Source organism: Rattus norvegicus, chromosome 8 (genome assembly GCF_036323735.1).
Source record: "Rattus norvegicus strain BN/NHsdMcwi chromosome 8, GRCr8, whole genome shotgun sequence".
Lineage (NCBI taxonomy): Eukaryota > Metazoa > Chordata > Mammalia > Rodentia > Muridae > Rattus > Rattus norvegicus.
The window spans coordinates 62,721,694-63,010,051 of NC_086026.1; the positions used below are offsets into that span (position 1 = coordinate 62,721,694).

The 288,358-nt window shown below is 41.0% G+C and overlaps 5 protein-coding genes, 3 long non-coding RNA genes, 1 other non-coding gene and 1 pseudogene across 32 annotated transcripts; 6 read left to right on the plus strand and 4 right to left on the minus strand.

Moving 5' to 3' along the window:
- Window positions 1–3,245: 3,245 nt before the first annotated feature.
- Window positions 3,246–107,347, minus strand: Atm (ATM serine/threonine kinase). Of its 10 annotated transcripts, none has more exons than XM_039081070.2 (65): window positions 107,125–107,294; window positions 106,743–106,844; window positions 104,344–104,445; window positions 104,130–104,242; window positions 101,616–101,761; window positions 95,674–95,838; window positions 93,358–93,523; window positions 91,046–91,284; window positions 89,230–89,393; window positions 87,915–88,081; window positions 85,438–85,809; window positions 84,471–84,665; window positions 82,622–82,717; window positions 81,027–81,252; window positions 79,394–79,519; window positions 77,120–77,245; window positions 76,009–76,098; window positions 73,622–73,817; window positions 72,745–72,944; window positions 70,954–71,036; window positions 70,702–70,857; window positions 69,437–69,512; window positions 69,189–69,319; window positions 67,535–67,655; window positions 66,241–66,414; window positions 64,878–65,047; window positions 63,322–63,568; window positions 62,587–62,702; window positions 61,322–61,448; window positions 60,499–60,698; window positions 57,829–57,930; window positions 57,293–57,464; window positions 56,656–56,820; window positions 55,563–55,695; window positions 54,780–54,875; window positions 53,167–53,338; window positions 49,677–49,818; window positions 47,912–48,088; window positions 46,558–46,735; window positions 44,083–44,170; window positions 39,957–40,112; window positions 36,143–36,230; window positions 33,826–33,914; window positions 33,632–33,734; window positions 32,812–32,960; window positions 31,239–31,343; window positions 29,688–29,807; window positions 28,469–28,703; window positions 27,427–27,594; window positions 26,490–26,603; window positions 25,669–25,883; window positions 24,944–25,151; window positions 23,701–23,814; window positions 23,271–23,429; window positions 22,510–22,648; window positions 22,331–22,413; window positions 20,870–21,010; window positions 19,833–19,949; window positions 14,448–14,597; window positions 11,512–11,677; window positions 10,427–10,513; window positions 8,533–8,647; window positions 7,821–7,884; window positions 6,214–6,350; window positions 3,246–6,118 (listed from the first exon to the last, which is right to left on the minus strand). In XM_039081070.2, exons 3-65 carry the CDS (start codon window positions 104,413–104,415, stop codon window positions 5,935–5,937), a joined length of 9,291 nt encoding a protein of 3,096 aa, XP_038936998.1. In that variant the 5' UTR covers window positions 104,416–104,445; window positions 106,743–106,844; window positions 107,125–107,294; the 3' UTR covers window positions 3,246–5,934. The 10 variants fall into 10 exon arrangements, 9 of the variants coding, with proteins under 9 accessions (XP_038936998.1, XP_038936996.1, XP_038936997.1 ...); XM_039081068.2 differs by having other exon boundaries at window positions 106,743–106,850; window positions 107,125–107,291; XM_039081069.2 differs by lacking the exon at window positions 106,743–106,844 and having other exon boundaries at window positions 107,125–107,347.
- LOC120094159 (uncharacterized) lies at window positions 77,525–102,192 on the plus strand. 2 transcript variants are annotated; one of them, XR_010054387.1, is made up of 5 exons: window positions 77,525–77,652; window positions 94,576–94,874; window positions 95,342–95,408; window positions 101,471–101,581; window positions 102,058–102,192. It is a non-coding gene; the product is annotated as an uncharacterized LOC120094159 (long non-coding RNA). The 2 variants fall into 2 exon arrangements; XR_005488192.2 differs by lacking the exons at window positions 101,471–101,581; window positions 102,058–102,192 and having other exon boundaries at window positions 95,342–95,859.
- Window positions 107,348–107,447: 100 nt separating the features above from the next.
- Window positions 107,448–145,372, plus strand: Npat (nuclear protein, co-activator of histone transcription). 7 transcript variants are annotated; one of them, XM_063265465.1, is made up of 19 exons: window positions 107,464–107,748; window positions 115,667–115,785; window positions 119,132–119,192; window positions 120,248–120,320; window positions 122,009–122,049; window positions 122,630–122,854; window positions 123,978–124,065; window positions 125,342–125,426; window positions 126,059–126,150; window positions 126,237–126,324; window positions 127,760–127,856; window positions 128,708–128,836; window positions 131,179–132,102; window positions 132,274–132,795; window positions 136,266–136,381; window positions 136,471–136,579; window positions 141,168–141,228; window positions 141,325–142,459; window positions 143,625–145,220. In XM_063265465.1, the coding sequence occupies exons 1-19, from the start codon at window positions 107,712–107,714 to the stop codon at window positions 143,700–143,702; spliced, it is 4,080 nt and encodes a 1,359-aa protein (XP_063121535.1). In that variant the 5' UTR covers window positions 107,464–107,711; the 3' UTR covers window positions 143,703–145,220. The 7 variants fall into 7 exon arrangements, with proteins under 7 accessions (XP_008764490.2, XP_063121535.1, XP_063121536.1 ...); XM_063265466.1 differs by having other exon boundaries at window positions 141,328–142,459; XM_008766268.4 differs by having other exon boundaries at window positions 107,448–107,748; window positions 131,179–132,795.
- An 8,937-nt stretch (window positions 145,373–154,309) lies between these two features.
- Acat1 (acetyl-CoA acetyltransferase 1) lies at window positions 154,310–183,387 on the minus strand. Of its 2 annotated transcripts, NM_017075.2 has the most exons (12): window positions 183,199–183,349; window positions 172,781–172,828; window positions 170,792–170,909; window positions 170,244–170,339; window positions 169,972–170,072; window positions 166,907–167,050; window positions 166,273–166,423; window positions 163,323–163,418; window positions 160,992–161,105; window positions 157,605–157,669; window positions 156,016–156,173; window positions 154,310–155,253 (listed from the first exon to the last, which is right to left on the minus strand). In NM_017075.2, the coding sequence occupies exons 1-12, from the start codon at window positions 183,259–183,261 to the stop codon at window positions 155,133–155,135; spliced, it is 1,275 nt and encodes a 424-aa protein (NP_058771.2). In that variant the 5' UTR covers window positions 183,262–183,349; the 3' UTR covers window positions 154,310–155,132. The 2 variants fall into 2 exon arrangements, with proteins under 2 accessions (NP_058771.2, XP_063121006.1); XM_063264936.1 differs by lacking the exons at window positions 154,310–155,253; window positions 157,605–157,669 and having other exon boundaries at window positions 156,030–156,173; window positions 183,199–183,387.
- Window positions 161,101–162,797, plus strand: LOC108351709 (60S ribosomal protein L17 pseudogene; annotated as a pseudogene).
- Window positions 183,388–187,456: 4,069 nt separating the features above from the next.
- Cul5 (cullin 5) lies at window positions 187,457–252,948 on the minus strand. 2 transcript variants are annotated; one of them, NM_022683.1, is given in 19 exon segments: window positions 190,500–190,912; window positions 195,017–195,140; window positions 199,666–199,784; window positions 200,828–200,989; window positions 201,684–201,859; window positions 201,948–202,071; window positions 203,654–203,785; window positions 206,528–206,660; window positions 209,648–209,712; window positions 211,267–211,374; window positions 211,579–211,709; window positions 212,696–212,789; window positions 219,406–219,486; window positions 219,569–219,714; window positions 221,026–221,167; window positions 222,937–223,113; window positions 227,258–227,357; window positions 230,408–230,517; window positions 240,712–240,878. In NM_022683.1, coding segments are annotated over 19 exon segments (2,343 nt in total). In that variant the 5' UTR covers window positions 240,736–240,878; the 3' UTR covers window positions 190,500–190,717.
- LOC120094160 (uncharacterized) lies at window positions 189,356–233,833 on the plus strand. 6 transcript variants are annotated; one of them, XR_010054385.1, is made up of 7 exons: window positions 189,356–189,495; window positions 206,745–206,969; window positions 211,281–211,342; window positions 226,235–226,305; window positions 227,987–228,074; window positions 228,548–228,598; window positions 228,715–233,833. It is a non-coding gene; the product is annotated as an uncharacterized LOC120094160 (long non-coding RNA). The 6 variants fall into 6 exon arrangements; XR_005488194.2 differs by lacking the exon at window positions 189,356–189,495 and adding an exon at window positions 200,904–201,011 and having other exon boundaries at window positions 227,987–228,094; XR_010054383.1 differs by having other exon boundaries at window positions 228,548–233,833.
- Window positions 217,224–217,352, plus strand: LOC120094468 (small nucleolar RNA SNORA61). The gene has a single exon (XR_005488777.1). It is a non-coding gene; the product is annotated as a small nucleolar RNA SNORA61 (small nucleolar RNA).
- Window positions 252,949–253,268: 320 nt separating the features above from the next.
- LOC134480167 (uncharacterized) lies at window positions 253,269–261,599 on the plus strand. Its single transcript, XR_010054388.1, has 2 exons — window positions 253,269–253,945; window positions 255,328–261,599. It is a non-coding gene; the product is annotated as an uncharacterized LOC134480167 (long non-coding RNA).
- A 1,141-nt stretch (window positions 261,600–262,740) lies between these two features.
- On the minus strand, window positions 262,741–280,360 carry Rab39a (RAB39A, member RAS oncogene family). Its single transcript, NM_001108148.3, has 2 exons — window positions 280,023–280,360; window positions 262,741–263,665 (listed from the first exon to the last, which is right to left on the minus strand). The coding sequence occupies exons 1-2, from the start codon at window positions 280,247–280,249 to the stop codon at window positions 263,239–263,241; spliced, it is 654 nt and encodes a 217-aa protein (NP_001101618.1). The 5' UTR covers window positions 280,250–280,360; the 3' UTR covers window positions 262,741–263,238.
- Window positions 280,361–288,358: the final 7,998 nt, after the last annotated feature.

Sequence of the window (288,358 nt, forward strand, 5' to 3'; positions counted from 1 at the left end):
TTCTGTATCTTACCTTTAGGTCTTGACACATTTGAGTTGATTTTGGTATAGGGTGAGATACAGGGAACCAACTTTTAATCTTCTGCATTAAAATATAGTTTACCAGCACCAATGGAAATAAGGAAATGGTGCCTGGGTCAACATAACCATTTTCTGAACATCAGTAGAGAATCAGCTCGGTGGGGAATGTAGCTTTATCTCTGGGGCCATAAAGCTCTCGTCATTGTAACCCAAGCATGTCCTTCAATCCTTTCAAGTTTTTTTGTTGTTAGCTAATGGCAGGTTGGTGGGGTCTTTTTGGTAGTTCTATGTGAATTTTTGTGATTTTCTAGTTCTCCAAAAGGATGCTTCTCATATTTTTAAAAGGATTGGACTGAGTCTCCAAACTTCTTTGTCTGGTATAGGAAGCCTTTCCATTTTGGGACTTCTCCATGACTTTCTTCAGTGCTTTGTAATTTCCACAGCAGGGGTCTTTCAGAACCTCAGCTGAACTTCCTCCAAGGTATTCGGTTTCCTTTACAGAAGGTTAGTAGCAGGATGACATTGGGCCTGCATGTAGTCATTTTTGGCTTGACCTATCTGGACGTCAGCTCACACTGCAAACTAGTGAGCCCCAAAATAAGAAGCTTAGGAACAGAGCAAGACAGCCCTGTCCTCAGCAAGGAAGACTATTACTTAACACAGACACTCTTTAATGCAGGTAACAGTGATTTAAAGATTTCTCATTGATAGATCATCCTCTTCTAGAAAAAGAAATATCTATATATCTGAGTACTATTTACCTATAAAAAGAATAAAATCATGTCACCCATCATCAATGGCAAAATGAATCTGAAGGGCATCATGTTAAACAAAAGAAAAGCCAGACATAGTAAAATTAATATTGCATAATATTATGTCATGTGGAAGCAGAGACCTGAGAGGACAAAAGCAGCCATGAGTTATGAAAGAAGACATGGGGGTTGCAGGGAGGAAGATACCTCCCTGAGGAGCAGCAGACATATCAGTATGTTTACACTTACACACACACACACACACACACACACACACAAACACACGTACACACCATACCTTAAACAGTAGAATAAAAAGTTAAGGTCTGGAGCAATATTGCAGTGGGGTAGCTATAGAAAACAGCAATGTTCTGTACACTCCCAAAAGCCTGACAGAAGGGCTGCGTAGACTTTTACCATAAAGAAACCATATACCTGGGGCTGGAGAAATGGCATAGTGCTCAAAAGTGCGGACTTCTCTTCTAGAAGACCAAAGTTTGATCCCCAGTACTGACATGACAGCTCGCTGCTATCTAATTCTATTAATCTAACCCCACCCTCTGGCATGTAAGCGCTACACAGACATAAATGCAGGTGAAGGGGTTGGGGATTTAGCTCAGTGGTAGAGCACTTGCCTAGCAAGCGCAAGGTCCTGGGTTTGGTCCCCAGCTCCGAAAAAAAGAAAAGAGAAAAAAAAAAAATAAATGCAGGCGAAACACACAGACACATCAAACACCCTCGGGAAACTCGAGACGCCCTAATTTTAACATTACACCACTTACACACTTCAACATAGCCCATCAATGAGTACATTTTTAGGATTTTAGGTAAAAAACCAAAAATCTCTCATAGAGCATACAACATCTCATTTCATGTCCTCATTAGGAAGAAAGTCAAATCATCTCTCTCTCTTTTTTTAAAATTACTAGGATTGATGGTGTATACTGTCAATCTCAGGAAATTATACATTGTGGGAAGTAAAAGGTTGAGTTTAAAAACAAAACAAAACTAACAAAAAGAACGGCTCTGCGTTCTGGTTTTATACTTATAAGTACTAGGAACAGAGTCTAAAGGACGCCCGTATACCCACGTGTATTATGATGGCATCCTATTGCTGGGACAAAATACATGAGGTAAATAACTTGTAGGACACCATTTGAGTTCTGTAGTGAGACAGTATCATGCCAGGCAGCAATGACACAAAGAGGCACCAGGGTTCCATTTTATGAATTCAAAGAGCATAAGCTGTGCCCTCCCCTAACTTCCTTGCACTGGCCCACCTCCTAATGGCGGTTTCACCTCCAAAGTGTTGAAAGCGTGTGGATGACCTCATCTTAGAAAACCTAACAGTGTGAGCAGGGTGGTGGCACACAGTGTACAATAAGTACAGTAATGGGTTTTTTTTTTTTGTTTTGTTTTTTAAAGATTTATTTTATTATATATAAGTACACTGTAGCTGTCTTCAGATACACCAGAAGAGGGCATCAGATCTCTTTACAGATGGTTGTGAGCCACCCTGTGGTCGCTGGGAATTGAACTCAGGACCTCTGGAAGAGCAGTCAGGTGCTCTTAACCGCTGTGCCATCTCTCCAGCCCCAGTAATGGTTTTACTCACCGAGAAACTCAGCAGTCAGGTATGAAAAGCGACAGGCACCTGATAAAACACCTTGCGGACGTGGGAAAACGCTGGCCCTTGAGCGTCAGCCATGAGCCACGGGACTGTTCAACCATGACTGCTTCTGTACTGCACCAAGCTGAGGACGCAGCCACACGAGCAGAAGGCGACAAGGTAACAAAATAGTGTTAAATCGGAGGGGAAAAAAACATAGCATAAGCGACTGCTTAAAACAGTGGTTCTCAACCTGTGGGCTGTGACCCTTTCAGGGGTCCCCTGAGACCATGGAAAACAAAGATAATTTACCTGACGGCTCGTTAACAGTAGCAAAAGTACAGTTCTGAAGTAGCAACAAAAGTAACTGTATGGTTGGGGGGGTCACCACCGCATGAGGAACTGTGTTAAAGGTCACAGCATTGGAAGGCTGAGAACCACCGCTCCTAATGAGCCTGCACACCTCTCTAGAAAGAATGAGACTCTCTGGTTACGGGATGAAATGTCAGTGGAAAGTAACAAATTTCAGATAAGGACAGGCTGAAGAGATAGCCTATCAAAACTATGACGGTGTCTAGGAAGAATAAAAGCAAGAGCCGTTCTCCTCCATTACAACTGTAAGAAATGGTAACATTTAGGGAGCTGTAGGGATGAAGGGAAGTCCTTAAGGAGCTTTAACCATCAGTGAAGTGGTGATGACAGCGGGCGATTAGTGACGGAGCAGAATAGCGAGATCATGCAGCCAGGAGAGGAGCAGAAATACTGCGAAGCACTCAGTCACCCTGACTATTCGGCAGAAGGAAAGCACACCAAAAGTGTGAGAGGCTCTGTACCCCTAGTTGTTACAAGCGAAGACACCACCATTTTGTGCCTAACAAAGATTTATTTTTTCAGTTTGAAAATATAAACAAGGCAAAAACCACCTGGTTTAGAGCTTCTGCTTTTGAACAATGCAGTACTAACTATACACTGTTACTCCCCCATACATAAAACCACACGTCCTGTTAGAGCAAAGTATGGGCTTTTATTCCCAGGAATAATTATCATTATATGATATCTTTACCAATTCTGAACCCAATTCTTTGACTACAGTGTATACAAAATTCATTTTGCCAGGAGCTGCAGAGGAACATGAAACCCTCAAAGGGAAGGAATTTATCTTAAAACATGATAAAATGAAACACCTCATTTAAGATATTAGGATCAGGGTTAGGGATTAGATATTAGGATCTTCAGTTTTTTAGATTTGAGAAAAGTCAACTGGATCACTTTATAAGTGAAAGTAAAGAACACTGTTCATTGGTCTTCCTGTTACAATGTAATTAAGAAAACCACCAGACAGCACACTGGAAAGCAATGTCCTGGACCGGCTGCTGATTGACACTGCAGCATCAGCCGCCCCTCCTGCCTGGACTCTGAGCTCACTGCTGTCTCCCTAGGACCTAGCCCCACGCCTGGCACACACAACACTCAAGTAGTTCATACAACGGACACACGACTGTATAGTCAGCAAATACTTGTACAGTTCTTTATTTTACTAGCACTAAACAAATCTACATAAAATACATTACTAAGGTACAGCTGTAACATTAGAAATTAGAAATGGCATAGGCTCTATTTCATACTGACCTACTTTAAAAGACAGCTATAAACTTTAAGGTGCTCAAAGTTCTTCCTTTTACCATATTTAAATTTGTGATGGGTTGAACATTATGGTGACCTGAGCTTTAGGACCTGACTGGGCACCATTTCAGGGGTACAGGAGCACAGGGCCGGAAGAGGGGCGCTGCCTCCTTCACTGTGGACAGACACGCTGTCTCGCTTCTAGCAGCTTTTCTACTACTTCTTCCTGACTGGTGAGAAACATGTACAATGCCTTCTGTCATTAGGCAGGTAACCTTTCTCCAGATAAACTGTGAGACCATCGTGAATATCACAAAGGCTGTAAGAATCCGAGGTGTTGCTGACAGACATGGCAGGCACTCAGCATAAAGAAAATACCTGACTTTTAATAACCTATAAGTCTACCACTCATTGGCTCCTGGTAACTGGCCATCTCACTCAAGACTGTCAAAATATTTTCTAACTTAATCTCTTTCACCTTTCAATGAGCTGCTTCTAGGTTTATCTGAAAAATTTAATAGAAAGCTGAATAGCTTCTGTTTATGGAATATTATTCAAGGGTAAAGAATGGACCAATTATATTATCCCAACCTCTTCAGTGGATTAACTACAAAACCAAATTAGAAATTCATTTAGCTACCCATCATTAGCTAATTATCTTCCTCTGTCCATGAAGATAGCAACACTCGCTTAAAGGCATTCTAAGTTCATTACATTCACTTGATTTTCTGCAGTCAAGTAGATACCAAACATCCATTTTGTCAGGCAGTACTTACAAAATACAAAAGAAAGTTGAAATGCAGGATAATTTCATAGCAGCTTACCAGTGTATGTGTGTATGTATATATCAACAATACAAATTATTTATACATATATTTAGGTTTGCAAACAGAAAGGAGCGGCAGTAAATGCATCTCCCTTCACACTGCCACCATGACACAGGTGACATTTAAGGGGCATCAATAAAATACTATGCCCACCAGCGTACAGATGACAGAGAACAGGTCTACTGTGGCCTGAAAGACTCTTCTGCTCTTAGAAATCTACACGACTCCTGAGATCTAAAGCCCTGGAGCCAAAAAATGTCAGTAAAACCTCTGAGGATGAGACAAAGCAAACTATCTGAAGACTCCCTCTTACCCCGGGCTACTCAAGATTCTCTGGAGCACAGGGATTAAAGGGTTACCACACCTGGCTTGAAATCAGAACATCGCTTTAGTGTCCCTTCCTAAAAATGCCAAGGACCAGAACTGCGTTCAGCTTTAGACATTTTCATGTTGTGAAGCATGTGTGCAAACAGCAAGTTAAGATTAGCTACAGGCTAATCTGCAAGTCTAAGATGAGCCTAATATGTCAGAAAGTTTTAAACACCAAACGTCTCATCTTTTGGACTTTGGAACAGAGGATCTTTAACCTGTACCACCAGCTTTCAACATGCTCTATTATTTTTTTTCTCTTGAATCTGCAATTCTGGTCTGAATATGGGGCCCCATACAGGTTAGGCACACGCTCTAGCCCAACATTCATTCTAATGTGGGTTTCCCATGATATATTGACAGTATTAAGTACTTCATTACTTAATGCGTGTGACACACACACACTGTCTGGAAAACATGCTTTAACTAAGATTGTTACGATCTTGTCTTAAAGTACACCAAAGTTAAGCTCACTCTGCCACTCCCACTGTTTGCAGTTCGGTGTGCGTGTGGGTGACCACTGTGGTAACACAAGCATGATCTAAGAGTCAGCACAGGGATCTTGAGTAACCATCGCCTCTAACAGAAGACAGCAGGAATGAATACTAATATTTGGGTGGTGATCAATCAAGTAGACAATTGGTTTAAAAGCAGTTGTTCACTTCAGTAATTCCTATCCAAATATGGTGGGTGGCAGGTCCTTTCTGAAGTCCAGCAACTCCTCTACTGAAGGTCACACCCACGCTTTCCACCCTGGGAAGAGTCGGCTGAGGTTTTTGGGGTCCATGGCCTGCTGGATAAGCAGGTTCACCTGTCCGCCCACACTGAGCACGGTGCCCTCCTCCACGCCTTTCAGCTTCTCTTGCAATCTCATCAGGACGCGCTCAGCTACTTTGTTGAAACTCTGGTCAGTATCACTAATGGTAAAAGAAAATGAAGGTTACAATGGGGTACAACTGGCCTAGGAACGAGAAAATCTAAGTAACAACAGGTCCTTCCTGGAGTCCCCCACCTAAGACTTCGTTTGCACTCCTGATCGTCTGCACTGGGGGTGGACTGGAGGTCAGTCTCGTCTTCTGGCCTCTGCTGTAAGTACAAAGCTTTTAAAGGGTTCATAGTCCAATCAAAGAGCGGGTCGTACAAAAGAACCTAGGCAGGAAAGACAAACAATGTGCCTGTTAATTATGTGGTTAAAAACAACAGCAACCACATCATGAGGAACCACCAATCACAAGGAACGGTGAATGGGAAACTGTAGGAAAAAGAACAGCTCACTGTGGTTTACCAAGGGCAACACAGAACTGTGTGTGTGCGGCTAGGTAAGGTTTGGGTTCTAAAGTGACACAGGCATTGTAGGTGGAGACAGAAATAATTTCTCAGATGCAGTTCCCTCACTCAGACCGCTGTGGCAAACTGTTCACTGAATCTTCTAAAGGACACTGCTCTGCTCCTGCTATCCCAGGCTTAGTCAGTGCCAGTGAGAGAGGAATGACTCTTAACTCTGCCTGCATAGGGACAGTCATTCACAAAACACCCATGGTCCTCCTGCAGCCCTAGAAATCTGGTTTGCACTCGGTTAGCACTTCTTCGTTAGAAGCAGTGCAGAAGACACTTGTGTGCAGCCAGCCAGCCAGGCCTGTACTCGACTTCCTGTGTGTACTTCCCTGTGCAGGAAACAGCTGAGTTCTCATCTCACATATCCTTACCAGGTTGCAAGTGACGGCTAGAGGCACACAGCTCTCACTTGGGTAGATTAGTATCGTAAGCACTGTAGGTATGGCTTTCTTCCCTCTCTGTCCTGGGTCAACAGGAAATGATGAGCTGGGTTTAAGCGTGTGCAATGCTCTGCAGGCCGCAGCTCCACTCAAGTGAGCTGTCTCAAAGCTGAATAGCAAACAGGCATGGCCACAGCCTCAGCAGCAGACCTTGCCCTTGAGTTATGCTTGCCACTAACAGTGCTGACACCCTGATTTCCATCTCAATTAGCTCTGAGATTTGTAGGGAAAACGATACATGCTGTTGATTTCTCTTCATGGAAACCAATCTCAAAGTAATCCTACACAGGATGCACGCAGACTTACCTGTATGCGTATGCACATAATCATGTGTGTGGTGTGCCTGGAAACCAGAGGTTAATGCCAGGTGCTTTCTTCAATCACCTTTCCTCTTTACTTTTTGAGACAGTATCTATCATTGAATGCAAACTCACTGATTTAGCTAGACCTGCTGGCCAAGAGTCCCAGAGGCCGCCCCACCATGCTAGGTTTTGACATGGGTTCTTGGGATCCAAACTCAGGCCCTCGTGCTTGTGGGGCAAGCACTTTGCCAACTGAGCCATCTTCTCAGGCCCATATGGGATGTCTAAGATGTCAAAGTGCTCATTAGTGTATCAAAGAATAGAGATTACTTAACAATGCTATAATATTGCAAGAAATGTGAGGGGACTAGAATCGTTTCTAACCCCAAACTTGTGATGTATGGAAACGCTCACTGTGCCCCTTTCTGCTGCTGCCTAAGATCACTCCACAGGAAACACAGCAACGAGTGACAGCAAATGAGTGACTTTCTAACAAGGCAGGCTGGTGGCAAAGGAATGCAGACATCCTGTGCACGCTTTACCTCTACAATGGTGAGCAGAGCTTCCTGGGAACTACGCATAACTTCCATTGTTTTTTCACAGCACCTGCAAGGGAAAACACTACAATCGTAGATTCTGCAGGATCCTGTCTGCCAGGATTTCAGCCCTTCTATGCCTATATGTACTTACAAATACAATTCCCCATATCATATGTCAAGGAGCAGAACAGCTGACTGAGACAACATTTAAGAGATGCTCCAGAAATTGATACAAATATATACAAATGCTTATATTGTATGGGTGTGGATGGTTCCTAAGCTCAGCACTTCCAAAGAAGACTACGGAATACTTTGTCTTGATTACTGAGGCGAGTATTAATTTATTTTGACGAGCTGAGATTGTGGACCTTTGCTGGGAGAACTACAAGGACGGCAAAGTCTTTGGCTGGGAGTTATACCAGAACATGGTTCTTTCATACAAAACCATCATCTTTTTAATAACGCCATGAGCATCAACAAAACACCAAAAAGCAGAGTGAGTCAGCTAAGCCTGAGTGGCAGCATAGAGGGAGGCCTCTTGCAGACCACATAGGCCATGCTGGATCAACACCACAGTGGTCAAAGCAACTACAACAACAAAACCAAAAACCTATTAGTGCCCATACTAAGGGTCTTTTCCTTACTACTATAAAACACTGTGCACATTTAAATCTAGGAGCTGAATAGTTTTGATAGCAAATATTCCCTCCCTTACCTTCTGAAGACACCTTCCACACCAGTGATACCCATCCCGTCCACGATATCTCTGCTGAGTCTAAAAGGAACTGTCTCTGGAGTGGGAAGGATCTTCCCCTGTTCAAAAGCCACTCCTAAAATAAAAGAGACATGAGGCAAGCAAGTCTGAGAGGCCGAGATACTGTCTCTGCAAGTACGTGCTAAGTCTGTAAAGGCAGCAAACCATTTGTTACTCATGCTCTATTAGTCCCGGGTGAAAAGAATATATATTTTTGCTATATAATTCCACTTTTGCTTTCCCTGAATATCTCAGCTTCATTATCTATGAGAATCACATCAAGTGCAAAAGTAACAGCTTCCTGATACAGGACAGCACATTAAAGGACGATTTTAAAACTGGGTAATGTTTAAAATGTAGAAGACGTGTATCAAACGTTTTAAAACATTTTAAATTAAAAACAGTTTTGAGATACAGACTCACATGCTGATTTTCAGGCAATTACAGATTCACATGTAATTCTAAGAAACAATGCACCTTACAAACTTTCTACCCATTTTTCCCACTACAGTAGAAAACCATGGTACAGCATCACAGCCAGAATATGAACCCTGGTACAACCAAGACACTGACATTCCATCACCGAGAGATCTCTCATACGCTCTTTTTAGCCACACCTACTTTCCTCACAGGGCTTGCCGATCTCTACACATATCTCCATTCATCTAATGACCACTATTGTGCTTAATTCTATAATTGTCATATAAAATGGATGACGTTGCAGCTGCAGTTAATGCTGGACTTCATTATTGCCTACATGGAATGTTTTCCTCCTACGGCTTAAAAGATGCCTTTTCTAGGACCATTTCCTTTGATGTGCTGAAGAGATGGCTTAGCAGCTAAGATAGGCCTCCCCTTGGTTTGTGAGGCTTACTTTTGGTTTTTGTTTTGACACGGGGGGGAGGGGAGTCCCGTTTCATAACCCAGACTGGTCTGAAACGACCTATATAGCCTAAGCTGTCATTGAACTCATAGCAATCCTCCTGCCTCAGCCTTTTAAGTGCTGGGATTATAGTCATGAGCTACAACGCTCACTCTGGTCTAGGTTTTCAGTACTAGAATCCCAAAGCTTCAGTGTGAGATCAGAGCCTGCTCCAGCGACTGTAGCTGTCTCTGGATGAGCTGGACTCGCCCTGACATCCAAACTCCCTTTTTTATATTGAGCCGTCACAGCTCTCCAGAAATCTCACTAATGTTTTCAAATAATGTGCAAAACTCATCGCTTTTTAATTGTTTATAATATCTGCCATATTCCTTCGCTAGATGCTTTGGACGTCTGGAAATCCTCCTCCCACTGTCCCACTGACTTCAATGGCACAGCCTACTACAAAAATGTCCTTGAATCCAATCTCCTTGTCACAACAACTCTCGTCCCAACCGTCATCATCTCATGTCCACACTATCATTTTCTCTCTCAACTTCTGGTCCAAGTTGCTCAGAAGATTAACTAAAATTCAAACCCCATGGTCTGCTGGTTAAATAGTTCTCACTTCCTACCATCTAACAGATTAAAGCTCTCTCGCTCACCTTCTCAGTGTACTACCATGCTGTCTCGAGCTACTTAATTACTGCGAAGTTCTCTCTGGCAAGGTTATTAATCACCCCTCCTCGCTAGATCCCTGCCCTCTCAATCACCCGTCCTTCTTGCCTTGAGGACTTGACTGCCACTCAATCTTACAGCGAGATTTACTCATTGTCACAGGTGCCCACAGACACTCCTCTTGCTCACCACGAGTGCTTACGCTTAAAAAAAAAAAAATCCTGGTATATTTTCCTGCTGATGTGTCTTTAATATTCAGATAGACAGTCTTTGGCGACTAAATATTAACGGAAGACACGTATCTTTATTACTCACCCAAATCTATGTGCACAAGTTCTGCTGACTGCTCGTTTATCAGGATATTCTGGACATGCCTATCACCAAGTCCAAGGATGTAACCAACTAGAGGAAAAACCCAAAATCAACCATGTGAAATCTCTAATACATATGCAATTTTTAAGTAGCTTAGACTTTAAAGTTACTTCATGAAAATTATATACAGTGAATAGTGTATAGGGTTTAAGTAAAATCTAGCCAGATACTTTAACGCATTTTGCATTTTACAAATAGATGTGCTGCTAAAAACATTTTCCCTTTCGTCTGCCTGATGGAACTCTGGTGACCAGAAACTGATTGCTACTTTATTCCACCAGGCATAACTGCATCCCTACTTTTTAAGACCGATCATGGCAAGCCTTCAAACACCTTTAACCTGATAGGAGAAAGCATGCAGTGTTACAGAAGAACCACTGGGTAGGGAGTAAGGATGCCACCATGTCTGGCTGGCCCTACTGTTAACTGAGCCTGCTTTCCTGTTTATAAACCAAGTCGCTTTAATCCAATTAGAGGTTTTCATGGCAGAAGAGGTTCCTACAAATACTGAGGACCTCGCCCAAACATGCATGCCCTGCCACTCTAGGTACAGCACAGCAGTGGCAAAGGGAACTGCTTTAGTTGCAAATTAACATGAGACGGTCTCCACATGTCTGTCAGTTCTCATGTTCTTGGATTTTGTTAACAGCTTTAACTTTATTCCAGTCTCATAAGGAACGAAAAAGCCAAAACATGAGATTCTATTAAGCAGAACAAATCAGTGGTTTTGTACAGAAGAATAAGAAGTCAAACAGCAATATCAAAGGCTTTATTTCCTAAAAAAAAAAAAAATCTCAAAAAATGAGATAAAATAAATCACATTCACTACATTAAAAACTAAACCAAAACTGGTTTTCTTCCTCTACCTCAAAGTAGAATTCTCTCTATAAAGATGGTGCAGGCTAACAGTCTGCTGAACAAACGTGATGCCCCTTGTGAGGACAGTCTGAGTGACAACCATTACTACCACCATCTCCTTGTGAGACAGAAGCAGCTATGTGATCAATACGTAAGATCTACAGGATTACCGATAGACGACGTGGCCACACTACGCGTATACGCCAACCGTTTCTCAAACCAAACAGCTGGATCCAAGAATTTTTCCATGCAGAAGTAACGGAAAACTGGCTCAAAGTTTTGGCAAATAGTCATGAAGGTCTCATACTTCTCTTCAAAAGACTTCTTCTGCACTTCCTTTAAACAGAACATTTTTTCAGTATTATGCTCATGCTATTCAGCTATGCTTTTAGAAGAAACAGCTAATAGGTTATAGGGGCAATAAAAAGTGAAAAAGACACCCTACCCACAAGAAGTTAGCAATCTGGTCAGGAAAGCCTTTAATTCAAGTGATAACTGCATTGGGATCCTCTCAGAGCACTTTTTAACTAAATTCTAATTTGAAGGTTCTTGTAATGTAGATGAATGACATGGGAGATTCTAGAAGTGCTCCTAATAATCTCCCAGTAATCTCAGGTGGAGTCAGAGGACGCAGGCATCAGACTTCTGTCCTCTAGAACCTCTTCATGGAATACTTCCTGAAGCCAAGCTTAGCAGCTTCAGTGGGCTCAGTGTCCATCTGAGGATGGTGTCCTGACCTGGCCCAGACACCTCTGGCTAACGGAGTGACGATTACCACTCCATTCCCGACACAACATCTTCATTTCAATCTTCCAAATCCAAACGTAGCAGCAGCAGCCCACTATCCAGAAGACTGGGAAGAGCACACCTTTCTGTACACTGTGCTTGTTGTTTACTTAATAGAATTTCATGCAGGTATAGATCATGTACTGAGTATACTCCCCCAGCCTGTTTCCTCTCTTTTCTCATTTGTTATCCTCCTCTTTGAATCCTTTGTGTCCCTAAAAAAATTATAGTTCTGCTCTCTTTCATTTTATACATACGTACTTTCTTCTTTTTTTTTTTTTTATTTTTAAAAATATTTATTCATTTGTTTGCAGGAATATGTCTCTACCACATGTACACAAGAGCTTGCGGCAGTCAGAAAAGGTATCAGATCCCTTGGAGTTACAGTGTGAACCACCAGGTGCTGGGAACCCCAGTCCTCTGCAAGAGCAATAAGCACTCTCAATCTCTGAGCTATTGCTCTAACCCTGAGAAAATATCTACTGACGTACTTTCTTCTTAAAATCTAGGAACCACAAATTTGAAAAATTATACATCTGTCTGAGCTGGTTTAATTAACTTAGTATTATCTCCAGCTGCACCCGTTTTTTTCCTGCAAACAACGTAACTTTATTCTTCTTTAAGCCTTAAAATTTTCCCATTTTCTTTACTGAATCCTACGGCTTGACACCTAGACTGCTTCTAGTATTTAGATACTACGACAACCCGGAATCCTTCAGGTATACGAGCAGTATAGCTGGGCCATACAGGAGATGTGTCTGTAGGTTTTTGAGAAACCTCCAGGTTAACTTCCACAGTGGCTGGACTGGTTTACATCACCAGCAGCAGCAGTATTTAAGGGCATCTGTGCCAGCATTTGTGTTTTATTACTTACAATGTTTTTTGTGTTCTATTATGCTTCATGTGTATGAAATGTTTTGCCCACATGCCTGTATGTGCAGCGCCATGGGTACCTGTTGGATCCCCTGGAATGCGGTTGAGGATGACTGTAAGCTGCCACGCATGCACTGAGAACTGAAGCCAGGTCCTCTGCAAAAGCATCAGGTACTCTTAACCCCGAAGCCACCTCTCCAGTTTTATTACATTTTTATTTACTCGTGTGTGTGTGTGTGTGTGTGTGTGTGTGTGTGTGTGTGTGTGTGTGTGATGGTGGTGCTTGGAATGCATGCACCACAGTGCACATGTGTCAGTCAGAGCAGAGCCTGTGGGTCCTGTGATGGGAACTTGGGTGGTCAGGCTTAGCAGCGGAACCTTTTTACCTGCTGAGCCATCATCTCTCCAGGCTCCCTGTCGGTCTGCCTGGGGTAGGAGAGCATCTCAATGTCTGGTGACGTAGAACACTCACTCACACGCTGGCTCAGATTTCATCCTCCTACCTGTTCAGTTCATTAGGCTACTTACTGATTTGCCATTCGTTTTCTTATTTCCTTTTTTAAGTTTCGTTTATTCTAGCTATTACGCTCCTGTCAGGTACAGAGCTGGCAAAGACTTTCCCGATTCTGGAGGCTGCCTTTTCATTTGATGACCTCGCTCCTTTGCTGTAAAGAAGCCTTTAATTCCACATGATCCTGCTTGTTGACTGCTGACTCCACTTCTCAGTGGCTCAAGTCCTATTCAGAAGGACCTTGTGTTTTCCTCACACCTTTCTTTCAGAGTACATTATCAATTTTAATCAACCAAATTCTATCAGTCTTACCTCTTTAATGTATCTCTTATTTACCCACAATTCTTCATTAATTAGCCTCAATTCAAATAATAGCCCTAATCTGTTTTCGCAAAACCACAACATACATCACTGTCAGAATTATCCTCCTAAAATGTAAACTTGAAGCCAGGCAGGGTGGTACATGCTTTTAATTCTAGCACTCAAGAGGCAGAGGCAGGTGGATCTCTGTGAGTTCCAAACCAGCCTGGTCTACATCCTGAGCTCCAGGACAGCCAGGACTAGAGAGACCCTGCCTCGATGCTCCCCTCCCTCTAAGAAGTAAATCTGACATCCTGAGTTTTCACAAGGGTCTTTTTCACCTATAGAATAAACACTTGCAAACATTTTACAGCAAACCTATGCTTTTTGGGTCGATTACAAACTTCAGCCTCAACTATCCCTTCTTAACACCCAAGTTTATGTGGTCTGTAACTACACATGCCTCCCGCCTTCACACTGTTTAAATCCCTTCCCATTTCACTCACACATACATTCATCTCGGTAAGTTTACATCTTGTTTCCCCCTAGCACATTCAACAGTTTCTCATGAGGTTATGTAGCTTGTATCCTAACACTGGGTGGCTTTGTGAACTACTAAAGAACCCTCCGACTCACCATCATTTTCTTTTGGCACTGATTGGCGCTGAGATCATTTGGCCTGTATCTTTTATGAGCACCTTCTTCGTTGTTAACAAGATATTCACCAATAGGGATGGTTCCTGTGCACCACTCAAGAACACCGCTTCGCTGGGAGAGGGGAACCACCTGAGATGAAATCACAGACCTCCGATCAGAGAGAGACATTAGAGGTGCCGAGGTTCATGTACCATCAGCCAGTGCAGAGGGTTTTCTCAGGATCTACCAACATTTCCACCTTCAGGAGATAAAGCCCTGTGGAGGACTTAAGCTCAAGAAAAGATCTTTCTAGCTTCTGAGACTTCAGAGGAACCACCCACCTCTCACTACCCACAATTCTCTGAGGCCCCTCCTGTTAACGATACTCACAGTACCTGCAATCAGTCCACACGGATTTGCTCCTTTAGTAGGGGATAAACTCTCCTTTCATTCTTTGTTTTCTGAAACAGCATCTCATTATGTAGCCTAGGATCCTTGAACCTGTGACGCTCCTGCCTCAGCCTCTGCTATGTTAGTACGCTTTTGCTACCCAGGAAACTTAGGGAATTTCATCCAGAAAATAATTACTTGTAACTGTGGTCTCAATTTCAACATACTGTCATTATTCAATGGCATGTATTCTTGTTCACAGTCTGATTAATTCAAGAAGAAAAAATATCTCTAAACATAAGTGAGGCACTGAGTCATTTTTGAAAACATGGTATATTATAAATATATAAATGCAAAAAAATAAGCAAATACTATTTTATATGTTAAACAGCTTTGACAAATAAAAGACTTTATGAAATCTGCAGAGGTGAAGCTTCTTTTGTGCCTCTTGCTGTGTTTGCGCCCCCTCCTACCAACGCACTGCTTGCTAATTATCATGCTCATGTAATTTTGTTGTGCTATTTTCAAAGGTATCTATGTAAAAATAGCTGCAAATTTTATTTTCTAATGAATAAATGATTATTGGGGATGTGAGTACCAGCCATATATATGGTCAAAGAACAAGTTTAGCTACAAATTTTAAGTAATGCTTGTTTATCTCAGTGAATCTACAGCATTATCTTCCCCAAGACCCGTACGTTTTGATGTAGTCATGTTGTACAAGACTTCCTTCTTGCCTCCTGCAGGCTGAGACTCTGCCAGCCATGGTGTTTGTAGAGATCCTCACAGTTTCCCTCAGATACTGCTGCAGTCACAGTCTACTGGTGAATATATCAGCCAGGAATGAAATGGCAGGGTGGCAGGATGGCAGGATGGCAGGATGGCAGGGTGGCAGGGTGGCAGGATGGCAGGGCAGCAGGGTGGCACCATCTCTAACTTGGTTGAGCAAACGCTGCTAAGGTAGTAACAATCCAAAGTGACTGCTGCAATTTAGACTTAGCAGAAAGCTGTCACTGGATTTTCCAACATGTCTGTCTGAATTCTACTTTTTGCCACTTTCAGGCTAACTGTAGCACACTGTGGTTTTAGTCTGTGTTTTTCAGATGTCTAATGGAATAACATGACCGTTTACTGGTCACTCAAACTTTCCATATGAATTCTGTTCTTTTCTATTTTTGACAATCTTTAAATTCAGTGTAAGAATTGTTGATATAGTCTACATGTAAATAATCTTGTGTTATAGTATTATAATTCGCTTTCACTATAGATCTATGTTTTTATGGCATCTTTATTATTATTATTTTTACTATTATTTAGATATGTAAAACTATTTTATGTTTTGTGTCCCAAAGAATCCTTTAGTTCAAACTCAGGTTCTCATGCTTGTCAGGCAAGCATTTTACCCATGGAGATATCTCCCAAGCCCCATCTATGAAATTTACATAAAATAAATGAAAATAAGGTGTCTAAGCTTTATTCTGACTGAGAGCAGCACCTTTGGCTGAGCCAAGAAGAAGAGGTTATTTTGAAAGCTGAGCTGGGTAAGTAAGAGTTTATGTTCACTGCTGAATTTGAGATGCCTTAGTCCTCTATGCAACTAACCTTACAGGAAGTAGTCCTTCTAAATGGCTATGTGTTAGCTGATGTCATCATTTGAATATGCTTGGCTCAGGAAGTGGCACTACTTGGAGGTGTGGCCTTGTTGGAGCAGTGTGTCACTGTGAGCATGGGCTTAAGATCTTCACCCTAGCTTCCTGGAAGTCAGTCTTCCATTAGCAGCCTTCAAATGAAGATGTAGAACAGCTCTGCCTGCACCGTGCCTGCCTGGATGCTGCCATGTTCCCACCTTGATGATAATGGACTGAACCTCTGAACCTGTAAGGCAGCCTCAATGAAATGTTGTCTGAATGAGACTTGCTTTGGTCACGGTGTCTGTTCACAGCAGTACAACCCTAGCTAAGACAGCTGACCTGTCTATTTTCAGAGTCCAAATCAAAGACAAGCAAGGAGTCACTAAAAGCAGATTAGATTTCCAAAGACAAAGGTATCAGGGCTTAGCCACAATGGACAAGTTTTCCAGTGACAGGAATGGCTTCTGAAAGCCCCTGCTGCTGTGATACTCAGTGGCATTAAGGACATCAACCCCAAATACAAAGCTAATTCTTCAGCTGTCATGTGTACAGTCTGAAAGCCTGAGCCTTAGAACATGAAAGCGTCCTTTTATTGGAGTGGTAGCATGTCTGTACTCAGACAGGAGACAGCTAACACGCACTTCACCCTTGTTCTACAGCTAAGTCAGAGCAGACAGGGGTCAGACTGGAGGCCCTGGGACCAGGGCAGCATCAGCATTGCTTGGTAAGACTCGGTCTCAGGCTCCACTCTAGATCAACTGCTAGAATCCTGAGCACAAGCTCAGCATTCTGTTTCAAGAATCCCTCAAAGCCTGGGGCAGTCAGTGGTTATCCGTGATCCTAGTACTGGGGAAGTACAGACAGGAAGATCAGGAGTTCAAAGTCACCCTCAGCTACAAACTGAGTCTGAGGTCAGTCTGAGCTACAGGAAACCTGACCTTAAACACTTGTACAACGACAAAGATGGGGTAGGTGGGGTGGACAGAAAGGAAGCAGGGCGAGAACAAAGAAAGGGAAGAAGGAACAGAAATCCTATAAGTGGAGATGGCTGCAGAAGCTTGAGTACTAATAATCTGAGCTATATTTAGAAGATAAAAAGACTTTGGGGCTGGAGAATAGTCAGCACTTGTTGCTCTTACGGAGGACCTGGCTTCAGTTCCCAGTGTGTCTATAAGGCAGTTTACAGCCATGTATGTGAGGAAAACACTCATACACATAAAATAAAATAGATCTTAAACAACAACAACACGGCTGTTACAGACTTTTAACTTTGGTTTTAGCATTGAGAATGTCTTAAAAACATCTACTGGGCTGTTAGCATACACACTGGGTTTTAGAAATGTACTGGAAACATTTTATGGCTTATTCAGTTTTACTGGCTTTCTCCAGTCCCATCCCACCACACCTCAGTGCAGGATATTGAACTCTGGGCCTTAGGCCTGCTAGGCAAGCATTCAGTATTCACTTACATTTTTATTGAAATTGTACTGTCATACATTATTTTTAAATAAGCTGATATTTTTCAATGCCATCCCATTTAAGACATTTGTTAGTTTGCCTTTACATGTTATATTTTCCTAATTTTTAAATTCATTCCTGCACTTGTCACCACCACTCCTAGGCAGTTTATTCATGTCACATACTTGTCGGAATGGCCGGCACCTACATATATTGTATATATATTGTATCAAATGTGCAGATGTGTCCCTGAATTTTCAATTGTTAATCGCTGTGCCAGCAGTGACAAGTGCTGGCAGGGTATTTGTTTGGTATTGTCACTTCTGTGGCCCATCACCTGCTTTCTATCAGTAAATGTTTGTCACCCCCTCACCTGCCCCAAAAGAGGCTTCTCCGAGATTACCACGGTAAAAAGCAAGCTGCCATGGGGGAGGTCATGGAAGGTCACATGGCCTTCGATCTGGCAGCACTATTACCGTATGGACTAGGTGCAGTCGGTGGCGCTCGGCTCAGAATGGGTAAGCTGTGGGACCTCTCCCACTATGCTAATAGCTTTTTCTTAGGAGAAAGGAATGTGAATTTTGTTTAAAATAAAGAGCTGGTGGCTGGAGATGGGGCAGACGAAGGCAGAATGTCTTGGCAGAAAGACAGAGGCAGGAGACAGAACCATGGACAAAAATGAAGCAGGAATGTAAAGAAAGAGGGGGTTGGGGTTGGGGGGGGGGGGGGAGAGAGAGAGAGAGAGAGCTCGAGCGAGCGAGCGAGCGAGCAGTGTGAGCCCTTGCCCGCCTTGTGGCAGGGACACACTGGCAGGCAGCTTAAGTCAGAAGCTAGCTGAGAGACTAGCCTGCCCCAGCAAAAAGGTCAACAACCTTAAACTTTACAGGTCTCTCTGTGTCTTTACTATTAAACCTTAAGTGGGACACAAACACCCTGTAATACATACTCCCCTTCCCCCCTTTTGACACAGGGCCATGTACATTTTCTTTGTACCAGTCCAATTTTAGTATCTGTGTGCTGCAGGGAGCACAGTGTCACATACTCTAACTGTTGTGAAGGGAACGCTTTTCCACTCTTTTTAAACAAGTATTAATGCTTAGGTTTACTCCTGGTACATGTTGGGAGTTTCTACAGAAAAGACTTGCAGCATCTACCCTTCTGAAAATAAAAGAAAACAGCTCCTGAGACTGCCCTGACAAGAGCTGGTTCTCGACTAGAAGTGAATTAAATGCTTTTCAGTTTGTTCCTGTTTTCCTGGGGAAAGACAGGTGCAGCAGCCAGAAGTCCTGATACAGCAGTGACAGAGGATGGGGATGGGAAGAGGATGTGAGAACAAAGCCAGAAAGGGACAAACCCAGGGAACCTTCACCTCTTAGGACCAAAGATCGGCTAATGGGATCAGCAGATAGAATAACATGCCTTGAGGATTTCTCAAGTAAACTGTGGAGAAAACGGAAATGGCTTCCGTTTGGTTGGCTGTCCTCTACCAAGCTGCAGCTGCAGTGTCTTCTCACCTAGCATCCGACTTTTGGGAATCTTTCCAATAGGTCGACCCGATTATGAACGAGGCATGCATGTTCACTGCATCTGTTCCAGGCAGAGCATCACTGTGAGTAGTAACGCAAGCCCAGAACGAAACAACCAAAATGAACCATGCACACACAAACGGCAGCATAGTCCCTACAGTAATTACTTACCACAACCAAGGGAGGCTACTTCTGTTGACTGTAGAAAATGTCTAATGGCAGCTGACATTAAATCACACTAAGTTGAAAATTAAAGTTGCACTGTCCACCCACAGAGGGACAATCTACAGCCTCTAAAGCAAAACCAGCGTCGGTCTACGTCCGTACAGCTTGTGAGCAAAGAACGGCCTCGCAGATTTTAAAGTAGGAACACAAGTCACCTTGTATGTGCAGATGGTCAGTTTCCTCTTTCTAGTCTCGGTGTTCCTCTGCAGTAGCATATTGCACATCTGGAAAACCTGCTGCATGACAGCATCTTGCCTCAGGTCATCGCGGCCCTTCAGAGCAACCAGACATAGACAGCCACGTTCACTTTGTTATAAGCACAGAGAGTCAGAGGAGGCAGAGCAAGGCAATCTGAGTTTCTATGCACGTCTTCAGAATCTCTTAAATAATTAATACCTACTGTCACTTTTCGTTTAGAAAAAAAAAAATCTATGAAACTGGGAAGCAGACTGATATAAAAGGCCAAGTCTCTCTTAGTTGCTTCTCTAATAACTGAACTCTCTCACCTGAAGGCACAATATAGAACACCTGAATAAAGTAATATTTCATTTCTCTTTTCTGTCTTCAGCAAGACCCCAAAAGCACCCAGGCGAGCAGTGCAAGCAAGGAGTGTGCTACTTCCCAGGAGCAGGTGGCACGGTGTCAGGCTCGGGACATTGAGTAAAGGCCTTAAATCTGTTCTAATCACCACCAAAAGCACCCCCCCCCTTTAACAAGTAAGCTCATGGTGTGTGTATACCTTGATAACATATTTTATCTTGAATCAACTGTGTAAGAACCTGCTAAGCCCAGTAGTGCCGACCTACAGTCTCAGCTTCTCCAGAGCCTGAGGCAAGAGGGTCTTAAAATTCGAGCCCCTCCCAGCGAGCTCGGCATGACCCCATTTCAAGTAAAACCTAAAGGAGAACTGGGCTGTAACTCAGTGGCAGCCAACTGGTGAGCTTGAGCAAGGCCCTGGCTCTAACCCGTAAAATCAGGAAACGAGACAAAAATTAGTCTTTCAGAGAAAGACACACAATTTAAAAAAGCAGTTCGGTTCTACAAAACTGTATTTCTACTTCACAAATGTTTTCAACCTGTCCTAATTCAGGATAAAAACTAGATCCGGACAGCCAAATGAGGCAAGGAGAAACCATCCTGACACTGATGGCATCAACCCTCTAAGGACTATAGGAGAAACAGGAAGTCTCACCTTCACAAGCTGTCTCCTTTCCTTGCCATCAGAACCCACACAGTCTATTATTTTTGGTAAATTTAAGCCTCCGGCTAAGCGAAATTCTGTTTTAAATGACTTTATAGTCACCAGCTTTTCATACTCTCCTGTGGGGTCAACCTAATAAAAGGTGACAAATGATTATTATAGGACAGACAAACAATTAACACAGAAGAAAAACAAAGTATTAAGTAGCAAACAGAACCATAAATGACAACATTTATGGTTGTTTAATAAAGTTAGAATAAATGTCACAGATATATGATGATTTTCATTACTTTTGCTTATTGGTGTGTATGAGTGTGCATTTGGGTGACCACACACATGTGCGTCACCATGCTGGTACCAAAGCTGAGCTCTGGTTTAAAGGGTTGGCAGCCAAGTGTCTTTACTTGGTGAGCCATCTTGTCGACCCGGATTTTTAAGATTGTATATAACGTAGTTTACTTTCTTAAACATCTTTTAATAAAACTTCTGCATTTCAAGTCAATTAGATAGTGTTGCTGAAAAAAACTACTGAGAAACTAGGACTCAGTTGTCGTTTGCATATGTTAAATAATCTAGGAAATTATTTAATTCACAAGAACATTGTACAGATTTTTAAAAGTAAAGAGGAAATATTCAGTTAACCAACGCGGCTTCTAGGTGTTAGCCTGCATGGTCAGACCTGGTGACAAAAGCACTGGTTTTGTACGCACTGGAAGCAGAGCTGTGTCATGGACTTAACACCGCAGCTTCTAAGATTAGAATGCGACCTACATCCCGCCCACATGGCAATTCTGGGAATGGAAGATCACTGTGAATAGCTGTCTTGTGTGTGCACAGCAACTTAAAAGTACTGTAGCACCTCTTGCTTTACTGAAGTATACAGTTACTCAGAGCCAATACATCCCGTTGCATACTGAATTATTAAAAACCAAAACGACGATAACAAAAATGACGGAGTGGTGTTGTACACCTGCAAACCAGGGGCAGAATGTTTCATCGCCATGGGCATGAAATGCAGCCACACACTTAAAAAGAATAATAAAGTGAGACACAATGGATGGGCCACAGGTCTAAGTCCCAGGTACTCAGGACATTGAGACTGGATTGTCAAGTTCTAGTCTTGTTTCAATTACAGAGCAGGTTCACAGTCAACTCAGTGAGACCCTGCCGGAAAAACTAAGTCTAAAAAGGCTCCACCAGTACCTAATAGGTTCGGTCACTAGAGTTAAAATAACAATAAAATAAAACAGAAGGAATTCTTGGGAGAAGCCTGTGACTATTTTAAGGCTTAGGCAAAAAAACAAAAAAAAAACCAAAAAAACAAAAAAAAAACAAGAAACATGAAACTATAGTCATTAGCCATTTGGACTGAAAAAAAAATCTACAAATAATTTAATCTACTAATGTGTAATTTAGTCTGATTAAAAATCAAGAGTTTTAATAGTAAACTACCTTAATTTCCATAGTGGGAACAACAACGTCTTCTAAATTCTTCAGTTTAGTGATTGGCTGGTTGGCTGGAATGCTGATGCCTTCTGCATTAAGAATAAAGGGGTTTTAGTGGCAGCTGTAAATGGAGACTAGCGCTGCAGACCAAGCTGGAGCTGCGGCAACGACTCGTTCACACATACTTCTCTGGTTCCTCCACTGAGAGGCATCCAGGTTCGCCAGGATGATGTAGGCATCGCAGAGCGCCTCCATGTCCTTCACCATTGTACGCCTCGCACTTCTGATTGTATGGATTATTCTGCTTGCAGCCTCTGCTCGATCCTACCATCAACCACAAAGAACAAGAACCACCCAACTGGTAAGCTATACAACAAGAATGTATGCACCCATCTGGATGACGGAAGGACTATAGTTCTTCAGATACAAACAGAACACCCACCCAGTGGGTGAAATGCACACATAAGGACATTCAAGGTTAATGACCTGGGCACTTTTCAAATATCTGTTTTTCTGGGCCCAGAGAGATGGCTCAGTGGTTAAGAGCACTCGCTGCTTTTTCAGAGGACCCAGGTTTGGTTCTCAGAACCTGCATGGCAACCCCAGGTCCAGGGAATCCAAAAACTTCTCCTGGCTTCTGTAGGTGCCGGATATACATACGGTGCAGGCCAACCATTCGTGTACATTAAAAATAAACGAATATATTTTTTTTTAATTCTGGGGTTTGTTGTGCCCACTGCTTCATGAAAATAAAATCAAACTGGCATTTATGCTCTGGGACATGTTTAGGAATTGTTAACCAATTCTGGGTGGCAGCTCCATAATACAGGATACAGAGCAGTACCAGAAACGTGCATCCTTAACGTCTCTGAGAATTAAGACAGGAATGTTCTGGGAAAGAACGACCATCACCACACAAAAGCATTCTTGTATTTAACCCAAATACCTCATCAAGCTGAGAGCTTTCTTTGGGTGCATTCTTGGTTATTCTGCCCCTTCTTGCTGTCTCTGGTTTGCTCAAAAACTCATCTTTGTTTGCATTTGCTAAGGCCAGGATGATGAACAAGGTGTGATGGGGGTGATCCATTGAAATCCTAGAGATGAGCTATCAGAAGATTAATAACTGTTAGTTTCATGCGAATAGAAAAAAAATTTAAATATACATTTTTCGTATTACCTATCATCAAATTCAAGTTAATGTCATTATTGTACAGTAAGTAGCGTGTGTATCTGTCTGTGAGAGAGAGCTACAGCTGAATGTCAGACATGAGAGACAAACATCTGCAATGAAAGAGAAAATTTAATACTTTGATTTCTCATTTTTACTAATATAAAAGACAGGTAATTATTACATTTTTGACTTCAAGTCTACTTACATTATTGAGGACTTCATGAAATCCTAGGCCTCCTGTCATTTTGGTCCCCATTCTAGCAGCCAATTGGTACATGAGAGGCAAAAACTTATAGGAGGAAATCTTCATTCCATCTCTCTGCCATTAAAAAAATGCAAAATATAGAAACGTGTGTGTAATATAATCTTACATCTAAGCCAAAATAATGGTTTCTAAAATAATGGTCCTCCACTAAGTACACCCTAGTGGCTGTCAAAACTTTACCAATTAGACAATTTCCCCTACCTGAAAGTCTTTCTAGTGCAAAGCCTAGGTGATAATAAAATTCACCTAGTGATTCAGTGATAATAAAAATACTTAGCCCTCAATCAAACTGTACCCAGAGCTGGTATGCTAACCACCACATCCATTCCAGTGACTCCGAGGAGGACAGATTTGAATCCAAGTCTACTGTGGTCTCAACTCCCAAGAAGTCAGGGGCAACAGACTCAAGTTCCTTTCCCCATATGCCAGAGGCAATTAAGTTTAACACACACACACACACACACACACACACACACACACACACACACACACACACAGTGGAACAGATTAGTTTTGTTGATTTTGAGTCTTACCAGTCTTTCCATTCTGTAGAAACATTTTATGTATCTACAAACAGAAACTTCAAACTAAATGACAATATATATTTATTTTATGACCACATCTTAAGATTTCTTTTCACAGGCTGGAGAGATGGCTCAGTGGTTAAGAGCACTGACTGCTCTTCCAGAGGTCCTGAGTTCAATTCCCAGCAACCATATGGTGGCTCACAACCATCTGTAATGAGATCTGATGCCTTCTTCTGGTGTGTCTGAAGACAGCTAGAGTGTACTCATATACAATAAATAAATCTTAAAAAAAAAAAAAAGATTTTTTTTCACTAAAAACTTACAAGTACTCCTGTATATGCTGTGATTTTTTTTTTATTTGTAAAAGTGCTCTATTGGAAAAAAGAGCCCTCAAAAACACAAACAAAAGCAAGGAAAATTCTTGCTTAGTGTCACATTGTTTTTGTTTCCTCTTCTCCAGTGTAGTTCTATGGACTCCTCTATGTCATCTGCAAAGGTAAAACGCTAAGAGAAGTTCCATTGCCTCCGCACAAACCCATGTCACTTAGAGTTTACAAAGTGCTTATCTGTGGAGCACCAGACCCATTACAAGGGGTACACAGACACTGAGGAGGCCATGGCCTCCGTTTAAAGTGTATGGGTTAGGTAAGACTTGCCTTCATCATGCCATTGACTTCAGAGACTCCAGAATTTTCCAGCCAGAGGGAGCAGAGTCGGAACACCCACAGATCATGTTCTTCTCCGCTTAGTAAGCAGCTGATGTAGTTCTCAACTGCTTTACACAGGAAGCGTTTACGGTCCTCTTTCAGTGCACGGAGAGCACATTCATCTAGCTCCAGTTCTCTCTGAACCTTTATTGTGTATCTTGCATTTGATAAATTCAAACATAAAAGTCACAAAACTTTACGTAACTATAAAATCGTACATGATATACAACATAAACGAAAACCAAGGCGTTTACTCCAAAAAACCCTAAATATAATATAAAGGAACTAAATGGCTTGTCACACCAGCAATTACTAGGTCTTCCACACACCCACGGACAGAGTAGACTCCAAGTTAGTTCTCTGCTTACTCTAAACACACAAGAACCTAGTGCAGACTTAAAAGTAGCGTGACGACATCAAAGCAGGCAGGTCTTCTATACTTAGTGTGTATCTAGCAAAACAAACTAACATCCATGTACTCTGCCAAGAGCTAAACCAAGACATTAATTATTCGGAGGAAAACACGGCAGTGTATTAACCGACTGCAGTTGTGATTAACCAGGAGAGGATTGAGGAAGCCTGTAAAAATGCTAATTTAGGTGTTCAAAACTGTAATTCAGATGACAAGCTCAAGGCGGTCTTCCTGTAAAACGCCCTTTAGCGTATAAAGTTACCTGTTCGTCTGAATTTTATGCTCCCTTATAAGACCCACTTCTTCCTTGGCTCTTTTTAAGAGAGCTTGCTTGTTTTCGAATTCGGACGACTTCATGTAGTTCTCAATCCTCTGGTACTGCGTATCAGAGAACCGCGCTAATGAGAGGAAGGCCTTCATCTGTCCATTTCTGAGCTCTCGGCTGTCGCCATCATAACTGCCAGCAACCTTCACTGCCTTCAACAACACACAATCCATTAAGACCATGTTTATAAGCATAAATAGAGCTAGACTCGCAGCCCAAGGCAACCCACTCACTTCTAGATGAACGAGAAACTTGATGGTACGGAACCCTTATCAGGTAGCAGTTGCACTGAACTGTCCGAGAATGAAGCTCTTTAGGATGGGAGACAACACATCTTACTTTTCATACTAAACTTCCGGTCTCCCAAATTAGTGACACTAAAGGACAGAGCAGGCGAAACAGGAAGGCTAACGGGGACTCGAGAACTGAAGTCCTGACCCTTACTGTGAGTAGCTGGACTACACACAAATGGCAAAGGTGGCTTCTACGTTTGATAAGATATTCTGTAGAGTAAATGCAGAATAATCAGAAATGGCTTCCTGAATGGTGGGGCTACAGAGTGGACGGAAGACACTCAAAGTTGTTCCTTCCTTGGTGGCATTTGCTTCATTCTGCTCTGGGGATTACAGAGAGCCCCAGCAGGAACTGAAGGAATGAAACCACACTTTCGTTTTCTTTTGAGATGCATGCAGGCTTCATAAGAGGATTAAGCATATTTACAGTAGACAATAACGTTCAGAGCTGCACCAACAACCTACCTTTTCTAGATAGGTCTGCATGATGACTGCAGGATTTTCTAGGCAAGTCTCTGCCAGCCAGTTGCCACAAACCCTCAGACACTCTGCGTGTAGGCCTTTTAGACCTGCTTCATTCTGTATCAAGAAGCAAGAATCTTAAAATGTAGTTCCTTTTCAAGATTACAAAAGTGTCTTCTGTGTAGGTAGAAAAAGACGATGAAAAATATTTTTCCTCATGTTTTTACCATATAAGGAAATACTTCTAAGTATGTGAGCTTATGAAATAACCGCCCTGAACTGTCTAGCTATTACTAACAACTCGCATTTACTGAGTACTTTACAATGCCAGGAAATTTCCAACAGCTTTATGCATATTAACCCATAATTTTCACAGGAATACTATAGATTAGATATATCATTATTACCTACTTGCCAGTGCAAAGACTCAGGTACAAAACCACTGCACATGTTAGGGTCTACACTATTTAGGAAATACTTAAGTAAGTTATACTGTTACCTAGTACTTTGTTATAATTAATAATAACTCATGACCCTACAATGTCCTACACTGTCCACTGAGTGTGAATATGTTCAGAGCACAAAGAATGACAAATTGTTGTTACTTGTTTTCTACTTTTCTTCTCCCAGACATTTCTAATTCTATTTTTGTTCTTGCTACTTCGAAGTTACAACGTGTATTTCCATTCATTTCCTACATATTATTTTTGACTTCTATAGAATATAAACTGAATGAATATACTTCAAGACAGATTGATAGATTTAGGAAAAAGTTTTCAAGTCTCATTTCTGACATTAATTTTCAAGGTCTCTTTCATATTATTTTGTTTCTGGATCAGTGATTTCAAAGCCTTAATGTGACCAGTACAGACGTATTCTGCAGCAGACATCTTTTGGAGGACATAAAACACCGATGCAGCCAACCACACAGGACACACACCTCTCTAAAGCTGGAGTCCAACTTCTTGATCATTTGCTTGAGGATACTCAGGGCAAGACTCTGCTCCTTCTTTGCCCAAAATACTTGTGCTTCTTCCAAATGCCATTCAGAGATTCCGCAAATAGCTGGATTATATTGCTTAATTTTAAATATTGCTCTTTCAGGGAGCTACAGTGAGAATGCATATGGAAATAAACACGTTACCAGCAAGGCATTCGCTGAGACCCTCACTATTTTACTATTTTTCGGAGACTATCTTTTTTTTTTTTTTTTCGGAGCTGGGGACCGAACCCAGCCTTGCAGTTGCTAGGCAAGCGCTCTACCACTGAGCCAAATCCCCAATCCCATTTCGGAGACTATCTTAATTAGCTTACTTACTAACCTACAGACCACAAAGTCTAACACAGCTAGCTCATGTGGGGGGAAGGGAGATAGAGAGAAGGGGGGAGACGGAGGGAGGGAGGGAGGGAGGGAGGGAGGGAGGGAGAGAGAGAGAGAGAGAGAGAGATAGATCACTGAATTGTTATTATTACATTATAGTAGTTTGGGTATCTATTTTCTTATTTTATAACCAGGAAATTGAGGCTGAGAAACAATAATTATTGCCTTGCCAATGTTTAAACTCAAGTTTTTTGTCTAATTCTACTATGGAAGCTTTGTTTTGTTTTTCCAATCAACACTGGGGTTTGATCCCAGAGCCTTGTATTAGCTATGCAAACAAGCATGCTATCACACATCCACAGACCCAACTCTTTTACACATGTAAGATGGGTCTCACTAGGTTTTTCATGCTGACCATGAACTCATTCTCTTATGCAGGCAGGCTCTGAACTTGGGATCCTCTTGCCTCAACCTCTCAAATTCTCAAATGACTAGGATTGTAAGTCAGGTACAAGCCTTGGTCAACCTAAAATCTTCAATAATTTTATGTACAAAGATTTCCAGTTTTGAAGGATATTTCTTCTTCACATCATTATCATTTCTGGTATCTGAGAAAATAGAGCCCAAGAAGTGAGATAACTTAATTTTACAAGCTTTTTACCTGTGTATTCTTGAAGGTTCGGGCCAGAACAGAGAATTCAACAAGGTGTTTGGTGAGAATGTCCTTAGAGCATCCTCCTTGAGAGTTCTCCATTTCCTTTTGTACCAGGATCTCCAGAATGACTGTGCGGAGAGCCATGAGAGGCTCCTGAAAGCTGAAGTCACTGTCCTTCAGAAGCTGGGAGTGCTTCTGCCACTTCAGGTATACCTCAGAGCGCTCTCTGTCTGTGACTGACCTGAAAGTCAAGTCACATAACTTAACTTAGTTGATCAAAGGGAAAAAAAAAAGAGGTTCTTGGGTCCTGAAACTTAAGACATTGTATAATATATAAAGAACTCTTATAAACTCATGAGCAGCCCTAAATATTTAGAACAGTGCAAAATAGCATGCAGTTACAGATAATGAATGGGCACTTTAAACAGATTTTGTTCAGACCTATCATAAAGATTTGTTCAGACCTATCATAAAGACGAGACGACTCTGCTAGTCCTCCTTGTGGAGAAGGCGGACCCATCTACAAGGAAATCAATTAACTTCATTAATTACCTACAAACACTCACTGAATAGACGACTAGCACTTGAGGACACTTCATCTGCTAACATTCTAAACAGAAACACAGCATCTGCAACTCGTTTATATGAATACTTTGCTTTTCACATGTGTAAGTTATACTATCCCACCTTTCAACACTTGTGTTGAGAGGGGGGAAAAAAGATCCAGCGAGACTAAGAAGATGACGCGGTCAAGATGAGAAATCATCTCAGTTGTTTGGGCATGTTCATCAAAACCAAACTCCTACTTCCTCCGTCACAAACGACCCCAGAACAACAGATCTAAAATATTTTAGACAAAGGAACCTCCATAGACTCTTAAAATATAATGAAGGTGCTGAAGAGCTTTTGATTCCAATATTTAGGTTATACCTGTTGGCATTACAATTTTCTGTTGATAAGTCTAAGAGTGTTTATTACATGCACTTTAATAAATTTATTAATTTTATCTTACAATAAATCTCTCTCTTTCCTCCTGCTGTGTGCCATCAACACAGCATCTCATTCAGGCCAACAGAGAAGCAGCTAATCATGGGCAGAAATCTTTGGAAACCGCAAGCTAAAATAAACCTTTCTTAAAGCAAATAATAAATCATGCCCATTGCATGTTTCCATTGGTGACACAAACAACACACTTCAGGACTGTCAAAACCCACAAGCCACATACCTTGAGAAGAGCTCTCCACTGTTTTCCAGTTCTCCGACTGCCTGCAATCTGCTAAGTGTGGGGTACAGCGAATATACCGATTCAAGGCTGCCTTTGCTCAACTCTTCAACTTCCTTCACCCTAGGGGTAGGAGAGCAGACGGTCTGACGCTAACGTGCCTTCAGGGAGATGGACGTTCCCCTCTGTGGCTCGGCACTACTTGGCATACGCTTGTGGCTGACTGAAAAGACTACGCACACAGACAGACAGATAGACAGCATGAGGGTGAGACAGCAGTGTGACCGGCCTTGGGATTATACACTTCTAAACCTAAAGCCCGGTTCTGCCATGTCGGTCTGTCCTTGATCTGCTACTGAATTTTGCCACAGCCATTGTTTTCCACCTCTGGAGTTAAAGAGTCTGTATAGAAAGAGTCTGACGAAGCATCTAGAATACAGTCACGGTAAGGGTAGAAATATTATTTCTGTCGTATGTGATAGGTTATTTCTCTGCTGTTGGTGAATGAGACAATTCAAGCCAGGTTAGATTATACAAAAGGCAGCTTTATCGGGAAGCTGCTCTCTGGTGGCCAAGTTCACTGGTCCCAAGGACCAAGGCCAGAAAAGTCACCATTAGGAAGGGGTGGGTAGGGCAAGGGAGAGAGAGGGAGAGGGAGAGAGGGAGGGAGGGAGAGAATGAGAGAAGGAGAGAGGGAGAGAGGGAGAGAGGGACATATACGCAGAGAGTGAAGAGGAGGAAAAAAGAAAAAGACCAAAATGTCCGGATTACATAGGGAAGACCCTCTGGGGAAGGGCAGCCCAGCCCCTAGACTGGAAAGTTCAGGATTGGGGGCAAGGTATACCAGGCAGGGACTGAGGGATGCTGGGAGAACAAGGAGGCCACGTCTGCTTTGATGTGTAAAATATGCACCTCAGTCCCCTGTTCTGGGGTCTAAAACCAAACAATAACCAAACAACATGTATAGGATTTATGATGTCAGTGGCGAGTGTTTAAAATATTCATGTTTGGGGGTAGAGAGATGGCTCAGTGGTTAGGCGCACTGGCTGCTCTTAACCAGGGTTCAATTCCTAGCACCTACATGGCAGCTCACAACTATCTGTAACTTCAGTCCCAAGGGATCACAGACGTATACGTAGGCAAAAACAGCACTGCATATAAAAATAAATAAACCTTAAAAAAAATTCATGTTTGTTTAACTTGTTACAGCTAATTGCTACACCATGTATGCCTCAGAGAAACCAAGCTTACAAAGCAGAGCTATGATGGTAAGAGAGTGAAGGCCATGAAACTAGAAAGGACAAAGGTTAACTCTTCCAGGACACGTGTACAAAAGAGAATACTATCATGCTTTTCCAGAGGGCGCAGACTGAAGAACTGACGTAGGTCCTCAAGAAAATCTTTCTTGAGAGCAAAGAACGACAAAGAAACGCTTGAACTCAGCCACCAAGTCTTATCCCTTCACTGACGCAAATTCTTATTTAAATCTACTCACATTTTGAGGATAGCAGCCACAGCATCAAATATAAAAACAATCTGTCTTTTTTATAATACCTGGCATGTCGGAGACTGTCATAAAATGTGGAGAATTCTCTGTTTCTTAGGCACTGCAGAGCATTATACAACGATTCGTGGTAACTGGTTCCTTCTAGTTCTTGGCTGCGAGATGATTAAAAAACAAATTTAAAAATGGAAAACTCTGAGATATGCATCTATAACTAACTCAAAGAACAATGTTGAGAACTAAAATTAAGATTTCTCATAAAAGTTTGCAGAGATTAAGAAAAATATGTAGCTGGTGCAGCGGCATATGCCTTTAATTGGTAGGCAGAGAGAGGTGGATCTTAGTGAGCTCAAGGCCAGCCACAGTCACATGGTAAAATCCTAACTCAAAATATAAACAAAGGGGGTTGGGGATTTAGCTCAGTGGTAGAGCGCTTGCCTAGGAAGCGCAAGGCCCTGGGTTCGGTCCTCAGCTCCGCAAAAAAGAACCAAAAAAAAAAAATATATATATAAACAAAGAGAAAAAAAACAAACAAGCCAAAGCAGTAAAAGGCAGTGAGAAGAGGAAAGCATTTTACAGGTCATTTAAATTCTTTAAAAAAAAAACCAAAAACTTAGAAATTCTAGTTGGTTCTCAATTTTACATTTAAAATAAATATTTAAAATGAGAGCAGTTGAGTGGTGGTGGCGCGAGCCTTTGGTGCCAGCACTCAGGAGGCAGAAGTAGGATCTTCTGGTCTACAGAGCGAATTCCGGGACAGCCAGGGTTACACAGAGAAACTGTCTCAAAACAAACACAGAAAATTCACCTACATATGAATAAATCCGCTTTTTATACCACTCCTAACATGAAATTTGATAAACACTCCAATTTATGAAAACATTTTTCCATTAAAGTAATTAAAATGACTTAATTTTTTAGCATTCTATCAGACTTTTTTATGTAACTATTAAATCCTTTAGTAGTCTAGGTGTTTTGGTTTTCATTTAAAAAATACAATGATTTGAAATACAGGCTACAACTTTTATCTTCTTGGGTAACTTGGTTTGGCAGTACTTTATAAACTGCCTGGTTATCTGTTTGTGGTAGCCCTGGCTGGCTTAGTACTCACTATGTAGTCATGGCTGGCATCGAACCAGAGATCCACCTGCCTGTGACTCCCAGTGCACCACTGCTCCTGGCCTAGCACTACTTTTTAACAGCAGCAACGACAACCACCACCACAAAACATTAACAAAGGTAACTGATTTTATCACCCAGCCAATAGAAATGCTTTTGACTACAATGTAGCAAGAAGTGGTAGGGAGAAGGCCTACACTTGTCTTTAGATTCCTCAATTCAACAATCAATATTTTCACAGGAAAAGGCATTTTTAAAAATTTCTATCTACAAAACACTTGAAGCAGGGGATAGAATTTCTCTGGTGGAAAAAAATAAGAATGAAATTCAACCTTCATTGTGCTAGCTGCCTATTGTATACTAAATATTTAGTCATATGTGCGGCCCATAGTGTCTGTACAATATATTAAAAAACAAAAGCCAGCAGCACTCATAGAGAAAACAACCAAATGCACAGTTTCAGGGTCAGATAGAAGCAGTGGGGAGAGGCTGGTTTGCTCTCACTTGGCAGAAGTGCAGAGGTCCCACTGCATGTTCCTCCACGCCGCCTGGTAATGAAGCTCCTGCAGTTCCCCACACCACTCTCTCCTTTCATGGTCCAATCCTTTCAAGTAGATAGAAAGAATATGGGAGAGCCCCAAGTTCTGCAAGGCCTGAAAGGAAGTTATCACAAAATGAATACATGATCAAATACGTCAGGATAGAGTAGACCAGTGGTCTCAGCCTTTCCTAATCCTGAGACCCTTTAGTACAATTCTTAATGCTATGGTGACCCCGAACCATAAAGTCATTTTCACTGCTACTTCATAACTGCAATTTTGCTGCTGTTATGAATCGTAATTTAAATATCTTGCATGTGACTTCTGTGAAAAGGTCAGCCAGCCCACAAAGGGGGTCGCGACCACAGGTTGAGAACCATTGAACTAGCGAGAAACCCAGCCCCCACCCCCAAATTTTAATTTCAAAAATTTTAATTAACAGTATCACTTAAAACTCTAAAATATTGCTTAGCGTGTATATTTCTCCTCAGAGAATGTTAATGTTTGGTGGAAAGATACCTAAGCCTATTATAGTAAAAGATAGGACAGTTTCCTGGACCAACTCTAAAGCAAACTAGTGCCATGTGAAGCACTACGAGTGTCTCCTGGCAGGCATACTGTACACACTCCAGAAGTGTCTTCTGCTGTTGGGTAATAAAAGTATTATCAACAAACTACAGTGACCTGTGCAGCTTTCCAATGTGTACTGAGGTGCTGGCCTAATGTCTGACAGCCTAACTCCACTGACGACAGCTTTACGGAAGCAGGCACGGATGGCAGTGTACCTGGATGATTCCCGACTGGCGGGTGGAGGAGGAGATGGTGGTCTCAAGGTCGTATGTCACTAAGGCTTTCTCCCACGTTGCTTCATGCTCGTACGTCCTTATTCTGTAAGAGATGACGGTGAAAACATCTTTTGTTTCTGTGCGCATGGAGCTCCTTCGAAAGGCAGAATCACTATCTGAAAGGTGCAACTTACCGGGTAAGGGGTTGTAACACTTTCCCTCCCCCGCAGCCATACAGGCTGTCTGGCTCTCCTATACTTCTGTAGATCTCCAAGAGAAGATCCTGAAAAGAAAAATACCAAAGGCGGACACTTGAAAATAAAAATCAGTTCATGAGTTTTGTAAGCTTTAAATTTTATCATTATCACTCACAACTTATAACAAATAAATGTGCTGTAAAAAGTAAAATACAGTGGTATTCTAATCAACAGCACAGCGGCCTTGCCTCATACAGCAAAATGATTAATCTGCTTTAGAAGCAATGTTCAGGCTGAAGAGAGGCTCAGAGGTTAAAAGCGCTTCTCTTCCACAGGACCCGGGTTTGGTCCCCTACACCCACATGGTGGCTTAACTCCAGTCCTACGGGATCCTACACACTGCTCTGACCTGGGCAGGTGTGCACGTGGTGCACTTATATACCTGTAAACAAAATACTCATATGCATAAAATAATAAATCTAAAAAGTGATACAGTTTCACGAACCGATAATATATGTGTACCAACACGCTCGGTTTTTAATCACATTCAGCAATGATCACAAAACAAAGCAATGGAAAATGAAGTTCTGCAAAGCCTAACTACTGAAACTGGAACAAATGAAGGCTGTAAATTTTCTTCGAAATGCCTATTAGTTTTTAAAATGTGCTACATATAAAGCAGCAATTTAATTACTTAAAATACTTTTTGTGAAATTTACATAGGAAAGCCTAGTGTTAACTTCAATGAAACAAAACAAAACAAAACAAAAAACAGAAAACAAAAAAGAAAAAGAAAAAAGAAAAACCCAGAAGCTACACTTCATAGAAAACCGAGCAAGCGATGTAATTGCCTTGATATTTTTGCTGCGGGAAATATTTCCTAAGTACAAATCCATCAATATTGGTATAGATCTATATGTAATTCTTATTCAAATATTTCTATTCATAGATATGAAAGAAAACCTTAAGAATGGAAACACTAAGGATCTAACGGTCCTTGGCATAAGAAAACACTCATGAAAATCAGTACAAAAAGGTGAGACTATATAGTTGCAAAGGAAAAGAGAAACCTTAATATAGAGGGTCACACGGTGAGCACAGGACAGGGCTGAGGAGCCCAGGAGACTCAGCCACAAAGTGCTTGCCACAAAAGTACAAAGTCTAAGTGCAGATCCCAGAACACACACAGCAAGCTCAAGGCAGCTGCCAGCATGTGTGAGTCTGGCTCTGGAGAAGCAGACAGGTAGATCCCTAGAGCTCCCACATCAGCCAGCTTAGCAAAAACCAGTGAGTTCTAGGTTTAATAAGATACCTTGTTTCAAAAAGTAAGATAGTGTTTAAAGACATCTGATGCAGACCTCTGGCCTGCACACACACAAGACATGACTAGACGTGAAGTTAAAGGTTAAGGAGAAAGAAATGAAAGATTATAGTAGACTTAGCAATGTATAGTTCATGGTAAAGGCTAGGCAAGCACCATTTTAATGGAATAAAGGAAAAATGGAGAGAGCAAATGCAGACATCATCGGAAAGTCTGGATGTGGAAGGAAAGGAGACAATGACACCTCAAGAGAACACAGAAGAGAGTGGCTCCTTCCAGATCCAAGGACAGAAACGATTTAAACAGTAAAAGCCTGAAATGTTTATGCTATAGTTCAGAAAGAGCACAGCATAATAAAGTTTCTGAGCAAGAACAAATAACCTGAGATAAAGGGAAATTTTTTTTTATTTTTTAATAAGAGAGATGGTTATGATGAGAGAAGAGACAGGGAGATTAAGACAATTATGGGATGTGGGATGTGGTGGGATTCCTAATTCTGTGGTGGTTTGAATAAGAATGTTCCCCATAGGCTCATGTTTGAATACTTGGTCCCTAGTTGGAAAAATCTGAGAAGGATTAGGAAGTGCAGTCTCGTAGAGGAAGAGTGCTTTGGATGGGTGTCTGTCTGTCTGTCTGTCTGTCTCTCATCCAGAGCTGTACTCTCAGCTGTTCCTGTTGCCATGCCTTTGCTCTGCCATCATGGATGAAACTCTTTAAAACCACCAGCCACAAATCAAACACTTCCTGTTATAGCTGCATTGGTCATGGTGTCATGGTCAGCGATAAAAGCCTCTACTGAAAGTCAGAAAGGGCCACTATGTATGCAGTGCTATAGAAAAGGCAGCAGAGTTGAGATTGGAAACCACTTCTCTACTGAGAGCACAAATTTATAAACATCGTGCTAGGTCCAGTAAGTAGTTTTAGTTTTAAAATCAATCTATCCCTATGAGAAAATAATCGAATATATAAATTATCAGAGCTTCTAATATTTACCTGTAAGCTTATTCCAGTTTCTTCTTTACTTTTTTCACTCAAACTAGAAATAGTTGTACCTTGACTTCCTTCTTCAAATGTTGGACTTCTGGTTATCATAAAAACATCTTTTAATGAGAATATACTATCTAAGAGGTTATAAATACGTTTACTCTATACGTCAACATAAAGAAACTGATTATGGCTGCAGAAAGAACAGCGAGCCATTTATACTTCAACACAGAATATCATTTAGATCTGGGCAAGGAAAAGAAAATGTTGAGACTGTTAATTCTACATGGGAAAATTATTCATAATAATGATATCGAATAAACAGCAGAATTATATGCCAAAGCAGGCTTATTTACATGGAGACAGGCCTGTTTCAAAACAGAAGTTTTGTAATTCAGATCCTAAATCTTCTATCAATGATCTTACCTAAAGTTTAACTTGATAATTGCAGATATATATATATATATAGTGAAACCACAAGATTTAATTTAACCCCCAATAAACAGAAAAAAAAGAAAGAAATCTGATGAAAGTAAGTGGGATCAAGTGAAATCTGAAGGTAATAATGTGACTAGAATTCAGATTTATCCATTCTAAGACCTCACCTTTAAGCGTTTATATATTTGGGTGTAATAGTTTATTAAGTGACTCAATTTTGGTATCATCACTGCTACTGTGCCTATAATAATCCAATATATAAATACTTCTAGTATCTTTCTAAAACATGTTTTGTGTTTTCTATAATATTTCCCCACAAAATTGAGTAATTCTTTTGTTTCCTTCTCCCAATGTAGCTTATCTTCCTGATTCCCTCCCCCCCTTTTTTTAATCAACTACCCTTTGGTAACTATACAAACTTATTTTCTTACCAACTGCAGTTTGATAACGTGTACGCACTAATACAATTCAGCACTGTTACTAAGTTGAAAATCTGCAGACCAGTAGTTCTACCAATCAGATATATGTCACTGACAGAACAGGTAACAAACTGTGCTATCTCTCTAGTGTACCACGGGCAGTAAGGAATGACAATGGGCAGCACAGATATTAAAAACCTGGGTGGGAAAGGTGGCATATAAAATGTCTTATAAAACTCAAAAATAGGGAATACTACACTGTGTTTCCCAAATCTCACCTAGACTGGAGGAATGATAAAGACACTGAAGGTCACCTTTACCCCGGGGAGGGTCTCGGGAGGCTGGTACAGAGGGGAGCGCTGAGTAAGAGAACGCTGCTGACCGTACTCTACTTTTGCCTTGTAACCTTCAGGTACAGCTATAACATCCATGTAAAACATCCATGTAGCTCCAATTCATCAAGGCAGCACATGTGTAACACAGTTGCATGTACTTCTATCAGGCATCACTATAGGAACTTGGAATATTAAGACAACTGAGGCTGTAAGTCTGCTCCCTAAGTCTTGTTAATAAGCCTTGCGCTGACAGGGTATTAAACAGACTATGGACATTAACATTGAGATTGCAGTGTCTCAGGAGCATGCTAACAAAACACTGTATCTCAAATACCTTCTATGAAGAATTCTAGCAAACAACCTGGATAGAAAATACTAGCAGCTTGTCTCCTTGACAGCACAGGTAAACTGCTCACCTATTCTATTTACAAACGTGGCGTGCGTACTACCTTAGGCCTCCGGGTCAGCGCCTCTAGCAGAGCCACTGTGGATTTCTGCACTCCTCAATCTCTGTACACCTCATCCATCTGTCCTCCTTTTCATCAGATCTCTGGTGCGGGGGAAAGAACCCCAGAGACCAGCGAAGCAAACGCGGACATACCTGCTTGAGGGCAAGCAGTTCTGCACAAGCTGCTCCATTCAAAAATGCTTTTATTTATACTCACAGAGGACTTAATATTTGCTCCTAATTAATAAAAATACTATTCTATGGACCCACAATACTAAAACTCAAATTGCACTCGGTGCCACACACCTTTCTTCACCGGTTTATAGTGACCATGAATATATTGGTTACATGTTCTATAGTGTCCACATAATGTACATTTGTACTTGCTTTCAACAAAAAAAGCAGAGATCAAACCAGGAGTGAAGAAAATGGTCTAAATCTATGTTAACTAGTCGCGGAACATTGTGGGACCGTGAAAGGTAACGTGGTCCCTAGTTGAGCTAAGGCCAGAAGGTCTAGAGACCCTGAAGGGATGGTAGGAGCTTTGCCTGTTCCTGGATACCAGGCCCTGTCACTAGCCGTAGCTCCCCATAGATGTGTGGCCATCAGTCACATAGTAAGGGCAACGCCCCAAGTCCCTCCACAGGTAGAGGATGTGTAGGCTCAAAACAGATCTTAATGAGGTACCTGAGGGCCTGGAGGTCTTAGCCAATAAGCTTTCTTTCTCAGACATTCCTCCCTGTAAAAGGTATTTAGTCTCAGGCCCACACTGAGAAGTGGGGTACGGTTTTACTCATTCACTTTCCACCATCACAATAAATGCCTTAAAACCATGGACTGCCTCTTTTCATCAGGATCCACCATGGGGATCCATGGAGAAGGCCTTCTCCTACAGAGCCACTGTCTAATGTCCCATAGAAGGCCTCTCTGCACTCCCAGCCACAACTGCCATCAAGTCAAGCCAACCCCTGAGAAGACAAGGACTCATCCAGGTCCTCAGAACCAGACAGCCCCAGTCTTGTCATTGTAGGGAATCCCTGAACCAGCTCCACTGTCCCACAGTTCAGACCATGCTTTCCCACCCGTGGGTGGTGTCCCAGGGTTTCCCTATGGCCCAACACCCACCCAACGACAGCAGTGGGGTAAGCACAGTCAACTCCCTCCTCCTGTCTCCCTGAGCGGCTGTGCTCTGTGGTGGAGTGGAAGTAGGACATGAGAATTCTTGCCCCGCTTTTCCAGTCTAAACAAATATATTACATTCCCAGCCTAATGACACCTACAATTATTAGTAGTAAAAATAATGCATGTAGTGGCATAACTCACATTTGTGATTTCAATTTCTTAGAAAGGCTGAATTACTGGTAAGAAAGTGAGGCTATATATAAACACAAGCACTAGGCTACTTCAGACAGGGATCTGAAAGGAGGTTCATATAATAAAACATGTAACGCAACTTAATACCCTATTTTCTTGGTTATTTTTCATCATGATCTATGATCATATTTATAGCTTCTTATAAGAGTTCTAACTCACTCTGGAGAAATCAAATTGAAGTAGCTAGAAATACATGAAACTTATTTAGTCAAACAACCAAGTGTTGTCTCTATTTAGAAGCTACCTATATGTCTAGAATATATTATACAACTATAATTTCTGTTTTTTTCAGAGAATTAGTTCTTTAAAAAATTATTTTGTGGGCTGGAGAGATGGCTTGGTAGTTAAGAGCACTGACTGCTCTTCCAGAGGTCCTGAGTTCAAATCTCAGCAACCACATGGTGGCTCACAACCATCTGTAATGAGATCAGATGCCCTCTTCTGGTGTGTCAGAAGACAGCTACAGTGTACTTATATATAATAAATAAATCTTTTAAAAATTATTTTGCTTTGATACAGAATATCTCTGCCTAAAATGTCTTTTAAATGGAGAGATAGGACAAAATTTCTTCTATACATTTTTACTGAAACAATATCAACACCAATTTAAAAACCAAAATGTCACTGGGTAGTGGTAGCACATACCTTTAATCCCAGCACTACCCAGGCAGAGGCAGGTGGATCTCTGAGTCTGAGGCAAGAATAGTCTACAGTTAGGACAGCTAGGGTAGTTATACAGAGAAACACTGTCTCGAAAAAACATGAAAAAATAAACAAATAAAATCAACCCAATGTCAAAACCCGCTTACCTTTTCTCTTGCTCATCCATGTTTTTCTTATCTGAATAGATCTCTGCATAGAGCAGTGCTGTGAAGTGAGCTGCACAGGATTGAGCCACCTTTGCAACCTCAAGATAATTCAAATCTAGCCAGAAGGCATCCTCGAAAGCTGTTCCTGAGGAAGGCCTGAAGAGGAATTAAACAGGATGCCATGTCATTGCTAACGTAAACAGTGAAAGAAGCACAGGGCGTAATTGATACGCATGGCTAAGATAGCATGGCTGAGGTCCGGCTCTCCGTGGTCTTGGATCATAACCTCTCAGAGAATCTAAAGAAAGTCACTAATCATCATGCCATACCAATCCAGGCTCTGCACCCACCCTTTACATCACTGGCTGCAAAGGACAGCTTCATGGTCACTTTTAAAATAAAAACATTGTTTCTTCTCAGACAGGGAGAAAAAGAACCCAAAAACAAAACCAACAACAAAAACCCCAAAACCATGTGATCATCAACTTGATGGAACTTAGAAAGACCGTGGACACAAGCTTCTGGGTACATGTTGACACAGATTTCTAGACAAAGTCAGCTGATGTGAGAAGACCTACCCTGAATGCAGGTGGCAGCATTTCATGAGCTCAGATTCTGGGCTGAGCGGAAAGGATAAAGTGAGCTCAGCACCAGCATCCAGGGCTCCCTGCTTCCTACAAAAGGACGAAAGCTGCCAGCTGCCTCCTGTTGCTGCCACCATGACTTCTCCAACACGATAAGATGTACACCTCAGACTAAAAGCCAAATAAATCCTCTGCCCTTCAGCTGCTTCTATCAAGTACTGTGTCACCACAAAAAGAAAAGTAATACACATGGCTTTTCTCTTGCAATTTTTCACTCCTACTACCAACATGGACCGTCTTAATTAAAAAATACTCACTGTGGTAATGACATATCAGAACTGGATATTATAGATATTATCCTTTTCAAAACTAACTATATAGACAGATGTAAGACGACACAGTGATTAAATGTCTCTGGAGCAGTCCATGGCTAAGTACAAAGTTAGCTTATCGCCCACTACTAGCTGCATCATCTGTAGCACAGTTCAGTCCGTTCATTCCTATCTGTAAATAACAGAACAGCACATACCACATCTCCTACATGGTTAGCTTTAGTGGAACACTTCCCTAATTGGAAATTCAAGCTCAGAGAAGTAAAACTTTCCCACAGAAAGAGCTGCATGTTTATTGATTGCAGATATATTAATACACTGTCAAGTTTGACTGCCACACACCCCTATTCTTAAAGTCTACTTATTTGAAGCAGGGACTCTGTATTTATTTCAGGCTATGAAGTCTTAATTGTCTGGAACTCTATGTACATCAAGCTGTCTTGGAATTCATAGAGATCTTCCTGCCTCTCCCTGGAGCTAAAGGTATGCATCAACATACTCATGTCCCTTTTCCTGATCCTTAAGAATGAGAAGACAGATGCTCCCTGGCATCAGGTAACATGCTCACACAGCTCAGATCACGCAGCTTTTAACAAAGCATTAAACCTGAACTTAGTCCTGCTCTAGTCACATCTTCTTGGGTAATTTTTTAAAGACTCCCCACCCCTTTAAAGATAGAGTCTTTTTTTTTTTTTTTTTAAACCATGGCTGTCCTGGAAGTTGCTCTGTAGTCCAGGCTATCCTTGAACTCAGAGATCTGCCTGCCTCTGCCTTCTGAGATTAAAGGTGTACATCACTATACCAGACTTTCAAGATTCATAACAATAATGAAAGGACTCTCTGCTTCCTTGGGAGACAATGTCTTTGTTTTGTAATCCTGGTCTGCCCTTTAACTCACTTTTAACTCCCTTGTCCCCACACGAGTCCAAATTCACAATCCTTCTCCTCAGTCTTCTAAATACTATGATTATAGATGTGCACCATTATGCCCAGCTCAGGAATTTTTATCTTGTACAATTACTATGTGACAACTACAAACAAAAAATGTGAATTTTTAAATGTGTATGTGTGTTCACGCTCATCACGTGCTATGGTGCACATGCAGAGGTCAGACGACAGCGTCTCTCTTGTTACCAGCTGTACAGACCAGCGTCTCTCTTGTTACCAGCTGTACAGACCAGGTTTGTTGACCCACAAGCTTCTGGGGCTTCTCCAGTCTCCGCTTCCTGTAACCTTTTATGGACACTGCGATTAGATGCATATGCTACCAAGTCCAGCTTTTATGCAGGTTCTGGGGATTTAAAATCAGCCATCAGGCTTGTGTGGCACATTAGGTACATAGCAAGCTCTTTACCCGTGCAGCCATCTTCCCGGCACTAAAAAATGTTCTCTAAAAAAGAATTTTTGCCTTCTCTGTCTTGCCAACATCAACATCATTCTGCCTCATCAAGTCTGAAACAAATGGGTCCAAGACGAAACTACCTCCCAATACCAGAAAAGGCACTCACAGCTACAGCTAAATGTTTTCTTAGAAGGGGATGTACAATAAGACAAGATAAATCATAAACTTTCAAATCACAGACAATAAATGCAAGAAAAATCTGTTAGTGAAATAGAATGTTAAGAAAGGCATGCATTGTTTACAAGAGAAATGCATTAAGGGTCAAATAATCTATTATTCTTCTAATTCACCACCCCATTCTTTACCAACAACTGTCATTACCATCACACATACCATGAGGCATTAATTACTAGGTGCGTGTCCAAATCATGTATGCTCCTACCCTTGGGGCAGGATTATGGCCAATACATCCTTCACAGGTTGAAAATACTTTAAGTTAAAAAAAATTATGGGGGCTGGGGATTTAGCTCAGTGGTAGAGCGCTTACCTAGGAAGCGCAAGGCCCTGGGTTCGGTCCCCAGCTCCGAAAAAAAGAACCCAAAAAAAAAAAAAAAAAAAAGAAGCGGAGGTAGGATTACTGTGAGCTCATGGCTAGCTTGGGCTACATTATAAGCGGGATGGGGATTTAGCTCAGTGGTAGAGCGCTTGCCTATCAGGCGCAAGGCCCTGGGTTCGGTCCCCAGCTCCGAAAAATAGAAAAGAAAAAAAAAAACACAAAAAAAATTTATCACACAAATTTATCACACCTAGCCTACAGAAAATCATAGCGACACAGTAACTATGGGGGGCACCAATGATGGTTTATCCTCTTCATCAGATGGCTGATAGAGAGCCACAATCTAGCATCTCAACAAAGGAGTGCTGAACATAGTGGGGCAAACCTTTAATTCCAGCACTCAGGAGGCAGATGCATGTGGATCTCTGTGAGTTTAAGGACAGCCAGGGCTACAAAGTGAGAACGAGAAAAAAGGAAAAGAAAAAGATCATGCTATATTGTCACCAGACCAGAACATGACCAGAATTTGAAGTCCAGCTTTCTTTCTCTGAATGCTGCCACAGATTGCTCTAAAGTTGAAGAATCATAAGCTGGACCAGACCATTCTGAGCTGTTTCTCCAGAGTTCTGATAACTCACGAGCAGCACACGTCAGCTGCAAGACCCATCTTGAGCTATTTCTGCACTTCCTTAGTACTCCCTTGAAGGCCCGGGGCAATGGTTCACACCTATAACCCCCGCACTCGTGTGGAGGAACATCAGTAATTCAAGGCCATGCTGAACTACATGGTGAACTGAAGGGTACCTTAGGCTACAGTGACCTGGTCACCAAAACATTCCAATAGAAACAAAGATACTATACTGTACAGTAACTTACCTAAATCAACTTTGTAGTATCACAAGCTTACTGCCAATTTTCATGGTAAGTATAGCACAGAGGAGGAAAGGTTTTATTCTCATAAAAAGAGGATAACAGAGACACCCAACTCTAGCTACTCAACTAGTCTATGAGCAGCCGCAGGACTAAGAACTGCCTGGGAAAACCGTGCCCTCAGTTCCCGTATCTTCCCTGTTGAGGTAAACTAGAGCCTGCATGACTTGGCTGCCGCAGTGTGCTGCTGGGACAGCTGGGACAAAACTGACAGTTCCCATGTTTAACCCAAGGGCCTGCATATGGATTATTAAATTAATAACACACAGAAGCACCATGCCAATCAATTTTAGCAGTCTGAAGCAGTTGTATATACAATAATCAGATTTAAAAAGCAGCCAGAAGGAAGTTCCCAAACCTGAGACACAACTGTTGATGTTACCTCTTTTGCCTTCTCAGGTAGTCGACAACAGCGAGCATGGTTCTTTGTGATTTTTTATCCAAACAGCATCGGAGAAAGTTCTCTGACTCTAACGGAAACAGAAATATCTCTTCTTAGTCTCGTACTGCTGAAAAAGTATTTTCTTGTCTATGTGTCCTTCTACACTGTAAGACTACAATGGGTGGTTTGCCCAACACAAAAACACTTCTTAGTAAATAGAAATCAAATTAATTTTGTGGCATTCCTTTTTATTTCAAAGGAAGCAATATGTATATCGTAAACATAAATGTAAAAATATACTATAAAGAAGTTGCTACAAACTCAGACTTGTTTCTGAAGCAGGTGATCTACTGCTTGAGACGCTTGTAATGCCGTGCTGCTAGGTGCTCAGCACATTTACAACCAGGAACAAATCAAGACTGTTCCTACACGCAGAACTTGTTGACTAGCCTGGAGGCTCTTAACATGGTTGCACAGGGCTGTGAGGGAAAAGGTTTTATTCTGTAGAAGACATGTGAGAGTCACCTCGCCAGGACTAAGAAAAGCCTGAAAGAGAAAGTTACACCTGAAGCCAAAATATCAAAACACCAGGCAGTCAGGGGAAGAGAGAGAGAGGATGGAGAAGCAGGCAAAGCTAGCAGTGTGGCTGAGAGAGGCAGACTGAACTCGGGTTTTGGTGACAGGTACCCCACCCATAAACCATTATCACATTAACCCATGCTTTAGGATTCTTAATTCAGTAATACCCCAACGTTACATAAGCATGGTCCAGATTGTTTTGATGAACAACTTCTAACCTAGGAGGGCCACAGGAGGGACAACCTTGTTTGCTTTTGCATGGTATTTTTTTTTTCAGATAGATTTGTCCTTTTAAAACTTTTAACTAAAATCGTACATATTAATGGGATGCCATTTGACTTTCCAATACAGGAATGTATTTTATAATGTTTTCATCTGATTAAATATATTTATCTCCTCAAAATTTTATTTGTTTACGGTAAGGTCTTTTTTAGGGAAGGTTTTTGAAAATGTGTGTGCGGGTGAATGTAGGTGCCCATGGAGGAAAGGAATGTGAGGTTCCCAGGGAGCTGGAGCTACGGGTGAGCCAGCCCATATGGGGCTGAGAACTGAACTCAGGCTATGTATTTCCCAATACCTCCAAGGTTTGTCTGTCTGTTTTCACATGCAATACGTAATCACAGTCAGCAGTCGCCCCACTCTTCAGCAGAACGTCAGATCCTGTCCTATAACTACAACCCAGTAGTCAACCAACCCCTCTCAACTTCAATGAAACAACATTATCAACTGGGATACATAAAAACAGCAACAAGGAAGTCTCAGGACACCACAGACATTTCAAATGGACACAGTTACTAAAAGCAGAAAACTGGGAAAATTGAATAATCACAATTATGCTGAAGTGACCATAAACACACTAAGGTGGTTTTAATTAAAATGCTATTTCTTGATATGCAACATGTAAATAAATCTGTGCCTAGGTTTATGCTTATGTATATTAAACATGGTAAATTAACAGTATAGAACTGTTTTCTTATCCTCTTAAAATTTCAGTTTGAAGAAGTGATCAACAATGAATCCTCAATTGTGTTTATATGTGCATTTAAACTCTAAGGTAACCGTCCCCCACCATGTGTGACGGTGTAGATGTGGAGGCCAGAGGCTGATACTGAGTATCCTTCCTGATTGCTCTCTCTGTTGACTTTCAACCCAGAGCTCCCTTGTGTTGGCTAGCTTAGCTGGCAAGCTGGCACTAGGGGTCCCTCGTATCCACCTCTGGTGAACTGAAGTGAGAATTGGGCTATCACGGTCACCTGTCTTTTACAGGGGTCTTGGGGATCCAAACTCTTGGCATTTTACCTGCTGAGCCATCCTCCTAACTCCTTAATGTAATTACTTCTGTTAATTAAGAGCATCGGAAATGCGCCTGTGATTCATGCTCTGTAAGGCCCAAGTAAACTCACTTCTTACCATGGAAGTAAAACTGAAAAGAAAAACATGACCTAATTTTTTCTTTAAAGTCATTAAAAAATTGAATGGATATATTCTAAATGTAAAACATGTATAAATATACAAATTACTATTTATATACATATGAATCTAAATGTAGATATCTTTAGTTATGGGAAGGATTATGGATAATTAAAAAAAATTGTACAACTTTTACTGCCTACAAAAATATGCACGATTTGGTGATAAAACGCTGTTAAAGAGTAGTTGGCCAGATGTCTAAAAATATAAAAACTCCATCCCAACTCTGCCATGGTACGACACACGTGGATGAGTCTGTTTACATGTTTTTTCTGTTGTTAAAACAGGAGCGCTGTGTTGTTCACGTCCACACTGCAAGCACAGTGCCTAGTGTGCGGAGTGTACAGAAAGCTGCCCTGTAACTTGCTGAACCATCTTTTTCTAGAGCTGAGATGGGGACAGTATGAACACTAGCAAACAGAATACCTGAATCCGAATTTGCGGGAGTCGCTGAGCGGCTTGCTTGGGAGGAATGTTTAAAACAGTTAGTGAAAAATCCTCGGACGTGTGTAGATAGCAGAGTTCTCCACGACTCATGTGTATCTTGGAGTAAAACATCATGGATCAAGTATGGCAGCACCATCTGACAAAAGTCAGTTTTCACCTAGAACATGGCATACATCCACTCAATTGTTTGAATTAGAGTAACATCATTTACTGAAAAGGTTTACTCCCCTATGTATCAGAAGTTGAAAATTACATGGAACGTCCATGAACTCCAAATAATCTAAACAACAACCAAAAGTGTGCATCAAGTAGTGATTAAAATAAAGAAGAAAGGGCTGAGGAGATGGTTCAGTGGTTAAGAACACTGACTGCTCTTCCAGAGGTCCTGAGTTCAATTCCCAGCAACCACATGGTGGCTCACAACCATCTGTAATGAGATCTGATGCCCTCTTCTGGTGTCTCTGAGGACAGTTACAGTGTACCTATATAAATAAATGAATCTTAAAAATACTTAATAAATAATAAATAAATAAATCTTAAAAAAAAAAGAAGAGAAAAAACAGAAGAAAAACAAGCCATAATACCAAGCAAAGTATTTGAGACCTTGAGAGAGGGTGGCAGGAGCACCAGGTCAGAGTCACCCCTGGTTATGCTGAGTTTGAGATACATAAGCGCCTATCTCAAACAAAGCAACAGCAAAAAGGCAACCATCCTAGGAAGCGCAAGGCCCTGGGTTCGGTCCCCAGCTCCGAAAAAAAAAAAAAAAAAAAAAAAAAAAAAAAAGGCAACCAAACACCAAGACTGACGCCCCAGGGACTAATGCATTAGAAGTGCCTGCTCTCCCAGTGAGTCGCACCTCAGACTCCAAACGCTATTAGCAACTGGAATCGGCTTGCACACTTAGTAGGCTGTACCAGACCTTCCATGTAAAACTAATGACTGCTGCCTACCTTCTCTTCACTCAGAGAGCATATTGAAGAATGTCAAATGACAGTGAAGAAATAGGAGCTGACTTTCAATAACAAATAATTTATAATCTCAATGACTTTAAGCGTCATTACTAATTATTCTAGCACTTTGTAGAATTTAACTAGTACGTTGTCTTCTGAAACATAAAGCCTGCTGCATAGTTCTGGCTAAGCAGAGATAGCCAGTTCAATGGACTTGTAGCAGCTGGATGTGGTGTACACTGCAGGCCCGTGATCTACTCATCACTCAGAGTTCTTTTCAAATATGTAAATCACAATCGGAGACACAGAATTTAAATTAATGGGAAAAGCAAACAAACAAACAAAAAAACCCCATAGGCTCTAAGTCAGATTAATCCTCTTACTTCACACATTGGCTTTAGTAACTGAAGAATTTCGCTTTTTATGCCTCCACTGTCCAAAAAGGCACAAGTCAGAGTCTTTATCCAAATGTCATGGCTTTCACTTTGAGGAACCCACAGATTTACATCATCCAGGCCTTCTAAAGCATCTTCTTTAACAAACTGGGGTAATTCTAAAAACTAGAAGCAGAAAGTCATTTCCTATGACAATTAAATAACCCAGTACAGTTGCTTATTTGCTCCCAATAAAACTAAGTACACTTAAACTACACCTACGGCCTGTGCACACAAAGTAGGTCAGGAAGTAAAGGTACTTGACGCCATCAACCTTCACTGACCAAAGTTGATCCCAGAACATACATGGTCTAAGGAGAGAACTGACTCTGGCAAGTTGTTCTTTTACCTGTGTGTAAGCGCCACGGCATGCACTTGCACACACATACACACAATACACACAATACATACACACACACACACACACACACACACACACAAATGAAAAAAATAAATGTTTAATAAAAATTTAAATCTGGATATAACATTTGCCTTTTAAAAGTGAAACAGATTTGACTAGGAATGGTCGTTCAGGGCCTTAATCCCACTTATTCAAGAGTTGAGGCAAGAGGATTTTAACTTCAAAGCCTGCTTGATATCTTAATAAAATCCTGTCTCAAAATAAAAAGTAAAACAGAGCTAGGGGTATAAGTCAAGGGTCAAGCACAAGGCCCTAAGAATCACTTCCTGCTATAAAAATAAACGAGGGAAGTGGGGAGCACACATGTGAGACAGGGGATTTAAGCGAGGGAGTCAAACTGTAAAGGTATTTCTGCTAGCTCTGTTACTCACTGTCCGCATATTATACAAGTCACAATCTTTGCCTCATCCGGTTCATATGTAAAACTGATTTAAATCTACCACAAAATTCATTTCAAAATAAAATATAATATTTACATGTTAAAAATACAATATTTAGCTGGGAGGTGGTGGCACACACCTTTAATACCAGCACTCAGGAGGCAAAGGCAGGTGGATCTCTGAGTTTAATAAGGCCAGCCTGGTCTACAAAATGAGTTCCAGGACAGCCAGGGCTACACACATAGAGAAACCCTGTCTCCAAACGAACAAAACAAAACAAAACAAAACACCAAAACAACAAAAACCACACCAAACCAAATCAAACCTTAAAAAAAAAACCCTAAAATTGAAAAACCGCAAAGAAACAAAAAAACCAACCAACCAAAAAATCCTAATACTTTATATTAGGCTATATTAATAACTTCATTAACAGTCTGTATTACTACTAATTTTACTGGGAACCAAAACTGTGACACATTAAAATGATTACTTCAGTGATGGGCATTTCCATTGAACTTTTAAACAGGTAAAAACAACTGCATGTTGCTCTGTCAGTTTCTGAAGAGAATAATGCTTAGAGACAAGAGATACAAAAGCTCTTAATGATAGTGCAGGCAGCTTTCAATGGGCTTGTCATGATGATTAAACATGCATGAAAGAAGCTTACACGTCTTTATTTTTCCAAAGGTGTAACGCTTGTTGGCTGATCACAGCCCCTGAAGTAATCCTGGATCAATGATGCCTAATACCACAGGGATACTGAGAAAGAGTTTCCCTTAGCCCCAAGTCAGCTCCTCTTTACCTTATCCACTTCAACTTTTCTATTCTGCCTAGGGAAATTAACAAAGCCCTTGAATTCAGTATGTACAGTCTGAATTTGTCCAGCAAGCAGTGTGTTAGTTACTTAAGAGACCTTTTTCCTCGACGCTCTGAAAGGCTGCAGATAGGTCAGCATTGGATCCGCTGATGTCTTATGATTCTCCCAGAAAATATGTCCGGTCTTGGTAGCCAAAATGTTTTTCAAACAGGTAGCAGCAGCTGATCGAATTTTGACACTGGAAAACATACATAATAAATGTATTAATCTGGAATGCTATGCGAATTTGACTGGAACGTTTTAAACCTAATAATCGAAAATTTTAGAAACTTATCTATAATATTATGTAACACTGAAGAAAAAAAGTCAAAGGATTTTTAAAATAGTCTCTGAGTAAACATGAGTTACTAATCAATAACAATTCTCTTCATTCTATACAATATTGACTGTTATACTGACCATAAATTTAAGAAGAACTACTTGAAAATAATTACAATAATAAATACGATTAGGCAAGTCCTAATTCACCTGAGGAAACACACTGACATTTTCTTCAATGACACACATCATTTTTGAGGTGAGGTACAATATCTTACTCCCAATGTTTAAATTATCGCAAAGATGCCTTTTGAAGGTACATACTCGTTTGCACAAATCAGATAGTTGAAAACCATTAGCATCGCAAACCTCTAAATAAAAAGCACAACTCTTTTTTACTAAAACAGCAAACGGAGGGCTACAAGAGACTTGAAAATATATATAGACAAAGAAAATGTTACTGGCCCGAGACTGGAGAAAGGACAGCATCAAAGGACGGTTTAATTCTGTTCAGTTATGCTTGTCTCTCAGACAACTTCTAACCCTGGATTCGTTTTTCCCACATCTACGTCCTTAGCAAACCCTAGTGTCTATACTAAGAATGCATTGGCCCTACTTCTACCCACATCCCTCATGTCCACTATTCGTCTACTGATTCTTTCTCCTCGGTACCACAGCAGTAATTAGCATAACCAGCTACTGTCTCCAATCCTGCCCCTTGGCCACTGTGCTGGTTAATGTTTTTGTCAACTTGATGCAAGCCAGAGTTACCTGAGAAGATGCCTTCATCAGACTGGCCCGCAGAGAAGTCTGAAGGACATGATAGGTGCAGGAGGGCCCAGCCCATCGTGCCGAGTGCTACCGCTAGCTAGGCGATCCTAACGGACTGGCTGACCCACAGAATGAGCAAGGAAGCATTCATCCATCGGCTCTGCTCTAGTTCCTGCCTTCCTGAGTTCCCACTCGATTCCCTCCCAACGGACTGTGAAATACGCCCTTTCCTCTACCAGTTGACTTTTTCTGGCCATGATGCTTAACACAGCAATGTAAAGCAAACCAGAACAGGCACTGGTTTGTCATGTAATGGTTATGCACGATGATGTATCACAATACCACTGTACATAAAAGTTCACGGCACACATCGATGCATACAAAGATCCCACACTACATCAGATAAATTCATATAAAATGATCTTTCTCGGTCGCCCCTGTGCTCTACTCCTGTCCTCTCAGGTTAATTCACTATCACTCAGACCATATGACACTTCCTCAAAGAAGTATGCTCTGAGTAGTTCCTTAGTCAACATCCCCTTTGCATGCTGAAATCCCTTAAACCCCCAATGCTTTCCCCTTTCCTCAGTAGAAGAGAAAAGAGCTGCTGTTGCCTATTATTCTCATGCTTATGTCATGCTAACAGGTCTGTGTATCACTAGACGACAACAACAACGACGACGATGACGTCAGATTACTGGATTCCAAACCATTTTATGATTAAGTTTTCTGTGGAAAAATCTCTTCAGAAAGTCAATAACGGGGCTGGAGAGATGGCTCAGTGGTTAAGAGCACTGACTGCTCTTCCAGAGGTCCTGAGTTAATTCCCAGCAATCACATGGTGGCTCACAACCATCTGTAATGGGACCTGATGACCTCTTCTGGTGTGTCTGAAGACAGCTGTAGTGTACTCACATACATTAAATGAATAAGTCTTTAATTAAAAAAAAGTCAAGAAAGATTAAGCCAGTAGCACACGTTGCGATCTCAGCCCTTAGGAGGCAGACAGCAGAAGGAAGATCAGGAGTTCAGGATCACCAAGTTACAAGTAAGTCCAAGGCCAGCCTGAGTTATATGAGATTCTATCTCAAAATAAGAGAAAGAAATGGATTAAAAATGATAGAAAGATAGGGGAACAAGATAAAAAAAAAAAAGGACAGCAGTAAAATGTTAGTGTAAGAACTTACATGGTAAGTAAACAGATATTCACCATAAACTTCTTCCCCTTAATTATATGTATGAAAATATGTATAACAGAATGTTAGGGAAAAGACCCATGCCAGCCAGTTTAACATAACAAAAACAATGACAAAAATATAGGTTCATTAAATCAGTAATGGAAACATGGTGGGTTAAGAGAGGCAGAAGAGTAAAGCCAAACTACATATGTACTTGTAAGAGATGCCTGGCTCGGAGAAAACCTTTGAACTTTCCCTCCCATGATGTAATGATGGGGGTGGACAAATAAACCAGTCAAGCAAGGATAAATAATGAGGGATCTGGAAATGACTCAGTATTGGAAGGATGTGTAAGGTCCTGGTTTAGGCCCCAGTGCTGTAAACAATAATAATAATAATTGTAGCAACAACAAATAAGTCAGTAAACAATGAAAAGACGGAAATGCACAACCAACAAACTAAAATACTGAGTGGATCTGAAAACTTTGCTTTGAACAAAGAATACATGAGTAATAAGAAAGTCTATTAGTTTAAACCTTTTGAGGTTACAAAGCTTTTGCTCCATGGATTATTCTAGAAGAATCAAAATAAAGATTAGCTTGGAGGAACAAAGCACTTTGGTTAAAAAAAAACCACTTAAAATAACATTCCTAACATTTCTGTATTTAACCTTGTTATTATTACGAGGGAGAGGCTGAAGGCGCAGGACACAGCTTGTGGGGGTCGGAAGACAACTTTCAGGCTCTCGCCCTCCCCCTTAGTTTTGGGGATCAAACTCAGGCTGTCAAGCTTGTGAGCTGCCTGCTAAGCCACCCTACCAGTCCATATTTCTGTATTTTAACTGTCTGTGTGGAACCACCTGGCAGCTTACTGATTTATCCTTTAGCTTTACTAGAATTTAAAACAGACAAACTGCATCACCGTCAAGTGTTAGGAATATCAGGAATTTGATCACACAAATTTATAAATGAACGTCATTAAAATGTACAAGACTTTTTTAACGTCGGGACTTGAAAGACGAGAGCATGGCTCCGTGGTTACGAGCACTCATTGTTCTTGCAGAGGACCTGGGTTCCATTCTACATGGTGTTTCACAATCATCCAACTCTAATTCTAGGATATCCAATACGCCCTGCTGAGCTACAGGAGCACCAGGCACGCCTGTGGTGCGCACACATGTATGCACAAAAAACATTTACATGAAAATATGTAAAAAACTTTAGAAAAGAAAAAGAAAGGGTTAAGTGAAGCATGAGTATCATTTTCCCGAAAGCCAGATTTGGTGTCTCTATCAGATGAAAGGCGTCCTCACCACTCACCTGTCCTCCACCAGGGTGTTGTTCAGGGCAGTCAGCATTATCAAGGTCCACTGAAGTTCTCTGTCTTCAGGTAACCCGTAGGCTTTGGTGTACGGCGTATCTTTGCTATGCTGTACAGCTATAGTAGAGAAATCCAGAGGACCGATTTCTCCCAAACACCTGCCGACAGCCTCTGCATACAGGAACCTCATTTTAGTACAATCATAAAAAGAATTAACACTGTTTCATCATGCTTCAGGATTTCAGTGTTTTCTAACATGGGGATTAGAGAAAACTATAGAATACTTTAGAGCAGTAATATACTTTTCACCAGCGATGACAGTTAACAATTATAGTAACAGAATATTAGAAGCAAAAGTATTAACATGTTTGGCACTGTATGAAGTATTGACTTGAAATGTTTAAAAAGAAAATTCAGGATATATATATATATCATTCACTCACTCACTCATTTTAAACACACAACTCAGTGAAAAGTTTAAGCATATGCCGGCATGCCGCCTATGAGCACAGGCAGCTGTGCTTCCCTTCCCCTCTGCACACTTCTCATCTCTGCTCCAGGCTTGCTACCTCGAGCTAGAACTCGCATACAGCACTGAACATAAGCAGTAAAGGGGATAACTTCTCTTTGCTTGCCGTTAGAGGAAAGACTCCGGTCTTCTACCACTAAGTGTGATGATGTGTATTACACATTCAAAACAGCATCACTTTACACTACGTAAGAAAGCTACTGAGGGACCCCGGAGCAGCTCAGGCTTATGTCCAGCAACAGCCAGCAACAAAGATGTTAATCCTGGGCTGGGGTGGATTTGCGGATTCTGGTAAGGTTCAGTTTCTAGATCCGGGAGGTGAATGCACAGTTATTCTGATTGTGTGCAGATCCTTAAAACCAGGTAAATATGATCTATATCTGTGTCTATACATAAGATAGACATAAATAAAGACCAGTCTAAAGGTCAAGCATGGCAGGCGCCCACTGAGAACGGAGGCGGACATGGGAGGTGGACACCGGGGAGCACCAGCAGCTCTTCCCCTTCCCATTCTCGTAGCACTGCTGTCGTATTTTAGTGTGACACTGGTACTTCTTTTAGTAGCACCTCTGGCTAACTTTGGTCATGTGATCTGCCGTTCTAAGACCACCAGATCTAAATGCCTACATCCAGCACGTCAGCAAGTCACCTTAGATTAGATTATGCCTAAATGGCGGCAGTGAGAGACTTAAATGATATTTTTAAAAAAATCCGAGCTTAACCATCCTCCAGCCTCTCTGCTTCTGTTTGCCGTAAACAAAGTAGACATTAAATACTGCCTCAGTCATACTTACAAAGCATTTCAGAAGTTAATTAATTTACAACTCAACTATGCAGAGATTTATGATTTCCGAACGCATTTATAAGGCATTTTATTGTTAACATTTATATAGCATTAATTTTTATTGCTAACTTTATTTTAAATGCCTACTTGAGGAATATAAAAGGCACCTGGCTATCTTGGGTTACCCGAATTGAACAGAAATATTAACTTAGCAAGCCATCCTCATTTTTTCAGTGAATCAAATGAGCAGCTAACGCTTATTCTGACTGTACTGAAGATCGTTCACCTACACCACTTACCTAAAACTTCTCTTTCACCAGTCTGGTTCACTGCCATCTTGGATAGCTGCAACAAGCTGACAACCAGCTTCACCACAATGCCATCTTGTGGGTTATCTGGAAACAGTTTAGGGAAAGGTGCTTCAATTATCACAGGGACAACACATACTTATTTTACACCACTCCCCAAATTAGCACATTTTAAAAGGTTTTAAATCATGAACAGATTTTTAAAAATACACGTAGATAGAATTTCGCTGGGAAATGATTAGGAAGATTAGCCAATCAGATAAAGAAATGTCTTGAACAAGTTGAACAGAAAAAGCTAATGCCTTAGCAAAGTCACAAATAGCTAGAAACATAAGAGACATTCAACACAACAGCTAGAAGAGGCCTTGTTTAAACGACTGTTCCCACACAGTATTCAGAGTTTAGACCCGCACCACCCAGTGGCCTCTCTGTAAAGACAGGAATACAAATGAGGATGGTGGTAAGCAAGAAAAATTCACAAAAGTATCTGAGAAAGAAACAGGAAGCTTCATATGTTAGAATCACTCCTCCAAGGGGGTTGCAGAGACGGCTCATCTGTCAAGAGCAATTGCTGCTCTTGCAGAGGATCCTGGTTCAGTTCCTAGCACCCACACGGCAGCTTACAGCCATGTAACTTGAGCTTCAGCCATGTTAACACCTTCTTCTATGCCCTGAACACCCTTTACGTGCACTGCATTCGCATGGCGCACATAACACACATGCCAGCAAAACACCCATACACATAAAATAGGTATTAAAACAAACAACTGGTACCCTGAGATGCTCTCACAAGATCTAGCATCTGATCTTTATGCTGTTCCAGTTGTCTCCGAAGATCCTTCAGTCCTTCGAGTCTGGTCAGTGGAAGTGGATTATAAGCACTTACTGAGAGAAAATGGTTTATTTCCTAAAAGACCAAATCAACGTAATATTAGCTGAATATATACTGGCTAAGTGTGAAGAATGAAACAATAAAAGAAAAAAGAGTAAGTACTCTCTGTAGACGCTGACCCATAAAACAAACATGGCAGAACTAAAGTTCCTCCCTATACTTGAATTCTGGCAATGTTTTAAGGGTTTAAAAACCAAGAGGTTCTCTTATCTACATCGATGTCAATAGTCTCCAAGACTGCAATGGCAAGCTGAATTGGAAGGAAATGTTACAAGTTTCATTTATTTGGTAGTATATAACTTGTACGCCTTAATCATATTAAATGTTCTCATATGATATAGTCTTAATTGAATGATTTTAAAATTATAACATTTAGAAAAATGATACAGACATAAATAACTAAAATTTATAAAGATCAAAATTCTTAAGATCATCTCTAGAAAAACATTACTGACCCTCAAGGAAACAGATTGCAATTTTGAGATATCAATGAACCCCAGGACCCTCTGCATATTAAAATTAATACTATGTTGTATCATATTCTCTGAATATTCAAATTTATCTTAGTCAGGAAGCTTTGATAGCTATACTTTAAATGCAATGCAAGAAGATGTTTTGAGAGGCTGAAGAGATAGCCCAGTGATTAAAAGAGCTGGCCGCTCCTGCAGGGGGTCTCACAGTCCCCAGAACTTGTCAGGAGGCTCAGAGCCATACACAACTTCAAGGGCAGGGGACTCTGAAACTTTTCGGTTTCCTTGGGCACACGCACATCTAAGTTATATACACACAGATGCATAAATTTAAAATATCTATGTATATTTTAAAAAGATTTGGATTATATTTAAGAAGGTAAACCTCATGTATTAGAGATTTTACTACAACAGAAAAGTATTCTGTCCTTATTATTGAAGCATTAACGTCTTAAAATAATACTCTTGCCTATGTTCTGTAATACAAAATATAAATAAATATTACCTCTAAGAGTGTAAAGGGTCCTCCACTATATTTTATCTTCTGTTGAGTAAGACGCAAATCCTTAAAAACAACATGGTCAGGAAACGGATCCAGAAGCTTAATTGTGACAAAGAGGTTTTTATTGTCTTTGTTATCTATCACCAAGTACTTCAACAGGTCCAATACCTAAATAATTATCAAAGGAAGAGGGAGAAGTCTTAATTATGTTCGAGAGCCAAATCCCATTGTAACTGATAAACAAACAAACCTCTCTCCCCTAGCTCAGAAGACATGTTCTAACGGCACATGTAGTGCCCAGCTCTTATGGTCATGGCTTCAAACGCTCTAAAACACTTACAGTGCTATATAAGCAGGCATTAAAAATCCAGTGTTAATGGAGTGTTTCATAGGCGAGCTCACTGTCATGGTGGGAACTGCTAGCTCTGCTTCTGACTCCACTTCAGTGTAACAGACAAAACAATCAGATTTATTAGATCAAAACGCCTATGGGGTAAGTAACTGATTTCAAAGGTTAATTCACTAAGAATGTCTTCTCCATTTATCAAAAAGCATTTTCACTAAGGTAAACTTAAAGCATTCAGTTCCTAAGAGTATCTTTCACCTCAAACACCCCTTTGTAGATTCACTGGGAAATTACCTGTTCTTGAACCTCCTGATAATCCACAAGGGGTATAAGTGTGCCCACAATAACATGAAGATGGTTTTCTAGGGCGTCCTTACAGTGAGTTACCGCTGTACGGCAAACTCGACTTAATAGGTCACAGCACAGGGAGAAGCTACGTAATGACACGTCAGTGAAATGGGAAGACCTAACGGGAAAAATAAATGAACGAACGAATGAACGAATAACAAGGTCTAAGAAACTGATCTCAAACAAAATTCAAGTTCTTTTTACTCAGTCTCTAATTCTTATAGGGCTTGACAAAAAAGTAAGTTACATGTCTAATATTTCAACGGTTATAATCCAAAAGAGATAAAGGATGTCTGAAAGATACATTATAATTACTACGAAACAAAAACTGTCACAATCCTTCAAAAAAAAAAAAGAGAGAGAGAGATCCAGGAATCACTGCCAGCCAGCAAGCACTGAAGGACGGCACTTTTTGGTAAACAAAAGTCTTATTTATTCTTTTTTTTCCTGCTCTCCACATCCCCAGTACTCCTGATACTCACGTAACCCCGGTAGGGTACTCTCTGAGAGCAGGCAAAGAGCGCCAGGCTTCATTAGACACAGGTAGCACGAAAATCACTGATGAAGAATCTGCTTGGTAACAGCTGGTGTTCAATAATAAATAAACATAATAATAAAAGACAGGAAGGGAGGGAGGAAAGAAAAGGAGAAAGGAACAAAGAAAGGGATAAGGTCAAACAAGGCTGGGGTGACGGCTCAGTGGGTAAGAGTGTTTACTCTGAAAGCATGACAGCCTAAATTCTAATCCGAAGCATCTATATAAACACTCAGGCACGGTTGTTCATGCCCATAGCACAGGACTGGTGGGCCGGGAACCTGGTGGCCAGCTAGATGAGCTGAAATGGCCAGATTCTCAGAGACTCTGTCTCAAGGAAATAGGTGGCAGGAGATTTAGGAAGACATAGTATGTCCCACTCTGGCCTCCATGTGCACATCCAGATATTTAACATGCATGAAGCAGCATTCAATGTCAAAACTTAGGGAGGACCCGGTTCCACATTTAACCACATTATATACTGAAGTGGTAAGATTTTAGCAACCAAAGTTTAGACCATGTAACTAACAAAAAAAGCATGAAGTATTAAAGGGAAGAAAATAGAAACATTTTCTGAAGAATTTCAGGCACTAGGGTTACTAAAAAAAGGAATTCAAAATAATTTTAAAATTTAGAAGTTGAGAGGATAGAGGGTACCAAAGACCCGAGAGAAGTGATGGGAGAATGGGGAAGATCTGCGGGCATGAAGGTACAACTGGGACATTCTGGTGTGCTATAGAAGAGAGTAACTAGAGATAACAACTATGTAGATAAAAAAAAGCTACTAGAAAGGATTGCTTTTACCTACAAAATGATGAATATTTTAAAATTTTCACTCATTAAAGACATATAAAAAAAATCACAAACCTTTGGAGATAAGTAAAAAAAAATTGACACAGAAATGGATTTATGAGAAACTATTAAGAGAATATATATGCCTGAGTTCTTGTTATGTAGGAGGCCAACACAGGGGAATTCCTGAACCCAAGTCTTTGAAGGCAACGTGGGCAACACCGCATGACCTCACTACTTTAAAACAACAATGATCAATAATAAGGAAAAAACCCTAACATCAATAGCAAACTTAAATAAGTCAGTAACAAGTAATGAAAAAGTCATCCAACAAAGAAAAGCCCAGGACCAGATGGCTTCACTAAACTGATACTGATTATTCTCAGTTATTCAAAATACTAAAGAGAATTTCTGCCAGTCCATTCCACCAGACCAGAATCAGCCTGATACCCAAATCAGACAAAAACATAAGAGTAAAAAAAAAAATTAATATTCCTGACAAGCAAAGATATAAAAAAAAAAAACTACACAAAGTACCAGCAAATCAAACTCGACATTACACCTGAAAGATTACACATAATCAGGTGCGGTTCATCCCAGAAATGCCAGGTCAATTCAACACATCCAAGTCAACAGAAGTGCTAAACCACACGTCAACAGAATTTAAGCAAAAGAGCTGTAATCATCACGACAGGAAAAAACAAAAACCACAAGGTACAATTAGGGAACGAGACATTCTAGTGTGAAAGAAAACAAAAAAACAAAAAAACAACAAAAGACATTTGAAAAGATTTAACATCCCTTCATAGAAAACAATCTGAAGAAAACAGAATTTTAAGAATATACATCAACAAAATACATGCTGCACTTGAGAGTTCACAGCTGACACAGTGAAGAGCAAAGCGAACAGCCTCGCTAGCATTCTGAAAGACAAGCACTGCTTTTCATCGTCTCAAACTGTTGAAAGTCAGCTCATCACTATATACAGCAAACTTAAAGGCACCAGAAAGCAAAATAAATCCAACCAACCAAATAAAAACCCCAAAGTATTAAAACTAATCATTGTATTCAGTAAAGGTGGAGGTTATAAAACCAAAATAAAAGAATCGACAGGATTTCTTCACACTAATAATAAATAAAAGGGAAAAAAAAACTCATTTATAATAGCTACCAGAAATGTAACCGAAACTAGAACAATGTCTACAAAACAAAAACAAGAAACATAAAATATTAATGAAACCAAGTAAAGCAAAAAGGGAAGAAATCTTTTCACGCATGAATAATTATTAAAGTGCTCACTCTACCTAAAGCGTTCTGTGTAATTTCTAAAGATACTGATGTCTCCTTAGAGAACTAAAATGAATAAATTAGTTAATTAATAAAAAAAATTTCTAAGATTCAAATAGAACACACACACACGCACACACGCACACACACACACACAACCTCATCTAGCCAAAGCAATTTGAGTGTGATACATCAAGAACATAATGCTCTTTCTGATGACAAACACGTAGTGGCTAAACTAGAATGGGATTAGCATGAACATGCACATACAGATCAATGAAACAGCACTGAGTGTCCGCCTACATCCCGGGAACTGGGAGACAGACGGATTCTGGGAGCTGGCTGGCTGGCTGGCCAGAGCAGCTGTGTTGTGTGCTCTGGTTCCTTCAAGGGACCAGGAGTCAATGAAGGAGGTGAAAAGCAGTGAAGACTCCTGGTGTCAGCTTCAGGACTCCACGTGCACTCATACCCTCCCTCCCTCTGCAGGTGCTTGCACACACGAAGGACTGCTAACACATCAGTATGATTTATTACTTACCTTTTGTTGATATAGTGAATCAAAGTATAAATAACATCTCGGAGAACAAAGGCCCAAGCTCCTCCCAAGCCACTCTGTATGTCTTTCAGTAATAAACTAACAAACAGGTGGTATATTTTAAGAATTCTGTGCTTTTTAAAGACATTATTTGTCTCAGCTGCTTGTTCACAAATGGCCAGGAGTATTTTCTGATAGGAATCCTACAAAACAGGCACACATTGAGAAAAAAAATTTTAAAATAAAATATATTTGACTACAACCAACATAGTTTATACTTTATTAAATGATCATTTAGATTATGAGCTTGATATCACATGCAAAATGTTACATTAAAATTGTTAGAGTCCACTTCACTTTTTGGTTTTTGTTTTGTTTTGTGTTTTTTTCCAGACATGGTTTCTCTGTGTATCCCTGGCTATACTGGAACCCACTCTGTAGAAAAGACTGGCTTTGAACTCACAGAGATCTACCTGCCTTGGTCAGCCCAGTGCTGGAATTAAAGGAGTGTGCCACCATGCCTGGCCCATTTTACTTTTTAAAGAGTTGATGAGGAGTTTTGAGAAAGTGAACTGGAACTCAGTATATTATGATGCACAGTAAAGGTGTTCCCTGAGCTAATTATAGAGGCCCTGGCCTAATGTGTAAAACATATTAAACACTGACCAAAATACGAAGATATAATTTGTAAATCAAGTGCTTTCCTTTTTAAATTAGTCAATCAAGTAAAATTTCATGTTCTCCCCAACCCCAAGATACAGATTTTCTACCCAGAAAGGACTTTTTTTTTTTAATAAATTATATCAGTAATGCAATGTGTACTTACAGGGATTTTAGAAAGGATTTCTAGAATGCTTTTAAACTTGGTTTTATGACAGCTGCTGATGTAGGCAAATGTTGCCTTAATGACATGTGACGGGAAATATGGTGGATTGGGAGCGGGATCCAAATCCCTAAAGAAGTAGAAGAAAAGAAATGTAGTTATGAAAAAGAAAAATAACTCCCAAGTTATAAAACTGGTTTTCTACTGAAAAACTGATTTTTTTTAATGAAATCACAAACAAAACAATTCAGACATGAATTAGGCATCCTCACATGGACTTAATGTAAGATGATTTGTTTAACATAATTTGTTTATGTAACCTTTTAGGAGGTTAATGGCAGCCCCAGAGTTGGGCCTTACTAGAACTTGCCTTCAGGTCTCATTCAGAGTATTGCAAGACCAACAGTACCTTAAGCCGGGTGACACATCAGAGGAGTAACAGCATTTAAAACATGACTATCAAGTCCGAGCACTTTCTCAGTATTACTACAAAGCTGCATGCATAGCCTAGACTGCATATTTAGACACTGAGTATTTTCAGCAGGGAAGTGCGGCACCCGCCTTGAATCCTAGCATTTGGGAGTCAGAAGCCAGCAGATCTCGAGTTTGAGGCCGGCCTGTTCTAGAAAGGGAGGTCCTGGACAGCAGTGCTACATAGAGAAACCCTGTCTCCCAGAGACAAAACCCAACAAAATTCTTTGGGGACTGGAGAGATGGCTCAGCAGTTAAGAGTGCTGACAGTGTTTCCAGAGGGTCCAGGTTCAATTCCTAGCACCCACAGTGGCCAGCAACTACAACTCCAGTTCCAGGGCCGGGATGGGGAGGGAATGGAAAGGGTTCTAATGTTCTCCATGGCCACTGTGTGCATACATACATGCAGGTAAAACACCCACACATATTTTTAAACCTGTTTTTAAAATGGAGAAATTTCAAGTACCTTACCATCATGCCCCCCACCCCTATCACCAATATTCATATACAACCAACATCTAATTTCACATCTAAATTAAACTGGAAAGCTAGGAATACCACAGAGAAAAGGAGGCAGAGAAAGGCAAGGTGTGGGGAGGGAAGAGAGCCAAGTGAACTACATGAAGAAAAACAGTCTCAAAGGGCATCAGGTGGTTCGAGGCTGAGGTACACAGAAGAGTGAAAAGCTGAGAAGTCAACGGGAAGAGCAGCTGCAGCAGGAGGGCCGCAGTGAAGGAGACAGGAAGTAAGGCCACTCGTCAGCGACAGCTAGCTCTCTAAGTATGAGACGGGCATACCCTGAAAAATCGCAGAGGTCGGGGCTTTGACCGGAATCCGAGTCAGCCGTTTCATGCAACGTCATAAGCAGCTCCACCACGATCTCTGGCAAATTACTAATGAATACTTGATCAATCTGTAAGGACGCAAAATTAAAATGGATTGAACGCCTTGTGTATCTGTGACTTTCACAACAGCATGGAGCGTATGGATTGATCCCTTACCTCAGTTCGACCTTTCCATTTTACAGAATCATTTGAATTGACTTTGTATTTAGCGTTAAATTCCTCAAACTGGAAGATCTCCAGGTAGCAAAGTTCCACAGTCTACACTGTTCCTCAATTTGCATTTTATCTTTTATTTGTTCACTAGGTCTTTAAAGATCTTAACTATTAAAAAAAAAAAAATCTTTGTGACGGGCACTAATCCCTTTAGGTGCCACGCACGCTTCTCTCGATACTGAAGCCAGTGCCACCTTTCATCGGTAGTCAGTAAAATGACTCCTCTCTAAGAGGCAGGTTTCTCACCATCTGCTTCTGTTACAGGGAGCCTCGCAAAGGGCAGGAAGTCTTAGGGCTGCCAGCACATACCCAGGACCCCCAACCCTGGGGCTGCAGGTGTGAGCTGCCAGCCAAGTGCACCTTTTATGTGGATGTAGGGATACGGACTCAAGTCGTCATACTTGAGGCCAAAACCTAAGTTTAAGTTTACTTCTTGTGCCAGTACATAGAGGCAGACAAAAACGGAAGCCATACCTGTTTTCCTAGGAAGTCTTCACCTTTAAGAGTATCGTAGACCTCGGTAGCAGTCTCCCTCTTCTGTGCCGAGCTGCTGTCCCCCGTGCCCTCACAGGCAAAGTACGGAAGGATGTGCACAAGCATCTTTGGAAAGCAGTCGATCAGCAGGCTTTTCCAGCACCTCTGAATCTGATTAGCAATGGACTTCACCTCATCAAAGTGCTTTCTAATTACCAAGTGTGGAATCAGAATCTTGTAACAAGATCTGAAAATGGTAAGTTTAAAATTCAGGTTATAAAAATTTTCAAAGTAAAATTTTACATAAAAAAACAAAACAAAACAAAACAACAACAACAAAAAAACCCAACCCAAATTGTTTTAATAGTGTTCAAAATATCATTTTAGGTTTTTAAATATTCCTTTTATATTTTAAATTTTTATCTGTTTAAAATTTTATGAATATGGTGTTTGGCCTGCATTTATGTCTATGAACGGCTTTGCATGCCTGGTGCCTCTGAAGGACAGAGGAGGGCACTGGCTCCCTTGGAACAACAGAGAGAATTGTGAGATACGACATGGGTACTGGGAATTGAACAACCTGGGTCCTGTAGAAGAGAAGTCAGTGCTCCTAAACGCTGAGCCATTGCCCCAGCCTCCTAGGTCACCGAATACTCTTATTTTCATTTTATAAGGGGAGAAATTAAAGTAAAATATAAATAATCACGTTTTTAAAAAAAAGTATGACTTTATTCTTCTTCCCCTTTTTCTGAGTCTAAGTATCATTCTGTAGCCTAGACTAGCCTGGAAAGTATTATATAGACCATGCTGACCTCTAAATTCTGGTAATCCTCCTGCCTCTGCCTTTCATGTTCAGGAATTACAGCATGCACTACCATACCCAGCTAGGGAATTTTATTTTTTACACATAATCAATTTGTCTGCTATTGTAAGGTAAGAGTAATTTATAAATTGAAAGAACAAATGTAAGTTACTGCAAACATGAATGGATGACAAGGCCATCAAATGGACATCTATCAGAAAGTGCCACTTCTCTCTTTTTGGGTGACGGGGTCTTCTGTAGTACAAGCTGGCACTCAACTCCCTATGTCGATGGAAATCTCCTTCAACTACTGAGCTTCCTGCAACTATTTACCCTCAGAGTGCTGGGGTCACAGTACTCTCCACGATGCCTGGTTGACAGACAGTGCTGAACCCAGGTTTTGAACGTGCAAGGGGAGCACTGCACCAACAGAGCCACACCCCAGTCCCCACGGAATCGGTTATTTCCAATGACCTTGGGAATCCCATAATGTTTAAACAGTCTACTGCTAAGCAGTCGGAAAGAACACCAGGCAGGAAATAATTAGTATTTCCCAAAGGTACGATGCTTGTGTATAGACCAAGATGCATGGCGTGTACATGGTTGACTCAAAGACACACAACTGACAGCCAGTAGTGCTAGCAATCCTAAATTCAAGTGCGTCCTTTGCTACATTCTCAACCTGACTTGTTTAAAAACCAGGCTACCCCCTACTTGGAGCTAGGGGTGTTAGGTGGGAGGGGGTGCAGCCTACCTATAGAAATCCTCCACGCTCATGTAGTTTAATAACGTAAAAGGAAAGGAAGATAAGCTGTATTTAGCATCTTGAAGGTTCAGCCATTCCAAAACCAAGTAATCTAGATGAGAAGCCATGAAGTCCTCTAAGCACCTACATCCAAACGACTCGGAGACTTTCTCCAAAACCTGCAGAGAAGACACCGTGATGTTCAAGAACATGGGGATAATTATCAATTCACTCCTTGCTGATGTTTTAAACAGGACTTCAGAGCAGTCACCCGATGTCTTTCTACCTCGACTTCTTCATCAATGAATGACACAAGGATGGTAAATGAGAAAATGGAAAATGTATTTAATAAGACTGGCATAGTATACAGCACATAGAAATCGTGGAATAAACATCAAAGAGTATCCTAATTTTATACTGCTGACTGTATCTCAAAGGAAAGTCTAAGGGAAAAACTATTTTCAGCCTCACACCCACATTTTTACAAAGCACAAAATATGCCACTTGCACAATCAGGTAGTATACTAAAATACTTAAAATACCAATAGGTAAAAAGGTGAGCTCGGTTAAGACCAATTCCCTGCAGATGGGCCTACCATAGCTCTGTGGAACTGGACTGTACAAAGTTAACTGCCCATCGGTCTAGATGCAGCGCATTAAAACCTGCAACAGGGCCCTGTTAAGGCCCCTAAATAACCAGAACAGGGAAGCCTGCCAGAGTCTACAAAACCGGGATGATCATGCTGAAACGACTGAGCCCAGGCCTCTTTGCTAAATGTAACCTACAGGCCAAACTGTTCTCAAGTACATTTTCTGTCCTTGTTAAATCCCAATGTGCTGCTCCACAATCAACAAGGCAAAAGCAATCAAATACCTCCAAATGCTTCCCTCAGTAAACACTGTCTGTGTGGAGACGGACCATTCACCATGGCGTATCCTCAGTAAGTGCTTTATGTAATGCTCTTAAGCTAAGAAGTAAGTCACACTGAGTACAAATTAATATACCACTTAAAGAATTATCAAATTTGGCTGTGGAGGGGAATACAGCTCAGTAGTTAAGTACGAGACTCTGGGTTCAAGCCCCAAAACACACACACACTCTCTCTCTCTGTCTCTCTCTCCCTCCCTCCCTCTCCCTTTTCTTTCTTCTCTCTCTCTCTCTCTCTCTCTCTCTCTCTCTCTCTCTCTCACACACACACACACACACACACACAAACACACTCTTTGTCTCTCCCTGTCACACACACACACACACACACACACACACACACACACACACACACACACGCTTGCTTGTAATATTCTGAGTCTAGAAAATTTGTTTCTGAGTGTCAAATGCCACCTATAAACAATGTGACCGTATCCAGCATACCTTTTTCACAAGATGGGGTTCTAGTCCATTTTCCTTCACAGATTTGCATAAGGCAAACAAAGCCTGCTTTTCACAGATTGGGCTACAGTGCAAGACCACAGCTATCACCGTCAGCAATACGGATTTTCTATTATAAATCTCATCCAGAAGATCAGGGTTCTGAGAATCACATAACTTCAAAAAAACCATAAGAATGTTGACATGAATATCATAAAATCGTAAATCAACCAAGCAAGCTCAAATTCAAGTATTCTCTAACTTCTAAGCAGCCCGCAAAGTTTAAATCCTATAAAAATGAGCGAAGAGAAAAGACTTGAGAAACAAGCTTTTCTATAGTTAACTAAAGCTCCCGTTTCTTAAGATCTAACGGAAACCATGACCAAAGGGAAAAAGATTTTAGCAATGTGTTTATAAAGAACAAACAGCAAAGGAGAACAGAAGTATCCAGAGTTCTTCCACTACAGCTGCTACTCCTTTGAGGATTTTTATTATTAAGACAACCTTGTAGTGTTTTCTTCTTTAAAAATCACCAAGACCTGTATTATGAAAATAAACGAAGTCTTACAAATAGAATGACATGCTTGCAGTTTAATGATAAACAGAGATACACTTATATTTTTAAAATTTATTTTTATGTGTCTGGGCTTTTGGCCTGCATGTATGTCTATGTGCAGTGCCTGTAGAGATCAGAAAAAGGCACGAGAGCCCTAGGAACTGGAGTTACAGGCAGTTGTGAGTGTGGGTGCTGGGAACCATGCCCCTCTCCTCTGGAAGAGCAGTCAGTGCTCTTAACTAAGTCATTTCTCCAGCCGCTATCTTCATTTTGTAACTAGCTGTAATCACTCCACAATCCAAATTTAGCTCACTCTTTGAATAGTAAGGCCAGAGACATACACCATCACACACACACACACACACACACACACACACACACACACACACACACACACACACAGAGCATTTTTTCGGTGTGTTTTGTCTTTTTGATTTGAAAGATTTCTTAAAATTTTTCTAAAAAAAACCTTTTAAAGCTTTCCAAAGTATCAAAATCCCCATTAAAGTTGGATTGTCCTCACAAATACAGATAAGTTAAAGCAAAAGTAAATTCTATTACTGGACTCATTCTGACCTATAAACTTCATACAGAAAAATTTTATTCAGAGCATACGGTTGACTTAGACCAGCTTTATAGTGTAAACTATAAATACAAACTCTTGTCTCCAGTGTACTAGAGAAATATGACACAGACCGCCCACATGCGAGAGGACAGAGCAATACATGTCACCACAGTTACCAGTTCTCTGATTCCTGCCTCTGCTATCATGTATGCACTGTTGAAAGATGTCTGCTGAAACTTCAGAGGAAGTGCTTTCAAGCTTCTGGAGGAATCACCTTGTCTCATATCCTGGAATAATCTTTAAAAAAAAAATCAATTTAGTTCAAACCCTACATATCAAAACAAAGCATATTATGGAACAAAAGAAAGCCCCTCCATGGGGTAAGGTATCAGGCCTTGGTTTGAAAGACTACTTTAGCAGTTCAGACTGTCTGCTAATCGTTAATCTATAAGCCAATTTGTTGGGAAAGAAGATTTCAAAGCTTTTTGAACTACTGGTCATCAGATTTGAACATTAAACTCAGGCAGTCAGAAAGATAGATACACTGTCTCTTAACAAACATGGATCACAAGAGTTCACAAACTTATCTGTCAATATGCTATAACATTTAATCAGCCCAACAGTGAGTCACTTAATGCTTCGGTGTTCAGTTTACGTTATCTTTTATGTGGAAAAAGGTTATCAGTGCCTCTTACATATAATACCTACATATTTAATCAACTCTGCAATAAGTTTTGCCCTTGATATTTCTTAGAAATCAAAATTTTACATTTTGTTATTTCTGATTCCTTTATTTTGCTAGCTTTTCTTGAAACAGCCCAACATTAAATGTCTAATAAATCAGGGACCAAAAACACCAACGAATCCTACTTACTGACCGTTCTTGAATTTTTTTAAATTTATGAGAATTTTTTTCCACCACTCTACCACTACACTGAGTTATAAGACACAACAATAATCCTCTCACCTGAGAACTTTAACCTCAGGTCAGTAAGGACTTGAACTCCCACACAGAACCACTGGCAATCTGGATGATGCACTGCGTTCTTACTATGAGGAAGGTGATGACACCTGGCTCAGGGAAGCATGGCTGTCTCAGATGCAAACTGTGGACTCCTTAGTTCTAAAATCATAGACCAGTGACTCTCAACCTTCCTAACGCTGCGACCCTTTAATACAGTTCATCATGTTCACAATGACTCTCAGCCATAAAATTATATTCGTTGGTACCCCATAGCTGTAATTTTGCTATTGTTATGAGCTGTAATGTAAATATTTGTTTTCTGATGGTCTTAGGTGACCCTCAAAGAGGTCATGACACACTGGTTGAGAATCACTAAGATTCAGTGTGTGACTACTTGGACAATTTCATGTCGACCTTCTTTTACGGGTCACTTAGGTCCAAATAATATGCGATTTCCAGCTTTGATGATTTTAAAGCAGCGTATAATTTCTTTTCCAAAACCATTTTTATTTCACCATCAATGAACAACCACCACAGCCAAATATTATTTTAGGTTAAAGAAACAGCAGTGATCATATCATCATCACATGAAGTGAAGAAGCTACCACTTTATTGACTTGCGTGAAGTCAAGGTAATGCCCAAATACTCTACTCCTCCTCAGGTGGCAGGGGTGTAGACACCTATCACTCAAACCGATGGATTACTGGCTCTACCGCACTGAGCAAGTCACCTCTCAAAGCCAGAGTTTTCACTCGTCAATTGGAGAAAATAATGCTATCTAAGCAAAGGAACTGTCAGATTAAAGAAAGACCACAAATCCCAGGGGTCGCGCTGAGGTCAAGAGCTTCTGAAAACAACTCAGTACCTGCTGATCGACCCCGCAGCCAACATCCGAACGTGATGGTGACCGTCAGCAAGAAACTGTGGAAATGCTTCACGTACAGGAAAGTCCTGTCCCTTTACATTAAGAATCGCCCACTTGGAATATGGATCAGCCTGTAGTAAAACAACAATTGAGGTTAAATACAAAGACATTAAGGGAGAAACTCGTGATTAGCATACAGAAGTAAAGGTGGCTTTAATGAAGAACTTTCTAGTAGCACAGTGACTCACCTCAAGCAGTGTTTGAAGACACTTTACTAACGCCATTCTGACAGAGAATATACATTTCTTTTCCTTTGTTAAATGCCTGAAATTAGGTAAGATTTTCAATGTAATAATTATTCAAACAAAAGCAAAGACAAAAAAAAAAAAATGGATATTAACGTTATCACTGGTTATTTCCAAAATTTCCATTTTAAATTAATCCTCATTATGTAGAAGATGCCAGTGTAATTACCCCTCCTAAAATTGAAGCTAAATTTAAAATAAAATCATTTTGCTGTACATTATTTGTTCTGTATCTTGGAACTGACATACTTTGGGCACACATGCAAACTAAAGATAGTTCTAGTTGTTATAGTGTAGATTTAGAGAATCTAAGTTCTATACTGACTTATTAATCAAACAGAATGAGGCATCTAAGTTACATGCAGGTGATCATCTATAAATATTCAGTGTTACTGTTGGGCCGGTGAGATGACTTAAGTGGGTAGAGGCACCTGCTGGACCTCAGTTCAATCCCTGGATGAGAAAACTGGTTCCCACTAGTTACTGTCTGACCTGCTGCCCATGTGCACCGTGGCACTGCTCATGACCTCCCCACACAACATAAATACAACGTTAGAAAGGTGTTTAAAATGTTACTGTGAGACTATGAGTGAAATTAACAGTTTAAGAGCCAATTGGCTTTTAGGATTGTTGCACTTTTTAATCCAACACCTAGATCAAGTTACTATGTGACTCAAATTTACAAGGTCATATGCTAAACACCATAGGAAATAAAAGCCTTATTAAAAACAATGTAGCTTTTCAGGGAATGGAAGACATAGCTGGGGAAATGGCTCAACAGAAAAAGGACTTGCCACGTTGAGTATGAAAACCACAGTGTGGATCTCCAGAACTCATGTAAAGTAAGATGCAGTAGCATCCACGTGTGTAATCTCAAGATGCCTACAGCAAGACGGAAAGCAGCAGCAGAAGAAACTCGTGCAGCCGCAAACATTATACCTGCTTCTAACAGGCACAAACTGAGGGCTGACACCCAAAGTTGTTATTTGACTACTACAGGAGCACAGTGACACACATGTACCCATGCTCATACGAGTGATCATTCACAAACATACTCATTAACAAGCCAAATTGTGTATATAATTGTTAAAAGATGCAAAATGTTTTACAAGATAACCAGGAAAAAACAAAAAAACAAAAACAACCCACTAGTGTACAGCTTCCATCCAGAGGTAGAAAAGTAACCAGAGAAAGAGACTTATGCCTACCAAAATGCTCCCATCACTGTCAGGAACTGTCCTTGAGCATTCCTTGTGCTCTCTGTGTCCACGCTGCCCTGACCTAGGTTTGTCACTATATGGAGGACATTGCTTAAAATCGTCTTGCAGACATCTTGGTCACGCCGATACAGAGAACATACAAGGCTGTGGCAGAAAAGGTTTAATGTTATAAGCTGGTATCCAAGAACACTGTCAGTTCATAATTCAAAGTGAGCATAACATGTGGCTTTCATTTCTTACGATAATGGCTGCAGAAGTTCAACAACATCTTCCATTGGCAACAAATGCTCTTTTCCAGGGAGATCCTTCAAAAGCACCAAGTACTAAGGTGGTGTAAGAAAAAAGAAAAACCAGCTTTACCCACAGATCACCTACTTTTAAAAGCATATATAAGCAAATTCAAGCATGCACATAGCCGTAAATCTCTAAACACAGCATATAATAAAATTATCTTTAAAATCAAATACTGGATTTAAAATTCAGCACAACGGCCTTGACTCGAATGGTTAAAAATCCTGACCATATATGCCAAGGAGAACATACACTCTCACACCAGGAATATATCCATTATTTGGATAGGTGACTAAGGAGAAGAAACAAGAACATCTATTTCTGGAATTCGATAAATGATGATTAGTGTCTCCACTGCGGCTAAAGATAAGGAATCTGAGACTACACTATGTCTCTACAGTCCCAGAATAATGCCTGCCATGGCAAGTTCAACGATGAAAAACTACTGCATTCTGGGGAGCCAAGACTAATCCTAAGAAGTAAAATATCCTAACATACCTAAACACCATGGCAGCTCTGTAACTTTGTGTTACTGTATACACAGAGAGCTGTGTCACACATAAATATTTATAAAGGTAGTTGTAACTAAGCCATTGATTTCTCAGCCGTTTAAGTCACTCTCTAGTCACACAAAAAAATCCTAAGAGCTATTTCTCATATCTCTCATGTCATATAAAGAACTTGTTAAAAGCCTCTTTAATGCCTAGCATGTGAGTCACATGTAACGTTACTGAGAATGAAAAATGATTTTAAACATCAAAACCTTACGAAAAGCACAGAACCCCTCCCACTGGTCAGCGGTTAAGAGTTTACCAGGATGTTCATGAAGAGTGAGGCCAAGGGTCCTTACAATGAAACCTATTTTTATTAGAGAATACCTATGCGTGTTCAACACATCCACGACAAGGGTTCTAACACGCGGTTAGGAACTCACCAGGTATGTCTGCTCATTTACCAGAACCAAGGATATGACCTTGAACACACACACCCAGAATATACTCAACAGGCCAGGAGCCATTTCCAACTGTTTACTGGGAGTGAGGTTCCATGTAAGAACTTAGTTTCGTAGAAGGTTACTAAGTGAACAAATATTTGTTTGTGAAAACGTAAGATTCTCATTTTGTCTTATAAAGACAAACAAGGTAGGTGCAAATTTGCACAGAGGAAAAAGAAATAAGCCATAAAGTTATGAACTGGAACTAAGGGTATGCAAAACTCAGACCTCAAATTCCATGTTATAAATTAATTTTTATAGTCAAGATCTATGTTTTGCTGACTGCTAATTGCACTCATGATCTCAGCACTTGGAAGGAAGACTATTTAGTACAGGCTAGCCCGGGCTACACAGGGAGAACCTATCTCAGTGAAGACGTTCCTGTTCCAGCCTATAATAACTCATAAGAATTACACCTAATGATATGCAAATACTTCCGAGTTTTAGTGCTTCAGCATCCATTCTGATTCTTCTCACAGCATGTTAAAAGAAAACACTGAGAAATCTGGGCACAGTAGACAGCGTGGGCCTCTTACTCCATGTACTCAGTGAGACTGCTTCAGCCTGGTCTGAGAACACATACGCACATATGCAGAATATATTAATATATTATACATATTCCTAAAATATTAGGACTGGGCTCAGATTATCTTCCAAAAACTTAATCTCAAGCCTTCCAAGTTACTGTTTCACTCTCACAGATCCAACACGGCAACACCAGACAGAACCCGAAGCTTCTGACTCACCATGTGTAGGTGTAGGGATTTAGTGAGATCGAGTGTGCTAGGATCGAGTAACATTAACAACTTTCTTCTAATATCAGCTCCTCTGAAAGACGCAGTCCGGCTCTGACATGCAGTTACAGAGAGGCACAAGAACCTGAGCATGTCTAAAAGAAGATGATCTTGTCTGGACAGCCAGTCAGCAGTTAGAGGATTCGCGGCACCTAAAAACGAAAGGCGCTTATTAACACCAGGAGAGGGAGGAGCACCGTAGACAGATTCGATCTCAGACGGCTTTCCAGCGTTCCACAGTCCAAATGATCTATTGTCTAGTTTCTCCTAAACTACTGTACATTTGAAGCTCTCCCATGAAGAATAAAATGAGAAACTCATAAATGTGATTTTTAAGATGAGAGTAGCTTAGAATGTGTAGTAAGGAGGAACAGTGAATTTGGTTCAACAAGTAAGGACGCTTGCACACAGCTGACAAAACTGATTTAGAAACCCAGAACCCACAGTGCACAGTTGGAGAGAACTGACTCCTAGAACACTGTCCGCCAATCTCCATGTGTGTGTGCCCACATTAACACACAAGGACACAGAAAAGAATAAAGACAATATATATATTTTTGAGTGCCCAGGCATGGTAGCACACACTCTTAATCTCAGATCATGCGAGGCAGAGGCTGATGGAGCTTCGTGAGTTTATTAGTCAGTCATAGTGAGTTCCAAGACAGAGCTACAGAGTAAAACGCTGTCTCGGGGGTGTGTGTGTGTGTGTGTGTGTGTGTGTGTGTGTGTGTGTGTGTGTGTGTGTGTGTGTACTTTTCGGTGAGGGCCCTCATGTGCCAAACGAATCTAAGATGGTGAAGGAAACTCAGAGCAGTAAGTACTTATTTACCAACAGCATTCTGGTTCTCTCCATAATCGTTTGCATCGCTCACAGTACTAGCAGAGTAATCGCTAAATAGATCTGTGGATGATGAACCCTGTGTCTCCATCAGACTTTCACCACCATCACCACCATCACCATCATCATCATCATCTCTCAACGAATGCTCCTCTCCATAGTCAAATGGCTTTTTCGTACAGGATGCCTTTAGAGAGGAGAAACAAAGATGTTTTCAACTTCTTTCAGAGGGACCTTAATTCACCATTTTGTAGGGAAGTGGATATATAAACTGGAATTTGTTTAGATAGTAAGATAATAACAAAACTTTAAAAATAATTTCTCACATGAAAAGCAGTATAGGCCAGCAAGATGGCTCACGGGATAAAGGTTCTTGCTGTCAGGTCTGATGACCGGAATTGAATCCCTGGAACCCACATGTGAGGAAGAGAATCAACTCCAGCAATTGTTCTCTGACTTCCACACGTGCACTGTGACACATGCACACACACATACACACAGAAATAAAGTAAATGTAATAAAAACAAAGTCCAGTAGTCATTCTGTATTGTATTTGCACATTCAAACACCACCATGTACCCACACACACAGAACAATACTTTGCAACATTTAATAAAAATGTTAAAAGCTAGCACTAGAAGTTGACAGAAGCATGGAAAGAGTATAAATTATTAGAATTTTTATGTAGGGCAATAGCAATAGCTTACATCCAAATCACATCCAAAATCAAAATTAAAGCTGGGCACAAAGGCATGTGCCTGTATTTCTACCTCTTTGGGTACTTGAACCATTTGAGCCTAGAGCTCAAGGCCAGCCTGGGCAGCACAAGCAAACAAACAAATAAGCAAACAAAAAAAAGGTCCTTAAAGGGGCTGGGGATTTAGCTCAGTGGTAGAGCGCTTGCCTAGAAAGCGCAAGGCCCTGTGTTCGGTCCCCAGCTCCGAAAAAAATAACCAAAAAAAAAAAAAAAAAAAAGTCCCTAAAATCATCATACATTCCCTTGAAAAAGCAAGTCCCTCTCTGGAATTTCTCTTGCAACCTTCAAGTACACCAATGTAAGAAGACAAAGCAGAAATGTAGGCGTCTCTGTGGCAGAGCTCTTGGTTAGAAGAGGAAGGCAACTGGAAATGTTAGGTAAGAGCGGATGGGTTTGGCAGGGGTATGTGCCCCTCAACAGACTGCCTGTGAGGCTTAGGCAGGATGACAACTATCCAAAATTCACCGCCAAACTGACAAAAGAAAAAGGCAAGAGCATGTTAAAATGTGTTGTTACTCCTTTAGAGATACACATGTACTACTCCCAAGGAGTGGAAAGCCATGAGTGTCCAATAGAGCACAGCAGTGTGGACCTCATAAATAACTATGGTAACAAGGAAAAACTTTGTCATGAAATAAAAAATACTGATGGTACAGAATATCTTTTTCATCCAGTGAACTACAAAAAGTAAACAATAAAATAAAAAAATGCATGTATAACATAAGTCCAGTGTCACAGAAGACAAAGTATAAATACCACAGTCAAAACATGTCCCAAGAAGACAAGGTGTTTCCCCTACTTTGGGATTTTTTTTTCTTACAGGAATAATTTTGGTGGGTATGGTAATGCACAGCTTTAATCCTAGCACTCAGGAGGCAGAGTCAGACCTCTGTGAGTTCAAGGCCAGCCTGGTGTACACAGCAAGTTCTAGGCTAGCCAAGCTGTCTTGATCAGTAAGTTGAATCTTTCAATTATTGAGTAGGAAACTAAAAGACAACTAAACTACCATGCCAGGTACTGATCTTAGGAACAAATCAGGGTGGAGAGATGGCTCAGCGGTTAAGAGCACTGACTGTTCTTCCAAAGGTCCTGAGTTCAACTCCCAGCAACCATGTTGTGGCTCACAACCACCTGTAATGGGATCTGATGCCCTTTTCTGGTGTGTCTGTAGACAGCAATAGTGTACTCATGTGTGTAAAATAAATAAATAAACCTTAAAAAAAAACAAAAAAAAATCAAATATATGTCCTCCTTAATGCAATAAGCTTATTAAAGGCTACACTTATTGACCAAAAATTCCAACATGCTATATACCATGAGATGCCTATCTATTCACTAGGTATTTCAACAAAAATTTGCAATTTAGGACTGGCAATGTAGGTCAGTGAGTAGAGGTTTTTTCATGCAAGCCCAACATCCTGAGTTCAGTCACTGATCTGAGAAATGACAGATGAGAACCCACTCCCTAGAGCTGTCCTGACTTCTGCACATACTGTAGTACACATGCGCTGGCTGGCTTGTGCTTGCTCAGGTCCCTTCGCTCGCTCGCACGCATGCACGCACGCTTTTACTGCATCTCAGAATCAAAGAAACTTAGTAGTAAAAAAGGCTTCATACTTACCAAGCTTTTACAAATATCTGCAATGTCATTCATGAGCTTGGACGTTAATAATCGCAGGAAAAAGCCAGAGGCTATCTTGTTTAGAGTGTGCTGTGGTTTGAAAGCAGACACAAGCAATGACTAAGCGAGGCGAATACATAGGTTTTGTAATACTACTTTCTGTACCTTGAACGAAATGTAGATAAGGAGTTCAGAACTGAGGCCACGTTATAAGTTAGGATACACTACCATCTTTCTTTTTTAAGAACAGGACTTATTAAGTCCATTTCAAGAGGGCAGTAAAATAGGGAGTAACCAGAACAGCAACTACAGCCTCATCTCTTTCCTTAAGGAAGTATCTTTGTGTTTATGCATCATTAAAGTACCGGCTACTGATCCTAAACGTAACAAGCCATTGGCTGTGAGGCTTATTCTATCATTTCATGTCTTCTATACTTATGTAAGTACAGGTGAGACACTAGAAAACAAAGCTAGATGCTACAGAGATAAAGCGGCCTGTGTACTAGCTCCAGATGCTGTTCCGTTTCCTGGCAGCAGTCTAGCATGGCTTAGCTACCCCAACAGGCAAAATCAAAGCAAGGATGACATACAATGGCACTTTTTCTACCGAATGTTGCCTAAGGTGACAAGGGTTAAAGGAAGGAACATCTGTACTAGTGTCATTTGTCTTTGGTGGCCCTCTACAGAATGAGCTCCGTCCTAGGATGGCGTTAATCATCTCTGTAGCATTCGTCCTCTGTGGTATACTTGTCATGAGAATAAAAAAATCACATATTGTTAACAATCAATGAAAGTATGCTAGCAATAAAAGACTCACCCCTATATGCATGTGTGTGTATATGTATATATGTATAGGTAATATATATTATATGTAATATATATTATTATTACATATTATGTAATTATATGTAATATGTAATTATATATATATATGTGATGCTAGGAAATTAAAGTTATGAAATTGTTTTATGAGAAACCAATATACTCTGAACTTTTTTATCATTAAATTTAGTTTTAGAAGATCATATAAACTTATAAATGGACCAAAACCACAACACCACTAAATAATATGTCCCATGAACAGGTTATACTATTAAGAAGACACTCTTACCTTGGTATGTCTACACAAGCAACTTGTACACAGATGTATCACACTTCTCAGTGAACCAACTCTGGACTCCTCATTTGTCTTATTTTTAAACAAAGAGATACTTTCCCCTGCACACTGCATCAGAGACTATTTAGAACAGAAGAAAAAAAGACAGATTCCAGTTGAAATAACAACTTAGTGTTTCTATTTTGAAATTTCATTTAAGAACAAAAATTCAATATATTTACAAACTGAATATGAAACTGGGATTTGGGCTGACTTTAGTACTTAAGGGTCCGAGGCCAGCTTGGGGTAAAAGCTGACTCCTGTACAGATAGTTCTGATGCTACAGTCCTGTTCCCCAATTGGATCTTGATCTGTCAGTAAAGAAGCCATTGGCCAATTGCTGGGAGGATAGAATAGGCCGGACTTCCGGATCCCTGGAGGCAAGGAAGAGACACAGGGAGAGGAGTGACAGAGTTGGCCTTGCTTCTGATGGAGAAAAGTTGACCAGATGTGACCGTACAGGCCGCTCGCATGGGCCGCTCATACAGGTGGGTGATCAGGGGAGTGTAGCCGGGACTAGAGCAACTGAAGTTAGGGCAGGTGGGAGGTGCGGAGCTAAGAATTGATAAGGGCACGCTTTTCCAGGCCGGAGATAAGTAGCAACCAGCAACTGTGTCAAAGGGCACGAGGAAATTGAACTGTGTGTTTGTGTCTTTTATGGGCGGATTCAAGGGCAGCTGGGTGGGGGCTGGTAACACGGCCATTTCAGGAGCTTAGGCGGGGTAGCAAAAGCAAGCAAAACAGACTCCCAAGGGAAATAGGGCAAATGGTCATGCAATATGATCACAATGACGAACACCCAAAAAGAAAATGGCAAATCTAAGCTATGTGTGGCAATGAACCTGTAATCTAAGTGCTCGTAGGGTTAATAAGTTCCGGGCCAGGTTGACCCATACAGTAAGACCCAGTCTCAACAAAAATAACAACAACAAAAATCCCACAGACAATCTTAACATTGTTTCCTTTGCAAATCCCAGCACAGATATATTAGTACTGAGAGATGAAGAAAGCTTTAAGCTAGGTGGTGGTGGCTCACACAGCTTTGGTCCCGCCACTCGGGAGGCAGGGGGAAGCACAGAGTTTGTTTCCAAGTTCCAAGACAGTTAGGGTTACACAAAGAAACCCTGTCTCAAAAATGAATGAATGAATGAATGAATGAATGAATGAAGATGAAGTTTTAAGCTTAGAAACTACCCAATCAAGAGCTTTTTATTACAGATCATCTTGGGGGAGAAATTTAAGAGTACAGATAAAATCAATGTGTATAGCTAGACATGGTAGTATAAGCTTTAAATCCCAGAATGTAGGAGGCCCAAGGCAGACACTCTGAGTTTCAGGACAGTTAGGGACCCTACCTCAAGAAACAGTATTCTAATGAAATTTCATTGTGATATGAGATCATTTACCCGATGTATTTATCACTCGCTTGTAAAAACTTCACATTTTAAGGAAGGACACAGTACTTCTTTTAGACTATATAAAAGAAAAGAGTTAATCTATACATATTGAGCACCTAAATACAGAGGACAAAAATGTTTCAGATTTTGGAATATTTACATATGCATAACAGGATATCTTTGAGATATCCCAAATCTAAATATAAAACTTGTTTGTTTCATCAACCCTGTGTTGGTTAGTTCTTTGTTGATTTGACACAAACTAGTCCTATGAGAAGAGGGAACCCTAACTGAGAAACTGGATGATAGGCAAGCCTGTAGGGACATTTTCTTGATTGATCATTGCTATAGAAGGGCCCAGTCCAATGTAGGCAGTGCCATCCATGGGCAGGTCCTGGGGTAAAACACCAAAGTGAGCAAGCCTTGGGGAGCAAGAATTCCTCCACGGCCTCCATTTTCCACCTGCAGGACCCTACCCTGGCTGCCCTCCACGATGCATCATAATTCGGAAGGGTAAACCAAATGAACCTCTCCTCCCCAGGCTGCTCGTGGCCATGGTCTTTATCCCAGCACACAAAGCTAAACAGAGCATCCTACACCCATCTGAGGGTAACCCGTGTCTACATTGACTATGACAGTATGAGGGCAGATGTGGACATTTTCACCTTTATGGTTGTGCTGTAACTAAAATTTCCCAACTCTAAAGTATTTCAGATTTCTTATTTTCAGATTAGGGATATTCAACTTATACAAAAACTTCTTTTACATAATTTGCCCAAGAATTCAATCCATTTAAATGCACCTAAAACTTCATCAGTGTAAATTTTCCTACCTTGGCTTTCTGGAATAATTCTGATTTATATGCTTCGTCTTCAGTTATTACACCCATGTAACAATAGCAGCCAAGAACACCCACCAGAAGACTCGAACACCGGACAAGGGTTTCTGAACTTGTAATCTTAAATCATAAATTTAAAAATACAGTATTAGATATAAATAACCTATGTAGTTTGGAATTACCTCTGGAAGAATAAGTCCCATACATATGAAGAAATAAAAATTCAACAGAGTTAAAGCTGAAATAGTCTGGGTAATACTTTAAAACAAGCAAGAATACCCAGCAGTGGGACACATATTTTAAATCCCAGCACTTGTGAGGTAGAAGCAGGTGGATCTCTTGAGTTCTAAGCATTCTGGTCTACACTGTAAATTTCAGGATAGCCAAGGGTACAACAGAGAGACCATGTCTTGCAAAACCAACCAACCAACCAACCAACCAAAATAAATAAATAAATAAATAAATAAATAAATAAATAAATAAATAGATAGATAAATAAATAGATAAATAAATAAATAAGCAAGCAAGCAAACAGATAGACACATAAATAAATAACATTCAAAGAAAAAAGGGAAAACTAAATTATTTTAGAATGAAACCAGCTATGACTGATGAAGCAGACCATCAGTAAGTGGCAATGACAGAAAAAGAGCCATACTGCTCCTACTTGATTTTTTGGGTCATCTTTTGGGTCATTTTCTAGGGTTGCTTATTTCACTCCTTTGGGAGTTTATAAGTGTTTTTCAACTTTGTCACTTACATAACAGAAAGCTTTGTGGCAGATATAAAGCTTAACAAACTAAGCAACTAAGCATTAAGCAAATTATGGCAAAGGTTGAGATATCTAAACATACGGGTATCCATGGTATAAACAAGATACTAATTAAGTGCCCTTGAAATCGAAATACTACATAGTATGGATTGTTGTTTTTTGGTTTTTCAAGACAGGGTTTCTCTGTGTATCTCCGGATGTCCTGGAACTAGCTTTTAGACCAGACTGACCTAGAACTCAGAAATCTGTCTGCCTCTGTCTCCTGAGTGTTGGCATTAAATGTATGTGACATTACGCCCAAAAACTATGAAACTAATACGTGAAAAATTACTGTGGCTGAACGAATATAAGGCTTCCACATCAAATGTAACATGCGGCTAACTAAATACATGGAATAGGATAGATGCACACCAGGCATGGAGAGAAACGGTGATTTACAAGAGTAGCATCCATGGATTTGTGATGTTACAAAGACGAGTCATTCGACCTCTAACGACTGGGTACCTGCTAGTCCGTTTCATAGCTTTATAATCATTCCACGTGTTTCAAATGCAACAACTAGAGTTTTCTTCTCCTATGACTACAATTTCCCTCCTTTGTATGAACATGTTCATTTCATCATGAAATTCTTAGACTTGCACCAGCACTCCTTCCCACTCTTGTCTACAGAGTTCCCAGAACAAAGTATCTCAAAGTCGCTGTTTTCCCTTCCTCCATGCTAATGTTTCCTACTTGTTGGGCTGTGCCAACATTTACTTACAACCAGGCTTCACGCATCTTTCACTCTCCCATTTTCCTTCCTAAATACTAATAAAAGTTCAAGAATAGACTTTAATTCTTTCTAAGAAATCTCACCTCAGAAGAGTAATTACTTAAAAGCTGTTCTGATAATCCCAGAAGATAATGATCCAGTGATTCCTTGAGATTTTGGTGGACAGAGAAGCCAACACGAGATTGAAATTTTTCTACAGTATCTTCTTTGACAGGAGTTAAAAAATCCATCTTGTCAAAAGTTGTCTGGAGAAACAGTTCTTCCGCTTCTGAGAACGAAGGCTCTTCTGTATCTTCACAGTGCTGCTCACTTCAGGAGTGAGACCAACGATTAATAACCACAATCTATTATCTTTCAACTGATTTGCAACACATTACAAATAAAATCACCAAGAAAGCGTTCACACCACTCAAAGACTGCTGAGGACATTTTTGAGTTAGTCTATCAAATGCTTCTCTTCTTTGGGCTTTTATGGCAAATTGAATTAAGATTAGATGATTTCATTATTAGTAACAGATTTTACTCACAAAAATGTATAAGTTACAGTTCCAAATTCAAGTTCAGCGATATATTTAGACACTAACCCTAGATAACCGAATGTAATCACCAAAAACAACTGCCTTCTTTTCACCTCATTTCCAAAATCAGTGATTTTCTTTCATTTTAAAGAAGTGAGAGACTGGATATCTTCATATCATTAAGCTATTTTCAGTCACAGTGCCAAATGTAGGTCTCTGAGACTATCAACTAAAAGCAAGATTTTAAATATTTTCACGTTAATTATAATTAAGCTTTGTTTTTCAGAATTGGTTCTAGTTACACTGTTCAGGAGGGTCTCCAACTTCTGATTTCAAGATTCTCTTGCCTCAGCTGCCCAGTGTTTGGACCTCAGAACATCATTATATCCACCTTTCCTTAGTTTTTCTTTTGCTCTGCCTTCGATGTAGCTAGTTAGATGGAGTGAGTGAGTGGCTATGTGTGTGGGCACGGGCGTGCGTGTGCACGCCGGATGCACAACTTGTCAAGAGTCAGTTCTTCCTTCCAGCAGTGAGTCTCAGGTCCCAGGGACTGAACTCAGCTTATCAGGTTTGAAGAATGCCTTTACCAGGCTGGAGAGATGGCTCAGTAGTTTAGAGCACTGACGCTCTTCCAGAGGTTATGAGTTCAATTCCCAGTAACCCCACTGTGGTTCACAGCCATCTGTAATGATATCTGATGCCTTATTCTGCTGTGTCTGAAGACAGCTATGGTGTAATCATATAAATAAAATAAAAATTCTTTTACAAAAAAAGAAAAATGCCTTTATCTGCTAAGCAATATCATTGGCACTTTTAAAACAAACAAATTTTACTCAACATACAAACAATGGGTCCCTACTAAAAACTCACTTCACATAAATTTTATGTTCTTAATTTTGCATAACTGTACAGCCTTTTCTCTTAAAACTTGTTAGACATGTTACAATACACATCAATAAAACGGTAACCTTCATCTAAAGCAATAAAATGTAAACTATAATCACTAATAAAAAACTTCTTTCTGATAAGCTATAGGGATATTTCTTCAATCAGACCAATTTTACCTTAATTATTAATAAGATGAGCCCCTACCCTGATAGAATTATCTTTCTAATTAATGCTATATCTTAAAATACCACATATTTTCTTATATAACATACCATTCTGGGGCACTTTGAAAAAACTTCATTGCAGCTTTTGAGTTTTTCATAGTGAGACTTACAAGAATTTTTTCCAGTATGAGATGAGGGAAATTACTAAAAAAGAAAAAGAAAAGCTTCATTTAAAAGACCACATATCATTAAAAAAAACTTTAACATCCATGTATATATAGCTACAAATTAGGATCCTTAAAACTCAGACCCCAATCTAAAAATGCTTTCATCTGTCCTGAATCACTTGTATTGTAAGGAGTTTATTAAAGATGTTAGAACAGTGCTACCGTAGTTCCTAAAACTGCTTAGAATAAATTATACATAATTTTAAAAGGGGGATTTCTTTTTTCAGATTGTCTGTTTATTGTTATGTGTATGTGAATTTCCTTGCATCAATGTCTATGCTTCTTGTGTGCCTGATGCACAAAATGGTCAAAAGAAGGCATCAAGCTACTTTAGGGCCTTAGTTCTAGTTTGTCTTCTCATCATTCATGTAACAAATTTTACCCAGAATACACCCATTATGATTCAGGAGTAGGATGAGATATAGAAAGAAGGGGGTGGTTCTGATGCCAAGGTCCTGCTCCCCAATTGGTTCTTGATCCGTCAGTAAAGAAAGCGGGGGATCAATTGCTGGGCAGAAGGTACAAGAGGGACTTCCAAGTCCCAGAAGGAAAAGGCAGACACAAGGAAGAGGGGGGTGGGGTTTCCCATGCTTTGGAGAAGCCAGCAACTACATGAAGTCTAGGGAAGAGCTGGGTCCTGTGGCCACTGCTACAGGGGGTTGGCCAGGGATGTTTGACAGGGGCTAGGTAGGACTAGCCGCTGAAGTTTAGGGCAGGTGGGAGGAGCAGAGATAAAAATATTAAGGTCGGGGTTGGGGATTTAGCTCAGTGGTAGAGCGCTTGCCTAGCAAGCACAAGGCCCTGGGTTCGGTCCCCAGCTCCGAAAAAAAGAAAAAAAATATTAAGGTCACACTTTCCCAGGCAGGAGATAGCATCACCCAGCTACTGTGTCTTAAGGCAAGTTGAAAAGGAACAAAGGGTGTATGTGCCTTTTGTCCAAGGATTCAAGGGAAGCTGGGTGAGGGCTCGTAGCACAGCTGATTCTGGAGCAAAGATGGATAGAGCATGAAACTACATGCCACAATAGAATGTCACAAAACACACTATAGACCAGGTGTAGTGGCCCATGCCTTTAATCCTAGCACTCAGGAGGCAGGGGAATCCCTATAAGAGGCTAGATTGGTCTTGGTCTATATAGGGAGTTCCAAACCAGACCAGAGTTACATGGTAAGATCATGTAACAAACAAAACAAAAAACACACAGGCAAAAGAAAGAAAAAAGTTCTAAATTTAATGGGAGAAGGACATTTTTGGTATTCTACAATGGGGTAGGTAATCATGATGATTTACTCTGTGTGTGTGCATGTTTTGAAGAAGCCATGGCTTTCAATGTGTTCCTCATAAGTAGATTACATCTACTTAAGAAGATAATATATTAACTGTGGTTTAAACATCGTACAATATATGTGTGTATCGAATATTACATGGCATATGACAACTATGAATACTTTTTATAAATGTTAAATTTTTAAGAAACAATTGTGTGTCTATCCTTCGTGAAAATCTCCCATATACCACAGTGAGATAACTTTTTATTTCAGAAATAATCCGGCACATAGATACAGATGATTTTTAATATTTTGGAGATAACTCCAGGAAATTCTGCACTGTGAGTATAAAATGAAGCTATCGGATCTCAGACGTGTAGCGAGTCTTATAAAGTTAAGCAGGCAAACATGCACAGTGAGAACAGAACAAGAGTGCAGGAGCGTGCCGGAAAGCAGAATTACCTCTGGAGAATGGGAGGCGGCTCTGCGCTGTCTTCCAAGTCGCCCTCTAACTGGTAGAATAAGAGCCACCTCATTATCGACTCCTTCACAGAAAAACTTCTATTTGCGTCACACACACTTTGTTCTGTTCCCATTTTTATTGCATCTGGAACTACACACATGCTAAGCGCCAAAGTCAAGCAGCGAACTGAAGGACTACAGAGAAACACAAGGAGACTGTTAGAGGCCAGCGGTGTCTCTGAAGGGCACACACCTTACCCCTGCTGCTTACCACTAAGCCTGTCATGCACAGGCAACAACGAGGGACAGTTTGTGAAGTAAGCTGTGAAAGGGAGATTACATTTCCCAAACTCTTTTGATGTAAAATTTTTGTCCCGGGGGCTGGAGAGATGGCTCAGAGGTTAAGACCACTGTCTGCTCTTTCAGAGGTCTTGAGTTCAATTCCTAGCAACCACAGTGCGGCTCACAACCATCCATCCTGGGATCTGATGCCCTCTTCTGGTGTGCAGGTGTACAGACAGACAGAGCACTCAGACATAAATACATCTTTACCAAATTGTACAGAGGTACAAGGATGGTTATGAAGGTTGAATAATTATGTGACAGTTAACAATTTAAATTTTATAATCGTATACAAAAAGCTAGTCTTAAAAATAAAAAGGCAGGCCAATGGCTCACATCTTTAAACCTAGCATGTAGGAAGCAGAAGCAGCAGATCTCTTAAGTTTGAGGCCGGCCAATTATGGAAGTTAGCCAAGGCTATGCAGTAAGACCCTAACTCAAAATAAATAAAATTAATTAATTAATTCCTTCACAAAACCTCTCTGTATTATTAAGTATTTTGGGCCAAACAATACAAGCACCCAAAACAGATTTTAACATATCTTTTGCTAAAGTAACAAACTATGAAAATAATCAGGGATATACACTCATGTGTTTATGTAAAATCAAATATAATAGAACCTACCTTGAAGGTTTACAGGCTGAGCCAGTAAATAACTTCCAGAATTCTCTGTCAAGTTCAACTAAACTACCTTGAATAATGGCCCCAAGTAAACCAAAGTTTTCAGTTTGTGTTTGTTCAGAACTTATACCACGAAAGGTAATAGACCAAATTTTAATCCATAGTTTCAATAAATCTGACTTTTGAGAGCTTTCTAGGTTTGATTTCTTGCCTTGACATAAGGCAACTTCGGTAAGGCATCGTAACACATGTGGGATGCGTTCTCCACGCCGCTGTTGAGGCAGAAGCTGGTACAGGATCAGTATTAATGGAGACAGCTCACAGTTAGGCAAACTGGAAGGATATTTTGATATTAATCGGGTTGTAATCTGTAGCCTGAAAGGAAAAAGGAAAGGATTATTGTGAACTTTCAATCCTTAATTAAAAACATAAAAGAAAACAAAGATCCAAATACTGTACCTTTCTGTATCCTAACTAAAGAATCATTTTTCACTCTTTTCAATCGTGTTTTCAAGTAAATGGACTGCTGACACTGACTAGGCCCTGCTGCCAATTACAGAAGGAAGAATTACACAGTCTGGCTAGCTACATCTTTACATAAAATCTCAGAAACAACTAAATTTCTCATCTTTTGGCACCAAAAATATTTTATATTAGGAAAAATATAACGTAAACACTTGTCTTTGACACCAATTTATCATTGAATACAATGTTCTTTGAACATTCCAGAATGACAGTTCTCAACCTGTAGGTCACAAGCCCTTTGGGACTTGAACAACCCTTTCACAGGGGTTGCATGTCAGATGTCCTGCATTTCAGTTATAATGTTATGATTCATAACATTATAAAGTAGCAAGGAAAATAATTTTCTATTGGGAGTCACCACAACATGAGAACCATAGTAAAGATTTGCAGCATTAGGAAGGTTGAGAACCACTGCTCAAGTACTACTCAAAACTATGTTATTCATTGCTTCGTGTCTGAGGTGAGGCTCATAAAAGTCATTCTATAATTCTTTTGATTTGTTTGGTGTTTTTTTGTTATTGTTGTTTTGTTTTATGAGGCAGAGTTTCTCTGTGTAGCCCTGGCTGTCCTTGAACTCAGAGATTCACCTGCCTCTGCCTCCCAAGTGATGGGATTAAAGACCTGCACACCTCCACCCGGCTAGTCATTCTTGATTAAATAGACAGATTAAGAATCTAAAGTAGTGGGGCTGGAGAGATGGCTCAGTGGTTAAGAGCACCGACTGCTCTTCCTGAGGTCCTGAGTTCAAATCCCAGCAACCACAAGGTGGCTCACAACCATCTGTAATGGGATCTGATGCCCTCTTCTGGTGTGTCTGAAGGCAGCTACAGTGTACTCATATACAATAAAATAAAATCTTTAAAAAAAAATAATCTATAGTAGTAAAAGATATATACAATCTCAAGAGAAAACAGAAGAAAAAAAAAAAAGTCAATGAAAAGATCTGAATGATCTTCTGTTACAGGTAGACCTAAGCCTACCACGATCATCAGAGAGGTTTCATCCAGCAGCTGACAGGAGCAGAAGCAGAAACCCACAGCCAAACATTGTGTGGAGCTGGGGCCAGTCGGGGAGGGTCATAGGGGCTCAGAGACTGAGGCAATAACCATGGAGCCTGTCTGGGTCTGAGCTAGGGTCCCCTGCGTCTATGTTATGGCTGTGTAGCTTAGTGTTCTTGTCCTAACAGTGGGAGTGGGGTTCTTCTGACTGTCTTGCCTGCTTTGGAACCCTTTTCCTGCTACTGGGTAGCCTTATGTAGCCTTTAGAGAGGGTATTTGCCTAGTCTTATTGTAGGCTGTCATGCTGTGTTTGGATGGTATTTCTGGGAGGCCTGCCCTTTTCTAAAGGGAAATGGGGGAGAGGGGAGGTGGGGAGGGAGGAGGAACTGAGAGGAGTGGAGGGAGGAGAAACTGTAGTCAGGATATACTTCACGAAAGAAGAATAAATTAAAATTAAAAAAACTAAAGTAGAACTGTCAACTACATAAAATTAATGGAAGCTTAAGCAGTAACAAAATCTATATAGCTTTTCCACACAACTCAATTACATATAAATATTCCAGCAACAAGGTGAAAAATATCCTCCCGTCTCCCACTAAAAACCTGTTAAGTCTTGAAGTATCTTCAGGCATGCTGGTTAACATTTCTAGGCTTGGTCCCTTTCAGCATAGAAAACAGGCCTGACTAAATGCAGTCTAATTATCCTAATCAGAGTTAATCTGTGATTATAGAGTTGTGCACATTTAAATATGAATGAAAAAGAAAAAAACAAAAGAGGTAGCCTTGTCTAGCACAGCAGATGAGCCTTTTAGTGACCATCGCAATGTGCTAGAGCAAACACTTCACTCTGCTACTAACAGCTGGTCTGAGAATAGTCAGACAACAGCTCTGGTCAATGAAGGCTTCCCAGGGAAACATGATTTAAAGCACACCAAATGAGAAAATACAACATTTTACCATGGCACAAGATCAAAATCATTCTGTGACTTCTGAAGATAATCTTTTATCACTTCCCAGCCTATGTCTATTTTCCTTCTTTTGCAAGGTACACTGTAGTCAGTGGATTCCCTTTGTGTCGCATAAGACTGAGAAATCTCCACGGATCTGGTATCTGCATTAAAAAGCTGCAAAATGAAAAAAACCACATTTTTATTGCTACAATTTTTTAAATAAATCATTGGGGAAAATATTTCTCAAATGAAAATATAAGGACTCAATTATTAATAAATTATAGAAATATACAGGGGTTGGGGATTTAGCTCAGTGGTAGAGCACTTGCCTAGCAAGCGCAAGGCTCTGGGTTCGGTCCCCAGCTCCGAAAAAAAAAAAAAAACAAAAAACAAAACAAAAAAAAAAAAAAGAAATATATAAAGATATTAAGAGATAAATATTTTGCATAGCAGTAATGACATTCTAGCAAGTAGGGTACTAAATTTATTTTTGGGGACATTTACCAAAACTTTGAACAGTGTATTTTCAACAGGAGTAAAATTTAATTTAATCAAATAAGACGTAAAAATTAAATTTACATTAACATTTAAGAGAGCAAAATTACTACCAGTATGTCAATCAAATCTGTGGAGAATAAAATACTCATTTATAGTTCCCAATGGAACACTACGTGAATAAAGCCAGGCACAAAAGTCCACATACTTATGATTCTATTTCTATGAAATGTCCAAAGCAGATAAATCACTCAGAGATAACAGAAGTAGATTAGTGGTTAAGAGAAACAGATAAAGATAACCGAAAGCTTGGAGGTCTAAAGTCTCTGTAGGGGATGGGAAAAGGCTTAGGATAGATTTTGGTGATGGTTTCAGAACAAACCAATGGTAATTATTATAAATATTACCAGCGAATTTTATGCTACATGAATACTAATTTTTTTTTTTTTCTGAGACACAGTTTCTTTGTGTATCCTTGGCTGTCCTGGAACTAGCTCTGTAGACCAGGCTGGCCTTGAACACACAGATCTCTGCCTGTCTCTGCTTCCCGAGCACTGAGATTAAAGACATTCTCAACCACTGCCCAGTTGATTTTTTTTTTTTTAATTAGGATAGGATTAATTTACCTTCCCTGGAGATGACTGTCATCACTAGCTCTAGACACATGACAAGAGTTATCTTTCAATTAAAAGGGTTAGTTTCAAATATGCATAATTTGAAAATAACTGTTAGGAATATAGAGTAAATTTTATAGGCTTGTCATAATGCAAAGATCCAGCAGGAAGAAAATTAATAGGAAATTTCAAATGTGACAAGAGCTACTAAACCTGGTAACAGACATCTGCCATCAAGTCAATCAAATTTTCCTTGACAGCAATATTACGAGATCCTGAGGAGTATTTCCCTCTGCTTCCTATGTGACTTATCTCATTCACCAGCAGGTCGTATAAGTTGTACAAGATCCTTTTCCATTTCATGGATTCATAAGCACCTGTAACCCAGAAACACAGTGTATTTATATTCAAATTCCACCCACACTGCCAGTTTTCAAAATGGCTCACCTGCTAAGGCACCTCGCACCTCCATATTACCTGCCTAGTCCGACGTCTATTCAGCACTGATGTCCCATTGGGCAATGTCCTTGAAAATTTACTTCCTAATGGTTTTCATCTCAAATTCAGGTAACTGTGGTTGTTATGAATGTCCTTACAGTTCATCTAAACATTTCCCTTTTCTAATGTCTGTGTGATGTCCCCTAAGAAGAGATAACATGCCCTTCTTCCACAAGGGGACCAGCTTCTGTGTGATTTTTATTACGGTTCCGCTAGCACATATACGATGCTCTCCGTTGACAGTGGTTATGTCACCATGCAAGTCACACTCAGTCAATCTACGCCCCTCTTAAAATGCTAACTGGGGCCTGCAGAGTCCGGGAAACACAGTCCTCATGGAAAACTACAGGGCTATTACTTCTCACAAACAAGAGAGCATAAAAAGATATTATCGAAGGCTAAAACTAAGTGAATCTTTCTGGCAGCCTCATAACCCTGTCAAGTTTTCAGTGAACCATAAATATGCAGTTAACTAACCCATTACACCACCCCTTATGGCCTCATCCTTATCCTGGTTAGAGCAGGATGAAAGACAAAAACTGGGAAGTCACAATTCTTTTTTTTTTTTCTATATATCTGAATGTATACACTACACTAAAAAAGCTGATGCACATCCCTACTGGAAAAGAGAGTGGTGTAACAGTTATTCTCCATGATAACCGATGTTAATGGGCCAGACCATCTTAACAAAATCACCACTATGACCCAAGGTGAACTAGACTAAAGGCTAGTACAAGCTTGAATGCAATTATAGACAAGCTATGAGAGTTCATCGACTTGATATCATTCAATCCAGTTTTGGGTTTTTTTTTTGCTTTTTTTTTTTTTTTCCTAGATAGGGTTTATCTGTAGACAGCTGGCTGGATAGCTGGCTATCCTGGAACTCCCTTTGCAGACCAGGATGGCCTCGAACTCAGAAATCTTAACTGCCTCTTCCTCCCAAGTGCCGGGATTAAAGGCGTGCACCAACACTACCTCAATCTACTTCTTAATGAAGAATATTCTTGGTTTAAAATAAAAGGGGACAGGGGATGCAACCAGGGAGAATAAGAGATTCATTACCAGGGCTTTACTGTTGTGTATTTTGCCCCCAGAAAATGAGCCGTGGGTATCATTGAGGCACCCGGTGTGGCCCTTCTACCTCTCGTGTCTTTGCATAAGGTCACTACCCTCTTGGAAACGGAGGAACTGGCTTGGCTATTTTCCTTTCTATTAGAAATAAGAATCGCCATGGAGATAAACAGGCTCCTGCTTTCCCTAGCTTCTTTGGCTCTGCAGTCTACGTCCCCTCTTATTAGGAAGTGGTGGATAAATGGCTGTTGGAGGAAACGTCTCGGACTTGTTTTCCTCTGATACTTTATTGAGTGGGAAGGCAAGATAGAATTACCGCCACTGGTTCAGATCCGAGAGAATGCATGAGAACGTCTCAAGACTAATCACACACTAACCGGAGACACTGCATTCCTCTCCAGATCACTGACGGCACACAGACAGCTTCTATTTCAATTCAAATGGGGAAATTCCCTTATACCTTCCTCAGGCGCTTTGGCTCCCTGTGGATGATGGATGTAAATCTGCAGGTGAATTAGTTCAATAATTACTTCTTTTAAGGAGTCATTAAGTCGATGTTGAGTCCAAATATACAGTAAGGTAGGAAGAATTTCATCTCCTATTTCACACACCCGCTTTCGGAAGTTGACAGCCAAAGTCTTGAGGAAAATGTTAAGGGCTGCTAAGATGTGACTTAAGCCAGGAGAGCTCTTTTCCTGTCTGCAACAGAAAATAAAGTCAACAAGCACACTTGAAAGAATAAAATATAATGTTCAAACAAAATCATATACTGGGTTCTTATCTCTTCAGAAAAACAATCAAAAAACCCCACAACATTACTAACCATTAAAAAAACATTTATTCTCACTTGGGGTTAAGAAATTTTTCCTGTTAAATGTTTCTGCTACTAAACCACTGTCTAAAAATACACGCAGTTTTTTTGTACACCTACAGTTACGTTTTAACATAAACTGAATTTTGCCATACAAATGTGCACCAATGCTTCCAAAATATTTTACCACTTTATTCTTTTTTAAAAATGTGTTTGTTTATTTATTTTTATGTATATGAATTCACTGTCGCTGTCTTCAGATACAGTAGAAGAGAGCATCGGATCCCGTTACAGATGGTTGTGAGCCACCATGTGGTTGCTGGGAATTGAACTCAGGACCTTTGGAAGAGCAGTCAGTGCTCTTAACCACTGAGTCATCTCTTGAGCCCCACTACTTTATTTTTGATATACTACATCTATTCTTAAAATGGAAAGAATGAAATTACTTAAGTGACATCTGACTATCCTTGTTATCAGTTGAGAAAGACCACAGGGCTCAATTTAGTGTCCTTTAGTGTTCACACATTAAGAACATTTGGTTCTAAATGGCCCTTCAAGGAACTACTGGTTCTATAATGTGTCGATGGTTCCTTTTGAAAGACAGTATTTTCTACCCCCACCAATGCAGTGTAGTCTTGTCTCCAAACTGTTGATAGTACTTGCTGTTTATTTCTAGTTAACACAGCTCTTTTAATTACAGTAGCACTAACCTCACTGTGATCTGTCTTGCACGTCTTTGATACCTAACAAGGTTGAATGTGTTCATAAATTGACTGCATATTTACTTTTCTTATTTATTTTCTCATGATGCAGACCAAGATGGCAACAAACGCACAGTCATCCTATGCAGAGCCTCCAGAGTACTGAGTTACAGAAGTTCACCACTACTCTAGGCCTATCTTTTTCAATTAGGGTATTTAAAAACATTTTTAACTAACCTATTTTTTATTGGTTTTTGGGTTTTTTTTGGGGGGGGGATTTCACACAACGTGCCTTGACCCATCTCCCCAGAAAAATGGTTTTTTGTTACCAAGTTTCATGAAGTTGTTATATAATCTGGATGTTAAGTCTTTAGTCAGATCCACAGTGTGTGAGATTCTCTCCCATTTGGCAAGCTGTCTCTTCACTCTGCTCAGTATTTCCTTTCTATGAAGATACTGTAGTTTCTTCTTGCTTCTTTTTTCTTTCGTTTTGGGGGTTTAGTCCCAAAAGATCACTGCTTTTATCTTATAACAAATTTAGTGTGTGTGCACACACATGCACACACAAGTATGCATGAAGAGGCCTAAAGGAGGATGTTGAGTGGCCCAACTGTTCTCCACATTATTGAGAGCTCTTGAAACAAGGTCTCTCCCTCAACCTGGAGCTTACTTGCCATTGTGGAGTAACTCTGGTGGCCAGCAAAACCCAATTATTTTCTGTCTCTAACCTCAACTACTACTCAGCAAGGCATCAAACTTTGCTCAGTTACACTGGGGTATTTTATTTGGCTGCTAAGGATCCATACTCAGTTCCTCATGCTAGCACAGCAAGTGTTCCTGCCCACTAAGCCACCTCCCAGACCCTTATATCAGTATCTTAAAGTGGTTCATCTGTTTGCTTTCTTCAAGTTTCTCAGTGGCAAAGCTTTGGTCTGTTTTTTGTTTTTGTTTTTTTTTCTTTCTTCATATAGGATGGAAAACAGAGGTCAAGATGCATACAAAAATGAAATATCACAACGAAACATATGACTATCCAGTTATGTATAATAAAAACTTAGTATTCAAGAAAATAGGAATATCCTGATTTGATCACTACCTACTATAACTATACTGAATAATCACATTTTACATCACAAATCTGAGCAACTGAATACCCACTGTTGAAAAGGCAGTCTAATTTAGTCACTAAATCTACAACATGGTCATGGCGAGAAGATCTAACGCAGTTTGATGCAATGGGAAACAAAGTGGTAGGATTACCTGGCATACTGAATAGCCTTGGAAAAAAGATCTAAGAACTTTGAAGGTAATCCATCAGTCTGTGAGCAGCATCCTCTGGTGACAGCATGAATTATTCTAGCCACTAAAACTCTATTAATGTCCTGTGATGGTTTGAGATACAGCCTGATGTACAGGGAAAACAATTCTAAAAATTGAAAAAAGAAAAAAAAAGAATTAGCTAATTATTTTAAAAATCAACTATGTTCAACATCACAATTCAACTTAAATATGCTATAATTCTCCAAGACAAAAGTATTAAAGATAATCTTAAATTTAATAGAATAAATCAATGTTTGTTAATGTATTTAACATACGAACATAAGTAGCACAGTATGAAGGTATCTGTTTTAACAACCAGAACTCAAATAAGCCACTTAATGTCTCCACGCCTATACTGCTTTACCTAGGACTAATCAAATCACTGACTGAGTCCTGGTGTTCTACCAGTGGTGTTTTTTAAATATGTAAAGAAAGTAGCACCCGTTATGAATGGCTTCACAGTTCGCTCTGCTTGTATTTACAATTCATGGATTTTTAATAAAGGACGTTAGGTTCTTGCTCAAAGAAAAAGGGAAGTTTATTCCTTACAGTGATAACAGCAAGCAGAATACTTCCACCTTTGCATTAGGTCCCCAATCTCAACAGCATCGTGAACAGGAATGTTTGACCCAAATGAAAATAGTAGCCCTTTTATATAGAAGTAAGTTAAAGGCGAAGCCATTCTTTGTATCAAGGAAGCCAATGACTCTACCTCTCAGGTTATTCACTACACAATACACCCTTGAAGAAAGTAGTCTAGGTTAAAACAATAACAAGAGTCAGAGATAGGCAGAAAAGTAAAATCCATTGAGAATTGTGCCAGACATAATGAAGAGTAAGCCAGTGGCTTTAGACTTTATTCCCATTAGAAGATAGAGACAGGGAAGAATAACAACTATTTGTATCTTCCTTTTCAATTGTTCACGTCATGCTTCTGCAAAAATAGATAAGTGGCTTAAAATTGGGTATCAAACAACATATATGGCCAATATAAACAAATCAAGCATTTTTAATCATATTATATAATCAGAGTTCATAAAATTATATCAATTATGTCAATATGTTCGCACTGTATCAAATAGTTACACAATGGTAAAAATGTTCACGCACACATTGAAGAGAAGAATCCTTCTCAACAATTTTCTCTTTTATTGACAGATAAGAAAGAGCAAAGGCCAACACTGTCACTGCTTCTCACTAAAGCACATCAAGCTACCTATATGTTACTCAAGGGGAATGATCTAAATTTTCAGAATCCATCATGCCCCCCTAAAGAAGGTGTGTGAAGGACATCACGAAACACCTCAAGAAGTCTCAGAGAGTGCAATCCTGCCTGCTTTTTCTCGTAAGACGCAATGGATGCATTCAGATGACATACTTTCTCCATGAACAGTAAAACTTCTTGTGTGAAGAATGTTCGTGGAGTTTAAAAAACAAAATCTCAAGTATCATCAGAGGTAAGTTTCTAGGGACACTGTATGAGCGAGCAGTTGTGTCAGCGGCCGATGGAGCTGACTGGCACGAAGCTTCAGACCTGTGTTTGCGTCTGTTTAGTGCCCTGACGGACGGAAGTGCAGTGCTGCAGTGCTTTACGGTAGGCCTGGCTCTGGGGGGGCCTTCAGTTACAGAGCTTCCCAGTGGCCCACGGGTCAGGATTTGGGATCAGGATGTAATAACGACTCTCTCAAGTGCGAAGACAGGATGTCAGGAATAGGAAGGAATTCTGTATCATAGCACTGAACAGCCTGCTACCACATCTCTTTTAACATAGAACTCTTGCTTGCAACCTCGGTGACATCTCTGTCTTTTGGGTTCCTCCTTTATTTATGGCTATCACTGTTCTGTGTGCACACCGTAAACAAGCTTGTAGAAAGTGAACGGCACGGTGATATTTAGCTGTTTTTTTTTTTTTTTTTTTTTTCAGTCACTGGACTGCTGAACAGTTGAAAACGGAGCAGTAATCTTTGAAACCGGTAACTCCAGTTCCAGTGGTAAGCACCTACCATGCACATACGTGTCTTGATACTTTTGAGAGTACAAAGTAAATGAAAAGTAAGAACTGAGCATGGTCGTGTATACCTCTGACTCCAGCTTTGGCACACCAAGGCGGGAGGATTCCAAGCTGAAGGCCAGAACAGGATACACAGCAAGGTGTAAGAGAATTCAGGCTCTGAAACCACAGTGATATGATTTCATCGATGTAATGTTAAACTCTGAGCCATCCGTGCGATTCAGACTCACAGCCTTCAAACCTACCTAGCCACTGCTGCTGAGACACTTCACACCAGTATTTCCTCACAGACAGGATGTCTTTGAGAAGAATGTTGCTGCAGTCAGCTCCGTAAGTTGCGCCATTAGATGAGTCTTTCACTGTATCCATGACGTAATTCAAGAGGTCCTGACATTTTAGCCTGGGTGCTCCTATTTAAAAATCAAACAAAACGGTAAAAATGCATACATCTTAAAAACAGAGAACCCTTCAAGTGCCAACTTCTTTAACCAATTCCACTCAGAAAATTATTATAAAGTTGCTCTCTCATCCAACAGGGTCTGGTAAATTCTATAGGCCCTAAGTAGAAATTCAGCAGGTTGGCTGTTTTGTTAATAAAGTTTAACTGGAACACAGTCATGTTTCTGCATTCACTACATACAGCAAATGACAAGAAAGGAGTATCTGCAACAGAATCTATATGACCCAGAAAGTTAAAAAGGAAAAAAAAAAAAAAAAAAAGACATTTGCTAGATGGCTCCATTAAAGATTAAACTTACCAACCTCTAAAAATACAGCAAAAATAATGAATTTTTATACTTGATTCACAATTTGTAGTACTGGACTTAAAAGAACTCTAAGTCTCTGAGCATCTTTATGAATAAATTTATTAAAGTAATCTTGAATTATTCTAATTAGAAATAGCCTAGTAACTCTGAAAAGCAAGATTATTTCCATGACATCTACACAGCATACAAATGGCATACATGTAGAAAAGGCTGAAATTTTAACAACACAATATTTTAGATTCTGAAAATTCAGTGCTAATAAATGTTCTTTTAAAATGGGTTAAGCCACTAAACCTTTTCTTTGTATGTGTATGGGTGTTTTGCCTCCATATATGTCTCAGCACTGCATGTATGTTGTACAGTGCATGCATGAGGTCGAAAGAAGGTTCCAGATTTTCAAGAACTGAATTTATACATGGTTGAGAGCTCCCATGTGGGTACTAAGAATTGAATCCAAGTCTTCTGGAAAGACAGACAGTGTCATCTTCCCCACCCCAAATTTGTATTTTCAAAGATAACAAAATTACATTTAAAAACAAAATTATGCCAGGCACAGTATTACACACCAATAATCCCAATAGTCCTTGGTAAAGACACGATTCTGGCTAAGGTACATTCTTGACTATACGGTAAATGTAGGACTATCTTGAGACACAAGGAAACCCTATCTAAAGAAAATGGGGGGGGGGGGGATTTAGCTCAGTGGTAGAGCGCTTGCCTAGGAAGCGCAAGGCCCTGGGTTCGGTCCCCAGCTCCGAAAAAAAGAACCAAAAAAAAAAAAAAAAAAATGGGGGCAAGGGATTTAAGTTTAAAAGGGTGATCTATCTCTAGGTAATAGCTGGAGTAATGTAAATTGGAGGCTAGCCAAGGCTACAGAAATAAAAGTGTTTTATTTTTATCAAATCATACTGATACCAAAACTAAAGGGTTATCATTTCTTCAATACTGACTTCATTTTGAAATTGAACTACATGTAGACTGCAATTCAATATGCATAAGTGAATTAGGTTAGCGTTTTCTTAATGATGAGAATGGTTATATTCAGAATTATCAGGCACAGTAAGTACTCACTGACATCACAGCACAACAGCTTTCGGTCATGGCTTACAATTTCAGGCATCTGACCCAAGATGCCTCCCACACCTGTGTGATCCTTTCCTGCCATTCCTGGGGTAGCTTTCTCACAATTCTTGATTTTTTTTCCCCTTCTTCATCTTTTTTTTTTTTTTTCCTCGGAGCTGGGGACCAAACCCAGGGCCTTGCGCTTGCTAGGCAAACGCTCTACCACTGAGCTAAATCCCCAACCCGATTTTTTTTTTTATATATACATTTGTTGTATTGTCAGAATATTATGGAAAGGAATAACTTACCACAAATGCCCAAGACCAACAACAGACAATAAATTTAATTTCATAAGTATTAGGATGAAATCTTAACTTTCTGTATTCTTTATCCCAGAACATTCTCTTTCTCTGTCAAATATAATTATTTTAAAATTTATGCTATTTCCTAATTCTCTCAGTAGAGATGAAAATTCAGCGGCACAATATTTGTCTAGCATGCAAAAAACAATGAATACTATACCTACCATTGTAAAAAAAAACAAAAATGAAAATAACAAAATAAAGAAGTAAATAAAAATCTGTTTTATAAGGAGGCTGAGTTATTTATATGCTTAAGAAACCCCGGGAAACCAGTTTGCACGCCTGGTTTCTATTTTCTACACTCTGTGCTTAGTAAAGGATCAGGGACGCTGGCATTACTTTAAGTTCCTTCTTAACGATTCCCACACCCACTAGTTTGTGAATGATTTTCTTCATTCTACTTTGGATACAGTATTTAAAAAGTCTGTTAAAATCTCAGCCTGTGTTTCAATTGCCAGCCACCATTCGGTCCATGCAAATAAATAAATAGAACTGAAGAAGCAAAGCAGAATGACAGTAGCTCTCTAGCTTTACTGTAGGTCTGCTGACACTGCAAAATTCCATTTCTCAAAAAAACAAACCAGTTTTATAGTTTTTTTCCTTTTACTCCTCCCAAATCTTCCCCACCTCCCCTCTTCTCCAGATTCACTTCCTGTCTCTCATTAGAAAAGAACGGGCTTCTAAGAGACAACAATCAAACATGACAAAATAAGGTATAAAACAAAACCCATCATGTCGAGGCTGGACCAGGCAACCTGAAAGAAGGAAGAGAGCCCAAGATCAGACACGAGAATTAGAGACTCACTAGATCACACCCAGGAGTCCCACTAATGTGAAAGCTAGAATATACACACACGGCGGACCTGGTGCAGACCCGTGTCAGCCCTACGCTTGCTGCTTCTGATTCTCTGAGTTCAATTTAAAAGCTATCCTCTAAATAAAACAGTACTTTCTACCTACTTAAATGATCTAGTTTTGGCAATTTTACTTTCTGGTAAACTAACATATTGGTACACTTTTAATTGTGATCTCCATGATTTACTTAGTAACTAAAGGTATCTTTTCACTAGAAGATAAAATTGTAAGCTACAGAATTTTCTGCTGGGCAACAAAACCTGGTGTCTTTCACCAGGAACTACATGTTACAAATTAAGGTCCCAATTCTATAAGCCAACAGAACAGTGTTTGAGTGAATATAAAGCTATCACATGAGCCAAGTCAAGTATAAAACGTTTCCATGTAGCTTTCCTTTCTAAAAACGGAATCTTGAGAGGATGGAAAATTTCTTTAAACAGCTACTCATTAGATTTGTTCTACTATATCATTAGTCAACAGCCTATGTAGTTTTACTAAAAATTTACCACCAACTAGATTTTATAATTACATTTTACGTGTGTATATGCGTAGCTGTGTGCATGATACTCACCGACTGTTAAAGAGTTGGTTCTCTCCTTCCCTCACGTGAGTCCTAGGGACTATACTCAGGTTGTCCGGCTTGGCAGAAGGCCTTTTACTGCTAAGCCATCATAGCAGACCATGGATTTGCCTCATTTTTAACCTAAATTTGCTATCACAAATCCACATCCTTATCTACACAGAATGTACAAAGTCTGAAACTTCTCAACAAACATTTTCTGCTCTAGCTTTCAGTTTTAATATAAAGTCCATTTCTTTGCAAAAGCTTATGAGGATCCTGCATTTCTGCTTCAAAGACATCATTCTTGAGGTCAGCAAGATGGCTCTACTTTATGGTACTTGCAGGCAAGCCTGACTGATGATCTGAGTTCAATTTCGAGTCATGGCGAAAGGAAAGAGCCGACATCTACAAGCTGTCCTTGGACACCCATGAGTACATCATGGCAAATGCACACACGTACAAAAAATAAATGAAACGTAGGAAAAAAACTTTAAAATCCACCTTCAAAATATCATAGGTAGGGACTAAAGGTGCTTCTCAGCAAAGGGGAGCTGACCTAGCACATACAAGGCCCAGGTTTAATCCCAGTACCACACATCTATCTTCACGTACACACACTTAATTAACTATGTAAGTTCAGGATGAGAGATGTGTGATTTATCACTCACGGGGGAAAAAAAAAGACTTGATTTTTAATCCCTTTTTTTCTTTAAATGATAGCAAAATATTGAGCTGTAACTGCGTTTTGACCACAAGAGGCAAGTGTTATCTCAGAATCAATAGTGCATGCCATAGGTATGAGGACCTACATTTGATCTCCCAAACCCAAAAGTTGGGCACTGTGGCACGCAGTTGTAATCTTAGCACAGATTAGACGGAAGGATCCCCGGGCCTTGTTGGTCAGCAAACTCAGCCTATTTAGCAACAAGCTCCAGTCCAACAAGAAACTCTTTAACAAAACACACAAGCTGGATGCCGCCCAACTGTCCTCTCATTCACCAGAATACCTGTTGCACCCATATACGTGAGTGAATGAATGAATGAATGAATGAATGAATGAATGAGCGCATAGCCAGCAATGGGGCATGGATTTGCAATCCAGGCACTGAAAAAGATGTGAGGCACCTGGATCATATATCAGAGGCCAACCTGGGCTATACTGAAAGACCCTGCCTCAAAAAACAAAATTGAAACAAATATGCTGTAGACTGTGACAACTACATTATACTACAAGCCTGAGTGCCACTCTCTGAGGAATAACAAACTCAAGAATATCAGGTCAATGAGCTGAAGGAATTAGGGCCATTTACCTCAGAGGAAGAGTACTGAGGAATGCTATGGCTATTTTCAAATATATCAAATGATGTCACATTGAAATCAAATGCTAGGTTTTCTGTGTATAATTTAAGTTAGAGGGACGAGAGACATAGCTTAGTGGTTAAGAGGGTTTGATGCTCTTACAGAGGACCTGGGTTTGGTTCCCAGCACTCACATAAAACTATCCAGTCCCAGAGGATTCTCCTGATTTCTTCAAGAACTGGAATATATGGTATACCTACATACACACAGACAAAACCACTCATCACATAAATAAGCAAACCCTAAAAAGTAGTAGTAGCTGGAGAAACGGCTCAGAGGTTAACAACACTGACTGCTCTTCTAGAGGTCCTGAGTTTAATTCCCAGCAACCATATCACAAAATCTGTAATGGGATCTGATGCCCTCTCCTGGTGTGCTGGAAGAGAGCAACAGTGTGCCCACATACATAAAATAAATAAATCTTTGAAAATAAAGGAGAGCAGTAATCCATGAAGACAGACTTTTAAAAACCCCTTTTACACATTTTTGTTTATTTCCTTTGTGTGCATGCACATGCTCACACATGCTAACACATGCTCACACATGCTCATACATGCACTAAAGCACCCATGCTATGGTCCATGTGTAAAGGTCAGAGTTAGTTTTCCCCACCATTTAGGTTCTGGGGCTCAAACTCAGTTCATCAAGGTTCCTGGCAAAAGTCCCTTTAGCTGCCAAGCCATCTCACCACCTGACAGGATTTATACCTCAAAACTGTTCAGCCTCCAAATGGTTATTGAATCCCTGAGACTGCACTTCTGCTAATATGTAGAGGGACTATAAGAACAGGGGAACTGAAGCATTAATTTTTAACCTGTTCACTTCTGTTATGCTAAATTACTCTAAATTTTGATCCCACTATATTAAAAGCCAGTTTATGTGCTAAGAATTTCAAAAGGTACTTAATTTTTATGCCACTGTTATTAAGATCAAATGTATGTATGCTATGGTAACTACTGAAGCATTTGTGAGTAATGCATAGTGTTGTTTTACTTTTGTTGTTGTTGGTTTTTTTGTTTCTTTGGATTTTATTTTATTTTTATTTTTATTTATTTATTTATTTTTTTTGAGACAGGGTTTCTCTGTGTAGAGATCTCTGGCTGTCCTGGAACTTACTCTACAGACCAGGTTGGCCTCAAACTCAAGAGATCCACCTGCCTCTGCCTCCCAGGTGCTGGGATTACAGGTGAGCACCACCACACCAGGCCAATGTCGCTTACTTTTATTTGCACATTTGATGAAGAATCTGACCAGACTGCTAATCTCTTGCATCTTCTTCTGTCTGGAGGTTTGTGTAGAGGCTGAGACATTTGATTTTGCTGTTCTAAGACTTTCTGTTTCCTTTTGAATGTACTTCTGCAAAAACCTTCAAGAGAAAAAAATCATGTGCTCGTTAATGCTCACACTTTACCATTTCAAACTCTCCTGTTTATCCACCCCCCCGTCCCCCCGTGGCATCTTTTACACCACACTGTTGTACAACAGGCTCAATGAAACCACCTCTGTTCAAAGTCCAGCAAGGCACACAATCAATACCAAGCCTCACTGCAAAGCTCTTAATCTGTACCCTGCACAGTTCTCTTTCACCTTACCTGCTTGCTCAGAATGCTACTGAGGATGTTCAACTCTCCTGACATTATGAGCAGTTTGTTATAATTCCAGGCTTTAAAGGAAGGCTGTGTGGAAGATACGGAAGGCTGGCCAGGATGGATGGAAACCTGGCCTCTCTAATCAGCTTATGAAAACCGATAATAGTAATTATAATACTGCAAGTAAAATAAATGCTCAAAGAGAAAACATGTATTTTTCCATCTTATGTGCATTTAGAACTTTAGTGTCAGGCTGGAGAGATGGCTCAGTGGTTAAGAGCACTGACTGCTCTTCTAGAGGTCCTGAGTTCAATTCCCAGCAACCACCTGGTGGCTTACAACCATCTGTAATGAGATCCGATGCTCTCTTCTGGTGTGTCTGAAGACAGCTACAGTGTACTTATATATAATAAATAAGTCTTAAAAAAAAAGTTTAGTGCCAAGTTAAGAGATAACAAAAAAAACAAACTCATAAGCTTGGCAGTGGTGATCCCTGCCTTTAATCCCCACACTCAAGAGTTCAAGGGCAGTGTGGCTTTATTTTTAGATCCAGAATTTTTAAAAAACCAGTTTTAGCCAGGCATGGTAGTGCACACCTTTGGTCATGGCACCAGGGAAGCAGAGGCAGGCAGATGTCTCTGAGTTCGAGGCTAGCCTGGTCTATAGAGAGAGTTCCAGGACTGCCAGGGCTACATATAGAAACCCTGTCTCAAAAGCCCAACCCCCACCCTTGCCCAAAAGTTTATCTGTAGGTATTCTAAAACAATTTACCATTGTATGAAGGGATAGGAAGGGCTGGAGAGATGGCTCAGCGGTTAAGAGCACTGACTGCTCTTCCAGAGGTCCTGAGTTCAATTCCCAGCAACCACATGGTGGCTCACAACCATCTGTAATGGGATCTGGTGCCCTCTTCTGGTGTCTGAAGATATAGCTACAGTGTATTCATATACATAATAAAGAAATTTAAAAAAAAATTAAAAAAAATTAAAAAAAAAAAAGGGATAGGAATACCTTCCTTACTACAATTGTTTACTTTGTTTATTTGTAATGAGCCGAACTCCTTATCTTCTTTATCTCTACCACCTTCCCAAGGTTAAAGGTGTTATACACTCTACCAACTTCTGTTAAATTCTACATAAATTTAAAATGTTTGGGGGGCTGAGGAGATGGCTCAATGGTTAAGGATCAAAGTTCAGTCCCCAGACTGCAAGTAGGACAGTTTACAACCTCTATATAACTCTAGTTTAAGGATATCCAATGTTTACTTTTGGACCCCAGGAACCTGCCTGCACACACACTTAACTTACTTGACAAGGACACAAAGACACACAAATAAATAAAGATATTTTTATATTTTCTGCAAAAACCTTTCCCCCCGAAAAGTCTTATGTTTTCAATTGTCAATGAACTTAAGCTTGAAGATGAAATTTCAATATAAAAACGTATCGACTCTGCCACAAACAAGTTGTTAAACTGCTTGAATCTGAAAGTAATCCAATATTTACTTTACCTGTTTTAGTATAATTTAACCCATGAAGTACTTATAATCAGCAAAAATAAAAATGATAAATATATGACTTACTTTTTTTTGTTGTTTTGAGACAAGATCTCTGTTAGCCCTGGTTGTCCTGGAACTCCTGTAGACCAGGCAGGCCTAGAATTCAAAGATCTGTCTACCTCTGCCTCCAGAGTACTGAGATCAAAGGCATGTGCCACTGCCCAGCAATCATAACTTACTTTTGAATCAATTTGAAACAAATTCTTATAATCAAAATGAACAAAATCCTTACTCTGTTGTTTTTGTTTTGTCTGAAGCAGGATTTCACTACATAAACCAGGCAGGACTGGAACTCAGTATGAAAGCCAGGCTGGCCTGCACCTATGCACCTCCTGCCTCAAGAAAGCAGTAGGACAGGAATCCTACAATGCATCTTTCTTAATCTTACAGGATATACATGTAATGCATTCTACTGAAGAAATGACTTAAACGTTCCCGTGTTCTGTATGTTTTAAAAACTCTTGTATAACCACAAAGGGCCAACTTCCTACGTAACAGACAATGATACGCTGTGAACAAAATTGAAGAGTAAAATGGCCTTACAAAACAGAAAAACAATGCAAGAAAAACAAACCCAAAGAGGATACCTGAAAACAGCATCCCAATTCAGATATTTCCCTTGTTTGGAGTCAGAATGCCTATCCAAATGTTGAACTGTTTCAGGATCCTGAATCAGGCGCTTAAATTTATCCACTTCTTTCTGAAAATGAAAATAATAATAATAACAACAATAATAACAACACACTATGTTAACTATCACACATTTTTTTTTCAAGAAAAACTTCTTCTATAGTGCATTACCCTTCGTTCTGTAGCCCTGTCATGTTCTAACTGCCGGCAGCAGATGAGCAGGTCATTCAGCGCTAGACTCATGGTTTAGGATTTCAGAACGTGCATCCTCACCTGTGAAAAGAAAGAAACATACATACACGATTTCATGTGAGGACTGTGATGTACCAGTAAGTTGTACTTTAGACCTGGATGGAATTATTTTAGACATTAACTATACATTGAAACCTAACTGTACACCCAGAGGCACACTATGATCAAAGGCACAATAATTTTTCTTACATTTCTATAGGACATTTTCTTAAAATACATCAAAATTAGGCTCTAATTCTCATGCGTGCTTTGCTTAGCATGATAATGTATTCTTTTGAATGAAACGAAACATTTCAGTATTATCTCTATAAAAGGAAAACAATGACTGATAACAGCAAACAATATGTTTCACATCTGCAGTGTTTCCGGTCAGGCATGTTAGAGGCATCTGGAAAACAACTGAACTATCCTGACACATGGCCTACCCTCTTGAAGACATCTGGTGATAGTGACCACCAGACAAGTATCAATGCACAGTTCCAAGTTGTAACATATGCCTCAAAGGAAATAAAAATACAGCAGGAAACCAAAGAAGAGAACAGAGTGTGTCCCAGCACATTCCTGTAATCCCATCAACAGTGGGAAGGTTAAGAAAGGAGGATCCGCAGTTTAAAGTCACCTCAGTGAGAGGGTGCCAGAATGAGCTATAGAAGCTCCTGTTTCAAAAGAAAAGAAAAAATTACAACAGTTTAGATAAGCTGTCACGAATATGTATCAAAGGAGAAGTAAGTTAACTCGATATCTGAATAAATTGGTGCCAATTACAGGAAGAACTAAAAAGTGAACATTTTAGGGACAGAGATCAGAAGAGCCAAAAGATTTAGGGAACTGAAAGACACCCAGAACTGTGCTAGCTTGCACAGCACACACACTAAAAATAGAACTGTGCAGAGATGCATAAATTCGTGAAATGTTCCAGGTTAAAAAAACCAAAAGAAAAAACAGGCTGTGGTGGTATTCGCCTTTAAACTTGGCACTCAGGAGGCAGAGGCAGAGAGAATGGCAGAGAGAGAGGCACACAGAGAGAGGCAGAGGCAGGTCTATCTGTTGAATTCAAGGCTAGCCTGGACTAAAGAGTGAGTTCCAGGACAGCCAAGACAACAGAGAAACCCTGTCTTGAAAACAAACAAACAAACAAACAAACCAAACAATGGTGGGTGGCAGAACCAAAGCTACCCAACTAGAGTAAGAGAGCTATCAGGTGAACAAACGGTACTGAGATATTAAAACAGGTAACATAGGTCCAGCTCCCAACATTCAACCGAAAAAGCTTCCTAAGCAAAAGCCCCTGAACTAACTGACAGAATCTTCCATTTGAAGGTTCAGTCAGGTTGATATGTTTTGACAATGATAATTATATCTCACCTTCCCAGATAACCCCACCTCTGGCATGCTAGTCTTGGCTAGTGGTAAAAAGCACTGGGGCTCAGTCAGGTATGGCAGTACTATATTCCCAGCCTGAGGTCCCACAACTGTGAGTTAGGGGCTAGCCTGGGTTGCAAAAGGATGGGTTCTATGGTCAGGTTGTATTGTTCCAATCCAGGTCCATTCAATTAACAGTTATCCAACCTGCAACATGCTGGTTAACCTCACAAATCTGTTTTCCGGATGCTAAATAAGAAAAGGATACCAGTATTTACCTAAGAGAGTTCATTCATCAGGCTGGAGAGATGGTTCAGTGGTTAAGAGCACTGACCGCTCTTCCAGACAGACCAGAGTTCAATTCCCAGCAACCACATAGGGTGGCTCACAACCCTCTGTAATGAGATCTGATGCCCTCTTCTGGTATGATTAAAGACAGCTACAGTGTACTTAAAGATAATAAATAAATAACTTTAAAAAAAAGTTGACAGGAGTTCGTTCATGTTCCTCCCCCCCACACACACACTGAACAAATGTTCAGTATTACTGTCATCCTGTTACTGTCTTCTCTTCCGATCAATTTACAAATCTATTTTCTCCTCTTCTTGCTCTCATCCCTTCCTATGGTTTCAATACACTGGAGACTGCAAAATCCGTTACCACTCAATAACAAAAGCTCGCTACACTTTGTGCCTTTCATGCACTTCCTTTTTTCTTAAAGCTTCCCTACCATCTTGCAGAACAATTTACACCTGGCGAGGTCTAGCGCAAAGTTGATTCTTTCAGGCTCAATTTCCACAGAAACAGTCCTTCCTCGGCTAACACGGTTTTTTTTTTTTTTTTCCTATCACATTACCGCTCTGAAAGAGTAGTTGTCTAATAATCTGTGCCAGATTGGGGTGGGGAAGGAAGAGCAGGTAAAACATTTTAAAAGGCTCTTAGGGGTTGCCACTTACCTCACTAAAAGACAGCACAGGTAATACAACTGGCAATAAGAATTCGAACTCTCGAGGCTGTGATTTCCTAGCCAGTGCTCTTAACTACGAACAAATGCAAACCTGTAGCTTAAATAGAAATAAACGGTCTGAGACTAAAGTGTGAGATAAAAAAAAAATCTCCTAGGTCGACGAGAACCCTTAAGGTGACAGGAAAGAGAGACGCGTAGAAAGGAAAGCTCAGGCTCATGCCAACTAAGGTCTGCAGAAAGTAGGAGAAGATCATGGCCGTCCAGCAAAGAAGGGGTAAGAGGCGTCCAGAGCCATTCGGAAGCTGAGGAAAGATGGGGTCTGATGAGAATTTTCCCTCACAGAAGCCCGAGCGTTCGTTCCTCGCTCCTACCGTTGCATTCTGGCTGCCAAGGCAAACCCAGGTCGCTTCGCCTTTTCCCGCGTGCACGGATCTAGCAGCTGGTTCTGCAAGCTCGCCTTCCCGCTTCCGGTTCAAAAGCGGCAAGTTGGTACCGCAAGGGTGCCCCACAGGAAGAATTCAGCTTGAGTCGCTGCACCACTGCGCTTGCGCCTAGGGATCACGAGCTTCCCAACTCAAAACACTCGCTCCCCTCAAAACATTCAGCGGGCCTGAGGAAACGCGCCTGCGCACTGCGCACCAATGGCGCTCGACCTCGCTCCGGCAACTCCGCCCAGGGGCCGTCGCTCCCACACCCGGCCACCGGGTCCTCTCTGGCCCCAACCTTCCCCAGACGGAAATGACGACGATTCCAAGGATTACGGAGGCGGGTTTCATTTCGGCGCCTTTCTGTCTCCCGCGGAAGCGATTGGTTGGAGTGGCACGAAAGAGGCGGGACAAATTGCCGCGGGTTCAGCACCGCCAGTGGAACCGGGAGATGCGGCGGCGCCGGGACTGTCGCCGTGTTTGCTCTGAGTTGAGTCTCGTCCCTTCAGGCGGCTCCCTGTGCAGCTCGGATCATGCTGTTACCCTCGGATGTAGCCAGGCTGGTATTGGGTAAGCGCCGGCCCGGGAGGGCGGGTGATCGGACCCGGCTGAGGGGACGGAAAGACTAGGGGCTGGGGGGGAGAGTTGTCCCGGGTGGGGAAGCTTTGAGGAGTGGTCTGCTCGCGTCCAAGTTCAGGCTAGCGGAGAGGCTTGGTCCCTCGGCGGCCTCGGACATTTGAAGCTTCCTTGGTGTGGGGATGTCCCTTTTCACCGTGCTGCGCGATGGGGGCAGCCGAAGAGAGAAGGAAGCTCGGCGTGGAACACCTGGGGCCTGGATTCCGAGGCACAGCCAGGCCCGCTGGGACACCTGAAGGATTGTCGTCTGTGTGATGGACGGGGCTGTGTGTCCCCCCCACCCCACCCCACCCTTTCCCTTGTCAGAGCCGGGACTGATAAAGGGAAAAGGGGGAGAAAACCCCGCTTCCCCGGCCGCCCAGTGTTGTGGACTTTACGACGCCCTTACCCATAACCCGACCTTAGCACTAGGAATTTGGGACACAGGGAGGTCTCCACACTTCTGGCCCACCGTAGAGGCTTGAAACGCCAATTGCATATTTCAGAACGGCAGTGTGTCGTGTTCTTGAGCAGATATTTAGGAGGTACGACAACTGACTTCTGGCTGCACACGTTCTAGCCCTCGTTTTCCTCCATTTTTGAAAAGGGCTTGTTCATAGACCACTGGTCGGTCGGGGAATACTGTCTACGAGAAAGACTGTTTTCGTTGTTTGTCCTTTGAAATAATAAAACGGATTGTACTGCATGGATCAAGAGACTCTTAGGCTCAAAACTGAACAGTGACTTTGAAACATTATTTGCGACATCTTTAAAAGAAAATGGTCAGAGTATGAGGAATCCTTCCATAGTTTCCAAAGCCGTTACGAACATTTGCTTTGTGCCCTATCCAAAAAAATAAAAATTGCACGTTTGGCAGGACATATTTAAGAGGCTCTGAACGGTGAAACTTAAACACTAAAACTAATGTTTTGAATGTTTAATTTTTTTTCTACTTAATCAGACTTGGGTAGTTAACCTAAATTTATACCTGTGATTTTTAAAGTTAGCTTTCTTGTAATTCTTAAATTTATTAGGCTCATAAGAAAACTGATGAAAAGTAGACCCACAGTGTAAATATTTTTTCCCCTGTACGTAGTGTGTAGGTAAGAACTGCGACTTTTAGCAGTCTAATGATCCAAATAAAATTCCTTGATCCAAGCCTCAAAAATGGCTTCTTGAATTTGGCAGTATGAACATTGTAAAAGTAGATAATTAATATGAGTTTTTTTCCGTTTTTTTTTTTCTTCAGATTTTATGGGATGTTTAACAGCAACCCAGATTTCTCTCCATTAGATACCAGTAGGATGTCATTCCTAGCTGTAAGAAAGGGGGTAGGGAGGGGCTTTACACACTTTTACACACTGTCAGCATATCCCCTGAAGAGAAAGCCCTGCCTTGTTAAAACCTTAAGGAAATGACAGGATCTTCCTAATTGGAATAGTTAGGTTTGTGTCCCACTAACACGCTGTAACTTTGTCTCTTAATGCCTGGAAACTCTCGTTAAAAAATCATCTTTGTTATTCAGATTCCGCTTTCAGTGCCTTGAATTCCAACTCGCCTCCCATTCTGTTTTGGAATTGTGATGTCTTTCCATATGCTCTACTTGGAATTCATGTATATTCTTTTGCAAACATTGCTGAAGCATCTCAAAATGGAATCACTTTTGAGCTTGGTATATAAAAAAACCTCTACCCCTACTCTCAATTCTGTGATTTAGTATTATCTTTTTATATATAGGTACTCATCGATATACAGGGTTACTGCTTGCTCTGGTCCTTCTGTGGTACCCCCTTACCATCTTTACCCCCTGTCTTTTGATTGCCTATGGTTTTTGTTGTTTTGTTATGTTCCAAACACTGCCAGTTTTTTAAGCATAAGAGGAAAGGTAATTTCCCTTAGCATTCACTTCTTTATTCTTCTTACCCTTTAATACCAAAACATTTTTCTAAACTCCATCTCACATTGCCCAATGCCCTATGTCACCAAATAAAACCTAGTAAAACCGCTTATTACTTAGTAACCTTACTAATTCACTTTCCTCTAATTCTTCACCTTACTGCAGCACTGAGTAGTCACCTAAATGCACTATTCAACCATAGCCAGCTATTTGTTGCCTCGATGGAATTTGTCAAACTATTGTAGAGACCAAAATACATTGTTTGCTGCCTCTGGGTCATCAGTTTGGCTTTTACTATTATGTCATAGGAAATGCTCTGTGGAACTGATTATACCCAGCCCCATCTTTTCAATATTTGCACTAGGTTGGAGCATACTAAGGTACTTAAGCTTTTCTAAATATTATATATTCCTTTTCCCCTGTATTCCTAATATACTTGTATTAAAGGTTCAAGTCAAGTGTGGTATCAGAAAGTTCTTTCAGTAGCTAAGGTTGGTAATTTCTCAACTGTCCTATTAAAGTAACTTTGTTGGTGGGTAGAGATTTTGCAAAATTGATAATTATAGCAATTGTTAAGCTTATGGTTTAGTAGTATTAATTACTACTCTCTACCTCTAAATTTTCTTTCTTCTTCCTAAACTAAAACTTTCTTATTCAGTATTCTCTATCTTGGATTCAAGCAAGAGTTTTTGCATTCAAGCTTCAGAGTTCTTAGGGACTTCAAAAATAATAAATTCTGTGTGTAAAAGGAGCACTTTCATGATTAAAGGGTTTAGTTTTTGTTTTTGTTTTTTCAATTTAAGTAGGTTAGTTTCTGTATGTGTGGCATCCATTTAGAAAACAGGCACTAAGTTGTACGTTTAATGTGATAGGATTTCATGAGAAACTTGGTTACACAGGTGGTACAAAAGCTTTGTAGCTTATGTGATGAGGGAACTCATAGGTTAGTTAGCACAGCAGGAAGCCATGCTAATCCAGGAGACAAGGCAATATAAAGCAACCCAGAGGCAGCTACGTGGAAGAAGAAACTGAAGACTTGCCTGATCTGTCTAGAGTCAGAGCAAAGATTCTTGAGACAATCAGGGAATAAGGCTTCTTCCTCCTGAATTCCAGTCTGATACAAGCCCTTGCACTTTTGGCGAACTTAGTCAGAAGCTAGCTGACAGGTGAGCAGAGTAACTGCCTGTTTGAAGTCTAGCTTCTTAAATAGAGTCCTAGAAAATAAAGAATTGCTTTAAGGGCAAACAGGACCAGTACCAACATATTCTTAAGAGATCAGGAGCTGGGGCTGGGGATTTAGCTCAGTGGTAGAGCGCTTACCTAGGAAGCGCAAGGCCCTGGGTTCGGTCCCCCAGCTCCGGAAAAAAAGAACAAAAAAAAAAAAAAAAAAAAAAAAAAAAAACAAGTAAAGAGATCAGGAGCTATTGGTTTTATTTTCATTTATATTAAAGACTGATATAATAAACATTCACCAGAATGCAATTGTGATCATCCCGCATCTTGAATAATACCTGCACTCACTGTTGACCCTTGAAGTGTTTCATGTTTATGTTACTTTATTTTTAATCTCTCATGTGTGTGCATGAACCCATACTACATTTTGGGTGTGTGGAGCTCAGAGATATTCGATTTCTTGGAGCTGTATTTGCAGGCAGTTGTAAAACACCTTAAATGGGCACCAGGAATTAAACTCAGATCCTTTGGAAGAGTGATAAACACTCTTGACTGATGAGCCATCTCTCCGGACTGGTTTTCCATGGTTCTTAACCATTTTGTCTTTTCTGTTGAAGCTTGTTAAGTATTCTTAGGTTTTATTCAGTACTCGAACAGGGCATCATCCCCAAACAAATTCCTACATACCTGCTGTCATTACTTTGGGACAGACGTATCACTCCCTTGACCAATAATTCTCCATGAGTAGTAGTAAATTCTTAAGTCTGGATCTTCCCATAAACCAAGCCATTCCTATTTTCTCAATACTTTTAGCTTTTCCTAAGTTAATCTCTTCTAACCCCATGCAAATTATAATTTGTGGGTCAAAGCTATACATCTTATGTTTGTAGATTTAATACTACAAGACACTGTTACTTAGTAAGAACTTATTCCTTACATTTATATTCTTTCAAGGATATGAAAGCATCAGTATTGGGCGATCAGTATGTGAAGGAGATGTTTACAGAAGTAGAGCTTTAGTTCTTGCTTTCTTTAGGATCCTTTTTGTCTTTCCCTAAAATGCCCAAGCTCTTAGAATGTTCCCCAATATATTGATGCCCCTTGATATAGTTAGGATTTTATCTGTCATGTGACTGGTTATGATCAGATGGCCAATCAGATGGTGGATAGGCATTTTTGTAGCACATAACCAGTTAATCTTATAAACAGTGGCATCATTGAACATTTTCAGGTATTTTCTCCATTGGTTTTGAGCGCTTAAGACAAAGTAAAACAGAACTTAACAAATTTAAGCAAGATTAAAGCTCAAATTTTATCAAAGCATATTTTAAGAGTAGAACATAATGTGTCTCAGATATTTCTAGATGGCTATATATTTCTATAACAAAAGAAGTAATATAGCATTCTCACAGAGCCTTTTCTCAAATACACTATGCAAGCTTGCAGTGTATCATGTGATATTATTTTCCCAAGGTATGCTAGCACAATTGGTCATATATTTTACTTGAGAGTGTGGAAAAATTATATTAAATTCTGTCTAAGGCATTGCTTTTCAACCTTCATTTTGTTGTTAGACCCTTTAAGGAGTCTTTGGAATTTTTTTTAACCACCTTTCCCACAAATATTTTTAATGTCACAAACTGTACATCTTATATTAGATATATATCTCTTGTATTGCATAAAAATGAGGTTTTCCTATTTCTCTCAGGAGCAATTTCTATCCTTTTAGGATGATAACACTTCTTAGGAATGTGTGTTCTCCAGGAAGGAAGACTGTTTAGGAGTTCTATTTCATAACGACCACCTGTCACAAGTGTCAAGTGACCGAATACATCTAGGTGATTAATGCTTTTAGAACTCTTTACAACGAAAAAAAAAAAAAAAAACATTTTTAGTGGATCTAAGCCAAATCCAAAACCTGAAGAAAAAATTCCAAGTACCCAGATTCCAAGGTGATTTCTTCAGTGGTTTACTTAATGTTTTAAATTTGTGTTCACAGAATCCTATTGCCACCTCATTCATTCCAAATAATACTTTGGGAAAACTGAGGTATCTTTTTAAGCTGTTTATATTTCACAAACAGGAAACGGCTTTTTTGCAGTTGAATTTTATTATTTTGTGTAAGAGACAAAAACAGCAGCATGTGACAGTGGCTGTGCACATGTGTGGCAGTCAGTCAGAAGATAACTTTCAGGAGATGGCTGCCTCCTTCCGCCATGGACTCCGGGGTTCACACCAAATCATCAGACTCGCGGAGCAGATGCCTTTAGCGGCAGAAGCTATCTTGCCAGGCCAGTTGTATCATTTTAATTCATGTAATTTGCAATATGATTTTCAATGATAGCAATCTTAAAGTAGGGATAATCTGAAATAAAGGGTTTGTTTGGAGGTTTTGCCAGTTTTGGTTTGTTTTCGTTTATTTGTGTGGATTTTTTTGTTTTGGGTTTTTTAAATTTTTCCTAATGCTTCTTATGCTCCAGGAAATATTTGAATATTTATTTGTTTTTCTTCATATAAGTTAGAAGTTAGAAAACCTATTTCACCTATTTGTGGACTACAAGAAGAAAGTGATAAGTTAATTCCTGAGCCATAATGGTTCCTAAGAGAGGACTTGTTTTGTGCTCTTCCCATTTTTAAAACTCATGTGGCGGGGTTGGGGATTTAGCTCAGTGGTAGAGAGCGCAAGGCCCTGGGTTCGGTCCCCAGCTCCGAAAAAAAAAGAAAAAAAAAAACAAAAAAAAAACAAAAAAAACTCATGTGGCTTTGTAGGCCCTTATGAGGGTTGTGTTTAATTTTATTTATTTGTATGTATCCAACTGTTTTGACTGTGTGTATCTGTACTATATGCACACAGTGCAGAGGATCAGAAGAGGATGTTGAGGCTCCTGGAACTGGAGTTAAAAATGGTTGCTAGTCATAGTCTAGGTGAAGATCTGAGCGCAGTCCTCTGAAAGAGCTGCAGGTGCTCTTGGTCAAGCTCCCACTTTGCTTCTGTTTGTTTGTAGTTAGAACTGAGTATGTGCATGTGTCCAAGTGAGGAGACTTAAAAGTTTAGAATAGGAAGAGGCTTTAGGAACCATTTATTAAAGCTAAGAAAATGTTTCAGTCATTATATTTACCAGCACTGAGATAAATAAAATATACTTAGGCTAGAGAATGTAAGGGGTTGCTTACAGTTATTGCATATTGCAGGAGATTTCCAACTGTAGGCAAAGGGAATATAATAAAGGATTTTTTTTTTTTTTTTGGTTCTTTTTTTCGGAGCTGGGGACTGAACCCAGGGCCTTGCGCTTCCTAGGTAAGCGCTCTACCACTGAGCTAAATCCCCAGCCCCAATAAAGGATGTTTTATGAGATTAATTTGAAGGGTGGAATGGTCAGAGAGCTACAATAAAATTAGGATGCGACAAGTAAAGCTCCACAGAGTATGTTAGGAGTTTATAGTGGGTTCTTCCCCTGCAGTGTATAATTGACACGCTAAAATTCGGGGGACTTATATTTCTTTCTTTTTTTTTTTTTTTCTATTTTTCGGAGCTGGGGACCGAACCCAGGGACTTATATTTCTAATATGGAATAGGACCACTAATTCCAACAAAAAGCACATACTGATAACAGGCACTCTCAGCTTCCCCATCCTCTGATTACCTGCTTTTATGTGTGAATTTGCTGTTTATGGACATCACACATAATTGAAATACTGTGGCTTTCATGTCTAACTTCATTTAGCATGCTTTCAAGAGTATTCAGGTCATGGTGGGTGTTTCGATTTTTGTCCCAGTGTATATTGGTAAAATCAAGTTCTAGTTTGATTTCTAGGATCTACAAGGTAAATGATATGCAATTTTTTTTACATTTTAAAAGTTGTTTTGCTTTATCAATGGTATCCTTATTAGCATAGAAATTTGAAATGTCGATATTCAGCTTGTCTCTTTCTTTGGTTGCTTGTGTTTCAAGTGCTATACTTGAATATATCAATGTTTAATCATTATATCTTTGTTCAATCCGAGGCCAAAAAAATTACTTCTTTCGTTGTTTCTGTTTTGAAACAGTTTTATAACCTTTGCCTTTACAGCTAGGTATTTGATTTTAGGGGAGTTAATTTTTTAATATAGTGATGTTTGGGGACCAGCTTCATTTTTGCAAGCAGATATCAACTCGTGACAGCATGAGTTACTAAAAGACTATTCTTGCTAGGTGGTGGTGGCTTATACCTTTACTTCCAGAAGACAGAGGCAGAGAGATCTCTTGAATTTGAGTCCAGCCTGATCTACAGAGTGAATTCCAGTACAGCCAGGGAAACACAGAGAAAGCCTGTCTCAAACAAACAAAACTTCTTTTCCTCCAATGAGCTATTTTGATAACTTTAATACAGAGCCAAGTGGTTACCAACCTTTAGCCCTCACTTATGGTTGGAGTTCTTATTGGAATTAATATCAAGAATATCCTTCTGACTTAACACAGTGTAAATAGATCTCTCTTTGATTCGATGAGACATGAAGTGGCTGGTCAGATAAGTGATGCTAATGGAATGTGGATTTGGGTAATCCAGTAAGCATGTGTCTCCATCCGCTCACCTAGTAATCGTGGAAGTCGGAGTAGTGGAGTGCACGTACTCTTTCTTTGCTGGTTTCTTCCCCGTGGCCATTGCTTTATGCTGCAACACAACTACAGAAAGGCTGTAGAACAACAGCATGTTTTGCTGGAGACTCCACTTGGCTTTCCTACATACTCTAGCAATTTTAAGAGCTTCTTACCAAAAGTACAGAGTTTACTGAAAGTGTTCAAACTTCTATTCTTCATTTAGGTTACTTACAACAAGAAAACCTCACATCTACTTGCCAGACTTTTATTTTGGAAAGTTCAAATTTAAAAGAATATGCAGAACACTGTACTGATGAAGGTTTTATTCCAGCCTGCTTACTGGTGAGTTACTTACTCCTTTCAGGAAATGTTCATTACTAACCTACGCAGAAGACTAAAGCAGAGCCTTAACGTGAGCTTTTGAAGGAGGCACCATGTGTGCCATATGTCTGCTGTCCTGATTGGGAACCTAAGATAATTACAGGATCACTTGAGCCCAGGGATTTAGGGACAGCTTGGGCAACATAACAAGACCCCTGTCATTCATCAGCCAAGCCAACTTTGGCAAAAAGCTCCATGGCTTATCACTGTCTAATTCACATAACTGAGAAACAGATTTAGCCAGGTGGTATACATCTATAATGCAGGTTTTAGAAAGCTGAGACGGAATGATTATTATTACTTTTAGACCAGCTTGGGCTACACAGGAAGACCTAATAAAAAAGTTAAATTAAAAGATTACTGTCACCTCTTTTTGTAGGTATACAAATATAAAAAGAATACTCTGGAATTACAGTTTTTCATATGGTACTAGTAGTTGTGTTAAAGATGGCTCCTTAGGGGGTTGGGGATTTAGCTCAGTGGTAGAGCGCTTGCACGCAAGGCCCTGGGTTCAGTCCCCAGCTCCGGGAAAAAAAAAAAAAAGATGGCTTCTTGGTGGAATTTTAACTATTAATGATCATTTTTCTATAAGAAGTCTAAAAGAATCTACAAAACTGAAGTTTACCAAGGACACGGGATAGAAAATATGCAAGATTCCACTCTGCTTTTACATACCTGCAGTGAAGACAATGGCCAGCCAATATCTGCATTTTATACCTCCCTGAGTTCCAGGGAAGTTGGGCATCTACCCTGCCCCACTTAAATGAGGAAACTTGCAGCTCTGGAAAGTTAACGCCTTCATGTTAAAACCCAGGGCTAGACAGTGGCAGAGCCAATGCAGGATGGTGTGGTCCAGTTAATGGCACCCTTCTCAACACGTCACCCTGCCTTTGTGCTTTCCGTGTTTTTCTATGAAGAGAAAGGAGGGAGGAGAGACTGGGCTTGGTTCTGAAAGCTGCTGCACATACTGCAGACGAGTGGGGTGTGCACAGCACTGTTGTTCCTGGACTCTGAGGCCAGTGGCCTCTGTCTTCACCTAGAAGGAAGGGACAGTTATTTCACTTTTTACAGTACCTAATTATAATAACAACAAACAGAGTGCTTGAGTAATCTAGCAAAACATATGTGTGATGTTTGCTAAGATACACAACTGTCTTTTACTGGAGTTCCTTGGGATCATATTCCCTCGTTTGGCTTTCTTAGATGTTTGTATACCCAAACAAAAATAAAATAAATCTCGAAGAGTCAGAACACTATATATCATTTTAAAGTGTCAAGATTAAGAAAAAAAACTGGAAAACTCACATACCAGAAGAGACTAATGAAACATAATGCTTAAGTATAATCTAGAATTCTAGATTCACATTTCAAGAAAACTTCAAATGCTGAATAAGTTCCAGTACGTTTAGGGCTGATAAAAGGATTCTGTTCTTATAAGATGCCAATACTGTAAGGAACTGAGAATAGGCTACTGAACTTTGAACTGTCTTTAGGCTCTTCATTGAATTTTAAATTCTAAAAACAAAAATCTTGAGAAAAGTTAAATTAAAACTTAAAAAGTACAGAAAGGTAGATACTCATGTCCCTTTTTAAAGACTTTTTTTTTTAATATGTGTATTTGTGCATGTTTGTGTAAGATTATACACACATGAATACAGGAGCTCTCAGATCAGAAGAGGGCATCAGATCTCCTGCAGTTGGAGTGTTTGGGTAGTTGTGAATTGTCCAATGTTAGTGCTGGGAACTGAACTTGGATCTCTGAAAGGGTAGTATGCTCTCTTACCCTCTGGACATCTCTCCAGATAAGTAAACTGAGATGCTAAACATTAAACCAAATCCACAATGTTCTTATAATTCATAGCAATAGATCTTTACTGTGTTACTTTCTCTTAGTATTTTTCTTAGTTTGTTTTCAGAACAGTAGTGAAGATAAGAAATAAAATGGCATGATAAAAAGAGAAGGAGGGGAAAGGGATATTCGGTGACAATGACTTCATTCATCCTTGTACTGAGAGGCCAAAGGGAAGGGATATCTGTCTTTACCAAATCAGTGACTCTCAACCAGTGGATCGCAACACATGGGGAGCTGTCAAACAACCTTTCACAGGAGTTGGCTAAGACCCTCTAGAAACAGCTGTTTACATTTTATTCATAACTAGCAAAATTACGGTTAATAAAGTAGCAATGAAAATAATGTTATGGTAGAGGGTCACTGCAACATGAGGCACTGTATAAAGGCTCACAGTGTTAGGAAGGTTGGATGATATCAGTGGAGATGACTGTTACTATACAGAGGGGAACCATTTCTTTAGCCAATCATTTAGCAATAACTAGTTACTGGTTATTATTAGGGGAAAAACACAGGGAGTGATTACTTAGGTAAATCTCCTGCCTTCTCAAGCCTTATGGTGGGGAAATAGCCTCCATCTGAGCTATATCCCAGTTTCTTTTTACTTCTTTGAGTTGGGATCTTTCTAACTTACTTGAGCTGGTCTTGAACTTTCTCTGTAACTCTGATAGAACGTGAGTTTACAACCCTTGTGCTTTACCTTCCCGAGTACTTAGGAAAACAGGCCTATACCATATGCCTTAATCTCCCAGTACCAAGGAAGCCGTGACCCGCCTGGGATTTATAGTAAGACACACACACAAAAAAAAGAGTGTAGTGTTGAAAGTTGAGCCGGAAATGGAACGTAATTGCCACAGTTATATATATGTCTTCAATATTGTTTAAAATAAAAGTTTTATACTACGTCTGCTGTCAGTTTCTAGGTATTTAAAGAAATTGTTGCAAGCTGTTACTACTTTGAAATCAGAACTCTTGGCTCCCAAATCCTTGCTCTTTTCTAACCTTAAGTGTATGATTATGCTGTTACAACAGAGTACTCGTGAATCGTAGTCCTAAGGAAAGGAAAGGAAAGGTGTGTAGGTATACTGACAGAAACAGGAACAGAAATGTCCTGCTCCTTAGGAAGAAGATCTCATACACTCGTTTTTAAAACTTCATTTTTACATGGTTTACATGGCTTTTAGGTCAGCCAGAACAGGTTCGGTGTGGGTTCTTACTCTTTCTTTTAAACATTATAACAAAGTACTGCCTCCTGGCTGGAAACTGACTCCTGTCACAGTTCAGACAGGCAGAGCTCTGTCCTCAACTGTGCTACACACACCTTTAGTGAATGTTGGTGACCTGCTTCTCTGCCCTTTCTCACAGGAGTTTCTGCAGTCTAGATCTTTCATTGCCATTTATGGTGGGAAAGTGGTAAACTGTATGACTTTGGTAATGCTTAATCTTTTTGTCTTTCAGTCCTTATTTGGAAAAAACTTGACAACAATTTTAAATGAGTATGTAGCTATGAAAGCAAAAGGTAAGAACTTGGATATTGTTGTTTTAAGATACTGTCTCATTAAAAGCCTTGAGAAAACGTAATCTTATTCTGGTAAGATATGTTTTTCTGAGCTGGGTGGTGGTGGTGCACACCTTTAGTCCCAGCCCTCGGAAGGCAGAGGCAGGCAGATCTCTATGAGTTCAAGGCAAATCTGATCTACAGAGTGAGTCCTAGAACAACAGGGCTACACAGAGAAACCCTTTCTTGGGAAGTGAGGGGGGACTATATATTTTATTAGGAAACAATTTATTTCTGCTTATATTGAGTAAAACCAGTTCTAAAATTCCAGATGTTAGCTAACCAACATAAGCCAAAACTCATATTTTAAACTGAAGTAAAGCTTAGCTCTAGGTTATTTATAATTAATTGCTAAAATTCTTTGACCTGGTAATTTAATTTTGGCTTCTGTGTAATATGAGACTAGGCATAGGACTTGGTCAAAAAATTGGCTGATAGTTAAAAACATAAAATAATTCTTCAGATTTCGATAAGTCAGAGGGGAATTACTTATTCTCTTGCTATTGTTCCTATAGTTCATATCAAAACTATTACTGTTTGATTGTCCTAAGAAAATAGCCAGAGGAAAAGTAGCTTTACCTTTTTTGATGATAATTAGATGTGCAAGTATCCTGTTAGCTGCTTTGCGTATCTCAGTGTTTAACTCAATAAAAAGTATTGCTCATAGATGTTTTTAATAAAGATATCAAGGGTTAAGTTAGCACACATAGTAGTTTGTATAACTTTCTGATAATATTGTTTCCCTTTCTCTAATACAAAGAAGATATAAGATTATTAGCCTTAAAAGTTATTTAGATACACTTTCTCATTTGTATTAGATTTGCTTCTCTGTGGTTTAAAAAATAAAGCCACCTCATTATACATCTGCACACTGTTACAAAGGCTTATTTCTCAATTCGCCATGTAACTTCAACAACTTAGAGACAAGGCTTTTTTGTCTTTTCCTGTTATTGTCTGTGTCTTTGTTCACATTGAAAAATGAATTTTTTCAACTGAGTTTATTTCCTCTTATTTAGAAACATCAAATGATGTCCCAACAATAATGTCATCTCTGTGGAAGAAGCTGGACCACACGCTCTCTCAGATCAGGTACTGTGTCCTTAAAGATGTGCTGATTTAGGAATGCAAATACACTTAAGATCTTGTAAAAATTTATCCATGTAACATCCTTTTAACTTCAAAGTTTTCTAGAGAGTAATCGAGGTTTGTATTCTAAATTTGAAATAATTTGGAACAAGTCGAATACTTTTAATTATTTACAAATGAGGGAATTTTAATATATAAAAATTTAATGACATTCTCAACTTTGCATACCAATTTAAAAACAGTTTAGACCTAGATACAAATTCCTTTAGACAACCATTTCTTCGTTACATATTCAGAGAATTGTTGACTTCCTGCCCAATTGATTCTTTCTGGAATTGTCTAGTATTTTCTCATGGTATGAATACTTAAACTGTCTATGTAGTTCACAGTCTTGGGATGCCAGTTTCAGCGTCCTTGAAAAGAGGCCAGCCTTGTTGCCATAAGTTTTGGACATCTCTTATATGATGACAGTATCTCAATGAAAAACCCTTCCTCTCAAAGCTACAAGTGAATATTTCATATAAACTTCAGTAGAGGCCTCATTTTTACCCTCTGGCTAGGCTAATAGCTCCAAGTAGTTTTGTCCTAGCAGTGAACCACATCTTATTTGCTACTTTTGTGATTATATTTCTTACCCTAACTCATTCTTCTGCCCTTGGAAATAATCTACAGAAGATTTTTACAGGGTCTGGAGAGGTGACTCAGTCAGTAATAGTGTCTGCTATACCAACACGAGGAGCTGAGTTTGGCTCCCCAGGACTATGTACAGAACTATATGCATGTAGTACATGCCTATAGATAGCCCCAGGACTATATAAAAAAAGGCTCTTTTTTTTTTTTCTTTTTCTTTTCTTTTCTTTTCTTTTTTTTTTTTGGAGCTGGGAACCAAACCCAGGGCCTTTTGCTTGCTAGGCAAGCGCTCTACCACTGAGCCAAATCCCCAACCCTCAGCTCAAGACTCTTAAAGTCACTGAATCTTGAGGGTTTAGTGGGGAGATGTTTGTTTTAGTGGGCTGTTAGCTAAAAATAAGATTCATTTTACACAGGTTTTCTCAAAATTTTTATGTTAAGTTTTGTGGGTCTTGGTGGAGATTTGATGAATTTCACAGGAATCAGACATGGTGTCTATGATTGCTTATTAATACGTTAAAAATAATTATAATAATAAAAAAATAATTATAATTTACAATGAAAGGATTAGCTTCTACTGTGAATTTTCTATGTGTGCTTTTCTGTATATATTGAGGTTTAACAAAATAATTTCATAGTCATAATGTAACAGCAGGATTCCTTGAACTCTGAGGTTCTAAAGTATTGATATATGAATAACAGTTTTTAGGAAAGTTTCTACCATTACAAAATTGAATTGAGAATGCTATATCTATATGGAGGCTACTTAAACATAGCACGTTTCTGAAGATGGGCCAAGCTATACCTTAATATCAGAACATTCCAGTGCATATTGATTAAATAGGAATTTAATCACCAAAACTATGTTGGAAGAGTATTTATATGGTTCTGTTTTTCTTCTAAAAGAAATCACAGTAGGATACCGCAAAAGACATGTAGACTCTTTATCTCAGGGAAATCACCATTTAACTCATAATTTACTTCAGGTCTGATGGTAACTAAGCCAGAACATACCTCATTGAAAAGTAACTTAAAAATAACTACCGTGTTTTATTTGTTAGGAGCATGCAGAGTTCTCCAGGGTTTGCTGCCCATCAGAGAGGTTGGTATTTAACTTTCATTAATGTTCAGCATTACTTCACCGTCTGTCTCATGAACATTTTAACTAACAATATATGTGTGCTACATCTATATTCTCTTTAAATTGCTCTCTTAGTACATTCATTAGACATGTTCATGTATTAGAGTTGAAGGGGTTTGAGGTGTGGCTTAGTGGTAGAGTGCATGTATAGGTCCCTGGATTTAATCATCAGCAATATAAAACAAAGTTAAATAATCTGCATATGTGCAAATACATAATTTTTGTGTATGTATTTATGCTTTAAAGCATGTCCTACTTTTACTCTTGTATGTCAAGTGGTAGGTAGCATCCTTGATCAATCTATAATTTTGAATATCTTAACTTTGAGGGAACATTATAACATTATAGGTTATGGCAGAATGGGTGTGCTTTGGGGTATGTAAAGTTGTAATGTTTGCATTTCAGTTTATGTTTTTCAAGGCTATCTTTGAATCTATAACTCTAACATGTTATAGTGTATAGGCCATGCAACATAGTGTCTTGGTCAGATTCTGAAACTCCTCTGACACTAAGTTAACTTGGAAATATTCATGTGTTTCAGCTCGAACAAGAAATGGAATTGCAGAAATCAAGCGGCAGCGATGGCTGGCATCTCAAGCAGCTCCCGTTAGCTCAGAGTTGCTGGTTTTACCTTACGCTTCAGGACAGTTCACCACTTCTCCTTTGGCAGCCACACAAACTATCAAACCAACTGGACAGATTTCAACTCCAGTGAGGTCAAATATTGTGGTGGTCAACCATTCACAGACACAAAATACTGTAACTAGTAAGTTTAAGTTTTATTCTTTAAATCCAGCTCATCCAAGAAACCTTGTCTTACTTTTAAAATATGAAACCATGGCCCAAGAGAGGTGAAAGAACTTGTAAAGATAACAGAGAGTTGTTCGGCCACAGAATGTAAGCACAAACCTGGGATTTTTTTTCTCACTGTTATATAAAACTGACTCACCTGTGGAATCCCAGCAGTCAGGAGAATCAGAAATTCAAGTCATGTGATATATGCCTTCAAATAAAAATATTTTTACTTAAAGTCTAGAAGTCATTGTAGCTGAGGTCTACAGTTCTTTCTGTTCTAATCGAAATCTAAACCAACCTTGAACTTGTCTAATTTTCAATTATAGGGTAATAATTGGAAAGACCTGGTTGTAATTTTAAGTAGAATGTACATTATATTCCACCATCTCTTTACTGTGATTGTCAGTGTGTCCTGGAATATATTCCCACTATACCACCATCATTATGTGCTAGATATTCTATATATTCTCAGCTGAGTCTCAGATGTAGAAATAGTTAGAAATTATGTTCTAGTCCAGACCATGCTTGTTGTATATATACTTATTGAAGTGAAAACAGCGTAGCAAGAAGTAGGAAGCTGGTTTAATACTTGCTTTGGGATTAGAAATCAGGGTTCATCTTTTTATTTCTTATCGAGTAATTTTGCCACCCATTAAGATTGCTCATTTCAGGCATAATGGGGTCGCCTTTAATCCCAGCAATGGGGAGACTGAAGCATGTAGGTCTTTGAGTTTGAGGCCAGCAAGGTCTACAGAGAGTTCTAGCTGAGGCTACACAGAGAAACCCTGCCTTGAAAAATAACAACAAAAAGATTGCTCATTTCTGTCTTTCTCCAAATCCTGTCCTATACTAGGAGCATTCAGTTGATTCTTTCTATATTTTTCTTTTTGTTTCCTTTGTATTGTGACAAGTGTCAACCGTAAGTGTGTAGGGACTGGACTGCATTCGTTTTATTATCTTGTATATGCCTTGCTCTGAGTGGTACTCAGAAAATGTTTTCTGAATTTTAATATTCAATAATAGTATCTAATGTTTGTCATCTCATTCCAAGTTTATAAAATTTGTATTTCTTTGGCTTACTGTGTTTTCTTAAGATACAGCTGGAGAATCTTTGAATATCATTCCTGGTCCTCAGGAAAGGAAAACTCAAACCAGTTTAATGTCTCCTGGTAGACGTAAAAGGTAATTACTTTATATAATCAGCACATGGCCAGTAGCCACTTAAAAACAGACAAAAGGGGGTGGAGAGATGGCTCAGCGGTTAAGTGCTCTTCCTGAGGTCCTGAGTTCAATTCCCAGCAACCACATGGTGGCTCACAACCAACTGTAATGGGATCCGATGCCCTCTTCTGGTGTGTCTGAAGACAGCTACAGTGTACTCATATAAATAAAATAAATAAATCTTTAAAAAAAACAGGCAAAAGATAACTTAGTGTATACTTACATTGTAAAAAAATTAATAAGACTAGATTAAGTTCTTGAGACTATTCATTCCAAAATGCATCTTTTCCAGTATTGTGGTTCACTGAATTTGAGTTGTGTCTTTTAATATTGCTTACTGTTCACTAACTTTCTGTAGTGGTGTGCATAATCGTGGTACAGCCTATGAAGGATCTTAACTCATTTGTAGTGTTTTCTTAAATGAATGTAATGTTAGTTTTATGGTACAAAAGAACATATGGAGGTAAATCATGACGGCCTGCTTTTGTATTGTATATGTATATTTTTCCTGGTCTGCTTCAGCCTGTATTTTAAAAAAATACCAGAGGTCAGAGTTCTAAATGGTTTTTCTCTGATTCTTCATCTGCCACCAATAGTTTTTTCTTTTTCTGATTAGAGTTTTTAACTCCTCAATTCAAGATGACTTTATTGTCAGCTTCCTATATTACAAAGCTGTGTAACTTTTAAACCATATAAAATAATAAACATTCATAATAACATTTTAGAAGCTTTGAACTTTTATTATAAAGTTCATGCATATTTAAAACTTTGTTCATAAACCCACTAGTCCAGGGGATTGCTTCCATCGTTAGCCTGGTGGTAGAGCGTGGAATGTAGCTGGGGAAACACGTGCCCAGCATGGATGAGGTCCTGGAATAAATTCTCATTACCACTAAATAAAGAAGGAAAAGGGATAGAAGTACAAAATTTATACACGTAAGAACACACAGGGAATTTTTGTGTTTTTTGTGGGGGGAACTTGGTTTTTGTTTTGTTTTTTTCATACGTTTTCTTTTTTTTCTTTCTTTCCTTTTCATCTTTTTAGTTTGTTGTTCTTTAATAGAAGTCAGGTTCATTACATCTGAATCCATGTCTGGGAATGCTTTTCTGCTCTTCTGTCTTTGTTCTTATGGAAAGAGAAAAAAATGTGTCTGCTACATGATGATCTCAAAATTTGTATATATATCATCGATCTGTTAAACAGGTACTAAAAGGCAAGGTTTATGGTTTATTTCAGTGAATCACAAAAGAAGAGTCTCCCGTCATCTGGAGCACATTCATCAAGGAATCTTCAGGATCCAAATGCATTTGCAGTAGAAAAAGTAAGTGACCTTCCTAAAATGTGAGTTCAAAATGTTCTCAAACTTGAAAATACTGATGTATGTATTCAAACTAAGTGTATTTATATGTTTGGTATGAATATGAGAGCAGCAGATTGCCTGTTGAGTAGGGAATTGTAACTGGAAAGTAGCAGTTAGAGAACACACATGTGGTAAATGAACCAAGTAAAAATTATTTGTGATTGCCAGTTCCTGCAATTTAGTTGAACATTTTACCTGGATCAGATAATTGAAGACCTTGTGTGACGTAGTACAATAAAAAGTGTATGGATGGTGTGAAAACTAAGTTGGTGAAAGACCTGTGATATTTCTGAATTGCAATATTCAGGCCCAAATGAAGATGGAGGCCCCAGAACTTGGTTTCTTTGCACTGATGATTATCAAAACCAGCCCCTGCTATTGATTTTGTTTTGTGACTTTTTTTAATTATTCATTTAGAGTTGAGGTCGTGTCGTGTAGTCCAGATTGAACTTAAACTCCTGACTTCAGCTTATAATTTTATCTCAGTTCCACAAATTGCTGGGACAAAAGGTGTTGATTTGGGTTTGGTTTGGTTTTCCGTGATTAATGTAATATTCTTTCCTATCTTTTACTAGTCTTGATTTCTTTTTCAGCAAATGGTCATTGAAAATGCAAGAGAGAAAATATTAAGCAACAAATCTCTTCAAGAAAAACTAGCAGAAAACATAAATAAGTTTTTGACTAGGTGAGCTATCTGATTCAAATCTGATTGTTTTTACCTAATCACCCAACTGCACTAACTGTTTTCTTGATTTTTCTTCTGTGTTACAGTGATAGTAATATTGCTCAAGTACCTAAACAGACAGAAAGCAGCCTGACAGAGCCAGAAACGTCAATTGATGAACTCCTAGGACTTCCGGTATGGGTAGATGTGTGTGGGGATATGAGTGTGTGAGAGAGTGTGAGAGAAGTATAATTAGAATGCAGTGGTATTTTAGTTTTATTTTAAAATCATTGCCAAAAAATTACATGTATACAATCTAATTTAAAGTAATTAAAATAGACTGTTCGTTCATCACAGATGTAATCTGTTTCTGAACACATTTGAATAGTAAATACAATGTTTAAGCCAGCAGATATCTTGGCGTCTGTTGGGATTGGAGGAAACAAACACAGACTGAGAGTAGTCTAACTGCGCCTGTCTCCATACTTTGAAAACTCTGTAGACATTAAATACCTTGCCAAAGGGATGTGGCAATGGACTTGACCTAATTTGCCGAAACTTCAGGCTTCTCAGCTCTTACAGCAGTGAACTTACAGCAGATAGATGGCTCCAGAGAGCTCAGCTCTGGAGTTACAGATGATGGACTTGCCTAGCCAGAGAAGAAACAGTTTAGGACTATTGACAACTGTACTGTATACACCATTGGCTACTCTAGAGTATATGAACTCAGAGTAGGAAAACTTAGCAACCTGCAGACTGAGAGACAAGTAAAGCTGAAGTAAAGACAGCTGCCAGATAGAAAACACTTAGCCAGGATGTATTAGGATCAGCATAAACCATAAGATATAGAAGTTCCCAAGAGAGTCCCACCCTGAACCTCTGTACTCATAGATTAAACGGAGTAGATTTTAAAAAGGTAGATTTTTTTAAAGAGTTGCTTCAACTTTTTTTTTTATATCTCCTTCACTGTCTAAGCTCAGCAATTTTCAACATTTCTTTATCTTCATTATTCCTAGAACTCCTTTCAGGAGTCTCTCACCCTTCATATGTGGGAAGTTGATTCTGGGATCCCTGACTTGTGATTACCCCTCGTTTCTGGTCTCGGGATACCTCATCTTAGTATAGTGTCTACTATAACCCTCCAAAGCACAGCAGCTGACAGCAGGCCATCTTTCCTACCGCCTGCTGGCACCATGGAGCACTTACTATCTCACCAAAACCTCCATGCCTTTGAGGCTTTAAAACTGGGCTTGTCTTGTGGATGTGTAGGATTGCTGGTTTCTTTTTCACTCCTGACTTGGCTTCATCTTTGGGCTGGAGCCATGTGCTCATTCCTTTTTACTCTGTCACCTAACAGTTACCTGACCACCCCTCTGCTGTGGGACATTGCTCTGCCACACTGTCTCTTTGGAGTAGAGTCCGATCGTTCTTCTCCTCGCCCTCCTCATTTGCTAGTTTGTAATTCTCTAACCCGGGAGTTAGTCTCTTTAAATAAATAAGCCTGGCATTACAATCAGAAGAAAATGTCTGAAATATTTACATGTAAATGTCAACAATGACAAATGTGAATAAGTTCTCTTGTATTAAACCCATACTAGTTCTATTTTTTTCATGCCTCATTAATCTACAGAGTGAAATCCACATGTCTGAAGAAGCAATACAAGATATACTGGAGCAGACAGAATCAGACCCAGCCTTTCAGGCACTCTTTGATCTATTTGACTATGGTAAGTATTAGGCATTGAGTTAACAAGGAGATAAATTTTTCTCTACTGACTTGAGTAACTAACTCAGTATTAAGTAACATCACCCAGGGCTTCTGACAAACTGCCTATTTCCTTATAGCAAATGACGGACATGGGAGAGGGGTCTTTATTTTATTTTTACTTAGGAAGTTCAACTACAAAAGTAGAGGTTTTTTTTTTTCTTTTTGGGGTTTGGGTTTTGCTTTTGTTTGTTTGTTTGTTTGTTTGTTTGTTTTTGAGTATTTTGACCAGTCAACATGAGCTGTGGTGAGCCTGTTATAGAACAGGTAAATATAAATGAATCCCCAAAATGCAAAGTATTCAGCATTACAGTCAGAACAGTCAATAGTACCAGTGTTTTCTGGTACTAAAATCTTTCAGAAGATCTTAATAAACATTTAACATTAACAACCAGGTGTTATGTCATGTGCCCATTGTCTTAGTCAAAAGGCTGAGGCAAGAGGGTCAGTTGATCTAAGAACTTCAAAAGTAGCTTCTAAGGCAGCATAGCAAAATCAAAAAAGAAGACAATTTGGTGAGCAGTCCTTGGATTTGTGTTTGTAAGTGGCGTATAAAGGAGCTACTAACATTGTTTAGTAGGTGGGGGGCAACCTACAAAAATCCTCAGGGATGTGGAGGGAGAGGCAGAAATATCAGGGCCATCCATGACTACATAGTGAGTTCAAGGTCAGCCTGGGCTACCTGAGACCCTATCTGGAAAAAAAAAATATGTGATTGAAATAAAAGTTTTAACGTGTATTTAAAGTGGCAATATTTGTGCTTTTTTTTCCTGGTATGGTTATTTAATTATTTTTCTATTATCTTTTTAACAGGTAAAACAAAGAACAATAAAAACATATCACAAAGTGTCTCTAGTCAATCAGTGGAGACTAATCCTAATATAGTCATACCTGAAGAAACTAATCTAACAATTAAAAGTTCTTTTGAAACAGAAGAATCAGGTAAGATTCTTCCAAAATGTTAAAATTAGTCTCAAAATTTAAAAAAGAAAACAAAATATTGTTTAAATTAGAAGTTATTTAAATTATTATAGGTCATTTTTATTCTTAGACTTTTATGTCCATTGAGAAAATTATTGCCAAATCTCTAGTAATTTGATTAAAAATTAATATTTCATATTCATTCTTTCATAGAGCAGTAGACACACAATCTAGTAGTAAGTAGTATTGGTCAAATGGGTAAGTCTGTACCTATTAGTACATTAGTACTAATTTCCTTAGTTCACAAAGTCTAAGTCCTGATGTATTAAGAGTTTTTCCAGCATTCTGAGTTGAGTGACTTTCAACATTTGTTTCTGGGAAGTTACACAGTATGTACTGATAGTCGTGGTAATCTCTTTATTCATAGCTTTGCAGTTCCGTCTCTCATGGAGTACCAATGTAGCATAGTTAGTCCATATATAGTAAGCACTTTGGGAATTAAAGAAAAGGAAGAGTCAGTCAGTATCAAAAGATTTAAAATATAGAATGAGTTTTTAAAAGTCTTACTGTTAAATATAGCACAAATGTGGAAAAATACATAATAATGTATATAGTTCTCTGTTATAAAATCAAATGAAGAATTCCCTTGGAATCACCTCTCAAGGAAGAAAAGGAAAGCACAGGAAAGAGACCCCCAGTAACCTCCCCGCTGTACCCTGTGTCTCTGTTCTTCAGAAGTAGCTGTCATCTTTGCTTCTCATACTTTGGTAAACTTTATGCCTTTTTGGTATCACTTCCATTTATTTAGTCAGTCTGCAAGCCATATCTGGTCATTTCTCCTTATCTGTTTTGATTGATTGTTTTTTTGAGATAGGGTTTCTCTGTGTATCCTTGGCTGTCCTTGACTTGACTTTGTAGACCAGGATGGCCTCAGACTCAGAGATCCAGCTGCCTCTGCCTTCTGAGTGCTGGGAGTAGAGGTGTGCATCACCTCGTAATTCCTTACCTGCTTTTAAATGCCTAATGGCTTCCGGTGTTTTCACATCTTGTCTTCAAAACCTAGTTCCGGGTATCTTTGTTTGAATTCATTGTTAATAACAAAGCTCAACCCTCCATTTCTTAGGCTGAACTATAATTGAGCATGTGTTTGCTTGTGTGTTCACATCTAGAAGATTATCCTTCACTTAAGCTTCATCATAAACAAAAGAGAACTCATAATTCTACTTCCTCTGAAAGCCTTGCCAGTGTATTATGAGTTTCCCTCCAGGCTAAGAATGGATTTCAGAGGCCAAGTGCTTATGTAACATAGCCCTCAATTTTGTCTCTAGCATTGCATTTTTAAAAACATCACTTATCCTGTAGCTGTGTGCCTTCATATAATTTTCACACTAATCTCTCCCTGAGTATAGAACCAAGTGGGCTCCATACACAATATGATCTTTACTAGTTATGGTAGTTGCAGACATTTTTTTTGATTTTTTTTTCTTTATGTTTCTTTTTGTATTGTCAGGTTATCTGCATTGTGATTGCTATAAAATTCACTATGGGGATGCTACATCGTTTCCTCTTACATAACTTCATGTGGTACCTCCTTTATAAAGTTTTTATTTTATCTCCCAGTGGCCTTTCTTTTTTATAAACTATTACAGTTTTCACTGTACCTTATCACAGTTTTCAGTTCTGTATTTTCTTTTTTAGCTGTCTTAATTTCTACAAGTTCATTGAGTGACTCATTCATATTTGCATTCTAGAGCCGTGTATATGGTTGTACTCAGTAAATATGTCAAATGTTAAAGTATACACAAAATCGTATTAATTGTGTAAAATGATCTTGGTCTCATCTCACCACAAAAAAAATATATCAGGCAAAAGAAGGTCAGTAGATGTGGCAAAATTGAAAATCCAATCAGCCAGGAGGCTGAAGCAAGAGGATCACTGCAGGCCCAAGGCCATTGTGGGCTCCACACACAGTGAGACCTGTCTTACAAACATCAAAAAAGGAAGAGAGAGGACAAGGTCTAGAGAGGGAGACAACACTATTTCCACTAGTGGTTAGAGCTTAGGACATTTTGTCCCTTGGTAAGTATTGGATATTCTTAAAGTTCTACGTTTTCCTTCTCTGTGGCATCTGTTATCCTAGAAACCTGGGAAACAATTTGACAGTTGTTTACAAAACTGTCTGCAGTTAGAAAAGTAATTAGATTTTTTTTGATACCCAGAGAATGAGAAGTAATTGTACATCAGTCTTAAAATTATTGGTATGCCAAAGATTTGTACATCCTTGGCAAAGTGGGTTGTTCAGGAAAAGTGACTGCTTCAGAAGCTAAGCATACTCAACTTTCCATCACACTGGTGTTTTACAGATGGGCAATCTGGTCAGCCTCCATTTTGTACATCCTATCAAAACGAAGATGTAGTGTTAAATGATCTGAAGAGTGGCAACAACCATGACGTTCTTCCACAGGAGTCCCAGGGAAACTTCTCCCAAATAAGCGCTAACATTCAAAAAACAGCTGTACCTGCTGAACAGAAGTGTGCCCTTGACATTACCTTTGAGTCTGTGTCTAACTTAAGTGATTTTAACCAAAGAGGAAGCGCTACTGAATGTGATGAACATTGTTCTGAGTTATACACCAGTCAGATGCCCACTGACGCTGGAGCGGCTGTGGGTGAAGAGAGTTCTCTGTCTCCAGATTCACTGAACCAGTCTCAGTATCAGCCTGATCAGCCCCGCGTGCCAGTCACTTCATTTGTATCTCTTGGTGGTGAGACCAATGACAAAAACTTAATTCTCTCGGGGAAAAATTCCCAGCTTTTGTCCCAAAGTACTCCACTAACTGGAAAGCCATCTAAAAGTCAATTTTGTGAAAATTCTAATAATATAATAAAAGTAAAAACTAATTCTCATGCTTCTGAGTCACCAGATTCTAGTGACACTCACAGCAGTAAAGATGAAACTAACAGTAAATCACCAGTTGCTGCCCAGACACAACCAGATTGCCAAGATAATTCTCCACTGCAAAGCAGAACATCTCCTGTGATTATTGAAGGTTTAGGTGTAAATGTGACTGAAAAAATAGAAATTAGTATTGAAGAAACATCCCCTTCAGATAAACAGCTACCTAATGATTCAGCTTCTGTTGACTTAAATCCTATGGGAAGCGAGTCAGAGCCACTTCAGTCTGAGAACACTCAAGAGCCTCCTTCTGTGAAAGATGGAGATACTATTTTTCTCTCTTTGAGTGGACATAACGGCTGTGAAGAAGTTGCACTGGTTCCTGGAGAAGGTAATCCTGTAAAAAATAATCATTCACTTTCTTCAGAATCTGGTGGTTCGGTGGGAGTCTCTGCTGAGACCCAAAATACTGATGGCAAAGCTAGCGACCCAGCAGAGGTAGATGCGTCAAGCATTGTCTCTCTCAAAATCATCATTAGTGATGACCCATTTGTTTCCTCAGATGCAGAGCTTAACAGTGCTGTGTCTAGTATCAGTGGAGAAAACTTACCAACGATAATTCTGTCTTCTAAATCTCCTGCCAAAAATGCAGAATTCGTTACATGCCTATCTTCAGAAGAAACTGCAAGTGCTGTTGTATCTGTTGAAGTAGGTGATTCTGGCTCCATGGAGCAGAACCTTTTAGTGCTCAAACCTGAGGAACCCACGGTAAACAGCACTCAGAATGAAGATGGCATTGCTTTTTCAGCCAATGTTGCACCATGTGTTCCTAAGGACGGAGGATTCATACAATTGATGCCTGCTACAAGCACGGCGTTTGGCAATTCAAGTAACATTCTGATAGCTACCTGTATGACTGACCCAACAGCCTTGGGACCAACTGTCAGTCAGTCTAATGTAGTAGTGTTGCCCGGGAGTTCTGCACCTTTGACTGCACAGCCTCCTCCACAGCAGTTACAGACGCCACCTAAGTCTAACAGTGCATTTGCTGTCAGCCAAGCCGTGTCACCAAACTTTTCACAAGGTAACTCGTAAAACCACTGGAGGTGAGCCTGGGGTATAGTTCAGTGGAAAAGCACTTATATAGCATGTGCAAGGCCATGGACTCTATCAGCACTGAACAGAAAAAGATACTTGTATGTGTGTATACTGTATATGTGTGTGCACACCTATTTTGAGCTCCCCTGGATTGTAATCTTAATTTTCTTGTGTGAAGTCACAGACTAGGAAATAATATAGATAGTTCATACGACAGACTACTCGAAATAATTGCTTATGCCTCTTGCCATCCAATTCAGCCAGGATTTGTTTTAGATCTTGTAGGCTCTAGCTTTAATTTGTTTTCTTTGAACAGTTTTAATCTACAGCACTAAGCTGTGAGAAAAGAAAGCCTAATTTATTATATAACTGTATACATACTTAAGCTCAATGTTTCGGGATATTTATTTTTATTATACTTATAGTTTTTAAGAAATTTGTCATTTAGAGAGACTTTCAAGAAAACATTTTATAAAACTCTAATTTCTCACTATCTTCTGCCATTTAAAAATGATTCAAGTCTTTAAAGGGGACTCTTGTGTTCATTGTATGCTGGTTTATAAGCAGTTAGTAATTGACAGACTTAAATCAATTTATGTTTCTCAGAGATAAGAACTTACACATGTTCACTTACATTTCCATGTGCACTAGTTCATAGACATACAGTGAAGTTTGATTAAATGTTATCAACTAAGTATTAAGTTTAGTGAATCTATTTTAAATGAGATAAAGAAGAGATGAGAATTGGTACAGAGTATTCTTGACTTAGAATAATGAGGTAAGACTTAAAGTTAAAGATGTCATTATAACGCCTAGGTGAGTAGAGTGAGACTTGAGACTTAGAGTTAAAGACTCATTATAACGCCTAGGTGAGTAGAGTGAGACTTGAGACTTAGAGTTAAAGACTCATTATAACGCCTAGGTGAGTAGAGTGAGACTTAGAGTTAAAGACGTCATGCCTAGGTGAGTAGCGTGAGCATTCCTGGGTGTTTGGCGAGTTGTCAGCGTGCATGAGAATAAGGTAATCTGATAGGGGCACTTAGTGTGTTAGATGGGAAGAGCTCATTTACAGAGCAGGACTGAATTGCTATTGCTTTACTTCTGGTTAATTCATGAGGACCATGTAGACACTGTAGTTTCCCCCAGTAGTTTACTCTAGTTAAAAAGTATATTTTCTTTTTGACCAATACCTTTAAGGTTTAATACTTTAGGAAAATAGTTTGGGGCTATAAATATTCATTTGGAATTTAAGTTTTCTGATACAAGGTTCAAACGTGAAACTTCATTACTCAGTTTCTAATTACTTTGACCCCTCAGTATGATCTAGCTGTAGAGTCTCCAGCTTGGGAAAGTATTGCTTAATATTTAGATTTACTTTTTCCTGATTTATTAGCTTTGTTGTTGTACTTAAGTCAGTTTTTTAAAAAAAAAGTTTGGCGGGGTTGGGGATTTAGCTCAGTGGTAGAGCGCTTGGGCCCTGGGTTCGGTCCCCAGCTCCAAAAAAAAGAAAAGGAAAAAAAAAGTTTGGCTTAGTTATGGCTACTATTGCTGTGATGAAAAACACCATGACCAAAAGCAACTTGGTAAGGAAACGGTTTATTTCACTCACAGTTCAGTACAGCAGTTCATCATCAAGAGCAGTGAGGACAGGAACTCAAGTTTAGGAAGCTGAAGGCAGGAGCTGATGCAGAAGGCTTAAAGGAATACTGCTTACTACTTATCCCCACCTCTCCCTGGCTTGTACTTCATGACTTGTCAGCCTATTTTCTTAAAAAGTAATAGGATTACCAGCCCAGGAATGGTATCATCCACAGTGGACTGGGTCTTCCCACATCAGTTACTAAGAACATGCACTACAGGCTTACCTACAGCCCATTCTCATGGGGGTGCTTTGTTAATTGAGATTCCTCCTTTTAAGTAACTCTGGCTTGTGTCAAGTTGACATAAAACTACCCAGCAAAATTAACCCCTTGTTGGCTTGCCACACAAATATATCATTGTTAAGCCATAATCTTTCTTTTCTCGTTTTCCACCAACAGTAGATAGACATCAATAGCATTACAATATAAACATTCCAAATTTTAAAAGTCCCACTGTCTCTAAAAATTCAAACATTTAAAAATTCAGTCTTTTGGGGCTGGAGAGATGGCTCAGAGCTTAAGAGCACTGGCTGCTTTTCCAAAGGTCCCTGGTTCAATTTCTAGCACCCACGTGGCAGTTCACAACTACATGTAATTCCAGGGGATCTGCCACTCTCAGTCAGACACACATGCATGCAAAACAACATAAAAATAAATCTTTTTTTAAAATTGTCTTTAAAATGGGCAGTCTCTTAAAATTGAAGGTCTTTCTGTTGTAGTTTCCTGTCAAATCAAACAATAAATTTAAATACTTTCTTCAAGAGAGGAGAACCAGGGCACAGTCACAGTCTGAGCAAAGCAAAACCAAAGTGCCAACAGTATAAGTAATTCAGTGTCCAGTGTCTAAGATTCACTGTCTTCTGGGCTCCTCCAAAGTGGCCCAGAGACTGGGTCCTTCTCTGGCTGTCCTCTGCAGCCCACACAGCTTGTTCTCTTGTACGGCTGGCTCCACTGCTGCACTGCTCCACTGCCGCTGTCCTTGGTGGTTATCCCACGGTGCTGTCAGCTCCAAAACTCTGCAGTCCCCTGCTGCAACTGAGCAGACACTTGTGGGCTCCTGTCAGGGGTTCCAGCTCTGCTATCCAATGCCAAGCCGCAACTGTTCTCCATGACCCTCTCATGCCTTCAAAACCCAGGTGACTTTAAACTACCAAGTTTGGCTACCACCAGGATGCACAACCTTGGTGGTTCTGAAACACAGCTTCTGTATGCTGACCCCAAGGAAACATTTCCAGAAGATTTACTTCACCTCAGTGATGCTAGTCTGTTAATCACAGCTGATTCTTCAGCACCAGCATCAACTGTCCTGGGAGAGCAGAGGTTTTACTTTAGTAGTTCTGGTCTCTTGTTAATCACAGCCAATTCTTCAGCTCCAGTTGACTAGACACTACAGATTCTTCACACAAAAGGCCCAGTAGAGTCTTTGCTTCCCTCTGGGATTTAGGAAACCAGGCTTCCGTTGTCTGCTTTCAACATTCTCATCTTCCAAGCTCCTACAGAATAGCCCACTGAGCTCTCAATTGCTTTTTTTGGCCCAGGGTTCCTAAGTTCTTCCACAGTCCTCCCAAAAACAAACTGGGTGGGTCTTTAGTGTACCCCACTCCTAGTACCAATTTCTGTTTTAGTTGGGTTATTGCTGAGGCAGAAAGGGCTTATCTCACTCAGGTCTGTATTAAAAGCAGTGAGGACAGGAATCTGGAGCTATTGCAGAAATTGTCAGGAAAGAAGATTTGGTCACAGAATTTGTTTCAGAATACTAATTTATTGTTGTCAAAAGATTTATGGAGGAAATCTGATATTAGAATTATTTTTTTAGGATCTGCCATCATAATTGCTTCTCCAGTACAGCCTGTTCTTCAAGGAATGGTGGGGATGATACCTGTGTCTGTAGTTGGACAGAATGGAAATACATTCTCCACTCCTCCTCAGCAGGTAGCATTTATGAACTAAAAATGGTGTGGGGAACCATTTGAAACAGCATAATTAATAGGGGTTTTTCTTTATCTCATTCTTTCTCCTAGGTCCTTCATATGCCTTTAGCAGCACCTGTTTGTAATAGAAGTATCACTCAATTCCCCATTCCTCAAAAATCCCAGAAGGCTCAGGGACTCAGAAACAAGCCTATTACAGGTACTTTTTAAAAAAAGAGTTAAAATCAACTTTGTATCTCAGAAGCAACAACTGAATGTTTTCTTCTTGAATACATTGTACCATCTCTTTACTCTTGTCAAAAACCTGAGTTACTCTTGACAGGTATTTCTCAGTCAAATATTCCTCATTTTCTGTCATCAGTAGTGTCCTACCCTGCTGTCCTTTGGGAGAAGGCGAGATACTTGGTTCTCTAATTCTTCTATATTGGTTAGCTAAGTGATCCCTTCCCCTGTTCATATTAGAATATATTATAACTTGGTACCTAAACATTTCAGGAATTCCCTGTTGTTACAGAATAAAATTGAAGCTCCTGGCCCTGTGTGGTGGCAAATTCTGTATACCTCATCCATGAGAGGCTGAAATAAGACGCTAGACCAGGCCGAACAATTTGAGGCCCTTTATTAAGGAAAAGGAAAAGAAGTGAAGGAATCTCCTTGCCCCACTAAGTATTCCCAGAGGGTCCTAGGGATTTTACTGGAGAATGTTTGTAATAGCTCCTTTCTACCTCCAGTGTGGGCGGTAACTGGGAAGCAAGCGCGCTCGCGCTCTCGCTCTCTCTCTCTCTCTCTCTCTCTCTCTCTCTCCCTCCCTCCCTCCCTCCCTCCCTCCCTCCCTCCCCCTCTCTCTCTCCTCCCCTCCCCCCCCACCCCCGTCTCATTTGTTTTTAGTAGGTTTGGATAGGAGCTTTTCAGTATTGTTAATCTTTTTATACAGAATCAGTTCTTTGTGAGATGAATTCCTATGATTTTAGACCCTGGTTTTGCCCTGATCTTTATTCTTTACTGCCTTCTGCTTCTGAGTTTGTCTGTTTGCTGAAACCTTGAGATGCATCATTGTTATGTAGCACTGCTTTCGGGGAGGAACCAGGAAACTAACCACGGTTCAGAGTCTCACTTGTTACCCAGTGAGCTTACTGGACTGATTGACAGAGATTTGAGTGAGAGATAGTAATCAGGAGCAAAAGTGACTGCTGTGTCATTAAGGAAGCCCATCCAAGCCTGGATGACAGCTCACAAAATCTAGAAACCTCGAGTGTACTGTACAACTTAGCTGGTTTGAGGCCCTTCCAGGTAGCTCTGTTGATCTGAGCCTCTTTGAGGCCGGTGGACTAGTTTCTATTTTTTGTAGGTAGCTTCTTCAGTCTTCTGTGCTGGTTTGTGACTGTCTTTTGCAGTCCTTGCTGATCATTTATATATGCCTCTTGGAGCAGAGACTGGTGACTGAATACCCACAGCGACTTCCTGAAGTTATTAATTTGTTTACTACCTGAGCCCTAGGAGCCTCCCTGTAGGATGAGGGTTTTAATATATATATATACACATATATATATATATATATATATATATACACACACATACACACATACATATATATATATGGATATATCTGTGTATCTATATGTGTGTGTATGTGTGTATATATATATATATATACATGTATTGCTATAAGTAACCATTAGATAATTTGTTTAGTATCTCTCTGATAACCATCATTCAGAAATAATTGTTTAATCTGCAAGTGTCTAATTTCTGAAGTCAACCTTTTAAATTACTGTTTATTATAGAGAAATTACTTACAGTATTGGCTTGGTTGTGAACCAACTTGTGCTTATCTTGTGGAATTTTTATTTATCAACTTTGAGAGGTAATTTACTGATATAGCAATTACAGTTTAGAATTTCAGGGCTTGAAATAGCCTTTCCTGATCTTCTGACATAAGGGTTGTTGACGAGATCTCATGTCATTTTAATATTTCTGCCTCTATGTATGAGTTGCTGTATTTCCCCTACAGTTTTTACTTTGTTTTTTTGCTTTGAAAATTTGGCTACTATAATATTATAAGGGCGATCTTCTCTGGCCACTATTATTTTTAGGTGTTGTTGTTGTTGTTGTTCCCTTTTTCTTTTTAAGATTTGTCTGGTTTGTGTATAAGGCTGTTGTTTTGTGGCCACTGATGTTAAAGGAAGCCACTGTGTTCCCAGGAACTAGATGGTTGTGAGCCAGCAAATGAGCCCTAAGTCTTCTGGAAGAACAACCACGTGCTCCCAACCACTGAGCCATCTCCCTATTTTGGGACCCTTAATACTTCTTGGGTTTGGATCTCTTTCTTTGTATAGACCTGGGAAACTCTTGGCTATGACAATGAATACATTGTCTGAACCTAAGGATTTCATCAATTCCTTCTACCCCTATATTCAGGTTTGGTTTCTTGAATATAATCCTTTCTCTTAGAAACTTTGGTTCATGTTTTCTTTCCCCTTTATGTATGCCTATACTACTGCTCAGCCCTAACCCCATGCCTGACATGTACTGCTTTGCTTGCTTTGTGTGCTGACAGTGCTTCCTCCTGTGGCTTTGAGGGTCGTTTCTTTCAGTTTTAAAACTTTTCTGTTGGTCTTTTTATCATCTCAGCTTCCTTCATAAAATTTTGCTTCATTTTTTTTCAAATTACTGATTCTTTTATGCACTCTGGTAACTAATTTTCTTGTCTAAGTCATGGGTCGATTTCCTTTTCTGTGTGCTTGTATGTTTGAGTTCTTTATGTAGTAGTTATCCTGTTTTGAAATGGGATTCTGAAAATTTTTTTAAAAATAAAAGGATGTCAGTATTTAAAAAGTCAGGTGAGAAGGAGCTAGGAGAGGAACAGCAAGAATGATAAGGTATATGGTTAGAGCATGAGGCCCATAGGGGAATATTGTGTGTTAGGTTTTGAGAAAGGAAGGGCCGATACAAATCGTTACGTTACACCTGAACTCTTCCTTTAATTCTTTTATTTTTTGTGCTCATAATTATTTCCCCATCCCTTTCCTCCCTTTCAACCCTTTCATAGCACTCCTTCCTCTTTTCACATCCACAGCTTCTTTTCTCAATAATTTTTTCTATCCTTATGTATGTACATATGTATCCCTAAATAGAATCTGATCAGTCTGTATACTGTCACGCATATGTATTTCATGATCCTTGGTAATTAATAACCAGCTGGTCTACCATTCCCTGGGGAAGACTATTTCTTCTCAGCTTTCCTTAGTTGCCTGTAGTTCTTTTTATTTATTTCCATTAATTTATTTAGTTATTCATTTTACAGCCTGATCACAGCCCCCCCCATACCCGAACTCTTAAAAGTACAGAAGTATAAATTGCAAAAAATAATAACAACAAAAAGGAAATTTAAAAAATTTAAGCCGAAGACTAAAATGCTAAGATTGATGGAGGAGCCCACTTGATCACTTTAGTTCAGTCTAGAAGGATGCTGTAGCAGACTGTACAGCTTCTCCCTGCTGTTGCCCGGGTAGAGATTCAGCTTTAGACCCCTTATCGTAGCTCCATAGCCGTCTCCAGCCTGCTGCTTGGAATCTCTGGCTCCATCAGGATGCTGCCCCATATTCCCTAGTCTGCTCTTTCTGCAGTCCCAGTGTGTGGCTCCTCTGAGTAGTGGCAGAGATGAGGAAGTGGTGAGGGCCTCTTGCCCTTCTCAGGTACCATATCTATGACATGTAGCTTCACTCTGTCCTCTGTGTACCTTAAGTTCATCCTCTGATTGGAGTATTTGTCTCTCCCCAGCTCTTGGTATCTTGTGCTCAGGGTTTTTGATATCAGCATGGTGTGGCTGGATGTACCAGCTGGCTTCCTTGTGGAGAAAAGCCCATCTACTCTATCTCTACTTCATGTGGCTCTTTCTCCATTTGTGATTTATCACTTTGACTTTATTCCAACCAAACTCCAGGTCTCAAAAATACCACTTCTAATTCATTATAGCTCCTTTCCCCAAGGCGCTTTGGTTTTTTTTGTTTTTGTTTTTGTTTTGTTGTTGTTGTTTGTTTTTGTTTTTTGGTTTGTTGAGACAGGGTTTCTCTGTGTAGCCCTGGCTATCCTAAAACTTACCCTGTAGAACAGGCTGGACTTAAACAAACAAAAATCCTCCTGCCTCTGCTTCTGTGCCACAGTCAGGCACTCAGCCCCAAGGTGCTTTCCGAAACAGCTAACCTGTTCTAAGTATAGTTGAATTTCCTTCTCATTTTCTTTGACATTTGCAGATTTAGCCAGCCATGGGCAGAAAAACTTGGAAGAGTTAAAAACTACATTTGTGCCAAATTCCCTTCTCATCGTTTTTTCTCTGAACAGTACAATATTAGCTATTAACATGGTATCTGTATTATATCATATCACTAAACTAGACATGATTAAAGGATATGTACAACTCCATTTTTCTGTAAGGAACCTGGTCATATGCATGCACTATCCATGGGATCTGTTCATTCAGAGACACTGGTAGAGAATTGGTGCAGTAAGTACCATCTGGAGCTTTAGAAGTTGTGGCCCTGAAGGTTGAATTCATGTTTGCCTGAAATTAAAGCAGATCATTGGGTCTGTATCTAGATTTCCTCTATACAGTGGGTGAGTCTATATTGTAAAACAATGTAAGTATTAAAGAAATAAGTATATGAAAGAGTTTGCAAATAAGATGATTTACTCATTGTAATATCATCTGACTCATTCTCTTTCAGAAGAATAAATATATTCTTTCATAAAGAATTTGTAATTTCTAAAAAATTAATTTATAATTCCAGGAAAACAGGTAAATAATTTGACAAGCTTGTCCAGTCTTTCAGAAGCATGTCATACACAAAGGTAAGCATAAAATACGTTGTACCAAAAGTTATTAAAATGCTTAAATGACTGACTTTGGGGAATTGCTAAAAATAAGATGTTTCATTTTTATTTCAGTAGAACTGAAGCTTCTGATAAGAATACAGCCACTGAACTTGGGAAAAAAATGGAAGACACTACAATTCCCCTATCAGCAGAGAGGGTAGCTCCTCCCAGCAGGCCATTTGAAAGTCATAGGCGGGTGCTTTGTTTTGATAGTACTGTTTCTTCTGTTGCAAATACACAGGGGCCACTATATAAAGTGACCTCCCAAAACAAAGAAAAGAAGGAAACATCTTTTCCTCGCCTTGACTCACCCATTCTGTCCTCTACCTTAAAATCACCTACTAATAATGCCATCAAGAGAGAGAGGGAAAAAACTGTGCCCAAGATTTTATCTAAATCAGAAACTGCCTCCAGTCGACACACCACTGTGAAAGAAGTCCAGTCTGAAAAGAAAGTTTCCCCCATAGAAACGACCCTTGAATCTTTCCATAAAGCAACAGCAAACAAGGAGAATGAACTGTGCAGTGATGGGGAAAGGCCGAAGAATCCAGACACCTCAAAACTGCCTGGCGGGCAGCAGAATGGGAGCTTGAAGAATGAAAAAGCCATGGCCTCACTGCAGGAATTGACCAGAAAACAAGCCACACCCTCAAACAATAAAAATGCCACTACTGTAAGTGGGACTGTGAAGGATCAAAAACAAGAGCAGAGTAAACCTGCCGGCTCGTTAACTGGGCTAGAAACTCTGCAGGATGTTCCACTACACAACCCAGCAAATAGGACTGCTGATAGTGACTTGCCGGGACCCCGGACGACTGGCGCAGGAGCAGGAGAAAAGCATAAAGAAGAGCCTACTGACAGTATGAAGGCCCCTGCTAGTAGACGCTGTGGTGAGGAAGGCAGCGTGCCCAGAGCAATGATCCCAGCTGTCACTGCTGACTTGCCTGCCTGCAGCCCAGCCAGTGAAACGGGCAGCGAAAACAGCGTGAGCATGGCTGCCCACACGCTCATGATTCTCTCTAGAGCAGCAATTGCTAGGACTACAGCAACTCCTCTAAAAGATAACACGCAGCAATTTAGAACATCTTCAAGGAGCACTACGAAGAAACGAAAAATTGAGGAATTAGATGAGTGTGAGAGGAACTCCCGCACTTCTAGTAAAAATCTTGCAAATTCATCAGTACCAATGAAAAAGAAGAAAATCAAGGCAAGTTTGAAAGTTTTCATTTCAGTTCCACTCCTGTCCCTTCCTTCAGAGTTTAGAGAGGTCAGAAGTCCTTGCTGCAGCTATATGACTAAATGTATCCTCAGAACCATGCACTTAGTATTGTTTCCTGGTCCCAACAATACAAGTTGTCTCTAAGGACATCCTGAGGACAAGTGAATGTTTCTGTCATGGTATCACCCAGGATTTTTCATGCAGATACAGAAGTGTGGGAAACTACCATTACGTGAATTACCATGGGGAGCACCACGCGTTCTCCATCTCTTCCACAGTCTGTAATGAGTCTGGCAGAGTAGCAGAAAAACTCATGTCCTTGTGTTTTAACCAGGATTGTCTGTAGTAAGGCAGTACAAGGATTGATAAATAAAATGCATTTACTTAAAATTACCGAAAAAATTAAATGGAAAGTATGTGAATGCCGTAGGGGAGAAAGTAAAAGTTAGAGAAGTGGCTTTTAGATTTGGTGTCCTGCAAGCCTGAGTTTGAATGCTGTATGGAGTGTGTGTCATTGCTGTGCCTGCCTATTCATGGCTAATCTGGCCTGTTCTGCCTCATCATTTAACCTAAAATCATAAGTCTCGCCCCGTGGTGTGGTAGTGTGTTATAGACTAATACTTTAAAAGCACCTCCTCTGTGTTAGCATTTGGAGCTCGGTGAGTGAGTGATAATGTGCGTTAGCAGCAGGGTCAGCTGGCAAAGGTGTGTGTCTTCAAGGCTGACCCACTATAGAATTCAATCCTTGAGAGCCAGGTAAAAGCAAAACCACTTCCAGAAACAGTCCTTTGACTTACATACACACATGTGCACGTGCAGAGAGTAAATCAGTGTAGTAAAACAGTATCTGTTGGTAATGCTTTGTAAAATTTACAATTTGACAAAAATGACCACCTTAAAGGAAGCATGTCTCTCTCGTCTCAGCATTCACATGTATATACTCTGGATTTCATTTGTGCCTTTTGCCCTAAACTAACATTGAATTAGGTTAGTAAAACCTCTCTGTCTTTCCCTATAGAAATAGATTGTAGCAAACTCAAAAATGATGCAATTTCATTATAATAAAGAATCTAATGTTTTAGGTGATTTGCTAAGAAAATTATCTGGCCTAGAGTTTATTGTTTTTCCTTCTTTTTTGTTTTTATTTTGACAGAAAAAGAAGCTACCTAGTTCATTTCCAGCAGGAATGGATGTGGACAAGTTCTTGCTATCACTGCATTATGATGAGTGAAGGACACCCTGACATAGAGACCAGTAGCTATTTAAAACTAGTGTCCTTCAGACTGCGCGTAGGAAATGGGATAGAGACAGACTGCAAACATGACCTGCACTTTGACTGTACTGAGGTTTCACTTTATATCTAAGTCATGCTGTTTCTGAAGCAGCTTCCTAGTTTGTAAATAGACTTTCATGGAATATTTGTATTTTAGACAAAAAGAACATACGCAGAAATGTAAGTAAACCCTGTCTGCAAAACTGTATAGCTGTGACACTGTATATTGTACATGTGTACATTGTGTAAAATAGAGCTTAAATCAACCTAACGTTCCCACACTGTCTTGATTGACTTCCTGTGATGCCCGAGGCTTATTCTTCTGGAGTAGTTTCTCATCTCCTTTGGAGGAAGATGATGATTATTCTTATAAATTACCTTCAGCCAATACTAGATAAGCCACTAAGTAAAAAATAATAATGATGACCACCTCAACTGGTTAGTAAAATATCTAATCAGAAAACAACAGTTTGATGATTTCCCCCTAGAGTCAATATTTTATCACCCTAAATAAATTTCAGTAAAATCTATATTTCTGAAGTTTTATACTTTATTCTGATCATCTATCCTCTTTGTTTTAAAGAGATTTTTATAAACCATTTATTAAGTGTTCTGATATTTCACTTACAACTTTTTGAAATTTTTTACAGAACATTAAGTGGTTAGACTATTGAGCCATAAAAATTTGAGTTGTGTAGTAGTCGAGATTTCTTGATTATATGTAAACTTTCCCTAAGCACTGGGAATACAAAGAATTGCACTAATTCATAGACTTTTCATATACTAGTGACCAATGCACATTAATTTAAATCTTGTATGTAAAAGCTTATATGGAGGATTGTCTTCTGGTGTCTTCGAAAGTCATGTCCATCTTAAGATGTAAAAATGAAAATCATAGTTATATTGTAATTTAGTTTACCCTCAAATGGGATATGTAAATAACTGTGTTTATACATAACCTATAGAACCTCGCGTTCTTTAAAGTGTTATAAATAATTACTCTCAAAAGGTCCTTAGGGGAGTGAGAGGTGCCTTCTCTGTTAGACTGACTCATAAACAACAGTCAAGTTGAAAAGCTGGCTTAAACTTTAAAGGAATGACAGAAATTATCATTAATACTTGACCGATTGTGCCTAGATATTGAAGTGTTTTCTTAAGTTCTTACTGCTTAAATATCAGTATATTAAGGTTTTTTTCTACGGGTGTATATTTTATTAAAAAGTCACTTTCTTCAACCATTTTTTGTACTGGGCCTTTAAGAAATAAATCCATCCAACTGTAACAACAAAAAACGTCTTCAATATATAAATTATGTCTTTTTACTTGCTAGATTTTACTGTACAGATTTATATTTTGAGAAATTTTATATGACTATGATATATACCTAAGGGACTAAGCATACAGCTAATGTTTATATAACTCAGCTTGGGTCTATCCTACGGTTAGGTTTGAATAAATATATTTTCATTAACTTTACCAGTTTGGATTTATATTGACAGTCCTATTTAGAAACTTTTGATTAAATTTATTTGTAGCTTAGTTAATTCTCTGTGTTTTTCAGGAATTCATGAACTCCCATCTGTGTGATGCATAATGAGAATCATATATAAATTAACTCATGCTATTTTTAGTCAGTGTCTTTTCTGTAGGTCAGGCTAGCTTTGAATTCATTACATAGTCCAGTGACTTTGAATTCCTAGTCCTCTTCATCTGCCTCCTCTTAAGTGCCAATATTGCAGGCATGCGCCATACACAGAGCTGCTTCAGGGTTCTTGTCAGGTTGCTTTTGTCTTTTTTAATATATGTACGCTGTGGCTGTCTTCAGACACACCAGAAGAGGGTGTTGGATTACATTGCAGATGGTTGCGAGCCACCATGTGGTTGCTGGGAATTGAACTCAGGTCCTCTGGAAGAGCAGTCAGTGCTCTTAACCACTGAGCCGTCTCAGTGTTAGGTTTGTTTGTTTGTTTGTTTGTTTGTTTGTTTGTTTGTTTTTTGAGACAGGGTGGCTATGTAGTCCTGGCTGACCTGTGTAGATGAGACTAGCATCAAACTTACAGACATCCTCCTGCCTCTGCCTTTCAAGTGCTATGGGCTAAAGGCATGCATTACCCATCCTGACCTTCAAGATTCTTACTGAATTAGCCTGAAACCACTAGATAGTAAGTCCAAAGAAAGTTTACAGAAGGATGTCAGGTATTTTTATTTTTCTCTGCCATTTTCTCTTAGGACAAGGGTTTTCACTCAGTCTGGAGCTTGATAGTTGTAAGCTATGCTGCTGGCCAGGAAGTCCCAGTTATCATCCTGCATTTGTTTACCACATCTGAAACAAGGGTACAGGTACACACAGCTATCCCTTTCCTTTTACACGGGCCCTTGAAATCCACATTCAGATCTTCATCTGCTCTGTCTGTATTTTACAGGTTTGCTTGTTTTGGTTTTTTTTGGTTAGGTTAGGTTAGGTTTGGGGATATTTTTGGTGGTGGTGCTGGGATTTTCTTCAGGATAGGGTTTCTGTGTGCAGTCCTGGCTGTCCTGAAACTGGCTCTGTAGATAAAGCTGGCCTAGAACTCAGCAATTCACCAGCTCTGCCTCCCCAGCACTGGGAGTAAACGTATGTGCCACCACACCTGGCTACCACAGTTTCTTAAATAAACTTTCCTTTTCTGTGTTCACGTGCACTTCGTCTTACTGTGATTCAGAATCCTTTATAATTCCAAAGTCAAACACTTGACAACCAATTCTTTGTTCACCTTAGCTTTAAAGCCCATTTCATGGCAAAGCATTGTTAAAGAGTGTGAGGCCTCTCACAGTCTTTTATTTTATTTATGAGAACATTCATAGTTTACTATTAGAATAGTGTCCTCAATTTGTATACTATTTTGAGATATGTGATACATACATTGTGTTACTTTATAGAAACCCAAAACATTCTGAATTATGAAATGCAATTTGTTCAAAAAGTTGATGTGAAGAATTTCAGACTCAGCGTCTACCCGCATACATATGAACTAGTCGACTTTGTGAATAGATTGTGTTCACTGGCTACATCATAACTCTAGCTGTTAGTATTCATGTTTTTTCAAGTATACCTGCTATACTTCCTAATTCAGAATTATTGCTATTTCAAACTAAACCTCTATTAAAATAAATTTTTGAAATATGTTAAGGTTATAGCTTAATTGACACTGAATAATAGCAAATGGAGGTCAAGATGGGGGCACAAGCCTGTAATCCCAGCACTCAAGAGGTTGAGGCAGGAGCATCGCAATGAGCAAATGGTAAAGATCATGAGGTAAGTCTCAGTAAATCTTTTGGGTTTGATTTGATTTTGGGTGTTTGAGAGTGAATCTGAGAAGCTCTGGGTGGCTTGTAGGTCACTGTAGACCAGGCTGGCTTGCCCTCTGTAGAGGGTGTGCTGCTGTGCCTGACACCCGAGGACGCTTTGGATACACCACTCTCCTCATGACTTCTTGCCAAGCTATTTTTAGAGAACTCTGCATTCCGTAGCTGTTTGAATTGTTTTTGGAACTGTGCAGAGATGTTACTTCTTAAGTAATGTAAATTTCTGCTTTGACTGTCTGAAACACCTTGGCTCAGATTTGACATGTTATAAATTGCAGTGTTTTACTGTCACACAAAATTTTCTGCTCTTGTGGAAACACCATGTTTCAATTATGGGGGAAAAAGGCTTAATAACTTTCACTCCTCGGTCTTTTTTTTTTTTTTTTTTTTTTCGGAGCTGAGGACCGAACCCAGGGCCTTGCGCATGCTAGGCAAGCACTCTACCACTGAGCTAAATCCCTAACCCCTCCTCAGTCTTTAGGTATCAAACTGATAGCTAGTGTAAACATTTTACAGTCATATACAGCACATAAACAGAAAATGCACCAAGAATACATTTCAAGGGATTTAAGACTCTCAACACTCTAAAAACCTGTATCCCTCCTAATGCTCCCAGCCCAAAGGGTCATCACTACCCTGGCTTCTAGAACCTTGGACTCAGCTTCTTGAGGTAATTGTAAGTTTACTAGTGTGGCATATTCATTGTGAGGGTTGCGCATGTTTTATTCAGTCTTAATACTGTACGTAGTTTCACTGTGATTTTAAACAGCGAACCTCATTTTACAAATACTTTGTGTTCCAGTCAGGTCCAATATGGGGCCATGTCTATGCTTGTCTGTGTTTGGGGAATTGCTACACTTTTCAGTCAGGTATATGTTGTTTTAGAAACAAAAACCCCAGCTGTTCCCAATGGAGACTCAGAGGAACGTGCTGAGGTGAAAACCTAATAGTTCAGAGAGGCAGAGAAAGCCCAGTGGACCTTCCTACTCCACCAACGCCCCAGAAGGAAAAAGCCCTTTTCCCTCAAAACCCTTCAACTCAAAGGCTTCCCACCCCTTTCTGTTTTTTGTGTTCACTCCCTGTCAGCTGGTTGCTTGTTCCACCTCTTCACCTAGGTTGACTTTATTTAGCTCTTGGAGTAAAGGTGAGTGCACGGTCTTTTCAGTAAATTACACAGTCTTGGGGCTCAGCGTGTGATCAAATACCCTGCAACTCTACTCTTACACACCCAGTGGCATTGCTGGGTCACAGTGTTGTCCATTCCCAAACAGGTTTAAATTGTCCTGATTGTGGCGATCTGTAACCGCTGTACAGAAACCAGTGCTCACGGTTTCCATGTTAATCATTTTGAAGAGTGAGTATGTTAATATACTCTTTGTTATTGTGGACTACCCATCTCTTTTGTCTACCTTTGTAATGAATTGACTTTTTAAAAATAATTTTTCAGTTTTCTTTCTGTATTCTAGATACAGGTTCAAAATTGAGTATGTTTCATCTCATGTCAATATTTCTGTATTTCAAGTTTTCTTTATTGTCCTGTTTTAAGAAATCATCCGTCTGGAATTGATGTCCCCTGTGGATATCCTGTTAACCCAGTGCCATTTACTAAGAGATTGCATTGCAGGAGCTTTAGAGACCTCCAAAAACACGAGTCTGAACAAGTCAGACGTACTTCACGCCCGAATTCTGCATCAATAGCCTGCCATTGTTTCTGCACAAGTCCATGGCACAGATTTCCTCCTGGCTGTGCCAGTCAGTTTTGGTCTTTTACAGCCAGTGGACGCCTGGATCTTGTACTTCTTTCTGCTTCTGTGGGCAACACCAGTTCCACTTTGCTAACATGTGGTCTATACTACCTGATGCCAAACAGTCAGATCAGCACTGAGCTGTGTAAGAGCCTGCAACAGTCCAGGTATCCAGGGAGAGCAGCGAGGCTGATTCCAGGATGGATATAGAAGGCCAAACGTGCACTCAGAGGAAGGCCTGAGGTGGGGGTCTCATTCCTGGGAAGGGAATGACTCTTCAGAAAAGTTAGGGATCCCTTTGGCAAAATAGGGTACATAGAGATTTATCTATATATGTGAACTAAATCATATAGTATTTTAATGTCAGAAACTGGAACCGGGTTAAGGTTTCTTGGGGTTTTATGTGTTTTGTTTTTGAGAAAGTACCTTTAAATGGCCAGTTAGGTCTTTGGTCATGATGCCGATTAGTCCTTGGTGAACTTAGAAGTGTGCTCGTCTCGGTGTGCCATGGGACAAGCATGTGTGGTGCAAGCCTGTAACTCCATCAGTTGGGCCGTGAAGGCCGGAAGAACAGTAGTTGACGGTCTTCCTTGGGTACATGGTAAGTTCAAGGTCCGTCTGGACTACATTAAATTCTGTCTCAAAAATATTACCTAATAGCATTTAGAAGTTTTTTTCTATACTTAAGAGGATGCCACTTTCATTTAAATACTTCATATCCTAGAGCAGTGGTTCTCAACCTGTGGATCGTGGCCCTTTCGGAGGCCACATATCAGATATCTTGCATATCAGACATTAACATTACAATTCATAACTAACAAAATCACAGTTAATGAATTATCAACAAAACAGTTTTATGGTTGGAGGTCATCACATCAGGAGCTGTACTAAGAGTCACAGCTTTAGGAAGATTGAGAACCACTGGCCAAGGGAGCCTTAAGCTTAAGTTTATCTAGTGTCCCTAAAGAGCAAAGAGGGAGACAGCTGTGGTCCTGAGTAGTCCCAGGTGACGCTGCTGTTGTACGTCAGGGTTAAGTTACAAGTCATGCACTTGGCTTGCATAATTTCTTCTTAAAAAACAACACATTCAGTGGTTTCCTTCCACCATGTGTGCTCTGAAAATCAAACCCAGGTCACCAGGTTTTGCAGGGAGCACACTTAAGTGGAGAGCTATCTCAGTGACCCCGTTTGCACAATTTAAAAGGGACTGCAATGTTCCCAGTATATTTTTGCTGTAGACATTCTAATCCTATGAACCCCTATGATCACTGGCCTTTGGGAGTAGGGCTCTGTTTACTTCCCATTTGAAGGGGTTAGTGATAATAGTTTAAAGTGTGAGTTACTGGTAACAACTAGCTGAACATTCTGGAACGTTTTACCTAGGTCAGATAAAAATCTTAGATTGACTTACATGAAGCCTGAGTATGCATTGCACACCCAATAAGAATCCAGTCTCTCTTGAATACTTTCCTTTCAGTTCTTACTGGCAGAACTTTTTGAGGTTAGGAGCAAGAAAGTTCTTGATATATAGCAATAAAACAAGAGGTCATCCTTACTGAAATGGGAAATGCTGCCTAAGACTCTTCGATGCCACTTCCCCCGTGCTGGTTGTCTCTGGCCTGCACTTGTTAAGAATCTGAGACTTGGAGCAGGAGCACTCCGCCTGACCTCTAGCTACCCTGCAAACGGACAGAGCAAGAAATAATGGGAGCAGCAGTGAAGCCAAACGCATATTTGAGGAGAGGTCTCTAGTTGGCCATTGGTCTTGTGTGAACTGCCTGGGGAGTGTCGAGAAAGAGCCCTGTTTGAAGCTTGTTGTAGCCGTTAGTTAGGCAAGGCTGGCCCCAGGCATTGCTGTGACTTAGCAAGACTAGAACTGAGGTAAGGGCATGTCTGTTGTGTCTTACGTCTTCATTCTTAACCATTTGTATCTGACTATGGTTTTGTGCACATGTCCAAAGGAGGCCATCAGTTCCCATGGAGCTGGAATTAGAGCTGGGAGCCACCGAGTATGGGTGCTGGAAACTGAACTTGGGTCCTTTGGAAGAACAGTACATACTCCTTGCTTCCAGGAATGAGCCAGAAGCATTTCTCTAGCACCATCCTCATATTTTGAGATCTGTTCATTTACTGAGCCAAAGCCCACTAATAACCTAGACTGGTTGGCCAGCAAACTCCAGGGTCCACCTGCCTAGCTATTTAGCCTTTCTTGCCCTGTGCTAGTGTTAGACAAATGTGCCATCCTCAGCTTTGATACAGATGCTGGAGATCTGAGATCTGAGATCAGGTCCTCATGCTTGTGTGACAGGCACTTTACTGAGAGATTTGCTGAGCCCCCAAATTTAGTTCTGATTTGCATCTCTCTGATGGCTAAGGACAGTGAACATTTTCATATTTACAAACCATTTCCGCTTCTGCACAAATAGATTGGGTTATTTGGTGTGGGTTTCCCCCTTTGGTTATTAATTTTTTGTTCCTTATATATCATGAATATTAATAGTCTATCAGTTGAATAGTAAATATTTCATTCTGTAGACTGTCTTTCCATTCTGTTAACTTTACTGTGCTGAACTCTGACTTTTGTGCGGTCCCATTTCTCCGTCTGCTGGAATCCTAGTCAGTACTTGTTCCGTTTCTGAATTGAAAACTATCTCCCCTTGTTTCCTGTAGTGGTCTCAAGGTTTCAGGTCATAAATTAATGTCTTTGATCCATTTTAGACTGATTTTTGTATGAGGTGAATGTAAAAGTAATTGGGGGTTTCTTATGTCTCTTTTGCTCAGTGTGTTTCTGTGCCAGCTCCAGCCCATTTTAGCTCCCAAAGAACTGACAGTGAAACATGGCGTTTTATTAACACGCTTCAGCTCAGCAGTTTCTGGGCCATTCTAATCGGCAAGGCTGCCTGGTTCCCAGCCGTGTGGCCCTTTACCTTCCGTCTGAGTCTTGGCTGGCTCCCTCTAGTCCATGTATGTTCTCATGACTTTGTGGTGAACCTTCCTGGTCCATCCACATGTGTAACTTGAATTTTTTCAAAGCCTATTTTTAATGATGGCTCTTAAATGCTTTAAGCTCCCTTTTAGCCCACCACCCACTAGGGGTAGTGGAAAAGAAAGGATGGCAGGGGACTGTTTAGAAAGGTTCTTTGGAGCAGCTCCTGTCTGGAAACCGGCAGTTCAGTCCACAGGTTGTCATAAGCAGCTCTCTACTCTCAACACTTCACAGATACCCAGCAGTTGGGCTCCATAGAGTCAGGTTAGCAAGCAGCGATGGCACTACCTAGCAGAGACAGCCAGGCCTTAGCCTCGGCTCAAGTAAGCAAGCAGGAAGGACCCAGAGGGACGCCAGAAGTCCTTGGCTGTGCCTCTCTCAGGGAACCAGAGATCAGTGAAGACTTGAGACCTGCAAACGTTACACAGCTGGCTCTATAAGCAAGCCCAGGCAAACCTCCGTCACTGCCCCTTGGGCCTGTTGCTATTCTTCCAAACATCACAGGTCCTCTACAGCGCTTGCCTCAGCTCGTGCATCTGTCTCAGCTGACGTCACTCTGCCAATCAGCCAGACTCCGGTGAAGTGGCCAGAAACTGCAGCACACCACCAGAAGTTCTTTGGTGCTTTTCTCTCTATCGAGTCCCAACAAATGCAGTTCAATTATGCAGTGTAAGGCTGACCAGTATAAGCGTGTTGTTAGCAAAGAATCCATCACGTCCTTTAGCAGAACATCTTGTCACCTGTGTCCACTTCAGCTAAGTGTTTGCTGCAGCAAAACACCAACCAACCAACGTTTCAAAGAACCTTGAAGCTTCTACTTTATCATGGCCTCTCCACTTTCTTCTTGTGATTCCTTTTTTCCCCTTTCTTCATCTCTTTCTGGGAGTCCCTAAATAGAATTGGAAGTCCTACCCTATTCTCTTCTACCCAGCTAACTGGTAACAGCTCTTTATTAACCAATCATCATCTAAACATACAGTGCACAAAACCATCCCCCACAGGTGAGTAGAGTTTAGTTTTATTCTTTTGTGTGAGGACATCAGTTTCCCAGCATCACTTGTTCTGGATGCCTCTCCTTTTCAACAGCTGCTGAGAATTAGCCACAGCTGTGAGCTTATTTCTGAGTTTTGTATTCTGAAGTTCTGTGTTCTTGAATCCCTCCCTTGGATGTTATGTATTGATGAGTGGCAATACGCTTACATAATACTGTTTGGTTTTGTTCAGTGAATGACAAAAATAAAAAGGAAAGGAAAGGACATGACTGCTCCTAGGTGTGGTGGAGGAGAAACTTCATTGTAGATATGAGAGCAGAGCTAGAGTTAAAGCTGGGAGAGTACAGAGTACACATGATCAGCCAGCATAGACAAGATCATACTTAGCTGGGCCATGTTGGGGGAGGGGGAGGGAGAGAGGGGAACCAGGTGAAGCAGCCAGAAGGCAAAAGGTACAAAAAATGGCAGGAAACCAAAATACCTGCATTATATAGAGACAAGCCTCTGGGCGAAGAGTATGCCAGCTATACTCCTGTAACAGATTGGAACTGAGGGATGCTGGGAGAACCAAGAGGCCAGGGCTTTGGTATGTGAAAAGGGCTCCTCGGTCATCAGGGTTTGAAGCTTCACATTTAGTATTATGAAGTTGAATATATGAACATTCATAACGTATATACTTTCATTTCTTCTCCTTTCGCCTTCCTTCCTCTACTCCACCTCCCTCCCTGCTTCTGTTTGTGTAGTCAGGGGTAGAACCCAGGGCTTCGGGGCCAACACCACCAACTGAGCTACATTTCCAACCCTCTTCTGTCTTGGTGGATCATTCCTTCATTCTTTGTCTTACCTGACAGCTGTCTTGAAATCTAGCTTTTATCATGGATGGATAAGGCTATACCTGCTTGCTTTTAGCTTCTACTTTGAGAGCATATGGTTTCCTGTTCTGCCACTTTTAGTCTGAGTCTTTGCCAATGCGGTCTCTTGTAAGACACTTTTTTGGTTCTTTCAGGACAGCATTTTTTCTCTGTTGGAACTCATTATATAGACCAGGCTGGATACACACACACACACACTCACTCTCTCTCTCTCTCTCTCTCTCTCTCTCTCTCTCTCTCTCAGATCCTCCTCCTGCCTCTTCCTCTGAACTGCTGGAATTAAAAGACATGCACCACCACACCTAGTGGATTGTGGTTTTAAGATAGTATTTTCAAATTTTATGTTGAGTCCATTAAAAATTTGGGCTGAGGGTTTTTTTAATTATAATAATTTTGTTGATTCTCTGACTGTGTTAAATACTATTTTTGTCTTCCTTACTCATTATTCTATAGCTCTACTGGTTTGCTGAGTTAGGTGTGGTCTGGTTTTTGGTTCCTCTCGTGGGATTTACTCTTTGACTCATGTGACTGTTTCTTCCTGCTGTTTGGAGGGCTCCTCTGAAGAGCGTCTCTCCTGGCCTGGTGGCATGGCTGTAGCTCATGCTCATTTGGGAGATTAGCCATCTTTAAATTTTCATTTCTATTCACATAACTTTATTTGAAACCAATTTTGACTGTCCAAGGATTAAAGTTCAAAACCAAACAGAACATAAACATCCAGTGTGCGCTCTGGTGGCAGACAGAAGTCCGTGGATGTTAGGTTATTTGGGGGCTTGAGAGAGTCAGGCTTTGTTGCTGCTGTTGTGATGATCTTTGGTGTATTTACACATAAAATGCTGGAACTTTTACTCTGCCGTCATCAGGAGAGAACCTGTTTCAAACTCTCTCCGAGGATGGCTTCCTTTACTTGCAAGTGGAGGGGGAAGAAAGCGTGGTATTTCACTTCTCCGATTTCTGTTCGTAGTACAGTGTGCAAGTCCTCCCTGCTGTACGTCACCCTCTATGGGTCCTGGAATCAAATGCTCTTTTTTTTTTATTTGTTTTTTTTTCCCCCCAGAGTTTCTACTACTCTGTGTAGTCTTGGCTGTCAGGGCACTAGCTCTGTGGACCAGGCTAACTTTAAACTCAGAAAGATGCACTTGCCTCTGTCTCCAAGTGCTGGGATTAAAGCCATGCACCACACAGGTAGCAACAAGTGCTCTTAACGGCTGAGCCATGCCTCTAGTACCTACAGTGTATTTCAAATAGTAGAGTATCCGACTGTTTACCAAAAAATATTAAAGGAGGAGAAATTTTTATTTGCAATTTCAATGGGTTTTTGGATGTGATTTTTAAAAATTTTTAGTAGAAAATAATAAAAAATGAAATAGCTTATCCTGAATATAATCTGGCCCAAGGGGTAGTTCACTTCAGCGGGTCACGTGGAACTGTCTCCTAAAACAAGATGTCTACAGCTTCTCAATCAGCACGGCGGAAGCCCCTCCTCCTCCATTGCAAATACTAGCCAGACCGAATTCTCCTTGCTTCAAGGCATGAGCCAAGTGAACAACAATCCGAGCTCCAGACATCCTAGGAGTAAGAAAACATTTGGTTCTTTAATCTAGAACAGAATTTAGGACCAACCAGAAAAGTTCCTATTCCAAGTCAACATCCTGAAAATCCAGTACTTGCGGGTAAGTACTTTTAAGTTTACACATGAATTTCAGGAAGAGGATTACAGCTCTTATAAAATCCTGAGCTTCAGTTTCTTTATCCAACGCTGTTAGTGTCCTGGACAGTTTTATACCAACGTGACCCAAGCTATAATCATCTAAGAAGAGAGAGCCTCGATTGAGAAAATGTCTCCATAAGATCAGGCTATACAAAAGCCTGTAGGACATTTTCTTAGTTTCTAATGGAGGAGGGCCTGGCCCATTGTGGGTGGTGGTGCCATCCCTAGGCTGGTGGTCCTGGGTTCTGTAAAAAGCAGGCTGCGAGCCAGTAAGCAGCACTCCTCTGTGGCTCCTGCCTCCAGATTCCTGCCTTGTTTGAGTTCCTGACCTCAATTCCTTCAGCAGTAGACTACCATGTGAAAATATAACCCAAATAAGCACTTTTCCTCTCAAATTTGATTTTGTTCATGGTGTTTCATAACCTAAGGCAGTTAGGTTTCAAGCCACAGATGTACTAAGTCTGTGTTCACTGCCGGATATTATCTCAGAAATACTGTTTATCTTAAAGCTGGACAGAAAGGAAAACTGCTAATCAAACAACAGGAGTGGTGGTGAAGTATCTTATAGAAATACAAAGGTAGCCATTAGTCTGACTCGAATTGCTTGTTAGGGCACTCACCCGATTGGATGGCCCAGAGAAACAGCTCCTCCATGGACATTTACTTTTTGAGGGTCAATCTCCAGCATTTTAATGTTGGCTAGTACAACCACACTGAATGCTTCATTTACTTCCCACATGGCAATGTCTTCTTTTTTCAGTCCTGCATATTTAAGAACCTAAAAATAAATTTCAGAATGGTTATCCAGATATTTAGCAATCAAAACTTACTTTCATTATTTTCTAGAGATTTTATAATTGTGGTTTATATTTCTCCTTTTAAGTAGTTACTTGCTGGAGCTGGAGAGATGGCCCAGTGGTTAAGAGCACTGACTGCTCTTCTAGAGGTCCTGAGTTCAAATCCCAGCTCTAGATGGTGGCTCACAACCATCTGTAACAGGATCTGATGCCCTCTTCTGGTGTGTCTGAAGACTGCTACAGTGTACTCATATATATGTATATCTTATAATAAGTAGTTACTTGCTTAAATAGGAAGGGTTTTTCTTTTTTAAAGGATTTATTCTTCAGAATTTGCTTTTGTGTATTAAAATAAGAATTTTGTTTGCAAGTACATTGTAGTGTAATACAGACTCCACCAGTGTTTGACAAGGTACATTCTCTCTGTGAAAATATACCCTGCAGTATGTCCTTAAGATCTACCTTGCTGGCTATGTTATTTATATTCTGTATTCTTGAAGAGTTTTGTCTGTTCCCACACGCCTCCTCAATTTCTTTAGAAGTTACATGATGATTATCTCAGGCACAAATATCACAGGTCTTCTTGTGAAATCTTTGATCATGCTTGGTTTTGCTAAGCATCTTGAGGGGGATTCTTGTGCTAATGATTATCCTCATAATAATACCATTTTAAAATAATGCCAAAGTCGTCCTTGTTTAGAACACTTACCATTAGCTGCTAACCCAGTGCATTCACTTTCGAAGGTGTCTGTTCCTATGTGCAGGTCTGCCACCTTGAATTGTGTCTGACCCTTCTCTACTCTTACATTTACCTTCTTTATCTTTATCTCTCACACATCAACTCTAGTTGGATAGGGTGGTGTATACCTCTAATCCTAACACTCAGGAGGCTGAGGTAGGAGGATCTCAAGTTCAATACCAGCCCAGAAATCAAAGCAAGAATTTGGCATACAAACAAAAGGTCAAGTTGAGGCTATCCCTTGTAAGCATACATTTGTTGAACACACCTCAGGTCCCTGTGAGTGGCTTCCCAAGGACTTGGTTACGTTTGCCTTTGGAAGCACAGACAACAATGTCGGTTCACTGAGTCTGGCTTACTCTTTACTGCAAACTACACAGTCCATGGTTCTTTCAGCATAGAGAACCCTCTGCAAGCAGCTGCTTACTCTGTCGTCTAGACTGGCACCTTTACCACTCCAGGGATGGGCACTGTATGTGTTTACAAGGGATCCAGCTATCCACTTCTCTCCATTCTGATGAAGATGGAGTCTGAGGTTTCCTGTCAGTTACTATTTTCTGAAGTGGAAAGAATAACAACTCATCCTGCTTCTGCAAATGGACATTTAAAATGCAGACCCTGCAATCTGGTACCAGAAGCTCTATAGTGAGTACAGCCCCTCCCTTGTTCTTACCTTAGGTACAGCATATGCAGGTGCGAGTGGGAAATCAATGGGGTCTACAGCAGCATCAGCAAATGCTGCAAAAACAGTAACCGTGTTACACATACCACGAGGTTCCATCCTTGGAGATTCAAAATCCAAGCCAGCAAATGCACGCTGCCTAGTCTCTGTGCCATGTAGGACTTGTATTTGCTCGTTTTTATTTTTTTAAGGTAGGGTGTCTGTATGTAGCCCTGCTGTGCTTTAAACTCACTTTGAAGAGCAGGGCAGCCTTAGCCTCATAGTCAGGAGACTTACTGCCCCTACCTTTTGAGGGCTAGGATTAAAGATTTGTGCCAACACACCCAGCTGCACATTGCTCCTTTTGTAAGAGTCTATTCTGAGTATGATTACATTAGTTTAACTTTATTATTTCATGTACGTTTTCATGTGTGTCTGTGCACCGCACGTGCTGGTGCTTGAGGAGGGGGTAAGCCAACTCCCCAGCTGGATCATGGCAACTATTTCAAAGGAAAACGTTTAGTCGGGCCTGGCTTAGAGTTTAGTCCGTCATCGCGGTGAGAAGCAGGGGAGTATCTCAGCAGACATGGTGCTAGAGAGCAGAGCAGAGGAGAGGAGAGCAGAGGAGAGGAGAGGAGAGCAGAGGAGAGGAGAGCAGAGGAGAGCAGAGCAGAGGAGAGGAGAGGAGAGCAGAGCAGAGGAGAGCAGAGCAGAGCTCTACATTCCACATCAGTAGGCAGCAGGAAGGCAACCGAACCACTGGGCCTGCTTTGCGCTTCTAAGACCTCAAGTGGTGCACTTCCTCCAACGCAGCCACACCTCCAACACGGCCACACCTCCAACACGGCCACACCCACTAAAACTGCCATGCCCTATGGGCTTATGGGGGCCATTTTTATTCAAACCACCATAGGTTGTTCAACCCCCAAATGGCCTGTGGTCATGGCATCTCTTCACAGGAATAAAAACCTTAACTAATAAAGGTGGTGACCTACACGTTGAAAACCACTAGCCTGGGACAGTTGAGAGCTGTTCTTCCAGAGCAGCCAAGTGCAGTCCTCAGCAGCACACCAGGCACCTTACAACTGTGTAACCACAGCCTTCACAGCAGTATTGCCTATTAGGTGCCCATTCCCACATGCAGTCACACACAAACACATGAGTGTTAAAATACAGAAAGATCCAGTTTGGTGGTATAACTCAGACATAGAATCCATAAGTTTGTTAGTTCAATCCCAAGTACCACAAATGTAAATAAAAGCCCATGACAGAAGCTAGAATAAAATTATGCTAAATGTATTATAAAGCAAATTGTATTTAAGTCCTTACAAAGAAGGCACAGCACATTTTAAAGGTGAGAAATACAGGTAGGCAAGATGGCTCACTGAGTATACACATGTCTACAGTTCAATCGTAAAACCCATGTAAAGGTGGAGGGAAAAAACCAACTCCAGACATGTCCTCTGACCACCACGTGCACATTATACGTAAAGACAATAACTTTTTTTTGTTTTTTTTCTAGACTCCCAATTCCATATTTTTATTCCAGTTGGCTGTATCTTTTGGTAAACCATAACTTTTCCCTTTCCCTACTCATACAGGATAGATAACGGGAGTTTTTGTTTTTAAATAATAATTTAATTATGTAAGTACACTGTAGTTATCTTCAGACACTCCAGAAGAGGGCATCAGATCTCATTACAGATGGTTGTGAGCCACCATGTGGTTGCTGAGAATTGAACTCAGGACCTCTGGAAGAGCAGTCAGTGCTCTTAACCACTGAGCCATCGGTTCTCCAGCCCCTAAATAACACTGTTTAAAGAAAGCTTTTGTGTGTATGTGGGAGTAGGCTCGTGCCTGCCTTGGCACCTGTGGCAGTCAGAGGACAGTGTGTGGGAGTGAGCTCTCTTACGTCTTTCACATAGGTTACCAGGGTCTGACTCAGGCCATCAGGGTTAGCAGGGGCACCTTCACCCACTGAGATACCTTACCAGTCCTAAAGTCATTATATAAAGCAGATTCTTAATAAAGATATTAAAGGAGCTTCTACCAATCAAAACAGATATGGCCAACTCCATTACTACCTGCCACCAAAGAAAGACACTGTTCCAAAACTAGAGATGGGATGTAATTGAGAAAAGCACATTGGGCCTCTAGAGACAAGAACACACATTCACACAATTTGTATTTTAGTTAAAGACAGAGGCCTGGGTGAGCACATGCCTTTAATCCCAGCATGTGGGAGGCAGTGTCTGTGGAGGCCAGCCTGGTCTACAGAGTTCTAGGACAGCCAGGACTGTTCGAAAAGAAAAGAAAAGGGGGTTGGGATAGACAAGGTCAAGACAGGCTTGGTGGCCCAGGCCTATAATTCCACCTTGGAAGCTGTGGCAGACATAACAAGATCAAAGCCAGCCTGGGCTACAAGACTGAATTCAGGCCAGCCTATACAACTGAGTCCTTGTTCCAAAAGGAGAGCTAGAGGTATCTAGCTCAGACAGAATACTTGCTTAGCATGTGTGCACTGGCTAGTTTTATATCAGCCTCACATGAGCTAGCCTCTAGCCAAATGTTAGATGGAGTTCAGGGAATCCTGAGGAAGAGGGGGAGGAAGGTTACAGGAGCCAGAGGGGTCAAGGACACCACAGAAACATGTCCCATAGAATCAACTAAGCAGGCTCATAGAGGCTCATAGAGACTGAACCTACATCAGGGAGCCTGTAGAGGGCAGCACTAAGTCCTCTGCATATGGGTTATGTAGCTTGGTCTTTGTGAAACTCCTAACTCGGCATGGGTTTTCTCTTGACTCTTGCCTCCTTCTTTATCCTCCCACTGGGTAGTCTCAACCTGCCTGGATACCAGGGCATATGTCCCGCCTTATTGTACCATTATGCCATGTTTGTTTGATGTCCGTGGGAGGTCTGCTCTTTTCTGAAGGGAAACAAAAATAATAGATGGGGGAGAGGAAGGGGAAACTGCAGTAGGGGTTTAATACACACAAATTAATAATAATAATAATAATAATAATAATAATAATAATAATAATAAAAGTACCTCCATAATACCATAATATCAGGCTATAGAGCAGGCCTCTAGGGCACTTTCTTAATTGATGATTTGGGGGAGGGCCCAGCCCACTATGGGTCATGCCATCCCTGATCTGGTAGTCCTGGGTTCTGTAAGAAAGCAGGCTGAGCAAGCCTGCAGATCCCTGCCCCATCTGAGCTCCTGTCCTGACGTCCTTTGGTGGTGAACTGTGATGTGGCAGCATAAGCTGAATGCACTCTTTCTTCTCCGGGTTACTTTGGTCATGGTGTGCCATCCTCAGCATTAGGAACCTGGACTAAAACCCCGGATTCTCAATACCAGGGGAAAGAGGAGAAACGAGGGGAGAACATTTACCTGCGATTCGTGCCAGTGGCTTAACCTTGAGCCTCTGGGCTGCCTCTGCAGTCATGAGAACCACAGCAGCTGCTCCATCGTTCAGTGTGCTGGCGTTAGCAGCTGTTACTGTGCCTGAGATCAACAAAAATCAAGTCACGCATCCACTTCACTGAGTCCATCCTGCTCTGTCCCACAAATACTCAAACGCTGTCTGCGTTATCAAGTGAACAGACATGCTGTAGACAGCCTTGGAGAGGATTTCTGCCCGAGGAAACACGCACAAAGCGAGCTCCGCAGTCAATGTCTCCACAGTGAGTGCAGGGTGGGAGTTCAGACACACGGTGGCACTGGGCCAATGTTTCTTCTCAGCAGCTCATCACAGCCAAACTCTAGCACCCTCAATGTATTCTCCATATCTGTGTCAGGACCAGGCATTCTCTACAGTCACTGGAGGCTGAATGTCGGTGAGCACTACAACATTCAGCTATAGACTTTACACCAGCTGTCTGTGTATACAAACTCAGAGAGGCTATTTTAACACTGACAGTGTAACAGTCTACCTTGTAACAGTCTACTAAAACTATACTTTTTTTTTTTTGAAACAGGGTCTTTCTATATAATGTTGGCTAACCTGGAACTCACAGAAATCCACCTGCCTCTGCCTCCCAAGAGCTGGAATCAAAGTTGTGTATCACCGTATCAGCTTAACATGTACTTTTTGTTTGTTTTGGTGTTTTCTTTTTTGGCTTTCTCTGTACAACCTTGAGTGTCCTAGAACTCACTCTGTACACCAGGCTGGCCCCAAACTCAGAAATCTTGCCTTTGCCTGCCACTAACTGGATTAAAGGTGTGGCCCACCACCACCTGGCAACACATACTTTTATACTATAAATTTTGATGAGAATGACCAGAAAGATGACTGATGATTTCTCTATTGGAACTGAGCAATTCTATCAAGAAAGGAAAAACTAATTGCAGAGTATCACAGTTGCACACAGTCAACCTTGTAGAGCTCATATTTTCTCAAAGTTTAAAGTTCCAAACCACTTAGAAATTTGGAAGCTAGGCATGTCATTCAGTAGAAGAGTATTTGCCTAATATTTGAGCTTCTAAGTTTGATCCCCAGGAAACCCTCCCAAAAGGAAATTCAGAACACAGACTATTTGTCCCAACATTAAAGATTAACACATGCGCTCTTCCTGTAAGCGGCCAGAGGTGACCTGTGAAGATGGTTCGCAACTCCCTTGACCCAGAAAACCCCACGAAATCATGCAAATCAAGAGGCTCAAACCTTCATGTTCACTTTAAGAACACCCGGGAAACTGCCCAGGCCATCGAGGGTATGCATATCCGAAAAGCCACCAAACATCTGAAGGATGTCACTTTAAAGAAGCAGTATGTGCCATTCCGGAGGTATAATGGTGGAGTTGGTAGGTGCGCCCAGGCCAAACACTGGGGCTGGACACAGGGACGGTGGCCAAAAGAGAGTGCTGAATTTTTGCTGCACATGCTTAAAAATGCAGAGTGATGCTAAACTTAAGGGTTTAGACGTAGATTCTCTGGTCATTGAACACATCCAGGTGAACACGGCTCCTAAGATGGCGCGGACAAACCTACAGAGCTCATGGTCGGGTTAACCCATCCATGAGCTGCTCCTGCCACACTGAGATGATCCTCACTGAGAAGGAACAGATTGTTCCAAAGCCAGAAGAGGAGGCTGCACAGAAGAAAAAGATATCCCAGAAGAAACCGAAGAAACAAAAACTCATGGCATGGGAATAAATTCAGCATAAATAAATGCGGATAAAGTTAAAAAAAAAAAAAGATTAACACATGCTAATGCTAAGCCAGGTACTAAATACTGGTAAACACAACCGTCAGCAGAAGACTCAAGGAACCTAACATGTAAGTTTGTATTCTCAATTCGCAAACTATGGAGATGCCTGCCTATAGAAAACAATTCTCTAGCCGTGTTATAGAGTCTTCTCCCTAGGACTTAATATTCTGAAGATATAAACTGTTAAGAATAAAGTACTCTAAAAATGTGAAGTGACATCTAGATGTTTTATACAATACCTTTGATTAAATCGCTAGGCCGGGACTAAAGAGAGATGGTTCAGCAGTTAGGAGCACTGGCTGCTCTTAGAGGATCACACTTTGGTTCCCTGCAGCAAACGGCAGCGTACAGTTCCAGTTCCTTAGGTTAGATGCCATTTTCTTACCTCCATGCATACCAGGCACGGAGTGATACACAGACATACATGCAGGCCAAACAGTCACACATAGATTAATCTTTTAAAAACCTGTTCATGTCACCTCAGGTTCTCCTGTCTGATCTCTCCCTCTTACCGTTTTCTTTCTGGAACACTGTCTTGAGCTTTGGCACTTTACTGAAGTCAACTCGCTTGTACTCTTCATCTTCCTTCACCACCACGTCTGGTTTACCTAAAATTGAAAAGCAATCCCAGTCAAGACACCAACTCAGGAAGAAGCTTACCCCACGCCATTCCAAGCGAGCCTCGGATGTGAAGCCTACACCAACAACTCCATTATTTCCCAGCCTTCTCTCTGTCTCTCTCTCTGTCTCTCTCTCTCTGTTTCTCTCTGTCTGTCTCCCCCCCCTCTCTGTCTCTGTCTCTTTTTCTCTGTCTCTCTCTGTGTCTCTGTCTCTCTCTCTCTCTCTCTCTGTCTCTCTCTCTCTCTCTCTCTCTCTGTCTCTCTCTCTCTCTCTCTCTCTCTCTCTCTCTCTCTCTCTCTCTTCTTTTGAGACAGGGTCCCTATGTATTCCTGGAACTCTACAAGGCTGTCCATGTAGACTAGGCTGTCTTTGGATACACAGAGATCCCCCTGCCTCTGTCTCCCAAATTAAAATGCTGTGGTTAAAGGCAAGTGTCCACACCCAGTCTTCCCAACTCTCGTCTGTGGTCATAGACCTCACAGTGTGCACTCCACAGGCAGATGCTCGACCAGCGCTGCATGAGCTAGTTATCCGTAGCCCAGGCACAGTGATCATTCTGGAAAGCAGCCTGGCCTAAGTAGTCACTATGGACCATGGATCTCTGCCAGTGATGCTGGTGAGAGGGCCCCTTTCTTTGACTCTGAGCAGTGCAGCACATGTAACTCCAAAGGCGGACAGCATTAGTCCTTCATTTCTGGGAGGTAACCCTAAGAGTCCTCTAATATAAATCCCTTTTAAAAAAATACTTGTTAGGGTCAATAAGATAGCTCAGCAGACAAAAGTGCTTGCCACACAAGCTTAGAAATTTGAGTTCAATCCCCAGAATCCATGTAAAAGTAGGAGAAAAAAAGCCAACTAATTCTACAAAGTTATCCTCTGGCCTCCACATGAATGCCATGGAGCACATGTATACACATACATGTACAAATACACGTAAGCAGGGTTGCATAGACAGCTCAGTGGTAAAGACCTACACTAATCTTCCAGAGTTTGGTCTTCAGCACCCACGTCAGGTGACTCACAACTGCCTATAAACTCTAGTTCCAGGGGACCCAATACCTCTGGCCTCTTCAGCCACCTGCACCAGTGTGCATATGACCCACACACAAAATGTACGACTTTAATTCCAGCACTCGGGAGGCAGAGACAGTAGGATCTGTGTGAATTCAAGGACAGCATTGTCTACAGAGTGAGTTCCTGGACAGCCAGGAACACAGAGAAACCCTACCTTGAAAAACCAAGATAAGGCTCTCTTGATCTCTGCGTCCGCTTACTTATCACCCACAATTCCCTCTTCTTTCTCTCTCCTCCAGCCGAGCAAGATGTCCAAAGGAAAGAAAGCCAAGGGGAAGAAGGTGGCCCTGACCCCCGCAGTGGTCAAGAAACAGGAGGCCAAAAAGGTGGTCAATCCTTTATTTGAGAAGAGGCCTAAGAACTTCAGCACTGGGCAGGACACCCAGCCCAAAAGAGATCTTACACGCTTCATCAAATGGCCCCGCTACATCAGGCTGCAGTGGCGAAGAGCCATCCTCTATAAGCAGCTCACAGTACCTCCTGCCATTAACCAGTTCACCCAGGCCCAGCAAACAGCGCAGGCAAACAGCGACTCAGCTGCTTAGGCTCGCCCACAAGTACAGGCCAGAGACAAAGCAGGAGAAGCAAAGGCTGCTGGCCGGCGCTGAGAAGAAAGCTGCTGACAAAGGGGACTAAGAGACCACCTGTCCTTCGAGCAGGGGTCAATACAGTCACCACCTTGGTGGAGAACAAGAAGGCTCAGCTGGTGGTGATTGCCTATGACATAGACCCCATTGAGCTGGTGGTTGTCCTGCCTGCCCTGTGTTGAAATTTGGGGGTGCCCTACTGTATCATCAAGGGAAAGGCCAGGCTGGGGCGCCTGGTCCACAGGGAGACAGGCACCACTGTTGCCTTCACACAGGTAAACTCAGAAGACAAGGGTGCTCTGGCTAAGCTGGTGGAAGCTGTTAGGACCAATTATAATGACAGATATGACAAGATCTGCCACAACTGGGGAGGCAACATTCTGGGTCCTAAGTCTGTGGCTCGCGTTGCCAAGCTGGAACAGGCAAAGGCTAAAGAACTCGCCACCAAACTGGGTTAAATGTACACTAAGTTTCCGTACATAAATATAATCACAAAATTATCTTCCATAGAAAAACCAAGACAAATAAATTAACCAAACATATAAAATACATAATCTAATGTGCTATTAGTCACATATATGAAAGAATTAAAATAACTATTGTTTCTCAATTAAAAACAGTAAGCACACCAGCTTTCTATCAAGCCTGATGAGCTGTTCAATCCCCGCAACACGCGTGGTGAGAAAGAACCAACTCCTGCAGGCTGTCCTGTGGCTTCCACGCACACAGCACTGCACACACAGGCCAAGCGAACACAAAACACACAAACACGTGGGCGCTGAGACCTGCATGAACTGTTACTTCTAACCTGTGACTCTTCCTTTACTAACTGTAAGCAAAACCGTTAATGTGTTCACCTCAGATGAACAGAGATGATACTCATTTAAAATGGAAACATGGGCTGCAGAGATGGCTCGGTTAAGAGCACTGACTGCTCTTCCAGAGGACCCGGGTTCAATTCCCAGCAACCACATAGCAGCTCACACCTGTCTGTAACTCGAGTTCTAGAGGATCCAGCATCCTCTCACAGACACGCATGCAGGCAGAACACCAATACACGTACAATAAAAATATTGTTTTAAAAACAATGGAAACATCAATTCTATAACACAGATCTATTACTCTAACCAAGAAAAAGAAATGAGTGAGAGTGTGAAGTGTGTTTTGGAAATGCGTCTACCTTTCACTGAGATGGTGATGGGCGTAATCTCATTTGCAAACTTCCCTGCATCCCACGCCTCTTTACTTCGGGTGTAAGAGCCGATGGCGTACTTATCCTGCTCCTCCCGCGAGATACTCAGCTTCTTCGCGGTGTTCTCAGCACAATTGCCCTAAGAAGTTTGGAAAAACGACCTTTGCATAACACTCAGTGCTTGGGAGTTCAACTTCATTTCTCTACATTGCTTTCCTCCATTCTGGGTAACTCCTCTTATCGTCAGATGGTTTCAGGAAACAGAGTTGCCACCGTAGGAGGAAATACCTCACTTAGGCGTGGGGCAGTTACAGTTAATCCACGCTGAGGAAATGGACATAGTAAAATAAATATTTTTATAAAGTTGACTAAAACATTTATAGAACCCACCCTAGAACTCAGTATTTAAAATATATATGTTCTGAAAAGCCAAGGGTTAGTATTAAACGGCACTCCCTATTAAAGCAGCACTTGGGGCCAGCAAGTGAGAACCCACACTGCTCTTCCAGGGTACCTGAGTTAGATTCTCTGGTCAGGTCCCTCAACCCACCCACTGTAGCTCCTGAGGATCTAACACTATGGATAACAACACACATAAATGGGTTTTTTAATTAGTATTTACCATATGAATTTTATTGTAGACATCGGTTAGCCCGTCTTTCACAATCAGGTCTTCAAGTTTTACCCCACCGTATGGTGTTGCTCCTCTGCTCATTACGTACGGGACATTTGACATGCTCTCCATTCCGCCTGCCACCATCACATCCTGCTCAGAACACAGCAAAGCCAAGGTAAGCATTGCGATCCATGCCACTGCGCACACAGCTGTCAGCAACAGTCCATGAATGCCACTGTCCACACACACACTGTCAGCAACAGTCCATGAATGCCACTGCGCACACAGCTGTCAGCAACAGTCCATGAATGCCACTGTCCACACACACAGCTGTCGGCAACAGTCCATGAATGCCACTGTCCACACAGCTGTCGGCAACAGTCCATGAATGCCACTGTCCACACACACACTGTCAGCAACAGTCCATGAATGCCACTGTCCACACACACACTGTCAGCAACAGTCCATGAATGCCACTGTCCACACACACACTGTCAGCAACAGTCCATGAATGCCACTGTCCACACACACACTGTCAGCAACAGTCCATGAATGCCACTGTCCACACACACTGTCGGCAACAGTCCATGAATGCCACTGTCCACACACACTGTCGGCAACAGTCCATGAATACCACTGTCCACACACACACTGTCGGCAACAGTCCATGAATGCCACTGTCCACACACACACTGTCGGCAACAGTCCATGAATGCCACTGTCCACACACAGCTGTCGGCAACAGTCCATGAATACCACTGTCCACACAGCTGTCCACAAAGGAGTGTTTAACGTGGCTTTTCAGTCACATAGTTAATGCCCTCTTTATCATTTTTTTCTGATGAGAAAAAAGTGGTTTATAATGTTCCATGACAGTTAAGATTAAAATTAGAAGCTGGGTATAGTGGTACACATCTATAATCTAGCACTTGGAAGACTGAAGCAGGAGCGTCAGGAGTTCAAGGTCATTGTCAGCTATAGAGAGGGTTTGAAGCTATCCTGGAGTACATGAGAAGCTGTCTCAGAAAACACAAATCAGACAAAGAAAAGGTAAGAATTGGACAATTTGCAAGGCCCTGGGTTCGGTCCCCAGCTCCGAAAAAAAGAACCAAAAAAAAAAAAAAAAAAAAAGAATTGGACAATTTGACTGCACCTAACTTTGGAAAGTGGAGCTGGTAGGTTTTGGAAAACAATTGACAACTTCCAAGAATACAACAATTCTTCAGGTTTTTGGTTTTTGGGGTTTTCTTTTTTAGGATTTTTCAAAGCTGTCTAGTTCACTGCTCTATTCTTATAAATCCTAAGTACACACTAGAGTATGTTTAGATACTGTTATATATAGTTTTAGATAGAGAGAGTTAGGTATACAGTTATAATACATCAAGTAGGGCACTGAAGTTAAATAACCTGCCCAAGGTTTCCCTGCTTTTAATAGAGAATATTCAAACTGGTGGTACACTAAGAGTCGGAGGGAAGTGTGAGAAAATGCTTTTCCCTTTTCCACCTTCTAGAGCTGTGAGGTCTCTAGGGTTTGCATACACTGCTCAGTGATGAGGTTCCTGTCACGGTAGCTCAGACCTCAGTGTACTCTTTTCTCCTCTGAAAGAGAACATAAATGTGTGGTTCTTTCCTGTTTCCATCTTCTGTGTGTTATGTGCATGATTGTTCTGCCTGTATTGTGTGTCTGTGTACCATGTACCAGGTACACATTTGGCCTAACCCCCACAGAGGCCAGACGAGGGCGCCAATGCCCTGAAACTGTAGTAGAGAGATGAGCTACACATGGGTGCTGGGAACTGGACCCAGTCCTGTGGAGGAAGAGCCAGTGCTCTGGACCACTGAGCCATCTCTCCAGCCTCTAAGTGTGTGTCTTGGTGTTTGTAAGAAGTGGCGTGAAAGCATGCCTCACTTATTCTCCGCTTGGTTGTGATACACAGTGGTAGGTACAACATCCAGGAAGGGAGGCGATCTAATAAAGACCTCTGTCTTTCTCACCCCGCCCTGGGACTTTGTGTCTGTGGCTGTTTCCATGTCCTTCTCTCTGAAAACTGATGAAGTGCTAGCTCTTAAAGCCAGACACGGGCAGAAAACAGCCTCAATGTCACAGCATAGTCCAGAGCAGCCTCTCTCTTCCTCACCTAGGTAAAGATAAGATTTGAACCAACAGACCTCAAACTTGCATTCTCCTGCTCTATCTCATAAATGCTAAAATTGGGCATGTGTTTAACTGAAAAGAATCTCAGGGCTGGAGTTCAGTTCTAACACCCACACCAGACGTCTCATAACCACCTGTAACTCTAGCCCCAGGGGATCCAACATCCTCTTGTAGTCGCCAGAGGACCTGTTCACAAGTGGCATTTGATTACACAAACACTCACACATTTTAAAAAATAAAGGGTTCCAGACTATGATGGTACACGCCTTTTTAAACCCCAGCACTTGGGAGGCAGAGGTAGGTGGATCTCTGTGGGTTTGAGGCCAGCCTGGTCTACAGAGTAAGTTCCAGGACAGCCAAAGCTACCCAGAAACTCTGTCTCAAAAAGTCAAAGAAAACCCAGGCTGGGCACACGGTCAATGGTTAAGAGCTCCTGATGCTCTTCCAAGGACCCAGGTCAATTCACAGCACCCAGATGGTGGTTTGGAACCACTCAACAAGATATTCAACATTCTTTCCTGATCTCCGTGTGCACCAGGCATGTGTGTGTTGCACAAACATACATGCAAGGCAAAATACTCATAAACAAATACTGTTTAAAAGGAGGCGGGGTTAGAAGTGTGGCCCTGCAGGTAAAAGTACATGTTGCTCTTTCCTGGGACCTGAGGTTGATTTTCTGCACCCACATGGTGAGTCACGGCTCTAACTCCACTTCCAGAGGAGCCAGTGCCCTCTTCCGGCCTCTAAACACCAGGCATGCATATGATGCCCTAACACACGCAGGTAAAACACTCAGAGATACATACAACAGGGATAAAGAACAGATCTCACCACTGCAACAGAAATGTGCTTAGACACTTAGCATTTTAGAATGTGGAGTTCTTCCAAGTGACGGACAAAGCGAGGGGCTCCTTACCTGGTGTCCACACATAAGACTTTGAGAGGCCATCATGATGGCTTTCATTCCTGAGGCACACACCTTGTTTACTGTGGTGCACGGAGTGGCAATGGGTAGACCTAAAGCAACATAAATCACATTTAGAAAAGCAGAAACCACCACAGAATTAAACAGACCTCGTGACTATGATCTGCAAATTTTATTTCTATAAGAGCTATGCATTTACTGATTTAGCTGACCAGGACATTTTCAAGGTCATTAAGTACAAAAGCAAGTGTGTGTTTCCATACCTGCACCCAGTGTAGCTTGCCTGGTCGGGGCCTGTCCTTCTCCCCCTTGGATGACGTTGCCCATGTAGACCTCCTTCACTTCTTCTTTTGGAATCCCTTTTAAAACAGCGAAAGGGATTGTCCTGGGTTTATTCAACTCATTTTTTTTTCTTTTTAACATTTCATTTGCTTTTATTTTATATTTACCGGTGTTTTGCCTATATGTATGCCTGTGTGTCATGTGCACGCAGTGCCCAGAGAGGCCAGAAGAGGGCATCGGCTCACGTGGAACTAAAGTTTAGGACAGCTGTGAGCTGCCATGTGGACACTGAACCAAGTCCAGCCCCGGTATTGAGCTTAATAATCAAGATTACCAAGCACATATCATGACATAGAAATAATTTCCTCTTCCTCTTAGTTTTAGGTTTCATTTCTATGTATCTATGACAAGGCATTTAGATATGTAAGAACCACGTAATTTCTAAGAGGAATATATTCAGTAAATGCAAAACAGTTATGTGTCATCCAATCATTTGCCCCCTCAATTCCGAAACAGTGCAGCCACTGACCTGCCTTTTCAATGGCTCCCTGAATTGCAATAGTACCAAGCTTGGTGGCTGGCTGAGAGGCAAGGCTGCCCAGGAAGGATCCAATGGGAGTTCGTGTAGCACTCACTATAACCACATCCTGGCAAGACACAAAAGGTAAACATCAACATAGGCATACTCAAATTCTCTTTCATTCAATACACACTTGTACCCAGACAACTTACAAATAATTATTCAGCAAGTGTTAAAATAATATTGGAGCAGGTGGGAAACACCATGACACACCACAATTTAAGACACCACGGAAAGACAGGGCAAGAGTGAGCTCAGTGACAGAGCGCTTGTCCAGCATGCACAAGGCCCTGCATTCAATCCATAGATTTACAGAGGGTGGGGGAGCGGGTGTGGATACAATGGAGAGGCTCAGGGAGGTGAAGGAAGAAATTAAGGCAAATTCTAAAGCAGACATAAAAATCCTTCCCAGCTCTCTCCGGGATGTTTAATGCCAGAAGCTTAAGTTTCAATCCTGCTCGGTCAAAGTCATAAAATCTCAGGCAGTCAAGGTGACTCAGCAGGAAAGATTTGCAATGATCCCTGGACAACCTGAGAGCTTGATCCCAGGAAAAATGTCCACATGTGCACACTCGAGAGTGTGTGTTACACACACATATAAGCCCCAAATAACTTTGTTTTGGGAGGGATTGTTTTCTTGACATGTAACTCTGGCCACGTGGGACTTGCTATCTAGATCTGAGTAGTCATGAAATCAGAGATGGCCTAACTCTGCCTCCTGGGTGCTGGGGGTAAAGGTTTACACCCAGCAATAATAAAGTTTTAAAAACTTTTAAAAGTGGTAACTTTATAATATATAAAAAAAAAAAACTGCTTTGACAAACAACACTGAGGCTGAAGAAATAGCTCAATGGTTAAGAATGTACACTGTATAAACCCGAGAAACAAGAATCAAATCACAGCACCTCTGTAACAAGCACGGTGCCTCACAAATACCTGGGACTCCAACTACGTGAGGTCCCCACACAGAGCACACAGACACACACACAGAGTGTGTAGATATGTGAATGCTATATATATGTGGGGGGCAGGGGCCCTTAGAGGCTAAGAGGAGGCCAGAAGAGAGTGTCAGGTCCCTTGGAATTCAGGTACATGTGGTTAAGAATGGCCTAACTTGGTTACTGGGAACTAAGTACAGGTCCTCTAGAGAGCTGCAAATGCTCTTAGCCATCTCTTCAGTACCATTAACCTTTTAAACTAAAAAACAAACAACACAGACCAAAAGCTCCTTTACTAAAGCACGAAGTCCGGGCTAGCAATGCATATGTGTAGGCTACATGAACAGTATCAGTTAGGACATAGCCAGAGCCGTAATCTCCTTAACTACAAAATAAGGAGCAGGTAAGTCCTTGTCAGTGCCATGACACACATTCTCCTCGTGTTTGGTTCCTACAATCTCCTACAAAGCAAGATGGAAAGACTTGATGTCATTTTGGGAACCTACAGACAAAGGCAGAAATCAGTAACTAGGAAATGAAGTCAAGGCCTTTTGGGTTAACCCCTAGGCAGTCAGTTCCTCTCTTGTCAAGGCTCTTGGGTCCACTGCAGTGTACTACCTACCATATAATGTGGGTCCCTTATCATAAAGGGAGAGAGCGCCACAGTTCTGGAGGGAAACTGTTTCATGGTGTATTATAGAGAATTATTCACAGGCTGAATGGACCACCTCTGTGGGAACGCAGGAACTTAGTACACGAATGGTCAGCTTTCCTGACCACTGCATAAGCATTAATCTTCAAATACATTCAAGGCAAAAATGTGTGCAACTGGGTTTGATTTGTCCGCTTGTGGCAGGGCTGGTGATCCTCAAGCCAAGCCTCTGGCCTCCCCCTCCCAAGAGCTCATGCTACAAGCCTGCGCCCCCTGCATAGCCACACGTGTGTCTCTGATGGCAATACTCGCTTAAATTCTTCAAGGTGTAATTTAAACTTTACTTACATTCAAAGTGGGTTTGGATGCATAACTTCGTCCCAGGCATCTTACTTCCTGTAAGGCAAATGTTTATGTTATAATATTTAAAAATTCATCCATTAATTTTATACTTAGCAATAATACAATCAAGGAGATTTTCTTCATTTGTAAACTTTTATTTCCAAGTTTTCCACAGTCTGCATACGCCGCTCTTATAAATCATAAAGAAAATAGTTATGACCAACATTTCCTTTCTTTTGTTGTTTTTTTTTTTTTTTGTTTTTTCTTTTTCTAGACAGGGTTTCTCTGTGTAACCCTGGCTGTCCTAGAACTCACACTGTAGACCCGGGTTGGTCTCACACTGAGAGACGTACCTGCTTCTGCCTCCTGAGGGGTGGGATTAAAGGCGTGTGACATCACTGCCCAGCTTAAATATTACTTTTCTAGCAAGCTGTTCATTGGAAACATGCACTTTAACTTTTGGAGAACTGTCATTTGGCTGTGGGTGTTTTGTCTGCATGTGTGTCTGTGTACGGCATTTATGCTGTGGACATCAGATACTCCAGGACTGGACATAGAGGGTTGTATAGGTGGTATTAGGTGGGTAGTAGGAATTGAACCAGTTCCTCTGCAAGAACAGCCAGAAAAACCACAGGGCCGTCTTTCTAGCCCCTAAAACTTCTTAAGTAAATATAAAACAACGACAAAGACACAGGGGCTGAAGAGACGGCTCAGTGGTTAGGAGCATTGACTGTTCTCCCAGAGGTTCTGAGTTCAAATCCCAGCTCCACATGGTGGCTCACAACCATCTGTAATGAGATCTGATGCCCTCTTCTGGTGTGTCTGAAGGCAGTTACAGTGTACTCATATACATTATATAAATAAAATAATTCTTAAAAAAAACCCCAAAGATCCTTACTTATAAAGTAGACAGGTTGTGAGGTGTTGAAGCATCTTTTAGGAAAATGCCCAGGTATAGCTGGGTCTTGAGGTAGAACTGTTGCCAATATTCTGAGAAAACTCCAAATTAATTTTCAAAATGTTTACACTGGTTTGCACTCCCACCAGCAGTGGAGGAGTGCTCCCCTTGCTCCACGTCCTTGCCCCATGTACTCTCTCTTGAGTTTTTGACCTTAGCCATGCTGATGATGTAAGACGGTACCTTGTGGTTGCTTTGATTTGCATTTCCCTGATGACTAAGAAACATTTCTTTAGCTGTTCCTCAGCCATTCGAGATTCTTCTATTGAGAACTGTTTGGTTCCATACCCCATGTTTTAGCTGGGTTATTTGGGTCGTTGGTATTTGGACCTCCCTGCTCATAAACAGCAGATGAGCAGCTTGACCTTCATGTGGGTCCTGAACAACTGAAACAGGGCTATCCCAAAAGCTGTGGCCTGTACGTGGGATATGAGAGGCATTCTTCTAGCTATGCTGCCTTGTCTGGCCACAGGGGGAGAGGATGCGCCTAGCCTCACAGAGACCTGAAGTGCCAGGACAGAAGGCATAACCAGGAGGGCCCTCATCTTCTCAGAGGTGAAGGGGAAGGGGAATGGGAGAAAGATTTGTGTGTGTGTTGAGGGGGGGATGACCGGGAGGGGACCAGTGAGCAGGACATAAAATGAATAAGTAAAACAAAATAAAATTAAACTTATAAAAATAAATACTTAATAAAATATAGTGGTTTTGTTTTGAGGGTTTTTGTTTGTTTGTGTTGCTGTGGTTTGAGACAGAATTTCATGTGAACCAGGCTGGCTTCAAACTTACTATATGCTGAATTTCTGATTCTCTTGCCTCTCTACCTCCCCAGTGTTGAGATTACAGAATTGAACTACCACTCTTGATTTCTTTGGAGATGGGTCAAACCCCGGGCTTTGCACACACCAGTCACTCTAGGGGCTGAACTGCATTTCTAGCCTTGGGCTGCGTCTTTGAGAAAACTTTGTAAAGCCCAGGCTGACCTCAAACTCACAGAGACCCAAAGCAGCCTTGAATGCACACTCCTCCTGCCTTAGCTTATGGGATGATTTCATTACACAGGTGAAGACAGGTACGGGATAGAAAGAGGCCTGTCATTGGACAGGAGAAGGAAGGATGGGCAGGAGAAAAGTTTGAGAGAAGGGGAGGAGACTGGGACGGAAAGGCCTAGAGAAGAAAAGGGAGCAGAGAAGCCGCTGAGGGAGAGAACATGGAAGATTCCACTCTGTGTATTTACAGGTTGTTATGAATATTCTTAAGGGATGGATGTGTACAGGGCTTTGTATGTCTAGGTAGGTATTTAACTTATCAATTGAGTCAGAGGTTATTGTGCTGTGTGTTCTTTCCTATGGTGATTTAAGTGTAAGGAGTGTGGGTGGCTGGGCTGGGCCGCCGCAGAGTTGGGATGTGTGTTGCTGGCAAGATATCTACCAGAAATCTTGGGGCACTGCGATGCCAGATCCAGAAGGGGTAAAAGACAGTCAGTCTTTTTATAATTTTACAACATTAGCTTCCTGAAAAAAAAACTATAATTTAAGTTCTTTTTTTGGGGGGCTGGAGAGATGGCTCAGCGGTTAAGAGCACCCGACTGCTCTTTTTTTTAAAGATTTATTTATTTATTATCTATAAGTACACTGTAGCTGTCTTCAGACACACCAGAAGAAGGTACCAGATCTCATTACAGATGGTTGTGAGCCACCATGTGGTTGCTGGGAATTGAACTCAGGACCTCTGGAAGAGCAGTCGGGTGCTCTTAACCGCTGAGCCACCTCTCCAGCCCAATTTAAGTTCTTAATCATGTAATATTAAAAGTTTCACACAAAATATTGTTTAATTTTTAAAAATGTTTTAAAAGATTTTTATTTTTATTTATATGAGTACACTGTAGCTGTCTTTAAACACACCAGAAAAGGGCATCAGATCCCATTACAGATGATTGTGAGCCACCATGTGGTTGCTGGGAATTGAACTCAGGACCTCTGGAGAGCAATCAGTGCTCTTAACCACTGAGCCGTCTCTCCAGCCCCTGTTAAGTATTTTTTATTTTTTATTTTTTTTTAAAGATTTATTTATTTATCATATACAAGTACACTGTAGCTGTCTTCAGATACACTAGAAGAGGGCATCGGATTCCATTACAGATGGTTGTGAGCCACCATGTGGTTGCTGGGAATTGAACTCATGACCTCTGGAAGAGCAGTCGGTGCTCTTAACCGCTGAGCCATCTCTCCAGCCCCCTAAGTATTTTTTAAAGTAGGCAGAAGACAGTGGTTAAGAGACCTTGCTACTCTTTCATAGGACCTAGGCTGGGTCCCACACACACACACACACACACACACACACACACACACACACACACACACACACGCTCACTCACACAAATATTTTTTAAAGCCTGCAAGACAGAACATCTATTTTAAAAACAATTTAAGGAAAACTTGCTGTTAACTCCCCAAGCCCTTCCAACAGGAGCCTCTTGATTGACACAAGGCAAACATACATCATGCAACATGGCCTAAATTGCCAGATAATTCTTACATAAGGGGGGGGGGGCGCTGGAAGTGTAGCTCAGTGGTACAGTGAAGGCTTGGCGTGTGTGTGGTTCTGGTTCCCTCTGCACTACACTCAGAACAGAAGGGGAAACACCTTAACTCTTTCCACACTATTTGTAGAAACGAATGTCAACAGAGGGAGTTCTGAAAATGTAGGGCAGGGTTCAAACCCCGCCTGTTCTGCAGCTGGGCTGTGAGGTCAGCAAGCCTGACTTTCACAGTCTGCTGTGCATATTCAGATCAGACCGCAGCTGGCAGCAGTTACAGTGTGCAGTGAAAGCTCATGAAGACCCAAGAACTTGGATTTTTCACAGACTAAACCCTTTGTCCTGCCTGAACATATATATCTAAACTTTCCAGCTGACTCATGATGAGGGCCCGGAGCCAGTCAGCACCACAGCCAACAGCAGGTAAAGGCAGAGGCTAGAGCCCAGAGGGAGAAGAACTAGTAGAGAATGAAAGGTACAGCACAAGCATACTCTAGAACCAGGACGGTGGCACACTGCAAGAGGCAGGAGGGTCCTTGGTTAGTATTTTCTCCTTAGAGCCTAGCACGGCCAGCTGCACATGTTTCCTGTCTGTGACTGTCCAAGGATTTATCTATTACATCTCTTCAAACATTTCCCTTTCTGAACGCAGGGTGCAGCTTAGTGGCAGTGTGTGTAATTAGTATAGGCAAGAACCTGGGTCTAATCCCAGTACCACCCCAGACTAATTCCTTTAGCTGAGGTAAAGTGGGGCTGTGTCCCTCTTTTCTTGCAGGTGTCTGGCTCATTTTCACTGAAGGGTCCGTCCCCGTGTGTCTACTGTGGCTCTTGTGCCATATTCACCCTCTCCTATATCCTTCCTCTCTTCCTTGTGGATCATTCATAAGCATATAACTGCACCCCAACTCCTCTTGCCTGCAACATTTAACTGAACACACAGCCCACACACTGTGAACTTTGCCATCTCTCGTGGCCTGCAATGTCTCCTTGGTCTTGCTTCCTGTTACCTTTGCCACTTTACCACTGTTGGCTCTAAACCAGGTCAATACTGTCTGGAACAAAAACAAATAAATGCTTCAGATACTGCATGGTCGTCTGGGTCCCTGTAAGATCCGACTACTACGGTTATCAATGCTGGGTTAAGGAATTTATTGCCTACACATAAAAGCAGCCCTGTTTAATAGATGGTTTTCTCTCTAAGCACATGCAAAGCCAGTTTTATGAAACATACTCATATATAGTCATATGTGTGGATATTTTACCCAGGCGTGGATGTGGCTCTAATCACCAGCCTGGGGGAGAGAAAACAATGGACACCTTTATGGAATGGGACGGAGGCTGGTACTATCCCTGTCTCTACTTTTAAAAGATCTATTTATCATCTACCCATCCATCCACCCCGTGCACCAGACCCCAGCAATGGGCAAAGTGGGTGCTGGTGTTGTTCTTCTGTCAGTCAGGGGACGGCAGAGCGGATGGCATCCTTCGTTCATCCTAGCCTGATGCCTGGCTTGGTGGCCAAAGCTGTTTAATGTCTAGGACTCAGAAAATCAAATCAAAACAAATCAAATCAAGTCCAGGCAGCACAGACAGAGACCTGTGGACTACCAGGCCACCCACAGACCTGCCCTCCAGCTCACGGCCATAGGCACCTGCTTGCTGCCATACCACATGGCATGAATGGAGGATGTCACCCAGGGGCACACCAGCCTCGTGGGCATCCAGTGGCAGCCAATACAAAATGTGGGAGTATGTGGCGGTCAGATGGGGAGAGAAACACAACTGCAGCAGCTTGAGCATTTTGAAGAGAAACAGAACTGGAGACTCGGGTGTGGAGATAAGAAGCCTGCTGTGAGTGGCCGGCCCCACCACATGGGGCCACGGCGAGGTCCTGGCCCAAGGTGCTTCTGAGGGACATGTATGAGTTGTGGCTATGCAGTGGCAGGGGTTGGTGTTATTGTCCATGACTCATATGACCACTAGAGAACATGGGCTGTCCCTGGTTGGGACAGTCACCAGGGACCCTGTATGTCCAAGGGCTGTGCATAACTGGTCCTGCCCCTCACTGGATGCTGTACTCTGGAGAACCTGCCCCATCTATCACCAGCAGTACACTCAGGAGAGCGGGCCCTGAACCTCGCCTTGGCAGCACAATGGAGCTGACTCTGGTGTGTGTGTGTGTGTGTGTGTGTGTGTGTGTGAGAGAGAGAGAGAGAGAGAGAGACAGACAGACAGACAGAGAGACAGAGACAGAGAGACAGAGACAGAGAGACAGAGAGACAGAGAGACAGAGAGACAGACAAACAGAAAGTGCATTCATCGTGGCATACATTAAGTCACTGGGAGTTAGTGCCTACCTTCCAAACTGTCTGAGGTAGACAGAGCCTCTCTTGTCCCTGCCACTGTGGCAGGCAGTTCTCCCGTCTCCATCCCCCATGTCACTGCAGGAGCGCTGGGATTACAGAGGTGGATCACTCAGTGTGAGTCCAGGGGTCTGAACCAGGGCTGTCACTCTCTCCCCTCTCTCCCACTGAGCCATCCCTCTGCCCCAGCTGGTCTGTTTTTATTCTTCATGTCAAAACTCAAATGACAAACCCTACAAGGTTTTCTTTAATTACTTTATTTAAAGTTGGGCTACTAAGCATGATGGCACACGCCTGTAATTCCAGCATTAGCGAAGCAGAGGCAGGAGAATCCTGAGCTCAAGGATAGCCGGGACTCTATAACAAGTCCTAGGGTAGCCTGACCCTATTTCTAGATAATATATAACAAATCTGACCTCTACTTTTTTAGCTCTTTCTTATGTTGGCACCATCAATTCCTCCCTCAGAATGAATGACAGGATACTGTTTACTTGTTTTGGTGAGGGTCGCAGGTGCTAACCAGGTCTGAGAACAAAGTCTGATGTTTACTAACAGGGCTGAAAAACATGTTCCCAGTGATGCTTTAAGAAAGCAGCAAACAGGGCTGGAGAGATGGCTCAGTGGTTAGAGCACTGACTGCTCTTCCAGAGGTCCTGAGTTCAATTCCCAGCAACCACACGGTGGCTCACAACCATCTGTAAAAAGATCCGATGTCCTTTTCTGGTGTATCTGAAGACAGCTACAGTGTACTTATATATAATAAATGAATAAATCTTTAAGGAAAGAAAGAAAGAAAGAGAGAAAGAAAAAAAGAAAGAAAGAAAGAAAGCAAACAAGAAGCAGCAAACAAGAAGCCCAGAGTAGCTGCAGCCCATCTATCTGACACGGTCAAAAAGCCTCTCTGGAATTGCCATAGAACTGAAAAGCAGAGTCAGCCTTAGGGAGAACTAGGCATTTGAGGCACAGGGCAACGGCCAGCCCATTGTGGAGAACAGGCAGCATATACTAAACCCAGGAAGAGAGGACAGGGCAGGGCTGAGAGCAGAGCTCCATGGAAGGATGCTTGCTGAGGCCCTAATGTCACTCCTTGGGTGCCTTAGGGTTTCTATTGCTTTGAGAAAACATCATGACCAAAAGCAAGCTGGGGAGGAAACGGTTTAATCAGCTTACACCTCCACATTGCTGTTCATCACCAAAGGAAGTCAGGACAGGAACTTAAACAGGACAGGAACCTGATGGCAGGAGCTGATGCAGAGGCCATGGAAGGGTGCTGCTTACTGGCCTGCTCCCTTGGCTTGCTCAGCCTGCTTTCTTATGGAACACAGGGCTACCAACCCAGGGATGAAACCACCCACAGTAGACTGGGCCCTCCTCCACTGATCACTAATTGAGAAAATATCTCATGAAGGCATTTCCTCACCCAAGGCTCCTTTCTCTTTGATGACTTTAACTTGTGTCTGGCTGACACAAAACCAGACAGACATGCTGGGTGACATGCAGGAGTAGGCACATGAACTGAGGCTTCGCACACAGCTGCAGACATGGATCCTGCCCCAGCCGCTTTCCTAAGAAAGCTCTAGCCACAGCAGGCAAGAGTAGAAGGTGGGGAAGGGGGCAGGCAACATTGAGCGTGGCTACTGTTAGGAGGTACAGAAGGGCTCGACACAGGATCCGGAATACCTTAAAGTCAGGAGCACCCATGGGTACTGTTGGTCTCCTGTCACAAACAGGAGTCTAAAGCCCTGGCAGCCTGGCAGATCCAGCATCTGAAGTCACAAACCAGGGAAAGGCTGTCAAGTCCTCTAGGGCCTCTCCTTTTGGCATTTAGACTATTATAAATCTCTAGCTTACTAAAAGAATAACAGCCCTCAGGAACCGGAGGTACTTCTCCTCCCAGAGCACGGCATCTCTTGTTGGGCAGTGATCATTTACTTCACTGGTCAGGTCAGTCAACAGTAACCCTAATTTTTTTTTCTCCTTTGTAGGTATAGGTATAATCAGACACAGAAAAAAAATTACAGGCAAATCCTGTATGTTAAAATAATTGTAAGCCCTGCCCAACATGCTAGGCACTCCTAGCATCTCAGGATGTGGAGGAAAAAGATCAGGAATCCAAGGCCAGCATGGGCTACACAAGACTTGAGTTAAAAACCCAGACAGCTGGATGGTGATGGTTGCGCCTTTAGTCCCAGCACTCAGGAGGCAGAAGCAGGTCAGTATCAAAGTTTGAGACCAGCCTGGTCTACAGAGTGAATTCCAGGTCAAGGATTCAAAGAGGAAACCAGTCTGAAAAAAAAAAATCAAAAACAGACAGATAACAGGTAAAGATAACAGATAAAGTCCCATAACGGTTTGTTGACCATAGAGAGGCTTTGTGTGCTTGAAAGCGAAGGTTAAAGAGCCCACACAATGGGTGAAAGGTCAATTTCTATTCCACAATATGGCACAGAATATGAAAAATTCTTTTCAGAAAGATTTCTATGGTTACATAAGTGACTGCTTAATTTAATTAAAGGGACATCCAATCATTCATTTCTAAAGTTCAAAAGAGTGAACTGGACTGGAGAACTTGGATTCAGTCCCAAGCATGATGTGGCACCTGACTGTTAATTCCGGAACTCAAGATGCATTCTGGAGACCATCTTAGAGTAATACCCAACATAAAGGGGAGAGGGTGCATGGCACATGCTATATGACCTATAGTTAGTAAAAAGAGCCCAGAACACAAGCAACTAGACTGTATAAAAATTAATGCTGGGAAGAGACAGATTTAAGTCCCTGGGACCCAGAGAAGAAGACTATAAAGAAGGCCCCAAATCCAGGACTCAGAGGAAACTCATTGATAAATTGCTTTTGATATTGTGCAGAAATCCCTCCTTCAGACTGGAGTTCTATACTTTGATCAATTTTATTCTGGTTGCACTGCTTTGAGACCATCTCACTATGCAGCCCAGGGTAGCCTCAAATCACAATCCTCCTGCCTCAGCTTCTTCAGTGTGGGATTGCATATAGATGGACTCCACCACACCAGTTCAGACTCACTTTTCCCATGCAGAAGATAATTTGCACTTGGTTATAAAATCCTCAGTGTAAACTAAGAAGGCTCTGCACACTTTTGCTCGCACAGCTTGAGTACTTGGCTTATCTGATTAATTCACCTAGGAACCTCCATTCAGCATCACAGTTAACTTAATTTCACTGTAATTTCTCCAGCTGTCCCAGCGGAAACTTACGAACTGATCAAGAACTCCTCTGGGCATTATGGCCTGCACTTTCAATCCCAGATAATCCAGAGGCTGAGGTAGGGAGTGAGAAGTTCAAAGCCAGATGGCCTAGACTATAAAACCAGTAGAAAGAGAGTAATAGTGGGGGATGGGGGAACGAAAGGGGGAGCAGGTAAGAGAAGGGAGGGGAAGAGAAGGAAGGATTAGAAGGAAAAAGGCACATGAGTCTTTATTAGGAACACTTATTTTATGGGTGAGGTACTGCCCATCTCTAGACGAGAAAATAAACTAGCCTTCTGGCTTTCCTATTACTGCAATCACCCAGGATTTATTTTTTTTTTTTTTTATCTTCCTGAGACTGGGTGTCTCCACATTGCCCACGTGGGTTGAAACCCTTGATCTCAAGCTTTTCTTGCCCTGGCCTGTAGAGTTGCTGGAACTGGAGACACCAGCAACTCAAGTAAGGTTCATTTTATAGTTTGTTTCCCCTCAGCTTCCAGCCCCCTGCTCTCTTTCAGCTCCTATTGCCAGAACTATCCAGTTCAGGGAGCCCTGCTCATTACAGAAACAAAAAGTGGGCAAAGGTAACTGCAGACTCTTAAAGACTGGCAAACGCTATCTGGAATGCCACCTTTGGAAAGTACCAGGTGTTCACGGAACACAAGAGAGGCACTCACTCCAAATACCATTTATTTCCTATACCGTCTCAGTAACCAGCTTGTTAGTTTTAAAACAATCTTTTGATTGTCATGTAGTGACAATCATTAAGCCCTGAGCCCTCATTAAGACCAATAATTAAACCAAAGGTTGCCAGGTGGTAGCGCATGCCTTTAATCCCAGCACTCTAGAGGCGGAGGAAGGATAATGAGTTCGAGGCCAGGCTGGTCTAGAGAGAGATAGGGAGTTCTAGGACAGCCAGGGTTACACAGAAAAACCTGTATCAAAAATACAAACCAGGGCTGGAGAGATAGCTCAGCCGTTAAAAGGCTAGGCTCACAACCAAAAAAAAAAAAAAAACAACCAAACAAACAAACATATAAAAATACAAGGAAAAGAAAACCACAAGGTCACTGGTATGCTTTAAACGTCTCAGAAACTCCTTAGGCCTGCAGACTCATCTCTCTGCAGCCTGGGATCGCGCCGGGCCAGACCCACGCCTTACTGCACAGCCGGTGCGGTGCGGTGTGCGACAGCAGCAAAGACAGACTGGTGGACACACGACTACGCGGCCACTAGACACCCGAGGCGCTCTTGCAGAGCACTGTGGCCCGCGAGGACGGACCTCTCAGGCGGGGAGCGGGCTCCCCAGAATCCAGTCCACCCCCGGAATTGAACCTGCTCACCTGCAGCAGCCCGCGGAGCAGAGGCCTGCGGACGACGCCGTGTAGAACCGCCAGGGCAGCCATGGAGACCGGAAAAGCTTGTCAAGGGCAGAGAGACGCGCAGCTGCTTCCACTTCCCACAGCAGACCCCACGACGTCGTGGCGGGCACCGCCCCGGCCCTCTCCTCCAATAGCAGTCAGAGATCGCTGCTCTCAGCGGCGATTGGCCCGTAGCCAGGGGCGGGGCCTGGCGCTTGGCAGGAGGACAGAGGAGAGGCTCTCCTGGACAAAAATGGACTAATGACCACGAGGCTTGACACCTGGCTGGTGCAGCCTAAACCGCTTTTAAGCTCTTGATGCCTGTTGTTTCCATACAGTCCCAGACTTTCCATTCACTCTGCTGCGCCTGACCGTGTGACTGTATCTATCCAGACAAAGGATTTTGGTAAACGTATCCAGCAATTCCAGTTACATTTATTTATAATACAAATAAACCAATTACTATGTTAAGAGAATTTTGAAGTTGTTTTTCTGTAGGATGCTAAGTAAAATACATATTACTATCTAAACTTCACTGAGTAATAAGATTACATAACTTTCAGAGAAACTCCCTGTAGGCTGCGTGTGGTAGGACACACTCAGGAAAGAGGTAGGTGGAGCGCTATGAGTTCGAGGCCAGCCTGGTCCACATAGCGAGTCCCCAAATCACTAAAACCACAAACGGAGACCTTGTCTCCAAAAAATTAAAACGAAACAAAAACCCTCTATGCATTAACTGATATTAGTTAAATGATAATTTTCCTATTTGTGGAACCCATTGCTAAGGTTAGTTGGGCGGTTGTTTTGTTTGGGTTTTGTTTGGTTAGTTTTTAAATAGGGTCCCACTGTGTAGTCTGGCTATGCTAGGATTCACTATGTAGATCAGGATGGCCTTAAATTCAGAGATCTGTCTGTCTTTGCCTCCCTAGTGCTGGGATTAAAAGCACTATACCTAGCCCATTAGCTGACTTTTAATCTTCAGTTGGGGCTAGCAGATCTGACTTGTAACATTAATTTTCTTTTATGTGAAACAAAAGGTACCACAACATACACATTGAACAATTTACTTCAAGTTAACCTGTTTTATGTAATTGTGTAGCTCTCCGCCTTTTTTTTAAACTTTTTTTTAAAAAAAGGTTTATCTGATGTATTTTAGTACAGTGTTGCCGTCCTCAGACACACCAGAAGAGGGCATCAGGTCCCATTACAGGTGGTTGTGAACCACCATGTGCTTGCTGGGATTTGAACTCAGGACCTCTGGAAGAGCAGTCCAGTGCTCTTAACCGCTGAGCCATCTCTCCGGCCCCATCTCTGCTGTTTTTTGTTTGGTGGTTTTGTTTTGTTTGTTTTGTGAGACAGGGTCGATCCTTGCACTTGGAGCTCACTAGAATGGCTGGCTAACAAGCCGTTGTCTCTGCTCCTTCTCTTCCAACCCCTTCCGTGTCACTCGGAATACAATCGAGGGCCACCATGCCTAGCTTTTTATATGGGTGTTGGTTTAAATTCTCAATTGTGAAGCATGCAGTTTGCACACTGAGTCATCTTCCCAGACCCTTTTGGTGTAAAGTGTGTGTATGTGTATGTGCACGTTCTTTCATGTATTATGTGCATACAGGTGCCTGAAGAGGGCATTAGAGGGTGTCAAGACCCCTGGAACTGAAGTTATAGGTAGTTGGGAACTGTCAGGTGTGTTTTAAGAACTAAACACAGATCCTTTCTAAAAGCTGCTAGTAATTTTAACTGCTGAGACATAAGTCCCACTTATTTTGTTTTTAAAGTCAGTCTCATGCAGCCTAGGAGTACCCACTAGGTGGTCAAAGATGACCCTGAGTTTATATTCCTCCCGCCTCCACCTTTAGATTGCTGGGGATACAGTTGGTATTGGACCCAGGGCTTCATGTAATCTAGGGAGTACTCTACTAAGCTACATATTCACTATGAAGCCTATGGTTCCCTTGGGTGGTGGGGGTGTGCTTTCCTCATTAAGATACTCTTATCAAAACACCTTAGATGACTGCCAAAGCTTTGGAATGGGCTTGTATAAGAAGTCTACACATCTCCAACATGGTTTTTGTTTTACCTTGTAGTTTTGGAGTTTTTGTTTTGGAGTGTATGTAACTGCCAAAGAAGGGATGAATGTCCCACAGCAGGAACGTGGAGATCAGAAAAAAACTTGCTGGATGGAGAATGTGCTCTTTTCATAACAGTACCTGGGATCAAACTCAGGTTGCAGGATTGGCAGCAAGCTTCACCCACTAAGCCATCTGTCCTGGGCATGGTGGTGAATACCTTTTTTTTTTTTTTTTTTTGTTCTTTTTTTCGGAGCTGGGGACCGAACCCAGGGCCTTGCGCTTCCTAGGTAAGCGCTCTACCACTGAGCTAAATCCCCAGCCCCGGTGAATACCTTTAATTGCAGCATTTGGGAGACAAAGACAGGTCGATCTGAGTTTGAAGACAGCCTGGTCTACAATGCCAGTCCCAGGACAGCTAGGGCTACACGGACACGATGACCCAATCCTTACTACTTCAATCTCATTGTTAGGTTTGTCCTTTGATTTTGCTTTAACAGGTCATAGCTGTCTATAGACTTACTTTTTTTTCTAGATTTTCTAATTTGATGGAATAGAAGCTATCAAAATAGTCCTGACACTAGTGTTTATTGTAATATTTCTTTTCACCTTTAATTTTATTTTTTTTTGTATGTTTTTCTCTTTTGGCTAATTCAGCTGGAGGTTGTCATTTTTGTTTTTTTCAAAAGGCATTGGACCTTTGTTCTCCTTTGTTTCTACTTATTCATTTTTTTTTTTTTTTGGTCTTTTCCTGAGACAAGGTTTTGTTGCATAGCCCTAATTGGCCTGGAACTCACTGAGACCAGGCTAGCCTAGACCTTGAAGTGATATTACTGCCTCAGCCTCCCCTGTCCTGGCAGTCTAGACATGTAACACCTGTCTAGCTTCTTCATTTGATTTCTGCCCTGATTTTTGTGATTTTGACATTGTTATTTTTCTAAGACCTTGAAGCTAACCATTTGAGACCTATGTGATTTTTAAAAACAGATATGTATAAGTGTTTTGCCTGCATGCATCTGTCCTCCAAATGTATGTCTGGTGGCCGTGAGGAAGGACAAGGGCTTGGGATCCTTGAAAACTGGAGTTACAGATAGTTGTGAGCCACCAGGTAGGCACTGGGGATGAAGCCCAGGACCTATGACAAGGCAGCAAATGCTCTTACCTGTTCAGCCACAAGCCCCTCAAAATTTTGTGAAAACGAAGCAAAAACTTAAGGCAGATGTTGCAGCACATACATTTTTATCCCAGCACTAGGGAGGCAGGGTGAGCTCCAGAACAACCAGGACTAAACTAACAGATTAGCATCTTAGTCCAGCACACTAAGTATTACCAGGATTCCGTTGTCTGGCGAAAGGTGTTTATTTCATGCAAGTTCTTTCATGCTAGAAATGTCTATCCTAAACACACCCAGCTGTTTCAATCTTCAATGCCTCTAAACTCCATTCTTGTCTGTATGAGTCTGGGCTCTTTACCAGGGAGTTAACTTTCTAATGCAGCTCTCTGTAAAGCCTGTTTCCTTTGGTGGTGGGGTGTACTTTCCTCATTAAGATACTCTAGCAAAATGCCTTGGGTTCGAATGCCAAAGCTTTGGAATGCACTTGTAGAAGAAGGCCTAAAATCTAATCATAATTATTAATCTTAATTTTTGATCTTGGCTCAGGTTAAATACTTTTTTTGTAGCTTCAATTCCCAGTCACCCCTATTCCTCAACTCCCACAATTCTAGTGAAGGCAAAAGTTTGAGCCTTTAGAAAGCCATGTGTTCATTCACCCAACTGTCATGTCTTGCTGCTGGTCTTCATGGTGGCTAAAATGTGCTACTCTATCCCAACACATAACAAGATGTTCTTCACTGAGGCAGTCTCCCTGTGCCTGTCCATGTTAGTCCTGAGCTGGGCCTGAACCATCCACTACCACATCTTCCCAAGCAGCTGGATGACAAGCAGCAGCCCTACCCGACGGAAACAATTTTCACTGATGTTAAAGACAGGCTAGCCCTGACTGGCCTGCAACTGGTCAGTACACCAGGCTGATCTTGAACTCAGAGATCCTCTGCCCCTGTCTCTAGAATGCTAGGATTGAAGGTACATGATACTGCCCTGGCTTGCCAAAAATTTTTAACTGTTGTAAAATTTTTATGGTAGAACATCAAGATTTTCTGGATAGATGAAATGTTTTATATTACACTTTTATTTTGCAAGAAAATAAATTATACAACTTAAAAAATAAAATCCAAAAATTAAGCAGTTCATCAAAATATTTCAGCCTACTGCATACAGAAACTGCTACCATGGAAAACTGTACAGTGTCATCTCAGTATGGAGTGGTGCACATTCAAAACTGTACAGGTCAGGACGAGAGACTACACCTCAGGAACTCCAGACCACACATAGTGTAGATGACAGGAACGCTCTCAAACAATGTTTCTCTCATAACTGTGACCTTGGGAAAACTTGTGGCAGCATCCCAGTCATTCACACAAAGACAGAAGAGCCAGCTTGAGTTTATGACAGCAAACTTTCTGTAGACTTAGCAAATATATCACCAGATTGAATTGAAAAATGTGCCCTTGCAGCAGAGCTAATGATACCAGTCAATCTAATGGAGTTTAAAAAATAAGAATGATTAACAGTTCACTTTTTTGGTGACTTTAATATTTGTGCACAGAGTAAGAGCTTTCAATGAACAGGCTGGTAAACTCAGGGATCTCCTCCAATAACTGCAAAAATTGGGAGACTTCAGAATTTAGTTGAAGATTCTTATAAAATTATTAGAATGAGGGCCTCATGTTTGTCTAACTGTACACATCGATGAGTCTATCCTTTCCACTGGGCGAATTTGTTCCGTCTCCTTACTATGGCTGTGAGATGGTGACAGGTTAGCATTTACAGACAGTGCCACCTAAGATAGAGAGAAGTACTCAAACCTCTGAGCAAGCCACATCATTCATTTAAAAATGCCTCTCTGGTGTTGAGTGGGAAGCTGGGCTTTCCCTCCCCTCACCTGTGACGTGTTTGGCCCTGCTCAGATAGCAAGAATATAAAGTCTGCAGGGAAGAGAGATCAGATAGGGAACACTGTGTCAGTGGTTCTGGACCTTCAGAAAACTCTTGCTGTGTAAGATCTGTTTCAGGATTTTTTAAAATTTTCAAATCTATTCATAAAACATTTAAAGAAAATCTCAACAATGGTATAGGCACCTTGTCAACTAAATAGTTTTGATAAACACCAAAACGTAGTTACACTTTTGTATATATATACTTTAAAAAAAGGATGAAAACTGTTAAGTCTGTGGTATTTACTGCTGCTCATTCCCCAAAATACAATTAGGACATAATTAACTATTAAAAAATTTATAAAAATTTAATAAAAAACTTTGCTATGGATTTAGTGTTACCCACTTTGCATTAAGTTTGCCTTTATAAATCAAAACATCGCAGCTCTCATTCTTAAATGACCAAAGCGATTAGAAATTTCAAAGATGTTCTAAGAAAAATTATGGTTTAAAATGACAAATCTTAAACATTAAGAAATGGCCTAAAATTTTTCCCTTGATTGTTTCTTCCTTTGGCATTCTGGTATTGGGAGAGGAAAATTTGCCAACACCAAGCTATTAAACAGAAGGGCCACAGTCGTTATAAAACTATCCCTCTGAATCTGGATGTACCATCATCCACGCGGTACGGCAGCAAGCACTGAGTTTGCTCTTCACTCCTGCTCCACATCACCTCAGAGCTGCAGGGCAGACGGGAAGCACACATGCACTCCAGCTTCCTATGAGTTTCAGAACAGATATTCGACTATAATTATCAAAACCTTAAACATCTAACATATACTTTATTTCCTTCCAGCAAGGAGCTCCCAAGCTGAGCAGCAGGCGAACCCACAGCCCACTGTGGTGATGTAATACTGTATGCTTCAACACTCCGTGTTCTACTGTATGCTTCAACACTCGTGTTCTACTGTATGCTTCTCAACACTCCATGTTCTGTCAGCTTCAGAACCAGACTTCAAAATACTACTTAACATCAAAAGTTCTAAAATTTGCAAGAAAACTTGAAACGTGCACCACAATGAGTAAAAATCCACAGGGAGCCATCTTTCCTGCTGGGGAATAATTCTCTTCAGTTGCTTGAGTCCTCAGTTTCCAACTTCCCACTGCTCTGTCTGTGAGGTCCTGAGTCACCGCTCTGGATTAACGAGAGGAGCAAGGTAGGTGTTGCCCTCTAAACATTTTAAAAATGTTTATTTTTAAAATATATAAATATATATGTACATATTTGGCAAGGTTACTGCTCACGTTAGGACTAGCAACTCTTGAGTGCTTTGCAGGTTGCAGGTCGTAATCTTACCTTTCTTCCTGCTAAGTGGCGGGTAATTATTACTTTTAAATAGAGAATGTCTTTCCAGAAAACTGAGGTGGTAAATTCCTAATCACAACACTTTCAATCACCAAATAATTCTATGCTACAGGTTAAGAAAGCAATTCTCTCACTGTACTGTATCAGAATATTTCTGCATTGTTTTCAACAAATTTAGGTACAGTATAGTAAATATTAGGTGTATAAGTATTAAGTGTATTAGTAACACACTTAACATGTTTACTTCGGGATTCTGATTTCTGTAATCAGTGATGTACCTAAACCCATAAATTTTTAACTGAAACAACATTGACTATAAACTTCATGTTTTCAAAACAAGCTCTCCAGCCATACAAAGTCTAAAAAGAAAATCCCACATCTTCATGTTTAACAACAAATGACTAAACAGCACTCTCCTGCTCAGTGAAAATCAGCATTTGTAAGGTAGAAATATTTAATACCAGTTTCCGTTACCATTAAGATCCAGTCACTAAAGTGAAAGCAGTGTTTGACAAACAGCTCAACACTGGCACACTGTCTTCTCAAGTGTGCCTGCCCTTGCCCAACAGTGTTGACAATTCACTCTGCATCAAAAGAAGCTGAGTGCTGCCTCTAGCTTTAATTGCATTAAAAAAAAAAAAAAACCCAAAAATAACAAACCAACAAAAAACCCCAGCATTTCTCAGTGCATGAGTATCTGAAAATCCTTCCTTGTGTAAGTATATTCCTTTAAAGAGGAAAGGGGGATAAAAGAAGCAAAAGGAACCCCACCCTCACCCTTCCAAAATGTTATTTCTCTGGGTGGGTAAAAATTGAATTGACTTTGAAAGTTCATAATGGGCTCTTCATGAATGCAATTTTCTCCACAAAACAGCATGCTGTTAAAGAGTGTGCAACATGAAGGGATTGCCATCATGCTGACTAATGTGACTGGCAAAATATAGTCGCTTTGTAAGGTAAGGCAGAGTTTAATATTTATGTAATCAAAGTCCAAATAAACCTTCCTCCAGCTCAGCCTGGGACAACCTTCTGCCCAGGTCTCCAGATGTGTAGCTGCGGCAGGCTGGATTCAGCTACGCCATGTATATGAAGGTGTTGATGTCGGCCTCATCCCTCCTGATGTACTTGTGCTCGATCAGCCATTCGATTTGCTCTTTTATCATTTTCTTCTGTGGTAAGAACATGTTTTTCAAAATTTCTACTAATTCAGTCTGCAGCTGAGCATTGCTAATTTTCTTCCTCATTTTCATTATTTGTATGATGGCTTCCTAAGAGGAAAAGGGAAAAGGAAAGTACATGAATACATTCAACTAGTTTGAGCAAAGCAAATCAGTAACATTTCCTATGTTATCTCCTAACACCAGCCACACTGTACGGCCCCTAGCTATTCACCTGGAGACTTAATCAGCAGCTACAATTTTTTTCCCCTTGCACTTATTACAAAGATTTTGAAAGTAAAGGAAGCCAAAATTAACCTATAATCTCTACTGTTTTATAAAAATTAATATGCATTTGAATGCTTGACTCCCTGTATGACTTTGTACCACATACATGTCTGGTGCCTGAAAAGGCGGAATAGTCATGAGCAAATCTGTGGGTGCTGTTAACATAGCTCAGTGGATAAAGGTGCTTGTTGCACCATCTTAATGCACGATGACCTGAGTTCAACCCCTAGGACCAACAAAGTGGAAAAATAGTATCAAATCTTGAAAAGTTGTGTTCTAACTTATACATACACATATGATCACACACACATACAAATAAATGCAATAAGACACAGGACTCCACCTACACAAATTTGCCTCTAATATTAGGGTGTCTCTTTGTATAACAGGAGAACCATGAATGTCTAGTCTTAAAAATCTGTAAACACCTGGGTTCGGTCCCCAGCTTCGAAAAAAAGAACCAAAAAAAAAAAAAAAAAAAATCTGTAAACACTACTCTCTATATTAACTAGACTAATAATACAGTGATAGCAATATTTACCACAGATCCTGTCTTTACTTCTATTGATTTAATTCATGTTTCTGACATTTAAATGTTTCTAAAGAAATCAACATATTCCACCTAAGTCAATTTTATCAATATGGTCTTAGTGATTTTTAAACTACATAGAAGTTGGCAATGACATTACCTGAAAACTAGACTTCCTGTAATCATTATTAAAGTTTAGCTTCCCTTAGGCAACAAGGTGGCTCAGTGGATACTACAATTTTGTATAAAGGAAATAGAAGAGATGCAGTTGGTTCTCTGTATCTGTGTGCTCCACACTACAGACTGACTGAGCAGCAGAATCATGAGCTGATTATGGTGGCCTTTAATCCCAGTCAGATCTGAGTCCACAGAGTGAGTTCCAGGACAACCTGGGCTACACAGAGAAACCCTGTCTCAAAAACGAAACCAAACCAACAAAACAACCAACCACAAAAATGTAATTAGGCTTATGAGAGCTGCGTCTGTATTAAGCACACAAACTTAAACCACAGAGCATGGGGACTAGTCACACAGCACTTATACTGTATTAGGTGCTATGATGACCTAGAGATTACTTAAATATATGGTATAAAATATGTAGGGGCGTATTCAGGCACTACACATTCTATACAAGAACTGTGAGCACTGAGATTCTGGGACGTGCAGGAAACCCTTGGACTTTTTCCTGTGGACAACGTATTAACACCTGACAGCAACAATGCAAACACACTCGGGAACCCGCAGGTTCAGCAGGGTAAAATCCCTTCCACTTTTCAGCTCTCCTGTACAGGCATGACAGTCTGTCATTGATACTACATGATCTGCGATGCATCCAGTTACAAGCTTTCATACATTGTTTTTACAAGACGCTTTTAACTGTTATCATTGCACATCATTACATGTTACATGTTTACAAGCACACGCCAGAGCAGGAGTGTGGAAGTCAGAAGGCTTTCTAACAGCAGCTCTCTCTCCATCTGGTGGTTGGCTGGTTGGTATTCTTGAGGCAGGGTTTGTTTCTCTGTGTGGCCCTGGCTGTCGTGGAATTCACTCTATACATCTGTAAATGGCCTTCTGGGATTAAACTAAGATCACCAGGTTTCTGTTACCTGATGAGTCAGTCATCTTGTCCAATGATACCAGGCTTTTGATCAGATTATAAATAGGGCTTTATGTCAAAAATATAAAGGAAAACAAAAACAGTAAGTCTGTCCATCTAGGAATGTGAAGATTGTAGGACCATGAAAACTTTTAATCTTTCTTCGTGCTTCAAACTGTATGGCATTCACCAAAATTTCAAATAATACTAAATAAAAACTGTAAAAGTACAACCAAAAAAGCAGCCCTGTTAAAAGACTTTTTTTCTTTAATTAAAATAACCATCAGTTTGCAATTCATTAGAAGTTTTAAGAACTTGTTTGTTGTGTACACATGCACATGTGCCCATAGGAGAGCGCCTCTCGCTCTCTTCTACATGCGAAGGTTGGAAGACAACTGTGGACTTGAGTCGGTTTCTTCCTTACATCAAGTGAACTGCTGGGACTGAACTCAGGTTGTCAATTACACCACCTACCGCACGATCTCGCCAGCTCTGTTTCCCTGTATGTTGTATTCATTTCCGGGTAGTGGAGACGAGGAGAACGACCTCGCTAAGGAGCCTCTCTCCTTCTGACAGCGCAAGCTGTCAGCTTGCTGTCAAATATCTACGAACTGAGCCACCTTACCTTTCTAGTAATAAATATTTTTACCATGTTCAGAAGCCATCATAATCCTAATTTTAACACATTTTTCAAAGGAAAATATACCAGATAATGTTTCTTAGTTCTAAATAAAAAACATTTCCTAAGGGCACATTACATTTCAGAATTCAATATAGTTTTAAATACTTCAGTTCTGCAAGTTCTCAGCTGTGGCTGAGATACATGTACTCAGTAGGGTATCAAAAAGAGACATAAATAAAAACCAAGGTTTTATCCAAACAATACATCAGAACTTATTACAAACCTCCAATCCAAAAGAGCATTTCTGGTAGCAGAGAGAATTAACTAATTTAATTTTTAATTACTAATAAAATGAGCATTAGCTCTTATTTATGAATAAATGACTTTCGTGTTTTTTATCCACTGTTGGAAGGGTTTTGTTTGGTGTTTTGGAGGCAGGCTCTCCCTAGACAGCTCTGGCTGCCCCGAATCCTCTATAGGTCAGGCCTTAAACTCAGAGATCAGTCTGCCTCAAATTCCACAGAGTGAGGTTAAAAGAATATGTCATGGGCTGGAGAGATGGCTCAGAGGTTAAGAGCACCGACTGCTCTTCCAGAGGTCCTGAGTTCAATTCCCAGCAACCACATGGTGGCTCACAACCATATGTAATGGGATCTGATGCCCTCTTCTGGTGTATCTGAAGAGAGCTACAGTGTACTTGTATATGATAAATAAATAAATCTTTAAAAAAAGAAAATGTCACTATGCCCCATTCTGAATACTCGTTTTTTTTGTTTTTGTCTTTTTAAAGAAGCTTGAAAATTTTGGTCATTCTTTTTTTCCCCCCTACGTGGAGAAGTTTAATGAGAGAAGAGGAGAGGAGAGGAGAGGAAAGGTTGGCCATGGGACACGTGGAGGGAAGGGGGTGGGGGGTGGAGAGAGAAGGGACAGGAATAGAGGGGAAGAGAGCAGAGAAGCAAAGAACAAAGAACAAGAGAGAAAATTTGGTGGATGCTTCACTCCTTTAAAAGGGGAGCAAAAATATCCATAGGAGGGAATAGGGAGGCAAAGTTTAGAGCAGAGACAGAAGGAACAGCCATTCAGAGCCTGCCCCAAATGTGGCCCATACATATACAGTCACCACACTAGATAAGATGGATGAAGCAAAGAAGTGCATGCTGACAGGAACCAGATATAGATGTCTCCTGAGAACATGACAGCCAGAACATGTCAAATACAGAGGCGAATGCTAGCAGCAAACCACTGAACTGAGAATGGGATCCCTGTTGGAGGAGTTAGAAAAAGGACTGAAAGAGCTGAAGGGGCTTAAGACCCCATATGAACAACAATGCCAACCAACCAGAGCTTCCAGGGACTAAACCACTACCGAAAGAGTATACCTGGACTGACCCATGGCTCCAACTGCATATGTAGCAGAGAATAGCCTAGTAAGGGCACCAGTGGAAGGGGAAGCCCTTGATCCAGGCAAGGTTGGACCCCCAGTGTAGGGGAATGTCAGGGGGGAGGGCAGTAAGGGGGGGTGAATAAGGAGGGGAACACTCATATAGAAGGGAAAGGGGAGGGGTTGGGGGCTGAAGGACAGGAAACCGGGAAAGGGAATTAACACTGGAAATACCCAATGTAATAAAAATTGAAAAAAAAAGAGGGAAGTTGAACATTTTTTCTCCCTATACCAACCTGGGTTCTTAATATTCTTAGTTGAACTATTCCTTCATTTTCTTCTTCTCTCATCCGTTCTGTAGTGAGCTGCAAGCGTCCAATCAAATTGATTTTTCCCCTTTTCTGTACTTTTGCATTTTTTCTACAAAAAAAATCAAAAATGTTAAACATTTACTGCAGCACAATGTCTGAAGTTTTAGAAGCATCGTTAGACATTATCACTCAGAACTGTAGGAAAGTGAAGTGATAGCATGCAGCTTTACTCTGAGCAGTCCCTATGCCTATCACGGTGGCCCTGGTCTACAGTCACCTGCAATCCTAGTGAGGGAAGCTGCCCAGAAGGATCTTGATTGCTTTGAGGCTAGGCTATCTGTTGCAAACAAAATTTTTTTAAAAAAATGTGATCCTTCAAACAAGACCTAGCCTCTGATGACTAGGGACCAGATCCCTCAAAACATTAATTTCACTGCCACGAGAATAATAATTAAAGCAAAAGCAAAAAGGTTTTATACAGCATTATCTGATTGAATCTTCAGATAAACAGCTCTGCCTACATAAAGCTGTTTTACCCACTCCCTCTCTCTTTTGGTCTTTACTTTCAATTAAAAAATAAAATGGCATGTCTCCATCTGTGCCTAGAGCTGGGGCTGTCTCACAGCCCTCAGACCCAAAACCAGCCCAGAGACACCTGGTCTGCCATGAGCGCTTGCACTCCTATGCCCACAGGTGGGACTCCACTTTCTTTTCTACTAGCTATCCACAGAGAGACTCACCGGGAGCAAACAGGACATGGGAGCAACGGGGCGGCCTGCCATAGGACCCTTCTGGTCTTCATCTGTGCCCAGAGATAAGGCTGTCCCATAGCCCTCCACACCCAAAAATGCCCAAAGACAGCTGGTCTCCATGGAGTGCTCTCACTCCTAAGATTACAGACTCACATGCTCAAAGGCTCACAGGCCCACAGGAAGGACAAGCTCCAGTTAACAGCAGAGATAACCAGATAGCAAGAGGCAAGCACAGAAAACCCAAGCAACAGAAACCGAGACTACCTGGCATCATCACAAACCAGCTCTCCCACCACAGCAAACACTGAATATCCCAACACACCAGCATAAAGAAGCCTACAGAACTCCAAACAGATTGGACCAGAAAAGAAACTCCTCCCGTCACATAATAGTCAAAACACCAAATGCACAAAACAAAGAAAGAATATTGAAAGCAGCAAGGGAAAAAGGTGAAGTAACATATAAAGGCAGATCTATCAGAATGACATCAGACTTCTCACCAGAGACTACAAAAGCCAGAAGATCCTGGGCAGATGTCATACAGACCCTAACAGAACAGAAAGACCAGCCCAGGCTACTGTATCCAGCAAAACTCTCAATTACCATAGATGGAGAAACCAAGATACTCCATGACAAAATCAAATTTACACAATATCCTTCCACAAATCCAGCCCTACAAAGGGTAACAGATGGAAAACTCCAACACAAGGAGGGAAACTCTGCCCTAGAAAAAGCAAGAAAGTGATCTCCTTGCAACGAACCCAAAAGAAGAGAGACACACAAACATGATTTCACCTCTAACAACAAAAATAATAGGAAAAAACAATCACTATTACTTAATATCTCTTAACATCAATGGACTCAATTCCCCAATAAAAAGACATAGACTAACAGACTGGATATGCACCTCACTGACAAGACAGACACGACCTCAGAGTAAAAGGCTGGAAAAAGGTTTTCCAAGCAAACAGTCCCAAGAAACAAGCTGGGTAGCCATTCTAATACGGAATAAAATCCATTTCCAACCAAAAGTTATCAAAAAAGATAAGAGGACACTTCATACTCAAAGGGAAAAATCTGCCAAGATGACCTCTCAATTCTGAACATCTATGCTCCAAATACAAGGACACCCACATTCATAAAAGAAACTTTACTAAAGCTCATAGCATACATTGCACCTCACACAATAATAGTGGGAGACTTCAACACCCCACACTCATCAATGGACAGATCATGGAAACAAATTAAACAGAGACACAGTGACAGATATCTTTATTCTAAAACAAAAGATTATACCTTCTTCTTGGCACTTCGTGGAACGTTCTCCAAAATTGACCATAAATTCAGTGACAAAACAGGCCTCCACAGATACAAGAAGATTGAAAAAAATCCCATGCATCCTATCAGATCACCACGGACTAAGGCTGGTTTTCAATATCAAGAAAGACAGAAAGTCCACATACACATGAAAGTTGAACAACGCTCTACTCAATGACAATATGGTTAGGGAAGAAATAAAGAAATTAAAGACTTTTTAGAATTGAATGAAAATGAAGGCACAACATACCCAAACTTATGGAATGCAATGAAAACAGTGCTAAGAGGAAAATTCATAGCTCTGAGTGCCTCCAAAAGAAACTGGAGAGAACATATACCAAGTGTGACAGCACACCTGAACTCTAGAGTGCTAGAACAAAAAGAACCAAATACACCCGAGAGTAGAAGAAATTAGGAAATAATCAAATTTATAGGGGAAATCAACCAAGTACAAACAAAAAGAACTATACAAAGAATCAACAAAACCAGGTGCTGGTTCTTTGAGGAAAAACAAGATAGATAACCCTTAACAGACTAACCAGAGGGCAGAGACCAACTCTTCTGCTCCAAGCCACCTGCATGGAAGCTTTAGGATACACAAACCCAGGAGCAACTCGCTGTTCCCAGATCTGCTAAAAGAAAACAATTCTAGAGGAGTGCTGACATACAGGCTTAGAGGAGGGTCAAGCCACTGTCAGAGACAGAAAGACAACTAACACCAGAGACAACGTGATGGTGAGAGACAAGAACAGGAACCTAAACTACAGAAACCAAGAATACTTGTCATCATCAGAGCCCAGTTCTCCCACAAAAGCAATTACTGGATATCTAAACACACCAGAAAAGCAAGAGTATCCAAATTAACAAAATCAGAAATGAAAAGGGAGACATAACAGAAACTGAGGAAATTCAAAAAATTAATCAGCCTACTACAAAAGCCTATGGGGTATAGATCTAAACAAAGAATTCTCAACTGAAGAATAATGAATGGCCTTGAAGCACCTAAAGAAATGTTTGGGATAGAGAGATGGCTCAGTGGTTAAGAGCATTGACTGCTCTTCCAGAGGTCCTGAGTTCAAATTCCAGCAACCACATGGTGGCTCACAACCATCTGTTATGAGATTTGATACCTCTTCTGGTGTGTCTGAAGACTGCTACAGTGTACTTATATATAATAAATAAAAAGAATATTCAACATCCTTAGTCATCAGGGAAATACAAATCAAAACCCTGAGATTCCACCTCACACCAGTCAGACTGTCTAAGATCAAAAACTCAGGTGACAGCAGATGCTGGTGAGGATGTGGAGAAAGAGGAACACTCCTCCATTGTTGGTGGGATTGCTAGCTGGTACAACCATTCTGGAAATCAGTCTGGAGGTTCCTCAGAACACTGGACATAGTACTACCTGAGGACTCATACCACTCCTGTGTATACACCCAAAAAGATGCTCCAACATATAAGAACACATACTCCACCATGTTCATCGCAGCCTTATTTATAATAGCCAGAAGCTGGAAAGAACCCAGATGCCCTTCAACAGAGGAATGGATGGATACAGAAAATGTGGTGCATCTACACAATGGCGTACTACTCAGCTATTAAAATTAATGACTTCATGAAATTCATAGGCAAATGGGTGGAACTAGAAAATATCATCCTGAGTGAGGTAACCCAGTCACAAAAGAACACTCATGGTATGCACTCACTGAGAAGTGGATATTAGCCCAAAAGCTCAGATTACCCAAGATATAATCCACAGACCACATGAAGCTCAAGAAGGACGAACTAAGTGAAGATGCTTCATTCTTTTTCAGAAGGGAGAACAAAATACTCACAGGACATAGGGACAAAGAGTGGAGCAAGTACTGAAGAAAAGGTCATCCAGAGACTGCCCCACCTGGGACCCATCCCATATGCATCCACCAAACTCAGTCACTATTGCTGATGCCAAGAAGGGCTTGCTGACAGGAACCTGATATGGATGTCTCCTGAGAGGCTCTACCAGAGCCCTACTGATACAGATGAGAAAGCTTGTAGCTAACCATCGGACTGAGCACCGGGACCCCAGTGGAGGAGTTAAACACAGACTCAAGGCACTGAAGGGGTTTGCAACCCCATAGGAAGAACAACAACATCTACCAACCAGACCCCAGCAGAACTCCCAGGGACTAAATCACCAACCAGTGAGTACACATGAGGGATCCATTACTCCAGCCGCATATGTAACAGAGGATGTCATTGTCCAGCCTCAATAGGAGGAAAAGCCCTTGGTCCTCTGAAGGCTCATTTCTCTAATGTAGGGGAATGCCAGGGTGTTGAGGTGGGAGTGGGTACATCCTCATAGAAGCAGGGAGAGGGGGGAAAGGGGATAACACTTGAAATGTAAATACATAAAATATCCAAGAAAAATAAAATTAAAGGAAAGAAAAAAAGACAACAAATTTAGTGATACTATTTAATTACTGTTTTAAACATAAGACAAATAATCAGTTTAATAAATAAAAGCACTGAACCTAAACATAGTACTTTTCATTTTAAATCAAGCATCATGAGCTTACTTACATTAAACTAAAGTCCTGGTTGACTGAGAAGAGGGTGCCTTCTGTAAAATCTTTGGGTGAATTGACTTGAGGGTCATACAATAAAACTTGCCGTTTGAGCTTGGGAAAAGCTACTAAAGACTATGGAGAAAAGAAAACAATTAACACCGTAAGTTATAAGGAGTGATAGGCTCAACTCTCCCACACAGGCAAGAATGACTTATAGACGAAAGACAATAGACAACCCAATCTCATGCAGTCAATTATGTATGTACAAATGTACAAAGTCACAATCCAAACTTGTATATAGTACCTCCCAGCATGTGACAATGTAAATGCAAAATAAAGAGGGTAAAGGAAAGAAAGAGCTGGCTCAGAGAAAGCAATATATGTTCTCTTACTACATATAGGAACACAAGCAATTAGGGCCAGTATACAGGACTACAGAAAACTACCAGTTAATAATACGTACGTAGTTTGTCCACTGGAAACAGTTTATTTTGGAGTTCATATCAGAGTCAGAATTCAATGCACTTATAATCAAGAATATCATTAGCACAGTTTATAAACTGAGAACTAACTCATTTATTTGGTAATAAAAGTCTTTGAGCATACTTCCATTATAAAAATTAACTGTAGAGCTAGAGAGATGGCTCAGCTGTTAAGGGCACTGACTGCTCTTCCAGAGGTCCTGGGTTCAATTCCCAGCAACTACATGGTGGCTCACAACCATCTGCAATGAGATCCAATGCTCTCTCTTCAGGTGTGTCTGAGGAGAGCAAAGTGAACTCACATACATAAAATAAATAAATCTTAAACAAAAGAAAAGATTAACTGTACTGTGTGTTGTTGGGACTCCTTAAATACATTTAACACCAACTCAACCTCTGCCTCTTCTCTTCCTCTTTCCTGTTATACTTTGGTAATTAGCCTCTTTTCAAAGTTTTTTAATAAATTCCTCCAATATTGTGCATTTTTGCATTGAAAGTCATATTTAGAGTGTCATGAATTTAAGATATTTACAGTGGCTATGTATGTAGTTCAGTGGTAGAGTGTATGCCTAATGTGTACAAGGCTCCAGATTTAACTCTCAGCACCAAAACTCCAATTTTTAGGAGCCATCTACATATCCCCAGCTATATGACACATTTTAAAAACAAAGCCAAACAGAAAATAAAACAAACCCATAAAGTCCTTCTAAGTTCAGCATCAGGGAGTTCCGTTGCAAGTTTTAGATTCTCAAAGCTGATTTTCTCTCTAGGTCTTTGGTTCCATGCAAACAACACAGCCAACTGAAACGTGGTTACTTCCAAATCGTACTGACCTACTTCGTTTTTAAATGTTATCTGAAACAGAGAATGGGCTTCAGTAAGTAACTCATTTGTGCATGAAGCGTACTCCAATACCTAGTACATGCACATATGATACCATAGGAAAAATGAGATTGCTAGTCTTTTTTCAAGACCCATTCTTTCCTACTCATAGGTAATAATCTTTGCATACATAAAATCCATCTCCCAGGTTTCCCCGCAGCTCAATGTGGTCATTGACTTCATCCTGTCCAATGTGTTTGAAGTAGAAATGATGAGGAAAATGTTTAGTAGTTGCCTTAAAAGAAGGTTCTTCTTTCCCTTCTGTTTTGCAGGAAGACAGAGGGTTGGGGATCAGATTGGATGATTCTACAGTCAAGTGCATTTGTTTCGTAAGCACTGCACTGATGAACACTACATTCCTGAAAACTAGGGTCAAAGCCACTACTCTTGTTCTTACCTTTTTGTTTTGTTTTTTTAATTGATTTTACATGTGAGGATGCTTGCTTGCATATATGCCTATGTACCACATACGTGTAGTGCCTATAGAGGCCAAAAAGGGCGTCAAATCCATTTTGGATCAAAGTTATAAATATGTGAACGGCCATGTGGTTGCCTGGAATTGAATCCAGGTTCTCTGGAAAAGCATTGTTCCCAAACAATGAAACATCTCTCCAGCTCTTAAGTAACTCTTTCTACTAACACCCAAACTGACAGTCCATCTACTTACAATTCCATTTGACATGAGATGGTGCCAATGTAATTTTCTACCACTATGATTTTTTTTGTAAAATTCTTCTACTTCAGGTATCAAATCCTCCAGTTCAGTAGGAAGTGAGACAAAGACTTTCTCAGAGCTTCTAGACCAAGCACCAGCATTCAAAATCTTTATATTAACTGAATCAGCTGCAGATAAGAAAATCAGACATTATAAATATTTTGAGACAAGTTAAAATTTGGTGAAAAATCTTGCTTATGTAATTATAAATAATACCTGGTAATGCCAACTTATTATTTTTATGCATTTCTTTAAAAGCTTGGTTCAAGTCTTCAGATACTTTTATGTCCTGAAACATTCTAGCAAGTTTGTTCACATAATCTGCTGGCATACCAACTTCCTATGAAAATCAAACACAGACAGAGAATAATTATATATAGTTAATACTATTCCATGACTCATAGAAAATAAACAGTAGTTTTGTACTCTTTGCTTTGTTCAATTCCAGTATGCATGGATTTCAGTTACCACAATGTGAATGAAATCCACTCCAACTCACCTACTGTTGACACCCTGTCAACTACTGTTGACACTATGAAATACTGCATGGACTGCAACCCACGCCTTTAACTCCTCAGTCCACAGTCGGGAAACAATGGCAGAAGATGTCATGGGGACAGCTCAGTCATAGCATGTCTAAGGGTCTTTGGGCTTGGCCACTAACTAGTAAGAACAAACACATTTATTCAGGATGACCTTGACAGATTAGAGGATATGGTCCTCTAAGCCTCTACTTCCTTAATTTACATTATGAACTACCTCTTCCAGCTTCTTAAAACACTACAACAGTTACTATTTATTTGCAAAAATCTCTATAGTTGAGCGTTTATTACCAAAGACATGGTAAAAAGGTTGCTGTTTTGTCCTGGATACCACTAAAGTAAAATCAGTTAAAACTGAGGGTGGGGGGAAATGAAAGTACAACAGTAAAAAGAAAGCAGGATTAAAATTAAGAAAATTGACATTGTTAGAAACTGCTATTTATATATTTGACTATATATCCTTATAAAATGAATCTGCCTGGCATTAATTATAATACAAAACAATTATTTTAGCATGCATATGAATAATATGCTGTATCAATAAAAGAAACAAACAAACGAACAAAAACCACGTTAGGCAAATGAGATAACGCATCAGGTAACGTTCTGAGGAAGAAAGAGGAGACTCCAGAGGAGACTCCTGGCCTACTACCCTTTGAGCTTGTTAAATCTCAAATCCAGACCAGTAAAGACGCCATTTAACATATCAAAGCAGAACTTAGCCTCTGAGTTCTTCTAGCATCCCTCAGCCCCTACTGTTTTCAGGGTATGGAGGGCACGTCCTGCCCCCTATTGCAGACATTTGGGTTACCCTCCCCCACATTTTGTACCTTTGGCCTCCTGGCTGCTACACCTGGCACCTCTATCTCCCTTCTCTTCCCTCTCATTGGACTCAGGGTCATGACCACTTTGGACTCTCCCAGATATGTCTGCCTCTGGCTTTGTCTCCCTTTTGTCTACAAGAAACTTTGACCTCCAAAATACCCAGCAGCAGTTACATCCTTTGCTTTTACTTTCTTCTTCTTCTTTCATTCATCTTTTGTAGAAACCACAGAAACGGCTTAAATGACTTCCCTGGCCAAGGAACTCAGCACTCTTAACCAAGCTGCAGATCTGACTGTCCTACGGGATATAAGGGATGGATGCGCTTTTGCCACCCGCCCAATTCAAGTCTCTTCAGCTGCTTCTTCCCCTACCTTACCTCCCTACTATGCCTTTTGGCATTAGCAAGTCTATTTGATCAGATACTTGCACGTCTCTAGCTGTTTTCTCTTCTTCTAGCACTAACCTGGGACAAAACACTGAGCTGCCTGTTTAACGGACTCTTCCGCCTGCCCTCTACCACACCACCGATACGACCTTTAAAACTGCTGTACTTACTCTTAGCCACTCCACCATGTTTTCTTCAATCTCGCTATCAGCAGAGATGTCCAATATGAGACGTCGGGTAAGATGAGCTTTGTGATACCTCATAAAAACATCTTTGTTTTGTACATATTTAAGTACCAAGAGCTGCAGAGAAGACAAAGTTACTTTAAATTCTTACATATTCAGCAGTTCTTTCATGTAGACCTTTATGTATCCCCAACAGCAAAGATGAAATTTACAAAGACAGATACACAGGCCTATTAGACTACTCATCTCTGAGAAACCAATTCAACAGCAAATCTGTTCTACAGCAAATTTTATTTCTATTCATTCATTCGTTTTTGAGATAGAGTATGCATGTCCTGGAACTCATTACATACACCAGGCTGACCAGAGATCCACCTACCTCTGCCTGAGTGTTAGAATTAAAGCTGTGCAGGAATATGTCTAGCTACATACTTGAGACTTTAACCAACTAATTTTTAGTTCCTACTAATCCAAATTTTTCGGACTGTATATAAACTGGATGACACCTTATGGGAAAACCAGTAGTAATTTCTCAACACATCTTAATCCCTTCTTTTGTGACACCAATCATCTCCCTAGGCCTTTCTGCTTGTACTTACTTGTGTGATGTTTTTCTCATTTCACCTACCTCTCTGCATTCCTGGGCTTAAATAATGTTCCTAACAACCAACCAGGAGGACCCAAGGAACTGGAAAGATGGCTCAGCAGTTAAGAGCACTGGTTCTCTTCCAGAGGACCCAACTCCAATTCCTAGACCCATGCGGCGCTTCACAACTGTCTGTGACTGCAGGTCAGGGAACAGGACACCCTCACACAGAAACGCAGATAAGCAAAACACCAAGGCACAGAAAAGCATATATTCATGTAGTCTCAGTTGTCTGTTTCTCACACCCACACAAACAAAAAACTTCACTTATTTTTTGTTAATAGAAACTGACTTTAATCAACTAATTCATCAAGAAAGAAGCCAGGAGGGGGAGGGGGTTGGGACGGGGACTCTAGAAAATCCCAGAGAAATGGGATGTGAGAGGCTTCCAGGACTCAGTGGGGATGACCCAACAGTGGGAAGAGGGAACCTGAAGAGACCACCTCCAGTAGACAGACAGAACCTCCAGGGGAGGGGGCCAACCACCTTCAAAATTTTTGACCCAGAATTGATCCTGATTAAAAGAAATACAGGGACAAAATAAAATAAAGCAGAGATTGAAAAGGAAATCCAGTGACAAGCCCAACTTGGGATCCATCCCATGGGTGGGCTCCAAAACCTGACACTATTACTAGTGCTATGTTGTGCTTGCAGACAGGAGCCTAGCATGGCTGCCCTCTGAGAGGCTCTACCAGCAGCTGAGATAGATGCAGGTACTTAAAGCCAACCACTGGACTGCAGTGGGACCTCTATTGAAGATTTAGGGGAAGGACTAAAGGAGCTGAAGGGGATGGCAGCTCCTCGGAAGATGAACAGTATCAACTAACTCAGAATCCTGGGAGCTCCAGAGACTAAGCCACCAACCAAAGTATACACATGAGCTGGTCTGTAGCCCCCAGCAACAATGGAGAGAACCATTCTTAAAAGCAGGGCTGGAGATGTAATTAAATAGTACAGTGCCTGTTTAGCATGTACAGGCCCCAAGTCCATCTCTAATACCACAAACAGGTAAGCAAGGCATCCACATGCAGGAAAAGGCACACATACACAACACAATTAGGAATAAATGATATTTTCTTTTCAGAAAAATTTTGAATAAAAATTTTTAGGAATTACTAGGTATCTTATGAAGGGTGTTACACTACAAAACTTTATTTTTTCTTAAATATTTATTTATATTTTATATATGTGAGTACACTGTCTCAGTCCTCAGACACACCAGAAGAGGGCATCGGATCCCATTACAGATGGTTGAGTCACCATGTGATTGCTGGGAATTAACTCAGGACCTCTGGAAGAGCAGTCAGTGCTCTTAACCGCTGAGCCGTCCCTCCAGCCCCACTGTAAAACTTTATGTTTACGGATAATACATTTCTATCTGTGTGGAACCTGTATGTGTGTTATGGAGGCCGAGGTTGACATCTACCACCATCTTCTATCTCTCTGCACCTTATTTTTTTAAATGTATTTTATGTGTATGAGTATTCCTCCATATAGAGCCTGCGGAAGTCAGAAGAGGATGTCAGGGCTTTTAGAAGGTGGTTGTGAAAACTTGGTGCTGCAGATCATCTCTCTAGTCCACCTTAAGTTTTGAGACAGAGTTTTCCACTGAACCTAGAGCTCACTGGTTCAGCAAGACTGGTTCGTCAGTGAGCCCTGTACTCTACCTGTCTCTGGCACCACATGCTCACCCCCAGTGCTGGGCCACAGCTGCACACCCCCACACAATGCTTCTGGTGTTTTTATGTGAGTATGGGGGCCCAAATTCAAGTCCTCCTGCTTATATAGCAAGTACTTTACTCCACTGAGCTATCAATGTAAGTTTAATTAAGAACATGAAATATAGCAAACCATCTACTTTCCCTTCTCAGAAGGACGATATTGTCCTGGAAAGATAATCATTCTCCTTACTGGCACAACTACAACTCTTACACAGTGTTCCTGTGCCCCATTTCAATGTTCACACGTATCTTCATACCTTGGCTAGGTATGCCTCAAAGCATACCTGCTATTTCCTCCCCGCTTAGACTTGGGAACTGAGCATGCTACAGGACTATGCCCTCCTTGACTTGTTCTCCTATATGAATGTGTACAGGTCCCCGTGTAACATCGCAATGCCTCCTTTGTTGGAGGACATTGATTTGGATACAAATGTTCTCCCTCCCTCTGCAAAAAATAAATCTTTACTAGAAAAGAAACAAAAATATACTCACCACTTCTTTAAGCTTTGCTTCAATCTCTTCAGAGGTTAGTTTTTTGCTTAATGGTGTTTTCCTTAATAACATGTCACAGTAATTAGCAAGCAACTCAGGGCACTTTGACTCAGGCTGAGTTTTCAACCCCACTCTAGAAAAGAGAAAGTGGCTGTCTTTACTGCAATACTACATTACCTGAATCTACCTGGAAAATGATTTTTCTTTGTCTCCACAGCACTGGTAATGGAGAGTTGGCAACGGCACTGTGTGTGATGAGGACACAAACCAGGACTTATGCTAACGTCTGCATGGGAAGAGGCAATCCCTTTAATCCAAGTATGAACTGAGCTGGCTCAACCTGTGCTGCAGCTGTGCCACAGGTCTCTTCCTGCATGCACCGCATCCCGGCTTTCTCAGCGTAAGCAAGGCCTACCTTCAACCACCTATTTCCTCCTCACAAGTGAGTGCCTAAGTCTGGATGCTACTACTACTTTACTCTTAGTTGTAAGTTAATCTTGATTGCCAACCTGATTTCACTCAGAAACACCTGTGTTAGTAGAGCATCCTGATGGGTGTGTCTGTGAGGGTGTTTCCAGTTAGGATTCGTCACTTCTATCATCTGTTATGGATTCGAAGAGACTACTGGCCATGGCCTCATTCAGGAAGTAGGTCAACAGGTCAGGTGTAGGCGTGGGCATCCTTCAAGGTTGGTTGTATCATTCCTGGCCCATTCCTGGTGTCAATATTTCCTATCAGCCGTGATGTAAGCAGCTGTTACACCCTCCCTGCCATAATGAGCTGACACAACACAATAAATCCTTGCTCCTTTCAAATTATTTAATTTTTAAGATTTACCTTTTATTTTTTCTTTGTTTGCTTGCTTATTTATTTTTATTTTTAAACAGGGTTTCTCTGTATAACCTTGGCTGTCCTGGAACTCATTGTGCAGAGTAGGCTGGCTCAAAATCAAGTAATCTTCCTGCCTCTGACTCTACAGTGCTCAAATTAAAGGAGTGCTCTTTTATTATTTTGAAGATAGGATCTATAAAGTCTAGATTGGTCTCAAACTCAAGATACCTCTCCCACTGTACTCTAAGGAGTGCTAAATTAAAGAACATACCACACACCAAATTTCTATGAAATACTAATTTTCAGCTGTAAACTGTAAGAAGGGATGCTGTACCTAAGTCAGATTTATTAGTGGTCCAAATTCTTAAAGATTTATTTATTTATGTAAGTGAATCTGTATGTACAACTGCATGGCAGAAGAGGACACCAGATTCCGGGACAGATGACTGCGAGCTACCATGTGGTGGCTAAAAACTGAACTCAGGACCTCTGGAAGAGCAGACTGTGATCTTAACCACTGAGCCATCTCTCCAGCCCCCTAGTAGTCAAATTCTAGTTTACATTATAAATTTTACTTAGTATGAACCAGTTCACTTTATGAAGAGACTTGTTTTCCTTTTAACTTATGGTTTAAATTTAGTATATAAAAGTAATGAGTTCGTTCATCTTAATTGATCCTCTTTGTGTGTGTGGTAGGTAAGTGGTAGCCAAAGAACACTTTACAGGAGACGGCTCTCACCTACCATGTGGGTCTCCAGGACTGAACTCCGACTGTCGGCTCTCCATCAGCTGAACTGGTCTGTGGGCTCACTCACTAGTGGACTTTATGTTGTTCCCTCCCTTCTCCAGCCAGCCTCTCTCCTGCCCTCATGGTGTGTGCATCCCTTACCAAGTCACCTGCCTGCTTCCTCGTGAGCTGGAGACCACACTTGGGTATCACACTTGCTAGACAAAACATGCCACCAAAGAGACCATGTGTTAAAAATGGTAACTCAAAGTTTACATTAAAACTGATTTCCTTTTCATATCTATCATGATGGAAAAGTCATTTTCTATGCTTTCAGATAGTAAACTTTTAGTGACTATAAAAGAAAACCAGGCAGAGATTCTAAAGACTCGGAACAAAAGTTATTTCCTAATCTTTTTATTTTTAAGATTTATTTATTTTTTAAGGTGAGTGCACTGTCGCTGTCTTCAGACACACCAGAAGAGGGCATCAGACCCCATTACAGATGGTTGTGAGCCACCATGTGGTTGCTGAGAATTGAACTCAGGACCTCTGGAAGAGCAGTCAGTGCTCTTAACCGCTGAGCCAACCCTCCAGCCCCCAAAAGTATATTCTAACTTCCAAAACAGTATCTTGGTACAAGGAGATTAAAAACAAAAAATCTAAGTTGAAAATTTTTAATAGCAACAGGTAGTAAAAATTTTAAAGTAATAACAAAAGGCAAACAGAGTAAGGTATGTAACATGGCATTTTTGAGCCGGAAACAGGAGGTTTTATAGACAAAAGGTTCTCAGAAGTCAGAGATGAAGCCAGTTGTGGTGACACATGACTTTAATCTAAACACAGGTAGAGGAATAAGGTTTTATGTAGCCAAGCCAGCCTGATCTACGTAAGTTATAGGCTAGCCAGGGTTATATAGCGAGATAAATAAAAAAGGATATGAAACTTAGAGGTGCCTCAGTGGTTACGAGCACTGGCTGCTCTTCCAAAGGACCCAGATTTGGTTGTTAGCACCCACACGGAGGCTTACAAATAGCTTTAACTCTAGTTCTGTGAGCCCTGAGGCCATCTTCTGACTTACATGGATACCAGGCACACATTCTCTCTTCTCTCTTCTCTCTTCTCTTCTCTTCTCTTCTCCTCTCCTCTCCTCTCCTCTCCTCTCCTCTCCTCTCCTCTCCTCCCCCCCCCTCTCTCTCAACAAAGGATGTAGCTCAGTTGGTCAATAGAATATTTACTTAGTACACAGAAAGCCTTGGACTCAAGTCCCAGCACTGAATAAGCCAGGCACCACAACGCAGTGACTCTTTAATACCAGCACTCAAAAGTAGAGACAGGAAAATTAGGACTCTTTTAAGATCCTCTTTGGCTACATAGGGGGTTTGAAACCATCCAACGCTAGATGTCTCAAAAACTAAATAAAACAATAACAATTAAACTTAAAAGCCGGACCAACTAAAACCCAACAGGGAAATAGCGCTCCATGCTCATCCAGTAGCCCCGTAATGTGCAATAGTTCTCCAAACTTGAATATTTTTAAAAATAAAAATTTAAAGGCTTACCCTTTTTGCTTCAAAGGCAATTCAAGTTTAAATATGGTAGCATCATTAACAACTGCTTTATACGCCTATAAAAAAACCAATTAGAAATGGAATAAGATTTAATATTTAAAATATAGAAACTACATGTTCAATGATCTGAATCAGGTATTTTTCTCAGATTATTTATTTTTTGTTGTGCTGGCACTACATGAAGACTGTAAAAGTACACACACTACTACTGAGTTTTAGCTCCACCTGAATTTTAATTTTAATGGTATAACTCACCTCAGTACATTGTTTCTTTTTTTTTCTGCCTCAGTAATTTTTTTTTAAGATTTATTTATTAGATATGAATACACTGTAGCTTGTCTTCAGACATGCCAAAAGAGGGCATCAGATCTCATTCCAGATGGTTGTGAGCCACCATGTGGTTGCTGGGATTTGAACTCAGGACCTCTGGAAGAGCAGTCAGTGCTCTTAACCATTGAGCCATCTCTCCAGCCTGTGCCTCAGTAATTTTTTAAAATAAAACTTTATTGTTATTGGGGTAGAGGTAGGCACAAGATGTACCATGTGCATGTGTGCTGTGGTGTGGCGCTCTCCTCTTTTAAGTGTTCTAGAGAAAAGACATCATGACAAGAGACTCATCCTCTAAGCTACCTCATTGATTCCCCTCCCAGAAGACTGCTTCAAACATTCCAGCACATTCCTTGTCACAGTGTAACTACCACTATTCTATCTTGCAGTATTCTCAAGTGAGAATACTCAACTTGAGTAGCCTTCCTTGCCCTTGCTCAGCTTCCTAAACATTTTGATCTACCTCCTATCTCCTAAAACTGCTAGCATTTGCTTTCCAGTGTCCATCTTCAACAAATGTTCTCCCATTTCACGGAAAACACTGTGACAGTCAAAGAAGATGCGATGCTAATGTTCCTATGGGTCACAAAGACAACTAACTTTAAAGGAACTCTCACAGGGGCTCCACCAGAGGACAGAGGTGATAAACAGGTAAAGGCAGTGGCTGCTAAGCCTGATGCTGTCATTACTCAAATACAGTTCAGCATTCACACCTTACCTACCCCACCACCAAAACAAATAAATAACATATATTTTAAAAAAAGGATCAGCCAGAGGGTGGTGGGCCCATTCTTTTAATCCCAACACTCAGAGGCAGAGGCAGGTGGGTTCCTGAGTTCCAGACCAGCCTGTAACAGTCAGCCATGGCTACCCAAAAAAACCCTGTCAAACCAGACTATAAAAAAAAGAGAGGAAGGGAGGGAAGGTGGGAGGGGAGGGGGAAGAAGAAGGAGGGGACAAGGGATTGGCTCTGCTCAGGATGAGCTGTGGAGAGCAGCAGTGTAGCAAGGCGAGTCTAAAAGGGAGAATGAATAAAACTCCAACCAGCAGGAATAATATCCTTGGAAAAACTAAGAAGGGAAACGCTTCCTGGTTGAATCCTAGTTCACAATGATACAAAAAGAAAGACTAAACCAAATTAATAAATATAGCTGCTGTACTCTACAGAAAACCCGAGTTCCCACAGTCTTAGTTCTCAACTTAGCAGTATGATGCCACCAATCATTAAGTCCACTGTAACAGTATCAGCTTTTATACAAAATGTCCACAAAGAGAAATGTCACCTTATCTCTTGCAGTAAGGAAACGAGGATCATCCTGAAAAGCTTCTTTGACCAGTTTACTGAATCTATTGAACAGTGTAAGTAATTGTTCCACATACTTCTCAGAGTCCTGGAAACAAAATGTTTTTCATATTAGCTTTTATTTAAAAAGGAAATACTATTCTAATAAAAGACTAAGGTTTAAACTTGGAGAAAATTCTGTTCTTAAAGTAAGTGTGCAGGTTGTCACCGACTGCTACCGTGCTGCTTCAGTCACTAGTGTAGACGTGACTTTGGATGTGTACGTGGTGACACTGCCACTGCAGAGACTTACAGTGGTGATGGTTTCAGCAGCTGCCACCATGTCTGCTAGACCAGCACTTATGATGTGCTCCTCCAGATCCTTCAACATGGGCTCGATCCCACCAGGAACTTTGTCCATCAGTGAAAACATCAAATGTAACTCTGGAAGACATGACACACTCATGGAACTATTTTATCCAGAAGAATACATTTCTTTCTTGATTAATGTCTGTGGCCTCTGTATTTTATGAGAGGGTCTCACTATGTAGCCCTAGCTGGCCTCAAACTCACAAGGTGTGGAGTACTAATGGCAGCTATGTTTTCAGTCATAAGATGCTGAAAAAACCTGGGAGTTTGAAATATGTTATTAGTATCCTGTAGCTATAATTAGTCTACAGTTTAAAAGAGAAGTTTTGTTGCTTTTGGGTTTTTTTTTTTTTTTTTTTTTTGGAGCTGGGGACCGAACCCAGGGCCTTGCGCTTGCCCAAGCGCTCTACCGCTGAGCTAAATCCTCAACCCGGGTTTTTTTGTTTGTTTGTTTGTTTGTTTGTTTTCCAGATAGGGTTCCTCCATGCAGCCCTGGTTGTCCAAGAACTCACTCTATAGTCCAAGCTGGCCTCAAACTCGAATCCGCCTGTATCTGCCTCTTGCATTTTCCAATTAAAGATGCGTGGCAGCACTGCTGGGCAGGATACACATTACTGACATGTCATGGTTAAAGTTTTACACTAAAAATTATTTTCATAGTACTGGTGTGTGTGAGCACATAAGTGCAAACCCTAAACATGTCAAAGTCAGACGACAATCTGGGAGTCTTCCTTGCACTACCTGTGCTTTGGAGGTGGGCTCAGGTCATCAGGCTTACTGAACCATCTTTATGCTGTTTTCCAAAACGATGCTCCAAATGTCTACACAACTCAGATGCTCAGTTCTAGTCTACACTGTAGGTCTGCAACTTTTTCTAGCCTTTAAAAGCACAGTTCAACTTCCAAGGAAAAAAAGACAAAAGCCTCCCCAAACAATGTGTTGTTATCTATATACAGAAGGAAATGCACCTCCATCGACAAGAATGACCCAAGAGCAATCAATTAGGTGATGTGCTTAAGATATTCTCTTAAAAGGTTCTGTCTTTGTGAGATTTTACCTACTTTCAGTTTCATTTCGCTTGATCATGCCTTGACATTCTGCTAAAATAGTCTCTTTAAATGAGGTCACCAGTGCGTTCACACAGCATTCCATGAGCTGAAACACAGCAAAAACAGTAGCAGCTGCTATAAGCCTTACAGCACACGAATGAGTCAAATCAAACCGCTGAACAGAAGAAAGAAAGTACATTGAAAGTAGACTTTATCTGCCTTTATGCGGGGTTGCTGTTAATGGATCAGTACGCCACACTACTTTACCAAACTAAGGAAAACACAGAACTTAGGTTACAAGCAAAACAAAATGTGGCTAACTTCTCTTACCTGGTGAAATCTGTATTATAATTTTAATTCTACACATAATCCAAAAATATATGAACATTCAAAAATAATACACACATGGTTAACAGCCTCTTATCCAATATGGTAGAAGTTCTGCCCCTATCACCTGCTGAGTGATGTCACTCTACCTCAGACCCAAGTACACTCAGTCAACATCCTCCCTTTAAACACTAATTAATTTTATGCTATTGGTATTAGTGTTTTGCCTGTGTGCATGGCTGGTGCCATCAGAGGCATGAGAGCCCCTGGAACTGAAGTCAGAGCTGGTTGTGAACTGCCTGTGAAGGCGCTCTGCAAGAACCAACAGTCCTCTTCTTAACAGTTGAGCCTTCGCGCTAGACCCACACCCAACATTTACCTACCACAGTGGACCAATGAAAACCAGGTTAAGTTTAACCATATGAAGAAACAAACATTCTGGATTGAACAAATAAGCTTAAGTTCCAGTCACTTGAATGTCTTCTGCTTCAGTAAATTTTGCACATAAACATGTTGTTATTGGCAATCCAGAATTTTTAAATTCCAAAAAATCTAGCCTGTCATGTTTCACAATGTTTTAAAGACAGGTTTTAAATGCAATACTATTTTTTAAAATGTTACAGAGCAGTAATTCCACATACAGTAGCAAACCCCTAAATCCCAGCACTTGGGAATCTTAGGCAGATGAATTTCTATGAATTCAAGACAGCCAGTTCTACAGAGTTTAAGACCCCATCTCCAAAACCAAGAAAGTCATAAAACAGTACAAAAAGTGAAACAAAATCAAAATATATCACACTTCGAAACAATGATCATTATTTCATAAAACTTTTGTTGTAGATATGTACAAATAAATTACAGACATACATATAAATATATATATGCTCCTTTATGTATGAAGCTACCTAAACATAAGTGTACTCCTTACTGTGGTTCACAAGAGCTAAATGGGAGGTCAAACTGAAAGAACAAGACAATCACACAGAACTTCCTAACTGCCTCAACGAAAGGAATTGTGTAGACGAGGCAGTTTCCAGTTTAAAACATTCAAATATTTCTATAAGTATCTTGTTTTACTTCTTTATGTGTATGGGTGTTTTGCCTGTATGTATATCAGAGCACCACTCCCATTCCTGGTGCACAAGGAGGCTAAAAGAGCATGAGAATCCCTGGAATTGAAGTTATAAATGGGAGCAATCTGCCTTGTGAGTTCAGGAAGTAAGCCTAGGTCCTCTGAAAGAGCAACCATCTCTCCAATCCTCACAAGTAGTCAGCAGCCTTATAAAGCATCTTCTTAATATATGGAGACATGGGCCAAGTAGGGATGGTGGTGTGTGTCTGTGACCCCAGAACATGGGAGATGGGAGGGGTCAATCAAGACTCATGGCCATCCTCAACTACACAGGAAGTTAAGAGACAGCACGTGCTAAGTGAGTCTTAGTGTTAGTCTCAGGAAGTGAGAGAGGTCAAACTACAACACTAAACAGCTAATTCACAAGCATTGGTGCTACACTGGAAAAATAGGACTGATTTTTTGACATCCAATTTCTCTTGTTATACTAAGAGAACATGCTTATTCTTGGAGTACAAGTTCAATAAAGAAACACCAGTCCTTTTTTTTCTTTCCTTTTTTTTTTTTTTAATGAAACAGGTTTTCCCTGTATAGCCTTGGAACTCCCTCTGCAAACCAGGCTGCCCTACAACTCAGAGACTCACCTACCTGTCTCCTGAGTGCTGAGATTAAAGGCATGCACCACAACATCTATCTTTGATGAGCCTGTAACCCTTCTGTGAACCTAATTATATACCCACAGTTATGTGTATCACTCAAAAAACAGAAGAATACATGAAAGAAGTTCAGTTGATAAATAAGCACATCAGTGAAATATCTCCATCCTTGCTACACTCAGGAAACTTCACAAGGACAGGACTGGGCTTTATCCACAGCTACAGTCTCAGTCTCGCACACAGCTGCTGGTGGGTAAAGGACAAAACAGATTCCAACTTCTGTTCCACTCTGTACGACTACTTTTAATAATAGTGAGTCTGACATATAAGCAAAGGCCAGACTAGAATTGGAAGGGCCTTGAATTAGAAATAGGAATCAATGATTTTTTGGGTTTTGGACCCAGGTCTGCGTAGCCCTGGCAGTCCTGGGACTTACTATATAGACCAGGCTGACCTGATCACAGACATCTATCTGCCTTTGCATGGCAAATACTCTTCAGATTAAATAAAGATAAAGATAAAGATGGTTTAGATAAAGAAGGATTCAGAGTGATATATTTGAAAAATTGGTATGAACTTACAAAAGAAAGCAACAATAAATATACCTAGCTTCATCCATAATTTAATTTTTAAAAAAGATTTATTTTATGAGTAAGAATTTATATATGTGTACTGAATGCATGCCTGGTGTTTGTGAAAAGATAGCATCAAACTCCATACTGAAGATACAGAACTGTGAGCTGCACTGTGGGTGCTGACAGCAAAATCTGTGTCGTCTGCTAAAGCAATAAGCGCTGTTACTCACAAGTCACCTCTCTGTACCACAGTGAGTTTTAGTTTTAACCTGCACTTTATGTGTACAGGTGTTGTGACTGCAGGCTTTCGGTAGGTTGGTAGGAGGGCCAAAAGAGGATGCTGGTGTTGGGATTCCCTACTGACAGCTGTGAGACACCACGTGGGTGGTGAGACTCAAACCCAGGAACTAGTGCTCTGGACTGCTGAACATCCCTCCAGCACCAACTCAATGTTTAAATGTACATAAAGTCTTTTAAAATGTATCACACTGGGAAACTGAAGATTATAAACCAATAAAATTTAGGTCTGTACAGATAGATTAGAATAAGAACTATAACAATTCAAAAGTCAGTTTGGAATTAAATAGTAGTTTGTATATAAGTAATACTCTTTCTTCAGCAGTCTCTTTTCCAGGAGATTCTATCCCAAAACAGTGTGAAGTGTGAGGAAAGATGTATCTGTAGTTGTGTTTACAAAACTAGGCATTAAGGGTATCCCAGCAAACTCTTCCTAAAAGAAACTTTAACAATGAAAAAAATGGCTCCCAATAGAAAATATTACAGTGTATTTCTATTGTAATTCTACAATAGTATTGAGTCAGTATGCATGTGCAATATCATAAACTTCTTTTAAACATGCCAGAGTACAGGAAGAAAGAGATTAGGGAGGGAAGGAAAGAGGAAGAGAAATGAAGCAAATGAGTAAGATAAAATGAAACAACTGGGGGGCTGGAGAGATGGCTTGGTGGTCTATAGCACTGCCTGCTCTTCAGAGGTCCTGAGTTCAATTCCCAGCAACGATATGGTTGGTAGTTCACAACCATCTATAATGGGATCCAATGCCCCCTGCAGGTGTATCTTAAGACAGCAACAGTGTACTCATATAAATAAAAATAAGAAAAAAAAATGGAATGAAATGCCGCATTTAAAAAAAAATGAGACTGGCATTTGCTATGCTACTATTTCTCAGTAAATCTGATGAGAAGGACCTGGCTCACTGGCAGAGTGCTTATCTAGCATGTACAAGGGGTATGGTTTGATAGTCAGCAGTATTAGAAAAAAGAAACAAAATAAAATGTATGTGTGGGGCTTTGGAAATGCTATGAGGCCTAGTAACTATAAGGTAGAGAGAAGCAAGCCCTGCAAGCTGTCCTTCTGAGCTCCAGATCATGCCGTGGCACACGTGCTCCTATACACGCACACACTTAAAATAAACATAATGACAGGAATTAAACTCAAAGTTCTCTTACCCCTAAGATTATGGTACAGACCCTATCTATTCAGAAATCATTTAGAAAAACATTTTCACCAGGCAAAAAGAAGAAACTCTAATTTCCTTTCTTGCTTCAAAAATGAGTCGCATCCTATACCAAAAAAGTCCATTTCTTGAAAAGAAACCATGTAAACATTTTTTTAACATTCCTTCTATACTATTTATCAAAATACTGCACTTCCTATGTGAAAACATCTGGAATGGACGGATGTTCAACCACCTCTTTCACCTCAGATTCCCCTTCTGTCTCCATTTGCAAGCTTCCATGAAGTAAAAAACCCTTATTGTCAAATGCCACCAGCTCCTCCTGATTTGTTTCCCAGAGAGCAGTAATCTATCCCCAGGGCTCTGCAAGGTGGAAGACCAGGACTATTCAAGGATGCCATGAGCAAGCTAGCACTTAGAAAGGAAGGAACACACCCACCGATTCCCCTTCCCATGGGATCTCCACGCTGGTCTTGGTCGTTGTAAAAAAGGAAGAGTACACTGAAGCTGGCCTTGCAGCAATGCAGTCTGGTGTAGAGCAGCAGGCCAGATTCAAAAACTCCTGGGCACTTTGCAAAATAGAGAATCAAAAATGCCCTTGGGCAGTTGTATTGACAGAAGAGAGAGAGAGAGAGAGAGAGAGAGAGAGAGAGAGAGAGAGAGAGAGAGAGAGAGGGAGAGGGAGAGGGAGAGGGGGAGAGGGGGAGAGGGAGAGAGAGGGAGGGAAAACGAACACATTCACAGTTCATGAAGATGAAAGATGAGAGAAGGCTACGTGATAGGGCACCTTTTCTTTTAGTGGGATTCAATTAATTGCACAATTAATTCTACTCCACTGAAATTCAATGAAGGCAACAAAACAGATTTGGTTATTATTAGTTATATAAATTTGTAAATATTTACTTTACCTCAGCTGTAAAATAAAGAGTTAAGCTAAAAGTTACCTACATTATATTTAAATTTTTGGAATTATATTTTTACTTGGGGAGGGGACAGCACGTGTGGAGGTCAGAGGACAACTTGCAGGTACTGAGGACTGAACGTAAGTGGGTAGTACTCTGGGTGGTGTGCAGTGCTCTACTTCTGAGCTATCTTCTGGCCCAGGATTCTATTTTAACACTATCATCAAAGTCCTTGACCAAACAAGGACATCTGCAATGTATTCAGAAGTTTACTCATTTTCTATATGACAAGCTATTCTCAAAGTTGATTTCTCTTGGCTTCTTTGGCTTGGTTAAGATCTTTTCCTTCACTGTAACTAGTGGCATCTGCTTCATTTCTAAACAATCCCTCATCCTCCTCTTTTTGTCTCCTCCTTCTCATCATCCTGGTGTCCTCCTCATTTTGTTTTGTGTGGCTATTTTGGGTGACAGAAATCAAATCCAAGGCCCTTAACATACTGAAATACTGAAGGCTAAGGTATATTTAACAATTTATAAATTACAACATATTTGCCTGTTCAATTTGTTTTGGTGTGTGTGTGTGTGTGTGTGTGTGTGTGTGTGTGTGTGTACATTATAATAAATGTGTGGAAATCAGAGGACAGCTTTCAGAAGTCAGTTCTCAAGCTGCTTAGCAATTCTCTTGCCTGTCTGCCATCTTGCCTTAGGAGTGGTGGGATTACAAATGTGTGCCACTGCATCTGGCATTTGACATGGGTTTAGGAAATTGAACCCAGATCATGGGGCTTTCATTTTTAACTCATAAGTCACTTCCGTGGAGCTTTTGTTATTTTTAAAATGTTTTATACTTAGTTGCTCTGTAGCAGCACAATTCAGTTGCATAGCAAGCACAGTACCCAAGGAGTAACTTCTCCTGGCCAGAGAGCAATTCTGATCATGGCGTTCCTGTTTAAAAAACATCCTATGACCCTGTCTTCCGAGTATGTCCAAGCCTAGCTACAAATTTCTGTAAAATTTTCTATAAACAACTGCTAAATTAGTTCTCAACTTCTCACCCTTTCTTTCCCAGTATCAAAATTACTTTATGAGTAAAATCCACACATACTATGAGTGATGAGCAAACAGCCTTCTGCAAGAGAAGACGTGCTATAAGACTGTACTCAGTGTCTATTCCAGCAAATAATAAAGTCAGCCTCAATACCAATCAACATAGAAGAACTTTTTAGCTATGTATAGAACATGTGATTTTGATATAAATAATAGATATTTAAGGAGGAGGACTAATGCTGAAATATTGTATATACATTGAATGCGGTAAAGGCCAGAATGCAGAATAAGATATCTTTGCAGATGTACTTTTCTCAACTGGGAAGAGTATTATAACCAGTTACCAATACTAGTTAAAGACATACAATGAGCAGTGTGGGAGGCTGGAGAGATGGCTCAGCAGTTATGAGCCCTGTCTGCTCTTTCAGAGAATTCAGGTTCAATTCCCAACATCTACTTGTTGACTTACAACATTCCAGATATCTGAGACCATCTGGCCTTCAAAGATACCAGACACAGACAGTGCATACACACATACAAGTAGGCAAACCACTCAATAAGTGAAATAAAATTAAAACTAAGAGCAATAACAAAAGTGGTTCATCTGCCGTCCCTGTGCTGCTTGACTTTAGACAGTTCCAGGAAGTACACGATCACATTACTTACTGCTTCAACAGAGTTACATTCTCGTCTTGTTTCTAAGTATCGGAGTGCTCTTTTTTCTTCTTCTTTTAATTTAGCATCTGCCTGTCCAGAAGCAAAATAGCAATCATTTTAAGACTATCAGCAAACTAGTCAAAATTACAAAATGTACTGAATTCTAACTTACATATTTCATGTAATTCTGTACACCATTTTGCTGTAAATATGAGGGTGCCTGAGTTCTATAAAATCTCTCTGTTGAGTCCAAATATGCCTTCTCAAAATTATCCCTATAGATCTGAAGCTTGTCCTCAGGATTAGAACAAAGATTAACTGAAAGACAGAAAATAAAGTTACTTTTATCATTTTTGAGTATTTCAAGAATGACATGAATAGCATACTGAGGTGTGGTGATATGAGTCAAAAGTTCCAAAGATCATAGCACAAAGCAGTAAGCTAACAAATATTATAGTCATGTGGAATATTTTATTTTTTAAAAGAAAAGAGACTGCCTTCTGAACTGATGGTTGTAACTGAATCTGCAGGAATAAACAAGGATTTGCATAGTCAGGATAAGAAAATCAATACCCAGAAACATGAAAGCTCAAGTGTACTGACTAAGCTGCCTAGGAGAATGGAAGTGAAGAATAGCTGTGGAGACTCAACTCTGAATTTAGCATGAGATACCCCTAAGCAGAAGTCTGGTGTTGATGGTTCACAGGCAAAGATACTCGCTGTCAAGCCTGAGAGGTTGAATTTAATCCCTGAGTTACACATGGCAGAAAGAACTGAAGTCTGCACACGCATACAGCATGGCATACACGTGTCCACACACAAATAGATAAAAACAAAATAAAGTGGAAAAAAGGGGGTTAAGGATATAGTTTATTAGCAGAGCTTAGACATAGCACATATCAGGCGCTAGGTTTAATTTCCAGTACTGGAAAAAAAAAATTAACTGTAAGAGGATGATTTCAAAAGTCTGGGTGTAGAATTTAAAGAGGTCTAGACCAACAGCAAATGAAATAAAAAGAACACTTTCAATGATAATAGTAAAGAAAGTCTAAAGACTTTAATTAAAACAATCAAAATAGGATAAAAACAATTAAAAAATAACTAAAAGTTCGCTTACTCCAACAAATACATCTACTGAAGTTTACTTTGTGTTAGGCATACTAATTCAGTGAAATGAAGCATCAGTAAGACCTTTGAGAAGTAGGAAGGGTGAAATGAGGCACGCGGATGAGCTTGAAGGTTAGGAAGCGCTCTCTAAGTCAGAGGAGACAAGGTATTTGAGTAAACAGGATGAAGCATTATTAGAATCTGAGAAGGCAGAGAATCTGCACAGAAACCTAACTTCTGAAAACATCTATATAAAACAACGTTTCCTTTTAGGAGTTGTAGGTTGCAATGTATAGTTCTCTGGTTTAGGATACCAGAGAGTAGTTAACCAAGAAGTTAATAAAGAGAAAATATGAAAAATACATTTGAATTTAGCAGTTTTCTCTGACACAGAGTCAATATCATTTGTATAATGTTGAAACTAAAAAGTGTATGGCACAGGAAGAAGGTGGGAGTCTGACCAAATCATAATATCCTAAGATTTGCAGAATGGAAATGCGATTATAAGAGTTGAGAACATACCATAGGACTCTCGCACTCCTATGACCAGCTGGGAATCAAAAGCTTCCCCTAATCTCTCAGCATGCACCAGCTTCATTGCACTATCCTGGAGTCTGTTCTTTATATTCGAAAAAATCGACTCATTCCACGTATCAAGCATGAGCTAGGAAGTAAGAAAATACAGCATCATTTGCAGTGATTAACATCTCAAGTACCATACACACAAGGTTCAGGACAAATGGAGAAAAGGAAATCCTACTACTGTATCAGCAGTGTTGGGTCCTTTAGGAAGTCACATTTTATTAGCCAATAGTAAAGAACTAGGGCCAACATGATGACACACCTTTAATCTGAGCACTCAGAGGCAGGAGTTTGAGGCCAGCTTGGTCTACATAGTGAGCTTCAGGATAGCAGGAATATACAGAGACTTTATCTCAAAAAACCCCAAAAAACAAAAAAAACTTTTTCTTCAGAATACAATTTGGTTTCTAGCTCTATTTATTTCCTTTCCCACATGCAAAATACTAAGAGGCAAATTTCTAGTGGTTCTAAGACGCTCACATGCATGTCTGTGCTAGTTGCAATAAAAATGTATACATCTTCCACCACATGATTATCAAAGTTATAGAAATAAAGAATACACACTGGCAACCAAGACCAATGCTCCAAGTCGCTCTGTTGGTAACAGGGAGAGCGGTGACAACAGTTAATTCTGTGACTCTCACAACATACCCTGGACTGCACCGTGTGTTTCCACAGATAATTAATGCAACACCAACAGTCCTGAAGTAGGAATACCACTTCTCTTTCTATGGTGAGAGTTGGGGCCTAGCAGGCAACACTAACATGTCCACATCTGAACCCAACAAATATCATCCCAGAAACAATGCTCACATAAACCAGTAAGCCTCACAGTAAATTTAAAAAAAATAGAAAAAAAAAAAAAAGGAATAACAAAAAAACCAAGAGGGTAAGATTATGGGCTTGCATCTTCAAAGGCTTTTTCCCTTTAAAAAGAAATGTTTCAATTTGTAGCAAATTCTAGCACTGAAATACCATGTATATCTAATGTTATAGTATCTTGCATAAAGCAAATTTCAAGAGTAGGATGGGATGGTAACACCCAGACAATTCTGGTATTGATCTTCTAACCTAACCATCACAGCAGGGTTTTTGTAATTCAAATGGCAGGTTTTGTTTTTCACCTTTTGAAGAGGCTGAGCTCAGTGGTAGAGCTTATGCAGCATGTATGCGCTCACACGCTTCCATTCATTTCTCACTAGTAGGTAGGTAATTGGTAAATAGGTATAGATATTTAAAAAAAATAATTTATAGTTGAAAGAAACCTTGTGACAAACATGACTAGACTAACTATAAAGATGACAGCTGCTTAGCACAATTAAAGTTAGAAGAAATGAGTATTCAAAGAAAAAATGAGTAATTAATTCACAAGAAGATAAAGTATAAAGAAATAGCACAAAAGATACTGAAGATAAAACTGGAAAAAGCCAAAAAGGAAAATTGAGGTTATGTTTGAAAACACTTATAGTTTAAGAGAACATACAAAGATAAAGAATGCTGAAGCTAAAATGTATGAGTGCAAGAAAAAGTTTCATAAAAAACAAACCTAACAGCTATAAAGAGACTGCATGCGGGCTGGAGGGATGGCTCAGCGGTTAAGAGCACTGACTGTTCTTCCTGAGGTCCTGAGTTCAATTCCCAGCAACCACATGGTGGCTCACAACCATCTGTAATGGGATCTGATGCCCTCTTCTGGTGTGTCTGCAGCGACAGTGTATATAGAATAAATAAATCTTTAAAAAAAAGGGTCTGCCTGTGATTAGCAAGACCTACATAAATCATAATGAACACCTTCCTAAAGACATTTAGGGCATTAAGAGACATCAGGAAACAATGGGGTAAGACACATACCTTTCGAACAATACTGTCTTCCATATTTGATTTTTTATTGCTGCTTTGTTTACCCAATAAAGTCACCTCTAGTTGACAAAAAGGTTTTGGTAAAATATCGCACTGGGTGAAGAATTTTCGCCATTCAACAATATATGCCTTTAGCAAAGCTGTGTCATCTTGATGGCTCAGTACGCGCTGAAAAACAAAACTGTATCAGCTTGGAATGAACCTAAATGCTTTGATGAATAAGGACAGTATGCAGTCAAGCGACAATTTTAAAACATGATTTGTTGTACAAATACTATATTTAAGAGAAACCAAGCACATGTCCTAATAAATATTCTGTACATAAATGTTCATAGCCACATTGTCTAAAACAATCAAAAGTAGGAAATGTAAACCAGGCATGAAAACATTTACTATCCCAAGTAAAGACTGCTCATAAAAGATCAATCAGTTTATGAAACCCAAGAGCAGACAAACTCAGAGGTAGAAAATTCACGTGTAATGGTGAACAGGGTTTGAGAAGTAACAGGGAGTGTTTGCCTGTTAACAGTACAATGTTTCTTCAGAGGGTGGTGAAAATACTCTACAGTTAGTGGTTGAGGCTACTAACCCTCTCCAGCATATACTTGAGGGAAGTGTTTTGTTTCTAAGTTTTTGTTTGTCTTCCTCACTCCCTTTTTGAGCCAGGGTACCCCTGAGCTGGCCTGGAGCTCATACATGAGGCAGTTGGCTTCCAACACAGCCACCAGCCTGCCTCTGCCTCCTGAGTACTGGGATTAAAAAGGTATGCCCTACTGCAGCCAGTTAAAAGTAAATCTTATGACAGGTAAAGTATTTCTCTTTGCAGGGATGGAATTGGTGCTGAAGTTATACCTAGAGCTTAAACATGCTATCTTAGACTTCACTTAAAGGTGGTCCTCGATTTTCCCACTGCTCACACTGGGCTGATTTTGTGACCAGCTTTAACCACACAGAATGTTGCCATTACAAGCCTAGACCTGATGAAATCTTGTAGGTCCCACAAACACCTTTCTAGGATGTTTTCCTTAGGAATATGAGATAATTTTTCCAAGAGGAAATCAGCCCTGAGTAATACATATTTAATTATGCTCACTTGGACCACCTGACCCTTGCAGACCCAACTACCAATGCATTAATGAGCTTGAGTGAAATTAATTGAGGCAAGCCCACATTACTAAACCAGACAACAATGAACAAATAAATTAGTTGTGTTGGGTTGGCTGATACAGTTCAAGCATAGATTGCTTGCCTAGTATGTGTGAGACCATGGGTTCCCCAGAACTGAAAAAATAAGCCAGTAAAATAAAATGGTTAGGTACTCTTTAAAATAAAATCAGGCTTGCAAATGGCTCAGCATCAAAGGTACTTGCTGTCAAATCTGACAACCTGAAACAAACATATTAGAAAAAGGAGACTGACTCCCATGGGGTGTCCAATGACTGCCACAGGCATACCATGGTAGACAAGTGTGTGCATACACAAAAAACAAATAACTAAAACTGTAAAAACCAGTTTAAAGAAAAAAATATATCTTTTCCTAATAATTTCTCATGTCCTATCTACTTTTCTTTTGGCTTGTTTTTCAAGACATATATATTATATACATATTACATATATAATCTATATTAATAATCTGATTCTTTATGATCCTACTTCCAGAAATTAAAGTGTAAACTTTGTTAATTTGAAATAAACATTATGTACTTTTACCCAAAATCATTAACAAAGAAGCTGATGTTTTCTAGGGCACAAATTAAATTGTGGTACTTGAAGCATTTAATTTTCTAAGACTTTAAAATAGTTTCTATGGGTAGTTCTAGCTGTCCTGGAACTAGCTTTGCAGAGCAGGCTGGCCTCAGAGAGATCCACCTGTCTCTGCTTCCCAAATGCTAGGATTAAAGGTACACCAAACTATCACCCAAACTCCTAACCCCAGACAGACAGAGTTTTCATTAAAGTAATTTCCTATGAGATAAATTATCATTTAAAATTTCTAAGGCAGATCCTTGGAAGGTCAAGTTTGAGGCCAGTCTGGTCTACAGAGTGAGTTTCAGAACAACAGTAAAACCCTGTCTCATAAAGCCAAAACAGACAAACAACAACAACAACAACAACAACAATCAATCAATCAATCAATCAATCAATCAATCACTGGAGAATAAGAAGTTCTGGTCTTGTACTTTTCAGATTCATTTATCTATGAAGAAAAGTAATCTGCTCTTCAGTTGCTTCTCAAACATTAGTGATACCACGTTTACTCAGAAACAACACACTATCTTTGAAGTTATCTTTTTCCCCCCAAAAAGATGGTGTTAATAAGAACTTAACCAAAATAATACTTATTATGTAATTAATTAAATGCCTAAGTAAGATTTGTCTTCATTTCATTAATACTAAAAACTTAGCAAAACCTGAGTGCTGACTTCAGCTCAGTCGCAGCGACACAAAATGTAACTCTAGGGATTTTACAATCTTGAAAGAGAAGTATCTGAACTTGAAGGAAAGTTACTTCCCACTTGAGGTGGCCTTAGTCATGAGGAAAAAGAATCTGACCGTGAGCTCTATCTACCACTGCAATAACCTACAGTCTCCCCTCAGGCAGCATCTGTTCTGCTGAGAGCCCTCCAGCAACTGGGTATATTCTTGACTAACCCTCCCAAGTACTAAGGCTCGAACACCTGCCAACGTGCATAGTTTCTGCGGTGCTGAAATTTGAGCTCGGATTCTTACATGCTGGTGGTGTACCAACTGAAGTATGTGTCCTGCCCTTCTTCTAGAATAATTGAGGATAATGTTCTTTTGACAGAAATATGGGAAAGCTAATGACAATCATGTCATTTCAAAATATAACAGATATGTCTGTCACAAGTTCTTGTGAAGGCACTTGTTATGGGAAAGTCTGGCAACCTGAGTTCCATCTCTGCAGCACACACACACAGGAAGAAAGAACGAACCACTTCAAAGCTGTCCTGATCCCCACATGAACACGGCAGCTCATACTTCATATACATACATACATACATACATACATACATACATACATACACACAATCACAAATGAATAAATATAAGTATTTTTAAAAGTTATTATGTATTTTTAAATTACTTCAGGAACTTGTCTTCAAAATCATAAAATAATATAGCTTCATATATTGTGCATGTTCATGTATGAGCAGGTATTCATGAATACACATAAACATACATGTGTAGGCCAGAAGAGGTTTGGAGGTTTTGTTCCTTAGGTGCCACCTACTTTAATTTTCCTTCTCTCTTTCTCTCTCTCTCCTAGTTCTCACTGGGCATGGTAGCACACATGTTTAATCCAGTACCAGCAAAGGCAGGTGGAGCTCTGAGTCCAAGGTAAGCCTGATCTATGTAGTGTGTACCAGGACAGCCAGGGCTATGCAGAGAAACTCTTGTCTCAATAAACAAAAGAAAACCAAAAAGTAGTTCTCACTGGCCTGGTAGGATGGGGATCTAAGTGTCTCCACTTACGCAGTGGTGACATTACAAATAAATGCCATCGTGAACAGATTATCATTATTATATTCATTTATTTATGTGCAGGGACGGGTATCTCCCCACAGCATACATATAGAGGTAAGAGGACAACTTTTACCTTGTAGGTCTACCATGTGGGCCCCAGATATTAAACTCAAGTGTTGTCAGGTTTGATGGCAAGTACCTTAATTCACTGAGCCATCTCACTGGCCCACATTTGGCTTTTTCAAACTCCTATCCTTGTGCCTGCAAGCCAAATTCTTTACCAAGTGGGCCATCTCCCCAGTCAGATATGCAATTTCAATATTTATTTTTAATTATGTGTAGTTGTGTATGTACCTGATGTGAGTGAAAGTGTCCATATGAATTAGAGATACTGGACCCCTGGAGGCAAAGTTACAGGCAGTTATGAGTGTCTGATATGGGTGCTAGGAATCAAACTGCAGTCCTCTGTGAAAGCAGTGTATGTTCTTAACCACTGCCTCTCTAGCACCAGATACTAAGTTTTTAAAGCAATCCAAGGGGGCTAGGTATGGTGGCATATACATTTAACCCTAGCACTAAGGGAGTAGATCTTCCAGTGTGAGACCAGCCTGGTCTCCAAAGTGAGTTCCAGGACTGCCAGAGCTACAGTGAGACCCTGTCTCAAAAACCAACCAACGAAAACATACAAAGCAGTCTGAGGATGAGGCTGTGGCTCACTGATCCAGGCCATGCTTACTTATCAGCCAAGTGTCTAAGGCTCTGGAACTGACATCCAGCACTAACAAGAAAAAAATTAAAGTTAACATGGAAAATATGCAGAACTTACTGCCTGTGCTTGCTTAATAAATTCAAGGATATCTTCTTTTAAAGCCTGATGAATTTTTGATGAGCCTTTATCATCCCAGAGACAGACAGCATGTACATCCCTGTAAAAATAAAGCAGACCAGGAGTGAAACAGGCACACAGAGAAGCATTCTCCTTAAGTCCTACGTTAGTACAGTTTCCACAAACCACTCTTTGGAACTAAGCACTCTTTGGAAGGTATCTCGAAGGTAACTTTCTATTATTTCCATTGTTGCTGCTTTCCCTTTTGTTTTTGTTTTGTTTTGTTTTTTTGCTTTTGCTTTTTTGTTGTTTGTTTAGACAGGGTTTCTCTGTCTAGTCCCTACGGTCATAGAACTTGCTCTTGTAGACCAGGCTAGCCTCAAGCTCATAGAGAACCACCTACCTGCCTCCCCAGTGCTGGCATTAAAGATGTGCATCATCACCCCCTAGCTGTTCTCTTTCTTAATTCTCTATTAGTTGTACAGACACTTATTACAAGCCAGGTGGTGGTAGCACAAGCCTCTAATACCAGCACTCAGGAAGCAGGAGCAGGTGAATCTGAGTTCGAGGCTAGCCTGATCTACAAAGGGAGTTCCAAGACAACCAGAGCTACACAGAGAAATACTGTGTTGAAAGACAAAACATAAAACCGAAATCATTACAAAAGTATGACCCTGTCTCCTAATCTCTATCTCCAAAGTTAATTGCTATAATTTCTCTGTTACCCAGGGGTGTGGTGCATGCCTGCAGTCCCAACACTGGGAGGCAGAGAGAGGAGGACCCAGAAAACTTGCAGTCAGCCAATTGAGTCAACATGGTGAGCTCCAAGTTTAGTAGGTAAAAGACTTTGTTTACTCCCTTCTACCTTGTTTACTCCCTTCTATACCAATGCATGCATCTCTCTGTCTCTCTCATACACACACACACACACACACACACACACACACACACACACACACACACAAACACACACACCCCATTTCTGGGGGTCCCCATGTTTGCACTACAAAAACTGTGTCTACTGAATCCTTTCCCTAGCCCCTGACTATACTTTGATCGTAATTTTTCCCAGCTCAACTACATGGTAATTGATCTTAAAAGGTTTTGAGTATGTACTAATATTTAATGTGTCTATGATATAACTTAGTATCTTTTTCTATTGCAACATAAACCTATTCTTAAAAGTTGTGAAGTTTGGGGATTTCAACCTGATCAACTCATAAACATTATGTTTTTCTAGTTGCTTGTAATGCTGTATTTCTATTTAAAAGAACACTTTTGTTCTCACAGCTCTGAAAAAATGAAAAAATTGATATAAAACCTGGAAAGATGAAAGTTCAGGTAAAAAGAACGCTCATTAAGCTGTACTTTTTCAAAACTACTGCTGAAAAATTTCTCTTCTTCAATGCAAATGGTTAGAGTTGATTTCTAAGCTGCTGTGATTGCTTTCCATTCAGACGAAATCATACCTACTGGCATTGCCTAGGACACAGCTGAGACAATTCCTAGTTCTTTCTGCACATGCCTTGCAGAAAATTTTGCAAATTTTGCTCACCTCAAAATTTCAGTGTGACAGGTAAGCAAACTGAAACTAACACAGGAACAGTCACCTGATGCCAAGGCCTGGGTTGAATTAGCTGGCTGAACTGGGAAGCCCAACGTGGATAGCTTCCCAACACTGGCTTTGCTTGCTAACAAAACTGTGTCTTCTGGAATTAAACAGGCTTGTGTCCAATGCCCTGACCCTAGATACTACAGACTATAGTCCTGGAAGCTTTAGGCTCTGTGCCTACATTAATGTTTCAGCCTTAACTATGTTCCTGTTCCCACCTTCCCCAACCCAGTACTGGGGTTAAACCAGGGTCCTGTCCATGTTAAGCAAGTATTCTACCACTAGAACAAAAGTTAGTTTTAAAAAAGGGGGTGGGGTTGGGGATGCTACAGAATGGCTCAGTGATTAGGAAGACCTGTTTGTTACTCTCCTAGGACTGGGTTTCAGTTCCCATCAGTCACATGGAGGCTTACAACTCTTCAAGCCATCTAGCATACTCTTCTGGCCTCCTCAGGAAGCAGGCATGCACACTATGTACTTGTATATATGTAGGCAAAACACTCATGCATAATAAATTAAATTAGCAGTTCACACAGAAACTGAAGAAGAAAACCACTGGCTTTCTAAGGTAAACCTTGTGGATAATAAGTTGTTTAAATCTGCTACACTGCCTCAGACACTGTTTTCTAGACATCTGGCCAAGGACTAAGCAGCAACAAAACAGATCTGAGATTCAATTCCTTAGAAAAATCTGTTTGTAAGGCTAGCCTTAGTCTGGAATCTGAGAACTGCCAGTTTCCCACATCTAAATAAACCTTCCCGGAAATGATAACACTGGTTCATGTATCTAAACTGTTAATACAAACATCCTGAATTTATACTAACTCTTCCTAGGAGTCCAGAGTTTGACTATATAGCCACTTCATTAACTCTTTTTGTTTTTTTTTTGTTTTTTTTTCCAGAGCTGGGGACCAAACCCAGGGCCTTGCGCTCGCTAGGCAAGCACTCTACCGCTGAGCTAAATCCCCAACCCCCTTCATTAACTCTTAATAACATATCACATGTTGTCAACACCTTGCTGCTGAAGAAATTAAATGTCCCATGACTGGAGAGACGTCTCAGCAGTCAAGAGCACTTGTTATTTTTACAGAGGAGCTAAGGCCATTTTCTAGCTAGCATCCACATGGTGGCTCACAAACTCCATTTCCAGGGGATCCAAGACTCTCTTCTGTCCTCCATCAGTACCAAGTATACATATAGCACATACACATACATGCGAGCAAAATACTTATACGTATAAAATGAGATAAACAAATCTAAGAAAAAAATGTAATGCCCCAGGTGAATCCACTGGAAAAGGACTTTTGGAAATTTGTGCTTTTAATCTCCTCCTTAAATCTTCCAATTTCAGCCCTTTTGCCTTTTCCCTGTATGATTAGGTTTGTAAGGTCAGAGAACCTAGACTCTGTCTTGGGAATCTCCAAGACAGCCAGTAACAATACACAGGTTTTCTTACCACTTAAACTCTTACTGTCAATCCAGTATGTAAAGCCACCAAAACCCGCTTTGTTAACAAACAGAATTACTGGATTACTTACGAAAACAGATCAAACCACTGCTGCTTTGTTACAGATTCCTGGCGTAAAAGCTTCAAAACAATTGGACGCATGAAATCCCACTTGTCTTCAAACTGGAGAGAACCTTTATTCTTAAAAATAAAAAAGATAAAATATGGTTTAATTTTAAAGTAATTAAATATAAAAGTCTTACATACATTTCTCTAAAAATATATATTTCCTAAGGAAAAATAAAGAGATCAAATTTAGAACAAATACCTTTCTAAAACAGAGTTCTTATAGGCTTAATTTTATAGCAGGGAATCAAAGATAACTATAAACACAAATCAGAAATTTGTGGAATTATAGGTCAGAATCACAGCCTGTACATGAGTCCCTGGGGTCATCCTAGGAGGAGGGGAAGAAAGAGACTGCAAAGACTAAAACCTAGTGCACAACAGCATACAGGGAAGAATTTGTTATAAAGAGTGTGGCCTTTCCTCTTGGTTCCTTCTGGTAGATACTCCCCGGACAACTGGAATGTCTACCTAATATGAACCTTAGGTCCTGTGTAAGGGACAAGATAATAAATGTGGTTTTGGTAGGGGACTGGCAGAGTCAACATGGTCTCAATATTGGGGCTGGCCAATTTAAAAGACTAACAATGTAATTGAGAGAAGGGCTTTGTGTCAATGTAGAGTCCAAAGTATCCATGGACATAAACATTCTTATCTTTGTGAAGAAATTCCACACAAATTGCCAGGGAAAAAGTTAGATTAGCTTCCTTAGGCATAATTCATGTATATTGTCATACACTGACCAGAGGGAGGACAACAGAAGCTGTACCTCGGGCCTCCTAGACTCCATCCTATAGGCCTCTCTCTTAAGCTGATCTTGAACTGAGTGCTGCAGCCATATAACAAATAACAGTAATTATGCCAGCCTGCAGTAAAGCCTGAGTCTTTCTGCTGTTGAAGATGAATGGATATCTTACAGAGAGACTTAATCCTCTAATTTCGTAGCTGTATTACATTCTTCACACTGCAAAGCTGTCAGCTGAAGAGATAGCTCAGCAGTTAAGAGCTCTTGTTGCCCTTGCAAAGACCTGGGTTTAATCCTAGACCCACGCTAACACATGACTCTCTGCAACTCCACTTCTACGAGATCTGACGCCCTCTTCAGGCTTCCAGGGACACCAACCATGCACACAGTGCACATACACGCATGTAAAATACTTATGTCCATGGAAGTATCATTTTTAAAAAATCAGGAGGAAGGGAAGCTGGGTGAGGTGGCACCCACCTCCCAGAATTTACGAGACAGAAGCAGGTGAAGGTCTGAGTTCAAGGTCAGCCTGCTCCACATAGTGAGTTCTAGAACAAGCCATAGCTACAAAGACCGGGTTCAAAAGAAACAAAATAAAACAACGCTATAAATCCACAAAAGCCCACCAGGCAGTAGTACACTCACCTTTAATCCCACTGTACTTTTGTGGAGTTTTTGTTTTTTTTGTTTTTTGTTTTTTTTTTTTCCAAGACAGGGTTTCTCTGTGTAGACCAGGCTGGCCTCAAAGTCCGAGAGCTATCCACCTCTGCCTCCCAATGGCTGGGTTTAAAGGGATGGGCCATTACCACCTGGCTTACTTCTAATTCTTAATATATCACGTTACATAAATAATTATCAAGTGACAAAGAAAATATCTGTATACCTGTAAAAGTCTAAAATTTTAAGTACTTTTGATCCACTGTTGGTTAAAATCAATGCTAAAAGAAAATGCCTCATCTAACAAGCTAATAAAATCTTGGCATCAAATTTGAGAGCAACACGAGACACAAAGGAAACATATATAAAGATTTAAATGAGCATTATCATACTGAACATTAGTCCATCCTAAGCATTTTGTCCTACGAACAGTATCTTATTAGGAGAAAAACAAATTAGTCACAGCACCAAACAGAAAGAAGGAGCAACTTCCTATGTACCAGCCAAGAGCTTAGCTCCTATTCTAGCTAAATGTATTCATATGACTTGTTCTGGCCAATAAAGTTCATTTCTTTTCTTTTTTGACTCCCCATTTGTTTTCTAGTAGAGCAGCACTAAATATTTTATGAAACTCCTGATTTGTTTTTATATACTTTACTTAAATTATATTAATTTTTATGTCTTCCAATGTGGGTACATGAGTGCCATGGCGTGCATGTGGAGGTCAGAGGACAATTTCTGAATTTAGGTTCTCTTCTACCTTGAGAGTTGCAGAGGACTGAAGTTATCAGGCTTGGCAACAAAAGTTTTATTAGCTGGTCTGACTTGTCAGACCACACAAATGTTTTTAAGGATACTGCTTAGTCCAATCATTTATTGCTGGATTTTTTTTTGTTGTTGTTCTATTTGCTGACCTTTATTTTGGAGTAGCGGTGGCCATCCTGGAATTTGCTCTGTAGACCAGTCTGGCCTTGAAACTCACAAGAGACCTGCCTGTCTCTGCCTCCCAGTGCTGGGATTAAAGGTGTAAGCCACCACCGCTTATCATAGATTCTTAACCCAATCATATACTGCATGAAATCTGCAAACCTCCTGAATTATACTTCAGAAACCATTTTCAACATATCCTCTGACAACCTACATCAAATCTTCTGGTGTAGTAACTTTACCTAAGATTCCTAAACCTACCACAGACCTACTGAACCCACTAGAATTCAGAATCAGCATGCTTATCAAATGATAAATTCATGTAGTTGTGAGTCAGTCTATGGCACCAAAACTTATGAACTACTAACCACCATCATATAAAACTAAAAGGAAGTGATGTTTCTTACACTCACTTACAAAGGTTACCCTAAGTTAGTCTGTTGCTCCAAGTGCCTACTGCTATCGCTTAGTAGTATTATATGTAATATATACGTATATATACTATATAATAAAGACACCTGAGAGATGTGCCAACATTAGCTGAGCCTTTTTCCCTTCACCAACTACAGAATTTAAGTGAGCCAGGCACAGTGGCATAGAACATTAAACAGCACTCAGGTGGCAGATGCCCGAACTGAGTTCCAGGTCAGCCTGATCTATAAAGTAAATTCCAGGACAATGAAAGCTACACAGTTAGACCCTGTCTAAACAGAAGAACTTAGGTAAATTGAAAGGTTAATTTTTGTTCTCCTTATGGAGCTAGCTAATGAGTTTAGCCAGATTTGTGATCCTAAATTATACATTATGTAAGGCTAACTTTATGCCTGGCTATCTATTATTTTTTTCTACTGCTACTATTCTCCTGTAGCTTCATTTCTCCTTCTAAAAAAATATATTTTATATTTTATGTATGTGTGTGTCTGTATGTGTGTATGTATGTGCATGTGTGTAGCTGCTGTAAGATACCAGGTGAGTGCTGGGAACAGAACCCAGGTATCTAACAAAACAACCAGTGATCTTTTTTTTTTTTCCTTTTCTTTTTTTCGGAGCTGGACCGAACCCAGGGCCTTGCACTTGTTAGGCAAGTGCAGTACCACTGAGCTAAATCCCCAACCCCACAACCAGTGATCTTAACTGCTGAGTGATCTCTCCAACCACTATCCCTCCCTCTTTTTGAGACAAGGTTTCACTATATACCTCAGATGGTCTAGAATTTTCCATCAAGACCTGGCTGGCATCAAACTCAGAGATCCACCTATGCACCCAGTGCATTCCATTATACTCCCTCCTCTCTCTGCCCTTCCTTCCTGAAAGGGGTATACAAATAAATTATAGAAGGACTCTTACAACTTCCTGGCTCTAGCAGAATAGATTCATAATCTCTTAATACTTTTTCATTTCAACTAAGTCATTCTACACAGGCACTTTCGGCAATTATAAAATTAAGCAATGTAAGTCTTACAATTAACATTCAAGAAGCTACAGAGTATTATTGCATGATGGCTCAGTTGGTACATACTTGCCTTACGAAAATGAGAAGACATGAGTTCAAGCTTCCAGAACCCTTATTTAAAAAAAAAAAAGGCTGAGCACTGGGAGTCAGATCTTTGTGAGTTTGAGGCCAGCCTTGTCAACAAAGCCAGTCCAAGACAGCCAGGGCTCTATTTCTCAGAGAAACCCTGTCTCAAAATAAATAAACAAGCAAATAAATAAACTCCCAAAGCAAAAAACGGAGTATGGTGGCATTTCTGTGTAATGTCAGTGCAAGTAACCAGTAGTAGGAGCATCCCTGAGATGCCCTCCCAGCCAATCTTGGTTAACTGGCAAATTCTAGGCAAGTGAGAGCAGAGCCACTGTCAAAAAACACAGTGGACGGCTCTTGGGGAATGACACTTGAAGTTGACTCTGGCTTCCACATTCAAACATATGCATGTGCACATATTTGCATATGCAAACACAGTATCCAGTCTTCAAATTTCAGCTCCAATTCTTTCTTCCTAGCTTTCTTTAATCATCCCATCAAAAATATTTCTCAATATGTAAAGGCACAAATAGCACATAGTAACATCTCTGAAACTTCTGCTTTAAGAGAAAAACATCAGTAAAATTGTCTTGAATATGACAAATTTCCATAGAGCATGGGCATTATTATATATGTCTTGGTATTCCTTAGGGTACCCTTGCCTGTTGGTGTCTAATAAACAACTTTAAGGATGAAGAAATTTGGGCTGGAGAGACGGCTCAGCGGTTAAGAGCACTGACTGCTCTTCCAGAGGTCCTGAGTTCAATTCTCAGCAACCACATGGTGGCTCACAACCATCTGTAATGGGATCTGATCCCGTCTTCTAGTGTGTCTGAAGATAGTGAATGCGTATTTATATGTAATAAATAAATCTTGAAAAAAAATAAGAATGAGAAATTGGAGGTAGAGAGATGGCTCAGTGGTTAAGAGCACTGATCACTCTTGCAGAGGTCCTGAGTTCAATTCAGTAACGGGGATCTGAAGACCTCTTCTGGTGTGTCTGAAGACAGAGACAATGTATTCACATACATAAAATAAAGAAAGAAATCTTTAAAAAATGAATGCAATGGGTTTCATAAAATTTTAGCTTTATCAAAAAAAAATTAATTCTAGACATTTAGAATTGCTTGTATGGGGGCTGGGGATTTAGCTCAGTGGTAGAGCGCTTACCTAGGAAGCGCAAGGCCCTGGGTTCGGTCCCCAGCTCCGAAAAAAAAAAAAAAAAAAAAAAAAAAGAATTGCTTGTATGTCCTTTTATTTTCCTTATTTCCAAATGCTGAAAGTTTGCACAGAGAAAAAACTGGGCCTTCTATCTCAGTTTCTTTCTTCATTTTTTTTTCTTTTTTTTTTCTTTTTTTTCTTTTCCGGAGCTGGGGACCAAACCCAGAGCTTAGCAAGCGCTCTACCGCTGAGCTAAATCACCAACCCCTCTATCTCAGTTTCTTGTTAAAAGATCCAACTGAGGTGGTTTCAAATGACTGGCTTCATGGACCACATAGCTAAGCAAGAAGTGATAGGGTCAGAACCTTATTTTGGTCTAGAGATCAGATTAGCACTAAAAGATAAAACTATAAAAGAGGTATTAAGAAAGAGCTGAAGATTGAATCCGGAGAAATAATTTGGATGTCAGTGATTGGGGAAAACAGTAAAAATAAGGAGAGAAAAAGAGAAACAGCAGAGAATAAGAAATGATACCAGACAAGAGAATGAACCTTATCAAGAAGAATCTGGCTTGGCGATATGGATATTACTACTGTTCAGGCTCTTAACATCTGACAGTTTCAAGGTAACTGGATGGATCAATTAAGGGGAAAGAGGGCTACAAAGGGCTCACGGGCAAAGTCTTAGCAGAGTACAGGTTTATACAAGAGATACAAACATTCTTATGCTTAGACAAGGGAAAAGAAGAGAGCAGCAGGAGGGAGACATATCACCAATTCCTGGAGGACACTGCAGGCTAAACACAATAGGTGCAGGGCAACCTGAAAAAGAGCTACGGCAATATGGAGACACCAGCAAGACATAAGGTAGTGAGTGACCAAGGGAAATAATTGCTAGTTAGTGTTCTAGGAACTAAGAGGAGTGAAAACATTTGAACAATTGCCATCTGGAGTAGGAGAATCAACTGAACTTGAAGAAAATGAGCACCCTGAGCTCAGATGACAATTACAAAAGAAAAAGAACAGGTAGAATTAAGTATCAGAAGTAATCCAAATTAGGAGATGAAACGGTACTATAAGAAGTTTGCTAGAGATGTTCTACAGCTAGAATGTGTAAGGAAAAGAAAAAAGATAAAGTTCCCACGTGAAAAGGAGTCAGACTTAACCAGTTGACAACTGTATGTTAAAATGCACTACGCACATCTTTCTATACTCAAAAGATTGCCAAGATCCAATGACAAGTTCACTTGATCATGATCCCAAATAAAATAAAATACTAATATGAAATGACTTAGTCAGGGTTTCTAATTCCTGCACAAACATCATGACCAGGAAGCAGGTTGGGGAGGGAAGGGTTTATTCAGCTTACTTCCACATTGCTGTTCATCACCAAAGAAGTCAGGACTGGAACTCAAGCAGGTCAGGAGCAGGAGCTGATGCAGAAGCCATAGAAGGATGTTTCTTACTGGTTTGCTTCCCCTGGCTTGTTCAGCTTGCTCTCTTATAGAACCGAAGACCACCCAGGGACAGCACCACCCACAATGGGCTGGGTCCTCCCACCTTGACCAATAGTTGAGAAAATGCCTTACAGCTGGGTTTCATGAAGGCATTTCCACAACTGAGACTCCTTTTCTGTGATAACTCCAGCTTGTGTCAAGTTGACAGAAAACCAGCCAGTACATGAAAACAGGTCTTATTGCATCATACTCTTAGAAATCTCATAAAGAACGTTTCTAATCTTACTTTCTCAAAGAGTACCAGCTATTTCTCTGAATTCTGTCAACTATAAAAACAAAACAAAGAACCCACCCCCAAACAAATAAAACAAAACAAAAATACCACCTTGCTTCAAGTCACAAGTAAACGGGGATTTACCCCCTTGAAGCGATCTGGCTCATAATTCAGTGTGTTTCAGGTACAGTTGGTAGATCTGGTCATGACTCAAACTGGTCTTATCTGGCCTACATTTTCCCTTTCTGACTGATGGACATGACAATTTTCTCTTTGGTAAGATCTACTTGCAAAAGTCCAAGGCATTTCTCTAATAAGTCAATATACTAATCCAACCAAAAAATATGCTAATTTGGCCACTCCCCAGTAAATCCTATATCTACTCAAGGTGTAACAGCTCTGCTTTATCTCATAAATTACATCATAGATGGACCCTGGCAGGTCCTCACATATTCCAAAGACAAACTTCAGCCTCCCCATTTTATTATTCAAAATGTATTTGGAATTCCTCCCTCAAAAGTTCCAATGACTCAAATAGGTAAATGTAGATTGATAACAGAATCAAATGTCTGTTTATTATGTCCTTCATATTACAACAGTACTAGCTACCTAATATCAGACTATAGGCCAGGCCTGGTGGGGAATACCTGAATCCCAGCCCTCTACAAACCTCTCTGAGCTAAGCTGGTCTAAATAGTTGAGTACTGAGGCCAGCCAAAGCTACAAAGTTCTGCCTCAAAAATAAATACTGTTCATTTAGGACATCTGCTTTTTCTCACAGTCATTATCTCACAAAATCATCTTTTTGAAAATTCATATTTGGCATCTGACTTCACTGAGTCAGTTACAAGTTTTCCAATGTATTGTTACGAAGTTACAGTACTTTTTCTTTCTGGTTTTGAGACAGGCTCTAATGACAGCCCTGGCTGGCCTGGATTCAGAGATCAGCCTGCCTAGCTTCGAGAATGTGGGAATAAAGGTGTGTGCTATCTGAATGCAGAGCTTTAAAAATCCTAGTGATCTTTAATCCTAGCCCAGTCAGGTAGGCTTTTCCATTTTATGTGTATAAACTACAGATAAAGATTTATAATTTCCTCAAGATAACAAACACTAGTGACTGGAATACTGTGTTTATTTTCCTAAAGGTCCTACGGAGAATATTGACTTTCCTAAGGACTTGGGATGGAAATTGTAGGTTGTACCTCATAGTTAGCCAAGTAATGAACAGGTCAAAAGTTTACAAAGAACCAGGTACCCAATTATTTCTTAAACACAATTCAAGAAATAACATAAAACACTGCTTATGTAGGTGTGAGTACATTAGTATGGGTCTTGAGAGCATCCTAAGCGAAAGCACAGGACTACAGGAGGTGTCCAGAGAGATGCTCCGAGGATGAAGTGCTTATTGTATGAGTCTCCTGACAACCAGAGTTTCATCTCCAGAACCTACCTAAGGATAGAGGGAGAGAACTGACACACAGAGCTGTCCTCTGATCTCTAACAACCATACAGTACACTCCCACATATACACACACTAAGCAAATTAAGGTTGGAGTGGGAGTGACCATGATGAACGTACACTATATGCATGTATGAAATTCTCAAAACATTAATAAAATACATTAAGACCAAAAACCCCCAAAACCCTAGGGGCCAGTAAGCCGGACAACCTCAGTTTGAGCTCCAGAACCCAGACAGAATGGGAAAACTCCCAAAAGTTGTTCTTTTAGCCAATCAGTGATGCTTGCCTTTAATCCTAGCACTCGGGAGGCAGAGGCAAGTGATCCTATTGAGGCCAACCTGGTCTTCAGGGTGAGATCCAGGTCAGTCAGGGCTACACAGAAAAACCCTACCTTGAAAAACAAAAGACAAAAAAATTGTTTTTTTGACCTCTATTGGCATGTCTGCACTCATGTACACATTAGAAAATTTGAAAAACATAACCGTGTAGAGTAAATCTTTCCTGCGAATTAGTCTATAATGTAGCCTCAGCTGGTCTCAACTCACTACATAACCTAGTCTGGGCTAGGTCCTCCTGCCTCAGTGACCCACATCATACTGGGAATGACCAATACCACCAGGCCCAGTTTCAAATGGTTCTTCTAGTGCTTTAGCGTACTGATATTAAGTGCCAGTCGCTGTTTTTAGGCATTTTACATAGTTCATCTCTCAAAAGTACTACCAAAAATGGAGGAAGAAACTTGGTCAAAGAAGTTGTTAAGGTTAGGGAACTAGCTCAAAGTCATACAGCTGTTAGACAGAAATTCAACCCATGGCTTGCTGCATGGTGGCACAAGCCTTTAATTTCATTATTGGGAGTGGGGAGGGTCAGCAGAGGATCTCAGAGATCAAGGCCACCCTGGTCTACAGAATCCAAGGACAGCCAAGGCTACACAGAGAAACCCTGTCTCAAAAACCCAAGAGATAGAAATTCAGGAAGACCTTTTAAGGAACCCCTCAAGTGGTGTTGCAGGCCTTCAATCTCAGTGCAGACAAAGGATTTCTGTGAGTTCGAGGCCAGTTGGGCTACATCGAAAGTTCTGGCCAAGATGGGGTCAATGAGACCCCTTTTAGGGGAGAGGAGCCTTTTCTATTATTATTATTATTCATTCACACAGCCTGAGAACATATGTTTATGTCCCCTCAGGTCATCACTAGCCCCATTTCAGCTAGTGCTTTAGGACAGAATTCTTACTAAAAACACAAACTTGACTCATGTCTTTATCATAGTCCTCATTTTTTATCAATCTGCCTGCCCTGAGCCTCTCCTGGTATTTAAAAACTTCTCAATGCTTTCTTTAATGAAAACTCTTCTACACTCTAAAAGAATGGTAGAACTTTATCGGATGCCACCTGATGTCCTACATGGGAGGTCGGGGCTGGGAGACAGTTCCTCAAGGAAAAAAAAGAAAGAAAGAAAGAAAGAAAGAAAGAAAGAAAGAAAGAAAGAAAGAAAGAAGGAAGGAAAGAAAGAAGAGAGGTGGAAATAGGAAGTCAAGCGTGAGAGAACTGAAGGGAAGGTGTAACATTCAGAAAAGGGAGAAAGGGGGTGAAGTGGTAGGCACTGCTGTCTGGCTCGCATTTCCTGCAGACCAGAGTGTGAACAGAAATTAAAAAATGGGGTTGGGAGTTAAGCCACTGAAACCTGCTAGGTAGCATTTTGTTGGGATTTTTTTTCCCTGTTATGTCTTTGACACTCCATCCAGAAGAAACGGACCCCAAGAGTCACAATGGCGGGTTGGTGCGGGCCCAGCAACACTGCTCTCGCTTCCAGCCTGGGTTGATCCCCTGAAAGCATCGCTCCGAGTCAGTCAATCAGCCGGCGGGAGGAACCACCAGATCCTCTGGACCCCGAGGCCAGGGCCCGGCGTCCGTGTGCTCGGGCAACAGCCACCCCGGCTCCCGTTCCGGTGGACAACCCCGAAACACTCTCACATCTCGCTGCTCACACGGAGCCCGGTCCTTCCCCAGGAGCTGAACGCGTCGGTCACCGAGCAGAAGCCGGGCTGCAGTCAGGGGCTTACCTTTAACAGATTAGACGTCGCCATGTTCTCAACTTGGACTCTCGCGAGACGCGGCGAGACTTGGCGGCTCTCGGGGCCAGGCCTCCTCGAGAGGCCGGGGTTCCCAGCAGGACCCCGCAGGCCGCAGCGAGGGATGCAGGGGACGCCGGAGCGGCGTGCCGTCAGCGCTGAGCTCGTCCCAGGCACCCGTGCTTCCTCGGGCTTTCCCGCTACATGGTCACCCCGGCCTGCCCACGCGAGAGAGCGCATGCAAACGCTTAAAGAGACGCGAGCGGCGAATGGTGGGAAGGGACAGGGAGCCGACCTGACCGGGAAGAGGTAGTATCGACTTCCCCGGGCCTCCCCAACTCGTCTTCGGTTCTGCCTCTGGGGTTGCACCCGCCCCGGCCGCCAGCAACGACTTTAGCTCGGCTTAGGGCCCGCACCTCAGGTTCCGTGGCGGTGTCACGTGACGCGGCGGGCGGGGGCGTGCTCGGGAGCAACCCAGGCGATAGCAAGCCACTGGGTCCCGAGGCCGCGCGGAGGGTGGGAGTGCGCCCTCTGCTGGCTGGAGCCGGAGCAGCCCTCACGCGCTCGCCCCAGATCGGGATTGCTATTCAGAGCTCTGGATTAGATTAGCCTGGAAGGCTTTTTACTGCTGTCCTCCGCAAATGCTGACATGGAGAAGGCGCCCGGTATATTATTTGTTTGGTGACTGATGCACAAACCTGCTGTTATTCCGCTAAAAAAAGAATGCCCGGCTTGTTCAAGAAGTGATTATTAATCTTGGACTCCTTAAGACATATCCTAGAGCACCCTACAGTATTTTCTCCAAATTGCATCGCTTCAGATCACAAATCTCTGATCAAGGGAAGACAATATAATTTATACAGGGTTATCTCCGTTTAGCTGTAATTTAATGCATTACGCAAGTTCCTAGCACTGTTCTTTTTGGGTTTTGTTTGTTTGTTTCTTTGGTTGGTTGGTTTTTGACAGAATTTCTCTATATAGCCCTGGCTATACTGGAGGTGCCTCGGCTCCCAAGTGCTGGAATTAAAGGTGTGGGAAACCACCACCTGGTGTCAAACTTGTTTCTTTGAAACTCATCTCTCACTGTTCCACAATTTTAATCCCAGTACTCAAAGCAGAGGCAGGAGGATCTCTGTAAGATTGAGGGCAACCTGATCTACAGAGCAAGCTCCAGGACAGCCAGGGCTACAAAAAAACCAAAAGCTTCTCAAACATTGCTAATACATTGTTCATCTTAATCTGAGGTGCTAATTAGAAAAGCAGACTTTCAGGCTCTACTCTGAAGGATTTTATTTCATATATTAAGCCTGAAATCTCCTTTTGCCCCAAGCATTCCAGGTAGCTTTGTTTGAAGCGGTCTTTCTATGTTATTCTTGGAAGGCCAAGAATTCTCTATGTAGACCAGGTTGACCTAGAACTCACAGAGATCTGCCTTTCTCTGCCTCCAGAATGACTGGTAGAATTATAGGTATGTGCTCCCCTCCGAAATGGCCAAAATTTCCTTATCTCTGCTTCGGGCAGGGTGTGGTGGAACATACCTTTAATTTCAGCACTCTGACTTCCAGACCAATTAGCGCCACACAATGCTTAAAATGAGTTAAGATCTACTTCTCAGACCTTGAATGCTTTACTTGACCACAATGAGCCTTAGTTCTCTTGTTGGTGAAATTAGTATTAAAACATCTAAATCACAGCGCTTTTGCAAAAATTAAATATAAAGACTGGCGAAATGGCCCAGTTTTAGAGCACTGGTACTCTGGCACTTAGGGGGCTCTGTGTATAGGCATCAGGCATACACTTGGTGTGCAAATCTACATGCTGGCAAAAATTCATCCACATAAAATTCTAAAAAGTTAAAGACTAAATATGACAGTCTGGAGAGATTGCTCAATGGTTAAAAGCATTGACTACTCTTTTCCAGAGGTCCTGTGTTCAATTCCCAGCAACTACATAGTGGCTCACAACCATCTATAATGAGATCTGATGCCCTCTTCTCATGTGTCTGAAGAGAGTGACAATGTACTCATATACATAAAATAATAAATCTTTAAAAAAGATTAAATATGACATTGATATAAAAACAGTGTATAATTTATACATATAGACAGTGTAATTAGAGGTAAAGTGTATAATTCTTACTATATGTAAGACATGATTCTATACATTTTTGGTTTTGTTCTGTTGTTTTTTGAGACAGAAGTTTCTCCGTGTAGCTGTCCTGGAACTCGCTCTTTAAAAAGGCTGCCCTGAACTCAGAGATCTGCCTGCCTCTGCCTCTGAGCGCTGGGATTACAGAGTGTGCCAGCTGATTCCATGCCTTTTAATAGATTAATATACTGAATGCTGGAATCTATCACTCATAGTGGAAACCTTAAGTATTAATTAAACTTCATGAAGAGAACAGTGAAGAAGGAAACAAAACAAAGGATGCAAAAATAGAAGGGGAATAGTCCGGAGAGATGACTCTGGGGCAAAGAACATACCTGCTGTCTGAGAAGGTCCCTGAGTTCTGTTCCCAACACCCACATTTGGTGGTTCACAACCATAACGCCAGTTCTGTGGGGATCTCATGCTTCTGGCCTCCGAGGGCCTCTGTATTCACATAGATATACACAGAGAGATACCCACACAACACACATGTACGTCAGTTAATTTTGACATGCTGTGACTAGCTCAAAGGCTGAGCATTCCTAAACCTTCCCCTGCTAGCAAACACTCCCCTCTGGTACTCCTGAAACTCCTAACCCTTCCCGTGCTACCAAGGCAGCCGGTGGCCACTCACTCAGATACTTACGAGGCAGTCTGGCCCTGTTCTCTGGTTGCTCTTACATTCTGTCCTCTTTCTTTTCATCTTGTCTGGTTCCTACCCCTTTCAAAACTCAAGGTCTTGTGACCCTCTGCCCAGCCATTGGCTGTATAGAAGTTCTTTATTACCAATCAGAGCCAGCTGGGGGCAGGCTTTCTTCAGCCTACGTGTGGAACATTGCAAACAGGTTTTTTGGGTAACACAATTACCAAGAGAACACTAGTCAAAACAGTTTTTAACCTTTGAGCTTTAAGATTTGCTTCCTGAGTCTCGTTAACCTCCCTCCTCCCTTTAGGAAGAAACGTTTCAGTAAAGAAGTAGCTACACAACCCGCCCTCCCTTCCTCTGGCTTATGTCCTTTCCATCCTCACTTCTGTGATGCTCTCTGAGCTTATGCAGTTTGGGGGAGCACTGTGGGTGCCTGACTGTTTTCTTCTCTGGGAAGCTGAGCACCTAGCCACTGCCACAGCAACAGTTCTTCTCAGGAGGCCAACTAACTGGTTAATGAGTCTCTGCAGTACACTGAGGGAAAAAAAATCCCTCCAGGATAGCCTAAGCTGACAGCGGCAGTAATTATGTGTATAATCACAAATGTTTAAAAGGCAATTTACTAGGCACACAATACCCACTTAACAGTGAAGTAGCAGTTGCTTCTCCACTGAGGCCTAAGACCTCCCCAGCCACTGGCTTTTTGTCCCGGTTTACAGCACTGTGTGTAAGTTTTCTCTTGTGGAACAGACCCAAAGTCCAATCCTAAAATTAGTTGTTTACACTCCCAACAGTCATGCCACTGTGCACCAAGGAATGAGTATCATTTCTCAGTGTAAGACCCTTATCAGGGCTGGAGAGATGGCTCAGCAGTTAAGAGCACTGACTGCTCTTCCAGAGGTCCTGAGTTCAATTCCCAGCAACCACATGGTAGCTCACAGCCATCTGTAATGGCATCCGATGCCCTCCTCTGTTGTCTGTTGACAGCTACAGTGTACTCACATACATAAATAATTCTTTTAAAAAAAAATCCTTATCAAGGGCTGGGCCGTGGTAGCACACCCTTTTAATTCCAGAACTTGGGAGGCAGAGGCAAGGTTTGAGGCAAACCTGGTCTACAGTGAGAGTTCCAGCATAGCCAGGGCTACACAAAGAAACCCTATTTCAAAAAAACAAACATACAAACAAAAAAAGCCATACCAAGCAAGACTCTTGTTGCTAAGACAATCCTTCCCCAGCAGCCTGCATATTGCATTGAGGTATGAAAACTAGGAGGGAGTTCTGTGCTCATTCTCAGGCTGATAAATACCATAAACAAGGACTTAAAACAGCCTTAAGGTTTGGTTGGGGAGATCCTTGAGGGGACCTCCCTGTCCAACAACTCATGGGGAGGAAGCCCACCCTTGACCTTGGATATTTGGCCCTAACCCGTCCTGACTGTGACTGCAGTGTCAGTACAGTCTGAAACAATCCTATGGTTTATATTAATTCTGTCCAAAGGGCATAACTCATTTGGCAGAGTCCTTGCTCAACATGCACATAAAACAGGCAGAGAGGTGCTGCCGACCTAGTCCTAGCACTTAGGAGGATCAGAAGGGCAGAAACTCAGGGTCATCCTCAGCTACATAGCGAGTTCTAGACCAACCTGGGCTAAGTAAGCCCAGTCACAAAACAAACAAACCCAGACAACAAGGTTAGTGTGACAGTTAATTTTGCTTGACAGCATTTAGAATCACTATGAAAACAAACCCTGGCTTATCTGTGAGGGATTTTCTAGATTAGGTTAATTGTCATGAGGAGATCCACACTAACTGGGGATCCTACCCTGAAGAAAAAGGAAGGGAGAAAAAAGTAGGATTTGTTGCTCTTTCCTTCCAGTGTGACCATCTGTTTTGCACTCTGGCAGCCATCTTGCCTTTCTTACTGTTCGATCTCAGAGAAACCTAGGGATAATTCTCAGGTAGTAATGTGACTCATCCAAGCTCCCCTCCTCCAACCTAAACCTCTCCAGCCCAGTAGCTGGACTTCCCTTCCCAAAGCTTCTGATCCCTATGTAAGAGCCATTTTAGCTATAAGCACTCTAGGTCTCTTGGTTCCAATGCACTCTCTTGGTCACTTTGGCCTCCTCTTCCCTCTCTTCTCTTCCTCTCCCCTCCCCTCCCCTCCCCTTCCCTCTCCTCTAATAGCTAAGTTCAGTCTGTTGTCCATGCTCAGTCTAGACTCTGCCAGATGCCTCTGGCTGTCTTCTCTCACATATCTATATAAAAACCTCAGCCATAAGTAGGAGTGGTCATGTCCTCATTTTCATTTACTTACTATGATGGTGGGTTGTACTTTGAACTGTGAGTCAAAATAACCATTCCTTGATTTGCTTTTGTTTGGCTGTTTTGTCACAGTGATTTGAAAAGGAACTGGGGTGGGTTGACTACAATGGCATGATAGATCCTACCCCATCCAGCCCTCCATAATCTACAGTAATTTTCCATGAGTCCTTCAGCCTCCTCTTGCTGAGGTGCCACTGCTTTGTTACTGATGGGCCACTATACATCTCCTCAACTGATGGTCTCTAGGGCAGGCTTGGCTGCTTGACTTGGCTCAAGCCCAAGGAAGACTGGGGTTCTCTTCTCTTTCTCAGCCTTCCTAATACTGGGACCACAGATATGCCACTGCTCACAGCCACACATGTGGATTTCTCTCTTTTGTTTGGCTTGTTGTTTGTTTGTTTGGTTGGTTGGTTGGTTGGTTTGGTTATTCAAGACAGGGTTTCTCTGTGTAGTCTTGACCTGGAACTCAAACTATACATCTGGCTGACCTTGAACTCAGAGATTCGTGTGGGGTGCTGGGATTAAAGGCATATTCTGCCACCACCCAGCCAAAGGTCAAAAGAGGGCATTGGATCTCCTGGAACCAGAGTTACAGATGGTTATTAGACACCATATAGGTGCTGGGAATTGAGCCTAGGTAGTCTGCAAGAGCAGCCAGTGCTTTTAACAGCTGAGCCCTTCTCTTATGTTTGTTTTGTTCTTTAAAAAATGTAAGCTAGCTATGGTAGTGTATGCCTTTTATCCCAGCACTTAGAAGGCAAGGAAGGAAGATCTTTGAGTAGTTTGAGGCTAGACTGATCTACCTAGCAGTTCCTGGATAGACAGAACTACATAGAGAGACCCTGTATGTATGTACATCTGTGCACCATGTCTATGCAGTGCCTGTGGAGACCAGAAAAGGGTGTCAGATCCCCTAGAACTGGAATTCCAGATGTTTGGGGGCCTCCATGTGAGTGTTAGGAACTGAACCCGGGTCTCCTGCAAGAACAGCAAGTACTCTCTCTCCAGCCAGCATTTGGATCATGACCTTACTTTCTTACTCACATTCAGTAAGAGAGGAAGACAGAAACACTACCTTGGAAGCACCTGGCAATGCAGAAGACAGACAGCAAGGCAGGCTGAAGGTCCTTTTTTTTTTTTTTAAGATTTATTTATTATATATAAGTACACTGTTGCTGTCTTCATGCACACCAGAAGAGAGCATCAGATCTCATTACAGATGGTTGTGAGCCACCACGTGGTTGCTGGGATTTGAACTCAGGATCTCTAGAAGAATAGACAGTGCTCTTAACCACTGGGTCATCTAACACAGGCTGAAGATTCTGTTGATTGCTTTCCTTCCTTGAAGTCAACATCATCAGTTCATAGGATGAGGTGAAATTTTATGCAGAAAGGAGAAAAGAAGATAGCACATTACTATGTTCAGTGGTGGGAGAGTAAAAGGACTACACACATGCACCATGATTCCTGGGCAGCCATACATGCCATCCTGCAACTATTTTGCCAGAACTTTAATTTTTAATTTAATTTTTTATTTAATGTATGTGAGTACATTGTCTCTGTCTTCAGATACACCAGAAGAGGGCATTGGATCCCATTATAGATGGTTGTGGGCATGTGGTTGTTGGGAATTGAACTCAGGGCCTCTGAAAGAGCAGTCAGTGCTCTTAACTCCTGAGCCACCTCTTCAACCATATTGTCTGTGTTTAACAAAGGCAAACAGACCTCTGAATTCTTTTGCCATGTTAAAAAAACCAAAGAAAGTGTGCTTGCTGTCTCTTAAGAGTCAAGGGGATGGGTCATGGATGCTGATTCAAAGGAAACCTGAGTAAAGGACTGGATGGATATGTAAAATAAAAGACTGGACTTAGGACCTGCAAGAGAAGAGCTATCCAGAGAAGATTTTAGAATAACAACGGAGAGCTGTCTGGAGACCCCAGAGAAATCAGAAAGAGAAAAAGCAACCTGGAAAGCTGTCTTGAGCAGAATGTAGGCCTCCGATTTGGACCATGATTTGACTTCAAGTTGTTTGTTTTCTCCACTCCCAGACACCCCTTCTCTCAGAATCCCTCTCTAAGCCGAGGGTGGTTCTTGGCAGACCTAAGGGTTGTTGAAATGAGAGAAGTCCAGCTGGAAAGACAGGAGACAACCATTGGAGGGTGAGAGGGATGTAGGCTGTTAGTAGTAATAACCATTGTAGTGCCAAAGGCTAAGCTATAATCAAGGGGGAGGACACTGAACAACAGATCTGGGAACTGAAAAGCCAGGCATCCAGATACTTTGTTGGCCAGTCATATGGGGTAGGCCTAATTCTAATTTCAACAGCCACTGTGGTAAACATTTTATGTGATCAAATTCCCTGTGACAAAATCCCACCTGACAGGCACACTTCTTTGCACTTCAATTTCAGGATTTTCTCTAAAGATCCAGAATCACACAAGTGTCACAGACAAGTTCAGTAAAGCCTAAGGAAGCAAATATTTTCAGGACCAATCCTCAAACAGTAGGGTAACAAGCCAGTGGATAATGCCCCAGTCCCTAGTCTTTGGTATACAATTCTGTGGAATTCTCAGAATGATTACCAGAGTACCCACCAGGTTTGGTTCTTTTTGTTCATGATACTGACCTTTGTAGCTCACCTCTAAGGGCACTAACTCTTCCTCCCTAACTTACTCGTCTACTCCTTTGCTCCTGCCACCTGACTTAGCTCCCAAATACACCACTTGTACATAAACCTCTTGTCTCAAACACTACCTTAAAAGGAAAACAAGACAAAACAAAAACAAACAGACAAAAAAACCAAACCCTTTTACTGGGAAGACAACTGAGTAGCTAAAAGCTTTTGTCACAGAAGCCTGATCACCTAAGTTTGGATCCCTGGAACCTACATAAAAGTTGGACATGATAATACATGTCTGTAATACTACTGCTTCTTGAGCAAACAGGTCCAAGGCCAGCTAGCCTGGAGTGGGAAGCACACGAGCTAAACAAGACAGGCCTGCGGCAAGCAAGGTGGAAGGAGAAGACGGCTGTCAAGGCTGTCCTCTGACCTCCACAGAAGCACAATGGCACCCTGCACCCACATTACACACACACATACCGACCTCAGCAAGAAAAAAATCTATTGAAACCTTAGCACATTGGTGACCTAACTACACAGATATTGAAGTCATTAAGAATTATCATAACGTGGAATTTGTTAGAGACAATGATAATGGTGTCTGCACCTAATTCCATTAGGAATGAATACAAATGATCTAGAAGGGCCTGTACATGATGGTGAAATAGGAGTTCCTGGATAGTTATCCCACATGCACAAGATCAAGGGGAAACTGAAAAACAAGGTTTTTTTAAGAGACAATGATGAGCATTGATCTAGGTGTGATGACACATGCCTATAATCTTATCACTTGGGAAACTGAGGCAGAAGGATCCCAGGGTTGAGGCAGGGCTATCAGTCTGAGCTACATAGGAAAACCTCATCCCAAACCAAACAAAATGATGTGTTGACTAACGTATTTTTTTTGTTTTAATAAATTTATTTTTTTAAGATTTTATTTTATTGTATATGAGTACACTGTAGCTGCCTTCAGATGCACCAGAAGAGGGCATCAGATCTCATTACAGATGGTTGTGAGCCACCATGTGGTTGCTGGGATTTGAACGCAGGACCTCAGGAAGAGCAGTCGGTGCTCTTAACCACTGAGCCATCTCTCCAGCCCCTCTAATGTTGTATTTTAAAGTACAGAGACGGGGTCGGGGATTTAGCTCAGTGGTAGAGCGCTTGCCTAGGAAGCGCAAGGCCCTGGGTTCGGTCCCCGGCTCTGAAAAAAAGAACCAAAAAAACAACAACAACAAAAAAAAAAACTTAAAGTACAGACACAGGGGGATTGTGTTGTATGGGGATCTGGGGAAAAGGGGTGCCTCAGTGGGTCAATGTTGAGGCATCTCTTACCCCTGAGGGACCAGCCACACTATGGTATTGAAGAATTAAAATTTCAAAAAGTTAGGACATGCCTGAGAGGGTGTTAGAGATAGGACCTGCCGGACCAGCTATCAGCCCCAAGGACATTGACCATCTGTAGCCACCCCCTCCCCTTCCTTCACCCCCCTGAGTGAGATGAGCCACCCTGCCTGCCTGCAGAGCTGCTAGAGAGCACGTACTCCTTGCTGATGTAATTTCGCGCCGAAGGTAACTGTGCACCATTTGAATTGACCAATCATGTGTAACCGCGCGAATGCCCCTATATAACCCCCCGAGTTTGGAAGCTCGGGGTCAATTCCTCTGTCTCCTGTATGGGATACCTATCAACCCGGGATCCTGCTAATAGGGATCTCGTTAATAAAAGCTACCTCCTGCTGTTACATCAAGATGGCTACTCGTGATTCCTTGGGGCACCCCATCCCACGATTGGAGTGAGAGACGCGGCTCCCCGTTTACGCTCTTTCAGTATAATATAGAATAGAGTTTATTTAGGGCATGGAGAGGGGAGTTAAGAGGGCAGTAGGGCAGAGAGATTGAGAGGGGGTGGGGGGGAGAGGAGTAGAGGCCGGCCATGAGCATGTGGAAAGAAGGGGGAAGGGGAATGGAGAAAGAAGGGACAAAGGGACAAGAGCAAGAGCAAGAGAGTGAGAAGAGGGCAAGCAACCCCTTTTATAGTGTCAAGCATGTCTGGCTGTTGCCAGGTAACTGTGGGGGTGGAGCTTAGAGTGCTAATACAAAATAGTTTTATTTTTGTTTTTTACCAGAAGAGGGAAAGATAATATGATCTGAAAGTGGTACTGGAGAGCAAAGAGGTCCCAGGAACAACTTTAAGCTTGGTGCTAAAAAGACATAGAGCAGTGCTATGGAGATAACCAGACTCCACTTAGTTTGCAGATACCAGCCGTAGGAGTGGAGCATGGGAGATGGTATTGAAGGGAGATGCTTTCCAATGTTCTGAGGGAAACCTCATCTCCTTTGGAAAGTGGCATAAGGCTATGGACATTACAAGTTGGGCATTTTGTCTTACCTGTGCTGGAGGATGGCTAGGGCCCAGGGATAGTGGATGTTAACGTGGAGCTGACCACTTACTTTGTGGCTAAAAAGTAACTGTTGGATAGTCAGCAATTCTTTCATGGCTCTTCATGAACTAATGTTAACCAATAATATTTATGAGGGAAGCAATCTTCAAATGCTGAAATATTAGAAAAATGTTTAAAGGTTCCAAATATTACAAAAACAGATAACCAGAGTATCACAACCTGAAACCCACTGACCATTGTATGGTTTTTGGAACAAACATATTTCACCTGACCTTTCGTGTTTACCAACTTGGCAGCCTTTGAACTTTCTTGGAGGCTAATTATCTTCCAGCAGAGTGTGGGTGATTGACAGAATTGGGGCTCCAGTTTGTGACTGGATGCCTATTCTGACTGAAGGATGGTTTCAGGAGAAAAATATCGAAGAAAGAGACAAAGGGCTCTAGATGTGAATCTTACCTTGAAGAGCAAATTCTTCTCTTCCAAACCTAATTCTTCCCTTCTTCCCTGAGGCTGCCTCACCCAAAACTAGCTCCTCTAGGCCTCTTCTCTAAAGATGGCCAGCTCCTGCCTCATTCTCCAGATATCTCCCAACTCTCTGAGAGGATCCCTGCCTTCAGGATCATCGGTGTCCACAAGGGCAAAAGGAGCACAGAGGAGGAAAGTGAGGGGTTCAGAAACCCTGTGAATATGTTCGTTAACACACCAGGACCAGCTGCAGGGAGGCAGATCAACTTTACCTGGAATGATTCAACGCTTATATTGGGGGAACATCCAGAATGGGCTTAGGGTATTGAAATGCCTGCCCCATTAGCATGGGAAAGCATTTCAAGCATTTCAGGAATCTCACTGGGTAGCAGAAGAGGTTCTGTATGAGAAAGGAAGTTGAACCTATATTCTGAGGCTAGGCGATATTCTGCAGGTAGAGATGGGGGAGGCGAGATTAAACTCCTTAGACAAGGTCAGAGAAGGGGATGGAGTCCTGTTATTTTTGCTGAGCTCAGAAAGCTATCTGGTCAATGATAGACTTTGACCTTAATTAGCAGAATTTTCCCACAACTCTTCTGTTAGGAGAGGAGTGATAAACCTGGAGATTGTCCTGGATTTTCTGATGTTTCTGTTTATTTACCCTCTAGACCCCTTTGGTTCATTGTCCCTTTCGGGTTTACTCCATCTCAAGTAGCTACAGACAAGTCAAGAATCTTAGGGCTGTTCTTCAACCTGGCACTCTGGTTCCCCTAGTGGCCACGGGTCTGCTTACAGCAATTGAGATGGAGAATGTTCCAAATGCTATTTCAGCTGTAACAATTGTGGTATAACAATTAACTTCAATGACAAGAGCTGCTGTCTCACCCGGACTGGATCCAGGAAGAGGACAAATTCAAAGAAACACAAGGCAAGTACTTCTTGTTTTGCTGGGTAGGGTGGGTGTTGAGACAGCGCCTCTCTGCATAGTTCTGATTGTCCTGTAATTGTGTAATTGTTTGATTCAAGTTCCCAAGTGCTAGGAGTAAAGAAGTACCTGACTTCCCAGCATCTCTAATGCTTGTTTTCTTATACACAATTGCATAACTAATTATCTACTTTTTCTTACCAGAAAACTTCAAACAAGTTTAGCTAGTCTAATTAGCAAATAGAAAAACAAAAGATAGAGCAGAGTATAGTGGCAGATCTCCAGGAGTTCAAGGCCAACCTGGTCTTCAAAGCCAGTCTAGGACAGCCAGGGCTGTTACACAGAGAAACACTGTCTTGAAGGGCGGGGGGGAGGGGGCAGGAAAAGAAAAGATAAAAGAAAAGGAAAGGAAAAGAAAAGAAAAAGAATATGAAAATTGTTTTTAAATTCTCAAAGGTTTCAAAAATAAGAATAAGCCAAATGAAAGTAATTTTACTAATGGGATTTAAAAGATTTTGTTTTAACCACAGAGAACTCAATTTCTTCTTTTTTAAAAAAGATTTATTTTGAGCTGGAGAGATGGCTCAGTGGTTAAGAGTACTGACTGCTGGGGTTGGAAATTTAGCTCAGCAGTAGAGCGCTTGCCTAGCGAGCGAAAGGCCCTGGGTTCAGTCCCCAGCTCCAAAAAAAAAAAAAAAAGAGTACTGACTGCTCTTCCAGAGGTCCTGAGTTCAATTCCCAGCAACCACTTGGTGGCTCACAACCATCTGTAATGAGATCTGATGCCCTCTTCTGGTGTGTCTGAGGACAGCTACAGTGTACTTACATATAATAAATAAATAAATAAATCTTAAAAAAAAAGATTTAAGTACACTGTAGCTGTCCTCAGACACACCAGAAGAGGGCATCAGATCTCATTACAGATGGTTGTGAGCCACCAAGTGGTTGCTGGGAATTGAACTCAGGACCTCTGGAAGAGCAGTCAGTGCTCTTAACTGCTGAGCCATCTCTCCAGACCCCTCAATTTCTTTTAAAATTTATTTTATTATATCATTTTGTGTGTGGGCGGGTGTTACCTGTTAGATATCTGTGCAGTACATGTGTGCAATGACTCCAGGGTCATAAAAGGGTATCAGATCCTTTGGGACTATTGTTACAAATGGTTATGAACTACCAGGGATTAAACTTAGGTCCTCTGCAAGAGCATCCAGTGCTCTTAACCACCCAGCTATTGCTCCAACTCTCAGAATTTAATCTGTTTTTAAAAGATGTGTTTGTCTATTTGTTTATTTAATGTAATAATAAGTACACTGTACTTATTTATTTTATGTAATGTAATAATAAGTACACTGTAGCTGTTTTCAGACACACCAGAAGAAGGCATCAGATCCCATTACAGATGGTTATGAACCACCATGTTGTTGCTGGGAATTGAAATCATGACCTCTGGAAAAGTAGCCAGTGCTCTTAACTGCTGAGCCATCTCTCCAGACCCAAACTCAATTTCTTAATAAAATTATATCTAAAGTTAGTTTTACTAGAACATTTTTATTGTGCACAAGTATAATAGTAAAGTGCGATGATTGTGGTCTCTCTCTTTTTTAAAGATTTATTTATTTTTATGTATGTGTGTACCCTATCACTCTCTTTAGACACACCAGAAGAGGACATCGAATCCTATTACAGATGGTTGTGAGTCAACATGTGCTTGCTCAGCCCCTCTGGAAGAGCAGTCAGTGCTCTTAAACACTGAGCCATTTCTCCAGCCCACCACCACCTCCTCTTCTTCCTCCTCTTCTTCCTCTTCTTCCTCTCCTTCCTCCTCCTCCTCTTCTTCCTCCTCCTCCTCTTTTAACTTAATAAGCTACTTACCTGTCTTAAGGTTACTATTGCTGTTTTGAAACTTGGGAGGGAAGTATTTCACTTACATGTTTTGAGTCACACAGTCCATTGAGGGAAGCCAAGGCAGGAACTCAGAACAAGTGGGAACCTGGAGGCAGGAGCTGATGAAAAGGCATGGAAGAGTGTGCTTACAGGCTTACTCCTTATGTTTTGCTCAGCCTGCTTTCTTATAGAATCCAGGACCACCAGCCTAGGAGTATCTGTACCCACAATGAGCTTGGCTCCCTCACATCACTAATTTAAAAAGTGCACAACAGGCTTGCCTATGGTGATATCTTATAGAAGCATTTCCTTCCTCTCTGATGACTCTAGCTTGGGTCAAGTTGACTTCAAACTAGCCAGAACATTACTTATACAATTTATACAATTAAAACATGGTCAGGTTTCATAAGTCTAGGCAAGGAGATCACATTAATACCCAAATATTGCTACCTTCTCTACTGGTTCTCCCTGCTCCCGAGGTTCTCTCTATGTAGCCTTGTCTACATAGAGCCTGGAACTCACCCTGTAGACTAGGCTAGACTCGAGCTCACAGAGACCTATCTGCCTTTGCCTCCTAAGTGCAGGACTAAAGGCATGTGTCACCTTATGTGTCACCATAGCTGGCTCCTCTAATAGTTTTAAGACAGGATCCCACTATGTAGTCCTGGTTTGTAAATTTTCTGTCTCTCCACGCTGGAATTATAGGTGTGTACTAGCACATTCAGCTCCCCTATGTATATATGTGTTTGTATAGCTCAGTGCATGTTTATGTGGAAGTCAAGGGACAAGTTCCAAGAGTGTTCTCTTCTTCACAGTGTGGGTTCCTAGGATTGAACTCATAGTGTAGTGATTAGCAGCCAGTACTTTTCCCCACTGAGTCATCTCACAGGCCCCTCCTTTCTGTACTATTCTTTCAGTCTTCCAAGCCTACTTCATTGAAACAGGATCAGTTCTGAGACAGTTTGAGACTCCTGCTTCATTAAGCTCCATTTAGTTGGTTCCCTGTATACAATCTATTAATGATTTCAGAAAGTGTTAATTGTACATGCTAATTATGAAGCAATTGAGAACAAACATAACAGAAAAAAAATAGGGCTTAAGGCATTTACACTGTAGCTGCAATGGGCATTATATCTTGAAAGGGTCATTTCTCCCTGTCTCCTGTCTTTTAAACTTTTTCTCCATCACAGGTGGAGTAAGCTGCAGAAGTACAAATTCCCCTTCAACGTCTGTGGTTTAGAAGGGAATCAGGTCAGACCAGCAGGAACATCTTGTCACATTTACCCTTGATATGATTTCTCCAAACTTAACCTGTATATTTATTAAAATTCCAATAAATTACTTTTTTTAAGTTGGCAAACTAATTTAAAAATATTTTCAGGAGGGACTGGAGTCAACAGTTAATAGTACTGTTGCTCTTTCAGAGGACCAGGTTCAGTTCCCAGCACCTACATGGTTCACAGCCAACTCTATGTAGTTCCAGGGGATCCAATGGCATTCATATGTGCATGCAGGAAACACATTAGCATAATTTTTAAAGTACTCAGGAGATATATCGGGAGGACAGTAAAAATCATCTTTAAACAAGAACAACATCTTTAAGCAGAACAACCCAAAGAGTTTTATACCTTTAATCTCCCAAGAAGCAGGTGGATCCCTCTCAAACAAAACAAAAGACAGTTCTAAGACTGCAGCTGACAGGGCCTAGGAATTGTGCCTGCCACTGTTTTCCTGTTTTGTCTTGTTTTAATTTTTGATTTTTTGTTCTTAGGTAATGTTTTTGGTTTGTGTTTTGTTTTGAAACTGTCTCTCTAGTAGTCCTGGGTGTCCTGGAACTCACTATATAGACAGGCTTGCCTCAAATTCACAGAGGTCTGCCTGCCTCTGCCTCCCAAGTGCTGGAATGAAAAGCTTATACCACAGGGGCTGGGGGCTGGGGACTTAGCTCAGCGGTAGAGCGCTTGCCTAGCAAACGCAAGGCCCCGGGTTCGGTCCCCAGCTCCGAAAAAAAGAACCAAAAAAAAAAAGCTTATACCATTATGTCCTGCTTTGCAGTGTTTTGTTGTTTTTTTTTTTTTTAAAGACTTATTTATTTTATATATATGAGTACACTGTTGCTGTCTTCAGACACCAGAAGGGGGCATCCGAGCCCATTACAGATGGTTGTGAGCCACCATGTTGTGGCTAGAAATTGAACTCAGGGCCTCTGGAAGAGCAGTCAGTGCTCTTAACCACTGAGCTAGCTCTTCAGCCCTTGCCACTGGTTTTTTAAAGAAACTTGGTCAGAAGGCCAAGGAAAAAGCAGTTGGGGGGGGTGTTAGTAAGGGAGATATTCTTGATTTGGGAGCATTTTCAGGAATATTAGATTTAATACTCTGGCAAGAATCCTGGAAGATAGTGCCAACTTTTTTCTAGGATGACCTCTGGAAGGCAGAGAATGCTGTCCATGTTAACTGCTGTTGGAATGCTAGACCTGCCATGACCATAGAATAAAGGCTTAACAGGCCTGCCCAGAAAATTAAGCATACTAAATGGATGTACTATGTAAAGTGACAGGCTCTCCCTCAGAAAGGGCAGTAGAAACTATCCTAATAAAAGGACATTTGTCTCTCTCTCCAAAAAGCTCACTTCTTGCAGCTCACTTATGCAGGCCAAAGCTGGTGATAGGAGAGGTCATGCAGGCTTCCTGGTAGGAACAGCAACAGTAGGACTATATTAATATAGTTTGTGACAACACTTAATGACCACATGATTTCAGTCATAATGTGTGTCAAGTTCAGGGGGCAGGCAGGTGTTGCTTTTGTGCAACTTCATAAAAAAGTGATTAGACATGGTTCCTTGATGGTTAACGTTTAAAATTGAACACTGGGCTGTGCGTTGGTGGTACATACCTTTAGAACCAGCACTTGAGAAGCAGAGGCAGGAGGATCTATTTGTTTTTCTAGGTTTTGGGGTGGCTTATTTAATGTGTCAACTTTGCTGAGCCCATGACATTACTGATTATTCTAGAAGTGCATGTGCAAGTATACTTGGAGGATATTAACTTTTCTTTTCCTATTTTATGGATCTCTACATAGCCCTGACCTTTTGGAACTCACTATATAGACTAGGCTCACATAGCTCTGCCTGCCTCTTCCTCCGAGTGCTGGGCTTAAAGGCATGTGCCACCACGCCAGCAGCAGAGGTTAACATTTAAAAGTGTAGACTTTGAGTAAAGCATCTCAGCCTTCATAACGTGGGTCAGTGTCATCTAATCAATTGAAGGGCTAAATAGAAGGAAGAAGCTGGTCTGCTCTGAGCAACATGGAATCCTCCAGAAGACTGCCTTTAACATCATTGTCAGTATTGACCGTTTTCACTGTTTCTGGGCAGACAGATGGCCTTTGAAGTCCAACTGCAGCAGTGGTTCTTTTGAGTCTCCAGCCTGAATATTTTGGAACTGACAGTCTCCACAAGAGAGGTTCAAATTGGCGGTGTAACAAATACAACACAATAATATCTTCACCTATTAGCTTAATATTGATTCTGTTTCTTTGAGTAACCCTGGTTTACTAATGTCCTGGTTGTAAAATAGGAAGCTAGCCAAATGGTTTGTTTTATACAGTCAAAAGAAATGAAGACTGTGTGATCAGGAATATGCTTTCAGCTTTCTGTATCCATAACAAAACATTTGACTAATTAACTTGTTAAACTGTTTATTTCGGTCCATAGTTTTGAAGACTTCTGTCATAGTCTTCATTATTTTAAACCAGGTACCATTAAAATATAGATCAAGTTTATACCATACTTCACTTTTCTTGTCATTTTGGAAAAAATACCAAGAGATGGTGACAGAAAAACATGTATCCTCCCATGGAATGTATATACTAAAGCGAAATATGTGGAACTCACATTTAAAAGGCATAATTCAATACCATAACCATGTTAGTAGTCATTGAATGGCACAGTTACAACAGTATGTTAGGCACTATTTTAATAGAGACAAAATTTTTACCAAGAGAGATAGCAAGGTACATTTGTTTGTAATGAATCTTTAAAGGACTCTTTCTTTCTTTACCATCACTGTGTGCAGCAAGTGATCGAGAGTGTGTTGTGATTGATCGGATTGCCACGGCTCAGGGCTCTGGTCTAGTTAGAGAAGTATGGTCTGCTGTTATAGAAGTGTCGGATCGCATAGCACTTCATCCATGTTCAAAAGAATAGTATTGTCCCTTAGTTCACAGGTGAAGATTGGTTGCCCAGGAAAACATTGGTGCAAGCATTTGAGGTTCATTAAGGTCCTGAAGCATGAATGTATCAACTGTGAGATTTGTAAGAGTAGCTTTGTTTGGGCGTCTGTTTTACTGTTGACTGAGAAGGGATTTTGCTCTATAGCAGTGACCCTGCTGTCTCTGGATGATAGCAGTGCAACACCACACCTGGCCCTGTTACTTTACTATTTTAAAGTACAAAAGATCAACTCTGAGTGATTTCCCCCTAGAGGTGATGATGTTCCCTTTGCTTTTCCAACTTAAGTCCTTCTGGGCAACTATGAGGAAACCATATGGATCCAAATGGATCTTTAGTCTTGCTTATATCCTTTTTATTTGATCAGATCTAAGGAATTATGCAAATTCAGAGCACTCTGAAGTTTTGGAAGTTCTTGGAAGTTCTGCTCTTCATTAAACTAAGGGCCATAAAAAAACAAACATCATTCTTAAAATGCATTTTTTTTAAAAAGATTTATTTTATTTATAGATGGTTGTGAACCACCATGTGGTTACTAGGAATTGAACTCAGGACCTCTGGAAGAGCAGTCAGTGCTCTTAACCACTTAGCCATCTCTCCAGCCCCTTAAAATGTTTTCACTAATCCAGATTCTGTTTTTCAGTGGTGTAAAGAAAACTCATGAAGTACTTCAGGTTTCCAGGCTCAGAAACTCTCTTTTACTTGCTCCTATGAAGATGCAGAAAACATAAACGTCACCTTGAAAAGCATCCTGACCACTTGAACATTGTGTCTAAGCTTACACATAGTAACCATCACATCATTACATGTTCTCAGAGTGTTAGCACTGAGGGTGAGCAGTGTCAACCAGGCACACATTTCTTGTACACCAAGTAGATTTTTGTTCATTCATAAAATTATAATATTTGGTAATTAGCTACATCTATTGGTATTAAATTTATATAATATTAAATAAATTTAAATGTAATATTAATATAAAGTAAGGAATGTCTATTTTTTAAAAGATTTATTTATTTATTTTATGTATATGAGTACACTGTCACTGTCTTCAGACACACCAGAAGAGGGCATTGGCTCCCAATACAGATGGGTGTGAGCCACCATGTAGTTGCTGGGAATTGAACTCAGAACCTCTGGAAGAGCAGCCAGTGCTTTTAATCGCTGAGCTATCTCTCCAGCCCAAGGTATGTCTATTTTTAAAGACAGGGTCTCACCATGTAACTCTGGCCAACATGAAACTTGCTCTGTAGACCAGGCTGGCTTCAAATTCAGAGAGATCTGCCTAACCTCTGCCTCCTGAGTGCTAGGGATTAAAGGTGTGTGTCTGACTTCTAAGGAACCTGGGCAAAATATTTTTGTCTACAGTAAAACTTTGTTTTGGCATGATAGTCCACATCCTTTATAACAATATATTAAAAAGGTCAGTTATATACACATATACATACAGACATATGTATATGTGTGTGTATGTATAGATAGATGATAGATAGATAGATAGATAGATAGATAGATAGATAGATAGATTGATTGATTTGGGGATAAGGGTATACACTCTGGCAGCCTTAAATCTTTAGTTTTTACTTACTAATAGGGTCTCTCTGCATAGCCCCTGGCTGTCCTAGTATTCACATCATGGACCAGGCTGGCCTCAAACTCACAGAAATCTGTGTGCCTCTACCTCCAGAGTGTGTGTTAGCATGCCCAGATTTCACACACTGATAATACCTCCTCATAGGAGGAGGGAAAGACCTCCTCCATAAAGTAAAATCAACGGCGCCCCATTTATCCTTTTACTTTCATCAAACACACACACACACACACACACACACACACACACACACACACACACACACACACACACCACATACACCCTGATAACCAAAGAGTTGAGAGACACAGAGTTGTAGAACTTGCTTGTGCAAGTATCAACTGTTGGAGTCCCCTTCTTCCCATCTGTTCTTCCAGCTTCTATTCTGAGTATGGAACACATCCTATCCTTCAGACAAGACTTTAGTCTTTATCCAGCATTAATATAAAAGGTGTCCACAGAAAATGAAATCACACTTTCAATCGCAGTTTTTTAGCTTGACAAGTAGACCCAGGTAACTGTACTTGAAACCGTTAGATATTCTGCATTTTAAGTCACTCCATTTTAGATGTGATGGAATTCAAAATTGTTACAGTAAAAATAGACTTGTGTGGGGAGGGCCAGTTTGCATTCATTCCCACAAAACAGCCTTGGGACATAAAAATATTGACAATATAAATATCCAAAACTTTCATAGTGACATAATTGATGTTCTTTTCTTCATGAGTACTATTAAAAATACACAAATCTAGAAAATGTACAAGTGTTTATATTTTAAAATACAATTAAATACCTACTTCAAAATTGCACAAAATACTTTCAGACACGATTTTTTGGTTGAATTAATTTTCCCAGGGCTTTCTTGTCTGTTGTTTGCACTTTAGAGAAACACTAATTCAACAGCAGCTCAAGGTAGAAGGACAGCAGGCAAACACCAGCCAAGAGCTCCCCTGGGCCCATGAAAACACACTGTCTTCTAGTATCTTCACACATAAATAAAAAGAAAGAACTCAAGAAAATTCTTACCCACTGTAAACATAATGATATGTCCAGAACCAGCATAACACTTGTATTATGCTTTCTTTTTTTTTAAAGATTTATTTATTTATTTCATGTATGTGAGTACACTGTCACTGTCTTCAGATACACTGGAGGAGGTCATTGGATCCCCATTACAGATGGTTGTGAGCCACCATGTGGTTGCTGAGAATTGAACTCAGGACCTCTGGAAGAGCAGTCAGTGCTCTTAACCACTGAGCCATCTCTCCAGCCCCTGTATTATGCTTTCTGCACTCAAATCTTTAACACCATCTGCTTGATTCTCAGAATAACTCTATAGAATTAAATAAATGAGTCTGGTAGGCTCATTTTATAAACCAGAAAAAAGCAGGCAAAGGTAGCTTAGAGATATGTTCTCTGATTCTTTCCTTAGTGTTCTTTATACAAACCACTTTGCTTTTCACACACATTAAGTCATTATGGCTTAAGCATAAGAGCCTTACAGTGTCAAAAATGCCAGGTTCATTGGGTAATTAGATATACTTCGCAATGTATAGCATAGAACAGATAGACATATTATAAAACACTGTGATAAAATGTCCTTTCCATGCCTATTCAAGCAGTAAGTTAAAACTTTTAATCCCAGCACACAGAGGCAGAAGCAGGCAGATCTCTAAAGTTAACATCCAGCCTAGTCTACATCCCATTCTGAGTTTGAGGTCCACAAGGGCTCCCAGAGTGAGACCCAGTCTCAAACCTCATGCTGACATATTAAGGAGCTGGGCATGGTGTCATGTACCCAGCACTGGGGAGACTGAGGCAAGTGGATCTGAGCTATATAGCAAAACTATCTGTAAAGAAGAAAAACAATATTTTTAAAAAGAATTGAACATTATTTTATTCACGTAACTGAGTATTTTATCTTCCCTTCTACTAATGAGTTTGTATAATGAATTCTGAATGCTAAATCGAGTTTAACACCATTTTTCTTGTTCAGAACATCTTATCCACACTTTTACTGGAAATGGGATAATTTGGAAATTTGAAAAAAAATACTGTGTATGTATATTGATAATTTTGAAAGTAGTTCAAGGTAAACTGTAATTTTCTTTGAAAATGTCAATATATAAGCATTGTTAAATTTGGACAATGTACAATAACGTCAAAGTATTTGATATTGAGTGATCCTTTTATTTCCTTTGAAAATTTAGATACCTTATCAAATGTAAAGATTCTAGGAGCAATAAATCTAGGAACAAAAAGGGAATATAAAACTTACTTTATTATGTTCCAAGAATGGCAACTCTGCTATTTTAAAAAGAAAATGTGTATTTTAGTTCTAGCCAATATTTCTTTAAAAATTATTTATTATATATAAGTACACTGTAGCTATCTTCAGACACACCAGAAAAGGGCATCAGATCCTATTACAGATCATTGTGAGCCACCATGTGGTAGCTGGGATTTGAACTCAGGATCTCTGGAAGAGCAGTCAGTGGCTCTTAACCACTGAGCTATCTCTCCAGCCCCTAGTCAATATTTCTAAGACTGCTTTTAAGTACTTTGCTTTTTTCCTGCTCTAGTTTTGATACTGGGGATTGAATCTAGGTTTTCAGAACTAAAGAAACATTCTACCACTGAGCCACAGCCACAGCCTTCGGGTTGTACCTTATGCATTTTAAACATTATTTATTATGGCCCTGTACTTGCTCATGTGTATTTGTATGTGCATGTGTATGACAGCATGCACATGGGAGTCAGGGGACAACTTCAAGGGAAGCGGGTTCTTTCCTTCTACCACAGTGGCTCCAGGAATGAATGAAACTCAAGTCTACAGATCTGGTGGCAAGCTTCCTTACCCAGTGAATCACCTCATTGGCCCTTCAAGTGCACTTTGTTTTCAATACTAGTTAACCCAGGAGAAAATGAATCCTGATACATTCTTTTCAGCTGAATTACATGTGTACGAGAAAACCTATTTTCAACTGTCAAGAGGGATGATTAATACCGACACATCTGGGCACTAAGGTCAGCTATACCCTAACAAAGTGAGAAGGGATGTAACTTTGTAGACCCTGGTTTCAAGAAAAAAGTTGTCTCCTTTTCCTCCTAACTTAGCAGACTACCCAGTCTGTTGGTGTTAAGTGGACACAGCGTTGTGTCCACCAGCTTATGAAATGGGTCTGGATGTTGGTAGATGTTCACTCCTTTTGTCATTCTGCTGTCAATGTTGACATCTATCCAGAGCAACATGGTCTGTCTGTGGTAGTTCTTCGACAGGTTGAAGTCAACAGAAGCACTGTTTTCTAGGCTTCACTGCTTCCTCAGAAGAATGCACAGTATTTGGAACGAAACCACTTTTAACCCCTTCCCATCCATCCTGAATACAAATGTCTCCTTTTTTAATAAGTTCATATATGTCTCTTGCCAAGATTGTAAAGGACTCTTCAACATTCGTGGCATCCTTTGCTGAGGTTTCTATGTACTTCATTCCACAGTCCTTTGACAGTTTCTCAGCTTCCTCCCTTGAAACCTGACGTTGTGAAGCTAGATCACATTTATGTCCCACCAGTAGAAATACAATCTGAAAAGGCTGCACATGCATTTTTGCTTCTTCTAGCCAATCTTTCACATGTTCAAAAGACCGTCGGTTAGTAATGTCAAACACTAAAAATCCTCCAACTGAGTTGCGGTAATAGGATCGAGTTATTGATCTGAAAAACAGGAAAGATATGTAAGGACAATGCTCTTCTTCCCTCCTTTGAATAACGAAACACAAAATCAAATTTGAAGACACCTTAATGTCATTTAACTAGAATATATAAACCCAATATGAAGTATCATAAGTGAATGAAAATATTCTAGTTAACACGTATGCCTATTTCATATGCTGACAGAATATTAAAATAACATTTTTAGATATATAAGAACTTATCCAGTATATGGTCTTATGGTATCTTATGAGGTTTTATTTTTAAGTATTTGGTAGAAGAGTTAATATAAAATTGAGTTTAGATCATATAGACAAATAGAAAACTAGGGATGTAACTCAGCAGAGTGCCTAGCATGCAGGAAGTCCTGAGTTCAATCCCTAGCACCAAATGTAATACAAATGGTGGCACACTCCTGTAATCCCTTCTCAGGAGGTGAGGGTAGAGGGATGAGAAGTTCAAGACTGGGCTGAGAAGCTAACTTAGTTGGTAAAGTGCTTGCCAAGAAAGCATGAACATCTGAGTTTGGTCCCTAGAACTCATTTTTTTTTTTTTTTTAAAGTGTGTGTGGTGGCTCAAAATTGTAATCCTAGCACTTGGGAGTCAGGGACAGGCAGACCTCTGGGACTTGCTGTCCAGGCAGCTAGTATATTTGGATGAGTTCTAGGCCAGTGAGTGAGAAACAGGACTCAAAAACCACAAGGTAGAGACACCAGGCAGTGGCCCATGCCTTTAGCCTTGGAGGCAGAGTTCAAGGCCAGTCTGCTCTAGAACAGTCGGCTACACAAAGAAAACCAGTCTCAAAAACAAACAAAAACACCCTAAAGAAAACCACCCCCCAACACACACACATACCTGAGATTGACCTCAGGTCTCCACACTCACTACACACATTTGCATGAGCCCCCGCACACACACATAAACAAGTATATATGTATACAACACATTCACACACACACACACACACACACACACACACACACACACACAAATGTCTTCTTTGTCTACCTACATAATGAGTTTGAGACCAGACTGAAATACTTGAGGCAGACAGAACAGAACAAAACAAAACAAGACAAACAAAAAAACCAAACACAAAACAGCAGAAAGGATGCAAAGAGAGAACTTGTAGGATACTAAATCAGATCTTAAAATATCTCCTATGGGCGGGTGGGGAAAAAAATCTCTCCTATCCTGTAATTCAGTAAGGCTCTTATGTCTTTCACACTCCCATTTCTCCTTCAATAATTGAAGAAATGAGAAGCCTTCTCTGCCATTGATTCCTTTCTCATATAATTCCACTGAACTGTTAGCACACTGCTATTATATTTACACCAATTCATATATGTGATGACTGAATATGTAAGTATGTCTGACTCAGTTCATAGTTCCTTGAAGGTCAAACATATTTTATACATGTATCTTACATCATATTGGCTGGTAAATCCTAGATGTCACAAAATGTTTGCTGTGTGGGACTAACTAGTTAAGATGGCAATGGGAAGTGCCAAATGCCAAGGAACTCCTGAGGGTCAGGGTCCAAGCTGTCAGTGCTCCACACTAAACTCATCTACTTGTCCAAGACCAGAGACCTCTATGATGGTACAGTGGGATCCTATATCCTTGTCTTCTGCATTATTCTCATCCCTGAAGCCACAGTAGTTCAGTGACTCAACAGTACGTGTGCCTTTGCTTCTACGGCAGGGGCTTTTGGTTAATAAGTACTAGTCTAGCACTCATGAGGCCCCAGGTTCAAGACCTAACACTCCTAGGAAAAACAAAACAAATTTGCTTTCTGAATGCAGAGAAAGTGTCTACCCTCCCCCCTTTATTCACTACCTCCCAGTTTTTCCTCAAAATTCTTAACATATTCCCAAGTGACTCCCCTCCTCACTCCTGTACTTTCATCCATCTTTCTTTTTTTTTTTTTAAGATTTATTCATTTATTATATATAAGTACACTGTAGCTGTCTTCAGATACACCAGAAGAGGGCACCGGATCTCTTTACAGATGGTTGTGAGCCACCATGTGGTTGCTGGGAATTGAACTCATGACCTCTGGAAGAGCAGTCGGGTGCTCTTAACCGCTGAGCCATCTCTCCAGCCCCATCTTTCTTTTTTCATAATATTTTCATTAATAATTTTAGAATTTCACATCATGCACACCAATCACACTCACTTCCTAGTCTTTCTAGGTCCATTCCCCACCTTTATGACCCACCCCCTTAAAAAAAGAAAAAAGCCACAAATTTAATTTATGTTGCCTATACACTCACTGGAGCATGGTCAAACTCCAGTAACCAGCCCCTTAAAGAAAACTAGGTTTTTCTGCCAACCCACCAGAAGCCCAGGATTGTGGAGAGCTACACTTCAGCATCCTTACTACTATTTCTTAAGAGTTCTCTTCTATGGTTTCCTGTCTAGGTTGTTACAGTTCTTTGTTGTAGGGATGGGTCACTGAAGCCTTCTACATCCCTCAGTCTCACCTGTGAGTCTGCAGTCAGGCATCCTACTATAAAAATGGCTTCCTTGCCCTTTATAGTAAGGGGAGCGCAGACCTCAGATATCCATATGGTCTTCGGAGTCAGCATATACTTACTCAGCATGGTCTCTGGTGGCAGTACAGACCACGGGGTATCAACACGGCCCTCTGCTGTAGCACCAACCACAGACGCCATCATGGCCAAGGACATCAACATGGTCTCTAGAGCTACACTGGCCAAGGACACTGATATGCTCCACAGCAGCAGCTCATCACAGGGACATCAACATGGCCTCCTCAGGTGGCAGCACAGGCCACCCACATCAACATGCCCTCTGGCAGCAAGATCCATAGATATCAACGTGGCTTCAGGCCATAGACATGTGCATGGCCTTCAGTGGTAACACAGGCCACGGACATCAACATAGTCCTCAGATTCTGTAGGAGCACAGATGAAGACCTGGCCCCCTTGGCACACCAGACATCTGCATGGCCCTTAGTGGTAACATTAGCTTTCTCGCACACTTGTCATTGCCTTCATGTCTCTAGTTCTGTCTCTTTCCATGCACACACACCACTCCGTTCCCCCATCTTTCCCACCTCTCCATTGCATATTCATTCGTTGTAGCATTAGAAACTGCAGTGTGTCACAAAGTTTTTGTTTTCTTCTCTAACAGTTTCACATGCAAATATTCATTGCATCAGTCTGGTTCAGGCGTCTGGTTTCTGACATACTATAAATACTGGACCATAACTGAGACTTAGATATTCTGTTGTTGCCCAGAGTTGAGGTGATTTTATGGCTAAGCTGGTTGGGGGATTGGGGAGGGCAGGTTCTGTGCAAGTTCCAGGCTGCCACATGCCTCCCTGCCTAAGCCACATCCTAGGATAGGCCCTATCCAGTGATGATATCTGGTTCTGCAGGACCAGCTCCTCCACCTGCTCCAGCAGCTCACAGATGGATAGATGTTAGGGTGGACCTACTCAAAGCATTGGGTCTGGGTCCAGATGGCAGCAGAGTTGGTCAGTCCTCATGGGGCTTCTGCCAGCCACGAGGGGCTTCCTCTGCCATCTTTCTATCTTTAAGACGTAGTTTTCCAAGTCTAGGACAGCCTAGAACTATGCAGCCCAGCTGCTTCCTAATTCAGCCTCCTGAGTGCTGGGATTGTAGACATGCACCATCATGCCAGACTCTGGCTAGGCCTCAGGAAGATTCCGACCCAACCCCTCCCCCAGTTATTCCCTCTAATCCCTGCTGTAAACAAATCCTCTGCTCCTTTGAAACTGAGGCCATCTGCTAGCATCTGTCAGTTCTGGGGCAATCTCTACAGAGATTTTAGCACTTGACTTTTTCTCTGTCTCAAGTCCTGTCATTCTGCTGATATCCACAGCTACTCTGGTGAGCTATTCAACAGTACCTGTTCCTAGATTTTCTCATCTGTAATGGCCTAGGTTTGGGGACCAGTGAGATGAGTGGAGGTGCTCGCTGCCATGCCTGATGACCTGAGTTCAGTCTCAGGGCCCACATGGTGGAAGGAGAGAGCTTACTCTTGCAAGCTGTCTTTTGTCATATGTATGACCTCATCCAAAATGAGAAAATGTAAAAACAATTTTAACTGCAATTCGTGCCGAGGAGGTGGTTCAGCAGTCCATCATTGAAGTCACTATGAATTAATTATACCCAGTCCCAAGTGGGCCCTCAGTGGTGCCAAGGAACACTGCTGGGACTCTTGCATGGCTTCCTCCTATACCCCTCCTTTCCACTCGCTCTGTGCACGCTACTGGATTGCTACCTGAGAGGCATGAAGGGCCATGTCTGTTTTGTTTACTGTTGAATACCCACTGCTCTTCAAGTGCACAGGACAGAATGAGCTTCCAGTATCTTTGTGAATGAATGAATGAATGAATGAATCAATGGATGGCTGATCTGGTCAGGGTCACCAACACAGCTGATGAGGAAAGAAGAGACATGACAGAATAATGAAAGTCAGGATAAAGAGATAAGAGCAGTACAAAAATGTTGTCTAACATGCCATCCATTAGTAGTTTGACCTCATGTTTTACATAACAGCATTTGCTATCACTATCTGGAGAGGCGAATTAACATATAGTAGTCAGTGATCTCAGTAAAGTTTTTTGTGGGAACTGACTCTTAAGCTGAAGACATGTAGATGAGACCAAAGAAAGTGAGTTGTAGTAGCTTTTAAAATTAATTAGCTGGGCATGATAGTATGCACCTTTAAAGACACCACTTGGGAAGCAGAGGCAAGTAGATCTCTGTGAATTTGGGGCCAACCAGGGATACATAGTGACATCCTATCTCAAAAAAATCATCATCGTCATTGTAGCCGTCATTATCATCATCATAACCATCACTGTATATGTATGATGTATTCGTGTGGACTTGCTACAGCATGCATGTGAAGGCCAGAGCACAAATATAAGGATTCAATTCTTTCCTTCTATCCTTCTCTGGTGTCTTAGGGTTTCATTGCTATGAAGAGACACCATGACTGAGGCAACTCTTATAAAGGCTAACATTTAACTGGGCCTGGCTTATACTTTCAGAGGTTCGGTCCTTTGTCACCACAGTGGGAAGCATGGCAGCATGCATACAGACATGGTGCTGGAAGAGCCAAGAGTTCTACATCTTGATCCACAGGCAGCAGAAATGAACTGTCCTCGGCAAGCAGCTAGGAGGAGGCTCTCTTCCACACTGGGAGGAGCCTGAGCATAAGGAAGCCTCAAAGCCCACCCACACAGTGATACCCTTCCTCCAATAAGGCCACACTTCCTCCAATAAGGCCACACCTCCTAATATTGTCACTGCCTATGACCAAGCATTCAAACACATGAATCTCTGGGGGGGCCAAACCTATTCAAACCACCACATATGAGTTCTGGGATTAAACTCAGGTTACCAGGCTTATACACCACCTTATAGTTGTAGTTGTATATCTTATGCCCCTGCCAAGAAGAAAGATAGGTTTTTTTTAATCTTAGAAGAAATTTTTATAGAATAATATACTTCTCTGACCCATAAGTGTGAGACCCAAAAGGTACTACCTTTAACAGGTGAAGTACCTTCACTTGGTCTATGCCAGCAGTTCTCAACCTGTTGTCATAACCCCTTTGGGGGGTCAAACAACTTTCACAGGGGTCAACTAGGATCACAATGGAAGGAAATTTACAGTTATTAAATAGCAACAACAATAATTTTGTGGTTGGGGGATCACAACATGAAGAACTGTATTAAAGGATTGTAGTAGCATTAGGAGGGTTGAAAACCACTGATATATGCTATAATGAAAGCAACTTTGCCATCTAAGCCATCAGATCTCATGGTGTCAGCCTCAAGTGTACACAGCAGAATGAGATGTTCTATTAAGCCCAGGGAAGACTCCAATGAACACTCATAGGAGTGACATTTTATACCAGAGACATGCTCTTTGTCAAAGCTTATTACACCTTTGAAATAGTTCCTGGCTCATAACCTGGCTTGAAAGAGACTCAATGCCCATCTATAGACTACCAAATGACTGTGCAACTTGGACGCTCACTGTGAGCAGGATATTCTTTGATTAACCAGGCTTGAGCTTTGTCACTAGACAGACAGACAGACAGACAGGAGGGAAGGAGGGAGGGAAGGAAGGAGGGAGGAAGGGAAGGAGAGGAGAGGAGAGGAGAGGGGAGAGAGAGAGAGAGAGAGAGAGAGAGAGAGAGAGAGAGAGAGAGAGAGAGAGATCAAGTTAGCACCAGTCAGCTCCACTTCTTTGGTGAGCTTAAAGATAAGTGGAAAAGGGAAACTCCCATTCAGAAAGCTTCTGTGACTCCACGCATGGTCTACTCTTTCTAGAGGACAGATGTGGCATAAGATCCACAGCAACTCATTAGTACAGGCTAAGGGGTTGTCATATTAGACACAAACGCCACGATCAGAGCATTGGTTATAAAGATGTTTGAGGGATGTGTTGATGAACATGTAGTGAATGAACCCTTGTAGCTTATATGAAAGCTCACCAAAAGGCTCCTCCATAGAGGAATCTTGATAATCAGCAAAACAAAATATTCTGTCCTGCCATTGTCAGTAAAGATTTTCACTCTAGTTTGAATGAAAAGTGGCCTTGGGAGCTGTGCCAGGGTTTGAGGACTTCCCCTTATCCAGGTTGGCCTGGGCCATCCCTGTTTGCTACCCACATCTCCAGCAGCCACTGATGTGAGAAGTTGGGCAGTCTCACTGTATAGGATTTACTCTGGAATCAGGACATCTTAGCAACCATCCATGAAATCACAGAATGCCTCGTTCCTTGCCATGGTATTATATATAGGGCACTGGTTAAAGCATTCGGCTAATCGTGGTGACGACGGAAAGGGGGCTAATGTCAACAATGGGATTCCAAGAGCTTGTCACTATCCCTTGAGAGGCAACTGCTCCTGTACAACCTTGGAAAGGTTCATGAAGATTTAGATAATGCCATGCCAGAGGATATCACCTTGCAAGACTCTGGCATGATCCTTCAGAATGTAGAAATTCTAAACTAATGAACAGTACAAGAAGTAGGTTTTTTTTCTCTCCACAAGTCAAAGTTGTTGTATGGGAAGGTATGGATGACGGGTGAGTGAGGGAGACTTTCTCTTTCTCAATTGCATTTAATGAGTCACTAAATCTTTTTTTATTTTCAATCTCTTTTTCGCTTTTTGATAGTGACTCACACTGTAGCAGACTAGGCCTCGAACTCTAGGCAATTCCTCTGCCATCTCCTCCCAGGAGCAGGGGTTATGAGTTACCATGTTTGGCATGTGAGTCACTGAATACTGTGAATGCTTTTAATTCTTTTAAATTTTGCTGATAAAGAAGTTTTTGCAGTCAGATGAGGAATGCTTTCACTAGAGAACACTGTAATGCTTCTACTGAATTAGCCCAGGCTGTCAACTGGCTCCTCGGGTCCTGTTATGGCAGTGGGTGAGCAGTCCAGGAGAGCACGCAGCACCATCATGTGGGGACTATAGGCTTCCTGTGGTTCTTTCTGCTCAGAGCTCACAGGATCCACTGGTTCTTCTAAACTTGCTTCTCCAGCTTAGGAACAATCTCATCCATTCTATCAAGGCAGTCTGAACAGTGGTTAGAGCATCTTTCACTTGTTTCCTATTATGTGTGGAGGTGGGGCTTGTGGGTAATGTGCACATGAATGCATATGCTCACAGAGGTCAGAGGTGTCAGATCTCCCTGGAGATGAGGTTATAGGCACTTGTAAGCTGCTTGATGCAGGTGCTGGGAATTGAACTCAGGTTCTTAGGAAGAGCAGTATGTGCTCTAAACCACTGAGACATCTTTCCATCTCCTCTCTCTCTGCCTCCCTCTCCCTCTCCCTCTCCCTCTCCCTCTCCCTCTCCTCCTCCTACTCCCTCTCCTCTATGCTAGTCAGCCAGACTGTCACCCTGACAAATACCTGAGAAAAGACATTTAAGGGGAGAAATTTTTTTCTCTCATGGTCTCAGAGCCTTATGCCCAAAGTTCCTTGACCCCACTGTGTGGTAAGGGAAAAGCATCACAGGAGACAGGGTGTGGAGGAGCAGAACTGCTCACCTAAGGATTGTAGGGACAAAGAAGGAGAGGAGAGGGAGATGAGAGAACTGTAGAGATAGAGGAAAGTGATAGGCAGAGGGGGATGGAGAGAGAGAAAGAACACACCCATTCCAGGGACAAGCATCTTTCAGTGACATTTCTCTCAATCACTCATCACTTCTTCACATCACCATCAAACTATGACAGCATCAGGGGATCAATCTATTCATTAGGTTAGGATTCAGTCTCCCAAGCCCACCAGCTGGCAAACAAGTCCCTTTCATACAAGCTTTGGGGGACATCTCAAATCCAAGTTGTCACACATCTTTAATTTTCAAGTGTATAGTACAGTATTGTTAATTTTAAGGACAATGTTCTCAGATCTTCAGGTCTCTAAATCTAGATCTCTCTTGATCACTCTATTTTCTGCTTCCTTAGGTTTGACAAGTTAAATGCTTCTAGAACCATGCGTTACATAGCTTCTGACATCTCTCCAGCTCTTTCCAACATTCACTGTATAGCCCAGGCTGGCCTCAAAGCTGGCTTTAGCTTTCCAGTGCTGAGATTATAGGTGTATGCTACCATGCTCAACATGGCTACTAGAGTTTTAGGTGCTGAATTTTCTTTCTTTCTCTTTTCTCCAGAGATAATGTATACATGAGTAATTGCTAGCAGCCTCAGAGTCCACTTGGATTTATAAAGACTTACTTAATGTTTGATTAATGTAACAAACTGGGAGTGGACTTCTATGGGGAATTTGGAGTCTTTTGGCACAAAGAACAATTATTAAGGTTCTAAAAATATATAAACGATATCTCAAACAGCTCCCTCATTTTTTGGCAAGCCATGAAAAGAAGATGATGTTGCTGTATGGAGGACAACACTCCACAGGCCCTGGAGTGCTTGGATTTATAGCAGTGTCATATATAAATATTTAAATGCAAGTGGCAAGATTATATAGTGTTTGCATGTCATCATGAACTTTGCTGGATGGACCTCAGGCTCTTTAAAACACTGGGCATCTGCCGACTTGGGTTAAGTGAATCAGATGCTCCTCCTGGAAATGCCCATCTTGTGGCTTTGCCAACTGTAAAATAGGCATTTAGAAGACAAAAGTGCTTTGATGCTGAAGACCGTTGGCAGCTAGCAGTCCACAGATGCATTAGCCTCTTTCCCAGCCAGGGCGGTGTGTTCTGACTGCCCTTGTGGGAATAAGCAATGTGCTGCCATCACTCGCTTGCCCCTTTTGCCTTGTAATGCTGATCCTTAGGACTGCTTACAACGAAAGTCTGCCCTCGAGTTTTAGCAGGGCTCAGTGCCTGCCCTTGCCTGGGATTCTGAAACTCAACACTTTGAAGTTAGGCTAGTCTTTCTTCACGCAAACATTAATAATTCTGGCATCTTCCCAATTAAAAAAAATAGGTTGTGGTTACAAAGGTTCCAAGAGATACTGAGAAGGGACTGATAGGCTCCATTTTCCCTTTGAATATGTCATTCAATCCACTCCCCTGTGGACACGTTTTATTTCTCTTTCACGATACATCCTCATTTGGTAATAGTGTTGCTCTTGCCATCCCCAGTATTCTAGTTGCTGTTTTTTGTTCTTATTCTCCATAGCAATGAATACATTCATTTTCAGCTTATTTGATTATAGCTCAACTCCCCTCCCCATTAGAAAATGAGGTCCACAGAGCTAGTCATGGTGGTGTATGCCTATAATCCCAAGACTGAGAGGGTGAGGCAGGAGAATCATGAGTTCGAAGCCAGCTTTGGCTATGTACAACAAATGGCATAAACAAATGCATGCCATTTTATATGAATGCTGAAGCTTTGAACTCAGGTTCTCATGCTGAGACAGCAAGCTCTCCCATCACTGAGCCAGCTCCCTAATCCAGTGCTTCTGGTATCTTCTGCAGAAAAGTAATGCCTGACTTCTCAGAATATTTTTTTATATAATAAAATGGATTATCAGAAACAATTAAATACTACCCATAGATAGCAGTTCATAGAGATCTGTAACTTCAATCCCAGGGCATCTGACTCCTTCTTCTGGCCTCCATGGGCACTTCACATATGTGGTACACAGACATACATGGGGGCAGGGGGTTGGGGGAGACACACAGAGAGAGACACAGAGAGAGACAGACAGACTGACTTTTTATGCAAGCCAGCTAGCTATGAGCTATAGTATCATGGACAAGTCAAAGATTCTCTACACATTAATTATCTTACTTAGAAAATGGCACTTGGGAGGAGGAGGCAGGAGGAGCAGGAGTTCAAGGTTTTAAGGGAATTTTAAGGGAATGACTACAAAGTCAGTTGGAATCAGCCTAGATTTTATGAGACCATTTTTCATCAAAAATAAATATATTTAGTTTCATTAAAAAATAAACCTGCTAATAGTGCATTGAAAACTATTTCATGGAAAAGTAGTGGGCAAAACCTATAATCTGAGAATCTATAATCTTTCTTCATATGCTTTCTTTTACAGCTAGGGTAGTTCTTGGGAGGCCACCCCCTGTCTCCCCCACCCCTGCAGCATTCTCTCCTAGTTTCATAGAAGAGGTTTCAGTTTGGGTCACGGACTTCTGTATATCTGAGGCGCGCATCTATGTTTGAAGCTATACTTCAGCCTTATCTACATGACCCATATCACACTAATGTATATGTATCCTGTAAGTGTATCCTGTATCTGTGAAAAGGGGATGCACTGGGAAGGGCTAATCAGAAGAAAGTAATGCAGTGGGAAATGCTTCCTTTGCAAGCACGAGGACCTGAATTTGGGTCCACAGCACCCATGTTTAAAAAAAAAAAAAAAAAAAAAAAAAAAAAAGGCTGGCACAGCAGCATGCACCTGAAACCCCAGCACTGAGGAAGTGGAGACCTGGAGTTCACTGACCCTTACTGTCTACAACCTTCTGCTAAGTTAATTGGCCAGCTAACTCATTAGTAGGTCTGCTATTGCTTCCCATTAAAAAAAAAAAAAGCCTCTGCTGCTTCTTTATACTCCTTGGTAAATAGTTATTCCTGAGGGGGCTGGCGAGATGGCTCAGTGGTTAAGAGCACTGACTGCTCTTCCAGAGGTCCTGAGTTCAATTCCCAGCAACCACATGGTGGCTCACAACCATCTGTAATGGGATCTGATGCCTTCTTCTGGTGTGTCTGAAGACAGCTACAGTGTATTTATACATAATAAATAAATTAATCTTTAAAACAAACAAACAGTTATTCCTGATTGCATGGTTTGAAAGAGCCCAGTAAATTGACCAATTTAACAACAACAACAACAACAACAACAACAACAACAACAACAACAACACCACATCTCTTTGTGGCAGTATTTCTTAGCAGCTTTCTTTCTTCTGTGCTAGGATCAAGCCGAGAGCCTAGGGAATGGCAAAGAAGAACTCTGTCACTGAGCCACATACAGCTTTAGTCCTTAGTATTTTGAGACTAAGTCTTACTAGGTAGCCTGTGCTGGCTTCAAACTTACAGTCCTGCCTCTGCCTCCCAGATGCTTAGGTCACCATCATACCTGGCTTCCTAGATGCTCTGATATGGGGTTTTAAAGGAACGTTAAAGTTATAGAGATTTCTAAACACATTTGATTATCCAGGTCATCCTTTGAAAAGAATCACCAGGGTTCAGGCACATCTTGAGAGGATGTTGAAGAAGGCATCAGCCCCTGAGCATTATAATTAGTGCCTATAATTGTACTACCCAAAAGATCAGACAATATGAAAAAAAAGTGGCCAAATTTGGCTTGAAATCCACAAGTCTCATGGTGCATGTGTGGATTCAATATTGCTACAAGGTTTTTTCACCATATATATTAGACCGCTTTCTGCTACTGTGACAAGATATGAGACTAGATACAGTATAAAGAAAAGCAGTTCTGGGGTTGGGGATTTAGCTCAGTGGTAGAGCGCTTGCCTAGGAAGCGCAAGGCCCTGGGTTCGGTCCCCAGCTCCGGAAAAAAAAAAAAAAAGAAAAGCAGTTCACCTAGCAGCATGACACTGGGTTTTGTGAGGTCCCTCTGGCTGCATAACATCAGGGTAGGTGACATCCTTGTGGTTGCATGTTTGAGAGGAAGATATCACATAGCAAGACAAGGTGCCAGAAAGCCAAAAGGGGCCGGACTCAATCTTTTGACATTACCTTTTTTTTTTTTTTTCTTTTCTTTTTTTTCGGAGCTGGGGACCAAACCCAGAGCCTTGTGCTTGCCAGGCAAGTGCTCTACCACTGAGCTAAATCCCCATCCCCTGACTCAATCTTTTGAAAGAACTTATTTTCATGAAACTATTTGGGGTTCCATGAGAAATTACTTTTTAAAAATTCTCTATCCTAAATTTTTCTTTTAAAATTTTGTTTCATGAATTTATTTATGGGGGAAGGCACCTCCTTACCCACATGGAGGTCAGAGGACAACTTGCTCCAAGAGCCAATGCTCTCTTTATACCATGAAATGACTTGATCCTTCCTAAGGATGATGTAGCCAATGACCCAATAATTTTACTCTATATCCCCCTACATTTTGAGTCCTAACACCTCTTACCTTTTACGGATTACATGGTGAATTTGTTTGAGACTAGTGGTGTCAACACATGAAAGATGAACATTAGCACTTTATATTACATAAATGTATTTTACGGAAAAAAATCAAAATCTATATTCTTCTACTTAATACCTTTCCATATTTTTAGCGCTTCCTTTACTTATTAACAGGAATGAGATGGGGCACACCTTTAATAAGAGCCCTGGGGACAAAGGCAGCAGGCTGTCTGAGTCCAAGGCCAACCTGCTCTATAGTGGGTTCTCAGAGCTACAAAGAGAGAGAGAGACGACAACAACAATAACAATAACCAAACAGTCAAAAACCTAGCCAAACAAATATTGCATTAAACATGGTTTTTATTTCTTTTACTGCTCAACTTTCCCCAATATATTAAAAATTATAGGTTTGGAGAGATGGCTCAACAGTTAAGAACACTGGCTGCTCTTCCAGAGGTCCTGAGTTCAATTCCCAGCAACCACATGGTGGCTCACATCCATCTGTAATGGGATCTGATGCCCTCCTTCTGAAGACAGCTACAGTGTACTTATATAAAATAAATAATACAAAAATTTATATATATACATATATATACATATATATACATATATATAAAGTGGTGATGGTCAGTTCCCCTGTAACATTCATAATTCTAAACTCTCCTTTCCCACTTCCTAGATATATAGTGGCGCTTTTTCTCATTGAACTAAGGTTCTTCATGGAATCCTAAGTATTGTATCAAATTAAATCAATATCCTATTTTATTCTTTTTTTTTTTTTAAGAAAGAGTCTCACTATGTAGCATTTGGTTGGCCTGCTGCTCTGTGTTGACAAGACTGCCTTGTAAGTCACAGACTTGTTTGCCTCTGCTTCCAAAATGCTGGGATTCAAGGCTTGTACTACCATACCCAGCAATGTTCTCTTTTGAGACGAAGTCTGGTTGTGTAGCCTGGGTTGGCCTTGAACTTATGATCCTCCTGCTTCAACCTCTGAATGATGGGCAAGTGTCACCATGGCCAGCAGCTCTTTTTCCTTTTCTGTTATGCTGGTAGTTAAAACCCACCAGAGTGTTAATTTAAATACTGTGGGGCTGGAGAGATGGCTTAGCAGGTAAGGGGACTGACTGCTCTTCCAGAGGTCCTGAGTTCAATTCCCAGCAACCACATGGTAGCTCACAACCATCTGTAATGAGATCTGATGCCCCCTTCTGGTATGTCTGAAGACAGCTAGAGTGTACTCATATACATTAAATAAATAAATCTTTTTTTAAAAATGTAAATACTGTAAAGTAAAACTGATGGTGATAATTACCCACTGGTCACTTCTTTGTTCTGTAATATATTTCAAACTGCATCATGAGCCCTCTAGGGTAAATTCCTTTTTCCTTTATGTCTAATCACCAGTAAACCTAATACAATACTTCTCACAAATTCGTCAGGTTATGACTGTAATGACAGACATGTGTCTTCAAGTACCCTTGAAGGTAATAAAACATGCCAGGAGACCCATGATTCAAAGATAATATCTGCATTTTGTAGAAGATGACTTAACAGTAATTGTTCAGAATGCCGTTTTAGGTGAGGCGTTCTGCTAAATGCTAGAAAGGCAACTATTGTAGGTAGCTACTGAAATATGTATTTATGAATATATCATTGGTAAAGAGCCAAAAAAAACCCAGAGTATGACTCATCATAAATGTTCTCTAACTGTCCTTGCATTATTGGGTGGTTTTAATAATGTATAAATAAAAGGAATTGCTATTTAGATTCTTCTCAAAGGCATTACAAAACCCTCAATTAGCAAAGATTTACATTCTAATAAATTAATTATCGTTTACCTTCCTGCCAATAGGGTGAGGAATTACTTTTAAGTAAACAATTGGACAGAAGAAGATTTTACTATCTTTAAAGGGTACAGCAAATTCTCTTATTAAATGCTTTTTTCCCCTGACCCTGAATTATCTTGGAAGTTCATCTCTGAGTAAGATCACAAACGGAAGAGTCTGTAACGGTTCTCAAGAGTGGTTGAACCAGGAGTCTTAGAAATCATAAAGACGTTTTCATCTCACAGATGAAGCACAAGTTTATTTTTTTAAAGAGTTTCTTATATAATGTATATGAGTACACTGTAGCTGTTTCAGACACAATAGAAGAGGGCATCAGATCCCATTACAGATGGTTGTGAGCCACCATGCCGTTGCTGGGATTTGAACTCAGGACCTCTGGAAGAGCAGGTACTACTCTTAACCTCTGAGCCACCTCTCCATCCCAAAGCACAAGTTTAAAAAACAAAGCAACACTTTCAATCGAAGGAGGCAGATTGAAAAGGAAAGGAAAATGTCTTCATGGAATTCTAAACAGTCGCTGACCTTTAACACCTCTCTGAAAGCTGGTCTTATCGCTTCTCTACATCACAAAAGACAACTTATATACAAGCAAGAGAGGTGGGTAGGTACCCTTGTTTTCTCTGTGGATCAGTGGAATCACAGTGTCAGACCCAGGAATGCAAACCAAAAAAAACAAAACAAACAACTAAAAAAACAACCAAAACAAACAAACAAAACAAACCAACCCACTTTTTTTTTTTTTTTTTTGAGATCACAGAGATCTGCCTGCCTCTGCCTCCAGAGGGCTGGGATTAAAGTCTTGTTCTATCACAATCTGGCTGGAAGTCAAAATTTTGAATGTTGAACATTCTACACATGTAGGCTGACTTCTCTTTGAATGGATATTAGCTGAGTGAGGGGAAGCCATATTTGTGAAGTTCCTTAATGGAGTTCTTTATTTCACAAGCAAAGTACTTGCTAAGAGATATAAAAATGCTTGCCTACAAGATTTCCAATTGATCATGTGATTTTTTAAAAACTGGAAATACGCTTTAAATGCGATTTAATCTCAACTATCCAAGGAATTCGGTTTCATTTATCTTCTTTTTCTGTAAGGCCAGTGGGCTTTATACAATCTTTCAAGTTCCCCAGTAAACATCCAGAACTAGACTATTTACTTAAGACTGACTCTCTCCATTTAGAAAAGTACTTTCTTCTGTCACACACCAGAACGTTATGAACCCATCAATGAAATAAAGGAAAGGTTGCAGACAACCCTCCGTATTATCTTTTTCACAGCAAAGCGCCAAAGATGACGAACTTCAAAAAGCAACTTCACCCTTTAAACACAAACACACACCCTTAGTTGTGTCAGTGACTCTGATGTTGCATTTAGTTGTTTTCCAAGACCTACTCCCGAGGGTCATGGCCCAGAATTTTCTGATGACCACACTCGGTGCTGTCAGATGTTCAAACCATTACCGCATGCATCTCGCTGTAAACCGTTCTGAGGCAGCTCTGACTGTAACCTCGGCTGGAAATCTGCTTGCTGAAAACTAAAGATTTTTCACAGACTTAGGAACCCCACTTGGCATATTTCCCGGGCCCGAAAGAGCCTTGGTCAAGGCTGGAGAGGAGGTGCTAGGAGGAAGGTGGTTGAGTAAGGGTGTGTGTGCGCAGCGAGCGAAGTCGAGTTTGGGGAGAAGGCAACGGTGGAGCCAAAGGGACCCAAACGCCAAGAGAAGCAGACAGAGCTGGGGAAGACCGGCGACCCTGGTTCGGACAGGAAAGAAGACAGAAAGGGGGCGCAGGAAATCCGCACTAAATAAAGAAGAAACTGCGGAGGAGGAAGTCGCCCCTGGAAGGGGAGGAGCGAAGGGGAAGCGAGCACCGAGCACTAGCACTTTCGAGAGCCTGTGGCGCGTTCCTCCCTACCTGAATCGCTCCTGCCCCGCCGTGTCCCAAAGCTGCAGCTTGATCCTCTTGCCTGGCTCAATCTCCAGGAGGCGCGAGAAGAAGTCCACGCCGACTGTGGGGTCGCAGGCCGGGGAGCGCAGCCCTGGGAAGCGGCCTTGGGTGAAGCGGTGCAGAAGGCACGACTTGCCTACCGTGGAGTCACCGATCACGATGAGGCGGAACTGGTAGATCCAAATAGCCTCCATCGCTTACGTGCCCAGTGCGCTCAGGAGCAAGTTCTGCCGAAGGAACTGTCCCTTCAGCACCTACGAGGCGCGCGCCCGCCGGCTTCCAGCATCTTCCTGCGGCTGCGGCCGCCGCCTGGTAGCCGCCCTCTGGGGAGGGAGGGGCGGGACCGCGGGCAAGGGGCGTGGACTTGTTCTGCTTGGGGCGGGGCTTGGGTGTGAGGGCGGGGCCACGAGTTGGAGAGACCGCCGGTAGGGGTGTGATGATGGGCCCCAACTGTAAGGAGCTGGAGCTGACGTCTTAGGAGCGGGTCACTGGTCATACGGGGGCGGGGCCCCTAACTAGAGACGGTAGCTTCGGCCTAGGGGATGGGGAAACTAGGAGAACTAGGACAACCGCAGCGTATTCCAGTCCGGATCTTGCAGGAAGTGGACCAGGAAGTGGGTGTGGCGAAAGAACATGACGGCAATGGCAACCAATGAAAATGTACTTAAGGGTTAAACGCCAGAAAGGTCAGCCAATGGGAAGGGAGAGTCATCTTTCACGCATCTACGAAAGTTCCGCAGACTAAGACCCTGATCTTGGAAGTTGGTCAGGCGCTGAACAGGCTTCTATATGGGGATTCATGGTGTTCGGGTTCTCAGAAGATTCCAGTTGGCAGTTTCCTCTGAAGAAAACAGATTTGCAGAACTAGTTCTGATAGTTTCTGTGAAGGACTGCCTGTGGCTGTTTTCCATAACATTTTCAGCATTAGAGAAGAGAATTCTAGCCCTATGCTTTGTGGGGCCCTCCGGCCTAAGAAAAACTTAAAATGTTGAGAAGCTAGTACAAGTCATCGCTATTCTCGGTCTTAGCTGCTCTCTGCTTGCATATGACCAATGATCTAATAAACAAAACGAAATTTAAATTTTGGTGAGACCTTACTGTGTTCTCATCTCTTCCCTCAAATTTGATAAGGAAGAAGAGAATTTCTCTTCTGGACTGGGATGTAGCTCAGTTAGTAGAGTTGCCTAGGAACATGAAGACCTGGGTTCAGTTCCCAACTCCATACAAGCCAAATATGGGGGCCCATGGTTATAATTCCACCTCGTGGGGCACGAGGATCAGAAGTTTAAGTTTATCCTCAGCTACAGAGTTACAGAACGATTTAGCTTTTAAAAGTCAAATCAAAGTTCGACAACTTTAAGGTGTGCATTTATAAAACCAACGTTTGTGATAAGAGCTGTATAGCTCAGTGCTAGCACTCTTCCCAGCTTGCATGAAACCCTAGGTTTGATCTTCAATACTGAAAATTTTTTGCCAACCATTTCATTTTTTTCTTGCAACATCTATCACACTCATCCTTACTTCCTTTCTTTGTTTTAGAAGAAGAAGTATGACTTTCAGAGAAGTATTCTTTTTCTGTTATGCATCTTTACCACCCCCCCCATTAGTTGATCTTTATTTTATGTGGTATGTATCTGACTGTCTCCCTTCTACAATTGTTTCTTCTTTCTCTCTCTTTCTCTCTCTCTCTTTCTTCCTTCCTTCCTTTCTTTCTTTCTCTTTCTTTCTTTCTCCTCCCTTTCTTTCTTTCTTCCTTTCTTTCTCCTTCCTATGTTACTTATTTATTTATTATCTTTGTTTTGTCGAGACAGGGTTGTGTGTGTGTGTTGTGTGTGTGTGTGTGTGTGTGTGTGTAGTCCTGGCTATCCTGGAACTTGCACTGTCGACCAGGCTAGCCTTGAACTCACAAAGATCCACCTACCTCTGCCTCCCTAGTGCTGGGATTAAAAGAGTGCACCACCACCACCACCACCACCACCACGACCACCACCCAGCTCGACTATTGTTTCTGCTCCTTGACCTGCAAACCTACTTGAGTGTTCACAGTCCTAAAGCTAATTAATCAGAGCCCCTTCTGTGATGGTCCTTTGCTTCCAACATCGTGTTCATTTTCACGTATCCAAAAGAGCACTCTACCCTCATTTCTTGTCCACAAGACTATCTTTAACAAGCCTTCATACACTTTCTATGCCGCAGACTCTCATGCAACAATTACTTCAGGTAACTCTGCCTGAGACCCCCTAATTATCAGATTCAATCACCTGTCCTCATCATCCTTATCTCTGACCACATCATTCTCCCTGACCTCTCAGGACTCCTCCATTAAGGGGAACCAAGTGACAGTTATATCAAAACACTTGGGGTTGGGGATTTAGCTCAGTGGTAGAGCACTTGCCTAGCAAGCGCAAGGCCCTGGATTCGGTCCCCAGGTCTGAAAAAAAAGAAAAAAGAAAAAAAATTTCAAAACACTTAATTGTTTATGTATTATTTTGTCCATATGTGCACGCAGAAGCCTGTTCTCTCCTGTGGGATCTAGGAATTGAAGTCAGGCTCTCAGATTTGCAGAGCAAATCTTTACCCATTAAGCATTCAATTGGCCCTCAGTATGGCTTCCTCTTTTAAAATTTTCTAGAAGCTCTTGATACATTAAACTAAAGTACTTAGATTAACTTAGTCATAAATTTGCTGTCAAACTGAAGTTTTTCCACAGTGACCAGCTGAGAATTTGAAGATAGACCACCGAGGGATTATGTGAAGTGCTTGGAACCTCCCATTTCTCACAGGGACAGCTTAAGCTGGAGCCAAAGCTCTGACTAGAACTGGTTCTGGATCTCATCGAACTACCTAGTGTTTGACACAGAGCTTGTCTAGAGTTTACTAAACAGAGAAACCAAAAATAATTCCATAAAATAAAGCTAGTTTAGAATATGTGTTCGTGTTCTTTGCAATACTCATAAAAAGTATAGTTGTTTTCTGGATAGGATTTTCTTTTCTTTCTTTCTTTTAAAAACTGTTTATTGGGCTGGAGAGATGGCTCAGTGGTTAAAAGCACTGACTGCTCTTCTAGAGTTCAAGTCCCAGCAACCACATGGTGGCTCATGACCATCTGTAAATGAGATCTGATGTCTTCTTTTGGTGTGTATGAAGACAGCTACAGTCTACTCATATATAATAAAGAAGTAAATCTTTTAAAATTTGTTTATTAAGCTTGGCAGTAGTGACACACATCTTTACCCCCAGCACTTGGGAGGCAGAGGCAGTTATGTCTCTGAGTTTGAGGCCAACCTGGGCTACAGAGAGAGTTCCAGACAGAGGAACCCTATATTTAAAAACCAATTTGTTTATCTATCTATCTATCTATCTATCTATCTATCTATCTATCTATCTATTGATCGATCAACAGGATCTCACTACGTTTCCCTTCTTTGTTGAGAAATCTATGTTTAGCTCTGTACCCCATTTTTTAATTAGGTTATTTGGGTAGTTGGTATATAACTTTCTGATTTCTTTATTTACCTCGGATATTAATCCTCTGTCAGATGTAGGGTTGATGGGAAAGGATGTGCCTGGTCCTGTAGTGAGTTGATGTGTCAGGGGGTGGTGATACCCAGGGGGTCCCTACCCTTTCCAGGAGGAGAATGTGTATCAGATATAAAGTGAATAAATAAATTAATGAAAAAAAATGAAAAACTAACTTGCACATACCTGTAATCCTAACACTTGTAAGGTCAAAGCAAGAGGATTAACACAAGCAGCAGGCTAGTCTAAGCTACATTGAAAAGCTATGGCCCCAAAACAAAAGACAAAGAAAGAATTAAGCCCCTACAGCCTGTGCTTGTGACGGCCTTCGCCATCTCTCAGGTGGGCTGGTGTTCTGTTCCACTCCCATCTCCTGTCATTGTTGTTGTGGGTTTTTGTTTTGTTTTTTGTTTTTTTTCTGAGACAGGATTTCTCTGTGTAGCCCTGACTGTCCTGGAACTCCTTCTGTAGACCAGGCTGGCCTCAAACTCAGGGATATCCACCTGCTGGGATTAAAGGCATGCAGCACCAAGCCAGCCCAAATCTAATGTGATCCGATAACCATCTAGGCATTTGGATGATCTGAACAAATATGAGGAAGAGGGAATCCTGAATTGGTAATCAAATCTATAACAATATTGAAAAATAAATATGTCACCATCATCCTGGACTCTCAGGATGACTGCCTCATGAGTTGTAGGAAGAATTCACGGTTCATTTCCATGCCTGCAGCAGTAAACTGAAAGAATCTTGCCTACTGCGAGGGGAAGAACCGATAAGGATGATAGCTGACTCGTAAGAGGGATCTTAGTAGGTGTACATGCCAGCAAATGCTCCGCACTTAGTGGGTGTACATGCCAGCAAATGCTTTGCACTTAGTGGGTGTACATGCCAGCAAATGCTTTGCACTTAGTGGGTGTACATGCCAGCAAATGCTTCGCACTTCTTCAGACAGGATATTAAAGTGAATCTTGGAGCTTTGATGAGAGCTGTATATGTGCGTGGCTGCTGAACCTCCTATTGTGTCTCAGGAAAGCCACTGCTTTAAGTAGTGAGTTTTTCAATTAATGTTTCAGGCTATGATATAAATTGAAGTGTTTTATCATGGTGTCTTTATCGCTCCCTTCTAGCTGGTTCTTTCCTTCCCTCCACAGTTAGCGCCCCTTTGTGCATTCCTATTATGTGAATTTCTGAATTTCGTTATGTGAAGTCTGTTACACTGCCCCCACCTCCTTTAAGATCTGTTCCTCGATCATGATCCTCCCTCTAGTTTCTTTCAATCTCTCTCTCGCTCTCTCTTTCCCTCCTCACGATTTTAAAGCCAAGTTCCACATATGAGAAAATTTGTTTTATTTATTTTTACTCATTAGTAAATAAGTAAATAAATGAAATAAGTAAAACACTCATTTTATTTTTTCATGGTTTTATTTAAATACATGTATATTTATTTTATTTTTAAAATAGATTTATTTATTTACACTCCAAATGTTGCCCCCCCCCGCCCCCCCCCTCCAAGAGTTACTTCACCCCATCCTCCCTCTCCCAGCGCATCTTTTTCCTGCAACTGTCATGACTTCATTGTTCTTTCTGGCTGTGTAGACTTCCACTGTGCGTGTACCCCACATTTACTCTCTCCATTCATCGGCTGGTGGATATCTAGACTGGTTCCACTTTCTGGCTACTGTGAAAAGTGCAGCAATCAACGTGAATCTCCAAGTGTGTCTACTGTGTGCGTAGAGTCCTTTAGGTGTGTGCTGGCTAGTCTATGTCAACTTGACCCAAGTTAGAGTCATTTGAGAGGAAGGAAGGAACTTCAACCAGAAAAATAGATCCGTAAGACCTAATCACAGGTGAGCCCGTAGGGCGTTTTCCTAATTAGTGACTGACGTGGGGGGGCCATTTTAGGTAGGAGCACTCCTAGGCTGGTAGTCATGGGGGCTGTAAGAAAGACAGCTGAGCAAGTCGTGTGGAGCTGTACTGCTCTATGGCCTCTGGGCCAGCCCCTGCCTAGGGCTCATGCACTGACTGTCCTCAGTGATGGGCTGTGATGTGGAAGAGTAAGAAAAGCACTCTTCAAGTTGCTTTCGGTCGTGGCGTTCCAACACAACTACAGAAACACTAAGACGGGATGGATCTGTCTGCCTGCCTGTCTATAGATAGATATGACAGGATACACACACACACAGAGGGAGGGAGAGAGGTAGCTTGTAGTGTCTTCAGTTCCCCGCCCCCGAGGATCCCCCATACTAACATCCTCTGATCCTTTATCTCAAACTCTAAGCAAACTCTAGCCTTGAGATTGATTTTTTCCACCAGGGTTGAACCCTCTCACTGGCCCTCACCCTGATTTGTAAATCATGTGCATGATTATAAATAGAGAACTTAGTGCCTGTGGAGAGTAAGGAAGAATGAGACTATAAGGCAAACCTTGGTAGATTGAAGGTGGGCCAATAGACAGAAGCACTTGGCTTGGAGAGACGGCTCAGCGATTAAGAGTACTGATTGCTCTTCCCAAGGTCCTGAGTTCAATTCCCAGCCACCACAGGGTGGCTCACAACCATCTGAAGTGGATTCTGGTGCCCTCTTCTGGTGTGTCTGAGAACAGCTACAGTGTACTCATAAATAAAAGAAATCTTAAAAAAAAAAAAAAAAAGACAGAAGCACTTGATGACATTTGGGCACCAAGGCAGCTAAGCAAAGGAGTTGAACAGACTGCTAGGAGGATGAGATATTTGACCTGTCACTTAGGAAGTGGGACAGTTTCTAGCGATGACTGTACTTTAATATATGTGACCTTATGTGGGTGTCTCACGTGGTCCTGATGGAAAGTATCTATGAAGGTAAGAAAGTGAAGACATAGAAAGACCAGTGAGTTTGACTTATTTTTAATGTGTATAAAATCCCCTTAGTATAGGATAGTGGCGTCCAGCAAGAATGGCTGAGGAAGGATGTGGCCCAGCCTTCGTCTGGTTTGGTCCTTCCTAGGGATATCTCTAAGCAGAAACAAGGGGAATGAACGATTCCAGCACACATCCATAAGTATTACTTACGTCTTATTTGGACAAAGATTGTACATTAAATGTTATCTCAATGCCAGGAGTGCAGTTAAAGGCAGAGAAATACGATTTGGCTTGCGATAAGACAGGTAACCTCGCTTAAAGATGGAAATGCCTTAGAAAGGATGAAAGCAGATTTAAGGAAATACATCATTCCAGGATGAAAAAGTCTCTTTGACCGCAGTGTTGTATACAATGGAGCCTAATTTAGTAGCTTTATCCAGGATAAGTTTAAGTCATGTATGACTACATTAATATTCCGGCCACTCAAACTGAGATACACGTAGTTAACCCAGCCAGTAAATATGTAGGAATGCCTTTCAAATATAATTTTTTGAATTATAAATGTAATGTATATTTTATACAATATTTCTTGAGAGAATTTCACACAACATATTTTGACCATATTTACACCTCACTGCCCTCTAGTTCCTCTCAGATTCACCCCGCCCTCCACACTCTTTGTGTCCTCTCTCTATCCCTCCCTCTAGATGATATCATAGCAATTATCTTAATCCCCTGGTTCTTACAGTCTTTCCACCCCTCTTTTGCAATGTTCCCCGAGCCTTAAGTGTAGGGATTGAATTGTAAATGTATTAACTAGGGCAGGCATCCCAAGAATGTTCAGATTCAGAATTTTTTTTGTATTTGTTTTTTAAGAGACTTTTATTATTTTTTTAAAAATACTCATCTATTTTATATGAGTACACTGTCACTGTCTTCAGACACACCAGAAGAGGGCATCAGATCCCATTACAGATGGTTGTGAGCCACCATGTGGCTGCTGGGAATTGAACTCAGGACCTCTGGAAGAGCAGTTGGTGCTCTTAACCCCTGAGCCATCTCCCCAGCCCCAAAACTTCTATTCTTATTTTAGGTATGTGAATGTTATGTCTGAATGTTTATCTGTGCGCCACACGTGTGCAGTGCCCAAGGAATCCAGAAGATGGCGATCTAGAGTGATGGTGTGGCTGCTAGGGATTGAAACAGGGTCCTCCAGAGAAGCAGACAGAGCTCTTAATCTCTGAGTCATTTCTCCAACCATAAACGCATTTCTCACCTGAAAATAGAGGTTGGCTTCTGTGACGGCTATTTTGGGGTGTCACTTTGACTGTATCTGGAATTAACTAAGCCCAAGTTACTGGGTACACTGGTGAGGGATTTTTCTTCATTGGATGATTTGAGGTGGGAAGACCCACATTAAATCCAGATCATTTGAGGTGGGAAGACCCACATTAAATCTGGGCCACACTTTCTGGTAGCAATCTATATAAAGGACTTGGGAAAAGGAAGCTCTTGCTTTTTGCCTCCTTGCCCTCATTCTCTCTTGCAAGTTCATTCCCCCACTGATATTAGAGCCTAGTTCTTCAAGATTCTGATGTATGCTTAAGACCAGCTGAGTCATTCAGCCTTGTGAACCAAACAATTGTTGGATTCTTGAACTTTCTCTCAGGAGATAGCCATTTGTCAGACTACCCAGACCGGGGGAGATACACACACACACACACACACACACACACACACACACACACATTCTATAATATATATTCGATCAGTTCTGTTTTGCTAGAGAACTCTGACTAATACAGATTGTCAGATAACTAGGTACAATGTTATCAGGTTCTCAGGACATGGGGTCTGGACCTCTCTTTAGTAAGCAAAAGCCTATAAAACCAAGAACTAACATTACTGGTCAGCAGAATGAGACTTCAGTCATCTCTCTGACCC

Excerpts from the sequence above, each read along its gene's own strand:
- Atm (XM_039081069.2), bottom strand. The coding sequence starts at position 104,415 with ATGAGTCTAGCGCTGAATGACCTGCTCATCTGCTGCCGGCAGTTAGAA. Across the intron at positions 93,524-95,673 it reads GTCTCAGCAGCAGTGGCTAG|AATTGTTTTCCCTGTACATC; the intron begins GTAGGTTTGAAG and ends TTCAATTTTTAG. Across the intron at positions 40,113-44,082 it reads TACCTGAGAAGGCAAAAGAG|GCCTTCCTCAGGAACAGCTT; the intron begins GTAACATCAACA and ends ATTCCTCTTCAG.
- Npat (XM_008766268.4), top strand. The coding sequence starts at position 107,712 with ATGCTGTTACCCTCGGATGTAGCCAGGCTGGTATTGG. Across the intron at positions 141,229-141,324 it reads GAAGCATGTCATACACAAAG|TAGAACTGAAGCTTCTGATA; the intron begins GTAAGCATAAAA and ends TTTTTATTTCAG. Across the intron at positions 142,460-143,624 it reads TGAAAAAGAAGAAAATCAAG|AAAAAGAAGCTACCTAGTTC; the intron begins GCAAGTTTGAAA and ends TTATTTTGACAG.
- Acat1 (NM_017075.2), bottom strand. The coding sequence starts at position 183,261 with ATGGCTGCCCTGGCGGTTCTACACGGCGTCGTCCGCAGGCCTCTGCTC. Across the intron at positions 161,106-163,322 it reads AGTGTTCCAGAAAGAAAACG|GCACAGTAACAGCTGCTAAC; the intron begins GTAAGAGGGAGA and ends TGTTGATCTCAG. Across the intron at positions 156,174-157,604 it reads CTGCATATGCTGTACCTAAG|GTTCTTAAATATGCAGGACT; the intron begins GTAAGAACAAGG and ends ATTTATTTTTAG.
- Cul5 (XM_006243090.5), bottom strand. The coding sequence starts at position 240,960 with ATGCGCTCTCTCGCGTGGGCAGGCCGGGGTGACCATGTAGCGGGAAAG. Across the intron at positions 221,168-222,936 it reads AAGACAGTATTGTTCGAAAG|CTCATGCTTGATACGTGGAA; the intron begins GTATGTGTCTTA and ends CTTACTTCCTAG. Across the intron at positions 201,860-201,947 it reads TAATAAGTTGGCATTACCAG|CTGATTCAGTTAATATAAAG; the intron begins GTATTATTTATA and ends TCTTATCTGCAG.
- Rab39a (NM_001108148.3), bottom strand. The coding sequence starts at position 280,249 with ATGGAGGCTATTTGGATCTACCAGTTCCGCCTCATCGTGATCGGTGAC. Across the intron at positions 263,666-280,022 it reads GCGGGGCAGGAGCGATTCAG|ATCAATAACTCGATCCTATT; the intron begins GTAGGGAGGAAC and ends CCTGTTTTTCAG.